The 255358-nt window shown below is 46.1% G+C and overlaps 1 protein-coding gene across 3 annotated transcripts; it reads left to right on the top strand.

Annotated features, from left to right (window-relative positions):
• Nucleotides 1–40167: 40167 nt before the first annotated feature.
• Nucleotides 40168–234952, top strand: ABCC4 (ATP binding cassette subfamily C member 4 (PEL blood group); the record flags this gene model as incomplete). Of its 3 annotated transcripts, XM_084235702.1 has the most annotated exons (31): nucleotides 40168–40244; nucleotides 74512–74622; nucleotides 75044–75164; nucleotides 85360–85584; nucleotides 102052–102141; nucleotides 103050–103213; nucleotides 104901–105026; nucleotides 108828–109077; nucleotides 112500–112601; nucleotides 114700–114789; nucleotides 115734–115925; nucleotides 119043–119137; nucleotides 119560–119646; nucleotides 126107–126203; nucleotides 129977–130186; nucleotides 131364–131504; nucleotides 131885–131922; nucleotides 132590–132684; nucleotides 134438–134584; nucleotides 167960–168039; nucleotides 187552–187702; nucleotides 189271–189390; nucleotides 189965–190075; nucleotides 191580–191680; nucleotides 192710–192901; nucleotides 201105–201260; nucleotides 210736–210825; nucleotides 217474–217646; nucleotides 218700–218805; nucleotides 227561–227695; nucleotides 234845–234952. In XM_084235702.1, the coding sequence occupies 31 exons, from the start codon at nucleotides 40171–40173 to the stop codon at nucleotides 234950–234952; spliced, it is 3978 nt and encodes a 1325-aa protein (XP_084091828.1). The 3 variants fall into 3 exon arrangements, with proteins under 3 accessions (XP_084091828.1, XP_084091827.1, XP_084091826.1); XM_084235701.1 differs by lacking the exon at nucleotides 85360–85584 and having other exon boundaries at nucleotides 40171–40244; XM_084235700.1 differs by lacking the exon at nucleotides 131364–131504 and having other exon boundaries at nucleotides 40171–40244.
• Nucleotides 234953–255358: the final 20406 nt, after the last annotated feature.

Here is a 255358-nt window from a genome sequence, read left to right as displayed (position 1 = left end):
TGGTTGATTGGTTGGTTTTGGCAAGTTCTTCCTGAGGAAAACTTTGAGGATAACAGGCAGCATCTCATCCAAGTACTGATGACAGGAAAATAAAGCCATACTGAGCCAAAGCGAAAACTTTCCAGGCAACATAAGAGTTTATCTTACCGAAACAATGCTGGTTGCCTCATTTTTTTCTTGTTGCTCAAACTGACCACAAGGACTAAATATTGTAATTCCTTTTCTCTCTAACCCCTAACATAGTTCGTAGACTGTAAGTTAAACTCAACTGCAAAGTTTCAAAGCACAGTGGTAACCAGGGCATGAGAAATGAGTTAGATGAAAGATTTGCAAAGATGTCTGAAGACTTACCAAGAAACAGATGACACCAGGTTCTGGAAGAACATCATTTCATTCAAAGTTGATGAGAGAGAGAGGACACGTTATTTAGGGAACTGCTTTTGTGTTTCATCATTTTGCTTAGATGAATTTCCAAGACCTTATTGAGGATGTGAATAGAGGATTTACTAAACTTGCTTGACTGAATTAAGAGAGAAGCAGTGTCAAAGATGACTGCAATAGAATCTCAGCTAGTAGGAAATCAGCTCAGTAATCAAAAGGAAACAAAAGCCAGAATGAGATTTGTCAAGAAGGACCTCCAACTTAGCAGTGGAAAATCAGCTCAGGAGTTTGACAGGCCTACAACAGCTGTGGGAATGTCCAGTATTGCCTGACAGTGTGAACAGTAAAGTCCCAAAGAAATGACAGCTATTGCTTCTATCTTGTGACCCATGTTCTCTTCCCCACAGTTGGGATTCTTATAGGTGATGTGGAGTTTAGGGACAGTCAAGTGTCCAGGCCAGCACCTACTTTGGGATCTTGTGTTCTTATACTTTCCAGACTGGCTCTTTCTAAAAAAGCTGGGGTCGCTGTTGACACAAAGCTGAGGCACCAGTGTCCAGACAGATCATGAAACTAAGACAGCCAAAGGGCGCGGGGAAAACCCAGAGCCCCCTTCGCAGGGAAGCTGATTTTCCAGCCACACTGACTGGGGGATCAAGTTAAGTCATGGAGACCTGGGAACTGGAACTGTCCCTGACCTAGTCCCTATCCATAACATCAGCAGAACCCTAACCCTTCCAGATTTCAACAGGTATTCCTGGGCAGCAGCATGGGTGCTGGTGAGGGCTCTTGGCTCTGTGGTTAAGGGCTCAGCTGCTAGCACCACATGTCTCTCAGGGGTGTTGTTTGAAGTCTTGCCTCTTGCCAGAAACTTGACATCCTGGACAGTAATTCCGGGAAAACCTCAGTCGGGATGGGGTGACCACCCTCCCATTAATGCATTCGGCCCCCTGCCAGGACTCACTCAGAGGTGGTTGCCTGGTGCTTTGGAGTATTGCAGATTTATTTTCCAGGTCAGTGCCACCTCCTCGGAGCAGGCAGAGGTGCTAATGTTATTTATCCGAATAGGAGTGTTTGCTGGTTGCTTAGAAAGCCAAAGATGGAACCCCAGGTTTCTGCAAGGGAGGTTTCAATACCATGAGGAACACAGCAGAACCAACCTTTCTCTGAGCCTCGATTTGAAAGGGCATATAAAGGGGGAGGAATAAGGGTCTTCTCAGGCAAGCTCAGGGAGGGACCAGCTGGTCTCCTTAACCGACAGCTTGTCAAAGCTCTCGCTCTGGAAGTTTTCTTTGTTCTTTAACTGGGCAGTGAGGTTGTCTATGAAGTGCAGGTGTTGCTGATTACCTATTCAAAGGTAGTGCTTGAGGATGAGGCCAGCAACCACACCTTTGACCTCACACTAATAGCTGGACTGGGGTACCAGCTGCATTGCCCCCTGACATGCTGCACCCTACCACCCCCACCTCAACCAAAGTTTGTGCACCTGCACCCTGCTCCCAGGAGCATGAACTTCCCCATGTAGTGCCCACATCACAAACTAAGGGATGGCCTTCGCCCCTCACTGCTCTAGCTCTGGGCCAGTGGGCACCGATTCTCTTCACTGAAGTCCATCAGCTCCCTACCGACCCATTTTGGACATCCCAGGACAAGACTCAGTTCTCAGGTGGGACCCCATGTAGCTGCTTCCTCTCTCTGAAAACCTTACGGCAAGCAATGAAATCCATAAATTCTTCCACTATTCCCCAGGCAAAATGTGAGTCTCTTCATACCCTCTACACTCTCCTCACATTGCCTTTGACAAAAAACAAATTTGAGCCGTCCCAGTTAGGGTAACCAACAGAGTTGGTAGGTTGCTGAAAAGCCAGCTCCAGGAGCACAGCCTGCACAGACAAGTCCAAGTCCTGAAAAGAACAGAAACAAAGCTGACCCCTCACTCCCACCTGCAGATCACCCAGGATTGAAATTGCAGCCAATCACTGCTTGACTCACTCCCCCTAATTTGCATATCTTGGCACCAATTGTAACTAGACTTTTAGTCTAATTTGCAGAGCAGACCTGAGTGGGAAGGAGCCTGCCTTGTCTTTGTGTCTGAAAGCTTTCCCCACCCGCAGGCAACTTGGGACACAGTTCAAAGACTTATTCAGTCTGTGCTTCCCAGGTTATTATCTCAAATTCCCAAGTAAACAAATGTTATTTGTTCCAGCTTTTAGTTTCTCGGTTATCACTTTCTTGTAGAGTCTTGACACTTCCAGAGCTGTCCATGATTTCACCAGAAAGAGGCTGGAGAAAGGCAGACCCATAAGATGATTTGGAAGGCAGGTCTTTGAAATACCCGAAGGGGCTACGATGGCAGATAGATGGCTTTTTCCAGTCAACAGAAGGAAACAAGAAAGACCATCTCCAGTCTAAAGACTTCCTGTTGGCCCCTTGAGTGAGATGGGTCCACTCAGGTTGCTTTCCAGTGTAGCAGAGTTCACAGTTCACAGAACCTGCAAGAGGGTTTGGCTTCCATCTTAGTAATGTGGTTTCTGCTTCACATCCCACATCTTCTTCATATCCTGTGTCTTCTTTGAATGGTTGGCTTTCTTCTGATACTTTGTGGAGGACACAATTTCAGTTTGTAAGTGAATTAATCCTGATCACTGTTGCCAAAGATAAAGTCCTCTTTCATCAAAATGCTTTTGCTAAATCATCCTTACCTCTGAAGTTTCAAACGGAAAAACAAAGTCAATCTTTTTGGAATAGCTTCTTTGCTGGTATCCTGACTCCATTTGGTTCTAACTTCCACGTGGGTGAACTCCAAAACAAATATAGAGTCTTGTAGCTCCAGAGTGAGTGCTTGGTACAGACTAAAATGTAACTATTCAGATTCAAGCACAGCTACTCCTTGCTTCTCCTCAGCAAGATTTTGATGCCTGCAATTGCAAATACTTCCCTCTTGCTTTTCTCAAATCAATTTGAAATGTACGTTGGTGAATGTGTCATAATATGCTGATTGCCAATTTAGGAAATGTGACGACTAGGATAGGAACTGGCTTAAAGGTTTCCTATGATTCTGTAAAATATTGTCTGAATGATATAAGCAGAAAAGAGAAGTCGGTGCACTTTTCACAGACTGCATTCCTGGGGCCTGGGCTAAGCATCTAGCTGCATGGAACTTGATTTCAACAGCAGCATCTGCAGCCAATAATGTGCCAGGAGGCAGCATTTAGAAGGAAACTGTTCTAGAAAAAGAGGCAGATGGTACAACACATGGCATCTACCAAAGGGGTCAGTAACAAGCAGAAAGTGAAGATCCAGAGTGAAGACAGAAATGGCCAGAATCAGCCTTAAGTAGGAGACTTCATAATAGAGGCTGGAATGAGAGCCTATGAAGATCTCCTATGCCACGAGACACGTCAGCAACTGTCCATGGCTTCCCTTCACTGTTCTTACAGTATTGAGAACTGACCAAGGCTCTTTGGTTGTACACAGCTAACACATTCCTTTTGGTAGACTTTATAGCTGTCAAAAGTTAAGAAATAGAGGAAGACAAATTGCTCCCCTACAACCTTGCTACTGAATTTTAATGATAGAATTCAGATAGAATTCCGGTTTCAGAATAGAATTCTGCCACTAACAAAGTCACTCATTAGGCAAACATTTATGAACAAGCAAACATAAAAACAGTTCACATAACCTCATCTGGAAGCTCCATGTAGTCCCAGCTCTGTGTGTATGTCTGTGTTCTCAACTACCCCTTAACTGGGAGGTTGGCTTGAGACAGATACAGCAATTTAGAGGTAAGATTTAGTTAACCCGTTGGTAATCAAAATTCTCTGAAATCATGGCTGGACACACAGAAGCAATTACAACCATGCGTTAGGATTCACTCCACAGGAAGAGTGTAGGGTATTGCTTCCATGATAATGTCTAACGTATTTTAGCTTGTGCATTTATCTTGAATGCTGCTGATTCAACAATGTTCATGTCTAGCACCCAGTGTGCCAATTATAAGATACTCATTTTACCAATGAAAATGCAATCATTTATGCTGGATTTATTTGTTTACAAGAGCTATTAGACCTTGGTTTCTACAGGTAATTCCACAGTAGAATTACGTAGCATGGCTTCCCACTTGGATCTCAGCTTAACTCTAGTCTCTACAGAGATCCATCGCATCCAGTTTTGATCTATTGTGGGTTAAACTGTGGCTCCCCTACAAGATCTGAAGTTTAAATATCACCACCCTCACCTGTGAATGTGACCTTATTTGGAAATAGTGTTTTTTACAGATGTGATTGAATTAAGATAAAGTCATACTTGACTAGGGTGAACCTTAAAGCCAACAACTAGTATCCTTATAAGGAGGGACCCTATCCTATGAGTTAATTGTATTTATTTTATAGTTCCGATTATTGGGATGTTCAGTTACTCGATTAAGTCTGTCTCTCACTAGTAAGATAGAAACTTCCTAAGAGCAAAGATCCTACTTATTTTGTTTATTTCTGTATCCCCGATGTCTTTAAGTGTGCTTTGTATGTGGTTGGTGCTCAGTAAACACTACTGAAATGAATGAATGAATATGACTATATAGGGCTGCTAAAATAAAGTATCACAAACAAAATCACATTTAACAGCCAGTCATCCTTTTATAGTTCTGGAGACTAGAAGCAGCAGCAATTCTAGCATGGGGATGGTGAGATGTAGTGCACCCCTTACTTCAATATAGGCGAAGGGTGTCCTTCCTGGAGGAAGCAAAGCTATCGGGTGTGAAGAAAAAAAAATATGATTGAGGGTGAAACTAGCAGAAAGTGTGTAGTGAGGAAGTCAGGATCCTGGGCCAACTAGACCTAATCTAGTGAAACTGATGAAGGGAATTTGCAGCCCCACACTCATTCACATGGTTAAGTGCTACAGAACCAGGTAAGGTATCTCCCAGTGGATATAAGTACTGAGTTTTCAATAGACTGCTTTTTAAGGTCAGCAGCAATGTGGTGATGAAGTACTTGATAACACCAGTGAATGCAAAGCTAAATCGATGATACCTCAATAAAAAAATTAACTACAAAGGACATCAATTCATCGTATTGCTTCTTTTGCTATCCATTAGTTTCGTGGTCAGAATCAACTGCATTGGAATCCATGACCTCGAATAAGGCATTTAGTGAGTCTCATAGATGGTAGGGCTGGCAAATTATGGTGCATAGGAAATCAAATCCAAATCTAAGACATGTCTGTTCCGCTGAGAACAAATTGCTGTGCTAGCTATGACAGGGATGTTCAAGTCTTTGCATGCCATGAGGTATCTGGGGAGGCTTTGCATACCTGAGACATGCCACCATATTGAGGTCTCAGGACTGGTTGCTGCTGTGGTAGGTAAGCTCCATACTCAGCAGCCAAGTTAGCTTGGTGAGGGGAACTCTGGTGCTGAGTTTCGGCACGGTCTCCATCTTTGCGTCTCTGTCACTTTGTGAACTCATTGAGCAGGCAGAGTAGCTGAGCAAATTGCTGCCGTGGGGTGAGAATACCTAGTTTGAAAACACCCTCAGCAGTGAAGGATTTCCAGTGGAGCATTCACATGGGACAAACTTTCACTCTGGGACTATGCCAAATAGCTCTTCACACATCACTTCCCTATGACTTGTTACATATCATTCACCCGTTAATTCTATCATCTGGCTAAGATTTTAGCTAAGGTAGATTACATAGATGGATGAATGGATGAAGGGAGAGAGACACAGAGTGAGTAAGGGAGAGACAGAAGATAAGAAGGACAGGGTTTTCTCAGGCCATGCCTTCAAGGCCAAGTGGGTGATGATCATATTCACCGCTCAAATTTTTGCCCACAAGAGGACTTCCCATCAACACATTCAGTTATATCCCTAAGTGTGACACATACACCCAAATAGTTCATTTTTCCCTGATAAGCAATTGCCAGCTGAATTACTGTATATTATGTATAAGATTCTGTATTGATTTTCTCTAGGAAACAATTCTATCTAGAACAGCAGCTGTAATTAGAGTTACCATCTGATTAAGCATACAATAATCTACTCTTTAATCTAGATCCCTCTGACTTTTGCACAGACTAAAATGGGGGTGTGATAAGATTTGTGACCTATAGAAGTGTCTGCTAGTTATTTCCTAATGTCTGTTTTCTTATTTCACAATAATAGAACCATTGTTTTCAGTTTGGCACATGGCCCTTGTTCTCTTACACCTAAGCCAGAGAAATAGTAGCCCAGTTTGTGAGTCCTCACCTACAAACTTGAGAACAAAAAACAAAACCCCAAATGAAATGAAAAGGGTTTAATAAAAAGGTTGGTTAGTATGTGACTAAGGGGTACTTGAAGACCCCCAAACTGTTAAATGGTGCATGCTCTAAAAGGAGGTCTGTCCCCAGCCAGCCAGGGAGCTACCCACATGGCGCAGCAGACCTCTCCTGTCTTGCCCGCTGCTCCCCTCAGCAGTGTATTTCAGTCAATCTGCCTATTCTGCTCCCCACTCTGTCTCTGGTGAATCCTCTCACCACCCCCCATACTACTGGCCTGTACTCCAGTTCTTACATGCATAAATAAGTAAATCCTTAAAAAAATAAATAAAATAAAAGGAGGACTGGCCATCTGCATGCGCAATGGCAAAGGACTCATACTCTGAACATGAATGCTTAATAGAATTAGTGTAATACCATGTCATGGGTCATTAACCAGCCAGACAAGCTTGGCCCAAAATGGGGCTGCTGAGGCCCAAAGCCTGTAAAAAATCTAAGGTGTCTTCTGGTGGGGAGTCACAAGAAAGGGATTAGGCAGATTCCAGAGAGCTAAGAGAGAAGGAAAGACCCTACATTGAAAATGTACTGATAGGGGGGCCTCCCTGGTGGCACAAGGGGTTAAGATGCAGCACTATGAAGCTATCTGCAGCCACTGCAGCATGAGTTCGATCCCCGGCCAGGGACCTAACCCACATGGTGCAGCAGACCTCTCCTGCCTTGCCTGCTGCTCCCCTCAGCAGTGTATTTCAGTAGATCTGCCTGTTCTGTTCCCCACTCTGTCTCTGGTGAATCTTCTCACACACACCCCCACACCTCTGGCCTGTACCCCAGTTCTTGGATGCATAAATAAATAAATCTTTTTAAAAATGTGCTGATGGAGGGCTGTGGAGGAAGGTCAGGGCACTGTGTCCAGGCCAGGAATCTGTAAAAACACACAGGGCTCCAGGCTCGTGTCCATACTATATGACTAATACTATATTATTTATCATATTATTATACTCTTTCTTTGAACTGAGGTCCCGACCCTGAGGATGCCTGAATGCGTGCCAGACAGTGAGGCCCTCAGAAGTTCCCCAAGTAGGCCAGGATGCACCAAGGACAGCAAAGTCTGGCAGCTGATAACAAACTCTGGAGGTTGAACATGGCAGACCGCATGAACATGAGCTCTAACAGACTGTTCTGATCAACTGATTCACTTGTGACTAACTTTTTTTCTTTAACTCACTATAAAGCAGCCAGCAGTGAGATGTTACCACAGCCTTTTCAGGGTGCTGTGCCCTCCGTTCTCTCAGATCAGTGGCAAAATGGTCTCTTCAGGGCGATATGCCCTCCATCCTTAGATCACTGACCACCTATCTAAATAAAGCTATTTCTTTTTTTTTTTTTAAGATTTATTTATTTATGCATAAAAGAGCTGGAGTATAGGCCAGAGGTGCAGGGAATGAGAGGATTCACCAGAGACAGAGTGGGGAGCAGAACAGGTGGATCTGCTGAAGTACACTGCTGAGGGGGGCAGTGGGGAGACAGGAGAGGTCTGCTGCGCCATGTGGGTAGCTCCCTGGCTAGGGACTGAACTCAGGCCACAGTGGCTGGCAATAGCTTAATCGTGCTGAGAATTTAATCCCTGTGCCCCCAGGGAGGCCCTGCACCTAAAAAATTTTAAATAAATGAGACAAACCAAATGATTAAAGAAAAAGAAAAGGAAAATGGCTTCCAACTCTCTCTCTCTCTTCCCCACCTTCTTTGTGGCTGAATGAAGACAGCAATTGTGTGCTCCTATTCATATCTGTTACCACCTTCTTCTCTCCCTCTGTCCCTCCTTGTCTCTGCACCCCTCCTTGTCTCTGCGCCCCTCCTTGTGTCTGCACCTCCTCCTTGTCTCTGGATGAGCTGAGGCTCCACTGCCCAGGCCTTCATTGTCTTCCCTTTCTGACCTGCCTACCTCCCTTTCAGGGCCTCAGACTACGAATCTATTTCTTCTGCTAATCTAACCCTTTAGGCCAAGGATCTTTCTGAGCCTTCATCCTCTGAACTCATGGCAGCCTGCCCTTTTCAAGTTAAACCTAATAAGGATCCAGATAAACTTCAGATTTCTTCCCTGAACTAAGGCCCAACTGCAGGCCATAGTTAAGGAGCAACTGAGGACACTCATAGGTTTGCTGAAGAATATAACATCAGCCCACAGACTCACAAGCCTGGTTTTTCTGACCTATTTTAATTAATTCCCATGCTTGTTGGTAAGGATCCAGTCAAACATTGTATGAAACTTACCAGATTGGAAAATCCTGAAAAAGATTTAGATAAACCTAGCTTTTGGCAAGAGGCTGGGAAACTTGCAGAGAACTTCAGCAAGCCTTTCCCATGGTTTTTCCTAAGCTTATTGAGTAGGAAAAAAAGCCTGGGTCTGTTCAGGATTATTATAATTGCTTCAAATTGTTTTCAAATAAAATTCTGGCTTACCCTTTGATGCTGAATCTACAAGGTGGCCTTTAATTCTGTTTGTTAATGACTGAGCCAAGAGCTTTCCCTTTTAGTTAGAAGAACTGGGGTACAATGGGAAGCCATGTCTACTTCAGATTTAGTTTCCAAAATAGAGCTCCATATTTTCAACTAGCCAACCAAAAGAAAATGACAAAGGTCCTTTATCTTCAGCCATGCCAAAGGAAGGATTTTATATAGACCCAAAAGCCTCTTAGCTTTGGCCATTACTGTACAAAGCCAGGACGTTGGAATACAGCTTGCCACAACTTAAAGAATCTAAATATGTGCAGTTTCCCGACCAGGTTTTCCAATATCCTGTTAATTTCCATTCTGGGACATGCAGACTCTATTGGGTTTTTCCCACTCTTTCCTCTTTTTTGTTTTTAAAGATTTATTTATTTATGCAAACAAGAGCTGGGGGGTACAGGCCAGAGGTGCAGGGGGGTGAGAGGATTCGCCAGAGACAGAGTGGGGAACAGAACAGGCAGATCTACTGAAATATACTGCTGAAGGGAGCAGCCGGAGAGGCAGGAGAGGTCTGCTGCACCATGTGGGTAGCTCCCTTGTGCTGCAGTGGCTGCGGATAGCTTCATAGGTTGTGACTTAACCCCTTGCGCCACCAGGGAGGCCCAGCCCAAATCTTTCCTCTTAATTGGCTTGGGGAGACAACTTTCCAGATTGGGAGTAAATCTCTCTGTTCTTATTGCAATTAGGGTAATATATCGGTGCTTAGAAGCCATGGCTATAAACAGCATCTACCTTGAAGTATTAAGGCAGTTCAATAGCGGGGATTTCTTTAAAGAAAAAAATTTCTGTTTCTGAACCTACCTATTCCCAATTGTTTACATCCCTAGAGAGAAACCCATCTTTTTCTTGTTAGTTCCTAGACCCGTGTTAACTGATAACTCAAGAGTTCTTAGAAAGACATCATTCTGGATCACTTTTTCCTAAAGGGCGAAATTATTAATTGACAGTAAAGCTCAAGATAGTCAAGCAGGTGATTTAAATGAAACTTTAACTTCCTTTTTTTGCCCTTATGTCTGATTTATTGACCTGCTGAATCAAATTCCCTTTTCCTTATGTGATGTTGGCAAAATTCATAGTACATGTTCCATCGAGATTCAAATATGTCCCTTTAAACCTCTTCCCAGAATTAATTAATACCCTAAAAGAGACCTCCGCAGCTTTAATGGGGAATGTAATAAGCCATGCTCCTTTTGGACAGCTCAAATATCAGGAGCATTATTTCCATTTTCATATGTGAAAAGGGAGAAAATACTCTTGCGGTACTCACCCCAAGATATGGGGACCTCCACTGACCCACAGGTATTCTAGTTAACAACAAGATCCAAGGCATAAAGACAACTGTCTCTATTAATTTGGTCAGTGAAGGTTTAGCCCTACTGTATGTGCCCTAGAATATTAGTATGTTGTGGTTGCCGCTGCTATTGTGGTTAAGTTGACGGAGGAAATTGTGGGATTCCTTTTGAACCACTTTGTCCCTTAAGCACCAGAAGTGCTTCTAAAAACCTCACACAGCTACTCTCCTAGTTCCTCATGATCCTCTGACAGATGGAGCATCTTTTCAGCCCCATGATGAACCTCAAGAAACTGAGTAGCTTCCACATGTCATAGTTGACTGATGGTTCAGAATCGGAAGGTGACGGTGAATGTTCAGCTGGGAGGGCAATGTCCACCCCCTTTCATGTCATTGAAGTGGCTCCTTTGCCTTTGGACACTGTAGCCCAACAAGTCAACCTACATGTGCTCACGTGGGCTTGTACCCCAGCCAGGGACAAAATCATTAACATTTGCAATGATGGTGGATTTACTTTTGGACTAGCTAATGATTGTGAAATGTTGTGGAAGCAACATGGTTTCCTTATATCCCATGGATTCAAAATTAACAATCACTTTTATATTCAGGAATTGTTGGATGCTATCATTTCACTGGCTGCCTTAGCTATAATTAAGGTTCCCAGGCATTCTAAAATTGACTCTGGAAACTAAAGGAATTCAACTTGCTGAAATGTCTGTGAAGAATGCGTTTCTTAAGAAACCAAAAGCAGCCAAACGTCTGTCATGGTTCTGGTACACATTTCTTCAGTTGATAACCTAGGAGAACTGGTCAGCAGGGCCCAAAATGGCCCCAGAAGAAGAAAAACTGATTGGAAAGACAATAATGTTGATGTGGTAATAAAAGAAAGCCCTGGTTTGGACCATATTAGAACTCAACCCTACCAGAGACTCTCAAATTTCCACTCCTAACCACTGTACGTGTCTTTAATGATCAATAAAATAATACATTCATAGATCAAGATTGGTGGGGAAATATTAGTGAGGCAGCAGAAAGTGCCTACCTTACTCATCCCGTTTATGCAAAAAACACAGGGGCGCCTGTTCTCAGAGTTCATGACACTTAAAATTGTCTTGTAGTCGTTCAATATCTGGCAATTTGGTTTCAGGGAGCACCCCCATCCATGGACATTAACATGCTTTGCTCGCGGTCTGGGGTTCTTGTCACTGCACGGTGACTTTCCCTTGTAAACAGGCTACTAACTCTTCTGTAGCTGAAGTTCTTTTGGAAAATATTATATCTCCTTGGGAAACTCCCCTAGAACTTCAGAGGGGTAGAGGGGTCCATTTTCCTATACAGGAACACTAACAAGTTTGTCCATTTGCTAGTTGCACAATAATTTTATTGTACCTACTATCCTCAGTTATCTAGATTATTCTAATACACCCACCGTATTGTTAAAACTTAATTGACCAATTTGTTGAGAACTTCCAAATACCTTTCTCTTCTTATTTCTGCCTACTAACTTTAGCATTTATTCTTTTTTTAAAAAAAGATTTATTTATTTATGCATACAAGAACTGGGGTACAGGCCAGAGGTGTGGGGGGGTGGTGAGAGGATTCACCAGAGACAGAGTGGGAAGCAGAACAGGCCGATTGACTGAAATACACTGCTGAGGGGAGCAGCAGGCAAGACAGGAGAGGTCTGCCATGCCATGTGGGTAGCTCCCTGGCCAGTTGTGGATAGAAGTCATGCTACAGTGGCTGTGGACAGCTTCATAGGTTGCGTCCTAACCCCTTGCACCACCAGGGAGGTCCTAGCATTTATTCTTGCTAATTATTTTATTGTGCCACATGGTGATTTTTAAATTTCTGCCACCTCTTCTACGTTTATCAATTGGATTTTACTATTTAAAAGAAAGAGTCTGCATTCACATTTCAGTGAGAATGGGTGGGGCTGTGTTCAAGCTGTGGCTCAGTTGCTTGTGGTGGTAATTTGTGGCCACCTTTGTTCAGGAGAAAAATCAGGAGGTGGGTGGTAGGGCCGCAGCCTTGTGATCCTGAAGAAAAGAACTAACTTTCAGTTATGACTCTTGTTCTTTAAATTTTGATATGATACTTTGCCATGAATTTAATAATTACACTTTTAATAGACCATAACATAACCTTCTGGTGACTATATTCATTAAGTCAGGGGAAAAGGAGTGAGGGTTGAAACAAGATGAAAATTTCCTTCGGTTTCCCCAGTCTCTCAGAAGCTGAGAAAAGATACTGTCCGCAGACTCAGCAGGAAAGAAATGATGACCTTTATGAACTCTGATCGCTTAAATAATCTAACAAAGCCTTTTCATGGGGCTTGGCTGGCGGCTCAGGAGGTGCCCTTGAATCAGAACAAAACTGTGATGTGAAAGGAGTCTTAGTTTCTATTTTTCCTTCATAGGAGCAGAAAACACAACCTTTCCTTTCTTACAGAAAACTATAGGTAGAAAAATAAGGGCAGGATCTTTTATCAAATGAATTCCAAGTGTTTTAGGGCTGGGACCTCACCATTCCTCACAATACTTCCTTACAGGCAGGCAAGGGGGGGATTATTTTTCTTTGTGTAAGCCCACGAGGAGGAAAAGGGCTGTACTGTAATAAAAGATGACAAGCTGACCTGTGCAGACAGGAGGGCAGGTGGCCAGGACACCAGACAATTGCGGCCCTCACCGGTAAGGTCTGTGGCCGGGGTTTATACAACTCCACCCACCATCCAACTCCATCCAGTCACTTCTCTAGACCGCCCTTGTCAAAATCAAGCCCAAACACATACCACATCGCTGACCTTCCATCCATTCCTTGGTCAGACTTGATCCAGGTGAGCTTTGCAAAGGAATGAAAATAAACTCTATATTCCATGCGTTATCTTTCTCCATGTGACTAGGAGATAGCCCAATGCAAACAGGACTAGATGATGTTTTCAGAGCTGGTGGAATGTTGAAGGACAGAGAGGACCTGAGGGCCAGACTGCTGTAACAGGTCTGCCGGCCCCAATACTGAATTTGTTTCCTGGTCTCTTAAATCCCTTGCCAGTTTCACCTCAGCCACTCATGTCCATCCTCTCCTCAAGGATGGAATCGTGACCAGTGAGGGTCTGCATTCTCTTAGCCCAATGATTTGCAAAGGGGGTGATTTGGCCCCCTGGATATAACAGGGTGGTGCCCAGGAAAGGGGGAGGTTCCAGGTTCCCTGCCCCACCCAAAGCAGGGTGGAGCTGAGCAGGGAAGAGAACAAGCAGGAGAGGAGACTGGGAGAGGGAAGGAGCAGGATGGAGAGCAAGAAGGAGACCTGGAGGAGGCCCATGGAGCAGAGAGACATGTAAAGAAACTGTGCTTGCCTTTTGGTCTTGGACTGGTTGAAACAGACGTGGGTGAGAGACCCATGGGGAGGTTAACTATAGCAGCTTTTATCTTGATTTGCTCTTTTTCTCCCAGACTTGTCTGGCTGTTTCTGACCCTTTTCTCTGGGTCCCTACTGAAAGGTGCTTTAGACTAGTGGCAGCTTTCGGGCCTTGCTCTAGACCAATCCTGTTTGGGTGGACTTTTTTTTTTAAGATTTATTTATGCATACGAGAGCTGGGGTACAGGCCAGAGATGTGGGGGGGGGGTGAGAGGATTTACCAGAGACAGAGTGGGGAGCAGAACAGGTGGATCCACTTAAATCCACTACTGAGGGGAGCAGCAGGTGAGTAAGGAGAGATCTGCTGTACCATGTGGATTGCTCCCTGGCTGGGGATTGAACTCGTGCTGCAGAGGCTGCAGATTGCTTCATAGTGTGGTGCTAAACCCCCTTGAGCCACCAGGGAGGCCCGCTTGGATGGACTTTTACTCATGAGGGAATGAGTAACTGTGGGTGCTTGATTTATATTCTTTGTCTTTTCTGTATTGTTCCCTAATTGTATTAAAGTTCCTTTCCATTAAAGGTCTTATGGGCCTCCCCGGTGGCGCAGCGGTAGAGCGCTGGGTTGCGAAGCTGCCCGCGGCCTCTGCGGCGCCGGTTCGATCCCCGGCTGCTCCCCGGCCACCGGAGGAGGGTCCCACATGGTGTGCAGACCTCTCCTGCCGCCCGCTGCTCCCCTCAGCAGTGTACCTCGGTCCTTCTGCCTGCTCTGCTCCCCGCTCTGGCTCTGGTGAATTCTCTCACCCTCCCGTGCTCTGACTGTACCCAGTGCATGTATAAACAAAATAAATAAATAAATAAAGGTCTTATATGTTTTGTGTTGATGCAGTGGATGGCAGAACCTATTTAGAGCAGGCATGTTTGGGGGCTCTGGGGTGCTCCTTTCCCTGCCCTGTAACAAGGGGACATTTGGAAATGAATGAACACCTTTGTGTTTGTCACAACCAAGGTGAGGGGGCTGGCAACTGGCATCTAGTGAATTAGAGATCAGGGGTAATGCTGAACATTCTGCAATATATAAGACAGCTGCCCCACAAAGAATAATCCAGAATGTCACTGGCACAGAGGTTAAGAAGTCCTACTTCAGTCCCCCTCCAAGACCTTGTGAATCTCCCCATGTTCTGTCTTTAAAGAGAAGGCCAGATCATGTCACTCCATTTGTTGAAACCTTTCAATGGGGTCTCATTATTCCTGGTATGAAGATAACAAAAAAGTTCCTTAGCTCCTGAACCTGCATAGTCTGATATCTACTCTATCTCTTTTCTTATATCCTGTGCAGTAGCCAGCCAGACTCATTTTTTCCTAGAAAGTATCACACTTCCTCTTGCCTCACAGGGTCTTGCCCCATGTTACTCCCTCTTATCAACTGATCAGTTATCAATTATTTATTTTCCTCTTGCCAGCATCTCCCTTTTTTGCTACTTCCTATACTTCTAATCCTCTAGCCATCTCAGTTCAAAGGTTACCCTAGCAGTGGGTCTCTCTCAACCACCGTGTTGGGAAGTAACCTGAGATGAAAGGCACAGGGAGAGAGGAACATGGCCATCCTGGCCCTTTCAGCCATCCCAGCTCAGCCCCAGCTGTGAGGGACGCCGTCTTGGCCACCCAGCATCAGCTGAGCCGCCTGCTCTCTGCAGGTGTGAGTGACCCTAAATGAGGCCAGCAGCGGAATTGCTAGGCAACACTCCCAACTGTTAAAAGTAAATAAGCAAATAAATAAGTGAACAAGTAAATGATTGCACCAAGGAAAGTGCCCTGATATTGTGCAGGTTCTCCTTCCCCTCTAGCTGGGCTCTGTTGGTCAAGACCTGAGTTTCTGAGTCATGGTCCAGTAGAAAGGACGATGACCTCCTCAGGGGCAGTGAGTAGAGGGGGACAGACTTCTTGGCCCTCCCATTTCCCTGAACCAAAAAGAGTTGGAGGAGGCACGTGAAACAGAGAGGTGCTGAAGAAACCACACTTGTTTCTCGGTGATTGGGGTGAGAGGGACATGGAAGGAGACACTTGAAGGAGATGTGGCTGAGAGACCTGTGCAAATGCTAACAGTGGCAGCTTTAACCTGTATTTTCATTTTGCTCTTTCTAAACTTCCTGGCCCTTTCTATACCTTTCCTGAAGTTCCCCACCAGAAGGTGCCTTAGACATGGAAAATTTTTGGGCCTCAGTGGCCCTCCTTTTGACCAACCCTGTTTGGCTGGACATTTACCCACAAGGGGATGGGTAACTTTGGCTGTCTTATGGGGAAACTATTTTAAGTATATTCTTTCTCTTCTCTGTTGCACACTAATTGTATTAAAGTTCTTTTCTATCGAAGGTCTTACACACTGAGTCTCTTCTGACTTTATGTGGTGAATGGCAGAAGCCATAATACAAGGACAAGATAGTTTAGTTAACTCAAGAGAGGCAATGAATTCAAAAGAGTGTTTCAAAATACAAAAGAAGAAAGGCTATGGTGTTTTGACAACTTGTCTTTTCCAGAATTTTATTTATTTATTTATTTGTTTTTTAAAGAATTATTTATTTACTTATACAAGCATTGAGTACAGTCACAAGCACGGGAGGGTGAGAGAATTCACCAGAGCCAGAGCGGAGAACAGAACAGGCAGACTGACGAAGTACACTGCTGAGGGGAGCAGCGGGCAGCAAGAGAGGTCTGCGCGCCATGTGGGACCCTCACCCAGTGGCCGGGGATCGAACTTGCGCTGCAGAGGTTGCGGGCAGCTTCGCAACCCAGCGCACAACCACTGTGCCACCGGGTAGGCCCCTTTTCCAGAATTTTAAAAGGGAAATAATCATTAAAGAAACGGGCCATTTGCAAAAAGGGAGTTTCTTTGTGGAAACTCCCCAGTAACATCATCACCCCTGCCCCTGGTTTTTAGTTGAAGGCCCTCCTTCAATGCTCTTCACTGGATCCCACCCATCTCCTCGGGGATACTCCTCCAACTCGGGAACTGGGGGCGGAGTTGAGTGCTCAGGTGGACCTTTCAAACACTGAAGGCAGCTGGGCCTGGCCCTCATCCCCGTACACTTCCAACTTGCACCCTGGTGCTGCTGGGCCAATAGACAGATCCTAGCCACATGTTGGCCAGTTACCTTCGCAGCTCTATATTTCTCTCTATTCTCCCTCTTCTAACCCTCTTGTGTCAAAATCTTCTTTTAATTTTTTTTTTTTGCATGTCTGCTTTCAGAGCCTTGTCCCAAGTTCATAAGCCTGGGAATGTAGGTACCCACACAGATCACCCCCATTTCTTCCAGAGTTACCCCGTAATAAGGTTGCAGTTCCTTTCAGTGATAGTAAAGGCCTTGACACCAGGCCATTCCCGCTGTTGCTGAAGAAGACAACAGGGATTACTCATATGAGCATTTAACACACAGATCAGGCAATGGGCCTCCAAGAACTTCAGATTCTGTTCGAGGAAGCAAGAGAGCCCATCAGAAACTCTCAACAGGGAAGAGGAATTCCTTGATACAACACATAGACAATAATAAAGAGGAGCTAAAAAGCTGCCCACCAGGGGCCTCCCTGGTGGTGCCAGGGGTTAAGCCTCAGCACTACGAAGCTATCACCAGCCACTGCAGCACGAGTTTGATCCCAGCCAGGGAGCTGACCCACATATGGCACAGCAGACCTCTCTCCTGTCTCACCTGCTGCTCCCCTCTGCAGTGTATTTCAGTGAGTCAGCCTGTTCTGCTCCCCAACTCTGTCTCTGGTGAATCATCTCCCCCACCTCTCTCCCCACCCCCCTGGCCTACACCCCAGCTCTTGTATGCATAAATAAATACAGTCTTAAAAAAAAAAAAAGATGAAAAGATGCCCAACAGGATTTCGTCCACAAAAGGCTTTAATGTCCACCTATGTGAGCTCATAAGCACAATATGGGTACCAGATGATGTGTCCGCTAGCTGGAAGCTGAGGAATGGACACAAACAAAAGCTGTCTGGTAGGTTTATTTTATCTGGTGTTTTACTATCTTACCCAGCAGCCAAAGTGGCAAAACTCTGAAATTGCCAGGAGACCTAAATCAGCTCTACAGATGCTGGCCCTTGGCCTGTTTTCTGGAGATCAAGTAAACAAAGATTTTCTTTATCTGACAGAGTTCCCAGATTCCTGTGCTAATCAACTATTAATCTAAACAAGAGCCTGATAACCACATAGAGACAACAATCTGAATTTAATATATTCTAAGCAAAACAAGACATCCTAGTAGCAAGAGGGAATATTGGTAGCCACTATTTTGATTTTTGGAGAGTTTTAAAAATTCTGTTGAAATAATTATCAAGCATTCTGTGCCTATGAGATCCATGGACCAACGGCAGCAGCAGGTAAGAAATGCCCCTTGTTAGATCCAAACCCAGATCTACTGAATCAGAATCAGCATTTTAACAAGATTCCCTTGTGATCTATGTAAACTTCAAGCTTATGAAGTCCTGGCCTGTGTAACTTTAAAATTGTAATAGGCAATATAGACACACACATCTGTTTATGGAGCAGATTGAAGTCCTAGGAATAATGTGACAGGCATGTTAAAATAGTACTTATTTCCTATAAGATATAGGCAGCTAGTGTAATTGTTAAAAAATTATTCTTAAATCTTGCATAACTTTAGATTTTTGAAATACTTAGTTTATAGACATTTATTTCTTGGGGGAAACTTGCTTCTCATTTTCAGATCTTTGAGTTAAAGGAAAATTAAAATGCTTTTTTTCCTTTATTTGAGAATTAAACCAAAGATTGTGAGGGCCTTGAAAACTAGCAACATTGACTCAGGGATAAGAAGGTTGTCAGGAAGGTTGTGAACTAGACCTTGAGCTCTGCTGAAGACAAAGAGCTATTCTGAGTCAAGGCATTAAGCTTAGTTTATTCAATATCCAGGCACAGTCCAGAGAACAAGTGTCTCCTGGTTACTGGTCACATTTGTTTGGATGTCATTGGTAACAGAGATCTCGCTTTTAACACTAATTCAAAAATTAAGAATGCTAGGGGGCAATGCCTCATGTCATGCAGCTGTCTGCCAACCACACCCGCCAGGCAGAGCACATGACTTCCCGGTGAAGGGATGTTCACCGGATGAGAGCTGCTGAGAGCATCTTGGCAGCCATGTTTAAGCGTTGGGTGGAAATTTGTTTCTGGTTAAAACCCAATTTCAAAATTACTCTTCCTGGTGAGTAAATTGGATTTCACCCCAATTTCATTGTCACAGTAGGCAGAAAGGCAACTGGCAGTGAACACAGATGGTTGTGGCAGAGAATCCGCTCAACCATGAGGCTTGCACTTTCTTTCCATCCTGGGGTGATATATAAATCCTTAGAATCAGGGTTGGAGGAAAGCAAACTGTCCCTGAAAATCCACTGAGTAAAAATCTGTTCTTAGTGGGAATATTAAGCCATTGAACACAACAATCTAGGAGTCAAACTGCTATGGGTAACGATGACTGATGGAAACACTCAACATATTAGCACAAGATCTGCCGAGTTAAAAACAAAAAACAAGAACAACAACAAAAAAAACCAGACCCCAAAAGCTACAAGAAAAATGGCTCCAAGCAGATCCCCTTTCTTAGACATATCTGCCTGAGAATGTTTCTGGTTCTTACTAAAGAAAAAGCAGTTATTTATTAGTCTCTCCACTATACTTATTTAGAACTTGTTGTAAATAAATATATTTAAGTGAATTATTTGGCAGCAAGTCCCAAAGCATGGTCTGGGGAGCCCTGGGAACCCCAAGATCCTTTCAGAGCTCTGTGAAGTTTGCCTTTTCTAAACATATATCAGGGGGAAACCAGATTTCCCACAAGTCCTTCAACCAAAACAACATGTAGTGATAGAGCCAATGCAAAGCAGGTCTGAGAATCCAGCTGTTCTCCATTATTCTATTTTTTTTAATATTTTATTTTATATAATTCTAACATCATTTTTCATCTTTGTACAATATATGCATTTTCATTTTGGTTATATTCCCCATAAATTGAACCCCCCCTTATTTTGACTCTAGTTCTTCCTCTCCCCTCCCCTCCCTAATACTCCCCACCCCTCCAGTGTGTCTCTGGTTCATAGTTGCTTGTTGATTTTGATTACTACTTTGCATTGATTAGTCTTTTTCCTGGTCTCTTATTTAGGTTTTCTAGATTCCTGCTATGAGTGAGACCATCTGGTATTTTTCTTTTTCTTTCTGACTTATTTCGCTGAGCATGATCCCTTCTAGCTCCACCCATGTTGCTGCAAACTGCATGTGTTTATATTTTTTGATTCTCCATTATTCAAACAGATACTAAAGAGATTTATATGTAAAAACAATGCTGCTGTTTCCACCCACATTTTCTTTAGAAAATAGCAATTTTTAATAAAAATATTTGCCAACCTCAATAGGCTTGTCATTGTTGTTTTTAAGAGACAACAAATATTTAAATATTTCTCAGTGTTAGGCACTATTGTGGCAAATATCAATAGATTTAACCGCAAAAGCTCCTTGAGAATTCTCAGTAATACATAAGAGAATAAGAGGTTCTGTAACCAAAAATGTTGAGAACTGCATCTCTAAGTGTCTCATCTCATGGTTGAATTCTTATATCCTCAGTGTGTGTATTTTTGCTTTGAGAGGTACTCAGAAAATTCCAAGTGAAAGACCCCCCCAGCTCTTAAAAAGGAGCTCCCACTGGGACTGAGATAAATCATGATTTCTGTCAGTCCCTCTCTCCTTTCTTCCTTCCTTCTTTACTGTCTTCCAGATTCTCTTGATCACATTCTCTGTGAGCATTTATTATGGAAAATGACTTCCAGATCATCTATATTTGATGTCTGCTGACTTGTAGTAATTCAGTGTATTTGCAATGAGCTTTGGAATGTCTCTTTTATAGCTAACTGTCATATAAAGAATAACGGTTAAATTCTATATTTGCCAGGCAAAATTGCAGACAGGTCATCTCAGCCATGGAGTTTATCACTAGAATACACAACGCAGAAGGAGGAAAGAAGGAAAGTCTTTCACAATAAGAATTAGCCCAGGGCCTCCCCTGGTGGCACAGTGGTTGAGCGCTGGGCTGCGAAGCTGCCGGTAGCCTCTGCAGCCCGGCTCAATCCCCGGCCGCTGGCGAGGGTCCCACATGGCACGACAGACCTCTCCTGCTGTGCTCACTGCTCCCCTCAGCAGTGTATTTCATCAGTCTGCCTGTTCTGTTCCCTGCTCTGGTGAATTCTCTCACCCTCCCGCGCTTCTGACTATACCCAGTGCTTGTATAAATAAATAAATCTTAAAAAAAAAAAAAAAGAAAGAAAATGGTAACTGCAAGTTTGAAAATATTTCTTTTAAAAAAAAATAAGAATTAGCCCTCATGGGTAATCAGAACTTCCACTGTAGATCACTCAGATTGAACCGCAGGGTATCTGTTGTACCATGTCAACTACTCCTTGGTCACTCATCTACTCCTTGGTCACTCAAGCTACTCCTTGGTCACTCATCTACTGTCCGTCTTTATTGCTTCTGCATTAAAGGATTCCATGAGTCCACTGAGAGAGAATTGATGATCTAGTCGGTAATCATTTAGCATAAGGGATCTTATGGTGAGGAGCTCTCTGATCATTCCACCTGTATCCCTCACCACACCATAAAGGTTGATGAATTGGGCATCTTCCTCTGGTGAAGCTGAGGTCTATTTGACATCAAGCATAAATACTCATATGTTAAGAACCACTCACAGGTGCTGTTGGCATTGGAGGTTCTTTGAGGCATCTAGGAAAGGAGCTTGACCTGTTCAGTAGAGACTCCTTAGTGTATCATTCAACTTAAAAAAATCTAATTCCAACCCATTTTTCCAATCTTCCTCATCATTCCTCTTTCATTAATACCCTAAATTTCTAGGAGTCAGGAATCTCCCAGATTCTAAGTTGAATCATAGACCATATTTTGGGAAACTGGTTTACTTTCAGCACTTGAGTACAGGGACTGTTTTGCTCATCAGTGTATCTCTGGCACGTGATCTATATGTTGATGTGTAGAGGGGTGGATGGATGGATGGATGGATGGTTGGATGGACAGATAGATGAATGTATTCATATGTAGATTAAGGGACTTAGAATGTGAGCAAGAATAGAAAGTGAAACTAAAGTTTCCAAGACCCAAAGTTTTCTTGAACTTATTCTTAAACTTCTGATATCTCATATGTTATTTTCACCCCCTGATTTTGTGCAAGCTTTATTTACACACTATGGAAGTCTAAGATTGGGGTGCCAGCATATTTGCATAAGGGCCCTCTTCTGGATTGCAGATTTCTTATTGTATTCTCACATGGCAGAAGGGACAAACAAGCTCTCTGGGGCCTCATTTATTAAGGGACTTATCCCATTCTTGAATTAATCACCTCCTAAATGCCCCTCCTATAATACCATCTCTTTAAGGGTTGGGATTTCAACATGAAACACCCATCTGGGTTGCCCACCATGAGAAGGGTGTCCCTTCTCCTTGCAGATGGGGGGCTACCAGAAAGTCTCCTGACTGGGTCCACCCCATTCTAAGTACCAGTCTCCTGAATTTTGCCAAAAGATTCCTTCATTACCTTTCCCTCTTGCTGCCAATTGAATTGCATGCTTATATTATAGCATTGATAGCTTATATTATAGCATAGATTCCCCCAAATAAGTTTGCATTGCTGTTATATGTATTTGGCTTGATTTGTAAGTGAAACTGTCTGGCTTGGTGAATTTAGCACTCTGATAAAACACTGACTTTGAGCCAAGGATGTGGACATGTACCCAGGTCTGTCACTGTCACTGAGAAGATGTGTGTCTTCAGCATAGCAGAGACCTTCTCTGACCTCCAGATTCTTTTCTGGTAAATTCAAATGATACTCCCACTACACAAGAGGGTTTGGGAGCTTAACTGAACTATCACACCTATGAAAACCGAGCACCATCCCTGCAGTCTGTGAATTCAGTAACAGTTGTATCTGAATCTTAAGCCACAGAGGGGGAATTTTAAGGCATTAGTCATGGGCATTTTGGGCAAAGAGCAAGCTCACAATGCTTGCGGAATTAACATAAAATTACATAGAATTAACATGGACAAGAGAGAAAAACTGAAAGGCTCAGGTTAAATCGCTCAGCTTTGATGATATTAAAAAAGGTAATGCAATTACAGATTAAGGGAGGCACTCTATACTCTTCCTATCACTCTTGGCAAAGAGAAGAGTCTTACAGCAACGTTTGGTGATTCAGCATGTACAGTGACATTAAAGCTGTCTACAAGGTTTTCCTGATTTCATTTTGTCATTGTATGATTCTCCTTTGGATGAAGCCTCTGAATGTGTTACATTAAGAACGAGGACACTTCTAGCACTCAGAGTTCCAGATGAGTCTTTGCCAGGTGTCCATGGCTGATGGCAACTCTAAATACCTTATTCAAGCAATCGTCTTGTGATGTTTATATTTTTAGGAACTATGTTTAACATGTGGTTCCCATGGAGCAGAAAGAAAACAGAGGACACAAAGCTGGTTTTGAGCACCGTCATTGGCCAAGATAGAGAATGGGTTCATGGATTTGAGCTCTGATTGAAAACATCATGGAAAGTCTATGTCCCAGCAGCAGAGATAGGGGCCTTGGCAAGGAAGGAGATGCAGAGGGATTTGTGGATCTCTGCCCAGCTCCTGCAGCAAATGCAGGCACCCTTGCTTTTTAACCTGCCGTAGTCCATCTGATACCCACCTCTAGGTGCCTGAAGCCTTCTAAAGGTCCACGTGACCATTGCACATGGGTATTTCTGCAAGGTTATTTGGTTGCCTCATATTCATGTGAACCAGTCAAAGTCATCTAATGATGCCAAGTCAAACTTGCAGCTGTAAAACTGACGGATGGGTCCCAGTGGGGAGAGAGATTTTTGTACTGTTCTATTGTTAGTGCAATGTTCTCTCCAGTCTGCTTGTACTGTAACCTGCTCTTCAGCCACATTCAAACACCAACAAAAGCAGAGATTCATCCATCCTGAGATGCCCTAGATAATCCGTAGATTAGAACAAAGCAACCACACCTTCCTGAGTGAAGCAATGTAATACCAAGAACTTGACTTTAGTATGCAATAGAGAAGCTTGTCTTTGGCCATAATGAACTTTATTTTTTTTTAGAATGGCCCCTCCCTTCACATCTTCCAGGAGAGGTCCCTTGAGGTCACCCACCAAGAGAGAATGAAATTACACCCCACAAAGAAATTGTTCTGTTTATTGCTCAAGTTCACTTTGCTCTTTGCATGAGTTAAGCAAAACTGTGAAAGCATAAGTAAATCTTCCGAGCTTGGCTGTGTGTTATGCCAGAGAGAAAGTTGAATTTCCAGCTGAGGAGTTCGTGAACAATCAGACTGTAAAGTGGCATCACTGAAAGGAAGTTCTCCACTTGCCATCTTGAGGTCCACATGATCTTTTCACACAGAGCAATCTGACCTCGGCCCTCAGAAAGGGATAATTCACGTTACAAGACACAGAACTCAACCCACGGTGTTAAGCAGGAAAAAAATTATTAAAGGCTTTTGAACGACCCACAGAGAGTCCAGAAGGGCGGTTAACCAGGCTTGGAGGCTATGGGAAAATATGTCCAAATTGTGTTACTGAATGGGTGACTATGGCCTTGCTACAGCCGTGGACACAGAAGGGCCCCTCACACTGTGGGGCCCCATTGTGAGAACCGCCACCTCCTAGCCTCTGGAAACTGGGCCAGAGTGGACTCCACCCAGAGTGCCCCTTTGCATTAGTTCCTGAGTCAGACTCTTGTGAGGGCGGGTTCAATCTGCAGAGCTTGGGTGGTGTGTGTGCCTCAGATGCAAGAGAGGCTGAGAAGGACAATGACCGGTATCTCCGAGAAAGGCAGTAGTCCCTGCACCTCCCCCCAAACCCTACCAGATGGCAACTCTTCAAATGTCAATAAAGGAGCTTTTTTTTTTTATTTTTTATTTATTTATTTTTATTTATTTATTTTTTTAATTTTCTAGAGGCATGTCTTATTTATTTATCTATTTGTTTGTTTGGTTGGTTGGTTCATACATGCACTGGGTACAGCCAGAAGCCGGGAGGGTGAGAGAATTCACCAGAGCCAGAGCAGGGAGCACAACAGGCAGAAGGACCGAAGTACACTGCTGAGGGGAGCAGCGGGCGGCAGGAGAGGTCTGCGCGCCATGTGGGACCCTCCTCCGGTTGCCGGGGAGCAGCCGGGGATCGAACCGGCGCCGCAGAGGCCGCGGGCAGCTTCGCAACCCAGTGCTCAACCACTGTGCCACCTGGGAGGCCCAAGGAGCTTTTTTTTTAAATCAAGGAATTTTGAAGCTGAGTGGCCAAAAAGAACAATACATGCCATTCCAGTGGCTCATCCCTGTGAATACATTTAAATCAATGTATTCATTGATTTATGTTCTATTACTGTCTGCTGGAAAGTCAATACATTTTGAACAATGAGCCCCCAATTTTCATCTTGTAGGGGGCCGGTACATGATGCTCTGGTCCCATCCAGAACTTAAAAAGATCATAAAACTCCCCCGAGGGGAGTGATGTAGCATTTCCGAACAGTAGAGCTATGTTGCTTCCTTTTGCTTTGGCTCCATTTTATGTCCTGTGTTTCGTTCCTTTGATAAATATCTGAGATTTTTGGATTCCTTATAGGGTAACCTAGATTAGAAAAGTTGGGGAAGTATGACACCACATGAAAACAAAACCCCTACCAGCCAAAGACAGACCAACATGGGAAGATATTACACGCAATGCCAAGAATTTATGAAAAATAAAGGGTGCCACAAAATTAAATCCAGACCAGGCACTTCAAAAGGTATTGGAGGCCAAATTGCATTAGGCTAGGAACCAAGAGTGAACAAACATTACCTCCACAAATTAAATTTTAAGTGGCTGCAGGACATTTTCATCTAGTTCAGATAAAGTCTTTAAATGGTTGTATCCACAGTCCATCAAAGTGCTGTCTAGACAAAGGACGGCCTTTTCTGTTTGGGGAAGCAGTGGAGGAAAAACCTTGGAGCCACATCCTGCTGATATTCTAGGAGACTCAAAGGCAGGATAAGGCCTGAGTGTTCTGAGCAGCACACCACCCACACTTAGCCGCCCTTTTCCTCCCACACCCTGAGGAGCCAAGGGCCAGGTGAGGACACTGCCATTTGTGGGACGTCAAAGTAAAGCTCAGGCTAGGGACTGGGGAGTGGGCACACACCTTCTAGAAGCTTCTGTGTGCTTTGGACAGGAAGAAGGAAGGCTAGCCAGTGGGAAGATGTTCCTTTTCCTCATCCATTTCATTCATTAAATAAAATGTATTTTTTTAAAGATTTATTTATTTATTTATACAAGCAATGGGTACAGTCAGAAGCATGGGAGGGTGAGAGAATTCACCAGAGCCAGAGCGGGGAGCAGAGTAGGCAGAAGGACCGAAGTACACTGCTGAGGGGAGCAGCAGGCGGCAGGAGAGGTCTGCGCGCCATGTGGGACCCTCCTCCTGTGGCCGGGGAGCAGCTGGGGATCGAACCGGCACTGCAGAGGCTGCAGGCAGCTTTGTAACCCAGCGCTCAACCGCTGTGCCACTGGGGAGGCCCAATAAAATGTATTTTAAACTACTGACCTTTTACTTTATTAACAATGATCACATTATGGACATTTTAAAATTATGGGAAAAATGAAGATATCCACTATAATTTAACTTCTATAAGAAAAAAACATTATGATATAGTGTTGTAAACAAAAGTTATCTCCATAAATGTCATTGAAAAAAGAAAAATGAAGACCAGTAAGTTATTAATACTGGATATAATTCCTTCTGGTCTCTTTCTACAACAATTTATTTTACGTAGATTGTGTAAAATCTGTAGTCATATTGTTTATTCATAGGATTGTTTCCGCTTTCCTCTTTAATGGTGAGGTGCCATCTAGATAAATAAAAAAGTAAAAAAATAACATGGATGAAATAAGTCTGAATATGTTAGTAATAACAAGTAAAAGTTAATTTCACCAAATAAAAGAAATTGTCATATTGGATGAATAACCAAAACTATACCTATACTGTTTACAAGAGACAAACTAAATCAGAAGGACCCATAAAGTTGAAAGGAAAAGAAAGGAACATTTTTTAAAAGATTTTATTTATTTATAGATACCAGAACTGGAGTACAGGCCAGAAGTGTGGGGGGTGATAGGACCCACCAGAGACAGAGTGGGGAGCAGAACAGGCGGATCCACTGAAATACACTGCTGAGGGGATTAGCAGGTGAGTCAGGAAAGGTCTGCTGTGCCATGTGGGTAGCTCCCTGGCTGGGGCTCGAACTCGTGCTGCAGTGGCTGTGGATGGCTTCCTAGGTTGTGTCAACCCCTTGCACCACTAGGGAGGCCCCAAAATCTACAGTTTAAAAATGTATTAACTAATAAAACAAGCAGGTGAAAATATGAAAATTCGATCATACCTTTAAGGGGCCAGTGAATCCCAGAATTACAGGGGGTTTCCTACAGGGAAAGAGAACATTTTCCAGTTGGTGCAATGGAGAAATATGACCTTGATATCAAAATGGCACAAGAACTGCTCCCCTCCCGGAATACAGAGAAACCAAAAAAAACAAAAGGCCAGGAAAAAGACAAAACTTGCAAGCTGACCATAGATTTGAGGCATCCAGCAGGCCAAGAGGAGAGACAGAGGTGTTACAGGGCAGGGAGGGGCACCCCAGACCCCGCAAACCTGCCTACTCTAAATGGGTTCTGCCATCCAGCTGCATCAACACAAAACAAATGAGACTTTAATGGGATGGAACTTTAATACAATTAGGAAACAATACAGGAAAAGCAAGAATCTAGTTTCTAAATCAAGCACCCGAAGTTACCCGTCCCCTCGTGAGTAAAAGTCCACCCAAACAGGATTGGCCCAGAGCAAGGCCCCAAAACCTGTCATAAGTCTAAAGCACCTTCCAGGGGGGGTCTCACAGAAAAGGATCAGAAACCACAGACAAATCTCAGAGGAAAAGAGCAAAATCGAAAGCAAAACTAAAACCGCCATGGTCACCTCCCCACGGGTCTCACCCACATCTGTGTCACCCAGTCCACGACCAAAAGGCAAGCGCAGTCTCTTCACGTGTCTCTGCTCCACGCTCCTCCTCCAGGTCTCCTTCTGGCTCTGCATCTGCATCCTGCTTTCCTCCTTCCTCAGTCTCCTCTGCAGCTTCTTTTCTCCCTGCTCAGCTCCACCCCCCTTTTGGGTGGGGCAGGAAACCTGGAACCTCCCCCTTTCCTGGGGACCACCCTGTTACAGAGGGGTCAAAACAGGGGAAGGAAGAGCACAAGGGACTGTGGTGATGGGTCCCGGGTGCTGTGGTGGTGGGAGAACTGCGGAGACCCCACGGGGGTCATCAAATACTGCCCCAAAGTGAACAATGCTGTAAGAGGATAATTTAAAAAAATCCACATCTCTGCTGGACAAGTTGACTTCTCTGCTGTCCTGACTGCAATGCCTGTTCAGGGCTTGGAGATCAGTGTTCTTTCCAATCACCCATCCAACACAGCTCTGGTGACCCCATTTCAACTTGCTCTGGGGCAACCCTTTACCCTTTATACACATCCAGCCTCGCGGTGCCAAATTACATCAAGAAATGTCAGCACAGTGACACCATCCCTAGACTTTCTGTGACTCTAAAAATAATATCTGAAGATGGAGTAAGCGAAAGTCCAGAGTGGCCAAAAATTCATGGAGCATAGGACCAACATTTGGGTTCAAGTATTATTTTTTTTTTCCGTTTTGGAGAATTCCTTTCACCTTTCTCTAAACTTTATTATGTGTGCACATAATGATACATACTCACAGTAGTATTGTGAGGAGTTGGTGAGATGGTAAAGAGTACAATTATTATTCCTGAAAGAAAAGATGTCGTTTTGCCAAATGATTGCTTTATGTGATGTAACATTGGGCTGCAGCATAAAATCTACAATGATTATAAATTCCTTGAAAGTCTGGATTTTGGGGGTATGTTTTCATGTGCATATTGCTGAGAAACCTAACACCAGGATTTCATTTTCTAACAGTTTTTGATGTTTCAAGACCTCTTTTTAAAATTGACCAAACGTCTTTGTCTTATATCATAATTACAGCATTTCTTTCAAAGGTCTGGTATTTCTTATAAACCTATTTTAGAAAAGTTGGGGGCCAAAGGATTTGTTTTGGTTTTTAATGACTCATAATCCCACCAACCAGAAAGAAATAGTCATGTTATCATTTTGGGATATTTTCTTATATTCCTTGGTTTCAAAGCATTCAAGTGCAGGACTCTGTAAGCCTTTACCTTATACAATGAAAAAACAAACAAACAAACCTGAAGCATTTCCCACTGAGTACATGTTGTTCCAGAGTTGTTATGTTCTAGGGGGAATCTTTTGCAGGAGCCCAGCTGACCAGCTGCAGAGTCAGCCAGAGCCAGCCTGAAGCTGCAAAGCTCTCTGGGACGAGCAAGCATGTAACTAAGAAGCCCATGGGTGACCCTGTAGGAAACCCGGCTCCTCATCCAGCCTCTCACCCTTGTTTATTTCAGACTTTAAATTTAGCTCCCTGTCTCCCAGCTCCTGTGGAAAGGTGCTTTGGAAGATGCTTCTCCCTTCTCTGTGGCTTGTCAAGCTGTTGATTTCTCGCTCTGCTTTTCCAAGCCTGGTTATTGTATCTGTGGCCTTGCAAACAACAGCTGGACCACCCGCATGGGGTTGGTGATGGCTGAAGGGTTTCATATCATTGCATGAATATTTTCTCTTGCTTCAGTTTGGGTCTCCTGAAACCACACCCTAAGACAAGCATTTGGATGCAAATAATTATGTTCCAGTACAGTCTCCGGGAGCTTAATACTTCTGGGGACTTTAGGGGGCAGTGTGGAGCACCAGCCTCACAGTACCTCCATGGCAGAGGGAGTGATTGGGGTATTTGTCTGCCATTTTGTCTTAGTCTCTGGATTGAAGGCTCCAGTGGGCGGAGGGCAGAGGGGGACATTATTCCCTGGCATTTCTTGTCTGCCTTGTACAGGGAAAGCCTGCAGACAGAGTTGCAAGAACTGAGAGGGTAACGACCCAACGTTATGGGTGGCAGAGACAACATCAACTTCACCCACATTACTAAAAATTGGTGAAGGAGCCGTCTATAGTGTGATAACTGCCTTCTTAAGGAACATGCCCCTGCAATTATTTCTTCTTATGTTCTTCCTCACAGCAAAATTTCTCAAGGGAGTTGTCTAATCAGAGTATCTATACCTTCAGGCTTCCCCGGTGGCTTAGGGGTTAAAGCTCAGCGCTATCACCACTATGGCCTGAGTTCCATCCCCAAGCAGGGACTGACCCACACAGGACCGCAGACCTCTCCTGTCTCGCCCGCTGCTCCCCTCAGCTGTGTACTTCAGTGGATCTGCCTGTTCTGCTCCCCACTCATCTCTGGTGAACCTCTGACCCCGCGCACCTCTGGGCTATCCCCCAGTTCTTCTACAAAATAAATAAATAAATACTTAAAAAAGAAAACAAAAAAGTATACCTTCAATTATAATTCTTTCCTCAACACACTTTTATAGGGTTTCTATCTCCCTTCCTTTAAAATACTGCCTTGCTTAATTTACAAAAAGTCCACACCATGCCAAATCCAATTATTACTCTGTCTTCAACTTACTGGCTTCTCTGCAGCATGGGCTCCAGCTTTTCCTTCCAGAATCACACTCTTCTATTCTTGACTCCTTATATTCCCCCACCTCAGTCTCACCGGATGTCCTCTCTTCCTGGGAAAGTTGGAGGTCCTTATGGCTCAGTCTTCAAAGTCTTCTGCTCCTCTTCCTCTTCTTCCCCTCTCTCTTGTTTCCATACAGCTGGATACTAGTAAACTGAACTGAAAAATCTGATTCTGAATTTTGCATGGATACATGATGGGCTTAAGTGCATCTTGATAGATTAAAACATCTGAAGTGACATATTTTAGGCTTTCTGATCAAAATTCCAAACTTGGGTCAAAGGCCAGCTGCCTTTACCCATTTGCTTATTCAAAGATACCAGGTTATCATGGTTGCTCTGTCTGGTAGACTGGAGAGTAATACAGTATGATCACAAGGCAGAATCAAGCCAAAAGAATGATAGCCTTGGTTACCAGAGCTCAACCATGGTCAAGGGTTAGAATCTACAGTTGAATCAGCAAAAGAGACCAGCTTTGTGGGCGCAGGTGGTTGAGAGCCACACTGTGAAGCTGTCTGCAGCCTCTGCAGTGAGCGTTCAATCCCGGCTGGCGAGATTCCCACATGAAGCAGCAGACCTCTCCTGACTCGCCCGCTGCTCCCCTCAGCAGTATATTTCGTCAGTCTGCCTGTTCTGTTCCCTGCTCTGTCTCTGATGAATCCTCTCACCCTCCTGCGCATCTGACCTGTACCCCAGATCTTGTATAAATAAATAAATCTTAAAAAAAAAAAGATACCAGCTTTTTAAACACTTGAACATAAAGAGTATGAGAAGAACAGCCTTGCACTTGCTTTGAAGGGAACCTGATGTGTTCCACGTGTTTAAAGAGGTACTTGCTTAAAATTGATTCCTGTTTTAATCATTTTGCTATTGCTCAACTTTTAGCTGTATCTAAATTCTGTTATAATAAGCAGTACTCTGATAAACATTTGTACATAAATCACTGTCTATAGAAACTTGTTCCCTGAATTCCCATAAGAAAAATTATCAAGTCAACGAGGATAAATATTTTTTTAAGATTTTTTTAAATTTATGCATACAAGACCTGGGGTGCAGGCCAGAGATGTGGAGGGTAAGAGGGTTCACCAGAGACAGAGTGGGGAACAGAACAGGCAGATCGATGAAGTACACTGCTGAGGGGAGCAGCGGGTGAGACAGGAGAGGTCTGCTTCGCCATGTGGGTAGCTCCCTGGCCAGCAGGGGATCGAACTTGTGCTGCAGTGGCCGCAGATAGCTTCATAGTGCTGAGACTTAACTCCTTGCGCCACCAGGGAGGCCTGAAGATAAATATTTTTTAATGGATTAGATTTTATTGTGGTAACATTGGTATGTTATGGAAGGGTACCAGTTCACACTTCTTCAGATGTGTGTTATCCCCAGACCCTCCCATCAAAGCGCCCATAATCCTCCATCACTTTTCCCCTTGGTGTCCCTAATCTTTCCTCGCCCCATTCTGCAGCCTCAATCCTGCAGTCAAATTTCTAAGACTTGTATTGTCTGTGCCTTTGTTTTGTTTCTTTGTATTTTCTTTGTTTTCCTTATATTTCACATGAAATCATCTGGTATATGCCTTTCTCACTCTGACTTGCTTAATTTAGTGATTTAATCCCTCCAGTTCCATCCCTTTTGTTGCAAATGGCAAGATGTCATTTTTTTTTTTTTTAATGTAGCTGAGTGCTACTGCTTTGTGTATATAGACCACATTCTCTAATCCACTCTTTTGTCCTTGGGCACTTAGGTAGTTTCCATAACTTGGCTACTGCAAATAGTATTGCGATGAATACAGGAGTGCATCTATCCCTTCCAATTAGGGTTTTTGTATCCTTTGAATATCTAGGAGTGGAACTGTGGGATCATATGGTGGATTTATTTTTTATATTTTGAAGAAGATCCATAATTTTCCACAGGGGTTGAACCAATCTACCCTCCCTCGAGCAGTGTAAGAGGGTGCCCTTCCCCCCACGCTCTCACCAATGCTTGTTACTGGTCTTTTCATTAAGGTGTGAGGTGGTTCTTACTGTGGGGACAAACATGTGTGAGGCACTTACTAATGACAAATTATTCTCAGAAGAGGTTATTGTAACTTACATTTTACCGGTAGTATATTGCAGTGCCTACCATACTTCACTTTCTTTAAAAAAATTTTTTTTAAAGGTTTATTTATTTATGCATACAAGAGCTGGGGTAAGGCCAGAGATGCGGGGTGGGGTGGGGGTGTGAGGATCCGCCAGACAGAATGGGGAACAGAACAGGCAGACCGACTGAGGGGAGCAGTGGGTGAGACAGGAAAGCTCTGCTGCGCCATGTTGGTAGCTCTCTGGCTGGCTGGGATCGAACTTGTGCTGCAGAGGCTGTGGATTGTTTCATAGTGCGGTGCTGGAGAACCCCCCCCCCCCAGCTAAAAGTTGTGTCAGGGATCTCAGAAAGGAGAGGACAGAGTTGGTGAAGTTTTTTCTCTTTCTCTTTCTTCTCTTTCTCTCGGAGGGCTGAGGGGAAGTGGAGCGAGGTAGGAGTGAGGAAGACACAGACACCTTATTTCGTGCAAGTATCTCCTGCTGAGGGTCTCAGCGGGTCTTTATTTATACCTTAAGGCCAGTGGTGGGATTCCATCAGTGTAAGCATCGAGGCAGAACAGAAACAATCACTACATATTTTCTCATGAACGTGCAAAGACTCCCTAGGTCTCACACCTAAAGGGCAATTCTCTGGTAACCTTACGAACAATTAGTTTCCTAGGTACAGCTCATTTACTAACATGATTAAACATATATGACAGCACAACATTTGTCAGCAATTAAACTTTCCCAGTTATAAAGTGGGTGTAAAATTCCTATTCTATATTCAATTACTAAAATCAATCTATCTCCTGGCACTCAATTAACTTGGTTAATATATTGATTACTTCAAAGTGGTCTGAAACAACTCATCAAATTAAGTAAATTCTGCTGAAGTCTAACTTCTACCTAGAAATTCCTAACCTCCACACGGCCTGCTAACTATTGACCTCTTGCAAACACCAGGAAATGTACTGCTGGTGCAAACATGCACCCCTGTGTCAGGCTATGGCTTCCAAGCACAGCTGGTTCAGGGCAGCTTGTTCTCCATAGTTCTCAGGGCCGGGACATTTCTTTCCTAACTATACCTTTTGCATTATTTACTTTCTATGATACTAATTCAAGTGCAAGAATAACAAATCAATTAACGTCTAGGGCCGAATTGGGTTTTCATATGCCAATTAATGACTGACAAACTTCTGCATTAACCAAGAACAAAGAGGAGAGCTTTAGCAGGCGTTGCCGGAGACTCCCTAGTTCAGATCTTCTTTGGGAAGTGCAAGAACTCCCCTCTTCGGGGAAGTACAACTTTCCCTCTTAGGGGGATCTCAGAAACTCCCCGCTTCTTGGGAGTCTCCCCCATTGCCCAGACCATGTCAAGTGACAGCATGGGAAGTGCAGCCTGCCGCAGTGCGGTGCTTAATCCCTTGCACCCCCAGGGAGGCACCATATTTCACTGTCTTTAGCGTGGCTTTTTCTTTGCTAATTTGATAGGTGAAACAAAACCATTTCTATATTCATATTTATTCTATTATTTATTTTTCTGTTTTTCCTTATTAAACCTATTTCTCTAGGTTGGGAGCCTACAGAAATCAGTGAATTCATTTTTTATATAGTTGTATCCTTTTTTTTGTGTGTGTGGGAACCTCACTGGCGGCCAGGGAACTAACGGGCGTTACAGAAGCTGCTGGCAGCCTCCCAGCCCAGTGCTCAACTGCTGTGCCACCAGGGGAGGCCCAGTTGTATCCTTTTTCTAAGGATACATTTATCAATTTTCAGCCATTTCTGGATAGATCATGTCACTAATGAGCCAATTTGAAAACAAAATAACTCAGCCTCCAATCTTATCATCATATCTTAAGGATGACCAAATAAAAGATATTGACCCCAGTTGACTGATGTGAGTTATTTGGCTCAGTTTTCCCCCCATCAGTGGCTCTTTTACTATCGTGTTGTGGCACACGATAAGACAAGGCCACAAAGTTCTATAATCCAAGGATGGCCTTTTCTCACAAATTAGACCACCTTCGGTCTTCCTTGGTGGTGCAAGGGGTTACACACAGTACTATAAAGCTATCCGAAGCCTCTGCAGCAGGAGTTCGATCCCCGGCAGCTGACCAGGGAGCTGACCCACATGACACAGCAGACCTCTCTTCGATGGTATCAAGCTTTGGGTTCCTAAAACTCACAGGATCCTTATTTCAGCTGTGAGATGGGTAGCAGGGGCTCCCCTCAGCAGTGTATTTCAGTAGATCCGCCTGTTCTGCTCCCCACTCTGTCTCTGCACCTCTGGCCTGTACCCCAGTTCTTGTATGCATAAATAAATCAATCTTTAAAAAAATTAGACCACCTTCAAGACTAATTTTCTGATAACATAAACCTTATCCATTTGCTTTCTTGAGTGGGACAGAAAGCAGTGATATCACAGCTGATCCCGGGGTGAGCAGTGCTGTCCACAGAAATCATATCTATAATGTAAAATTTTGTAGTAATCATGTTAAAAGTATAAAGGAACAAGTCAAATAAAATTAGGATATTTTTAAACCAGTGTGTCCAAAATGTTTTTATTTCAACCGTGTAATCAATGTAGAATCATGAAAACATTAATGGCATTATACAGACTTTCATGGTCTGGTCTTTGAAATCCATGATGTAATTTACAGTTCGAGTACATCGCCTTTCGCCCAAACACATTCAGTCCTGAAAACCTTCCAGTGCCACTAAAAACCCAGTGCCACTAAATTGGACCACCCAGACTTTACAGCACTAGGACTCTCACGAGAGCCCAGCAATGCCCATATTTTTCAGTCACTGGAAGGATGTTTCTGGCAGGTGTCTTGGTTCGGGTCCCATAGTATCAGACCCTGAGACAAGGATTTCAATGGAAAGTTTATTTTGGAGATGATCCCAAGAAAATACTTTCAGGGAGTAAAGAAATGAGACAGAGAAAGGACGGAAGCCAATGAGGGTGTGTTAATCAGCAAGTCACTGCTTAGGAAACTGGGCACCACCCTGTTGGGGATAGTGGGAGACAGAATTACTTCAACTGACAGGCAAGAGGAAAGGGCATTTATCTGCTAGCTGTTCCTTCATTATTGGTTGAGGGTGGATGACAGGGCTTGGCTTGGCTTGCTTATGGGCCAATGTTCTTCTACAGCCAGAAAAAGGTCCTACACAGAGGACTGCAGATAAGCTGCAAGCAGCTTTAGACCTGGAGCGCTGCCCGGAGCATATAACTAGAAAGTGATAGTTTCTGCTGCTACCCATCTCACAGCTGAAATAGGGATCCTGTGAGTTTTAGGAATCCAAGGCTTGATACCATCAAAGCTTTATACTCATCCCTTCATTAATGTCCTCCTGGGTCCTAGAACAGTTCTAGACACACAGTAGGTAATTATTTAATTAAGTTATTCAATTGCCTACTGTGTGGCTTTCCTTTAGATATTGCTTTATTCTTTCATGGCTTCCAACAGTTTAGGGGCATATCCTTATAATTCCCTATCAGAAAGGAAAATGACATTCCCTTTCTAAATCCAGACAAACCACCTAAATTCTCAAGAAAGCAAGCCAGTTAATCTGGCTTGGGCCATGAGGTTGCTGCTGAGTCAGTTTTGTTGGACGTGGACATGACCTGGTGTGACTGGGTAGACTTGAATGATGGGCCACCTGAGGTTATAGAGGCGGGGACTGTTAGAGCAGGTGGAGTGATGGAGCAATGGCCACTTTTCGGAACTGTGGTTACCTACTACAGCGTGTTTAAATTATGAATGCCATTTGTCCTACTTGTCACATCATGGCTGGACCACTGCAGGATGCTTTATGAGCTCTTACATCTACTGCATATGTAACATTTGATGCTTTGATCATTTAAGAGGGATCCCATAGATCATCCAGTAATTTATAGTTTGGAAAAACACAAATTTGTGCCATGTGCCCCTGAAGTTTTATGGGGAATAAATCATCAAGATTAGCAAGGTTGACTCCACAGAGATCATGGGGATCCTCTCTCATTCTCACTAGTTAATGACAGTTTCATTCACTTAGCATAATATTGTCACTGTTCATTCATGTTGTAGCATGCATCAGTATTTCAGTCCCTTTTATAAAATGCCAAATAATAGTCCATTGCATGTGATTGCACTGCATATTTTATTTATCCATTAATAGTCCATTGCATATTTTATTTATCCATTCAACAGTTGATGAACTTGCCATCACCACCCTCACCCAGCTGCTTCCCCCTTTCAAAATTTTTTTTTTAAATATGTATTTATTTATACAAGAACTGGGGTACAGGCCAGAGGTGTGGGAGGGAGAGAGAATTCACCAGAGACAGAGCGGGGAGCAGAGCAGGCAGACGGACCAAAGACACTGCTGAGGGGAGCAGTGGGCGAGGCAGGAGAAATCTGCTGCACCATGTGGGTATCTCCGTGGCCGGCCAGGGATCGAACCTGCACTATAGGGGCTGCAGACAGCCTCACAGCGTTGTGCTCGACCTGCTGTGCCACCAAGGAGGCCCCTCCCTTTAAACTTTGATGAATAGCACTGCCAGGACATTTGTGTGTATGTTTTCATGTTGACATTTTGTTTTTATTGATCTTGGCTGGATGTCTAGGAATACCATGACAACTCTGTGTTGAAGTTTTTGAGGAACTGCCACACTTTTCCCCCAGCAGCTGCGCCATTTTTCATTTCCACCAGCAACATATGAGGCCTTCAATTTTCCATATAGTCTCTAACACTTGTTACTGTTTTTTAAATTGTTTTAGTGTGAATCATTCAAGATCAGCAAGCAACTGGAGGTAGAAGCTCTAAGACAGCTTCCTCATCTTTGCAGGCTCTGTGCTGGCCTGGTAGTTCTGTACCTAGAAGACATTTACTAAGCATTTGTTGAATGAACGAAAAAGAGACTCTTAGTTTCGTATTGCCTTTAGGTTTTGCAAAATGCATCACAAGCTTTGAGGTTCACATGAACCCTGAAGGAAGAAGGATGATGGGGATTATGATTCCCATTTTAGTCCTAAGAAAATTAAAGATCAGAAATCTTAGGTTTTAAATGAAAAGCAGATGCTGGGGTGCCTGGCTCTGTATCCAGTCTTCTCTCTACAAGACTACACCGCTTCTCACTACCTCTTCTTGAATACTGTTATTAGTTAATGTTCAGGAAAGAATATTAAGAAGTTCAAGGGGCCTCCTTGGTGGTGCAGGGTTAAGTCAGTGCAATGATGCTATAGCTGCTGTGGCCTGAGCTCCATCGGCGGCCAGTGAGCTGTCCCCATGGCGCAGCAGACCTCTCCTATCTTGCCGGCTACTCCCCTCAGCAGTGTATTTCAGTAGATTCGCCTGTTCTGCTCCCCACTGTCTTTGGTGAATCCTCTCACCCACTGCACAACTGGCCTGTACCCCAGTTCTTGTATGTATAAATAAATCTTTCTTTTAAAAAAGTTTCAAAAGCTCTTAGTTAAAAAAAAAAAACAAATAAACAGCAGAAGCTGAAGTGACTGAGTGTTTTGGGGAGTTTAGAGACTGCTAATTATGGTTCTGAGCTAGCTGTGGGAACTATAGAGCGGTCTGGGTAGCCAGGCAAGTGAAGGCATTAGATCGTTAGCTTTGGCAAAGTAATTCTTCATCTTTGAAGTGGAACTGTAAATTGGGCATCTACTGAGGTGGGAAAATGATCGTCAAAAATGATCATTTTTACATTCTTACACATTTGACTTATAAACATGCTTGAATACAGTTAAGGTTTTCTTTAATATTTTTTCCTCCAGCTTTGCTGAGATGACAATCACATTTTGCCAGTTTATGATATATATATGTATAGTATATATTTTAAGATGTACAACGTGATGACTTGATATATGTATCTGTGTGAAATATTCACCCAAACCAAGATAATCATTACACACGTTAACCATTTTCCTTTCTTTTTTTTAAGATTTATTTATTTATGCATACACGAACTGGGGAATAGGCCAGAGGTGTGTGGGGGGGCAGAAGATTCACCAGAGACAGAGTAGGAACAGAACAGGCAGATCTACTGAAACACACTGCTGAGGGGAGCAGCAGGCAAGGCAGGAGAGGTCTGCTGCACCATGTGGGTTAGGTCCCTGGCCGGGGATCGAACTCATGCTGCAGTGGCTGCAGATAGCTTCATAGATTGTATCTTAACCCCTTGCACCACCAGGGAGGCCCGATTTTCCTTTCTTATGTTGAAATCATCCAAGAATTACTCTTACCAATGTCAGGTACTCATGAAATAGCAACTCTATCCTCAGCATGGCTGTTTCCAGAAATATTGTCTTACATAATACAGACAAAAGACAGTATTAATAACATCATTTCAGTTAAAACTTGTAACTTTGAGTCTTTTTTAAATTGAAGACTCAAGGGAAAAGAAGCTTCTGAGCTGGCCACACACATAACCAAAGACTTAAGAGTGTGATTCCAGCATTCTGTCTTTTCATTGAGGAGTGTGATTCCAGGATTTGTATTTCTTTCATTCATTCATTCATTCATTCATTCAGTATCACAGGTATTTTTCATGCACACCGGAGTCCCGATCTGGCTGGACTCCGACCTTCATGGGAATCGGGTTTCATCACTGACTGACTCTAAGACCTGGGCAGGTTCTGTCCTTGAGCCTCATTTCGTCACAGATGACAACACTTTCACCGTTAGTGACAGTCAGCGAAGGCCCCCAGTAAGGCACCTGACCTGTGTTCTGCAGCCTAAGTTCCCTTGGCCCCTGTTAGCTAGAAGGAGGGTGCGATCAAGGAAATCCTAAGGCCGTCTCGTCTCTTCTCTCATCCCTTTTCCCCCACCGAAGAGCGCAGCAAGAAGCGGACAGAGGTCATCCCCTAAAATGTCACACGTGAGTTGCCAAAAGTCAGCCCCAAAGGCAGAGTGCAAACCCTTTGACTTCCCCCCGGGATCTCGGGTTACCTTTCCATTCTGCAAAGACACGCTGCCGAACCCTGCACGATCGCAGGCCAAAAGCTCGGCCCGCAGGCTGGACACGCTCCCGCGCGCCCATCTTTGGTCCTGAGGAGGGCAGCGCGCCCAGGGGGTGGGCAGCCCCAGCCGGGGCGGCTTCTCTGGAGCCGGCGCAAGCCGCAGCCCAGAGGGCGTTCCCGAGCCGCGGGGGCGGGCAGAGCCGGCGCCTCCCCGCTTCCTTCCATCTTCTGGGCCGGTGCTCCGGCTCCGCGCGCCCACTTGGGCCAAGTTCGCAGCCGTCTCCGCTGCGCGCACGTGGGCGCCTCCGCGCCGGGTGGCCACGACCCGCCCCAGCCAGCGGCGCCCGCTCCAGCCCCAGCACCTGCTCCGGCCCCAGCCTCGGGGCGCCGCGCCTCGGGTCGCCCCGCGCGCGGCGCGCCGCTCCCGGCACCGGCTCCGGGGTCCGGCTCTCGGTCCGCGGCGGCCCGGGAGGCGGGGACGGGGCGGGCCGCGGGCGCTCGGCTCCCGGAAGCGCAGCGGCCGGGCCCCCGCGAGCCCCGCGCGCGGCCGCCGCGCCCCGCGCCCCCCCGGCGCCCCCGGAGCTGCAGGCGCCGCGCGCGCGCCCCGGCCGGCAGGATGCTGCCGGTGTACCCGGAGGTGAAGCCCAACCCGCTGCAGGACGCCAACCTCTGCTCGCGCGTGTTCTTCTGGTGAGCGCCGCCCCAACCGCGACACCCGCGCGCGCCCGGCGCTGCGCGCGCCCTCGGGGGGTGGCGGGCGGACCTCGGGGCGAGGCCGCGCGGCCGCCGGGTTCCCGCCGGGGAGGGCCGCCCCACGTCGGCCGCGCGGCCCCGCCCGCGCCCCCGCGCGCCGGGCTGCAGGGCTGGGGGGCGGCCGCGGAGACGCACCCGGGCCGTGGCGCACGCCGGGCTGCGCGCTCGCTCGCGGCGCCTCCACCTCGCGGGCCCGGCGCAGCCGCCGGAGCGGGAGCCTGGGCGGCGGAGCGCGCGCGCGGCGAGGTGGGGAGCCCCGCCCCGCCCGAGAGCAGACCCGAGCCCCGCGCCCCACGCGGAGCCGCCCTCGCCCAAGCCATTCGCGGCTCTGGAAGCTTTTCCTCTAAGGGGGCAGTTGAGCAGCGTCCTTTATCCAGTCGCAGCTCGAGCCCAGGGGTGCCCTGGACCGCGCCACCTCGCCGTAGCCGCGTCCCCCCGCTTCCCAGGTCCCCTGCGTGACAGCTGCGCCCCCACGACGCCCTCTGGTGCGCGCGTCCGTCTGCAGGACCTTGGCTGTTGCTCTCCCCGCGTGGGTCTCACGGTGCACCTGGGTCTGTCGTTGTGGCAGATTTCATTGGGTCACAAACTCGCTTTGTCCTTTTAGACTGAGCGGAGACACGGGTTCCCCCCAACCCCTTTTGCTCTGGGCTGGGATCACGCGTAACCACAGCCGGAGTTCGTCTTTGACCCGGCTCTTTGCTAGTGTGAATATTTTCACCTCCAGCTTTGAGGATCTCTGTAAGGAAGGGGTCACCGCAACCTGTGGGGGGTCCCGGGGTGTTGAGCCTGGAGAGAAGGGACGCAGGTGTGATGCAGGTGGTCCTCCCCAGGGGTGTCTCCTACAACCGTGGCAGGGCCTCTGAGCTGGGAGGAAGCACAGGTGAAGACGTGGCTCAGACAGGTAAACTCAGCTACGGTCCAGGAGCCGCGACGTCTAACGAGGGGGCCCTGCGGCTGCGGGTTTTCATCACACCTGGTTGATTATTAGATCTTTTGTTTCCCAAGCTCTGCCCTCTCCGCTTTACGCCGTATTCTGATATTTTCCACTTTTTATGGGAAGCCTGGGGGACCCCGCGGGGTGAGTGTTCCTGCCCTTGTTTTGCTCACAATGCCTTCAGTGCGGGCCGTAGGAGCGTTTCTTGATGCTTAGTGGCCCTTAAGGAAAGGAAGGTACTAGGAGGAATGTGGGTGTGGCTGTGGAATAATAACAAGCAGGCAAACATCTAGCGCCTGGGAGGGCCAGGGCCTCTTTAAACACTTTCTCTTTGTGGAGTGTCAAAATGTGCTCATGCAGGTAGAAATGGGATGGTGCCATTTCTGGTCTCCCTGCGGGAGGGGAAGGCAGTCGTTGTTTTACACTGGAAGGCACAAAACCAGAGAGGTTGAGCAAGTTGCCTGGGGTCACACAGTGGTGGCTCAGGATCTCCCAGCAGGTAGTCTGGGGCTCCTGGGCCTGTGTTTGGGCCACTGTACTGCGCTGTACCAATTAGGTCCTTGTTCCTAAAGGCCTGGGGTTATTATTCCAGGCACAGCTTCGTTCTCCCAGGCAAGTCTGTGCCCTCGGCACTTCAGTATCTATTACCCAGCTTATGCGGGTAGCTGTTCTCAAACTATCAGACCCAGACGGGAGGCCTCCCCCTCACCTGGGAGCTGCTGGAAAGGCCACTTCTGCACCCGACCAATTCTGTAAAATAAGAAACTCGGTGGGGGTTAAAGGCAGGTGACTCTGTGTTGAGGTGGCTCCTGGCTCCCTGCTTTAAGCCACCCCTCCACTGGCATTGTTACACGTAAAAGCGACAAGTGCAAATGAAGTCCTGTATATTCACTGTCTGTAGTTTGAGAAATGTTAACGTCAGAGGTTCCATAGTGATCACCTTGTGCACCCCTCTGGCTGTGGGCTGGAAAGGTGAGGGACCCCCTCCAGGGAGAGCTAGGCCCAGAGGAGGCAGAGACTAGGCCCACCTAGAGTAACCGGGATATCACCTGCTCACTGGGTGTTTGCTTTTCTTCTCAAATTTGATCTGCTTTCGGAAGGTGGGACCTGCTGGCTGACTCCCCAAAGGAGAATGTTTACCAGCTTGACCTTTTGGGGATTTTGGTACCTTTACAGAACAGTTTGACTTGGGGCCTAAGAGGAAACTCAGTTGAAAATTGTTGCAGAGTTTTGAAAATTGTACATTTTTTTCTATTTTTGTAAGAAAATTAAAATGATAGAAAAAGAAAGGAATAAGGATGCTTTGTTTCTGTTGGCTATAGTCACCTGCTGATATTTTGGTGCTCCCCTGAACCTCCATCTGCCGCGTGTGTGCACACTCGCGCGCGCTCTCTTTCTCTCTTTTCTGTAAGACTAAATAAATCGTTTTGAATGGCTAAAATTTATTCATGGCATCAAATAATTTTTTAACATTTAGTGATTGCAATGAATGCAGTCTCTTCTTATTGTTGACCAGTTTTTCTCTGTTACGTTGTAACTCCTGGCTCTGCCCATCTATTTTGTTGCTCCGTATTTAGTGCACTGCCCATATTCCCCAAAGTAGAACAGCTGGTGAAAATCCAGATTGTTTTCCAACAGGATTGCATCAATTTGCCCTCTTGATAGCAATCTGGGTGCTTATTTCCTTGCCCTCTTGAAAGCAATTGATGTGCGTATTTCATTGTCAACAATGCTGGATAACATTTACTTTTCCAAGTTGATAGGTTAAATATATCAAAGTTTTAATTAGAATGTATTTAATTACAAAGATGGAACTTTAAAAAGTTTCTATAGACCATCTATTGTATTTCTTTGAATTGTCTATCAATAGATTGTACATTGTTTTTATGAGGCATTTATGTCTTTGAAATAATAGTAATAGTGCTTATGCTATTTTCCCCAGATATTTCTTTCTTAATTTTGTTCAGTTTAAATTTATATATCATTTATTATATGGAGATTTTCTTTTTGGTTTCTTCTCTTTGTGATATAGCTTTCCTTTCAACTCTCAGGATCACCTAAATCTCCGTATGCATTTTCTTTCAGCCTTCTTTTTTTTTTTTTAAGATTTATTTATTTATGCATGCAAGAGGTGCTGGGGGTGAGAGGATTCACCAGAGACAGAGTGGGGAGCAGAACAGGCGCAGCAGGTGAGACAGGGGGGGTCTCCTGCACCATGTGGGTCAGATGGAACTTCTGCTGCAGAGGCTGCGGATTTAACCCCTTGCACTATCAGGGAGGCCCTCAGCCTTCTCATTTCTAACAAAGGCAGCTAGAGTTTCTATAGGACAGGCCCCATTTTTTCCAAAACAACCCATTTTCTCTTCAATGTTTATCGAACAATTCTTTTTCTCCATTATTGGAAATAAGTGGGGTAGCTTAGGAACGGTGTCCAGCAGGACATGAGGTTGTCCAGTCAATGCTGTCCTCCCTGGTGGTCTTCCCCGGCTCCCCTGCTCTGCTGGGTCGGCCTGGGGATGGCTCTGCATTCGTCTGCTACCTTGATCCAGCAGGTGGGTGGCTAGCAGCAAAGGACTGTCCAGAGTTACGGGGTGGAGAAGGAGCTTGAGCCAGAGGCAGGGGCCCACAGAGAGGGGTTAAATGCCCGTTCCCCTACACTGGCCACTGCTCTGTTGGTGAACTGTCACTGTGCAAAGCAAGTGCTGTTGTGGAAACTGCCAGCGGTGGCAAGACAGACTCTCTGGAGACTGTTCTTGGAGAAGCTGATGCCTTGAGGGGGAAATGCAAATGGCTGTGGGCAGCCATGGTGCAGAGAGGCTGGTCCCTCGCCCCCTGATCCTGGATGCACAAAAATGTTTATTTTTTTAAAAAGATTTATTTATTTATACATTTAAGAACTGGGGTGCAGACCAAAGGTGCAGAGGGTGAGAGGATTCACCTGAGACAGAGTGGGGAGCAGAACAGGCAGATTGACTGAAATACACTGCTGAGGGGAGCAGCTGGTGACTCAAGAGAGGTCTGCTGCACCATGTGGGAAGCTCCCTGGCTGGGGATCGAACTTGTGCTGCAGAGGCTGCGGATAGTTTCATAGTGCTGTGACTTAACCCCTTATGCCACCAGAGAGGCCCAGAAATGTTTAATTTTAAACTGGGATTTTTGGCACCGTTTCCCATACCTCCTACATTAATGTCTGTGTTATTCTTCATTAAGAGTCAGAAATCCAGATGCTGTAGGTGGAGGGGCTCAGCTTTGCAGGCCTCCTCTGCCCTCGGCTTGTTCCCCTTTCTTAAGCATTCACTTTGAGTTTGGGCAGTTTTATACAACAGTGATAGCTTTCGGGAGGGTATGAACATCCCAAAGGTGTCTTAAATTTTGCTATTAAGTCCTTATGTTATAGGACAGGGAGAGGGGCAGCCCAAGCCCCGCAAACCTGCCTATTCTAAGTGGGTTCTGCCATCCGCCGCATCAACACAAAACATAGGAGACTTTAATGAAAAGGAACTTTAATAAACACTTACAGGCAAATAAACAATGCGACAGATTTATAAGTCTCTTTCCTATAGATTATTCTTGAAATTTTAGGGTCTTTATTCTTGTTGTCCTGCATCTGGTCAGCCAGAGAAGGGTTAACTGGGGTCTGTTCAGATGTGGCAAGTGGTTTATTTGCTTCTCTGGGTTTTTCAAGGGACCCCTGGGTCTGTGGATCCCCTTCCCTTCTGGTGTATCTCCCAGGTTCTTCGTGCTCCGTGTGGTGTGCCACCCGGAGGCATTGTGTACAATATGAGCATCACCCTGAGTCATTTCTGGAAATTTCCCTCGATGGAGCATGACACCTGTCCCTTCTATGACGATGCCTCTGTGGGCTCTCATTGTGTGTGCTCTCAACCCCCGTAGGGATTTCTGTGTTTTACAGGGCAAAAGTAGATGCTGTGGGCAGGTGTGGGCTTTGGAGGTCCAGTTCTGCACATTTCCTGTGGCTGCATGCAAGTGAATCTCAAAGCTTCGCAGGTTTAGCTTTGGGGGAGACTGGAGATGGTAGTCAAGGCAGCTCACCCAGTCCAGAGTTAAGGCATTAGGTTATTCTGACCAGGGGACACCTGAAGACAGGAAGACCCCTTTTAGGTTCATTTAAAGATTGAACCTTTTGAGATATCTATCAGTGAAAGGGACTGCTAAGAAAAAGAAATCTTTCCCTGTTAAAGAGTCATAGACCTGGAAATGTAAAGTAAATAATAAGTTTGCCTCCTCAATAAGCATATCTAAACGAGTTCCGGCAGCCTGCTAGGCTGAGTGATCTCCCAGGCCATCCTGGAAGATCGTATCCTTCCCCTTTTCCTGTGTCAAGAATTTGTATGCTAACTAACCAACTTTATCAATGTAAAGTGGTTGTGTATAAAAGAAACTCTTTGTCTCTAGACCAGGGCTCGGACCTTATGGGACTACTCAGGTCTGAGACCTCATGCATGAGTAATAAAGCTTTCCTTGACCTTGCCATTCCTAAGTACCACTTGTTCTTCCCCTGCCTGTGTAAGAGGCTAGAATTTATTTCTGCAACATCAGTATTGTGTGTACACAGAGAGATAACTGAAGAGGGAAGTCAGTAGAGGTGACATTTTATTTTTTTTTTTAGGCTGAAGTTCATGTTTGCTGTTCAGCAGTACTTTCTAGCCTGCTATTGAAAATACAAATACAGGCCCCCACTCATGTTCTATTTCGGGCAGGTTTGAGTGGGACCTGGAAGTTGAGTTTTTATTTGCTTTCGGACACTTCTGTAGGTGGCTAGCCTCACAGATGGATCTATTTAGATGACAATACTGATAATCGCTAATGCCTATTGAAATGCTTCCTGTGGACTTCAAATTTTGCAGTTTTATTTTGTCTCATTTTAATCCTTAAACAACCCTATGAGCATCCTGTGAAATTCAGGTCCTGAGAAGTTGGACAACTTGTGAAGGTTTCCTAGCTAGGAGGTCATAGCACTCCCACTGGGATTCCACCTAATTCTTTAAGCACTTGCCAAGGCCCAGTTTAGGCTTCTGGCATCTGGCTCTGGATCAGACAGGGTACTGTGGTTGACCCAATAAGCAAATGAATATGCTGACTCCGTCATGCAGACATTTAAGTCATGTTAGTGAAAAAAGATGCTCTTTATATATGCAAGCATCTTGCCTTCTGTTTGTTGCTCTACCTCCAGAGCATTAGAATTGTTGAAATTGTTAGCCATCCTGTTCTGAGGGCATGGCCTTGTTAGTTTTCCTTGACCTCATTACTCTCAAAATGCACAGATGCCCCCCTGTTCTACCTGGACCTTGTGTGTTCCTCCAGCCCTGCTCAGTTCTCTGCTCAGAATCTCAGCATCTCATCTTCCCAGGGAGTTTTCCTGCTACCAGTCTTTCCTGTCAAACAAACTTGTCCCATCCTCTGCAGCTTCCTTCTGCTCCCTGGAGCAGACCTTTACTGTGGCAGTCTGGATCCTTTAGGACCTGCTTTCTGAGGCTCCTTCCATCATTTCCCACACAGCAGGACTTTTGTGATGAGGTGAGGCAGATCCTATAACCATTCTAGCCAGCACTGGGGTACTGACTGACTCAATGAAGGCCTGTGAGTGAGCTGGGTGTCCCTGGGCGGTGGTCGTCATTGCGGGTTTGCTCGCAATGCCTGATGCCTCTTGTGGCTCCTCTGGCACCAGGCTGGAGGCAGCTGGCAGTGCCCCCTTGAAGTTCAATAGCCTGAGCTGTGCTTCTTCCCTGACCAAGGACAAGGTTGCTCCACTGTAAAAAGGGGATCTTCATTGGAATCCCTAATAGGGTCGTTGAGAGTCTTGATTGAACTAATCACCAGTAGAGCTTTTAGAATGGTGTCTGGCTGGGAGTCAGCTGTCAATATGAAAAGGTAGCTTTGCCCCTATCTCTGGTCACTTAGCATCTGCAAGCTAACATCTTCACTTGTAAATTGCCAAGATTTGCTTCCAAAATAGGTTATAAAATGTAGATTTGAGTCCCATTCCTTACTTCCCAGTCCTTACTTCAGTGGGTGGGGGAGATAGCATCCTGAAATCTGAATACTTAAAGAGACTTCCTGGGTGATTCAGATGCAAAGGTTTGGAAACTACTTTCTCAGGTCTGCTTTTGGGTGGGTGGAGGGGCCAGGGTTGGGGGAGGCGGGCAGGGGTGGGGTTGGGGTGGGGAGGGCTTAAATTCCATTTCTGCTGAGTGCACAATGGGAGGCCTCTATGCTTTGAGCATCCAGCAAAGCTCTGTGTGCTTTATGTTGCCAGTTCAAATTCAGACAAATGAAAGATCATGCCTCTTCTTAAAGAACTCACACTGTCTGCTGGGGGAGGCCACCACTGGATGAGTTCTGTAAATAATGCCGCTAAAAAAATAAGCTCCAGAGCTCAGTGGCTTAGTCAGAACCGACAAATATGCGTATGCTTATGTAGTCCATTCTGGGTGGGTTGGGGCCAGGAACTGCACACAGGCTTGTTTAGAAACTGGGCTTTTAACATATTGCGGCTCCAGCCTTCTCCCCGAGGCCCCTGTCTTCAGCCGGGAGGGAGGTCTGGGTCCCAGGTTGGGCTGACCGAGTCTTGGCAACGTGGTAGCCCCTGACACCTGGGGCGTGGCTAGCCCGTGAAGGTCATGCAGGCAGCCCACCACTGCCGAGGTCTGCCCATGTGTGCCCTATGGCAGGGCTCGAGGAGGGGCACGGATGGAGGAGATTCGCTCCCACACGACCAGACTCGTGCAAGAGGGGAATCTTGGGAAGGGAGATCGGCTGTCACATGGACCCCACTACCCCCCCCCCCCAAAGATTTATTTATTTATTTATACAAGCACTGGGTACAGTCAGAAGCATGGGAGGGTGAGAGAATTCACCAGAGCCAGAGCGGGGAGCAGAGCAGGCAGAAGGACCGAAGTACACTGCTGAGGGGAGCAGCGGGCGGCAGGAGAGGTCTGTGCGCCATGTGGGACCCTCCTCCTGTGGCCGGGGAGCAGCCGGGGATCGAACCGGTGCTGCAGAGGCTGTGGGCAGCTTCGCAACCCAGCGCTCAACCTCTGCGCCACCGGGGAGGCCCTGGACCCCACTTTGGCTGCCATTCCCTTCCTGCCACTTGGGGTGTTCCACAGACCTACCAGGCCACATTCCTCCCGTTTCATCGCAGCCTGCTTGGGGCCTGAGCGGGCACCCATCCCGTCCAGTTCCGTGCGAGCGGCGCCTGCGGCCCTTCTGTGGCTTCTGCCTTAGATCCTTCCTTCAGTTCCTGGCTCCCTCGCCGCTGCTGTGCTGACCCTGCCGGGGCCAGTGCTGTCCCCCGCTCTGCTTCCCAAGGCTCGCTCGGGGTTGGAAGGGAAAGAGCTTCTATACCCAATACAGGGGTCCCCCAGCCTCAGTGCAGGCGGCACTTGTCCTGCTGTTTTGTTTTCATACCGGGCTGCTAGAATTAGGTTGCGTGGAGTTAATTTTCTCTCTGGGAAATTTCTACCCACTTGTAGCTCCCTTTAATTCTCTCTCTCTCTCTCTCTCTCTCTCTCTCTCTCTCTCTCTCTCTTTCTCTGTGTGTGTGTGTGTATGGGTGAAAACACAGCAAATTGACTGCTCCCTGGCTGTGATGACGTTCCTTATATCCTAAGACAGCTCTTGTGGGTCTGTTAAAAATCGTGTCTTGCAGAGAATGTCTCCCAAGCTGCCTTCCATCATCAGCAGCTTCAGATCTTCTTCCACATGGTTGCACTTGATACCGGAATTGTCAGACCTAGTCTCCCAGCCAGGATCGGATCCCAGGCTGCAGGGCAGCGCTGAGCCCCAGCCGCTAGACCCCCCACGGGTTGGTGTCTCAGGAAGCTGCAGCAGGAACTTTGCAGACGCTCAGGCAAGCAAGCGAGAAGAGGCAGGTTTGTTTAGAAGAAAAAAGTTTATTGAGGAGAAAAAGAGCAGAAATAAAGTGGGACTCCCAGGCCAGGGATCCAGGCCTGGGAGGGGCAAGGAAGCCAAAGTGGAGTCGTGTCTCAGGGAATATAGACCTTTTTTCCCTCATTATTCTAAAGCTGCCCCAGTCTCTTTGTGATTGGTTAGTTCTCAGCTGTCTCACTTAATTTGCTACTGAGTGGAGTGGGGATCTTCACATTCCTTATCTAACAGCTTTCTCTTTCCCCATTTGTTGCATCTTTAAATTTATGGCCCAGTCCTCTGGATGGGCATCCCTGCATTGAAGTTAAACAGCTGCCCTTCTAATGTGTCCATAAATTAAACCACTCTCCATTTCTCCAATCTCTGCCTCCCTTTACCACCTGAAGGAAACCAGGACCAGCCTTGGTCCTGGCATGTTTGTTTTTCCTAATGGAATGGGTTACTTTCCCTTGCTTGTCCTTATCTCTGAAGCCTCCCTAAAATTTTCAGAGGTCCCCTCCTGCACTATCCCTAAAACTGCCTAATAACCCTAGCTTGCCCTGTCTCACACTGAATGCTCTTAGTCAATCCACGTCTTTATTCTAATGTGGCATCTAGATCTGGATGTGTTGATAGCATTCCAGGTTTCATTTGACCAGAGGTAGTGTTTAAACACTCGAAACATAGATAGCTCTGAGTGCCCGCTGCCTTCCAGGTGATGTTCTGGACCAGGCTTTGGCAAGCTATGACCCTCAGGTCAAATGAAGTTCACCACCTGCTGTGGTAAATAACAGTTTTGTTCCCATGCAGCTTCCCTCCTTCATTTATCTTTTGTATGTGGGCTACAGCAGCAGAGTCCATTAGTTGCCACAGAGACCATGAACCACAAGGCCGCTAAGATCTGTGATCCAGCTCTTAACAGTAAATGTTTACCCTTTCCTGTTCTAAACGTTTGGGATACCGTGAGCAAAATAGTCAACAGTTCCTGCCTTTGGGAATTTAAATTCTAGTGAGAGAGGAAAGATTAAGCAAGAGAAATAAGTAAAAAGTCGTCTATGAGATCGTCACAGTGCTAAGGAGAGAATATAAGCGGGGGCCAGGCTAAGAGTGGTATCGGGGACGGATGTGACAGCCGTTGGCAGGATGACCAGGAATGGAGCAAGGCAGGAATAGAGCCTGCGAGGGAGCGGGTGGGCATTGCACATCCTGAGGTGTGGCCAGTGTGGGAGATCTGGGGACTCTTAGGAGGATGTCAGCATTACTCGAGGTGAGGTGGAGATGGTGGAAAAGTTTTGAGACGAAGGACTGGTCTGTTTAGGATTTAGTAAGACAGTCTGGCTGCTGTATTGAGAATAGATGATAGGCAGACATGGGTAGAAGCAGATCCTGGTAGGAGATGATGGTGGCTTTGACCCAGGTGGTAGGAATGGCAGTAGCCATAGTTGAATTCAGGGAGCAGTTTTTTGGCAAGTGAAACTGGGATCTCAGCTACTAGACAACTGTGGAACTTGAGGGGCAGGGAGAATGGAGGGGGCCTGCCTGGTTTCGGCCAGAGCACCAGCTAGGACGCTGTTACAATACCTTGAGATGCTGAAGCTGCAGGAAGAACGTGTGGGAGAAGACCAGGAGCTTGGGCTCGACCGTGTGAAGTTTGAGCTGCCTGCACACGTCAGGGGAGAGGTTGAGTAGGCAACCGGCCTTTAGCCTGTACCGGTGGTCGCGTTTGGTCATCACCAGCAGTCCATGCAATTGAGCTGCCGTGGCACATGGTCAGCAGATTTCAGTCCAGGGGGTTTATCTCCATCTGCACTGCTGTGAAGTTCGTTGTGTTGATGTCAAAGTTGAGTTCATTGATGCTGTTGAAGACTTTTGTTGTCTGTTGGCAGAACGGACCGGCCCAGGGTGCCCTCCGGGTGTGGCTGATCTGCTAATAAACACATTGGCAACCGATTGCCCACTGGTGCCATCTCTCTTATTGAGCTCAACACAGCATCCTCTGGGTCATCATTCTGGAAAGAAACGGAGGTCAGCTGGCATGATCGTCTCTTCATGAGCACAGTCTGGCTCTGGGTGCTCCCTTTCCTCAGAATATTCACAAATTTCTTTCTGGGGCAGTGTTGTGTGTCATTTCTGTGAAGCCCACTAGCTCTGTCTTGTCAAGTTCTTTCTAGTTAAAGTGCTGTCAACCTTCACTGTTTGAATCATCTGGTCCCTCTGTAGGTCAATTTGAACCCCGTGTCTGGGGGTGGGATCCAGGCATCGATATTTTTAAGAGATGTCCTGTAAGTTTCTGATGGACACCGAGGGCCAGGAACCACTAATGAACAGTTTCCCAAGGTCAGACACGTTTCTGTGCGTATCTGGTCCCTTTCCCCACCCCAGCTCCTCAAAGTATGAGACCACCTGGCACCACAGGGTATATTCATTCTTGTGGGGACACAGCAAGACCCCTTCCAGGATTCACTTGCTTGTGCCAGGGATCTTAGAAATCCTGGGTTCTTGGGTCCTCATCGTCACCTCTTGCTGAAGCTGGCCGTGCCCTCAGTTTACCCAAATAGGATATCCAGTTGCTCAGAGTTGAATTAGCTCCCCCCAGCACTGGAGAGTGACCTGCTGGCTTTGTGTGTATTTCTTCACCCTGGCCTGACAAGAATGATTGAGCCGACCAGCGTAATGGAGTCAGTTAAAAGCTCGTGAGTATAAAATCGCTCTCCCAATAAACTGCTTTGATTAGCAGGTCTCTCCTGCAATGCTTTATTGGCCCAGCTGTGAGTGCGGTTATGTGATAAGCCCATGTGGCTTGTTTTTAACACCTCCTATTCAAGCCACCCTCCCCTGGCTAGCTGGTGTGCACTCCTCTCTGAAGATGGCAGGAAAGGTGTCTGTTCTGCTTTGAATAGTAGAAGGGACATTTACCGATGGCCTAAAACTTCAGGCTGGGCCTGGCAGGGTGTCAGTGTCAAAGAATCCAAATGTGGCATTTGTGCAGATCCTCCGTGTTCAGAGCAGCAGTTTGTTGGCCTCTAAAACACGATGCACTTTTAACAGGTGTCACCTGGTACCCGTAAGTGACTACAAGGTATCAGCCCTGAATAGGTGGGACAGTGGGGATTGTTGCAGAATTCCTCCTTTCATCATGCCTTTTTTATAACCTTAAAATGATTATTATTTAGATCCTATTTTTGTCTTAAAAAAAAAGAAACTGTGAGATTTTTGAGGCAGAAACCAGTCTGTTACATCTTTCTCATTGCCTGCCGGAGCCTCTTGTATTTGATAGGTTTATTCAGTGATGGTAAATTATCACTTAATTCTAAATCCGAGTTTCTCTAATTTGGAGTTTCTGACACCCATACCTTCAAGAGGATCCAATGAGAAGCTGGATACTGGGGAGAGACTCAGAATTGTAGCCAGAAGGCCTGAGTCCTCGTTCGTGATCTTGCACTTATTTGCTGGGTGACCACTGGCAAGGCACTGAGCCACTCTGAACTTCCATGTCCTCCTCTACAATTTGGGAAAATTAAACCTATTTGCTGTATGTTCCAGGAATTGCATTTTAAGTATAATAAATAAACTAATAAAGTTCTGTGCACTTCCTTTCTGTCCATGGATGTGTCGCCTAACAGCAAGATATAGGGGAAGCAGCAGTGAAGGGAGGGGGTTAGGGGCCAGCTGAGGTCAGGGGAGAGGGAAGGGCAACCAGGAACTGTGGGCAGGTCCCCCGAGGGCAGCCTTTTAGGAGTGTAGGAGGCTGTTAGGACTTCGCTCTGACTATTAAGAGGGCTATAAAGAAGGCTCTCTGCTCAAGAACTTGGTACTCTTTGGAACTAGGGAGGGAAGAGATTTGAGGATCTTCTTCATTCTTCAGGTTTGAATCCCCCGTTAACCAGTCCACATCCCCAAATCCCATCTCCTAAACCTGGTCTACACCCAGGCCACATGTGGTGAGTAGCTACTGGATTGGATAGGGCTGAGCTATTGCAGGGATTCTCAGGTGGTCCCGGGTCCCCATTACCAGGGAACTTATTGGAAAAAAAGCATGGTCCTGGCTGGGTGCCACCCCCACATGCTGAGTGAGACACTACAGCCAGGGGCCAGCTGTCTGGTTTAATAAATCTGCCACATGATTCTGGGGGACACTCAAGTTTGAAAACCACTTCATAGGCACCTATTTCTGAACATTTTGATCTATTCCATAAAATTTACAGTCACCCAGGACATGGTCTTATTCTGTCTTACACACACACACACACACACACACACACACATACACACACACTTTTCACATGTGTTTTTTAACAAAAATAAAAGCTTCAGGATGCAGTATTATATTTCATGAAACAATCAGTGCGACACGCTGATATTTTCTTTTTTTTTCACATTATTAATTTATTGAGCTGACTTTGGTTTACATCACTATTTGTGTTCTACAGGTATAGGATCTTCCCCTTCAGGCGTTGTTACTACACACCCACCACCAGATACCAGAGGACCCACAGTCCATCCCCCCACCATCATCACTTTGTTCTTACCCACCCCCGCAGCCTCATCTCTAAAATCCACTTTCTAGGCTTTATCTGACCCTTTGTTTGGTTTCTCTGTATTCCGCATGTAAGTGACAGCATAAGGTATTTGTCTTTCTCCTGACTTATTTGCTTAGCAACATCCCCTGCAGATCCACCCCTGTTGTTGCAAACGGCAAGCTTCCGTCCTTCCCGATGGCTGAGCTCTGTTCTGTTGCATGTGTGCACCGCATCTTGCCAGCCCGCTTGTCTGTCCTTGGGCACAAAGCTCATGTCTTCGTGGCATGGCTCTTGTAAGTAGGGCTGCAGGGATAGTGTCTGTCTCATTGAAAGAAACGCCAACCATGGTCATGACCTGCCAGATCGCCTTTGGGGCTGCCATAGCCCTCAGTTTGAGAACCCCTGCTGCTGGGAGAATCAAGGCTACTGTGCTGTGAAGGGGTAGACCAACTGCTCTGCAGGCAGCCCTGTCAGAGCTTGACTCCGGGCCCTTTGTTGTCCAGTGGATCTGGACCTCCTCTTCCATCAGCCCCCCCCGTGGGCTGAGTCTTGTCTGCACATCCGTAGGATGAAGTCCTGACCCCAGGACCTCAGAATGTGATTATTCTCGGAGAGGAATCCTCTAAAGAGATGACTCTGGCTAAGAGGCTATAGGGTGGGCCTGCCCAGGTTGGTCTGGTGTCTTTCTAAGAGGAAATTTGGACAAAGAGGGGGCAGAGGGAGGACAGTGTGAGGACAGGGAGAAGGCGGCCATCTGAAGGCAAGGGGAGGGATGCCTCAGAAGGGGCCGGCCCTGCCGGCATTTCCACTCCCTAGAACTCTGAGAGGATAACTTCTGTTGTTTAAACTGTCCTGTCTGAGGTAGGTGGTTGTGGCAGCCCCGAGTGAGGACTAAAGCACCCCCTCCTGCTCCCCATCCATCTTGGTTGGTGTTACCAGTTGTCACTGACCATAGCTGTTCTGTGTTGTGAGAACATGTCCTCCTTGAGACTGAGCTCCCCCAGGAGTCCGACCCCACAGCCATCCCTACTCAACCTGCTTGGTGTAGACCTCCTACCCGGATATTTTTACTTTTAAGATTTATTTATGCATACAGGAGCTGGGGTACAGGCCAGAGGCATGGAGGTGGGGGTGAGAGGAGTCACCAGAGACAGAGTGGGGAGCAGAACAGGCAGATCTACTAAAATACACTGCTGAGGGGAGCAGCGGGCAAGACAGGAGAGGTCTGCTGCGCCGTGTGGTTTGCTCCCTGAACTTGTGCTGCAGTGGCTGGAGACAGCTTGATAGTGCTGAGACTTTAACCCCTACACCACCAGGGCGGCCCCTCCCTGATATTTTCAATTGAATTCGGGTAGAATCCCTGACTCTTCAGACCTGGAGCCCATCCCCATAAGCCCTTCCAGGTGGTATGCGTACTCTGCCTGGGACATGCTCTGCCTGGGACTGGCCAGCAGGACCAGTGCTCCAAGTGTAATTGTTGCTCTTGAACGACCTCATTCCATGTTGTTGCCCTCTGTCCCCCCAAATCCAGGTGGGTGTGTCTTGGGGACTACCTAGGGGGCGTTACCTCAGGCCTGGTGGTAACTCAAACTCTGGCTCTGCACTTTCTCTTCTGCTTCCACAGGCACATTTTCCAGAGGATTCTGCTTTGGGGGAAAACCCCATGCAAATCCTTAGCCTACTGCTCTTAATAGCTCAGCAGAGAGGTGGCCTGTCCCCAGGCAAATTCATAATCTCTTTTAAGTACAGAACTAGCCCTTGTCTTTCCTTTCAACAAAAGTTTAAAGAGAAAATTGAAAATTGGTCTCTGTGAGTAAGCCGGTGAAGACCCCTTCCCCTCCAGTCTCCTGGGGATCTTGGTCAGCTCTGCTCAGACCTACTCAGAAAGTGAGCTGGTATCTTTTTGAAGGGAAATTGCACACAGCTGCCTCCTCCGCGCAGGAGGAATTCCTTTCCTGAAGGTGGAGGCCCATTTTCTAAGAAACCTTTCCAGGAAGGATGAGGTGCAGCAGGAAGGGGTCCCGCGGCGCAGCCCTCTCAGCATGGAGGAGGGACGGATTACCCTTTGGTTTCTGGGAACTGGAGTTTTCACAGAGGGCAGGGCTAAGCGAGTAAGTTGCCGCCTCCCTGGATGCTTTAGAGAAAAGGTTAGTCCAAGGGCAAGAGCTGGTGAAACCCGGCTGGCCGACTTCAGACACACCCGGAGGAAGGCCCAGTCCTGACTCCTGCCACCCCAGGCTAATTCTCTTGGAAAGTTCCACCTTGAGATGGTCCAGGCAGCCCAAGTGAAAGTCCCAGGCCTCGCAGACAGGGGGTCTGGTCCACAGCCATTATGTGGTTGCTCCCTGTCACATAATTATTATTTATTATTTATTTTTTTTTAAAGATTCATTTTATTTATTTAGACAAGCACTGGGTACAGTCAGAAGTGCGAGAGGGTGAGAGAATTCACCAGAGCCAGAGCAGAGAGCAGAACAGGCAGACTGACGAAATACACTGCTGAGGGGAGCAGCGGGCGGCAGGAGAGGTCTGCGCGCCATGTGGGACCCTCGCTGGTGGCCGGGGATTGAACCGGCGCTGCAGAGGCCGCGGGCAGCTTTGCAACCCAGCGCTCAACCCCTGCGCCACTGGGAGGCCCTCCCTGTCACATAATTAGATTGACTTCCTGGCGGAGTTTCCAGGAAGGAAGAGTTGAACGTGAACTCTGATGTGGTGCCGTGTGTGTTGGAGGAGGGCAAGTGGGGACAGTGTAGAAGGGGGTGTCAGCAGGACCTTCCAGCTCTCACCACTCGCCCTGTGCTTCCCGCTGAGCGTGAGTGGGGTGCCCGCCACCCTTGACCCCGGTTCTGTGCTCATTGCCCAGGCCACTCTGGCCTTCTCCTTGTTCTGTTGAACTGTGTGCCTCCTGCCCAAACCCCCCTTCAGCCCTGTTTACTGCTGTCCACAAGAATCTGTGCAGGTGGCTCCAACTCTTGGATTGCCCCAGACAGTACTGGTTTATACCTGCATCACACTGTAATTAACAGCACCCCCTTTTTCACCTAAGAGTACCCTATGTTGAATGATAATATGGTCGCTGTAGCTCATATTCCCCCCTGTGCCCTGGTGCCTGGGCAGAGCCGTGGGCAGGGTTATTTACTAAACTTTCCCAAGAGTAATGATTAGTGAATACCTGCTCCTTCCCCACTTGAGCAGTCATCCTTAGAAAATGACCCCGGCCTGTTATTTTCTGGAATCAGCTTGTCCCTAACTTAGTTAAGGGTCTTCTTCATCCCCGGGGCCTTCCTGAATGGTGACTGTGACAGCCGTAGGGACACTGTGTGGTCCTTGGGGTGACCCCTGGCAGGCCAGGTGGCTGGCCTCTGGGATGACGGTGCCTCTGGGGCTGTGGGAGCTGGGACATGTTGACGGTCCCTGGGAACCCCTCTCACTGGCTGTCCAGTGAGGTAACCCTGGAGGGGCAGTCCCTGAAGGAGGTCTCCCCACCTTGTGAGTGAGTCCCCCCAGTGAAGGCAGTTGTAAACAGTCACCTAGTTCAGAGGTACAAAGCAGAGATGGTAGGGGTTCAGGAGAGCTGTCTAGAACCAGGGGTATCCTGAGCAAGGGGCCATGCAGGGAGGCCCCTAAGGATGGCGTGGACTTGCTCTGTCTTACTTAGCTACTTGACAAACAGCTGGTCCCAGGGAGAAAGAGTGAGACAAGGGCCCTTGACCTTCACCCTTCTCCCCCAGGCTCTGCTGAGTCCCCGATGCAGGAGGAAAGTGTCTGAGAAGCTAGGTGCCCCTGGGGGCCAGTTGTTACTGGGGTGGCTACTGTTCTGGCTGTTCAACAGCTGCAGACTGGGCCGGCTCTTTCCGGCTTCTTTTATCTGTCAGTCCTGTGTGGTGGGTGATGGGTGGAGAAGCTGTTGGCCTTGCTGGTTGCTTGCCTCTAACACCTTAGGCCTGTCTCCTCTCCCCTTTGCTCCCTCCCACAGGACATCATTCATGATCTTGGGAGTAGAGTCAGATGCTTACTTAGTACCCCAGGATTTACTGAAGTGCTTTAGGGCTTCTGCACTGGACGTTCTCTTCTGGGCTTGGAACACTGATCCTGCTCTCCTCCATCAGGCCCTGGGCTTACTTGGGCTTTCCGTGAGCTTGCCTCCTTGACCCCTCTTCAGGCAGCTGCCTCTGCCCTCGGCCACGTCTCCCTGTTTGGATGGCCAGTCTGCTTTGCAGTGTTTGGAACCTGTCTTGCCCCCCCTCCTTCCATCCTGAGTGTGTGCATCATACGAGAGACCCCGTCTGTGGTCTAGAACCTAGGAGAGCCCTCTGCTCCATATGGGTGCTCAGGACCTGTTTGCTGCTTGGGTTCCCTGCGGCGAACACCTGAACCTTACGTAATGTCGTCATGCAGTGCCACTTTAATAAAAAAGATAAATAAAATATTCCCTGCCACATCAGGGGTGAAAAGGGTGAAGCGAAACAAACAGAAGGAGCTCACTGGAGTTCATGGATGTGACAGCACCTTTTCCCTGCAGCCTTGTTGTTGAGATCCCTGGTTAAGACAAAGTGAGTAGCTGGGGAAATCCGCATGCCAGGCTGGAGGGGGTTTGAAGGGCGGCTTCCTTCTCCAGCCTTGGGGATGAGGGAGGAAGTTGCTTTTGGAGGCCTTGGGGATGTTGCCCTTTGCCTGTTCTTGACCTGTTCTTGACCCTGGCTGGGTGTGTGGGTTTGTTTTCTCCCTCCATTCCTCTGTCCTTCTCATGAGGTTAGGTGACCTCTGTGCAGGGGTGAGGAGCAGAGAGGGAGTTGGATTAGCTTGCAAAGGGCATTCAGCAGGCTGGGGTGGTAGAGATTGAGGGTAGGCCAGAGAGCCTGGGATGACGGGCTGGTGACAGGCCACCCATAGAGTCTCAGGATGGTCAAGGCCTAGAGTGATGGGGGTGACTGTCCATCCATACAGTGTCTCAGGACAGACCAGGGCCTGGGGTGATAGGGGGGTGGTGAGTGGGTGGGGTGACAGGCCATCTGCAGTGTCTCAGCGTGAGCCACAGCCTGGGGGGACTGGCCATCTGCAGAGTATCTCAGGGTGGGCCAGGACCTGAGGTGATGGGCATGACAGGCCATTTCTCAGGGGTGACCGGCCATCTGTAGCGCATAGCCCTGGGCCAGAGCCCGGTGTGACGGGAGTGACCAGCCACTTGCAGACTCTCAGGGTGGGCCAGGGCCTGGGGTGAGCATGGGGGCGTGTAACAAGTCATCCAGAGCGACTCCCACATCTCATTCCGTGAGTCCCCCACAAAATCTCTGTGTGTTGTTTTAATTTTTCCACCTCTGTGGGCTTTCGTGGTGATAGGAGGTGCTTTTTAAATCGAATGACTTAAATGGTTCGGATGATTTAGAAAGTTGTTTGCCCAGGGTCCGCTTAGGCTCACTGTGGAGGTTTCCCTCTTGATTTATTTCCTGCCAAATAAGCCCTTTAATAGACCGTGTACAGAGGCTTTTCAAAGAATGTTTTTGTTCTTTCTGAATATGCAGCTATTCGGGCTGAGGGTTGGCATTTCCTAATGGACCTAATGCGTCCAAGAATGAACTGATTTAGCTGGAATTTTCCTAAAATATGTCTCATTGACGTAGTATAGAAAAATGTATGATTTGTAATTGGCTGATACGCAGTCTCCCCTAACTCTGAACAACAGAAAAGTGATTACATCTTAAATTGGTGTTGATGTTTTAGACCCTGCTCTCAATGTTGGGTGTAAAATATGGCACCCTGGGCTCAGAGTCTTAAGTTCAGTTGTTTGTGCTTGTCACAGGAGTTCCAAGCCCAGGTCTGCATCTGCTGAGTGCTCTGAGCAGTTGCCTGAGAGAGAGACAGCAAGGAGGGTCATAAAGAAGATGGATTTGGATCGGGCAGTGGTTTCATGGCCCAAGCCAGTGTGGACCCTGGGGATTTTCCTAATCATGCCTTTGCTCCCTCTTCAGAGCTGAGACGGCCTGGTGTGTTTTGTTTATGGCGCTTAGGCAATCTCAGTGATTAGCTCATGGATAATTACCAGAAACATGAACTCAAATTCACACTCCTTTATTTAACCCTTTGCCTATTTCTCTTCAGACTGTAGGATGCTGACATGATTTGTATTAAATTAAGTGGAAGCTGGTCTCAGCTGCTTTGGTGGTTACTTTGTTCACTTGGAGTAAAATCACAGAAGGGTAACCAATTGCTCCTCATCTCCAAATCTCCTTCCGTTGGCCAAAGACTAACTTTGGATTGTCGGCCAACCTGGGCTAGGGGCCGAAGTCTCTGTCAGAATGTTCTTGTGGAGCCTTCACTGTAGAAATTAAAATGGAAGACCCCATAAAGGGTCACCTGCTGTGTGATGACAGAGAGAAATCAATGGTTAGGCCAGAGAAGAAGGGAGATTGGCCAGAAATATGGAATGTAGACCTGGAGCAGCTGGAAGAAGCATCTGGAGAGAACAAGGGGGCCATGGTGCTAAACTCAAGTCTTAGGGTCCCCAACTCTGAGTGAAACAGAAGGAAATGCCCTAAGTGCTACCTCAGTGGGCATGTTGCCTTTCACTTTTACTTCCTGTAATTTTCAACCCCTTCCCGGTATTGAAGACACAGCTTGAATTGCCCAGGTAGGCCTGAGGTGTGAAGACCCATGAAATTAGCAACAGCAGAGGACCTCACTTTAGGACTTCACCCCTGAGCCAAATTGATGGAGCTGCACCAGGCTGGGGAGGTGGAGCTGCACCAGGCTGGGGAGGTGGAGCTGCACCCTGAAATTTACTCCTGCATCACAGGAGGCCCTAAGATGTTCAAAGCTGAGGCTTCATCATCCGCAAAAAGTTTAACAATGGTAACACATGTCCTCCCTGTTTGGAGACTTTGGGAAAAAAGGGTTTGGAAATTTCAGAACAAGGTTCAGATTCAGAAACTTGTCCTGAGTAAGTGGCTTGTGAGTTAGGAGAATGAATGGGTTGCGGTCGAAGCTTCTTCCTTGAATCTCTACGGCTACACATCTCCTCAGCTTGCCATCCTTTGTTGTTATCAAGGTCGCAGAATGAGGTCACACATTGTGTGTGTGATTTCTGTGGGCAGTATTTAGGTTTTTGGGGCTCCTACTTCCCGTTACACAAGGCATTGAGGGGGAAATGAAAAATGTTAGGGCCACCCTTGGCCTCAGGGGGCTTCTAGGCCATGGCAAGTGGAGAGGACCGATATAGACCTCATGACTGATTATGAATGATGTGGCCGTTTCAGCAGAGGCTGGGCTGGAAGAAGGGATTTTCTTCCCTGCCTGTGACAGGGGCACAGGAGCGGCATGGATGAAATGGGCTGAAGAATGTTGTAGTGGCCTTTGGCCACGCGCTCTCCAGAATACAGCTTCCAGAGCTTTCCCCTACAAGGCCCTCCCGGCTGCTGGACACTGGCCTGCCTGCCCCTCCCAGGGGTTCCCGTTAGTGGGCACCACTTCTGCGCAGAGTGCTCCAGTGGGAGCTCTGTGGCCATCACCTGCGTGCCCAGGCCTTTTATGCCCGGAAACCACAGGCAGGGGGGTGTGCTGTTCCCTCCCCCAGCCCCTGCCATTTGGGCTGTGTTTCTGTTCGTCCTATTGCTGTTGTGTAAATAGAGAAGAACTTAAAGCTTAGCAAACCTAAACCCAGGAAAGTTCCACTGCAAACTGAAGTGTCTCCAAGCACGGTTCTCATCTGCTTCCTGCAAACACTGGACCAGCAGGGTGATATTCGCAGGCAGGTTTTGTAAACCCCGGACCCCTGAGGTTATTGAGGGCCAAGGGGATGTAAATATTTGCTGAGGTTGTATAGACTAATGACTCATGAATCATAACTGCAGCTCTGAGAGTAAATACCTTTCTCCTGTGTGGGGCAGGCCGGCCGCTGAGGCTTGTGTGAACCAGGGGCCATCTGTGACCACCTTGCCCTTGCCTCCCAGGGTGATGTCACTTCCTGTGATGTGGCAGGGACGACCTTTGGGGATCACCCTGCTCACAGCCCTGGCTCTGACTCAGGATAGCAGATTTTTGCTAGAACCCAGCCAGGGCACACACTCACAACATCTGTCTGCAGCTGTCTCCAATTCATTTTCTGGCTGCAGTGGAAGCTGGTGTCAGTCACAGGTCTGGGTTTAACTTTGTAAAGGGTCTGTAGACAAAGGCCAGCTGGCTCTTGCTGTCTGCATCTTTGCATTGAACTGCCATCTCTCAGGCATCAGACACAGGAGGAGCTGGCTGGTGGGCAGCCTGGCATGGAGCCTGCCTGACGAGCTGTGGTCTGCTGCTCCGTATGCCCCCCATGCTGAGTCACAGGCCCTGCCCCAGTCTTGGTGACTCAAAATGCAAATTCTAGGCCTGGCACCTGTTGTCTTCTTTCTTAGTTCAAGTTGGGGTGAGGCCTCAGCCAGGTATTTACTATTCTTCAATATTAATATACTACTCATACATTGGGGTCACACTTATAGTTGGGTGACTGTCACTCTTACAGAGAAAATACCCAACATGCTTCTCAAACAGTCAACCTCTAAGACCTGCACAGACCTGGATTTCCCCCCACCTGCCGCTTCCCTCCCTCTCTTAGGATGGAAAATGACAAGCTTGCACAGGAGGGTAATGGACCCTGAGTCTTGTGACTGTCAGTGTTCAGCTCCTGGCCAGGCTCACCTCACTCTGCTCCCACTTTCTGTCCTGCTTGTGAAGTGAAGGGTGATGTTACGACTGAGTTGTGTCCCCTCAAACCACTTGTTGAAACCCCAAGACCCAGCAGACTGGGTCTGATTTCAGAATGCGACTGACTTAAAAGAGTGATTCAGCTAAAGTGAGGATGGGTGGGGCCCTAATCCAAATTGATTGGTTTCTTATAAGAAGACAAAATCTGTACCATGAAGGGATCCCAGGGGTGTATGAGGACACAGCAGGAGGGAGGCCCCCTCTCAGCCATGGAGAAAGGAGAGGCTTCCTAGGAAACCTTCCTGGTCAGTACCTTGAGCTCGGACTTTTGTCGCCTCCAGAATTGGCAAAATATATTTCTGCTCTTTAATCCACTGAGTCTGGTGTTTTGTTGTGAGTTCTAGATAACTAATGCAAAGAGTATTTCACTGATTTTTGTTTGTTTAAGGAGGGTAGCACCCCCCACTTTTATTTTTAAATCACATATTTGTTAATGTAGTTTTCCCAAATATCTCAGAAATGTTCATTGTGGTTTCATATACAGACATTATTAAATTACCCTGTGAAATCAGATTGGACATCTCACTTAGCTTCACATTTTGTTTTTGTACTTCTGCGAGGTAAAATAGATGCAGAATAGTATATGAAACATAGACAGTAGCTTCAAGAATTACAAAGATGACACCCTGTATCTACCATCAGATGAAGAAATAAAGTTTTGCCAGCATCTTCCCCTCCCTGCAACAAAGGTCCTGTCCAATCGTAAGTCCGTCTCTTCCTCCTCAAAAAGAGCTAAAAGGCAATCTCAAGCTCTTTACTGTCTATATTAAAAATTAAAATCCTCCTTGGTATGCCTGTTGCGTGTTTCTTGTAATTTTAATTGATCTGTGCATACTGTGATGGTTTATGGTCTGCTTTTTTCCAATGCAATATTATTTATAAACACTTTTAGTAACCTGGGACCTCATTTCACCTTTTCATATAGTTCTAAAATATTCTTATCATTTTCATGTATTTTAAGTGCTTTTGGACATTAAAGTAAAATCTTGAGTATAATTATAAAATTCTCTGTACTGATTCTTTTCATTTTGAGCCACATAATCATTCATCTTGAAAATACATGAACAGAACCTTCCATGCCCCAAGAGTTGGCTGAGGCATTGAGGTTTTGTCACCTGGAACTAAAATAAGCAAGTTGGAAAATGAAGGAAGAGAAATGATTGCTTCACATTAGAAGTGTTTTTGGGTCTTCAAAATTTTGGTGACCAGAGAATATGCTGCATGAGCTTAACTCTTATTACTATAAGTTAGCTTCTGGTAAGATTGATTTGGGTAACATTATTTCACTTGAAGGTCCAGTTTCCAAGGACTTCCCCGTGATGTTACTTACTGTCTGTGGGCAGTATTTTGTGTGTATATGTGTGTGTGTGTGTGACATTTACAAGATAGACATGGATTTTCAACTGTACAAGGGCCGGGGCCCTGGTATTGTTCAGGGTCAACTGTGTATATACAACAGATCAGATTGATACCATTTTCTTTAAAACAACCCAGTAACATGTGATTAAACCTGCAAAGCCAGTGTATTCTTTGCTTAGACATTTAAGTGTCAGATTTTACTCTGCAGAACTAAGCTTGAATCTTGTGACAGGAGGCCCCTGTTTCCATGGTGGGATCCCGCCCCAGACAGGATGCCTTGCATCACAGGATGCGTCAGACACACATGTAGTTCATTGCCACTGGGTCAGCTGAGACATGCCGTGACTCTCACGACCACATCTTTGAATTGTTGGAGGAAACTGGAGTCTCGGGAAAAAGGCAGGCAGACTGGACGGTGTGTCAGCCCACACAGACCGTGGTGCTGGCCAGGAAGTGAGTTATTATTTTTTAAATACCAACAGTGTAAGAAAACAATATCGAACAAAATCTCCAAAGATCTGCTGTATGTGTGTAAGCACACATACACATAGTTGACCCTGAATTACTCGGATTGGCATGCTGACTTGTGCAGTCAAAAATTTGCATTTAACTTTTGACTCCCCAAAGCTTAACTACTAATAACCTGCTGTTGACCAGAAGCCCTTACTGATAACCTAAACAGTCTGTTAACACGTACTGTGCATGTCTTATTTGTGATATACTGTATTCTTGTAGTAAAGTAGGCTAGAAGAAAGAAAAGATTATTCAGAAAACCCTAAGAGAAAATACATTTTCTCCTGCATGGGGTTCAAGGGTCAGTTGTGTAAGTATTGAAAATAATTCTGTGTAGAAGGGCGCCCTGGCATTTCAAACCTGCAAACTCGTGTTGCTCCAGGGCCTTTTATATGTAAAAAATATTTAGTCTGGCATGTTGTCTTTGAGTTACTCTAAATCCTGGAAAGGCTGATGGGTTTCCAGCACAATTTGCTGTTGCACTTTATGGACACGTTGGCTGTTGATCCGCAGCAGCCTCTTGACCATCAAGGTCCAAATTCTCGGAATACTTCCTTCTCTCATGGTGTGGCCCAGCTGCTCACATTCCCTTTATCCAGAGTCTGTCTTTTACCTTCATTCAGCCTGTTGAGATCTGCCGTCAGTCCTCCTGCTTAGGGCTAAATCTGGAGCCTTAGCCGAGTTCCACTTCTGGGCCGCCCAACAGTGGTGGCACGCAGGGATACTATGCAGTAGCTGGTCACCCGGGGAAGTGACCCGAGGCCCTGCTTCCTGGCCCCCAGGGAAACAGATCTACGCAGCTAAATTCTAGTAAAATTCTTTGGGAGCTTCCTATTTAGACCAGGCCCCTGAAGCATGGGCTTTTGGTTCTAGTTCAATCATTTTACTGACCTTGATATCTTAGACCGCTTTTTCTCTTGGGCTTATGGACCTTATTAGATTTTCCAAGGCGTGTTGTAGCCCAACCCCCAGAATTGAATTATCACTTATCACCACCCATCCTCTGGGATTGTCTTTCCCCCAAGCACACATCTCTAGGTGATTCTAGACCAAAACCACATGGAGCACTGGTTTGAAATGCAGAGTCTTATTCTGCACCACAGTTCTGTAGAATCAGAGGCTCTCTGGGAGCGAGGCCTGGGTTTTTTTTAAATGTGCATCTCGGGTGGTTTCGGCGCTGATTGAGATATGGGGAGTCCATTCTGGATTAGACAGTGTGGCTGTAGGTAAGAGTAGGGAGATTTTAAGACTTGGCTTGTCTCCTCCAGTGCTGCAGATGTCTTCACAGCCACTGCCACAGGCTGGAGAGCACCAGGGCATGGACAGTAGTTTTGTATTAACTGAGGTCAGGACAGGGAGGCCAGGGCCCAGGGATGGTCAGAGCAGAGGTGCCAGTTGATGAGCAAACCCGGAGGTCAGCAAAAGGAGGGGGAGCATGTCCTGCCCTGGGAACATCTGCTCTTGAACTTTGGGGCCAGGCCACCTGCCCTGGCCCTCTACCACCATCGCCACAGTGGGGCCATCTGTCACAGGTGCACGGCACTGTCCTCAGCTGACCTCCCTTTGGATACCAGCTGCAACTTTGGTCCATAGTCCACCTTCACCTCTGATCAACTGGCTATAAGTTTGGGGGTTCCCTGATCATCAGCAACATACAAACCTCAAGAAAGCGTATGCTAACAGTGTGTGTTACTAGAACAAAAAGATGCGAAGCAGAACCAGTCACAAGGAGAGTCACAGGGTGAGGTCTGGGAGCCTCCCCAACCTGAACGGGGTCAGGATATGTCACCCTCCCCGCACCGTGGTGTGACAGTATACACAGAGGATCTCCAGCCAGGAGAGCTCCCCAAGGTGTGATGTCTGTGTCTCTACTGGGGTCTCAGTGTAGGTCTCATCAGTGTGATCCCATTCTCCAGGCTTCGTCCACAGAGGTCAAGCTGTTGCTGGCTGGCTCAGAGCCCAGCCCTAACCACACACCAGTGTTTCTGGTGTCCCCAGCCCCCATCTGAGTCATGTTAGAATAAACTCTGGAGGCCAACCGTGAGTCACCTTGTTAGCACAGACCATCTGGGCCCACACTCATCTTACTTGGGAAATTCCAAGGATTTAGAAGAACCTGGAGAAAGTCCAGGAACTGGGGACAAATGCCAACTGAGGTCTTTCCTTACCTGTGCCCACGATCTTTATGGAGTTATAATTGACAAAGCTGTAAGAATTCTAATCATCTCATGATGATTTGATGAATGAAGGATTCTTCCTAGCCAGTTAAAGAACACATCCATCACCTCACCTGTTTATCCCTTCCCCCCTTCATTCTGAGTGAGAATATTTAAGTTCTGTTGTCTACGAGTTTCAATAATATAATTCACTGTTACCAGCTGTAGTCGCCATGTTTTATACTAGATCCTTTGACCATATATTCATCTTGCAGCTTAAAGTTTGTACTGTTTTACTAATCGCTTCCTGTTTTCCCCACTCCCTAGACCCTGGCCACTGCTCTTGTGCTCTGTCTGACCTACATGTTTGTTCCTGATTCTCCATATAGACCATAGTACGTGCTTTGTCCCTCTTCTCTTTCATGTAGCATCATGTCCCCCAGGTTCATCTATGTTGTCACAAATGGGAGGATTTCCTTTTTTTTAAAGGCTGAATAGCATTCCATTGTGTACATAATACCACGTATTCTATCTCCCTTCACTCCTTGTTCCTTTACCATGACCGTTCAAGATGCTGCATAGGTGTATCTCTGTCAGCTTTTGCTTTGTGGTTATCCTGAGGCGTGCATGAATCCCCTTAAATTTATAACAGTCTCTTTTAAGCCAATAGCAATGTAACTTCAACATCTGCAAAAATTTTACATTTTTTGATGGACACTTAGGTTGTTTCCATATCTTGGCTATTATAAGTAATATTGCAATGAATGTATCTTTTTGAGTTTTTTTTTGTTTCTTCATGGAAATACACACAAGTAGGATTGCTGGATCTTGTGGTAGTTAAATTTTTGAGGTATTTCCATACTATATCCTGTTTACATTCCCACCAACACTGTACAAGATTTTCCTTTTATCTACATCCTTAGCAATACTTGTTATTGCTTATATTTTTGATAACTGTCATTCTAATACATGTGAGGTGGTGTCTTCTGGTGGTTTTAATTTGCATTTCCCCGATGATTGGTTATGTTGAGAATTTTTTCATGTACCTGTTGTCCCTCTGTAATTCTTTGGGAAAATGTCAATTCAGATCTTCTTCCTCCCTTTTAAATTGGATGGATTTTTATTGTTATAATAGTTGTATTCGTTTTTTATATTGTGGCTATTAACCCATTTTTAGATATGATTTTCTCATATTTAGTAGGTTGCCTTTCATTTACCTTACGGTTTCCTTTTCTGGGAAGAAGCTTTTTAGTTTGATCAAGCCCCACTTTTTAACTTTTGTTTTTTTGTCTCACTTTTGTGGTCAGATTCATAGTGCTTTGATTATTACCTTTGAATTGTTTTAAAATCTGATAATTACTTTTACCTTCTTTTTCCCTAACATTGGATTCTACCATCTTTGCCATTCTCTCTCTATGCATATTATTTCTTTTTTATCTGAATTATCTGTAGGTGGATTATAGACATGCTCCATTTTACCTGTGAACATTTCAGTACTTCTTACCTAAAAATAAGCATACTTTTTTGCATTGCCTTGGTCTCCCTATCAACATTTAGAAGTTAACTTTGACACACTACTAATCCTCAGATTGCATAAGTAATTCCACCATATTATCCATCTTAGAATCAGCATGACATATTGGTATTTAATCATCTTATCTCCCTAGTGACCTTCAACACGGAACATCCAGTTTTCTCTTGAAGAATGTGTAGGTTTATAGAATGAATGTTCTTCATTTGGGTCTGTCTGGTGTTTTCCTCCTGGCAAGAATACCAGGAAATGTTCAACTGCATCTCAGGCACCTAGTGTTCCCTTGTCTGATTCCTGGCCATAGTGACTTTTATCAGTTGGTTAGTGTGGTGACTGCCAGGTTTCTCCATTCTAAAGTTAAGTATTGTCTTATTTTTTTTCAAAAAACTCTACTTACTAATTAGTATTTTATTTATCAATGGTCTCACACCCCTTACCTGCTATAATACCATTCCAATATAAATAATGCAGTGAAATTTTGTCTATTTTTTATACATCTTACAACTCTGATGTTCTGCTTTCTTGTTCGTAGTATTTTTAATTGGACTCAAGTAACTTTGGAATGTGTAAAATGTTGAGATAATTTAGTAAAACTGCACATTTAATTGCTTTTCTCTATATTTGCTTTTATCCCTCCTTTGATATCTATTTGTGTCATTATTGATATGTTGGTAGCCATTCCTTTCTAGTGAATAATGGATACGAGATGTCTTGCAGTATGTTTTGCGGATAGGTTGTTCTTAATGGTCATAGTTTTTTATATGAATATGTAAAATATTAAAGAGTTTAAAAATATAACTGCTATGCTGATGGCCAGAATTAAAGATTGAATATTTGCTATAGTACTGCTGCTTCAGTTTATATTAAATAGGATATTAAAAAACTTTTTTTGAAGGATGATTTGGTTTTCAGGTTTTTTTTTTTTAAATTTCCTAGAGAAAATTAGTAACAGAGGGCCTCCCCTGGTGGTGCAGTGGTTGAGCACTGGGCTGCGAAGCTGTTGTAGTATTTGCCCTGGCCGCTGGCAAGGGTCCCACATGGCTCGCAAACCTCCCCTGCTACGCCCGCTGCTCCCCTCAGCAGTATATTTCGTCAGTCTGCCTGTTCTGTTCCCTGCTCTGGCTCTGGTGAATTCTTTCACCCTCCCATGCTTCTGACTACACCCAGTGCTTGTATAAATAAATAAATAAATCTTAAAAAAAAAGAAAATTAGTAACAGAATGTTGAATTTTAATCTCTGATTTCTGCTTCACTGGCTTATTTTTATGATGGAGTCCTAGAATCCCAGAGTTAAAACTAGTCAAGGCAGATGAACTTTGTTTCTAGAGGGGGAGGGAGGCTAAACTTGAGAGAAGGGGTTGGAGCTTGGATGGATGAATGTGGTTAAGTTGTGCTGGCTTACACCCTCTTAATTTCTTTCAAATCCAATTCCTATTTGGTTTCCTTGCTCTTCATTGTCATCTACAAAGTAGCTTAAAAACTTGCAAAATCCTTTATCATCAAGGCAAAATCCAAATTCTTAAAGTTGGAATATAATCTCTTTAGTTATTCCATTTCCACACCAACTCTCAGGCTGTTTTTGATCTAGCTTTTGCCATACAGTGTATAACTGATATGCATGTCGAGTTCTGTTTTTCTGGAAAACACCTCTCTCCTGCCTCCCTTGTCTCCTCATTGAACTCCAAGTGTTTCTCTTGGATGTTACTCACACTTTGTCTCTCCTGGAAGCCCTTGCAATCCTCCTTTGAGGTCGCCAGGCAGTGACCCAGGCTTCCCTTGTGTCCCCTGTGAATGGTTGCCAGGGCTGATGACCAGACTGGCTGGTGGGGTGGGAGAGGAGCAGTATAAGAAACCACCAGTTGTGTTCCATCTTGATTTACTCTGATTCAGTTATTGGACGGGGGATCCGATCTCCTTTGGTCTTTGTTTTAAAACTCCAGGCTGAGGTTGGGATTTTGATATTTAGGCAGGATTGGAACTCCATGTAAATTCCATTGGCCTGCCGAAGCACACCCTAGAGCAGGTCCTCACACCTGAAGCTGCACTGGCATCACCTGGAGAAGGTTGGGACCCCTTTCTCAACTTTCTAGTTCATAGGTTATAGGGGTGCGCGCCAGAGAATTTGCATTTCTGACAAGCCAGGGGATGTTGATGCTGCTGGTCCACAGAGCACACTTTGAGAAGCTTTGCTGTACAGAAGATGAGTTATTGGTGAGTTGGGTTACTGACTGACCCCTCAGCCCTACAGAGACCTAAAGAGCCAAGCATCCGGGCGCACACCCACATTGCCACATCATATTATAATTCTTTTTCTTTTTTAAAAAGATTTATTTTTATTTATACAAGAGCTGGGGTACAGGTTAGAGTCGTGGAAGGGTGAGAGGATTCACCAGAGACAGAGTGGGGAGCAGAACAGGTAGATGGACCAAAAGCACTACTGAGGGGAGCAGCGGGCGAGGCAGGAGAGGTCTGCCTCACCATGTGGGATTCTCTCTGGCCGGCCAGGAATTGAACCGGTGCTGCGGAGGCTGCAGGCACCTTCACAGTGCTGTGCTCAACCCGCTGCGCCACCAGGGAGGCCCTCATATTGTAATTCTTTGTTATAGAGACCCCTTTCTCTCATGAGCTCCTGGAGAGCATTTGAACCAATGAATATAGCAATGAGCTTACACCATTAACCTCCTTTTCGTGACAGAGAGGCTCCTGCTATATGCCCCGTGGTTGCTCTGTGAGGCCAACATTTGAAGAAATATTCTAGGGTTTTTTTCCCAAAAGGCAAAGATTAGGGCACAATTTCTGATCCCCGGGATTTTGCCACCCGCTCCCTCTGGAATGACTGGGTCATTTTAAGTTGTCACAACTTACGGTGAGGGGACACCACTGGCATCTGAGGACAGTCTAGGGAGGCTTCTGACCATCTTACAGTGTATGGGACAGCCCCGCAACAAAGAAGCGTGTACCTTGAGACGCCTTGCATTAGGGGAAGGGGGTTTTCAAGTAGCTTGGGGCTTCAGTCTGTGTGCTTCCTATCTAGCCTTCACCCCAGTCCTGCTTTTGGACCCCTTACCACTCAACCTCCCTCTAGCCTATGGCCCCCTACTTCCCCCCGCCCACTCCTGGCCCAATGGACCCATAGATTGGGCTGCAGGAGTCTAGAGTCATTGGGCCTTTAGAATCCACGGGGAAAGTGATTAATTAATTAATACACTGACACAGCAGAAAGTGCCTCAACACACATTCCTTCAGCAATAAATGGCTCAGGTATTGGTTGAATGATTGACTGACCTCATCTGACCCGCACTTTCCCCTGTTTGTACAGGACTTGAAAGAGGGTGGAGTGAGCATTCTCTGCTCCTGCAGCTCAAGCGGGGCATGCCGTCCATCCATTCATTCATTCAACCAGCCAGCCATGCTTTGAGGGGCTTGCCATGTGCAAGATGGGGCCCCATCTTCTTGGATCTTCTATGGAGGAGAGACACAAAGTGAAGCAGTGATTTCTTTTTTCCCTCAACTAGTAGATTTCATTACATGGAGTAAAGAAGGGTTGTTAGGGGATTGAAGGGCTGTTCGGCCCTTTCTGTAGAGGTGCAATCACAGTAAGAGCTGGAGGAAGGAAACTGCAGGCCTGGGAGGGAAGGGGGGGGGGTGCAGCATTAGCTCCCAGCAAAGGGAACAGGACTCAGGAATGCAGGGGAGGTTCAGGAACTCAGGCAGGCACCCGCATGGCAGGAGCAAGGCACCCAGGGCAGGAGGTGGGGCAGGCGAGCTAGGAGGGTGCCTGGTCATGCCTGACACCCCTCAGGAATCAAGGTGTATTTCTACTGCAGAAAAACAGCCTGGTCTTGTGTCTGTAGAACCCCAATGGCTGCTCTGCAGAAGTGGGGCTGGGAAGCAGTGAAAGCAGTCAGGCCGGTTAGCAGCTGAGGAGCTCTGATAACCCCCGTGGGCTGGACCTAGAATGAGGGAGCAGAGGTGCAGCAGGTGGGTGGAGTCGCCTGCATTTCCCGGGGCATGGTGGAGGGGCTAGAGGGGAGGTGTCCAGGGGACCCATGCACCAGGTTTCTGCTGTTAGTCCTGGGTTCCGTGGGGTTGCCGTTGACTGCGGCAGGAAGGGCTCTTTCGGTGGCACAGATCAGGAGTTCTGATTGGCAATACAAGGAGATGACAGGTGGGCACGCAGCCCCGGAGTCTGGAGTTGTCGGGGACTGTCTGTCTGCATTTAACAGCAGAGGACTGACAGTTCCCCTAAGGACAGTGGGGCTGTGGCCAGGGGCCCTTTGGGGCCAGACCAGCCGAGGAAATGAGGGGATGGCAGGTTTGAGGTCACAGGCATTAGCCTGCAGGCCTGAAGGAAGGTTCCAGAAGAGACCACAACAAGAACATGAGCAGCTAGAGTTTGGGGTGCCCTCTGTGGTGGGTGCAGAAATCACTTGTGATATCAGATGTTGGGGTGCAAGGGAAGCCTGATTTAGCAGCTAAAGTTGTTGAAGAATGATAGGCAAGACAGGATTTTCTGGATATGGCAACTGGCAGATGCAGCAGTTTTTCTGTTTCCAGCTAAATCCAGAATTCTCTGCATATAGCCAGGTGCCATAGTCTTTGGAGGGGCCAGGGCTGTTTACCCTTAGGTGGAACAGGGACTGGGGGGCTCTGCTGAGGCGGGCCTTGTCTTCACAGGCCTGCCTAGCCCTCCAGCCCTCCAGGAGCTGAGGGCAGCAGGGTTTTGCTGATCTTGGGGGAACTCAGGAGAGTTTCATGGGCACATGGAGAGAGGCTTGGGACTGAGGTGGCGGGGATTAGCCGAGGAGGCTGGTCACCTGGTACTGGCGCAGGTGAGTGGGATGTGACTTAGAGCGAAGTGGGGGACATGGGCCCCAGGGGCTTCATGCAGGGGCCACAGCACAAGGCGGGAGACACAGTGTGGCTGAAGCTTGGAGCTGGGGGTCAAAACGACCAGTCCTTTCTCGGGGCTGCACTATGGGAAACTGTACCCATCATGGGCAAATAAATGACCCTTGTGGCTTCAGAAACTGTCATGGTGAAGCCATTGCTTTTCCAACTGTTTCCCAAGGCCCCTCAAAGGAGGGGGGCAGTAAAGAGTACCCTTGGGGGTACAGATGTGTTGACTGCAGTCACCACCCCACCCCCGGCAAACATAACGTCTCTCTGTCATGCTATCCATTTATTCGGTGTTGTTTATTTAAATTTTCCTGAAAGATCCTCCGCCTGCTTCTGCAGCATCTCTTCCTGTAAAGCAGAATTTGAAAGAGGGAGGGCCTTTGAGGGCGCCCAGTGGCGAAGCTCACAGGTTTATACTTTAGTTTGGAAGGAAATTGCGGCCTAGAGGTATTAAGTGACTGGCAAAGGGTCACGGGATGCTGGGCTTGAGGAAGGTGGAGGGGGAATAGTTGAGACCCCGGAGACCTGGGGGTCCCCAGGGCCATCTCTGGGATAAGGATGCAGCCCCCTAACTGCTGAGCTAGGGTTCTCTAGAGTTCTAAGGCTAGCAGGGTCTGCACCTCAGTTTCTTATATCAATTCCTTAACAATTCATAAGCCTTCTTTATTGAACCAGTAATTAAAAAAAACCCGATTTGCTTTATGTGTGGGTTCACAACACTTGATTTTGGGGTATAGGTTCACACCTCTTCAACTGTGTGATCCCATCCATGCCCACCTTGGCCCCCTGGGTCTCCTGCCTTCACTCCCCACCCCACCAGCCTTCTCCGGCAGCCTCAGTGCTGCAGTCAGATTTCTAGGGTTTCAGCAAATAACCCTTGAGCACCTCCCAAGTAGCTAGTTTTGTGCTGTCGTCTGGCTTCGGAAATCTCCTTGCCCAGGCGAAATTGGATCAGATGGTGTTAATTTCTGGGCTATCTCTGCATATTCATTATTAGTATTGAAAGCATAACGGACCCGAATAGGGGTTTTCTGGTGGAGTCCCCTGTAACTTTCCTGTCCTTTTCCTCTCATAATTAGTGTGCACTTTGTAGAGAGAAAATGTGAGATGATGCAGATATCCTGTTCCTCATCAAACTTTCCCTCCATAGTTTTAGCTTCCTTTGGCAATTTAATTTTCTATTCCTTCAATAGCTGTTTGCATTCTGGAATCAAGAGCTCCCCTCTTGGCCCCCCTTTGTCTCATTGAAGTAGGCAAAAGAGTCATGGATTCTCTTGTTATTTGACGAGTTATCTGTCATTCATTGCCAGTTAATTTTTGATGCTCAAAATGTCCCAGCTCTTCCTCCTGGCTCCTCAGTCCTCGGGGAACAGTCTCCTTATTCCTTAAAGTTCTCCTAGTTTTATGGAGCAGGATATTTGGGGCCCTGCATGTACTTTATCTGTCCCATTTTTTTTTCTAGGAGTCCTGCTTCTTTTAGGGAAGGAAGGTCTTTAAGAAACCAGGAGCTGGAATGCTCTTTGCTAGGGGAGTGTAATTTGCTGGATACTGGGCCTCTGGGCAGATAGAATTTAGGGAGTGTGTGTGTGTGTGCGCGCCCGCCCACATGCATACAAATATGTAATTCTGGACCTGTCATTCTCTCCTTTTCCTTCATTTTCAACAGGTGGCTAAACCCCTTGTTTAAAATTGGCCACAAGCGGAGATTGGAAGAAGATGACATGTATTCAGTGCTTCCGGACGATCGCTCAAAGCACCTCGGAGAAGAGTTACAAGGGTAAGCAAGCAGCTGTGAGGAGAAGGGTAAGAAGGAGTATTTCAAAGAGTGACTAGTGGCTTGGAAAGGGCACTTCATTCCTGGGGTCTGTGCCAGTCTTTGGGGACCTCCTCATGCCCTTTCCTAGGCTGTTCCGGCCTGGACCTACTTTGGTGTCTGGGGACACCTTTGTGGAAGGACCCCTGGCTTGTCTGTCTAGCAAAGCTTGGCAGTAATTTGTCGCCTGAGGCTGTGACTCTCTGTCCGTCAGATTGTGCCCCGCAGTTTGCCAGCACTCACTGGGCGGATCTCAAAGTGCCCCCAGCACACACCCTGTGCTCGTCCCTCTGCTGCGTTCAGCTTACCCCAAAGCTTGCCCTGCTGCTCTTTCATGATGTTCTAGGCCTACTGCTCTTTCACCACACTTTGTTTCTCATTGTAGGTACTGGGATAAAGAAGTCTTGAGAGCTGAGAAAGCAGCACAGAAGCCTTCTTTAACGAAAGCAATCATAAAGTGTTACTGGAAATCCTACTTAGTCTTGGGAATTTTTACATTAATCGAGGTAAATGCTTTTACGTACAGTGAATTATGTTCCGTGTACATGGATCGCTGCAGAGGGGCTGTTGCGGACAGAGGCACATCGTCTAAGGTCTGAGGATAAAATAGTAGCTCAGCGGTTGTATTTATCTTTAGCGTGGACACATACTTAAATGCCTGGAGCCTCGGGGGAGCGATTATTTCTCTGTAGCCAATTAAGATAGATTGTGGTGGAAGGATACTTCTGAAAACAAAGGCATTTCATACCTTGTTGGGACATTGCTGGTGCTGGGTAAATGTTACAACACTCAGAGGGCTCCTTGAACAAAACAGAATCCTTGATCCCAAGGAATCTGCGCCCCATAGTTTAGAGGAAGTCACGTTGGACCAGTGCCCAGAATAACAAGACATTCTCCAGGTGCTGAACAAATGTTTAACTCAACCAGGTCAACTCTGGTATATGCTTTTCCAAGCAGGTACCATCACCCCTCCCTGACAGGGCCACAGAACCTGGGGTGCTGTGTCCAGTCTGGAGCTGCCCCAAGCACCCAAGAGCTCGGGTTTCTCCGTGTGGGTCAGGGGCCCTGAGCCAGAAGCCCTCTCTGCGGGGGTCTCAAACTTTCCCAGGAATCGGGCCCATGTGCCTGGTGGTGCTGGGCAGATGAGCCCCAGGGCCGGAGTGCCACCTGCATACAGTGGTAGTCTTGTGAGAGCTAGGCGGAGGGCAGACTGGTGGGCCTCCATCCCCGGGCTGCCAGAGGTGCAGCAGCCCCAGCCCTCCCAGCTGGGCTTGGACCTTGCACAGGTGTTTCGGTGATGGTGTCTCTACCTGGTCACCGTGAGCCGTGTGGCACACTGGTGTCACTGTGACCGCGCGTGCAGGATTTCCTGGCCAGATGTGGCTCCTAGCTGCAGAGAGCAGAGCACCCCTGAATGCCGTGTGTCAGGTTGCCCTTGCACCTTGGCTTGTGCCTGTGGTCCCCTGGTTTCAGGTTGGGGTGGGCAGGGATCAGCAGCCTTGAGGTTCAGTGTTGGATCACATCCTGCAGCAGGCCTCTCCATCACCCCAGTTCTCTACTTTCCTTTTGCTGCCACGTGCTTGAGAAGCTGAAGACAGGCAGCTTCTGTGGCCGGGCATGACTGGAACTTCTGCTTTTCCTCACTGTCATGGCTGCTGGCTCCTGGGAGTGGGTCTTGGAGTCCCAGGGGTGACTAGATCCCCTCTCAAAATGAGCTTGCGGGTGTTTGCTGGACAAACTTTTGGGAGAAGTAGACACAGAGTTAGAGGTGTGGACTGTGGATCTTCCTGGGAGAGACTGGGCCCCCTAAGGTGCTGGGGGTGTTCACTTCAGGGTTGTCCATCTTTGGAAATGCTTATTGTTAGGGGGCTTGGGAGGGCTGGAACTGGGGGGCAGAATGAGGGCACAACTGGCTTGTTTGGGAGGTTGGCCATCAGCGGTCACAGCAGCATAGTGGGGGATCGAGTGCCTGGCATCCGTGGGCACTTGTGCTCAGTAATATTAGTATAAATGGTGGTAGGGGCAGTTGTTGGGGCTCATACTCAGCGGGAGGAGCAGCAGTAGCCATAGCGACTCATTGAGTAACAGTTCTGGTAGCGGCAGCACCGGTAGGAGCTTATACTCAGTAGTAAAAAGTTCTAGAATGGGAATAGTATTGGCAGGGGTCAGTGGGCGGTGGTGGCCTTGGGACCTGGAACTGGGTGAGCCTGGGCCGGGCCCTGGTTCCCTGTTGAGCAGTGGGGTTTCCACTTTTAGACACTCGCGGCCCGAATCTTGGAGCTGGGGTGTGCATATCCTGGGCAAGGCTGAGCCCCACCCCTCCAGTTGTTGCTAGTGTCGCTGGTGGGGTGTCCGAGCATACCCCTGGAGGCAGAAGTGCCCCAAGCCTGAGGTGTAGGGGACAGGCTGGTGGAACTAGGTGGTGCTGAAGCAGATGAAGCAGCCGTGAGTTGGGACTGCTTCCTGCTGGATTTGCCATGAGCCAGAATCGTGGTGGTTTCTGGCTCCACTCCCGAGCTGAGCCTGGTGCCGGGAGCATGATGTTCCTTCTAACCTTGTGTCTTTAAGGTAATTAACTGTCAGGGCCCTTAGTTTGGGGAGCTCAGGGTCGTTAGAGTTACTCTGGAAGTAAACCTTGACTTTGTTTCCTGGCAGTCGGAAGAAGCCTGGGGTCCAACACAAATACTCTTGTTTTCCTAGACCTGTCTGCCGACACTCCGTTGTTGGAGAGACGTTAGAGAGACATGATTTCTTACGGTGAGGCTGGCGAGGATCTGTTGTGTTCCCAGATCACTTCCAGGGGCTGTTTGGGGTGTTCAGTGATGAACGCCAGATACTGAGCTAGATGGGACGAAAGCAGGTTTAAATTCTGGGTTTTAAGAGGCGACTTAGCATTTCTTGGTCTTGCATCCCAGTCGCTGTTGGTCATCATATTTCGGATTGCGAGAGATCTAAACTCAATCTGGGGGTTCTCCCAGCCCTCCTTTAAATCTTCCGGTGCATGGAACACCCTGAGAATCACCTGCGGTCCCCAGGCTGCATACTATTTCCAACCAGCAGCAGCAGGAAGAGGCAGGATGATGTCAGACCAGGGCGAGGATTTTGAGCTTGGGATCTCAAGAGCCGTGAAAACCTCTGTCCTGGGAGAATTGAGGAATGGTCGCAGCCCGCAGAGGAACAGGGACCAGGCATGTCATGCTCATCAGGGCAATGCTCATGAGAAGAGACCAGCCGGCACCTTCCCAGCATGCCAGGCCCCGTGTGCTCTGCGGAGGGAACCCAGCAAGCCTCTGCCTGCCCGGGGCCCTTGGGGTAGAGAGGAGGCGCCCCTGAAGCACCTGCTGGGCCAAGCACAGAAGCCACACCCAGGCCTTTCCTCTCTGCCCCTGGATGTGTTTGTGGGGTGACTGTAGAGGAGCTGGTGGGAGTTCCCCCAGCCCCTGTCCCCTGAGAGGAGAGGGTTGTGGGGATAAGGTTCTGCTCCCTTAATGTAAGTCCAGGGGCTTGGCTGTTGTCCAGGTGATCGGAGTTTATCTGGTCCCGGTGGAGGTCGCAGGAAGGCAGGTGTCTTCCCTTTTTGTTTTGAAACTCAGCTGATGGACATGAGCCACCCTGGGGCCTGGTTCCTTCTCTGCCCTGGCGTCTTTCACTTCCACGAAACCTAGCACTGGGAGCAGTGACTGTGGGCACCCGCCGAGGGAAGGGAAGAGGTGGCATCGAGACTCAGGAGCCTGGCTGTGCACCTGCTGGCTCTTGTGTGGAGACGGTAGCTCCCACAGATCGCCATGGGGTGACCTGATCCTGCGCAGTGGCTTGTTTCAGTCCATTTTCCTTATGTCAGGGACATAGGTGACTCGTTTCTGAAAAGATTGCATTTGCAGTGATTCTAAAATAATCTGCCTAGAAGGATAATTTCTAGTTGTCTAGAAAAGTCTGCCAGTGACTGTTCTCAGGAGTTCTGCCACCCTCACCTGTAGGCAGCAGTGGGTTTCCCAAGCCCTCTGTGATGCCAGCCCTCCACTGAGGATGGCACAAGTCTCTTCCCAGGAGCTCTGTCACCTGTCACCTGTCCCTGGGTGAGGGGCTGTATTATGAGAAGTACCTTGCTGGGCAACTTTGTTGGTGTGGATAGCACGGAGTGAACTCACACAAACCTTGGTGGCATTGTGGCAGATATGCCTCTGCTAAGGGGAGGTGCTGTGCTCTCCGCTTACATGCAGACACCTGGGATTACAGGTCCCAGGGGACCGTAAGCCACACTTGCTGAGTGTGGGAGCTACTGGGAATAGGGTGGAGCCGAGTCGCCAGGTCACGTTCATGGCACCCAAGGCCGGTGGGATCTGGAGTCCTTGTCCTGCTTCAGCCCCAGCTTGCACCCTGGGTCTGCTGGGAAGGAGGCTGAGGAGTCACATGGCAGAGATACATGTAGAGACATTTGGAAGAAACATGGGGGGGAGAAGCTTGCGGGAGGCAGATGGTGTCGGCTGTTATCTTGATGTGGTGTCTCCTGTTATCTTGATGTGGCGTCTCCTGCTGTTGCACTGTCTGAGATCTGCCTGCACCCTTCTTGTGGTTCCCTGAAAGATGGTGCCTTAGGTTGTGACAAGCTTTGGGGCCTTAGCAGCCCTGCTTCAGGCCTGGTCTCTTAGGCCATTTGCCCATGATGGGGTGAGTAATTTGAGGGTTTTATCAGGAAACCATTATTAGGAATATCCTTTCTTCTCTCTAAGCATGTAAGTGCTATTGAAGACCTTTCACAGTAAAATGCTTCCAGGTCCCTCATGTTCTGGTGGGGACTGAACCCCCACGCACCCCCTTCCCTTTCCTTGCCTGTACGCAGGCCACGAGCCTCATTCTACTGCTAAGTCTGCACTCCGGTTTCCATTTTAGTATCATCCTGAAGCTAAGGTCGCCTTTAAGTCACTCTGGGGTTTTTATCAGCGAGCTGACGTGGGCCAGGTCTGGCCGTGTCGGCTGGCAGCGTCCCCCTTCCTGCAAGAGGACATCGCGGTGCAGATGGCGCAGCCAGCACCAGAAACTCCTCCCCGCGGAGCCAGCACATCACAACGCCCATGGTGATAACATTATCAGTAGCTGGCCATGCTTACAATTTCCCTTTTTTGTTGTTCTTGTGGTTTGAATCAGCATCCTATGGAGGTGCATTTGGTTGATAAAGCTTGTGTGGGTTCTTTTTCTGTTTTCCTCTTTCTTTCCTCTGTTCTGCAACTATATCAACTATATATATTTTTTAAATTGCAGAAACCAAGTTGTTTTTCCAGCAGTGGTTCCCACAGTCTGCATTTGGCAGATTGCTTCCTACCTAAGTTGCTTTGGTGCTTTGATCTAGGAGCTAGATCTGACTCAGGGCTGACTCCCTTCCCCTCCCGCCCCCCAACCCCTCTCTGCTAGGACGACTTCACAGGTAGGGTCACGTACCTCCGTGGCTTACATAACACCTGCTTGCTTTCTGTGTGTTCAAGATCCATGAATTCACCGAGGGGGGCAGGGGCGGGTTGCAAGTGGTGATGTTCTAAGTCTGCCATTCATGTATTAGCTGCAGAATTCCCAGAAAGAGAGACTTTGCCGTTACCAACTCTTTGGCTTCCCCAAGGAACAGGTGCACAGAGGAAGGGCAGGGGAAATTCTCAGTTTCTTAACTAGTTTTTAGAGTAATGAGTTGTTGGCGCTCCAGCATCTTTCTCTAGAGCTAATGAGTTTTTCTGGCACTGTTGGTTTCGTTTATTTTTGAGAGTATCAGTGTGAGCTCATGGATGTGAGCATAACTACTGTGCTCCAGCCCGTGGCAGTCTGTACTGGCACCAGAGCTTGGCATTGCTGGCCAGTGGAGTCTGTTCAGGCTGGGGCCTGAGTCTTTTGCATGTATGATTGTTGTTGTTGCTGGTTTCCTGGTGTCTCTGGCTCACGTTGGACAGTTTTTGCTCCAGCCCCGGGATCAACCATTTCACCAAATAGCCCTGGCTCTTTTGAGTGAAAAATGGCACTTAGTGACTGGAGTCTGGGCGCTGGAGGTCCTCCCTGCTACTGGCCTTGTTATTGTTCCTTGGCTTTTTGAGTAGACAAAACTAGAATATATGGGCCTCCCTGGTGGCACAAGGGGTTAAGATGCAACCTATGAAGCTTACCGCAGCCTCTGCACCACAAGTTCGATCCCCAGCCAGGGAGCAACCCACATGGCACAGCAGACCTCTCCTGTCTTGCCCACTGCTCCCCTCAGCAGTGTATTTCAGTCAATCTGCCTGTTCTGCTCCCCACTCTGTCTCTGTGAATCCTCTCACCCCTCTGGCCTGTGCCCCCGTTCTTGTATGCATAAATAAATCTTTTTGAAAAAAAAACTAGAATATATATATATTTTGAAAAAGTTAAGCCTAACATGAGTTTATAACAACCCAGATCACATTCGCACTAGTGTTATTAATCTCTGCTTTCACGTGTCTAGCTCTTTGCTTTTTGCTCATCGTCTAGTCCTTTATCTCCCATGCCTGTTCGCAGTCCGCAGTGATAGCAACATAATTCATTTGTTCTTGTCGCATATACACCACCACCCATCTTTAGGGTGACTTTAGGTTCCTGTTTGCAGGGCCTGTGGTCTCGAGGTGTATCCCACAGGGAATGTGTTTCCAGATTACCTTGTTTAACACCATGTACTTTGGATTGGCTGTGCCAGGAACTGGATAGAATCTGCTTTGGGTCTTCCTGGTGGCTCAGGGGTTAAGTTGCAGAGCTTCTGTCCCCAGCCACTGGCATGTGAGTTTGATCCCTGGCCAGGGAGCTGACCCCCATGGCGCAGCAGACCTCTCCTGTCTTGCCTGCTGCTCCCCTCAGCAGTGTATTTCAGTCAATCTGCCTGTTCTGCTCCCCACTCTGTCTCTGGTGAATCCTCTCCCCCGGCACGTCCAGCCTGCACTCCCGCTCTTGTATGCATAAATAAATAAAAATAAATCTTAAAAAAAAAAGAATCTGCTTAGGTCCATTTTCTTCATTTTATTCTGAAAGTGAGGGATTGCTTTTTAAATTTTTAATTGTTGTATAATTCCTTGTACTGTTTTCATAGTTCTGAAGCCAAATCAAAGAGGCTGTTTTTTGAGAAGGCTGCTATCTTGTTCCTTCTATGCCTTTCCCTCCCTCCCGTCATTGGTAATTTTGGAATTGAATTAGGGTTTGTCTCTTTCATTTTGTAATTATGGTCTTCTCTGAAGATTTACTTTTCCTGCTATTCAGTACAAAATGTTCTGGTCTCATCCTTGGAACCTCAGGACTTGGGGTTCACAAGTACTTTTTTGGAAGCAGGCATGTCATCCCCATGAAAACCCTTGGGGTCTGGTAAGCCCCAGACCCTGCTAGTCTGCAGCCCCTCCAAGCTCAGAGGCCCTAACAGTACAGGGAGCTGCATCATGTGTGCTTCTGGATTCCAGAACCTTCTAGGGAGAGGGAGCCTCCAGCTCTAGCCCTGATGATTGGAACCTAAACCAGTCTTTGGGGGCTGGGCCTTGGCTCCAGAGTGTTCTGCACAAATCCCAGCAATGCTGACATGCCATCAGGGGACCAGGGGGTCCCGAGGACTGATTTATGTCTAGAACCTTGATGCTGACTTTTCCCTAGAGCCACTGCCTTTCCACTGTGCATTTGGATCTTCCTGAATGCCACCTTTGCACTTTCTCTCCCATTTCCAAAAATGAAGCAGGTTCTGAGAAGGAAAGGGTAGCTGGAGAGAGGAGGGGGGCCTTAAGACCTTGTGATGGTCCGGGTAGGGGGCTGGGGTTTTCTCCCCCACAGTGTTGTTGACTTCTAAGTTACTCCTCTTTCATTCACATTTTCTTTTTCAACCCTGAGAAAAAACTAACTGCCTCTGCACAGGCTCACCCCTTTCTGCTTACCTGATTCACCGAGGCAATGTTTTCTGTGTCTCGTAGCTTATTTCTATTTCCTGAGGTTCCCCCCCCCCCCAATCCCGATTCTTCAACCGGATGATCAATCACAGGCTGGGGTCCTGGAACCGCCTCCAGTACCTCTGGAATTTGTTGGCAGAAGGTGCCCCTGAGGGGACCTTTAGCATCTCCCCATGTAATCAGATACCCCAAGAAGCCAGGAGTGGGCCCAGCGGCAGGAGGACCCAAGGTCAGGGGCTTTGAGGAGGCCGCCTGCCAAATGCTCCATTTAGAAACAGCTGCCTCACACACCCACACCCTGAGACTCTGGTAGGACCTTGAACTTTGGGGGTGTCGTGATCTCCCCCTGGGATCTTTTATTTTACTTATTTTTTTTTTAAAGATTTATTTATTTATTTGTTTATACAAGCACTGGGTACAGTCGGAAACGCAGGAGGGTGAGAGAATTCACGAGAGCCAGAGCGGGGAGCAGAACAGGCAGAAGGACCAAAGTACACTGCTGCCCCTGGGATCTTTTAAACACCCCTGTGGTTTCAGAGTTGTGAACAATTCCTGTGAAGGAGCAAGAACTTTATTCTCTGTGGCTTTGGGGACATACTCTTCACCAGGACATACACTGGCATCAAAGGTGGTGCGTTGTGTGAGCGATTCTGGACCTGCCTGGTTCTTGCTCTCCAGTACGTTTAATTGGCTGAGATTCAACTTTGCTAATGAGTATTTCTGCCCTTGTTCTAGTCCTTCCTAGCTGAGGGGTAGGATCTGGGAAGGTCCAGGTCATGAGCTGGCTGTACCCTTTTGTGAACCTATTTGCTCACCTGGGTAGTTAAATGCTGCCCCAGCAGCAAAAGCCTTAGGTGCTGGTGACCTCCGCCCTGTGTTCTGCTGCTCTGGTGTCTGTGTCTGTGTTCTTGGCGTGGATGCATGAGCTTAGTCTTAAATTTCTCTTATAATGACACCGTGTTAGGACTTCACTATGGAGCTGGGCAACAGGCTATGGTGGTCTTCTTAGAGAAGTTTGGGGTGGCAGGTGTTTCCAGTGGGTTCTGGTGGGGAGCCCCTGGGCTGCTGACCTGGGCTTCATGGCCACATCTGGGCTGGGACTGCCCGTGTGTACAATGGGATATTTCTGCTTGTCTGTGCTTGCCTCCAGATTTTCACCTCATACCAGTCAGTTTTATAACCTGCTGTTTTCGGCCCTTCTATAAACTCGTAAGGCCCCTTCTTGGGATGAGTGACCAGGCAGAGCTGGCCCTGTAACAGCGAGCCTTCATGTTTTTGGTGTGATCTCCTTGACTCTAATCTAATCATCTCCCTCATCATTCTTCAGCCAGCCAGCCCTGACCTCTCTCTACAGTGATGAAAACTTGCATGACTCACAGAAGGTGAGGTGGTGGGTGAAGTGCATCAACTGAGGGCGTGTACACAGCAGGGCAGGAAGGCTGGGTTTGAGTCACGCCCGTTTGTGGGACGGGGCATCTTTCTGTAATGATGGAGATCAAGTTGGTTGAGAAAACACTTGTTCATTTCGTTTCATGCTTGCTTTCTCAGAGTCTCCCTTCCTCTGGTACTGGCTTGCTCTCATCTGATGGACAGGAGAGATCGATCTACGCGACAGTCAGCTGTTTACCCTGCCCCTGGGAATCGGGAGGGATGGTTCAAAAGGGTGATCACAGTGGAGTTCCTAAAATATGTCCAACCTTTTGGCATTTTTGCCCTTTGAGGACATCTGGGGGCTGCGGGGGTGATGTCTAGGGCTTCTGAGTTTGCTCTTGGTGGCTTGGATTTACATTGAGTGTTTGCTTTTCTTAGATGGGGGCATGCCTGCGTATTCAAGGTGGCACAAACGTGGTGCCGAAGTGACTGACGTCCAGGGGTGTGGGTCGGGCAAATCTGGCTCTTTCTTTACCTTTTTGTCTTGGGTCGAAAAATGGCTTTTCCTAAGTCTGTTTGGGAGTAAGCCTCTTTCCTCCCCTGCCCTACTGGTGTGGGATGTTAATTTTTGCCTTGGGGAATAGGTGATCAGCCCAGCAATAAATTGGCTGATGGAGAGCAGCTGATGACAATGTGGTTTAACATGACTTTCCTTTATGGCTGAGGATGCAGAAGGTGCATTCCCCGGGGTATGAGACCAAGGCCTCATCCCTTGGCATGGAGTGCCTGGGGGCCTCCCAAACCCGGTTCCTTCCTCATCTTTCCGAAGAAACTGACTCCTTTCTCCAGGATCTGCCAACAAGTGGCGTGTAGGCTGGGAAAGGTTGGAAGGTCCTTTTCTGTGATCTGCCTGTGCCAGTGGCTGAAGTTAGCGAGGTACCCAAGGGAGAATGCAGTGCCTCCCTGAAGGAGCAATTTGACTGTCCTTTGGGCTGGATGTCAGGGGTGCAGAGAAGAAAGGGGTGGGCTTGGAGCGGGGCGGTCCACCTGAGCACTTTCCGTATCTCCCCATGCCACTTTTCTGAGTCACCTCGGACCAAGACGCCCTTGGCACTTGGCCTGCTGTGTCCTCAAGCCCTGCTAGGAACACGCTCCCACATCCAAGGTGTACCCGACACCATGTACTAAGGTGTTGCTGTCTTTGAACTTGCCATTTTGCTTTCTGGCTCTGTTTGGACGAAAGCACTCTGTTTTCCTTCCAGATTAGCGGCGAAGGTGGCACAGTATCAGAAATGCCTTTTCAACATGCTCATAATTTTAAAAGCTAAAGCCAGTGTTCAGAAAAACAGGTGTGACTTGTATTTCTTTCTCTTTTTCCCCTCTAGCTCATATTTCTAATTATGGCCATGCTCTTTCCTTTTAGGAAGGCACCAAAGTCGTCCAGCCCATATTCCTGGGGAAAATTATTAGTTATTTTGAAAACTACGACCCTACCGACTCTGCGGCTTTGCGAGAAGCTTACATCTATGCCACGGTGCTGACCACCTGCACGCTGGTCCTGGCCATCCTACACCACCTGTACTTCTACCATGTGCAGTGTGCAGGCATGCGGTTAAGGGTCGCCATGTGTCACATGATTTATCGGAAGGTAAGTGGCCACCAGCATCAAAACGAGACCCCTTGCTCAGAGCAATAGCTGCTTTGGGGGAAAAGTTGTATGTCCAGCCAACATTTTGTGCAGAGTCCTTGGACCCTTAAAGAGAAGTGTGGATTTGCATCTGCTGGTTTTTGTTGTGCTTTTGTTGAAGCAGGCCCTGTCAGTATATCTTGCAAATTGTCGGGCAGTGATCACATCTGAACATAGCTGGCTGTCAAAAAAACAGATGTATGCTAGAATTGAATGGAAACACAAGCCCCAAATTTATTTTCAGTGTTTTCAGGCCTTAATTTAATATAGTTGTATTGGTGGAAATTTTTGTGGTTGATTAAAGCCTTCATTGACACCCACTGCAGTGGTTGGGTCTAAAAGGTAAATCCAGGAGAAAAAAATACGCTTGACAAAGGTTATCATTATGTTTTCTATGATTTTGTTAACTCAAGAGAAACATAGTTGGATCCATGCCAAATATAGTCTCACTACATTCTGTGGTTATGTTTGTTTTTGATGGTATGAAAGAAGACAGTTGAATTTGTGATAAAATTTGAAATTTAACATTGTATTTTAGTAATTTTAGAGCAAACTGATGGTTCCATTTGTTTTATATTGTTTTTAATTCAAGTCATTGTTTTATGCAGTTATTTCCTTTTGTGTGTATTATAGCATTTGGGTGATAAGACCTAATATGATGGGGGCCTCCCGGTGGCGCAGCGGTTGAGCGCTCGGTTGTGAAGCTACCAGCAGCCTCTGCAGCACTGGTTCCATCCCCGGCTGCTCCCCGGCCACCCGAGGAGGGTCCAACATGGCGCGCAGACCTCTCCTGCCACCTGCTGCTCCCCTCAGCAGTGTACCTCCTTCTGCCTGCTCTGCTCCCCGCTCTGGCTCTGGTGAATTCTCTCACCCTCCCGTGCTTCTGACTGTACTCAGTGCTTGTATAAATAAATAAATAAATCTTTAAAAAAAAAAAAAAAGACCCAATATGATGGGTTCAATATTTTTGTATTGTGAAATGCCATACACTATTCCATCATTTACCCTGGCTTAATTATTATGGAAGGAATAGGGGTTTCAGGCGCTTTTTTAATTTTTAATTTATTTTTTCAAAGATTTATCTTTATTTATTTATGCATACAAAAACTGGGGTATAGACCAGAGATGTGGAGGGTGAGAGGCTGATCTACTGAAATGCACTGCTGAGGGGAGCAGCAGGTGGGATATGAGAGGTCTGTTATGCCATGTGGGTCAGCTCCCCGACTGGGGATCGATCTCAGGCCATGGTGGTGATAACCCTGAGCCTTAACCTGTACACCACCAGGGAGGCCTGATTTCAGGTGCTTTTACAGAGTTGCCCACAGATAAGCCAATGTCAAGAGCTGATGGCTTCCTAAACCTCCATCCTGGATATCTCTTTGACTTGAAGGGTTTGCATAAAAAAATTAAAATTCTCCTTTGAGTGTATTATATACTTGCGATTTGCTGAGCTCCGGTGCATTTAAGGGTGCTGACCACCAAAAATAGTTTCTTTTTGAGATGATGGGTGTGTTCACAGCCTATACGTACATCAAAACCTCATGCTGTACACCTTGAATATACACAGGTTGATTAAAACGAATTAACACCCTCACTGAAACACAAAACCAATTTAAACCTAAAGCATTGCTTCTTCTACCTGCTTGCTACTTATCTAGAGCTCTTTCTAGTGTTTACTTCTTGCGAGGACCCTTCTCCACATCTTCTTGTCAACGGACATTGAGTAATCTTGAATTGTGCGAATCCCGGAGGCCTGGCCTCTCATGGTCTTTGGGGGGCTCCTGTTCTGTGACCTGGAAATGGTGGTGATGCCTGCACCCCCTGGTCTAGGGGTCCTGGCCCCTCTGCTCCCCCCTCCTTGCCTCTTCCCCACTCCTTCCACCTTACTCCCCTCTTGTTCCCACTTTTCCCCTCTTTCTTCTCCCCACTCCTGTCTTCCTCTCCTCTGTCACTTTGTTGTACCCCTACCATTTAGGAGACAAATACTCAGATTTAGGTCTGAGTTAGCTAGATTTTTATCTTTTCAAATCATGCTTAGCTCCCATAAAGAAAGCGGACCATCCAGGAGGACCGTCCTCCAGCATGCCACTGTGAAAACTGCCAGCCCCGAAGCCGGGTCAGGGGAGGGCTGGGTTGCAGGTGTTCCCGGTGCGCAGGAGGTGGCCGTCCACCTGTTTTTCTTTCTCTTCCCACTACTGCTTTGGAAAGTCACCTTAGGGAAATCCCATCTGTCTTGGCCCATTTGCTTACCTGAATGTAAACATCTCCCAAAGGTATTAATTTGCTGGCTTGGTTGGTCTAGAAGAATTGTCCCTTTATCCAGTTAGAGCTCTTGGGTTAAGCCATTGACAGATGTAACCTGAAATTCCAGAAACGTGGGAGAAAGGCACATTTCCTCGTGCCCTGCCTGGGATCTAGAATCCTGCTGAGGCAAAGAAACAGGACCCTGCGCACAGGTGGGCAGGTGGGGCCAGCAGGCGCTGCAGGTGCACGGCCCCGCCTCCTGATCCCGCCCCAGGGTGTTATAAATGGAGCAGCTGTTAAGCTCCTAGTCCTCATTTGTGATACAGAGTGACCTCTGGGATGCCTCACATGGGAAAATGACTTGTCCTTTGTTTACCTTTGCATGGCTGGCAAAGGTGACTGGCACCTTTCGACCATTTGTTTTTTAAATTGTAAAATCTGCATAATCTACAATTTGCCACCTGAACCCTTTTGAAGAACATCTTTGAGGTGGCAGCAAGAGCCGGGAATCACCGCCCCCCCCCCCCCCCCCCGCCCCCAGCCCCAGAACTCTTTCAGCTTCCCAAACTGAAGCTCTGTCCCCATCACCTACGGCCTCACCTCGCCCTCTCTACTGAGGTCACTGTTCTATTTTCAGCATCCATAAATCTGATGACTCCAGGTCCCTCATTCCATTGGATTCATACCACACACGTCATTTTGTGTCTGGCTTATGTCATGTAGCATAATGTCGTAAAGGTTGATCCACAGTATAGCGTGTGTCAGAATCCAATTCCTTTTTCGGGCTGACTAGTAACCTGACCCCATCACATTGTGTGTGTCCGTCCATCTGTCAGTGGACACTGGCTGCCTTGCCCCTTTGGGCTGTTGTGAAAAGTGCTGCTGGAGACATGGGTGTGCAGATACTTGTTCAAGTCCACACCTCAGTTCTTGGGTACATCCCTCCATGTGGCAGTGCTGGACCCAGAGGCCACGTCTCGTTGGTTTTCAGAGGCGCTGCCTTACTCTCCCGTCATGGGGAAGTCATTTTTCATCTCCACGTGATCACAGATTTTTCTAATAGAAACCTCCCTGGTGGTGCAAGGGGTTAAGTCTCAGCACTGTGAAGCTATTCGCAGCCTCTACAGCAGGAATTCGATCCCCAGCCAGGGAGCTACCCACATGGCACATCAGACCTCTCCTGACTCACCCGCTGCTCCCCTTAACAGTTTATTTCAGTTGATCTGCCTGTTCTGCTCCCTGCTCTGTCTCTGGTGAATCCTCTTACCCACCCCGCCCCTGCTCCTCTGGCTGTACCCCAGCTTTTGTATGCATAAATAAATCTTTAAAAAAATTGAAGACTAATAAAGAGGAACTTCTATGAAATTTGGTATTTTGCTTGAATCAGTGGCTCCACTCGTCAGAATGCTGAATAGCTCATGGCGGCTTTTCCAGGTTTCTCAGATCTCTAGGAGCATCTTCAGAACTCTGTACCAAATGGAAGGATTCACAGTGCAGGCTGTGCTTTTTGTACAGTCATCAGATTGGCAATAAGAATCCAACATCCTCCCCACAGTCATGTTTTGAGCCTCCATCGTGCCGTTCATTTTGGAAAGTCGCCCCTAGACCGTGGCCATATCCCATTGGGATGTGTTGCTGTAGGGTAAGGTAAAAAAGTGTCAAGCTTTTCTGCCTTCCCGCCATCAGGATGGATGATGGATCCTTGCGGTCCTGAATGCATGCCTGGTGGCGGGCACCTGGAGTGGGGTGTGGGCATGCGTAAGTGGGTGCACCTGGGCTGAGAGACTGGGCTTATAAGGCAGCGTCATGGGGACGCCAGCAAGAGAATGGGACAATGGAGCGAAAGAACGAGAGCACCACCAGCAGAGAAACAGGCCATAGGAGAACGCCAGAGAGCCCAGTAAGAGTGAAGACTTGCCCGGGGCTTGGGGGCCTGCCAGCCTCCCGACCCACCTGCCTGCCGTGTCCCTGGCAAATCCCAATGGAAACCTGCAAAAGCTACCGCGGGCTCCAGGACTCCTCCTTACCCGTCTGCTTAAGTCATGGAGAACCTGCCCTCCGGCCCATCCTGCCGCTACAGCTGCTGTCTCCTCTACCGGGGACCAGTGGCCTACTGGCTGCTTTTGTTCCTGGCCAGGACCCAGAAGCGGGAGGGCATGCCCGGCTTCTAATCTCAAGGGGTTACTTCCCTGGTGTGGAGCAGAGATGGGCCAGGGCAGGGGAGGGTGGTAGCACAGGCTAGATGAGCGTGGGTGCCTGCTTCCGAACCAGCCCTCGGCAGAAAGGGGACAGATCTGCTGGCCTGGCCCCGGCCTTAGGCCCCGTGTGCCCGGCATCTGGACCTGGGATGGGCAGGATGACAGAGTCAGCAATCAGGAGAACCAGGTGTAGGGTAAGGTAAAAGGTATCAGGCTTTTCTGCCCTCCCGCCATCAGGATAGACGAGGGAACCCTGTGGTCCTGAATGCGTGCCTGATGGCGGCACCTGGAGTAGGGTGTGGGCATAGGTAGATGGAATTCAGCTGAGCTGAGACTGTGCTTTTTAAGGGCGGCGTCACGGGGACGCCAGGAGAAGACGAAGCAGAAGCCGAAAGAGAAGCCGAGAAGCAGCAGAACGAACGCCAGAGAGCCCAGATAGAGTGAAGACTTGCTGGGGGCTGGGAGGCCTACCAGCCTCCCAGCCCCCCAGCCAGCACCCTTGCCTGCCATATGCCTGGTGAACCCCAATAAAAGACCTGCAAAAAACCACTGAGGACTCTGACTCCTCCTTTACCCGGTCTGCATGGGATCAGAAAAGCTGCACTGTGTCATTGCTGCCGTTACACCAGGTCCTGTCATGTGACACAGAGGTGGTTTCCTGAGGCCATTAGCCCAGTTGGCCCCAGGTTTCCTGACATTGTGTCCAGTTTGAGGGGCTGGTGGCTCCTGAAGTGGACCGTGATGATAGCTGAGCTCTCTCCCAGCGCAGGTGCCAGCCACCGAGGTCACTGGCTCCCTGGTGCAGATTTCCTTATGGGGTCGGGACTGCTTGGCCCGATTTCTTATTCTGGATGAACTCTTGTCCTCACTATGGTGTTATTCAGGAAGTGGTTTGTGGGAGAAACTGTGTCGCTGTTTGTTTCATTTTCTAAGGTGATTTGACTCCCTGCAAATAACCTCCTTACCCTTTCCCTGTAGATCTGTTGTACAGGAATTTCTGAACAGTCAAGCCCTCATTTTCATTGATTCTGTACTTGCGATTTTGCCTGCTTGTGAAGTTTATTTGGAACCTGGAGGTCAGTACCCCAGGTTCTCTCCTTCCTGGTCATTTGTGGGCATCACGCTCATAGTTGCTAAAATTTGACTTGTTGTGTGACTGACACGCATATCACAGCTGGGGCCACACCGTCTTCAGCTCATGCTGTAAACAAGTGTCTCCAATTTTCTGCATTTCTGTGCCTTTTATTGGTGACTGCACTGTTTAAAACAGCCCCATGCAGAGTGCTAAAGTGTTGTCTGGTGTTCCTGGGCACAGGAAGCCTGCCCTGTGCCTTCCAGAGAAAATTGCTTGCGCGCCACACACCTGGTTCAGGTGTATGTTAATGCTGCTGGCTGTGAGTCCACTGTTAGGGAATTGGCAATAGCTACTAAATACGGTATTTCTTTAAACAAACACAGGTGAAACAAGGTTCCCTATGTATTGACCAGTTGATGAAAATGTTGTTACCACAGACTCAACAAAGCCAACCCTGCATCCCTGAGGAGCAATTAGGATTCACTCGTTCACATTCCCAGTGACTTTATAGGACGTAACTAGTGCAGATAATGAGCATCAAATAGATATTTCTGCATCGCCTCTCAAGGGGATGTTTCTGTAGATCAATATCCTGTTCAGAGAAAGAGTTTTCCTTACCCAAAGTGTATTTTTAATCCTTACGTGATTGAATTTTATTTTTAGAACTTGGAGGGGAACCTGCAAGCTCCCTGCATCCGCAGCATCTAGATTCCATATTACTATGTCCTCTTGGTCTTCCCCTTTCGTTTAATCCAGAATTTCTCTTAAAACCTCTCTTGACCACATTCCTGCTGCTTTTCAGGCTCTTGTCCAAAATTGTCTCTTAAGCCCCTTTTCTTTGTTTTCTGTGTTACGTAGGACACCAGCTTGAATCCAACCTGTGCATTTTGTGAAAAGTTAATGTCCCCCAGGGGCAGTGGGTCAGGGCCTGGCTTGCTGGGGGTAGCTGAGAGGCGCTCTGGGCTGCAGGTTTAGTTTTCTGCCATGAGGAGCTGGTCAGCTGGTCAGTTTGAAGGTCAGCGGTCAGGACAGCAGGCATTCTTCATCTGGGGCTGTGTGAAGGGAGTAGCGAGGCTCCAGGATGCAGAGGGTGCCCAAGCTGGTTGACTCTTTCTCGGCAATGCCTGTGGTCCACTGCAATAAATGTGGCCTGAATTACAAAAAAAAAAAAAAAAATAGATGCACTCGAGCGTGCCTCATGAGAAGGGAAGGGTTCCCCTGCAGCTTCCCCAGCTCCTTCCCAGCCCTCAGACCTGTCTGCCTCTGCATTTGCTCCCTGGCGTGTGGAAAGGCAACTGGTAGAAAGTTTTGTCAGTGAACGGACCACATGGTGTTACGTTCACAGAGCTCGGAACTTCACTGCAGGCCAATTTTATTCCAGGGTCGACTCTGTTGCTTTTCTTTCAGGTCAGACGGGGTGGTGTTGCAGATGACAGCTTCCTGGGGCTCACAGAAGCTGCAGGGTCACAGGGTTCAAGCTACTATTTTGCATGTTAGGCTGTAATTCTATTTCTTTCCTGAAAACACGGGCGGGCCAGTATCTCGAGATGGTTGTGGAAATGAAACTGCTCTTCATGAAAATTGGGTCTCCCCGCAACTGACACTACTTGGGTTGCACATTTGCTCTTCATGGTTATTTCCCCACTCTCCGACAGACCCATGTGAACTAGCCATGTGCTAACTGTAATGCTTTAAAAAACTGTCCCTTAAGCCCCTTTTCTTCACTTTCTGTGTTACGTAGGACACCAGCTTTGAATCCAGCCTGTGCATTTTGTGAAAAGTTAATGTCCCCCAGCAGCAGCGGGTCAGGGCCTGGCTTGCTGGGGGTAGCTGAGAGGCGCACTGGGCTGTAGGTTTAGTTTTCTGCCAGGAGGAGCTGGAGCTGACAAGCCAAGTTGGTCACATGTGTTGCATTCCCATCAGCAGTATATGAGTTCCAGATATTTCCATCCACACCGAGACTTGGTGTGGCCAGTGTTCTTCACTGGGGTTGTTCATGGGTGTCAGTTAGCACCTCATGCTGGTCTTCATGCTCACTTCATCGCTGACTGCTAGTTCCTTTGTACCTGCCTATTAGCTGTGTGGTGTCAGCCCTTTGTTCCCCTCCACCCTTTTTATGTTGGGCCTTTTTATTGTCTTCTTACTTTTGAACTGTAGGACCTCTGTATAGTCGGGATTCCAGCCCTTTATCAGCTGTGTGAATTGCAAACCTTTTCTTCCAGTCTGTGGTTTGCGTTTTTGTTTTCCTAACAAGGTCTTTTGATGAGTGGAATGTTTTGGCCTTGATGATGTCCTGTTTATCAACTTTTTCTTTCATGGTTAGAGATTCTTATGTCCTTTTCAAGACTCCTCCCATTTAAAAAATTTTTCATTTTGTTATTACCCCCTCACAGGTGTCATTTTACCCTTATGATACCTCTCAAATCTCACTTTATTTTTTCTACTAGATTTTTTAAAAAAGATTTATTTTATTTTATTTATACAAGCACTGGGTAGAATCAGAAGCGCGGGAGGGTGAGAGAATTCACCAGAGCCAGAGCAGGGAACAGAACAGGCAGGCAGATGAAATACCCTGCTGAGGGGAGCAGTGGGCGGCAGGAGAGGTCTGTCACGCGATGTGGGACCCTCGCCTGTGGCTGGGGATCAAACCGGTGCTGCAGAGGCTGCGGGCAGCTTTGCAGCCCAGCGCTCAACTGCTGCGCCACCAAGGGAGGCCCTTTTCTACTAGATTTTTATAAGTATTTTTCTTGACTGCATTGTCCTGAAGTATTTATCTTGGTTATTTTTATTTGCTTTACTGTACATACACTCAAACTCTTTCCATTTTGTCGTCAGTGGCAGAATTTTATCTTTCCCTGTGACTGAGCAGTATTGCATTGCGCAGTCATGCCACATCTTCTTGACCCAGTCCTCTGCTAGTGGGCACTGGGCTGCTTATACACCCTAGCTGTTGTAAGTAGTGCTGCAATAAACATTGCGGAGCTTATCATTTTTGGGGTTGATTGTTTCAAAATTCTTTGTAGAGGGCCTCCCTGGTGGCGCAAGGGCTTAAGTCTCAACACTATGAAGCTGTCTGCAGCCTCTGCAGCACGAGTTTGATCCCTGGTCAGGGAGCTGACCCACATGGTGCAGCAGACCTTTCCTGTCTCGCCTGCTGCTCCCCTCAGCAGTGTATTTCAGTAGATCTGCTTGTTCTGCTCCCCAGTGTGTCTCTGGTGAATCCTCTCATCCCTGCACCTCTGGCCTGAGAGTCTGGGCCTGGGCTATGGCAACCTTCACCTCACATGTGTCCCTTCTTTTGGGGCCCAGCCTCGCTTTGCTTGTTACTCGGAGCCTGGAAACGTCGCCTATCCAGGTGTGTGGCTGCATATCCACTAGCAGCCATTCAGTGTTTGTCAGTGGCCACATCTCCTCACTGCGCTTAACAGCTGGCTGTTTATGAGCCTTGCTGCTGGAGCCCTGTGTGCATAGCGCAGCTGTTTGACTTGACTTCTGAGGCTGAGGCTCAGGGAATCCTACCCTGAGTCACCTTTGTGCTTCGTAACAGCCCAGACCTGGGACTCATCCCCGGGCCCCTGAGCAAAATGCCTAGGCATGTGCATGTTCAACCTGTGCCCTAGGGGTTCTTAGCATCAGGATTGCTTAGGGGGTGCCCCACTGGGAAATGGAGGGACCACAGACCAGGCTGGGCCATGGGGGACCTGGTACTTTGAAAAGTGAAAGTGGCTCCCTGTACACCTGTCCAGGTGTGTCCTGCGCTCTTGACTGCCAGTTAAACACTGTTTCTGCTTGCCTGAAAATTTTTTATTCTCTAGGTTGGGGAGCTTTGGTTAGTGGTTATTTTCTTTCAGTTCTTCTAAGGTAAATGTTTTGTGTTTGAAGTGGGCACATTTTTGATATCTAATGGCGGCCATGTGCACACGACATGACATTGCCAGGCTCTCAGCTTCTGAACATACCAGTCAGTGGCATCAAGTCCCTTCCCTATCATCCACCTCTGGAACTCTTTATCAAGACTACAGCTGGGCCCCTGTATTGCTACAGCTCCCCATTCTCACACCCAGCCCTTCTTCTTTCTGTCTCTATTAAAGGCCTGTTGTCCTTATCTCATGCAAATAGCATCACACAGAATTTGCCATCAGGTGACTCAGCTTATTTCTCTAAGCATCATGGCCTCAAGGTTGATTTCCTTGTTGAACAGGCACAGGTCACCCATTCACTGTGTGTTCGCTGAGAAGATCCCTGTTCACCTCGAGCCTGAACTGGGGTGTGGTGAAGTTCCACAAGGAGGTGGAGGAAAGATAGGGGTGTCCTAGAGCACCCACCCTGCTCTGGCTCCCAACTCTGAGCGAGCAGCTCTGTCTTGCTTATGTTTTGAAGTCCTCTCCTTCTTCCTGCTCCCTCGGGGACCCATTAGCTGAACCTAATAGGGCCACTTAATAGGGTCACTTCTTTGTTCAGTGTCTCTGTGTCATAATAGCTGTGGGCTCCCAGCTGTTGCTTGGTGCCTTCCACTCCAGCAAGTAGGGGAATGTGGGATTTGAAAAGTGGAGTTTGGGAAAGAGGGTGATGGAGGGGTCACCATGTGGGAGATGGCTTCACTTCATTATCCTGGACACTTGGGTCCTAGTTCTCGCCACACACATTGATGCGAGAAATCAAGGCGTGGCTGCTTTGACTTAGAGTGACTCTCAAAATCATGTTGTGACCACAGTGTATAGACTGTATGTAAGGGCAGGACTTGGACACGGTGCAGGTTTTCTGATCCCATGCAGACCGGGTAAAGGAGGAGTCAGAGTCCTTAGTGGGTTTTTGCAGGTCTTTTATTGGAGTTCACCAGGCATATGGCAGGCAGGGGTGCTGGCTGGGGGGCTGGGAGGCTGGCAGACCTCCCAGCCCCCAGCAAGTCTTCACTCTATCTGGGCTCTCTGGCGTTCTCTGCTTCTGCTTTGGCTTCTCCTTCAGGTGCTGCTGCTGCTGCTGCTACTGCTGCTGCTGGTGCTACTGGCGTCCCCCCGTGATGCCGCCCTTAAAAGCACAGTCTTAGCTCAGCTGAATCCCATCTACCTATGCCCACACCCTATTTCAGGTGCCCGCCATCAGGCATGCATTCAGGACAAGGATCCATCATCTATCCTGATGGCGGAAGGGCAGAAAAGCCTGATATTTTCTTTACCCTACACTGTATCTCCTTACTTTTCTGTTTGCACAGATGTCTTCATTTTCTGTGAGCTTCTAAGATGGTGTTGGAAAGGCCAGTGAGCAATGCAGCGAGTTTTGCAGTGTTCTTCCTATTCAAGTGTGTTCTAGATCCACCTTCTCAGGTCCAGTGCTTTGATCAGCGTAAATCATTAGGATAAAGGAAAATGGCCACTTGTGAAATAGTTCATTTTGATGACTTGTCAGTAAGATTATGTCCAGGGCCTCCCCTGGTGGCTCATGCAGTTGAGCGCCGCATTGTGAAGCTGTCCGCAGCCTCTGCAGCGCTGGTTCGATCCCGGCTGGCTGGCGAGGGTCCCACATGGCACAGCAGACCTCTCCTGTCTCTCCTGCTGCTCCCCTCAGCAGTGTATTTCGTCAGTCTGCCTGTTCTGCTCCCTGCTCTGGCTCTGATGAATTCTCTCACCCTCCCGCGCATCTGGCCTGTATCCTGGTTCTTGTATAAATAAGTGAATAAATCTTTTTAAAAAAAAAAGATTATGTCCAAGAGGTGACTTTGTATGTAGGTAGCATATTGCTTCCTCTTATACTCTTTTGGTATGAAAAAAAGGCACATGAAAAGCAAAATAACTAGGATCTTCTTTATAGACAATATGATCTTAAATATAGTCGCTATAAAAGACTTAGCATCTGCCCTCGCATATACATTCTTGAAGCAATTCATGCCCTTTTTTTTTTTTTTTTTAAGCAGGGGTCTTTTTTTTTTTTTTAATTTAGATTTATTTATTTATTTATACAAGCATTGGGTACAGTCAGAAGCGCGGGAGGGTGAGAGAATTCACCAGAGCCAGAGCGGGGAGCAGAGCAGGCAGAAGGACCGAAGTACACTGCTGAGGGGAGCAGCGGGCGGCAGGAGAGGTCTGCGCGCCATGTGGGACCCTCCTCCTGTGGCCGGGAAGCAGCCGGGGATCGAACCTGCTCTGCAGAGGCTGCGGGCAGCTTCGCAACCCAGCGCTCAACCGCTGCGCCACCGGGGAGGCCCAATTCATGCCCTTTTTGAGAAGATAAACACATTTTTGTTGTTTTTATAATTCTTTTGGAAAACGTGACAGAGAAGATTTCCATAGTTTTAGTCTCCCCTTTGTTGGGGGCACAGTTCATTTGCATTTTTAGTACCAGTCTTTTTCCTTGTCTGACCCGAAAACCTTTGCCCTGTGTTCTCTCTCTCTCTCTCTCTCTCTCTCTCTCTCTCTCTCTCTCTCTGTCTTTCTCCCCCCCCCCCCCAACCCCTTACTCTCGCTGTCACAGAATCTGTGTTAGTGTACCTGGCTCCCTACCAGCTGGCATCACCCATTTCTCTGTTCCCATTTCTCTTGTGGGGTAAAACAGTCAGACAGGGTTTCTGCTTGAAGCAAGAACTTGGTGATAGAAGGGCTGGGATATGGGGGCTTCCACTCATTACCTGGGGATGCAGCTTCACTTAGAACTTAGCTACCATCAAAGTGTCTTCCTAGGCTTTGCATAGGTGTTAGTAGATGTGATTAATGAGTCATTTTCCTGTAACAGTAGCGACTCCCCCCATTGCTCACAAAACATGTGCTTTAGTTAATAATTAGGTTTTCTGAAATGTTGTCGAGGCTCCGGGGAACACCTCAGGGTAGTGTTTTCCTGTTGCATTCTCACCAGCAAACTGCCGGGCACTGCGGTGCCGCCAGGAGGGGCCTGACAGAGCTCTTGCTGCCTTCACCCCACAGGTCTCGAGCTTCCCTGGGTGATGGAGAGGCTGGTCCAGGGACACAAAGAAAGCGCATAGGCTCCAGCCTTTTTTTCATACCCAGTTCACCTGGAAACTGCCTTATCTGCAAACTCAACTCTGGGGAAGGGCCAGGAGCCGGCAGATAAACTAGAAACACAGACACGGGGACACACTCTTTTCTGTTCTGAAAGTCTTGTATGTTCTTCTTAGCCTGTTTGCTCTGACCTATATGGGGTCCACATGGTGGGCCTCATGCTCTGGGGGTCACTTGTCCACTCTGGTCTTGCCGGTCTCTGCACTCCAACAGGTCACAGTGGTCTATGGTGCACAGCGGAGTTAGGAGGAATCTGAATGACTAAATGTCAGATCTCCAAGGCTGGGAGAGAGCTTCCTGTGCAGCCTGGCTGGGTTGTGTGCCAGGCGTGGAAATTCAGGTCCTCCTCCAAAAATAAAAGCAGTGGAGTGCTCAGATTATAGAGACCGCAGGTGGAAGGTTTTGTCTGGACTTGGTTTTGTATTTCCTGGAATCCCTTTTTACAGACCCACAGAGGGAGCTGACTCATGTGGCGGTGCCTCCCATGTGGGTTCATAGGATTGGAGGCTGTTAGGTTATAAATTCCTGGGCCCTCCCCTCAGAAATCAGATTAATGGCTTTAGATTACTCAATGATGAATGTGGGTAGGGCAGCATTACTCAGCAACTCTGGGCAAGAATATTGGAAAAATACAGGTAATTTTCTGCTTCAAGTGATCTGAATACGCTCATCACAGTTGCCAGCTGCAGAATTACCCAGTTCACCTGGAAACTGCCTTATCTGCAAACTCAACTCTGGGGAAGGGCCAGGAGCCGGCAGATAAACTAGAAACACAGACACGGGGACACACTCTTTTCTGTTCTGAAAGTCTTGTATGTTCTTCTTAGCCTGTTTGCTCTGACCTATATTATGAAGTCACCTCCTTGTTTAGAAACAGAAGTCAGTAATGGGGATGTGGTCTGATGAGGACGTGATGAAGGATTATCCTGACTGCAGGGGTATGATGGGATTATAAAGTGCTCAGAGTTCAAAAAGCCTGGCCATATCGGCACCCCGGGGAGCAGGTGTCCACTGCACCCTGAGGATCACTGACTTTGGGTGTGAGGCGGGGTGCAGACCAGGGATCTGAACAGGAAGCTGGTGAGCTAGAGTTTGCACCTTCCAACCTAAGGCAAAGGGGAACCCAAAAGAACAGATCCCTGGGCGTTGATTTGCGAGTAGTTCCTCTCTGCTCTGGGCGAGAGCTGTCAGCTATGACATGCGCATCCTTGATTAGATCCAAACTTAAATTTTCTCATTTAATGAGCAACCGTGGTCCCTTTTATTGCATTTAAAGATAAATGATGAGTGTCTGTTCCCTGTCAGGCGGGAATCCTTTCAGCTTGTCTCATCTGCAGGATAGGAATAATTCCTCCTTTACAAGGTGGCTTCCTGTTGGTTGTCTGTCTCTCTAAATGGAGTGTCATGACGTCATTCTTGTGTCATGATGTCATATGGGTCTAAGCTCTCAGGACCTGGTGGTTTCTGACTGGTCACACCAGATGCTCTCCCAGAGGTGTGAACAGAGTGTACAAGTGAATTTTGGTTTTGTGGGGTTTTTTTGTGGTCTTACGTAGCATCTCGATCATTGGTTTTTATACTTTTCCTTTGCAATGTGAAACATTTAAAGTCCCCCATTTCCTCTGTAACCCACAAATGATGATAGCGCATATTTTTGCTATCATTTCTTGAGAAATAGTTCTGATTTCCCTTGGGATCTCTGGTCACCCTTGACACACAGCTATTGAGAAAGGCATTGTTAGTTTACTAGTATGAGATACCTTCTTTTACTTATTTCTAATTTAGTTCTCTCACAATCAGAGAACATTCTGGGTAGTATTTTCATATTTAGAAGTTTATTGGGATCTATTTTATGGCCCCTGCATATGGGGTATGGTGATGAACTACTAGCTACTGTGCCCTTAAAGAAGCTGCCTTGCCCTTGCTGGGTGTAGTTTTCTGTGAAGTCATCTGGGTGAAGCTGGCAGCTAGTGTCCTTTACGTCTCCTGTGTCCTTAAGGATTTTCGTTGTTGTTGGGGAGGGGGTTGTGTCTACTTGTGTCCATTCCTGAGAAAGGGATTTTGAAACCTATGATTGTGAAGTTCCCTATAATTTCCCTTTAGTTCCCTCTGCTTTTGTCTCAGAAGTTGGAGTTCTATAAATCACACATACACATTTAGGAGTGGTGAATTGATCTTATCATAAAAGGTCCTTTTTAATCTCTGGAATATTCCTTATCTCAAAGCCTACTGTGCTGATGTTAATATAGCCACACCAGGCTATATTAACCTGTCAATATTCTTTTTTTTTTTAAATATTTATTCAGGTCAGAGGCCCAGGAGGGTAAGAGAATTCACCAGAGACAGAGTGGGGAACAGAACAGGCAGATGGACCAAAGACACTGCTGAGGGGAGCAGCGGGCGAGACAGGAGAGGTCAGCCTCACCATGTGGGTAGCTCCCTGGCTGGCGGGGAATTGTACCTGCGCTGCACAGGCTGTAAGACAGCTTTGCAGCGCGGCACTCAACTGCTGCGCCACGGGGGAGGCCCTTGTCCGTGTTCTTAAAAACACCTCTCATGTAGACAGCAGGTTGTATGTTTCTTTTGTTAATCGGTCCAACAATCTCTGACCTTTGAGTGAAGTTTTAGCCCGTTTACATTTCATATAGATATTGATGTAAGCTTTCACCTTGGTATTTATTTTCCATAACTAAATATTTTTTGTTCTTCTTTTCTCTATTCCTGGCTACTCTTTAGTTAATGAAACCTTTTTTATTATTCTACTTTGGGTTCTTTATTGACTTTTTAGCAGTATTGCTTTTTGTATTTTCAGTGTTGTTTCAGGGGTTGAAATAGACATGTTAGGTTATTACAGTCTTTTTAGAATTTTTTTTAAAAAAAAGATTTATTTATTTATTTATTTATTTATACAAGCACTGGGTACAGTCAGAAGCGCGGGAGGGTGAGAGAATTCACCAGAGCCAGAGCGGGGAGCAGAACAGGCAGAAGGACCGAAGTACACTGCTGAGGGGAGCAGCGGGTGGCAGGAGAGGTCTGTGTGCCATGCGGACCCTCCTCTAGTGGCCGGGGAGCAGCCGGGGATGGAACCGGTGCTGCAGAGGCTGCAGGCATCTTCGCAACCCAGTGCTCAACCGCTGCACCACCGGGGAGGCCCTCTTTTTAGAATTTGTATTGGACTACTGACAAAGTACGACGGAGCAATACTAAAGTTGTGTTACCCACCCTCCGTGTATTATTCCCAACATATTGTTACATATTTCACATCTGTGTTTGTAATGCAGTGTTAGAGATGTTTTTGCTTTGAGCAATCAAATTGTCTTTCAAAGAAATTAAAAGGAAAATATAATCTTTCACATTTACCCACATATTGCCATGTTGCCAGATCTTTCTTTTAGTCATATTTTAAATTTGTTCCTCTAACTGGAGCATATTTATAGTAGTTGTTTTTTAGTTCTTGTCTACTAACTCCAAAATCCGAATCATCTCAGTGTTTACTTCTATTGCCTGTGTAAATTATTTGCACGACATGCCACAGAAGCAACGACTGACTGCAGATTCATGGTCGGGTGTCCCACATTTTCCGTTGAGCAGCCTCTCCACCCTCATCTCATGTGGCTAAAAATGACCTTAGTGAGCTCCTCAATATAAAAACATCTGTCCTTTCAGACATTGCACGTGCCAAGTTGTTCACATTGCCTGTAGCCTACCGTCAAATGGGTGAGGGGTTTGGCTCTTGCCTCCTGCCCTCGCTTTGGGGATCCTGTGGAAGCAGCCCACCCCCAAGCCGAGGATTTGGAGGCTGAATGGGGGTCATCCCACGAGACCAGCGGAAGGCGTTTGCTGTGCGCCCTGCGTGACTCGCATGGGTGCGGAGCCCAGATCTGTGTGCCTCTCATTTCAGGCCCTTCGCCTGAGCAACTCGGCCATGGGGAAGACCACCACGGGCCAGATCGTCAACCTGCTATCGGGGGACGTGAACAAGTTCGATCAGGTGAGGTGTCTGGCAGCGGCCGGCCTTCCTTCGAGGGCCTACAACACAGGTGCTGTGTGTGCCAGATGTGGTCACATGCATTGTCCTGCAGACTGAGCTGTGTTTTTCTCATGTTACCTGCAACCTGACGTCAGTGAGTAATGGGCAGATGGAAGACGCTTGCTGGAGGGGTTCCAGTGTCCCCCTGGGTCTCTCTTTTTAGCTTATGGTGTTGGTGTTGCTGGCTGATTCTTCTCCTCTAGAGGATGAACTCCTGCTGGTGGGGATTGTGCTGGCCCCCTGTGCCATGTCTGTGATGTGGGCCCATTGGGTGGTCCCTCACCAGAGAAACCACTCTCCTCTATCCCACCACACTCAGTTTTTGCACATACCTTATGAATGTAACATGTTTCCAGGGTGTTGTGGATCTCACTAGTCTGTCTTGACACCTGTGTTCCATTGCACTGCTTCTCTTTCAGTTATTCATTCAACAAAAATGAACTAGGCTCTTGCTTAGTGTCAGGGATGTAGGGGATTGGGTTTCTGCCCTGAGAAGTCACACCCTGTCAGGGAGATGAAGACTCAGTAATTAAGTACAGGAGAGTGTAACAGGGCCATGATAAGGGCTTTCTCGGGGTGCAGGGAGCCCCCTGGAACATGAGGCTGACCTTTGTATCAGAGAGATTTTGAGGCAACCCTGAGCTCCTCCTCCCAGCTCTGTAGCTCAGGGCGCTCCCCAGCATCCCCGAAGCTCTCCTTTTAGTTGCCCCTAAATGGTAGATACGTGGGTTTCTGTTTCTGCAGGTTTAATACTGTGATCTGTTCTGCTGAGGCTCCTGTCTGTTCTTCCAGGCAGGTGGATTCTATGCATTGTTCTTCCTGGTGCTGGTTTCCCTTAGCCCTAAAAAGGCCTGTCTTTTTCTTTCCAGGTAACGATATTCTTGCACTTTCTGTGGGCAGGCCCCCTGCAAGCCATCGCTGTCACTGCCCTGCTCTGGATGGAAATAGGCATTTCCTGCCTGGCCGGCATGGCGGTGCTCCTCATCCTCCTGCCTCTGCAAAGCTGCATCGGGAAGTTGTTCTCCTCACTCCGGTAAGAGAAGCCCTGGTTTAACAAGTGGGTCGTGTGCACGGCACGTCCGCTGTCCGTCTGAGGCCTTTCTTTGTTCAGAAATGGAACAAGCGCTTTCCAGAATCGCTTCTTTGCGGGTGTTCTCAACTCTTCAGGCTCAGCCAGTAGAGGCTCCAGCTTTAAGCTCAAGGCCCATCTTGAAGTGGGAAGGAAGAAAAGGCATCCCTGCTGCAGCTCCTCAGGCTCCCTTGCCTACTAAGTAGAAGGGGCACATTGAAGTCATTCCAGTGTGTATTTAGCGGTAACATGTTAAACACCTGTCAGGCCCAATTCTGATTGCATGCATGTGTGTGTGTGTATTTACTTACTTATTTTTGCGTAGAAGAACTGGGGTATAGGCCAGAGGTGTGGGGAGTGAGAGGATTCACCAAACACAAAATGGGGAGCAGAGCAGGTGGATCTACTGAAATACACTGCTGAGGGGAGCAGCGGCGAGACAGGCCTTAGCGGTGATAGTGCTGAGACTTAACCCCTAGGCCACCAGGGAGGCTCCTGGTTGTATATATTTTTGTTACCCTTGTGTGAGAGCCATTTTCAAGTATGTATGTCATGGTTTTGATTTTTATTTTTCTTGGGTTGACTGCTTTTTGGCTTTCATTCATTGAGTTTTCTCTCATGGATTACATTTTATATAGCCATCGTTTTTTGCTTTTATTTATTTATTTATATTTTTTTGGGGGGGAGAAAACATTTATTTATTTATACACGCACTGGGTAGAATCAGAAGCACAGGAGGGTGAGAGAATTCACCAGAGCCAGAACGGGGAACAGAACAGGCAGACTGATGAAGTACACTGCTGAGGGGAGCAGCGGGCGGTAGGAGAGGTCTGTCGCACCACGTGGGACCCTAGTCAGTGGCCAGGGATCGAACCCTTGCTGCAGAGGCTACGGGCAGCTTCGCATCCCAGCGCTCAACCGCTGCGCCACCAGGGGAGGCCCATCCGTTTTGTTTAATCACACATCTTGATATGAATTTGTAGTCATTTATAGGGAACAATACAAGTGTTTTCCCTCGTCTTTTTGCCAGTGATGAGCCTGAGCTCTTAGACCTCCAGGCTTGGCTCCTGATCACTACGGGTCTAAAATAAACATTGATTCTCCTTCCTGTACCTGAGGGCCTCAAAGTATTAGAGGAAGAAAAAATAATAACTCTTGGAAAATTCAGTCCAGGAATAAAAGGAGGAAGAATACAAATATTATATGTTAAAAGAAAAGTTCTTCTTGAGAAATCTAAGCAAAAAGTTTTGTGTGTGGTTTTGGTTAAACACAAGCCTGTCCCTTAGCAGATTTGGCAAGTACCTTGGCCCACAACAGGTTGTGAGTCTCAGTCAGCGTTTTTCTAATTTAATGTTTCCTGAAGTCAGAAGCTCCCCAAAGGTGAGCTGAAATAATGTCCCAACTCGCAAGCGGCATTTGTGACAGCAGTGGCCACTATGGAGGGCCCTGTGGTAAAGAAGAGGTTGGACCTGACGCTGGTCCCAGAGGGTTTCCGGGGTCACTCCCAGGATGATCAGGGGTGGGACCTACCGGTGCGGTCAGAGGGAGGCCAGGCAGGGGCTGGCTTGCCACCCCTGTGGGCTGTGCCTGCTGCTGATAAAGTCGGGTTATGTTGCCCTGACTCACCTCTCGCCTGTCTCCCCGCCCCCAGGAGTAAGACCGCAGCATTCACAGATATCAGGATCAGGACCATGAATGAAGTGATTACGGGCATAAGGATAATAAAGATGTATGGCTGGGAGAAGTCGTTTGACGACCTCATCACCAACTATAGAAGGTGAGTGTTTCCTAAATCTCAGATTTGCGTGACTTTTTGTCTCCATTTTTCTCAGGTCACCCTTCGTGATCCACCATAGTCCACTGGGCCCGCTCCCTATTTTGCTGTCCCTCCTCCTACCCCTCTGGTAGTCTCGGTCCTATAGTCAGATTTCAAGGACCGTTACTGGTTTGGCTTTTTCTGAACTCTTGTTTTCTTTTTTGATAATCCACATGTAAGTGAGACCACCCATGTTTTTCTTCTCCTTCTGACTTATTTTGCTTAGTATAATCCCCTGCAGTTCCACCCATGTTGTCACAAAAGGCAAACGCTTACCTCTTTTTCACAGCTGAGTAGTATTCCACCGTGGCAATGTACCACATTTTCCTCCTCTGTCCTTGGGCACTTTGGTTGTTTGCATAACTTGGCTATTGTGTACAGTGCTGCAGTGAACATTGATGTGCAAACACCTTTTTGCATGAGTGTATTTTTACGCTTCAGGTAGATACCTAGGAGTGGAATATTTTTAATGTGTTTGGAAACCATACTGTTTTCATAGGAACTGGACCAGTCTACATTCTCGTCCACAGTGTAGGAGGCTTCCTTTTGTTCTACATCCTTGCCAACACTTGTTTCTGTTTTTTGTCTGTGAGGGACCATCCTCACAGGCAGGAGGTGGTTCTTCTTTGTGGTTTTGATCTGCTTCTCCCTGATAACAGGTGATGGTTGTGCATATTTTTCAAGTGCTTGTTGGCTACCTGCATGTCTTCTTTGGAGAAGTGTCTGTTTAGCTCTTCCACCCGTTTAGGGGTTGGGTTCTTTGTTTTCTTTCTGTTGAGTTGTATGACTTCTTTGTAGCTCTTACCTTGGATTTCAGCCCTTTGTTGGATGTATAATGTGCAAGTATTTTCCCCGTTCAGTAGGGCGCCTTTTTGTTTTGACGATAGTTTCCTTCGCTGTGCGTAGCTTTTTTAGTTCGAACTCCCCCAATTTTATGGGATGTTTTTAGAAGCTCTCCTACCTTTTCATTTTTTCTTTTTTTAATAGAGGCATGCTTTATCCATTTATTTGTTTGTTTTGTTTGCTTGTTTGTTTGTTTGTTTATACATGCACTGGGCACAGTCAGAAGCACGGGAGGGTGAGAGAATTCACCTGAGCCAGAGCGGGGAGCAGAGCAGGCAGAAGGACCGAAGTACACTGCTGAGGGGAGCAGCGGGCGGCAGGAGAGGTCTGCGCGCCATGTGGGACCCTCCTCCGGTGGCCGGGGAGCAGCTGGGGATCGAACCTGTGCTGCAGATCGAACCTGTGCTGCAGAGGCTGTGGGCAGCTTCGCAACCCAGCGCTCAACCACTGCGCCACCGGGCGAGGCCCCATGACTGGAGTCTTAAAGCAAAGTGTGTATGTGCTTCTTAGTGACACTAGTGAAAGTGAAGCCTCACATGACTGTAAATAATTCTGAGTTGCCAACACCAGAGAATTACACGCCTAAAGTCAGACTATTGTGGACTTCTAGTGAGTCTGAGACCTGGAACGCGACTATGAGGGAAATCAGACACGGGGGACTGTCATGTCCAGCATTCAGTAAATCTTTATTGTCTTAGTGCTCATTATATACTATTTCAATTGCAGCAGGTCTAACATCAAAGTATACCATACAATGATAACACATATGAATGATTTGTCTACTTTCTTACTATTATCTATTTACTTCAGACAGTAGGGTACCAGGTGGTTAGTTCTCACGCACATAATCTTATCGCCCCCTAGCTAGAGCTTGGGAAGTTCGCTCATTATTTTTGTTATTCTCAGACTGTGGAGATGTAGAGGCCTGACTCCACACAGGTCACTTTTGGGCACTCAACACCACGTCCTGTCACTCAGAGGTTTTCCTCCGAGATGCATGTGTTTTCACATGCCTTAGGGACTCAGGTCAAGGCCCTTCTGCTCACTGCACAGGGTCTCTCCCAACAGACTGTGATTTACATTGACTTAGCCATGGGAACGCCGTGGCGACTGGGGGAAACTGTATCAGGCCAAGGAGACTAATGGGTGTCGCTCGTGCCCAACCGAATCATGGGGACTCCCTTCCTTCCCTTCCCTTTTGCTTTCTGCCTCTGGAATCCTTTTCAGCCTTTGGTGTGCTTGTTTGGTTAGTTTTTCAACCCAGCACTAACTCCCTGGCTGCACCTCGCCCACCTCTTGCCCCCTCGACACCTGTGTGAGTGGGCTGCTCCGTAGGCCTCCCTGCACCTTCCTCTTCATTCTTCTCCGGATGAGCTTCCCCAGACTCCCCTCTGCTCTTTTCCTGCTCCTCTGCAGCCTGATGAACCCCGACTCGTCCTCCAGGTCCCACTTCCTGTCTGCTCTGCCCCCAGTGTGTCCTGGGGCTCCTGGGGTGGGGTGTGCTGGTGCTCGCTGCCTGTCTAACACAGAAAATTTTTTTTTTTGATTTCACTATTGAACAACCAAAATATATAACTTTTTATTCCTTAAATAAATAGTATGTATGCAAATAGTATGTATATTAGCCATGCAAATAGTATGCAAATAGCATGTATAATAGCTATGCTGAATATACTTATTTGAAAAAAAAGTTGCTATAGTACAATATGTTTTTTAATTAAAATATATGTATCTTACTATGTCAAAAATAATTTGTCAAGTTCTTTGTGTCTGGATATTATTCCATTTTATTAATATGCCATAAATTACTTAACTATGTAATCACAAACATTCACTTATTCAGATTTCACTACTATAAGTGTTATGATGAATGGCATAGCAAAATCTTTGTAACAATGCATGATTATTTTCTTAGAACACATTTTTAAAAGTGGATTCACTTGTGTCAAAGGGTAGGTGCCTTTTGAGAACTTCTGAAGCATGAACCTTATTACTGTCCAGAAGAGCTGTGCAAACACATGCAGTGTGCATTTTCCTGCAGTCTCACAAAAACTGAGTATTTTGGTGTCTTTCTAAAAAAATCTCTGCCAATCTGATAAGGAAATGAGAATTTTTTTTCTTAATTTGCCTTTTTAATGTATTTTTTTGTTTTTTTAATGAATTATTTTATATAATTCTTACATCCTTTTTAATGTTTGCACAATGTATGCACTTTCATTTTGGTTATATTCCCCATATAATTCCTACCCCCCTCATCCTGACACTAATCCCTCCTCTCCCCCTCCCCACCCCCCACTAGTGTGTCTCTGGTTCACAGTTGCTTGTTGATTTTGCGTTTTTCTTTATTATAGTTAGTCTTTTTCCTGGGCCCTTATTTAGGTCTTCTAAATTCTTACTATGAGTGAGACCATCCGGTATTTTTCTTTTTCTTTCTGGCTTATTTCACAGAGCATGATCTCTTCCAGCTCCATCCATGTTGCTGCAAATAGCATGAGTTTATCTTTTTGATTGCTGAGTAATATTCCATCGTGTATTTATTAATGCACAATTTTAAGGCTGCTTATTGTCTTCTCCCATGAGTTCCTGAGCCCCCAGAGTGTGCGTCTCTCATCCCCAGGTGCCCAGAATGGGGCCTGGACTTATGAATTCTTAGGGAAGGGGTGTTCAGACCCAGGTGGACCGGAATATAAAGGCACGTCCAGCATCCACTGAGCCAGACAGCTAGCGTGGTCATGATGCATGTGGTCCTGGGCAGGAGCTACCCGGGGTGAGCGCTGGAGATTTCTATGGAGTGTGTGTGTGGGGGAGGGTTAATGTTAACTGATACCTCCCAAAAGGGACCACGCACCAAGGCCACTTGAACCCTCGACTCTGACGTCCAGGCTTCCTTCAACGCCTGTGTCCTGCTCTCTTCTCCAGGAAGGAAATTTCCAAGATTCTGAGAAGTTCCTACCTGAGAGGCATGAACCTGGCATCGTTTTTCGTTGCCAGCAAAATCATCGTTTTCGTGACCTTCACCACCTACGTGCTGCTGGGCAACGTGATCACTGCCAGCCGTGTGTTCGTGGCTGTGACGCTCTATGGCGCCGTGCGCCTGACCGTCACCCTCTTCTTCCCCTCGGCCATCGAGAAGGTGTCTGAGTCCGTCGTCAGCATCCAAAGAATCAAGGTTGGTGAACAAAGACCTTTTTTTACCCCCTTCATGCTTACATTGATTTATCTTAGGGTGTATTTCGCTTCATTACTTTTGAAAGTAAAAACTGCACCCAGGCCCGTCTGTCAGGAAACGTGCTTCATCTTTACATGTGCAGCTGCTTCTGAGACACGCCAAGTTGCCACTTAACGGAGACGATGAATCCTGTCCTATTCATCTACCTTTTTGCCAAAATACTTTTGACAGTCATTTTGCCCTCATCTGGGTCTGTGTTGTGGGGTCGTGAAAATGTCTTAACTGACAGGCTTTTAAAAACTACCTGGAAGCAGGGCCTCCTTGGTGGCTCAAGGGGTTAAACACCGCACTATGAAGCAATCTGCAGCCTCTGTAGCACTAGTTTGATCCCCAGCCAGCCAATGAGCTACCCACATGGCGCAGCAGACCTCTCTTGTCTCACTTGCTGCTCCCCTTAGCAGTGTATTTCAGTCAGTCTGCCTGTTCTGTTCCCCGCTCTGTCTCTGGTGAATCCTCTCACCCCTTGCATCTCTGGCCTGTAACCCAGCTCTTAAATGCGTAAAAAAATAAACCTTAAAAATAAAAACCTACCTGAGGGCCTCCCCTGGTGGCTCAGTGGTTGAGCGCTGGGCTGCAAAGCTGCCTGCAGCCTCTGCAGCGCCGGTTCGACCCCGGCCGCCGGCGAGGGTCCCATATTGCACAACAGACCTCTCCTGCCGCGCCCGCTGCTCCCCTCAGCAGTGTATTTCTTTGTCAGTCTGCCTGTTCTGTTTCCCACTCTGGCTCTGGTGAATTCTCTCACCCTCCCGTGCTTCTGACTGTACCCAGTGCTTGTATAAATAAATAAATAAATCTTAAAAAAAAAAAAAAAAAACCCAGAACCCTACCTGGTAGCAGCAGCAATGATGAGCGATGACACTGAAATCCACCACCTCATTTAAACAGGGAAAGCTTTTAAAAAGCTTACGCTGGCAGTACTTACCAAGAAGGAAAACAAATCAATTCACCCAATTCCACCATCAGGAAGGAAGCAGAGGGCTGGGCAAACAGTTTCGTGGAGACAGTGCTCCAAAAAAAAATACTGGTGGGCACGCCCACTAGCACAGTAGGGCTTTTCTGCTTTTGGAGAAGTGTCAGTGATCTGGTGGGGTCAGGAAAGCGCTTCTGCAGTGAGTGATGTGGCTCTGCCTCTGCGTGACTCAGTGTCCCTGTAAGGACTCAGGGAGCTCGAGGGGTATGCCACAGAGGCCGTGTGGACCAGCCATTGCTGCTGTCCAGGAGAGAGACAGTATTCAATGGAAGACTAAAGAGGTTAGATCGAGGACTTACCAGATAGTTAATGACAAGGTGCTGATTGGATGCACTTGTGGCAGGTGTTGGGGGCGGAGCAGGGTGGCCCCACAGCCTTGATTAGTGGGCAGGCCAGGTCCTGGATCTCAGTCTCCTGGAAATGGTTTTTGCCTCTGGTTTTGTGCTGCAGTTTCAACAGTCTGTTTTCTATCTGGTTTGCCAGCACATCCCTTGGGCCAGGTTGATCCTGAGGTCCTGGGAGTGGCCCCCTCCTTGTGTCCCCAGCATGTCACATGGTGCACGCGGTAGGATTCAGCCCCCAGAAACCCCTGCACTGATTGTTGTCTCATAAAAGTAAATCAGTAAAAGTCTCCAGCTTCTGAGTATCTTCAAATTTGGGGCCATCATTTCCCTGCAGGGAGGACCCATTAATTACACTTGTTTTTTTTTTTTTTTTAAATGTGGTCAATTCTTTTTTTTTAAAAAAAGATTTATTTATTTATTTATACAAGCACTGGGGGTACAGTCAGAAGCGCGGGAGGGTGAGAGAATTCACCAGAGCCAGAGCGGGAAGCAGAGCAGGCAGAAGGCCCAAAGTACACTGCTGCGGGGAGCAGTGGGCGGCAGGAGAGGTCTGCGTGCCTAATTACACTTGTTTTATGTGACGAAGAGAACTGCCTCCTGGCCAGGAATGCTACTGCAAAAAAAAAAAAAAAATTGTGTATTAAAATGATGGCTATCCTAACATGGGACACACCATGTGATGTACAGTATGTTGGCATCAAAACTGGTGCCTTATTATTTTCCATTTAAATATAATTTTATTTTTATTTTTGATTCATTTATTTTCTTCCATCGTTAATTTTTGGATGGTGTTTGATTTCTTCCCTCAGGTGTGGTCCCTATAGATCTCCCACCACCACGGCACCCAGGACCCATCTCCACAGTCCTCTTGCTCTTCCCTCCTGTCCCCACCTCCCCGCCGTGTGCCTCAGATCTATGGTCTGTGGAATCCCCAGCCCTCCTTGTTCTCGGGCCCGTTGTCTTGGTGCCCAGAGTTCCCACTGGTCAAGCCATGGGGGGCTTCTCTCCAGCGTAAAAGTCGTGGTATGAGGAACATTGGGAAACTAGGATCTGATGAAATCAGCAGGCAGACATCATGGCCAGATAAGCAGCATCGGCTAGAATACCTTACTTGTAGAGATTTGCAGTAAGTTAGATAAGAGCAGGGACTAGAGATGGTATGATCTGATCAGCAGAAACTATGGAGCCCCCCAAGCAATAGCCCCTGCCCTGGTCACTCATAGCTTGTGCAGAGATGATGCCTCCCTGATAACGAATCCCCATGCATGGACATTCCTCCACATACTTACCCATCTTCTCTGAACCTGGTTCTCAATAAATATGAGACTGCCCAAGGCCTGGGGCTGCACCTTTTAGGTGTAAGCCCCTGTAGGCTTCTCGCTGCTTGAATCTGTCCTTCATCCCTCGCCGCTCCCAACATTGGCACTGGGAGAGGAACAGCAGCAGTGGTCAGCTTGCAAGTTCTGTCTTTTTTCCTGACCCTTAGTTCAGTTTCTCCATATTCCACATATAAATGAAACCATCCAATATTTATCTTTTCTCTATGGACTTATTTCATTTAAAGAATCCCTTCCAGCTCCATCCCTGTTGCTGCAAATGACATGAGTTTATCCTTTTTTCATTTCTGAGTAGTATTCCACTGTGTATGTACACGACATCTGCTTGATCCATTCATCCGTTTGGGAGTCTTTTAGGTTATTTCCATACCTTAGTAATTGTGAATGGTGCTGCAATAAGCATAGGGGTGCAGGTTTCCTTTCAAATGAATGTTTTCGTGTCCCTTGGGTAGATTCCTAGGGATGGAATACCTGGGTCATGTGGTAGACCCATAGTCAGAGTTTTGAGGAACCTGCACATAGCTCTCCATAGCAGCCGGGCCAGTTTGCACTCCCACCAGCAGTGTAAACAGGCAAAACCAACACTTTAAATATAGCTGGTAAAAATGGCACAAGGACAGGGTAACATTTTCTGTTGCGGATTCTAGGGAAGTGGTTTTTGCCTGTGGTTTTGTGCTGCATTTCAACAGTCTGTTTTCCCTTTTTCCATAGAACTTTCTGTTACTTGACGAGGTATCGGGACACCGCCCCCAGCCACCTTCAGATGGTAAAACGCTAGTGCATGTGCAAGATTTTACTGCTTTTTGGGATAAGGTAACAAATCCTCCCTTGCAAGATCATGAGTGCGCAGCGACCCCTGCCGACGTAGCTTTAGTAGAGAAGTTTGCCATTTTACACTTGGCGTAAAGTGTGAACCCCTCGCTTACCGAACGCGTGTTGTGACCGTTCTCCATCAGGAGTGGGGGTTGCTGGGGGTAGAGCTGAAGGGGAATGGCAATCTGAGCACCCAGCTGCTGTTTATCCCACATCAGAGCGGTCACAGCTCCCCGGGTTTGGAACACACGGGAGCCGATCCTGTGCTGTAGGATTTATGGGCTGGCCGGGGAGGGCTGTGTGTGGGGTTGGTGACGACACCTGTTACAGGTCATTGCAGATGCCAGACTTTGAGGAATTTGCCTGTTTTTTCATGTGGATGTTTTTGACCCTCTCATTACACGTCAGGGGAAACCCGTGATTTGGGTCTCTGCTGTGGGTTGGGGCAGGGGTTCCCGTCTTCTTAGCTCCTGCCTGGCTGCAGGTAACCAGTCTCAGCTGAAAGCTTGTGCTCTGTATTGATGACGCGAAACACAACAAGGATCGCTCTCAAGAAGTTCTCATTCCAGACAGCTGGTGGCTTCTATCAAACTTCTATCAAGAAGTTTCCTCTGGTTTTCCTCTGCTCAGTTGTCAAGTGGGGGCCACTTTATTTCTACAAGGAGGGGTTTTGATCTCTGGGGTCCCCTGCTGCACCCCCAGAACCTAGCACATGTCTGGCTCAGAGGGGATCCTCCTTGCACCTGTGTCCCTGAACTGTTGAACATTCCCTCCTTCTGGTCATGCTAGAGCAGTGCCGGGAATTGAAGCCCTTCAGGAGGGAACCCTGGACCACCCCAATCCCTCAATCCCCAGGAAAAATTGAAGCGCGGTGACTGGAAACTGGTGTTTGTATGGGGCCCATTATTTCATAATCATAACTACAAGTGGTGAAATAGGAACTTCTTATTGCACCCATTGAAAGGAGTGGAGAAGCTTAAAAAATGTTTCTCATATATTAAAATCCAGTTTGCTGTGATGGCTTTTATAATTCCAGGAACTAGTTTTTTTTTTTTTTTTTAATGATTAGAAATAATGGTCATTATTTTAGTAGATGGCCATCTCTGCAAAAGCAGAGTAATTTTTCATATGGAAGATCATCCAGACCTTTAATTTCTCCCTGTTATTTTCTAGCTCTTAGATGTAGTACTAACAGCCTCTACCACTTGATTTTTTTCCTTTTGTGCATTTGCAGTTTTTTAACAAGACATGCAGTTATTGAGAATTTTCTTAGCAGTGTATGTGAAAACGTGCACATGCCATTAAATGTTCTTTTCCTAGATTTATAGATTGTTCTGGAATGCAGTTTCTGATTAGCAGAATATTCTCTCCTTCCCTTTTCCCTTGACTTGTGTGTTGTCTCAGGTGTTCTCATAATTTTTGCAGAAGTACTGTGCTGTCCCTGTTCGGTGGGGACAGATACCAATTGCTTGTAACTACGTATAAAATTAAGTCTTTATCACTTTGACCCACGATTCTTACATTATTTCCCCTTGTTAAGTTAGAACTCTGTTATATCCTTGCCCACTGCGTACAGGAGTTTGTTTGCCAAGAGTGACTTTATAAAGTGCCTTCCTGCCTGCTGGACATTACCGATTTTCATTCTTTATTGAGTGAAAAGGAAGCAATTAGTGGCGACTTCAAATTACTCATTAGTAAAGGACCTGGCGTGTCATGTGCTTATGTTGCCACCTTGTGGGGATTAATGGAATAGAAGATTAAAAACCAAGGGTGGTGATGAAAACTAGTCGATGATTAAAAGCTCCTACACTGAATATTCTGTTAAGAATGTAATTTTTGTAAGTTTGTGTGTGCTGAGGCATATTCATTCCCAGATGGTGCCTTGCCACCTCTATTGTTTAAATGCTGTGAGAGTCTAGAGCTGTACTCATATAGAAATTGGGTCAAAGAACCAACCCCCCAGAGATAAAATTAGGTGAAATGGACTTCAGGATACAATATCATAAGGGTGGGTGACATTCACGTGTTGGTGACTAACTTTTGACACAATTTGCGTGTCTTTATTGAAATGGGCACCTTTTGTCACTTTCATTTGCAGGCATCAGAGACCCCGACCCTACACGGCCTCTCCTTCACTGTCAGACCTGGAGAACTGCTCGCCGTGGTCGGGCCCGTGGGGGCAGGGAAGGTAAGTGACTGTGTTTCTTTGGCATCCGGCAGATTTTGCTCAAATTGCCCAGTTGGGAACTGGAGCTGGGCCCAAGTGAACCCTGTGATTTACCACTAGCGCTCCAGGGTAGAAGGGCAGAGGGAGTGGGACTTCTTCCTCTTAGTGCAGACCTTGCAGGGAGTCTGCAGGCTTTAAAGACTTCTGGAGAGCTGTGACTCTCCTTGTATGACTTGTCCAGGTCACATCCGTGCATGCTTAGCAGATGCGCAGGCCTGAGTCTGTGCTATGCGGGCGCGGGAAGCCAGATGTCGCGAGGCCCAGAACAGGTCCTGCAGACAGATGGTGACATGCATCCTGATCGTGCAAGGGGCAGACGCAGCCTGTCTGTGTGTTGTGAAAGCTGTTCACAAATGTCCTTAAGTCTTGTGCATTGGAAATAGCAAGAGGCAGACGATAAGCCCAGGACGGAGGACAAGAGGGGGCCTTTTTCCATCATAGTAGACTTTTGCTCTCTGGACTCACTTCTCCGTTCATCTAAGGAACCATTTCTCCTGCTGCAGTGGGAATATTTGCAACTAGCTTTTCCGGAACGAGTGATGACTCTGGGGACACAAGGACAGTTGCGTTCAAAGTCAGATACAGGAAATAGATACACTGCGCCTGGGAATGTTCTTGATTAGTGTCTGTGGAGTAGAGCCTTTCATTTGGGAGGGATGCTCTTGGGCAGAGGAGATTGTGATAACCTGGTTTGTTAATATTCCCGATTGACCATGAACCCTCCAATTAACATCAAGCTATAGCGTCATTTCCAGTTTATTGCAACTGGAATAAAGTTGTGTGTGCTGTGCGGACAGTGTCTGGGTGGCTGGGCTGGCATGCTGGACGGGAAAGGCTGCGTTGCAATGTCATCCTGACCTGGGCGTTCTGGCCGTGCCCACCTGCGTGTTTCTTCTCTGTTCCAGTCCTCTCTGCTGAGTGCTGTGCTTGGGGAGCTGCCCCCCAGCCAGGGGCTGGTCACTGTGCAGGGGAGAATCGCCTACGTGTCCCAGCAGCCCTGGGTGTTCTCAGGAACTGTGAGGAGCAATATTTTGTTCGGGAAAAAATACGAAAAGGAACGATACGAGAAAGTAATCAAGGCTTGTGCTTTGAAAAAGGTGAGTGGCGCTGGAATTTCTTCTAACGGTTGTGATTATATTGGTCAGTGGCAAGGCTTGTGAGTTTTCTATTTTATTTTGAGACATCTTTGTAAGACTGGTCTTCTGTATAAGGGGTCCTGAGCACAGAGACTACTGTTTAATCCTCATGTGATGCTGGCTTTTGGGGAAGAGTTTTGGTTTGTGACATCTATTCTTCACTTTTAGCTTTTTTTTTTTTTAAGTGGACAATTAGAAAAATTGGCAAAATTGGAGAGTATAGTGTATTGGAACTTCCTGGATCCATTCCTCAGCTCAACTGTCACCAGCTCGTCGGTTTCACTTCTATCCCTGCCCTCTATACCAGTGCACCCCACATGATCCCCAACCACATTCTAGACCTCATGTTCTTTTTTTTTTTTTTTTAAAAGATTTATTTATTTATTCATACAAGCATTGGGTACAGTCAGAAGCGCGGGAGGGTGAGAGAATTCACCAGAGCCAGAGCGGGGAACAGAACAGGCAGACTGACAAAATACACTGCTGAGGGGAGCAGCGGGCGGCAGGAGAGGTTTGTTGCGCCATGTGGGACCCTCGCCGGTGGCCGGGGATCGAACCGGTGCTGCAGAGGCTGCAGACAGCTTCGCAGCCCAGCGCTCAACCGCTGCGCCACCAGGGGAGGCCTTCATGTTCTTTTTTTTTTTTTTAAGATTTATTTATATATTTATGCATATAAGAACGGGTGTAGGCCAGAGATGTGGAAGGTGAAAGGATCAACCAGAGACAGTGGGGAGCAGAACAGGTGGATCTACTGAAATTCATTGTAAGGGGAGCAGGGGGTGAGACAGGAGAGGTCTGCTGCGCCATCTCCCTGCCCAAGGGTAGAACTCATGCTGCAGTGGCTGGTGATAACTTGATAGCGCTGAACCTTTAACCCATGCACCACCAGGGAGGCCTCCTCATTGGTTAAAAAAGTGTTTTGTCATGTCATTCGTTTCGGCAAACAAGCAAGAAATCCCTTAGTGATAAAACACACTGTCACACCTGCAATCAACCCAAATTCCATAATATCACCCACTTTCCACCTGGCCTTCCCCTCTCTATTATCTGTCTCACTGAAAAGTCTCCTTAACCATGAGCTCAAGCCGGGTTCCAGACGAAGCCGGAGCTCGGAGCAGGGTGGCTGGGCTTTTCAGTCCACGCAAGGTCTCCCCCCAACCCAGCCCACTGCATTTTTGACTTGCAGTTTATTATTTAAAGAAAACCGAATGTCTTAAAGTGCCTTTTGAATACCGCATCTTTCCCGAGGGGAGGGATTGTCTTCAGAGAAGGCGTGTACTGGGTTCTGCAGAAAATGGCCAGATGAGATGCTGAATTGTCCCTGAAGATTCAAATTGAATTGGCGACCGACTGATGTGAGTGCAGGCCTTACCCTGACAGGAGAGTGTAATGTAGTAAAAAAGAAAGAAGACCCACCCCCGCCACCCCCAACACCGAGTTCCTGGAGAATACTTGGAGGACGCAGGGCAGCTCTGTGCACCAGGCTGTGCTTTTGTGCCGTGTGTGAAAGGTCGGCCCCCTGGTTGGGGTGAGGGGCCCCGGGTCAGCCCCGCTGTGCGGACACTGTGCAGGGGTGAGGACGCAGGCAGCTCCGGGCGCAGGGACTGGTAGTTGTGGGTGTCATCGTGTGGACCGAGGCTCTCATGTCTTCCTCCTGGCTCACCGTTACTGAGAGGCTGTGTTTTCCGAAATGACATCCAGTTAGCAGCCGTGATTAGGTCTTTATTACGTGTGTTTATGCCCCCTAGAAGAAAAGGTGGGGGGCTGGTCGTCAGCCGGTTATAACACTGCTCCTTTATTCAGATCCACCGGGTGCTGCTGCTCTCTCTGTCTCTGTGTCTCTTTGTCCGTATGTCTCTCGCTGTGTTTGTCTCTTTGTCCTTCTGTGTCTTCTACATGTGTGCGCGTGTCTCCCTGCTGCCTGGCCCCGCTCCCCCCCGCCCCCCCACATGCAGGTGCATGGCTGTCTCACACACAGGTATGTGGGTCTATAATCTTTGGCCACTGCTCTGATGATAGTATCCTCCTTTCATAGTTGGGAAAAAGGAGCCTTAAAAAGCTGGAACCCCTGGTGCTAGCTGTGGTTCTGCACGACTGCAGCGTCCTGCCTCTCCTTGGTGGACGTTTCTCATCAGTTACCATCTGCTTTCCACTGGGAGGAGGAGACCCAGGGCACCTCACTGCTCCCCCAGACGCTCCCCAATCACTGGGACTAAAACCAGGTCCCTCCTGCCAGTGTGTCTGCCCCGGGTCTCCCAGCCCGTCTCTGTCATCACTCTGCTCGGCCCTCCCTGTCTCCTTGCCGGTCCCCCCACACCCGCTGTGGGTGTGCGCCTGCCCTTCGGCTCTTGCTCACCTTCCCGGGTCTGGGCGGCCCTTCCGCCCTCTAGCAGGTGTCTGCTTAACCCCTGCGCTCAGAGCCCTCTCAGAGCCCTCCCTCTGCCTCCGGCGGCCTCACCTGATCCCGGCTCCCTGGCAGCTCCCTGTTCTGCCTGCCTGGTGCACGGAACATGCGGCGCGATTCCCAGCTCCCATTGTCCATCTCCCGCGGTGGAAGCTCCAGTGGCCAGAACAAACCCCACCATCTGGCCGTGCTCAGAAGGACCTGTTGGAGCATTAACTGTAAATGCCTGGGAGTTTTTTTTTTTTAATTGAATTTAAAAATCATAAACTCGGGGGCCACCCCGGTGGCGCAGCAGGTTGAGTGCAGCGCTGTGGAGCTGTCCGCAGCCTTTGCAGCACCGGTTCGATCCCGGCCACCAGAGAGATTCCCACATGGTATGGCAGACCTCTCCTGCCTTGCCTGCTGCTCCCCTCAGCAGTGTCTTCAGACGGTCTGTCTGCCTGTTCTGTTCCCCACTCTGTCTCTGGTGAATCCTCTCACCCTCCCGCGCCTCTGGCCTGTACCCCAACTCTTGTATGAATAAATGAATCCTTAAAAAAAAATCATAAATTCGTCACTGTGAGCTCTCTTCCATTGCTGTCGACCAGATTACTTGTGAAGAACCGAAAAGCTCGGGGTGGCAGTTGGAGAAAATACCTAAGTCGGATTGTGTCCCCCTTTGTGTCTCCATGCAGGACTTACAGCTTCTGGAGGACGGAGATCTAACCTTGATAGGAGATCGGGGGACCACACTGAGTGGGGGGCAGAAAGCCCGGGTCAACCTTGCCAGGTAAATGGCATCTCAGGTGCCACCCTGCGTGTGCCTCTCACTGCAGTTAGCCCTGCTTCTTCCCCAGAGGCAATGCAGGTGGACTTTGCTTACCATGGGGCACCACGGGTGGACCCCACTTACTGTGTGGGTGCTGCGGGTATAGCTCACTTACTGCAAAGTTCCTTGGGTGAACCCCATTTAATGCAAGATAGTGCAAGTGGACTGCACTTACTGTGGGGCACTGCTGGTGAACCTCACTTAATGCAGGACAATGTAGCTGGACCTCACTTACTGTGTAGCACTGTGGGTGGACCCCACTTACTATGGGGTCCTTGTCTTGGTTGGTTCCTTTGGCTCTCGGAATGAACGCCACCCTGACCTTGAAGGCCGTCGTGCTGCAGACAAGAGCCGAGGGGCTCTGACATCCCCCCCTTTTCTAGGGCAGTGTATCAGGACGCCGACATCTACCTGCTGGATGACCCCCTGAGTGCAGTAGACGCGGAGGTTGGCAGGCACTTGTTCGAACTGTGAGTTGGCTCTTATTTTATGTTGTTTCTCCTTCCCGGGAATCCTCTAGATTTCAGGGAAAGAAAGTTTTTGGGCTTTCCTTGTGCTCTGCTGTCCCTGCATCCCCTGCCTTCCCTCTGCTGAAGACCCACCAGAGAGAAGGTTTGCACGCCTGGCGGGGCTCAGTAGGGAGATGGAAGAGGTGCTCGCAGGGTGGGGGCCTGCACGCCGTGGGGCTTAGGGGTAGATGCACAACCCCCCTCACTTCGCACTTGGTAGCTGAGGCGGATGCTTGCTGGCTGCAGGCCCCAGGTAAGATGCGCAATGTTTTTGAAGTTGTGGTACCTTTGCTTACATAACTACATAAGTTTCAGGGGCACAGCTTCACATCTCGGTAAATGTAGAGGCCAAACCCTTCCCACCAAGGTCTGACGACTGACCGTTAAACCACAATCCAGCTGACCCGGCTCAGCAGCTTGGTGCTAGCCCGCTGATCCTGCTCCATGAGAGGCAAAGCCTTCAGAGCTGCACCGGGCTCTGGGGACAGAGCCTGTTGGCGCACGTGGACTAAGGTCTGGGTTTGGAAATGCTTTGTGAAGTCGGAGTTTCACAAAGATGCTTCCCTGTCAGAGTGAAGCTTCGATAATTGAAGTTGTTCCTGGATTCTCACGAGTCGAACAAACCCCTGGGTGGAGGGTTAACTTGAATTTGAAGCCAGGTGTCTAGAATCTGGCTGCTCCCCTTCTGTGGCTTCGGGTTTCTGGAGTGTTTCCTCTGGGCCTTGCTCAGCTACGGGTTGGGCAGCTCTGGGGTCTTCGCAGCGAGTGTTCAGCCCACAGGCCGCTGGACGCCACCGGGCAGTCTCCGCTGGCTTCTGACAGCTTTGCGAGCTGGCTCTGGCTAGCACAGCATCCTCAAGCCCCACGCCACGTCTTGCTGCAGTCCTGCTTTTAAAGGCCAAGGGTACTCTCCTCTGCATTTTCCTGCTCGCGGGGGTCATGGTGCAGAACGCCTTAGTTACTCGCAAAGGAGGACAGTGAGGTGGGAGACGGTGGGACCCATGTTGGGCCGAATGTGGGAGACCAGGAAGTTTGCATTTCATTTCCGCCCCTGAAGAATTTGTCTCTACATGGAATATGTCCAGACAGACACCCGGGAAAAGTCCGTGGTACCCGGGCGGAGGAGAGTTTTGATAGAGATGACGCGTGCTAGGCGGAGTGGAAGAGGCAGCTCCGGGCACTCAGCTCAGGCCTGAGAGCTCGTGGGGCGGGCTCCTTGGGATGTGCCTGAGGGGCCTGCAGGCTGGGAGGTTTGTGGAGGCCGAGAACAGGGTTCGGTTCCTGTTGTGAGGGGAAAGCAGAAGCACAGGTGTAGGGAAAGGAAGAAACAGCCTGTGGAAGAAGAACAGGTGCCTTATTCTTGGTGCGGGATGCAGGTTGTAGACGGAGAACACCGGCCGTCGGGGCTGCGTCCCTTCAGGCTGTTAAATGTAACACTGTCGCTGGACGGACCTTGCACAGTTCTGGGCCTGAGAAAGTCCAAGGTCTGCGCAAACTTGGTGTGTGTGAGAACCTACGTTTCTTCTAGATGGTCATCTTCTTGCTGTGTCTTCACAGGGCAGGAGGGGCGAGAGGGCCCTCGCATAGGGCACTAATCCCATTCACGAGGGCTCCCCCATGGCCTCATCACCTCCCAGAGGCCCCCACCTCCACATAGCCTCACAGTGGGGATTAGGTTCCAAACTGTGAATTTTGGGGACACCTCCTTAACTATGGCAGATTGCCCTAAAGGAGCAATGCTGCCGGGGGAGGGGGTTTAGACAACAGAACTTCACCCCCTGCAGTTCCAGAGGCAGGAAGGCCCCAATCACGGTGTTAGGGGTTTGCTTTCTCCTCACGCCTCTTTCCTGTCTTCTGTACCCCTTGTCTCTCTCCTTACGTCCTCATCCACTCCTCTTCTGGGGACACCAGTCAGATGGGTTAGAATCTACCCCGAACAGCTTCGTTTTTAACTTAGTGACTCTTGAAAGGTCCTGCCCCTGAGTTCTGAGGTGCCGGGGATGGGGGAGGTAGTCCATTTACAGACGGTCCTAAAAGGAACATTAAAGAGATTCAAGTAGTCAGAGTGACAGACACAGAGGCCTTCTGAGCCTGTTCCCCAGGAGTGGGTTCCTGCCCGTCCTGCCCTCCATGCAATGTGGGGGCTTGGTGGGTTTCCCGCGTTTCTCTCCCAGCGTCTCCATGTAGAAGGTGCTTCAGCAGCAGCCATGACAGAGCCCGGCAGTGCATGGTGGTGAGCACTGCATGGCCATGTGCATGTTAATGCCACTGAACTGTGTGCTAAAAATGGTAACATTTTCTGTCACTTATGTTTAGCACTGTCACGGAGGGCAGAGAGACTCCGGATCTGTCCCTGCACAGGGAGCAGGGCCTGCTGACGCTCAGCTCAGCCTCCAACTCTGGTTTGACCCCTGCCCCTCCCCATGGACAGTGACTTGGCTGAAGTCCCCTTAGGCAGAGACTGAGATTCCCCTCACCCCCATCCCGGGTGGTGGAGTCCCCAGAAGCTCAGCCTCCAAGTTCCCCGACCCCTTCCCTTGCAACTTGCAATCTCCTGTCTCCTGTCTTGTGGGAATCTGTCTGTCCCTCCAGCACAGCAACGGCAGGTCATCGTGGGGGCTTCCCTGGGGAGGACTCAGGGGTCCCGGTTGCCAATCTCCTTGTGCCTTATCACAGCAGCTGCTCTCGCAAGTTCTCCCCCAAACACGGGAGGTATTTATAAAGTCCTCTCGCACCTTTCAGGTTTAATGACTTTGGATATACACTTGATAGAAGCAAGCTTGTTAAAATTGTCGTTTGCTAATCAGAACCACATTCTTTGGGGGAACTTGAGGCAGGGAGCACGCAGGCAATTTAGGAAATCACTCAGCAGCAGCTGGAGAATGTTCTCAGCGAGTCAGAAAATTGGATTGAACAATGCGCCCTGAAAGATGGCGGTGGCGTTGGCGCTTGGTAATGGGAAGCGCTTTGTGTGAAAGGGGAGTGAGTGACGCTTGGGCTTGCCATTAAGTTTCGTTCTGTCTCGATTCCGTATCCAGGGTTATTAAGGTTCGTGAGCTGCACGGCTTTCTGGGGTACCCAAAGTGGATTCCGTGACTCTTAGAAGGTCTGGCCCTTAGTGAACGGATGCCCTTACAGGTGCTTCTAGCTGTGCATCTCTTAGAAAACCCCAGCTCACTTTATGGCCCCTCCTGTCTCATCTGTTCTGTGGATCTGTCCTAATCTGACCTCCCCCTCAATTCAGCCTTTGTCCTTCTGACCTTGCGTGTGGCCTTGGCTTCCCTCCTCCAAGGTCACAGTGTTGTGCAGTCATCTCTCACACCAGTCTGTAGTCCAGCTGTGCAGGTGTTTGAGGTGTGCATTGATGGGGGTGTGCCCTGATGGGGATGTGACCTTTCTCTGCCTGCCTTCTGTCCAATCAGGGACAGTGACCTGGGCAAAGGAGAGAGGAAAGATGCATCCCCTCCCTTCTGCCTTCCCTGTCTTTCCAGGGCACTTGTGCCCTCCTGACTTCTGCAGCCCTCAGTGGGTTGTACTCAGTCGTCGAGGGGTCCCCCTACTCCACAAAACTGAATGTGTGGGAATGCCAAGACACAGCTTGTTTCTGTCCCAGAACCTTGGCACTGACTGTCCCTTCTTCCCAGACCGTCTGCGGGCACAGGTGCTACTTCCATCCAGACAGCGACCTGCACCTTGCCTTTCTCCACTGCGTGCGCGCACTCAGTGCATTTTCTATGTTCAAGAGTGTGTCTGCCCGAATGCAATGTTGTTGTCCTGACCTGTGCATGTACTCAGCACTGGAACAGTGCTCGACAGATGTTTGTTGATTGAATGAATGAAGGTAGTGTCTCTGTTTCTTTGCATCACCTCCCTCATGCTATGCAGCCCCTCTTTATACAGTCCTTATACCAGATAAGAGCGGTTGAATCATGTAACTTTTTTTTTTTTACTCACCTGACTGAGGAATTTTTACTCTTAAGAGCTTGAGATAATAGGATGTTTTCTCGATTGTGATAAAAGGCATAATTTAGGAAAATTAAAAAAAATACCCCAAAACTGTTCTGTTGGTGCATATTGGTCATGGCAGCCTATTAGGTTTTGTTGACATTTACCTGCAGCAGCTTCTTGCCAGGTGGCTTTTTTTTTATTTTTTTAAATTTTTTTTTTTTAAGATTTATTTTATTTATTCATACAAGCACTGGGTACAGTCAGAAGCGCAGGAGGGTGAGAGAATTCACCAGAGTCAGAGCGGGGAGCAGAGCAGGCAGAAGGACCAAAGTACACTGCTGAGGGGAGCAGCGGGCGGCAGGAGAGGTCTGCGCGCCAAGTGGGACCCTCCTCCGGTGGCCGGGGAGCAGCTGGGGATCGAACCGGCGCTGCAGAGGCTGCGGGCAGCTTCACAACCCAGCGCTCAACCGCTGCGCCACCGGGGAGGCCCAGGTGGCTTTTTTTTTTAAAAAAAAATTTTTATTTATGCATAAAAAGAGCTGGGTTATAGGCCAGAGTTGTTGGGGGGAGGGTGAGAGGATTCACCAGAGAGAGTGGGAGCAGAACAGGCAGATTGACTGAAAATCGCTGCTGAGGGGAGCAGCGGGCGAGTCAGGAGAGGTCTGCTGCACCACGTGGGTTGCTCCTTGGCCGGCTGGGATCTAACTCGTGCTGCAGAGGCTACGGACAGCTTCATAGGTTGTGTCTTAACAACCTTGCGCCACCTGGGAGGCCCCTGGCAGGTGACATTGAATTAAGCATCCAGAATTCCTTGATGAGATTTAGTGCTGAGCCTGAGGAGAGCTTGCCTGACCGAGACACTTAGGTGGGAAAGCCAAGGATGGACACATATGAATAGTCAGTCCTTTCAGGCTAGAGAAGGAAGCCACCCAAGTGCATCCTGGGGCCTTCTGCTCTTCAGCCAGCCTCATGTGTCCTCTTAGGATTGTTTCAGCCTGAATCCAAACAGATGGCCTGTGGGTTAAGGGCGAGCGGAGAAGGGAGCTGACGTTTATAAGCAGGTGCAAGTGCTTTTATTCTCCAGTACAGGCCTTTGCGTTGACTCAGTTTGAGGGGAAGAAACTAAGGTTCAGAGAGCATTTTAGTAGCTCTCCCAGCAGCAGGCTTGGAAGAGAGGAAGCGGGGATTTGAATTCCAGTCAGGGTATCCACCCAGCACTCTTGATCAGACCCAGCTCAGAATAGTGGCTGTGGCCTGTGTTCCTGAGATTTGCCCTGCCAGCCAGGAGTCCTGTCATTGGTCCACAGGGCCTGGTACCAGTTACTCTCTTACCTGGAGAGTGAGGGGTGCAGGTGGGACAGAGTCTGCATTTATAATGTCGGAGAACTTTGAGGTGCTAGCTGGAAAAAAAAAATCTCTTTTTTATTTATGCATACAAGAACTAGGGTACAGGCCAGATGTGCAGGGGGTGAGAGACCAGAAACAGAGTGGGGAACAGAACAGGCAGACTGACTGAAATACACTGCTGAGGGGAGCAGCGGGCAAGACAAGAGAGGTCTGCTGCACCATGTGGGTAGCTCCCTGATCAAACTCGTGCTGCAGAGGCTGTGGATTGCTTCATAGTGTAGTGCTTACCCCTTGTGCCACCAGGAAGGCCCGGAAAAATAGCTTAAGCTTAAACACTGAGGAGAGTTGGCTTACAGAATTGGTGCTTTCTTTTAAGCCAGTGGACTCTTTCCACTCTGTTATGGGCCAATTAGAGACTCATCTTCAATATTCATGTTCAGGAGGCTTTCAGCCCTAATGAAAAAGGATTTGCTTCCTGGATGGGAACCCTATATAGACTGATCGAAACTGTGCTGACATTCATTTTTCTATTGCATCTGATTTGGGAAGAAGCATCTAAAAATTGCATTCTGGCAAAGATGACTGAGAACTTAGGACTTGTGTGGTGGTTACTGTGTATATCATAAGATGTAAAGAAAGGTATACATTTTGATGTGACATAGATCCCTCTTCCGTTCCTGCACAGCAATAAAATAATCTGTAGTTCACTTAGGTTTGATTTTGGAATCCCATTATGGCTCAATTGCTTTTCATCATGGAATATATAAGTAGCATTTAAACTAAATTTTAGGGGAAAAAAGAACAAAAAAAACCCCAAACAGTACGACTCAGCAATCACTGCCCCCTTCAATGGTCTGCTTTTGTAGAATTTCTTCGCAGAGCTAAATGCTAGCTGACAAGCTAGGTAATCTGAGGTCCTAGTCAGCTTCATTAATGACTGATACTTATATTTAATTTGTATTTGTGTTTGACTTGTATCTATATTGATATTTGAGCTACAGATCCTTGACCACAGTGTTATCTTTGTCTCATGATATTTTCTAAATGTGTGTTGGTTCGTGTTTTCATTTGAAACACCCCCATTAATGTGTTTTTTGCCTACTGTCTGTGCCTTTTGCCTTTATAGGTGTATTTGTCAGAGCTTGCACGAGAAGATCACAATCTTGGTGACTCACCAGTTGCAGTACCTAAAAGCTGCAAGTCAGATTCTGATATTGAAAGATGTAAGTAATGTCTTCAAATCCCTGGAACTTGCTAGTTCTCAAGTGTGTTGAGATGAGGCCTCCAGTGGCTTAGGGTCCTGGGATTCTTGGTCACCTCCCTCCTGTTCCTCACGTGGATGTCCTGTTCTTCTTTGAGCTGGTATCCACGCCTTTGAGAATGAATCCAAAGACAGTAGCAACGTCACCATTAACTTCTGTGCTCCCAGTGTGCGTACAGTCTCCACCACCAAGGGCCCAAGCCGTAACTGTTACAGCAATAGATACTGTTGAGGGCAATGATGACGTTTTTCTTGGAATACCTTTGTTTTCTTCTGAAAACCAAGAGGAAGTCAAAGTATGTAACGAAGGGAATGAGAGAGGCTGAGGCAGGCTTGGAGCCCCGTGACTGTCATGGGCATTTTGCAAAGAGCATCCTCTGTTATAACAGGTGGGAGCACCTTTGCTGCCGGGCTCGGTGCACCGGTCTTTGCTCCCTCCCCGCGCGGGTGAGGGCCTGTGCAGCAATGGGGAACAGGTCTCCACCATCACAGGGCTTGCATTCTGTATGGGGGAGATGCGTTGGAGGGGTGAGGACCCCCGCAGGACTGCCTTCTGGGAGCAGGCATCTTCCTGAGTGCCAGGACGGTGCTGGCATGCTGTCACCAGGAGAATGGGCACCTGGAGGACCTGGCAGGTCCCAGGGGAGGAGCTGTTGGGGGATTGCCAGGAAGGTCAGGGAGGCTGAGGGCAAGTGAGCCAGAAGAGTGTGGGAGGAAATGGGCTGGGTGGAGGGGGCCAGGGGGAAGAGTGTGGGAGGAAATGGGCTGGGTGGAGGGGGCCAGGGGGACTTTCGGGCCCAGAAAGGAGGGGTCAGGGGGACTTTCGGGCTGGATGCAGTAGATAGCCCAGAGCAGAGGACTGATGTGGTTCTTGATGTTCGCCTGAGGGGAAAGAGCAGGAACAATTAGTACCCTGGGTATTTCTGCAGACAGAATTGTGAGCTCAGGCCTGTGGGTCAGTTTCTAGAGCATCCATAACAACTTGAAACAACAGACATGGATCGTCTCACCATTCTGGAGGCTGCAGGCGTAGAGTCTGAGAGAAGGGCTGCGTTCTGACTGTAGGCTCTCGGGGCGAGTCCTTCCTCACTGCCTCTATCCAGTCCTGGTGTTAGCTGGCTGCCCTGGCCCTTGGCTGTTCATGGGCCTCAGCCGCCCTGGCCCTTGGCTGCCCTTGGTCCTCGGCAGGCCTTGACATGCAGCCACAGCTCTGTGGTGTCTGCCTCTGTTGTCATCTGTGTCCGCCTGGGTCCCATCAGTCACCTTGGATTTGGAGTCCCCTCTACCACAGTCTAACCGCATCTGACTTAAGGACACCTGCAAACACCTTACTTCCAGATAGACACACATTCACTGGGCCTAGGACTTAAGCATATTTTGTGGGTAGAGCAGAAGGGTCACCATTTAGCCCACAAGAGCTGCCAGCCTGATTGCGTGTGGAGGGCAGTTGAGACTGCCTCAGGCTTAGCAGTTCATGCCCCTTGGCTTGTGCCTCTGCGCTCAGCACCTGCCGTCCTTAACCCTCATGTGTCCCAACAGACCCTGGTCACATCCCTCATGGTGGCATGGAAATGCCTTTTAGTGCCTTCAAGCATTTTGGTATTTCACCTTCCCCATCCTCCTGGTAAAACAGACACGTGCAAGGACTGTTACCTACAGTTCACAAGACCTTGTTGGGTACCACTCCCGGGGAGAGGCATTTCACACGGAGATGAATGTGAACATACAGTTGACCCTTGAACAGCGAAGGACTTGGGGTCTTGACCTTGAATATAACTCTTGACTCCATGCAAACCTGACCACTATTACCTGCTGTTGACTTACTGGAGACCTTTTTGATAAATAAATTGACTAGCATGTCTTTTGTATTATTATATACTGTATTCTTACAATAAAATAAGCTAGAGAATAGAAAATGTTCTTAAGAACATCATCAGGAAAGACATTTACTGTATGAAACTATATTTATTGGAAAAGTGTCCATGTGTTAAGTGGAACCTGGAGTTCTAACCTGTCTTGCTCAAAGGTAGCAAAAGTCTTTTTGTTTAGCGCCCCCTTCCTGCTGAGTGTGGTGACTACAGGACAGCGAGGCCCTGTGTTAAATGCATCAAATGAATTTCCTCCTAAGGAAGGTGAAAGGCAAAACCTCTACCTCATGAGAAGCACTTTCATTCATTGATTCTCTTCTCCAGGAACAGGAAGCTCAACTAGCTCACAATTAAACAATTAATTTCCTGGGCAGAGGGATGAAACTAATGTGATTAAAACCCCCGTGTTGGCAGAATTAAGATTACAGAATCAACGGACAGGACAATAATCAGCCTAGATGTTCTGGGCACCCCCTGAGTCAGTTTTTTAATACTTAGCAAAACAACCAGCCGTCCACTAATGGGCACCTGTAGATGAGTTGGGGTACAGCCTTTCTAGCAAGAGACAGGAGTGGCAGCCCCCTCTGTCACCTCTCTGCATTGTCAGGATTTGAGCTGGGAATGAAATTACTGCTTCTATCCGAGGACTGCTTCCCCGTGCGGTATACAGATACTAAGTGCAGAGGGGTTATTTCACTGAGTAAAGCGTATGCAATTTTGCCTCCCACGTGGAATGAGATGGATATATTGTGAGTAATTTTCTAACATTGCAGGTTCCCACTGTTCTGCAGAACCCAGAAGCGTCACTGGATTTTTCTCAGATCTCCTTAGGGGGTGGGGAGGTAGGAAGAGAGGGCTTCCAAGTGGGGTCCCGACCACCTGCCTCCACCTGTTTGGTTTGTTTTGCATGCTGGGATTTTGCCTCATATTATTATTTTTTTTTGAGTAAATCAAGTGTATCTGGTTTCATGGGATGAGAAAACCGTGAAAGCACGTGCTGGTCTTTTATATGGCCTTGTAAGTAGGGGAATTTGTGTGATGAGTTGTCACCTGTGCTCAGTGCCTTTGATGGACCGGCGCTTAAGTGGCGGCCTTATTTTGGAAAGCCTGGTTGGCTGCTTGCGACTGGTGATGAAGTTTGCTTTTCTTGGCTTCAAGTGCATGGACTCTGGCTAAGGTTTTGGTTTGATTGCATAGCCCTGTCAGCCTAATGGCCTCCTGGTTGGATTACTTTAACACCTGGCATGTTGACTTTTCAGTGGGGGGGTCATGCTGAGTTTGGGGGTTAGCCTTACAGTAAATCCCATGAAGGTGTAGTTCATGGGCTCAGTGTCTGGAGCTAGGTTCCCAGACCTCTTATCCCAATGGGGCATTGGATACCCTCACAATGGTATGGAAAGGTTTGAGTGACTTTTACATGTGCAGACCTACTGTGTCCACCTCTGTGTCAGTCTGCATTTCCTTTCCAGGGATGTCCTCCCTAGTCCAGGCTGTTCTTTTAAATTCTATTCACTACACCAAGCTTTTATCAATGTCTGCACTTTCTAAAAAGACTCTACTAATACTCCCTCCAACATCTACATTTTTGCTTCTTCAATGCCCTTGGTAGTTATCTCAGTGACCTCCATTTTTAACACATGATTACACATTTCTTTTCTGTCCCCCACACTGGGTTGGCAGAGAATAGAATGCTTGGTTCTGCATTGAATTGAATTGAACTGGGCTTGTCCATCAGACTTCTAGACCTAAGGATAACTTTTTTTTTTCAAAGATCCTAATTTGAGACCAGTTAACTTTCTTTGATTCGTACTAGATTAGATTAGTATTATCAAATGCAAATGTACTCCTCTCAAATTCTTTGTTTTAGGGCAAAATGGTGGAAAAGGGGACTTACACTGAGTTTCAGAAATCGGGGGTAGATTTTGGTTCCCTTTTAAAGAAGGAAAATGAGGAGGCTGAACCATCTCCAGTTCCAGGAACTCCCACGCTGAGGAATCGGACCTTCTCAGAGTCATCTGTGTGGTCTCAGCAGTCTTCTAGACCCTCGTTGAAAGATAGTGCTGCAGACGGCCAGGAGGTTAGTCCGTCCCATCTCCACATGCCCTGGTTCCGCGTGCTCCAAGGAGTCTCATGCTCTCACCTACTGGGTTCTTGACACCTCTGATTATCCCAGAGATTTCCAGGCCTTATTCCATGGTATTGGTAGAATCGAAACAGAAAGAAGGGAGCAGGCCTGTGTAGGATTCTTCCCTGCGTGTTGAATGGAGACTTGCAGAGACGCGTAGTAGTTATAATATCCACATAAAGATCTCAGGTGTGTATCACTCACTGATTTTAACATTCTTGAATTTACTGGAGGTAAATCCTACTTGCTCTGGTGACCCTTTTGCATCCAGAGAGTTAATTTTGAAGACCTACTCAGCCTGAGTGACTTCTGTGTGGGGGAATGTTCTGGCACCGCAGGTGGCTGACATTATTTTGCCCCCTTGTCAGATGGCTTGTGTTGGGCCAGGAGTTTCCATCGGTCTTTCTTAACCTTCAAGACCGAGAGCACGTCTTTCCTGTCTTGGAATCCCCAGTGGCCAGCACAGAGCCAGGGACGTCCCTATGAGCCTGTGGTGTATTCCGTGTCCTTTAGACAGAAATGCGTTCAGAAGCCCTTCGAAACACACGCAGGCACCCCTCAATATCCAGACCCTTACTAATCAAACCCGGGAGCCCCGCTGATTCTGAGAGGCCCTCAGATTATTCTCTTACTTTACAAACTTGGGAATTCCTCTGAAATACAGCAACCAGATAGATTCAGATCATAGATTATCCCTTGCTCTTCAAACTCTCACTACTCCAACTTGCTGTTCCAACTCGGTGTGCTGCATTTGACTTACATTTGGAGTCCCTACTGTGTTCCTCTCCTATTTTATTTGGAACAAGCTTCTGCATCGAGACATGAATCAGGGTTGGAGATGAGGCTGTCCTACTGCTGTTTCCTCCACAATGAGTAACCTTGTGTGGAGGATGTTTCCTTATTTCATATAGATCCTGGAGGTGGGATGGCTGGGTCCCAGGGTGCACGCACGAAGGGTTTGGGTAGACGTGGGCACACGTTCTCTGTAGGAGTCACACCCTTTTTCATGCCTACTGGCAGGTGTGGGCACTGTCCAGCTTTTGTGTCCAGAGACTTAATTTGAAATTTTGAAATTTGGGGTACATGCCTTCAAAACTTCATTTAAAATCTTGCTTTTTCCCCTTCCCAGCCGGAGAATGTACAGGCTGCGCTACCAGAGGAGAGTCGGTCTGAAGGAAAAGTCGGCTTCAGGGCCTACAAGAATTACTTAGCAGCAGGTGCTCACTGGCTTGTCACTGTTTTCCTTCTCCTAGTAAACATCGCAGCCCAGGTAAGCAAGGGCATGCTTTCTGTACCCTCAGCTTCATATTTACAGTAGGATTTTGTGTACTTACTTAGATATTATGCTGACTGCATTGTGTCACCTCCTGGGGTTGGCCTTGAAATGTGCTGACTTTGAGCAACAAAAATAAGGGATGCTTGCTGGTTTTGTGTGTTCATTGCAAAGAGCTTCTAAAAAACAAGGGTGTGCCTACAAGACGCTTTATGGAACCTGCATGTGTTTGTTATGTGCCCAGGGGCCCTTCCAACCTGAGCTTGAAGGACCCGCTGTGTTCATTGGAGCCACTCCAGGAGCTGTTTTAGGGGTTCAGTCTTGGGGGTGGTAAGTAATGGGGGTTTTCACAATCTGTTGCTGTTTCCCTCCTCCAGGTTACCTACGTTCTTCAAGACTGGTGGCTTTCATACTGGTGAGTTGTTTCAGCCTGAGGCCAAGTGCTGTGACATCCCTGTGACTTCTTACTCAGACTCTGGTGGGCGGGCCTGGTTTGCGCAGTCTCCTGTGCTGTCGTCCTTGCTGCCTTTCCCTGAGGAAAAATTAAAGTTCTTGCTGGTGGAGTGTGACCTGAAGTGGTCTCACCCCACGTCTGATCCTCACCAGTCCTCACAGACCGCTTTGGCACCTGCAAGTCACGATTCACATGGGATTTTTTTTTTTTAAAGATTTATTTTATTTTTATACAAGAACCGGGGTACAGGTCAGATGCGCGGGAGGGTAAGAGGATTTACTGGAGACAGAGCAGGGAACAGAACAGGCAGACTGATGAAGTACACTGCTGAGGGGAGCAGTGGGCAAGACAGGAGAGGTCTGCCGCACCATGTAGGATTCTCGCCCTGATGGCTGGCATCAAACCCGCGCTGCTGCGGCTGCAGACAGCTTCACAGTGCAGCTCTCAACCGCCTGCGCCACCAGGGAGGCCCTCAAGTGGGAGTTTTATGGATGTATACAAGGGCATGTGAGCTGGGAGTCACATTCCAGTGTCGAATGTGTCTCCCAGGCGAGGTTAAACTTTTTTTTTTTTTTAAATCATCTAATTTTCTTCTGTGGCGTGATATTTTTCCTTCCCTCTTCCACAGGGCAAATGAACAAAGTGCCCTCAATGTCACTGCAAATGAAATGGGAAATGTAACCAAGTCACTGGATCTTAACTGGTACTTAGGAATTTATTCAGGTAAAGTTTAATCATTTGGTCCATTATTCGAGAGTCTGAGGTGCTTACAATGAGCCTGTGTGAGGAACTAGGGCTTCTAGGAGTAATTCAGTAATGTCTTAACAGATTAAGAGACTGAGTCGCATTTATGCTGTGAATTAATTAGAATAATTATTTTTAAAATCTACTAGAAGAAAGAGGTTGAATGAAGACTCTTAATTTGCTCTGTACTGGATTTTCGACGTTAAACCAGGATTGAGCATTCAGAAAACCAGCCACTGGAAATATGTGGCTATTGTCTATTCTAATAGGTTGCTTTCGCTAAATCTTATATCATTATATGGATGGGCAAGGGGATTAGAAACGGATCCCCACCCTGTGGTTCGGATTGTTCCAATTCTGTCTGAATAAACCCCAGCTTTTATTGAACTTGGATGAAATCCTCTGGCAGCAAGGCCCCCCAAATAAAAGCATTATTCCCTTGCAGGTATGCAAAGCTCCCTCCACCATACTGCTCATCTCTTGGGCTTCACTAATTACCTAAGAAGGAAGCTAAGCAGGGAAAAATCCAGTGTCTGGGAATTAGGATTCCTTCTCTTTCTTACCTGGAGATCACAATGTTATCGCGTTCCCAACTGTGTGATTAATTTAACATTTGGCTTGCCAGGCTAATATTAACACAGCACTGTGCTTTCACCAGAGTGCTTGGAATATATGTAGCATTACATACTTTTAAAAGAAATGCTCATCTAAAATTTTAAATATTCCCACAGGAAATGCATATACAAGCTTTCTGCAAAGATAGAGTGCGTTATCTTTGTAAGACCCTGCTCATTGAAATTTGGTATTTATTTTGTTGATCATTTGGCTCAGAAATGTAAATCCATTAGCTGTTTACCTTCTGAATTGGTGGACGATGTGAGGCCAAAAGGAAGTCGAAAATGGTCCTATTATGTATTCATGTGGGGTGATGGCAGCCTGAGGAAAATGCCGTGGATGGAATTGAGGAATTTGAATGGCTTTCAGAGTTTAAATAACAGTATTGTGTCATCTGAAGAGGAAAAAAGGGAAAAAAGTAATTGATGGAATATTTACTATAGAAGTTATTCCCACTTTATTTCACATTGTGAGTTCAAGAGATGTTGGAGGAGCTGTTTTATTAATTTTACGTTCATAGCAAGTTCTCATTTGTATCTTATTAATAAAGCAACACTTGTAAGTGATTATGTGCCTTTAAAAATGTTTCCTGTTTCTATGAAACATTGGGAGGATCGTTTAGTCATTGTATGTTAAAAGATAATTTATATTTTCTTGCAATTCAGGTAGTTAAGAGATTTCCATTTGCAACTTCATATGATGGACATTTAAATACTTGGGCATTTGCTCCAAGGAAATCATTTCTCCTCTTCCTTGTTCACTCACATTCTGTTATTAAGTCATACCGCAATTTTCGATTAAGGGACATGTTGTAAATAAGAACATTTGGTAAGTGGAGAAGGAAGATCAAATATTTTTTATAATTTGCTTTCATATGGCTGAATTTCTCATTATCATTGAATGAGGAAAGTCCAGAATGAAATTGTAGTTTATACCTGATAACTACATACCCCTTATGTAGTTTCTGTTTAATGAGAGACAAGTTATTTTATTTTCTTGGTAAATGGATCTTGTGAATAGATTGACTCTTACAGAATCCACATGCTTTATGACATAAAATAAAATGCCTGACATACCATCGAAGAAAAGTCTTTCTGAGCGACGCCTCTTTTTCCAGGTTTAACCGCAGCTACCGTCCTCTTTGGCATAGCAAGATCACTGCTGGTGTTCCATGTCCTTGTTAGTTCATCCCAGATTTTACACAACAAAATGTTTGCATCCATTTTGAGGGCTCCAGTATTGTTCTTCGATAGAAATCCAATAGGTAAGTCAGACCCCACATTGCTCAGTAAAATATGTCCTGTTAAGACATTTCGTATCTGATTACATTTCAGTATTTGAAAACGGGGTCTCAGATGCTGGGGAGAAAATCTCTACACTTGTTGATTCTTCATGTCTTTGTCTCTACCAAAGAAAATGTGAACATGGTGGGGGGCGGGGGTGGCATTCTGTCTTTATTCTAATGTGTGTGTGTGTTTGTGTGTGTGTAAAAATAAACGGATGTGCACTTTGCAGAGTGATTGTGGAAGCCATTTGTTGTGTGATGTGTGAAATAGTGCAGATGTGTTTCAATGTAGTGACTGCCTGAGGGCTGTGTCCACAGCGTTAAACGAGGTCAAGGAGTCGCACTCCGTGAGGCAGGTGTGTGTTTTACTGCTCAGCTGTTTCTGGCACCACACGGCTCTTGCACATGCCCTAAGTACAAAGAGTTACCGAAAGTCGTGATTAAAACCCAGGACTGGCAAAATGTGATCATCCTTTTCAATAATCCTTTCTACCTCTGTATTTTTCATGTGGGCTTTCGGTTACATTTTAGAGGCTTTGTCCTACCTGCCAGGTAGGTTTGCAGGAGTCAGTTTCATGCGATGAGTGTTCCTGGTGGTTTCCAAGTGGGGACGCCTTCACCCCACGCCTTCATCCTTGCTGGCTCTGAAGGCAACCTCCTGCCCCGGGTTCCTGTGAAGAGTTGGTTCATCAGCATCCACCCCTGCAAGGGAGCACAGGTGTGGCCTTGGCCTGGCCACTTACCTACCGGCGACCAAGGCCATTGCATGTGGATACTGCTGAGCAGGTAAATCTCCAAGTGGTTAAAAGTGCAGACTCTGGAGCCTCCTGCCTGAACTGGTCACTAGTGGTGACAGCTGGTCATAGTCACATCCTGCTTCTGTCTCGTCATTTCATTGCTCTATGCCTCGCTTTTCTTATTTGGAAAGGGGGGCTATGCTCCACACCTACTGGTCAGTATATTTCGGGAATTAAGTGGGAAGCTATCCACAGTGCTTAGAACAGGGCCTGGCACTGGGTCAGGGCAGGATGAAACTACCTGGGAACTTCCTCACCAGAGAAACCAAACAATGACTGCCCTTCGGGTTTCCCAAGATCTTGGTGGGGATGAAATCTCTTCTGGAAAGCATCTCATGTGGAAGGACTCAGCAGTGGTTGGGTTGTTTAGTCCCTGCAAAGCACATGGAATGGGAAATCAAGGAGGCCCACACCGACTTGGTCTTATTACATGCTGGTTCCAAGGTGATGGCAGCTGTTCTGCTCTGCTAGTTGATTTGAAAACTGCAGTCATAAAGTTCTGTTACCCAGCCTCAGAAACCTTCGTTACCACAGTTAACCCAGCTCTGCGTGTTTAAGACCTCTTGGCTTCTCCAAATGCCAATGTATATGCATTTTAAGGATTTGGGCCAAGCCTGAGTCTTGGAGGTCACTAATCTTTCGGCAGCATACTCCTGTTTATCTTGCCTGCTTCCTTCTCAATCTGTTTAGCAGAATTGTTTGCCTTCAAGAAATTACAAGTCCCAGTAAATACTCCAAAGATAGACCTAGTTTGCCCAAAATATTGAGCGACTAAATTATTTACTAGCTATGTGGTAGCATAAAAACTTTTTTTTTTCAATTAAAAATATTTTTGTTAGGTGGTCCATTTAAAATTTCCATTTGGACTAAAATAAATTTTTATTATGGGGAAGAACAAGCCAAAAGCTATGAACTGTGCCTCAAGGTCAGTCTCATTGGTTGTCTATACTTGAATGGGTATATGATATATTTTTTTAAACATGTCTCCTCTACAGTGGAAAGGTACAAATGTATTTTGCAGTCATTCTGGGATGCTTCCAGCCCACATGTGCCCTCTCCCTGCCATGCTTCCTTCCACATCCCCAGGAAGAAAGAAACCCTTTGCACTTAAACAGAGAACCTTCCATAGAGGAGTCTGAAATTCTTGCCACCCCACCTGAGTCCCAAGTTCGGTTTCTTGGATTTGGGAAGGGCCAGGAGGCTTTTCTGGGTACACGTCACTGTGCCAGATGGCGGGCTTATAAGACAGCTCCATCTCCTCAAGTTAGATTAACAAGTTTGGTAGCAGGAAGTTTGTATATATAAACTGATACCTTATTTGTCTTCTGGTCTTTTATGACCTGGTCGATCCTAAGATAATTGGGCAAAAACATTAAAGTTTTAAAAATTGAGATAGCATGTTGGCTCATCGCGCGGGACACGTTTCAGGGGCACAGCATTATAAATCAGTCTCTCGATGGGCGGCGTCTCGTGCATCACCAGAAGAAGCCTAGTTTCCACCTTTCACTCTGCAATTCACTTCCCTTTTACCCCACTTGCCTAACCCCCTATTTCCTTTCTGGCAACGACTATTTTAGTTTTAAGAGTTCTCTTTAGTTCTTTCATTTTGTTTCTTTCTTTGGCACATATGGCTGAGATTACAGGGTGATTGTCTTTTTCCCTCTGAACTTATGTCACTTGGCACCATGCTCTCTAGGTCTGGATTTGGGTACAGAGGGATGCAACTTGCAGGTGGCCCGAGGATGGCAAAAGCTAGTTTCCTTCTTCTCTTTTTACCTCATCCACCTCCAGTTTTCCTCCTTGGGTGCATTCAGTATTGGTCCCATGCGTGTCTAAGAAGAAGCTGACAGTCCTCAGCCGCCGCTTCTCTTGCGCACTTTGATGGCACCTGCAGGTGAACGGTGCCTTGGCAGACAGGACCGGTGTGTCCCGTGCTGTTGGCTGCAGAGGCCTCCGCCTCTGGTCCACATCTGCTTCTCCCGTGGCCCTGTTTTAACTTCTGTCAGATCAAATCCCAGGTCAACAATAAGTTGCTGCAAGATGAAGAGACAATTCCTATTGTAAATGTGACTGCGTTTCCCTTGCATGGGCGGGATTCATTTACTTTTTCTCCTCTGGCACAAGAGGGCAGCATGGCCTTTGTTATGCAGGGCTCTCGGGGAAGGGCACCCAGCTTATTGCCAAATCTGGTGGGTTTTATTTTACAGCTTTCTTGGAGCTTCCATTTTTTTTATAGTTGGGATCTTGGTATTCTTGTCATGTCGATGTGGAATTTTAAAAGCACAGTCATGGTTGGTATGAAATGCGAACTCTTTATTCAAGAAGTATCCAAAACAAAGTGTTAGCCAGGTAGAGCCAGCTTTTCAGACAAGGTTGTTTGCATTTCTTAATTGACACCTTCTCACCTTGTTGGGGGAGAAGACAGCCGCGGACACCGAGGCGGGGTAGCTAGATTGTAATCCTAAAGGGTAGATTATGAGCGCGTGTGTAGACTGTTTTTGTTTTCCTCTTTAACACGAGTTTCAGGGCAGAAATAGAACCACAGTTGCCTGTTATTTGCCTCCTCTTCAGCAGAGGCATTTTCTTCTTCTCATCAGGGCTGCTCCGCAGTGAAACCCTCTGCTCTGGGGACAGGATGCGTGTTGGACTGTCTTGTGTTTTCATGCCTAATTACAGTGGCACAGCACTTGACTGAGATCAGGGACCGGGCTCCAGATAAACAGTTGTTTATTTGCTTTCAATTTGTTAATTTGGCTTTGCAGACATAGAGCCACCGGTGTCACTGGGTGTTTGTTTGTTCTCGGAGAAGGGCACAGTTAACACTGGACGGTGGCCAATGTGCTCATTTCACACCACGGGGTTTTTTTTTCTGCCCTGTTTTGTATGTGTGTGTGTTCCCTGGTGTATGCATCCAGTGTAAATGCACATACACTGTGTTTTCCTCTTTATCGATTGAGTAAAAAGGACTAAAAAACCCTCCAAGAAGAGAAAAGGAAACAGCCTCACTTCTTTTGTCGTTGTTAGCCCGGTAGGTACTTGTGGACATTGACGAGGTGAGAGAGAAACGGAGCGCTAATGTTTTACAGAGACAGTCTTGTAGTTCCCTAATCAAACATCTAGAACTGCCCTAAGGATGAACATTTCCAACATGACCGAAGGGAGAATGAGACGCAGTAGATGATCTCGCAAACACAGACTATCCCAAAGTGGAATGTGCATGTGTGGGAGTTGAGGGAGAGGGAGGGGCCGGGGAAGGAGAGCATCGAGGTTTGCATTATTCTGTTTCTTGCACTTAGAAAGTGACTCCTCAGCATCCACTGCCTGTTGCCAGTTAACTCGTGGAGAAGTGAAAAGTGCACCAAAAGCCGCATGGCGAGCCTTTTTGTACCGTCAGAAACACTGTCTCATTCTATAATTTATAAAATCCATTGTCAACAGGCCCCCGCTGTCTTGCCAGAAGAGGGAGAGTCATCCGTGGAGAAGAATGCTAATTGCAGGGATACTTATCTGTTTATTCAGTTCAAATGACCAGTGGAGTGAGTGCTCCATGCATTTTTTTTTTTAAACAAGTGTAGTATTTCCAGCACTGTCAAAATTACCTTGACGATAATAGGCCTGTTAAATTATAGCTCTGTGAGTTCGGAGCTAAGGTGGCTCTGCTTAGCACACATTAATCTATGCCTGTTCATACAAGTGATTCTGCTGAGCAGGTAGCATGTTCGAACAAGAAATACTGGTCCTAAAACCTCTGATTTATGGTAGGTGTTGTTTTGACAGCATCATTCAGACGATTTACAAGGCCAGGCTTCATGTTCAAATATTTCTCCACTGTCATCATTCGTCACTGACATAAATATTCAGCAGCGATGCCGGAAAATTGGTAATGTGCCCATTCATGCCAAATCACTCACTGTGTTTCCTTTCAAGTGAGATCTGTTGTGGATATGGTTAAAAGAAACTAGGGGTTTTCTTCCTTGAGAGCAGATGAGCTGTGAGAAATTGAGAATAAGAATAACAACTATCGTGACAGCTTTCATGTCCTCATCTGCCTAGATTGCTTTTAATTCTGGCTTCAGTCCTGCAGGCTCTTATTTATTTTTTTTTCTCCCCTTTCCTTGCTTGGTGCAAGTCATAGGAAGGTATTTTCATGTACATTAGTTAGTTTGAGAGGCTTTTTGTGTTCAAAGGAAGAAGTTAGTCACCATCAGAAAAGCTCTGTTGCAAAACAAAAACACACATTTCCCTTTTCATTTTTTCCTTGTTAACAATAACAAATGCAAGTGACTATAAAGGGTCTAACACAAAAGATTGCATCAATCATAATGATTCTCAATAGCTCCACAAATATTATTTTTTCAGGTTTGAATGAAACAGCTAATAGTTTGAAGTAGGTGTGGTAATTAAATCCTGTGAGTTGTCACATATTAAAAATAATGTTTTTTCACATAACAATGGTTGTATGTACTTAAACTCTTATCAGGGTGATATTAAGTCATATTTTATGGGAGTTGCTCATTTACTGCTAATACTATCGTGAAAGCCTTTGTTACAAGTTTAAATAGTTACATAGTTACATATATTTGATTAGTATTGTTGTTTTGTCAGTAATCTCTATGCTGGGGGATTACCTTAGTACTTGTCTGCAGCTGGTAAATATTGCGCCATTTGGGTGGACATTTTTAATCTATTAGAATGTTCTGATTACTCTTTATTCATGTGTTTTTTTTTTTTCCCTTGGTGACAATCCTCTGTGGAGATCCTGACCATCTAGTAGCAGAAAGCCCTGTGTCTGTCTTTCTGTGGTTGTCTAGTGAGATGTCAAAAGGGGGGGGGGTGCTGGGGAGCTTTCATTTTGTCCAACATGGTAATCACGTGCCAGCTCAGGAAATTGAAGAATGATGTTTTACTTGATTGTGTTTTTTGTTTTCCAAAAATATATGGATTGGGATGTGTCCACCTCATACGATGTGAGTTCTCCTCCTCAGTCTGAAATCTTGTGGCTATGATGTCACCCAACTCCTACGTTTTTGTCGGTTTCACATCTGTGTTGTCCTAGCCTTCAGCTGACTGAAAACCCAGTCACTGTGCAGGATTTCGGTTTCTGGGGTTATAGCCTCAGTAATTTGGCATGACCTCACGGGCTGTGTGAAAGGATAGTTCAGATGTTGTCATTTCATGTCCCCTCCCGCCTGCTACTTCAGCCTTGGAGTTCTCTGTGACTGGCAGTCAGAAAATGTATGAGGGTATCTTGATGACAATATTATGACAAGAGTCCATTGCTAGTGTGCGGCCGTCTCCAGGGGGGAAGGCACTGTCTTTCTGGGCCTATTTCAGCAGGCATTCAAATCAATAAATATATAGCAGAGACCAAGTGGGAGTCGATGGGGATTTGTGGCGTTGAAATTCCCTGTGGTTTTGCTACAGGGACGAGTGCTTCCCCTCAAAGATGTGATTTGGAAGCTCTCCTGTGACACTGGGGAGACCTTTGATTTATATTTTCTAACTGGAGTCTTCATATCTTGTTATCATTTCTTCCCACCCTTTCTTTTATTATAAACATTATTATTATATATATTTCATGAAGAAAACGCAGATATTTACAGCATTCAGTTTGAGTTTTATCTCACATAATATTTAAAATTTGGTTGTGCTTTAAATCAGATCTTGATAGCACTTGTAAAAACAATAGTGAAATTATAGTTCAGGTGTCTGCAGCCTGTCTTGGGTTAGCCTTGTGCTTAAGGCCCTCACCGTGGGCATCTGTTGTTTTCCTGCTGAGTCCTCTGACACGGTCATACGGGTCATACAGGAGTGGGCACTTTGTAGCTGCTTAAGTAAATGTGTTGGCTGACTAGGAAGAGGGACCGTTTCAGGAACATATTAGCCTTTTGCCAGGCCCCACCCGTCAAGAACAATGGGACTTAGCATTGAACCCTTTTGGTCTCATACTTGGTGTTTATATGAAATTGAATGTGTCTCAAGAACTTATTTGCAAAAATAAACTGGATAGATTCCACTACATGGAATAAATTATTTATGGTGGACTTGGCTTCTGAAGTGTGAAGGTATGAAGAGAAAACCAAGTGTGTTGGTTCTTTGGAAGCTGTGCTTCGAGGAACTGGACTCTCCCAATTTCTGTTGGCCTGTTGTCTGTTTTGGAGGAAATCGTGCCATCAGACCCCCCACTGCATGTCCTTGGGGTTTAATTGTGCATTGAAGACAAAAGTTGGCGCATCTGTGGGTTGAATCTATGGTAACTTGTAGTTTTATCATATAAACAACGTGCCCTGAAGAAATCAAGAGGAGAAATCAGTCCATTTGAAAACTCACTAGACATTGAAAAATTTCCCGGACAGGTGGTTGAGATGTTGTGATATTCCACCTCCATGGGGAACATGGCTTGGGATAGCTGTGCCAGGCTCCTCACTTGGCCCTGGGGTTCTATATATAAGAAGAGGGAGGGGGCCTTTTCACTCGCCCAGCACGTATTGGTTACCTACTAGTGGTCATCTGTTTTCAGGGTGTTTGCAAATTTAAATAATTGCACAGTGAATTGTTACTAAAATACTGTCCAGTGTCAATAGTCTATGATTCCATATTGAAAAGATACAGACTTAACATTTAATACAGGTGGAAAATGGAGATTCGATACACGTATAAACACAGCACATGTGTGCGCGCACACACACAAACACACTCACACTCACATACTCACACACCTACAATCAGAGCCCCATGGTGTATTTCTTTTTCATAAAAAATTACATAAGTGGTTGGCCTTGGTTTCATAAAATTCCCAAAAACTGTTCTCCTGGAACTTCAAGGTGAATTGTTGGCAAAATGAAATCACACCAGTGGAAGTGTGAGAGGAATTTGGGAAACAAAAGTAAGTGATTCTTTATTTAAGATCATAATCTCTCAGCTTCCAGCAACTCAAACGGGTATCTAACCAGACTCTTGACTACACTGGAACGCTCTCCTGACTCACCAGGGGATGTCTGGGTACTGGAGACATCTCTGGGAAGTGTCCTAGGGAGACAAGAGGGAGTCTGATGTTCCCAGTGTTGCCCTTTTTTTAGTATCTAGACACCTCCTGCAGACTTCTTAGAGTGAGTTGCAGGCACTTTTTAAGTAGACTTTACTCCCCATCAGTAATATTATCATGGAGTTACCTATGAGCACTTTACTCGAGTCTTCTTTTAACTAAGATTAGCCTTGCAGAACCCTCTCACTTATTTAAGTAGAAACACATAATATCTAGTAGACAACCAGCTTTGAAGTACGATTTGGGGTGGAAGTTTATTAAGACAGTGGTTAAGTGAAAAGCTATCATCAGATCAAGTTCTTGGTTCTAGAAATGTTTCTCTCTCTCTCTCTCTCTCTCTCTCTCTCTCTCTGCTTGCATCTTAATAAATTAATCACATGGGTAAATGTTTCAACCTCTTGTACACCTGGGAAGTCTAGAATCTTTATCCAGGCATTATTGCAGTTATATACTGCTGCTTCTCATAATAGGAGAACCCTGCATCTGGGTCTGTAGTTGGAAGAGACTGGCATTCTCAAGCAGCATGTGGCTGGTACATCAGCAGGAATAAGTGTATGTGCCCTGGTTAATTTTCAGCCCGAGTCTCTGATTTGGGGATATGTAAGTCAAAAAGGAGAAATGGCTTTAGGAATTGTTCTTTTGCTTTGGTGACTGATGTCATCCCTTGCTTTGATTGATTGAAGCATACAATCAAAAACGAGTGATTTTGAGGGTTTGGTAAGAAAAAACAAGGCATCCACTTCTGCCCTGCACAGATGTTTGCATAGGTTTGGTATATGTGGACTTGACCTTAAGTGTATTTTCTCACATATGTAACTCCATGGATATACATCAGCACCCGAGCTTTGAGATGAGGTCAGAATCACAGATGAGTTTTTTTCACTACCTTTGACAATTTAAAAATAGCTGAAGGAGGAAATGGTGGTTTTCTCGTATGTTGTGAATCTGAAAATTTTTTTTCTCTTATGTTGGCATCAGAATAACCTGGAGTCATGAAATTTATTTCCTTTGGGAGAACTGTATATTTATTATTCCCATTTGGGAGGATAAGATGGTAGTAACATCTTAAAATCACATCTTGTGCTATTATAAATCTTCGCTGCATTCTCCCTTTTAACTTAGCATTAAAATGGAAAGGGCGTCAGAAAGGGTTTAATGAGGTCCATGGGGCGCTGTGTTGTATGTAGGCAGAAGTATTTCTTTTGGGTGCCAACTTTTAATGTTAGTCTTGACATAGTCCTGTAAATGAAAGGAAAATAAACACACGTTTCAAGATGATGAGTAATCAGTGTCACTAGAAAATTGTTCTTCCTTGACTTCAAAATTAAATGGTTGTTGACATAAATAGCCAGAGTAATAAAATGGGAGCCAGGCAATCAGCCATTTATCATATCATCAGCTGAGTCTTTCAGCCAGGTGAATGGATTTACCTCCTCTATTAGGGAATTCTAAATATTCAATGGAGAAGCTCCCTCTTGATGCCCAATTTTCTACCCAATCAACTCTCCTTTCACAAGGGAGACTCTCTGGGGCTAGAGAACATCATTGGCCTGGCTCTCAGATACCCTCTCCTCTTGACTTGTGCCATGTCAAAGACCATAAAGTTTCTAGTGAGATGCAGGTTTGAATTGTATTTGACAAAATTAAAACTTTGTAGATTTGGAGAACCACTGAGGTTTTAAAATTTTTGTTAAAACCCGTGGCTTTTTTTTTTTTTTTTTTTTAATTTGCTGGCAGATGAAAGAGAACTTTGTCATCAGAAGTTATTATGAAACTGTTACTGTACAGGGTGTTTAGATGTTGACTGATACGCCGTGATGTCCGGTTCTGGTAGGACCTCAGCTTTGGAATAGCTGGGCCCATCACTTCCCTGGCCTATCAAGGTCCTCTGGATGGACACACACTTACCTTGAGCTGCGGTGGTATGGAGTGGGGAGTGTGTGAGTGAGAAAGTCTTCTTTTCATTTGGGTTGTCATACCAGAATAGGACTCATATTTTGGATGCCACAAAAGAGATGTGAAATTTCGTACAAAAAAAAAATGAGCCAACACATGAAGTGACCTTTGACTGTCCCTTCCCTCAAAGGGGAGTGATTTTTTTCCAATAGTGGTTTTGAACCATGTAATTTAAGATCTGTGGTACATTGTGGTTGAGAGAACAGTCCTTGGAATCATTCCATCTGAGTGTGAATCCTGGCCCTGCCACCCTCAGACAGACTTTGCAAGTTACTTAGCCTCTCTCTGCCTCAACTCTGTGTGGTGGTGGTGGCTGCATGTTGGTGTGTGAGAACGGAGAGAATTACTCCGTGTAAAGTATTTAAAACAGTGCCTAGCAGTAGCTGACACTGATGGATTTGGATCATTTAAGTAACATGATGACATTTTAGGATTTTTGGGGGCTCTTAAAAAAATTCAAATCCAAATGCATATGCTAATTTTGATTTAACAGTGTAGAGTAGAGGACGAGTGTGTGTGTGTGTGTGGGTGTGTGTGTGTGTTTGCAGATGCAAGGAAAAGTGGATGGAGGACTGAGACTTAACATGCCACAAAGCAAAATCAAGAGTGTGTCTTTTTGATTGTTTGGTTGTTTTGTTTTCGTTTTTGTTTTCAACGGGGCTTAGCTTCATTCCGGAGTTCATTTTAATTTAATTTGGTTTCTCTATGAGAGCTCAATTTTGCATATAAGTACCAAACATCTGGTTTACTTTTTGTTTGAAAATGATACGGCTGAAGTTTATTACAGAAGTCTATTGTGTAATTAAGGAAAGACAGTTGAAATTTTATAAAATAAGTTATATTTAAACGGAACTTTGGAATTATTCCAGGGAAGCAGATAGACTTCTTAAGAGTAGCAGGAACTTAAGATGATGATGATTTTTTTTTTTTTAAAGGCCCTAGCTGGTCAAAATGTAGAACTTCTCTGTATTCACCTTTATCAAAAAGCATGAAAAATGATAAATTTCACAAGTGAAAATTAAACTTGACCTAAAGGCACTTTTAGATTGTCGAACCTTCCAGTTTTATTCATGGGATGTCTTTAGAGACATTTTGTGGTTTGTTCACTCCAGTTAATTCTGGGCAGTCCTGTGTTTCTATCAGATGGACAATCTGAGACTTCAGAACTTTCCTCTGGCATGAACTAAGGCTAATGCAATCTGGGAAGAGAGTGAGGTTCCTGTTTCGTCCTTCTACACTGTAGATTATATCTCTAAAAGCAGCTGAAGGAATAAGGAACCCAACAGAACACATGTAACTCTTCTCAACATGCCGTCCAGTGATGTTCATAAGCTGACAATGTAAATGCTAGCATCTGCTGACTGGGTGGGACAGTACTGAGGTATGTGACTAAGTACCGCATTTGGAGTCGAGAGACCTAAGGGTGTGCAAGGTGTTTGTGAGTTTCACACCTACCTACCAGGTAGTTGTGTGGATAGTTAGACAGGGAGCCCTGAACTAGTCCCAAGTCTTACTACTTAACCTCAGTAACACGTGAGAGACCTTTAGCTCTGGAACCCAATGATGCCCCTGTCCTATGGAGCTCACTTACGAGTGACTTCATTTAAAAAAAAAAAAAAAGAAAGAAATTCTTTACATGTAGTTTGATTTAAAAAAAAAAAAGAAAACCAGTCCTAAAGACTGGAGAGGGTTTTTATGATGGCATTTCCATACCCTCCACCGTTCAGAGATCTGTTGCATGACAGAGGTTTTATCTGTTGGCCGTGCTTTTAGTTTCCCTATCAAGTTGAAGATCAGCCCAAAGTATGATAAATTTGGAATATTTCCCTGGGCCTCGCTGTCTTGCGGCAGCATCGTAAATTCATCTGACAATTTAAACTTATCAAAATACCCTCCCGTCCAGGAGCTCTTTGATACAGCTCCTGCCACCCCTCCCGCCGTGCTGTGCTGGGCAGGCCTGGGCCCACCTCCCGCCCAGTCCTCATTATTGTCCCTGTGGGCTTTTCTGTGGGATCCATAAGAGAGATGATGCCTGTCATTGGACATCAAAGAACCAGATTGCCCCAAATCATCAACCAACATACAGATTATAACTCCGCGTTGATGAAGCGTCTCCATATGCCAGTGTGTGCTGGGAATTTTGCATAAGGTAACCAGATATGGGCATTTTCTAAAGATGTGTCACCCATTTTTAGGTATTATAATCTTGTACAGAGTAATCACGGCTCTTGAGGAAAAGGTTAACTTAACGTTTCCCGTAGTAGCTCCAGTGACATGGAAGGTTACATCCCTGTTGAGCAGAAATATTTTCTGTGTATACAGGACTTGAGGCACCAAAATGAGAGTGAGAAATTGTTCCGACCCCTTGGCGTGTCCCTTCCTCATTCTGTTTATCCAATTTCCACATGAACTTTCTGACTTTTGCCAATTTTCAGAAGGATTTCACATCTGCAAATGAAATGAGTTCCAGAGCAAGAGGGATGGGGTGGGGGAGAATTTTGATCTGCAGCGAAGGTTACTCTTTCTGAAAACTAGATCCTCACCCCAGCTACTTCTCATGACCCCAACGTGGCAAGAGGGTTTCACAGCGCCTGGTGAGCCTGTTTACCCCTGAGTTTTCATTTGACATATAACACTAAGTTTCAGGTGTACAGCACAATAATGTGATATGCGCCCATTGTAATATGATTGACACTGTAGTGCGTGCTGCCCCCTGTGGCACAGAGTATTTCTAGTGTTGGGAACAGTGAGGTCTGAGGGATAGAATGAGGTTCTGTGTCTGTAGTCACTGCTGTGTAGTAGCCAGTAGGACTGACTTCACCTCCTAGTTGGAAGTGTGCATCCTTAAACCACATCTCCCCATTCCCCCACCCCCAGCGCCTGATAACCGCCATCATGCGCTCTCCTTTTATGGGTTCAGTGCTTTTAGATCCCACATATAAATGAGATCAGATCTGTTTATCTTTCTCTGACTCATCACACTTAGCATAATGTCCTCAAGGTCCATCCATGTTGTTGCAAATGGCAGAAGTTCCTTTCATCTCAAAGTTGAATAATATTCCATTGTGTGCCTATGTCCCATCTTTACCCAATCACCTGTTGAGGGACATTTAGGTTGTTTCCCTGTCTCGGCTGTTGTGAATAATGCTGCAATAAATGTGGGTGTATATACATGTCTTTAGTAACTTGTTTCATTTTTGTTAGGACTTTTAGAGTCAAGTTTTTGTAACTTCCTAGCTGATCATGTATTAGGAAAATGTTCTGAAATGTATAGAATTTGGTATTAGAAAGACATAATGTGGAATCATACTATCATGGGGAGCTGCTCTTTGACATTCAAAGCTTTCCTGGGAAGATTTTTTTTTTCTGTTTCCAGAAAACACAGCACTTGGTGTGAGCCCTTTTTTCCAACTTGAAGGAGACAGAGAGAGTGTGTGTAAGTTCTCAGGCCCATTCCAAGATGTCTAATCATTCGTATAAGATGAGCTTCATGAGGGCTATTTGGAAGATGCGGTGTTTGACAGGGCTCCTGTGAGCTCTGAATGGGAGATGACATGGTCAGAAGTCTTAGGAACTGTAGTGGCGACAGAATGCAGATCTGAGAAGGTTGCTGTTGGGAGTCCCACAAGAGGACTCCGGTACTGGAATCCCACCCATCTGCTCTGTGGGTCTCAAGAAATGGGGGCACACAGGTGCATAGAAGGTTGAGTGAATTCTCCTGTTGGCCGATCACATTACTGATGTGAAATTCCATTTAAAAACACCTTTTTTCTTTTTCTGTTGATTTACTCAGCCTTCGTACATGGTTCACCTCTCAGCAGCCTACCCCCTCCCTACTCACAAATTATGGTAATGGAAAAGTCAAAGATTCCTCCATCCTCTCTGTTAAACTACCCGTGTCTCATTGTTTTGTGGCAATGTTAGTGTTTTGCCTTTTTTCACTTGTTTCTCCGCTATTGAAGTCAAGCAATGTTTGGAAATTCGCAGGAAAATTGTGTCTAGGAAATCTTATTACTTAATCTATACAAGGATCGACCTTTAATACTGAAACACTTTCCTCTTTTCTTCTTTGCTTTATCGTAAATATATAGTGTAAGCCATCATTTTGTTCCTTGCTGTAAATGTAGGGCTTCCAGGCGCCTTTCTGTTTTGGTTGTCTTTTTAAGAAGTCAGACATGTGGAAATAAGTGTTTTCCTCGATGAGGCCTGCATTGCTGCTGGGGGGTGGGTCTGGCTCCCTAAATGCCTGGCCCAGCTCCCCTTTTTGGCCTGAAGTCACTCCACATTGTGGTCTTTGACCAGTCCCCCTTAATCTTACTTCTCAGCTCCTTTTCAGTCTTGGCTGAGGAATATAAAGGTTTATTTATCAAAAATGTCCTGAATCTTCCCCGCCCCCTGTGTAAATGCCGGTCTTTGGCGAGATTGTCCGTGTGGTTTATATTCCCAGGATACCTCGTGTTCTCTCTGTACCTATTGCACCTCAGAAGATTCTGAAAGTGTTGGACTCTTGAACCTTTTTGTATTCTCTGCCGAGTTTGAGGACACACGCTAGACAGACAGCCGGGTGACAAAGACTGCATTTGGACCAAAGGTTAGAAACACAGTGAAAAGGAAATCAACCTAAAAGCCCAGGGATGAGGAATACTGTGTTTTGAGCTGAAAAAGGGAAAAGTGCTGTGCTGGGTTCTCTGCCCCATTAAGGTTTCGATTGACATCTCACTGCTTTTGATGGCTCCCCCGCTCTGCTTGGCTACCTACAGGTGTACTGTCTTGGGGGGCTACACAAGCTCTCTTACGTCTTCCTGATGAAAATATTAGCAGTTTCTGGGCCTCCATGGTGGTGCAAGGGATTTAGACCAACCTATGAAGCTATCAGCAGGAGTTCGATCCCCGGCCAGGGAGATACCCACATGGTGCAGCAGACCTCCCCTGTCTCACCTGCTGCTCCCCACGCTGTATCTAGTGAATCCTCTCACCCCCTGCACCTCTGGCATCTACCCCAGTTCTTGTATGCATAAATAAATAAATCTTTAAAAAAAATTATTAGCACTTTCAGACGTAAGAGGTGACTTTGTGCTAAGCAAACCTTTCAGTGCTGAGCCACACACTCCTCTCCCTCCAAGGCCAGTGGAGCCGCGAGTGCCAGGAGATGGAACCCCTGTGTGAGTGGCTTCTTTGCACGCATACTATTATTTAATGCGGCCGAGTTTCCATTGCCAGGAAGGAATGCAGTTAAGGTCATGGTCTGAAAGGGCTTTGGTGTCCTGCAGAAGCCTGATTTTCCCTATTATGCATGAAGAGCTTGTGCAGCATAGCTCTTAGGGAGAGGAGTATTTGTTCCTGTAGGTTACAATAGCAGACATACCCTCGGAGAGATGGGGATTCCGGGTGGAATATGCATTTGGAGGGGAAAGAACCAGTATGCCACAATTAGCCATGAGAATCCATAATCCAGCCCAAGAATATTGCTGCCACCCTCCTTGCCAGCTTTACCGGGAATGCTGGACAGACACTTGCAGACCTGCCTTTAGAAAATTTCTGATTGTCTTAATAAAGTTCAGCTAAATGATTTTCGTATAGATTTCAAGCCCAGTCCCCAAGCATAGAAATTTCGACTCTGTTCATAGTTCTTAGATTTTTTTTGTGTGTGTTGAAAGAATGCCCAGAAGACTATTATTCTGTAGGTTTTTTTTTTTTAAGATTTATTTTATTTATGCATACAAGAGCTGGGGTATAGGACAAGAGGTACGAGAAGGGGTAAGAGGATTCACCAGACACAGAGTGGGGAGCAGAACAGGTGGATCTACTGAAATACACTGCTGAGGGGAGCAGCAGGCGAGACAGGAGAGGTCTGCTGCGCCAAGTGGGTCAGCTCCCTGGTGGGGGATGGAACTCACACCGCAGTGGCTAGTGATAACTTGATAGCGCGAGAGACTTAAAATAATCCTGTGCCTTCGGGGAGGCCCTGGTTTTTTGTTTTTTTTTTTTTTTTTTTTTTTTTTTTTAATTTTTTAACTTGAAGGTATTTTAACCTGTCACAGGTTTTGTCATTACTGGACTCCTAGTTCACACTTCACCACGTTCAGCCATTGATTCTTTGTCTTTAATTTAATTGTGTCACTTATAACTCTGGCAGATTCTGTCTTTGCCCTCTTGATTACTGTTCACAGCACCTCATAAAGAGGAGAAAACCAGCATATTTTATTATACCTTCATCCCATTAAATTATTGTGTAATGAGTTGAAATCTGTACTGGGAACACTTCATTTGGAACTCCAGAACAGATGAATATACTGCCTGGAGTTATTTTTGTAGTTATAAACAATGACTAATATTTTGTAGCTATTCATCTACCTCTGCTTATTTTTGGTGTAGATTGCAGTCAAGTTTTCATTCTGGAAAAAAGACATTTAAGTCATCCCTCTGCGGGGAGGCAGGCTTCACTTGCCATGCAACTTACAGGAGAGAAAGCTTTCTAAAAATTCTTCTTAGTGTCAAAGGTGGTTTATCATGAGAAAAGAATAGGACATTTTTCCATAAAAGTAAAAATACTGTTCAGTGGGTCTCCCCTCGCCCCCCTTTCTTGAAACAAAACAAAACAAAAACAAAAACCTAACTTTGGTGCTTAATCAGGGTTCCAGATGTTTGTATGTATTTATTTATTTGGATATTTATAGTGTTTTCTGTCAAGCAGTTTGCCTCCCTGGGTGCATTCCAGAAATTTTGAAAACATACATGCAAAGCCACAAAGATCAAAGACCTGCGTCTTATGAACGAATTCTCTGTAGCACGTTAGGCCGAGTTCCTAAAATGATTCTTATTAAAAGAACCAAGTGAGAGCCCTCACTGTCCACATCATGTCTTGAAGAATATTCTGGAAGGGGCCTGTCCAAATCGGGGTTCTTCCTCCCCGCTGAGTGAGGTGCGCTGGCCTGGAAACCCTCTTGCAGGATAAGAAGTACAGTCAGCTGCGGACACCACATTCTCTTGTTCGTGTTTCTACTGCTTCTTCCCTTAATACACGGAAAGGAATTTTATTTCATATTATTGCTCCACCATCCCTTGGACGTTATTAATTCTGCCACCTAGAATTAAAAATATGGACTTCATTTCCTATGTTATTTTTAAAAATACGTGCTATGTACCAAGTAAATGAAAAACAAGCAGGGCTTTTGTGTGTGTGTGTAGTAACAAATTAATGCTCGGTGATTAATACTTCAGAAAGAGGTGCACGGACAGAGGATATTTTCTCCCTGGCCTCCTCCTGAGGGTCCTTCTGAGGGAGGAACCTCTGGGGGCAGCAGTGGGTAGCTGGCAGGCTGTGAAGTGACAGCCTTGAAAAGAAGTGGTGCCCAGCTTCTGCCTGTCTTGAATCAATCACTCTCTGTCTCTGTCTTTCTCATTTATTGAGGTAACATGGGTTCTCAGCACCCTATATGGTTTAGGGCCACAGGTTCACTTCTCCCAGGTGTGTGTTACCTGCCGTGTTACCCCACCACGCCTGCCACCTGAGCCCGCCGTGGTCCTCCACTGGGGTGCATTGGACCTCCTCCTGCTCTCCACAGAGCAAACTCTGAACCTGCCCCCGTCCCCCAACCCAGCTCCAGGTTTCACCTGTCAGGAAGTAAGTGGGAGGTGCTTTTCTGCACTATCAAGGAAACCGCTTTGCATTTAGGTCACTGAAACAATGAATTTTTAATGTCAGTAAATCATGATTTTTCTAAACATGATTTAATGCAAAATTCAAAACCCGGGGCCTGCGCCATTAGCCCTCTGAAAGGCGCTTGCTGTGCTTTAGGTGTGGATGAGCTGTCTGGCTGTGGTTTATTGGGTGCAGTGTTACCTTGGTAAGGTGCATCCCCTGGGCTAACTGTCTTGGGGTGTTTGGTTCTCCACTCCCTCTTTTCACCCCAGCAGGTTGAGAGTTGAAAGACTCAAAAGAGGTACATTTAACTCAAAATGCAAGGGCATTCTAGGTCCTCCCCAAGTCAGCATATTTCCAGAGGACGCTTTGCCTTTGATTTGAGGTTGGATCTTTGAGGAATCCAGCCTCATTATCATCAGTTAAGAACTTGACTTGTCTGGCTCCCCAGGTAATTCAGGCTGGGGATACCCTCCAGAATGCTACTCTCTACCCAAACCACAGTGCCCCAGCTGTTGTTTCTAATTTGAAATCTCCTTACCCCAGTAATACAAGCTCTGCTCTCCCTTAAGTATTTATAAAAGTATCTCATCATTTTTCTACTTAAGTGAGCTTTGCATAAAACTATGTTTGGGAATATCATCATTTACTGACATTTATTAAATCCATCGTGTCTTGATTTTACTTAATGTATTTTAAAATGTAGGTTGAAATCGAACTACAGGGAGAAGCTGCTTTCTTGGTTGGGATTCTTTCAGCCCTCAACTAGGGGGGTATTTTCCTAATGGAATTTTAATATTTTATGTCTATGAGATAAGTAATGGCTTTAGGCTGCAGTTTGTCGGCACATCTCTGCAATTACACACATTTTTGCGTAGTTTTTATGCCTCAGAAATGAAAAATCAAATTAATTATGCTTGCCCAAATATTTTCTCTTTCTGCCATTGTTGTTTAGAATACTGTCAGCCTCTTAAGTTTGGTTTGGGGCATGAGAATTATGAGTATCATTAAAATTTATAGTAAACGTCAGGTATAGGGAAAGAAACTCAGAGTCAAGTTTGTGAAATTATAATTTCTATTTGCACGAGCATCATTGCTCCCGTTTACTTCAGGTCTTTAGCTAATAAGTTAACTATCATGTGAGCGAAAATTGAAACAATTTTTAAATGGCTTAATGGCTAGAACGATGCTGGCACCTCTGTCTCCCGGGGGCGGGCTCCTGGTAAGTGAAGTAGGGGAATGAATCCTGAGTTCCCTTGATCTGATGTCCTTCAAGGCTTGTGCAAAGGTTTTTAAGCAGTTTCCACGTGAGGGAGAAAATATTGAGCTATGTTTTCAGTGTGGTTAAAAAAAAAAAAGGTAAAATAAAAACAACTCATTAACTAATGATTTTACTTAAAGCCCTTTAAAAATATGTTCAAACAGATAACATTTGCTACCTTCCATGAAATGAAACTGGGCCCAGAAGTCTCTCCATGCTAGATAGTCATTTCGGGTCTGTCCCCTCACCCCTCAGAGTTTAGACAGAAGCAGACCAGTTATGTATATTCTGAAAGAGGCCCCTGGCTCTGGGCACAATATCTACTTGCTGTTCCCTTTGGGATTTGGTGTTGCCTCCTCTGTCCCTATCCCCCCAGAACCCAAATTCTAGCCTCACCTGGCACATCCTTTCCTCTCTTCCTGCCAGCAAGTTTCAGGTGTCTTTTCTGCTATTTCAGTGGCTCTCAGGCTCACGCTTCCTTCAGTACATGTTCCTACTCCTTTCTGGAACAGTGTGTAGCATTTTCCTCCTATAAACTCAAACCTAGTCCGTCTCCACCTCCCTCTGGATACACTTCACTCTTCTTCCATTGAGACACCCTGGTGCCCTGTTCTGCTGTTCCTCTTGTCGTCCTGTTCTTTAGGGTATATGATTGCCTTGGAGAGTGCAAAGGCTGTTAGCTCTTCCAAAGGGTTTTATCCTGCTTTGGGTATTATGACTAATTGAGAGACTGCTTCTTGGGTCTGATGGACTGTCCAGTGGCAGAGTATGGGCAGCTTTAATGGCTCCCGATTGTGTTGACTTCAGGAGGCCATCCAGTAGGGCTGGGTTCCATTTATATAGCTCCTTTGCATTTTACCTTGAAAAACTTTGTTGGGGAGTGGGCAAGAAGTGGGATCAACAACATCAGCTGTAGAAAACCTTTTTGCAAAAGGCAAATTGCAGTGGCATTTGCTAAAGATTGCCCACTGCTTTGTAGACTAGAACATTTAACACATTCTGCTCTCCCTTCTCATGGGCCCTCGCATTCTTGGTCTTTGGCACCACTCTCTGCGTCAGCAGAAAGTGACTTCCTTGCACCTATTCCCACCTCCCAGCCGTTCATGTTCGGTCTGGAGTTGGGGTTTTGCTTGGGACTTTGGAGCCTCCTGGTCCCCCTGTGTGCACACATCTCTGCTCCTCACCAGGAGGGCCATGGATGTGGCCCTCACGACTGGCACAGCCTCTGCGGCCCTTTGTGCCACCAGGGGTGTGACATGCATGTGTGGAGCTAAACATTCTAATGTCACCAGGAGTAGATGTACATGACAGATAGACTAGATCCTGAGAGAAGGGGAGCTGTGATGTTCCATTACTTTCTTTTAAAAAAAATTACTTTAGAACTTGGGTTAAATATATATAACATAAAATCTGCTGTAGTCACCATGCTTAATGATACCGTTCAGCAGCATCGAGTCTATTGATCTTGTTCTGTTACCATCACCACTGCCCATCTCTAAATCATTGTCATCTTCTGCAGCTAAAATGCTGTACCAGTTAAACAATAATTGTTCTCTTCCTCACCCTAGTCCATCTCATTCTACTTCCTCTCCCTGTGAATTTGACTACTCTAGGTACCCATGACAGTTGAATCATATAGTGTTTGTCCTTTTATGCCTGCCTGACTTGTTTCACTTAGCATATGTCCTCAAGGTTCATGTAGTGGCATGTGTTAGAATTTCCTTTTTAAAGGCTGAGTAATATTCCATTTTGGGATATACAAAATTTGCTTCTCCATTCAGCCATCCATGAACCCTTGGGTTGCTTCCATCTTGTGGCTATGAACCTGTGTATGTGAAAATGTCTTTAGGACCCTCCTTTCCCTTTGGGGTATATATCCAGAAGCAGAATTGCTGGATCACATGGGGTAATTCTTTGTGGACTATAATTTTGGGGACCCTCCATACTATTTTCCATAGCAGTCTCAGCCATTTTACATTCCCACCAATGGGCACCAGGGTTCTAATTTCCCCATTTCCTTACCAACAGTTTTCTGGTTTGTTTGTTCTTTATTAGTACCATCCTAACAGGTGTGAAGAAGTGGAGTCCTTTATTTTCTTGAGTCAGTAAATCATGGGTAGCGAGGAGTCCCTTGGGACTTTGAGCGGACTTTCCTGGCGGGCAGGTCCTGTGCCTGGGATGCAAGCTTCTCTGCTGCTGGGCTCCTCCTGTCATCTTTCCTTGGTCTGCATCCTCTTTTTCAGTCCTGCACTTGAAAATTAGATCAAACGCAAACCATGTTTAGATGTATTTACAGTTTATATACCCCCTGTCCTGTTTTCTCTTTGACAGGCTTGGCCTAAGAAGTCTTTCTCAAGTAGTAAATTAATTTCGGTGGCAAACTCCCCACCTGAGTCTTGTTAGTTGCTGGCAGTTTAGATAAATGGATATTATAATCTCAGCACATTTCTGCTCCACACAACCGAACTGCTTTGCAAGTGTCTCCAAAAGTGATAATCGTCTGTCAGTTTGCGGCCTGGAAGAAGAAAAAGAAAAAAAGGGCCCCCGGCGCATTTCCTGATTTGTATTTATTTGTAGGCTGCCTGTGGGGAAGCGGGTGGCGGTTTACATGGGTAAATATACGCGAGGACAGATAAGGGACCCGAGGATGCGTCTTTGAGGCACGGGGGAGGAGAGAGAGCCGTGGTCACACAGCTGGGCTGGAGATACGTTCTCCTTTACCTGTGAAGTAGTTTGTTTTTTTTCCTGTCCTTAAACTCAGTATTTGCTTGAAGAATACAGTCAGATTTTAATGACTTTATCGATTTGAAGATTGGGCTACAATGTACTTTTTGGACTGCTGAAATGTCTCGTCCGTCAGCACTTAATGTGAATAAATCTTACTTCGGGGCGCACTTTGCTGGATTGTAAAACTGCTTATATTTGCGGGGGAGTTTGCTTTGCCAGGCCTGTCTGTGTAAGACCCAGTGTGACCCGGCTCCTGCCCCCAGTCATCAGAGGTGAGTGTTTGAGAATGCAGAGCCCTTGGCATCCACAGTTAGAGCCTCATCACAGAAAATGTGGCTTTATAAAACAGATCCAGCTTCCATAAGGCAAGTCAGTTCTTTCTTTGTTGCTTATTGTGTTAAGACTGTGCCATGCTTGCTTCACAGTTTATATGTTTCTTTTTTTTTTTTTTTAAATAATAAATGGACACCAATGAAGGAATCCTACATCATTGTTATGGCCTGCATATGAATTTAATATTTTATATCCAGTGAGACTCAATAAAAGTGAATCTTTATTTCCTTTTACCCAATTGGTGAGCAAAGTTGAAGTACGTTACTAATAAATTTTCCCTGAATTTTTTTTTTAACCTTTCTCAGGAACAGTATTCTCTGTATTTAGCTTTTTGATCTGTTACAATTCATTCAATTCGGGGGGCCAGGGATTGATCCATAGGTCCTCTTTTAAAGATTGATATTTTTGGAAATATTACTGCTCCCTCTAAAAAATAGTACCTAGTACATATTTTGTTCTTAAACAAAGAGAAGAACAACTAATTTGTTTGTGCAACAAAAGTTTAATTAATGCACGATAAAACCAGTGGCATTTAACGAAGCTGGGTGAGGAACCCCACTCTAAAGCAAGACAGATAGAATCGTGGATTGCTTCTGCAGGATAAGGCCATAAAGTCCATTTGCAGCCACCTCCTCCATCTTTCATTCAGAGTTGAACCACCAATGATGTGCAAAAATCATGCAACTTAAAAATAGCAGCATTAGTGAGACTAAGTGCTTGTGGGGCCCGTGTAGGCATAATACAGACACATCTGCTTGGTGCTTCCTTTGGTCCTCGCCCTGCAGGGAGAAATGAGCTTGCAGGAGGTAATAGAGTCTTGAGAAGCGTGATTACAAACAAGTCTTTGGGATTATGAGCCCCATTTCCAACTGGCCTCTGGGTTTTCATGGAGGTAGTTGTGTTATAAAGGGACCTTTAATTTAAAGGAACCAAGCTGATAAGGGAAGTGCAGGAAGCCCAAATAAAGTCGATGGGGATTTACCTGGACACACAGTTGTATGGATCCAGGACCTTTGTAGTGGGTTGACATCTGCTCCTGTGGTGTGCCTGGTCTTTGGGGTGGAAGGTAGGGACTGAGTCCTCTGTTCTTTTCCCTGCTCTGAGAGAATAAACATTAGAAGTAGGTGACCCGCTGTCCAGCTCTTGACTTTTGCAATGGGGAAGAGTTGCCCAGCTCCCAGGCCGACTTGAGAACCAAGGGGTAGACTCACACACACCCGGATGCCCTGGAGCAGCTGAGCACCTTCGGAATCACACCCCCATTCCAGCCTGCTCAGCGAGGACTGAGCCCATCACACACTGAGGTTCCATGTCTTTTTATGGAGAAACAAAGTTTCGACTCTGGCGCTTGGAGTTCAGCTTCACTGTTGTGTGGCCGAGGAGGTTTAATGAATCACTGTTTAACTGAGAGCCTGCCAAGTATTTGACCACTGAACAGCTCCAAAGTGTATAGAGACTCTGATTTGGCTGTGATTAATTGGCCTTTAATTACTATTCTATTACCTCTGCAGAAATCTAAGAGCAGTGTGTGTTCTGATGAAGTTGTTGGATATAAAAGCACGCATGGCGTGTGGACGTCAGCTCAGTCCTTGCTGACCATGCCACTGATGGGCAGCCCCTGTGGTTGTCCACGCTCAGGGAATGTCCCTCGGTTTCAAAAGCCCAGATGGAATCAGGAGGGTTTCCCCTTTAATGCCTCAGCACATTTTGGGAACTCAAATTTAGAGGTTATGTGTATAAAGCATTTCCTCTTTGATGCGGACATCCATTTAGTAACTGGTTGAATTGTTTTGAACATTTTCAGCCAATGCATTGGCTCCCGTCAGTCCACAGCAAACCTGTCGCTCATTTATTGATGCGCCATGAGCAGCCGTGGCAGGTGAGGTACACATGCTGGCGGCATGGACACTGAAGGAAGGGGGAGAAAGATCAGGGGGCAGGTAAGGATGTGGAGTCTGACCTCAGAGAATAACTGACAGTATGAGAAGGAATGGGATGACCTCTGGAAGAGAGTCATGAGAGGCGAGAACCCTGAACTACAGAGGAGGCAGTTGTCTTTAGGGGTGAGCAAAGGGTTGCAGGAGTGAAAGGAGATAGACAAAGAAAAAAGCAATGATATCCCAGAAACCAGCATGCACTAATGTTTCCAAAAGAGGGTTTTTAGAAAAAGAAAAGGTCCAGAAGAACGAGGCCTGGGGCAGAGCTGTCTGTGGGTTTCAGAAGCTGGCTGACCACCATGGTGTCTAGAAGTGAGACTGCAGCAGGTGGCAGGTATTTGCAGAGTTCATTATTCCAGATGCAGAAAAGAAGATGGTTGGAGAAGCAGCGAGAGGAATGAACTGACAAGACATCAAATTACAGCGTCTCTGCCAGCAGCATGTCCCATTCACCCCGCTTTTTTATGAATTTGGAAAATTCGTGTTGTATTAATAGAGTCGTTGAAAATGAGTTGATTCCCCTCCTTTTAGCTCTCCAGCTGCCCTGCGCGCCCCCCCCCCCCCCCCCCCCCCCCCGCCAAGGTCCCTGCATTTACACCTAACACAGCCCAGCCGGTTTTGTGCAAGTCTGCTGCCAGTTCCCAGATATTGAAATGCTGCACCGATCCCATCTGGGTGTAGGCTGGTTCCTCTCCAGCACACCTTTAGCTCCTTTGCATAGGGTAGGGAGTGGGAGGGCCCATTGTCTTCAAGTTTGGTCTCGTTCTCACACCAAATGTTTTGCTGTGCTGTTTTTGAGCCTCCCGTGGCCATGTGCTGGAGATGGCAGAGTGGGCCTCGCAGCTGAAGGTGACTTCCCTTTGAGAGCTTTCCAGCGACTGCTGCAGATACCGGCCTCCCTGCCAGTATCAGGCATTCTTTGCTGGGACGATGCTTTCTAAATAGGTCTCGCTGCCTCCCCATCTGTGGGAACTCCTGCCAGGGAGATTCCTCGATGTTTTAACCCCCACAAACTCCCCGCACCAGTCCTCATTTTTTCGGAGGTGTGAAATAGAGACTGTGTTTCTCTCTGAAAGACAGTCGGGGTGCTCTGGGCTGGGGCACAAATCCTTTGGGAGAGGAAGCAAGACCTGCCTCTGCAGAAGTCAGGTGACAGTGGCTCCCCGTTGTCTTGGAATCAGACATTCCTAACCAGACCACTTGACTCTGCAGCCACGCCACCTCCGTGGTCACAGTTTAGGGATTCCCTAAAATCACCTGCAGGTGGGATGCACATGCCTTTCCATGGCCTCCGTCAGACTCACTGCTCCAGAGCCTGCCCCCAGGGGTGGTCCTGTCCGCTGTCCTCTGGCCTACATGTCCCTGCCCATTCATCAGATTCCACGGAAATTTGTGTGCGAGACCCAGGGCTAAAGGAGGAAGCTTGTCCCAGCTGCAGCTCCCTTCTTGTCAGTGCACGGGATGGGAAAGCACCATTGCTTACTGCAGCAAAGCATTTATGGCTGCCGCAGCAAAGTGCTTTCCTGGGGCAATTGTGAGGCGTCTCCACTCAACGAGGCTAATCCTCCACTACTTAGTAGGTGCTTTGACTTGCCCTGGATCTCACAGCAGGTTAAGGCCTGGCCTGGAGTGAATCTCAAGCCCCTAGCCTTCCCTCACCCTGATGCCTTTTCTTAGACCTTCTGTATTAGACACATTCGTGCCTTCATTTGTTTGTCCCCTGGGCATCTCTTCGTTCAGCTTATAGCCACTTACGTGATTTGATTTTCAGGTGGAGATATTTGAAATGCTTGGCTTTAATGGTGGTTAGCCAAGAGAGAATTCCTGGAACTCTTCTAAGCAGGAGTGGTGCTTAGCCGAGCACCCAAGGGAGCAGACATACCCCATCACAAGAGTCTGGGCCACAACCGTTCGTGCCAGCTGAACACCAGCCCTGCCCGTAACTTTACTGGCTCATTCTTCTTAGCAGGTGTATAATAGAGCTTCCAGATGTTTCCAGAGAGGTGGCTCCATGCCATTGGTGTGTGGGTGTGACCTTACCGATCTAACACAGTTTTGGGTGCTGGCTGCTTGAGGGCCACATGTCCTTGAGTGAGTTTCTTAGCACCTCCAAGCCTCAGCTGCCTCTTCTATAAAACGGGGACAATATTATGTTGCTCATACTTTTAAGAGGATGTGTACGCTGCGCTTAACATGGTGTTCATGCATCTGTGGTATTTTAGAAATCGTATGAGTGACCCTAAACAATCACAAGAAAAAGTCCTGCTCAAATCCCTGGCGTGGGGTGGAGGCAAAGTGAGGAGATCGCGGGGGGTTGTGCACCCAGAAGCAGAGGCTGAGCGGGTCCTTGACCATCCTCTGGAGAGCGCCTCGGAGTCTCTCCAGCCAGGTCACACATGCCAGATGTCCTTCTGTCCTTCCATCCTCACTCCATGTGGCCACCTCCTCAATACGTCCTCCTGATGCCCTGCTTGGGAGAGGTTCTGTCAGGTCTGGGCTGTCTAGGGCACTCACTTCCAAGGAGCAGGACTGGTTCCATTCCTACCCAAGCTGAACGCTGCCACAGGCGGGTTGACGGGGGGAATGCACAGGGCAGGCAGGCAAGCATCCCGTCCAGCTGGCAGCAGAAGGGGGATGTAAGGATCTTCTTGGCAAGGTTTAGGAGACTGATAGACAGAATATGTGGGACCCAAGGGCTTCTGGTGACTGTCTTTCTGTGGGGTGAAGATGGGGGGTCGGTCTGCCACATCTCAGAGTGAGAGTCCCACGCTGCTGTCACCACACTCTGGAGAAGGCCTGCATGCATGGAGATCATCAGGATCTCAGGTTTGGTGTTGGTATTTATACCACTTGGGGAGGCATAACGTCGGGATCACCTGTTAACTTTAATGTAGGAGTGGTTCTAGGCAGAACCAGGTTTTCAGCTGTGCTTGCCTTTCCCGTGTCTGTCATCAGTTTCTTCCTAGATAAGTAGTTGCTTTTTTTTTTTTTTAAAGATTTATTTATTTGTGCATACAAGAGCTGGGGTACAGGCCAGAGAAGCAGGGGGTGAGAGGATTCACCAGAGACAGAGTGGGGAATAGAACAGTCAGATTGACTGAAGTACACTGCCGAGGGGCGCAGTGGGCAAGTCAGGAAGGGTCTGCCTCGCCATGTGGGTTGCTCTCTGGCTGGCCAGGGATCGAACTCATGCTGCAGAGGCTCCAGATTGCTTCATAGTGTGGTGTTTATCCCCTTGAGCCCCCGATAAGTAGTTGCTTTTTTTTTTTTTTAATGTTTCTTTTTAGAGGCATGTTTTATTTATTTGTTTGTTTGTTTTGTTTATACAAGCACTGGGTACAGTCAGAAGCATGGGAGGGTGACAATTCACCAGAGCCAGAGCGGGGAGCAGAGCAGGCAGAAGGACCGAAGTACTCTGCTGAGGGGAGCAGCGGGCGGTGGGAGAGGTCTGTGCGTCATGCGGGACCCTCCTTTGGTGGCCGAGGAGCAACCGGGGATTGAACTGGCGCTGCAGAGGCTGCGGGCAGCTTCGCAACCCAGCACTCAACCGCTGAGCCACCGGGGAGGCCCCTGGGTAGTTGCTTTTAAATGCACAACGTAAGAGCCCTCTCTCACTTGCCCCCACCTTTCCGTAATTCAGGGTCAGTACAATATCAATATATGAGACTCTGATGGGAGGATTTCACTCTTTCCAAATAAGGGGACATTCAGTGGAGGCCCCTTACATACAGCTCCACGCTTTCCCACGCTGGAGCTGCATTCTTTCTGCAAATAATTGCCCTGCCTCTTAGTCCTAGCGGAAGTCATTCCTCCCACCTGGACAGACACTCCATCAGCTCATTCTCTGCCCCTTCCAAATCTCAGGCCCTGCTTCTGCCATGAAAACTTGCACGGTTCATCCTGTCTCAGCCTGTAACTCGAGTTGTCTGGTGACGCCCGCCCCTGCCCTAGCCTCGTCACCCCTGCCCTGACCTTCTCGCCCCTGCCCTGCATCACTGGTTGGGCCCTTGTCACTCAGGTGTCCTATTAACTGGTGACCCTAGACAACAAGCAGCAGCGTTGGACAGCAGATTCAGAGTATGAAATGTTGAATGCATGTTACAACTGATAATACTACTATTTAAATCAAATGCCATCTTCTGTGTGCTCTTACTTTTAAATTTGGGGGTGGGTGGTGAGTTCCTAGCTTGAGGGGGTCTGCGGTGGGGCTGTGGGTGGGTCGGAACACTGTCCGTTGTCTGGTGCCCTGGCCCGTGGTGCTACCTGTGCCCTGCTTTGCCTCTGTCCATGCTGCCTGGTCCCCACGTGACCTGCATCTGCTCCACACCTGTCCCTTCTCTATGGGTGCCACCCACTCCAGGTTCCTGGGGGCCACTGCCCCTGACCCTTCCAGCCCTTCTCCCCAAGGCTGGGTGTCCTCACTTTCTGGAGTGTTCTCCTGTCCTCATGCCAGCTTCTGTCTGCACCCAAGCTCAGTGTACAGCTGGAAATTTTGTATGCCCTTTGAAAGAGGCACAGACAAATCAGTTCCACAAACATACAAGGAAAGCGACAACTATGACAAACCAGACACTTCATGTTGTAGCACGAACTTCCTCCAATCAGAAAAACAACTGCCAATAAAAGACAGCATGGGAAATAGAGACTGATTTTTCGAAAACAAGCCTTTTGTTATGTAGAGCAGAAGGGCTTGGTTTATTTATTCATTCAGAAGATGTTCCAGCACCTTCTATAGGCACTGGGGAGACAGCAGTGAATGAACAGACAGCACATTCTGCTTCTATTCTCATTTAATTTGTATGGATAAAAATGAGATAAATGGTCTTTAGTTATTAGAAGCAAAAAAAAAAAAGGAATTTAAAAGGGCAGTAATTGTATCTGTAAATACAAGTTTATCTTGTAGGTTTTTCAGACAGAAGGGACATGAGCAGAATTTCCAGATTCCTCCTTGTCACTTAGAAGTGTGGTCCCAACTAGAACATCAGCACTGCCAGGAAACTGCTAGAGACACAGATCTCAGGCCCCACCCAGGGCTCCTGTGAAGATACATTTGAATCAGATCCCCAGGGAGATGCATGGAGCGGTGGGTAGTTCGGGAGGTGTTGTCCTTGTGCGTGAGCTATTTCTGATCTAATGTCCCTCAGATCCTCATTAGCTAATAATGTCCTGATAAGTTTCCCGGCATGCTGACAAAGACAAGCATGTTGGTGGAATCCTTTGTGATCAGAATTCATCTCTTTTGTCTTTTCTCCTCGATTGATATTGGGCTTCCAGGTCTTACAGTCTTTCTTCAAGAAGAGCCACGTTTCTTGTATTTGTTCTGTAGATTTATGCTTTTATGTTTTGTAGATTTCTGCAGGAATCCATCTGCACAGGTTTCCAAGTTGGAAAAAAAGTTCCAAAGTTGAGTTTATGGTTTTTTTTCTCCCTCCCTTTCTTTTTAGCAAATCCAGGTTGAGCACACCCTGGGCATGCTGCATGTTGGAGGCTGTGTAGGAAATGTCTTCCTTGTTTACAAAGGGTGTACCGTCTAGATGTGAACTCAAGCCAAATACACTTCAAACATAGTTAAACCTCTAAGTAGTGTGGTATATTCTGTGCACTGTGGTATATTCTGAGAATACATATCCAGGGCCCCGATGGAATCTAGCAGCAAGGTTGAAGTGTCTCTCATCAAACAAAGCATCAGAAAACAATGCCGTAAAGCATAAAAACTGCCTGTCTCTTTGCTGAGAGTGTGTTGAGTTTGGGGGGCATCTCAGTAGCACGTCTTCTATTCCTCCCCACTAAAAGTAAAAATGAAGGAAGGGGGTTTCTGAACAACAGCAAAGCATGTAGGCTGGAAGCTCAGTGATAAAACGCGGAGTAGCTGGAAAGCAACAGCGAGTAGCCCCGAAGGACACGGCATGTTTAAAAACAGCTCAAGCACGGCGCTCCCAATATTAGTTCTGAGTCGTCGGAAAAAGATCTGTATCTGTACACTTGTGCATCTTTTGCTTAAGACAAAGTCTGTGGTCCACATGGAGAGGTTCCGTCAGAGCCAATTAAAATAGGCATGTTGTTACTTAGAAGAGTAACTGGTAACTTAAAAGTTTAACTTTCCAAAAATCTATCCTCTTCCCCAATTTGTTGCAGGAAGCTAGTGTCTTGTTGGGATTGTGATTGTTCCGGTCAAAGCTTCTGGGTTGGAGAGTCAGGATCTACCTAAGGTAGTTGCGGGTGGGGGGGCTTGACCAGACAGAAGCTGGTGCCTGCAGCACTCACCCCGTTGCAAGAATTTCCTTCATTGCCTTGAGCTGAGCTGGCCTTGTCTGTGCATCTCTCTGGGGAGGACCTCGGTCTGCAAAGGGATTTGAGTGTTTCTGTACCTGGGGGCCCTTTCTTGGAAACATTCTGCGTGAAATCCTGGTTGTGGAGACACATCAGACTTCTGGAGGTGACAAATCCCGGTACAGGTTGTTGATTCTTAAGTCTTTAAATTGTCAGTACTTGTAAAGTTGTATCTTAACAAGACGTGCAGGCATCTTCTGCCACTGTCTTGTGAGCGAGGGGAAAAAAGTGTGAAGCAGAGCAGTGAGGAGAACTGGACGGGTTCTCTGCTAGTGGGCACTGCAGGGGCCGTTGGTCCGTCTCTCTCTCTCACCTTTGTTCCTGGTCTTTTTCTTCCTCCCCGCCGCCCCACTGGCTTTTTTACACAAGACATAATCACTGTAGAAAAATAGGAACCTATAGAGAAATTTAAAATGAAAAAATAACAGTCAATGTACCGTATGCCCCTTTTCAGGCATGTAGGTTGTTTCTTGCTTCTGACTTTGCAAATGAATACATTGAACATCTCTGATGCGCCTCCTAATTCCTTGGGGTACCTTCCTTAGAAACGGAATTGCTGGGTCTGAGGGATGCACTCTTAGTTATACACATTGCCCAGTTGTTCCCCCAATCTACCTGTGTGGCACAGATGGGGGTGATATGGGTTTTCATTATATGCAAATTCAAAATGAGATCTGAGGGCCAGAGTTTTCTGTGCTTCTGGGGGAGTTGTGACGCCTCCATTCCCATGCAGACAGCCTGGAGGGCTTTCACCCTGAGCTGATGAGACCATGCTCCGCTTATTGATTTCAGTCGTGGGCACTTCACTGAGATTGGCCACCTGAGTCTGGGCAGAAGACAGTGACCAAGACAGGAGGCTGAGGCTTGTGAGGAATCACCTGCACACCATAGTCGTTGCTCGTGAGGGTCTGAAACAGATGGGATTAACCTGCGCAGTTGAGGGGCTGTCGTCTCAAGAGAAATTGGATTCCCTCCGGGAGGTTCGAAGTGCAAAATAAGCAGCCGAGGTTGGATGGACCTAGGCAGGCAAGATTGAGTTTAATGTGCAAGAGCCCTGTCTGGCAGAATGGTCTGAAAATGGATTGGGCCCCCCTGTTCCCTCTGCATCCCTGGAGAGACTCTGCAGGGCCCACCGCTGTCTTTGGACAGAGACACATGGCCTGTGTGTAAAGGGAATTTGTCTTCAGGGCCTGATGTGGAGGGCTTGGAGTAAGCGTCGTGACTACAAGGCCGTGAACTTGGTTTCATGGCTCTGCTTTCAGCCGTCTGTGGTGGAGCCCTTCCTTGCCTTCTGGAACCTTCTCATCTCACCTTTGCTACACTCAGCTCATTAGCAAATAAGAGTGACGATGTTTGACATTCCGTTCAGTCATAGCAGCAAAGTGGGGAGTTGGTTTTCCTCAGTTGTTTACATTTTCCTTGTTTTACTGTTTCCCAACCACTTGTCTCAGGCTTGAGACTCCCCCATCTGGTAACATGTCAGGGGTCATTCATTTCTGGTCATTCATTTCTGGGGAGCCATTGCATCTCTCTTTGTAAAGAATCCGAGTACTGCTTTCATTGTCTTGTAAGCTACATCACCCCAGCGCTGTTTCTGAATCCTGCCTGTGGTTCACAGCATCCTCATTGTGCCTTTAACATTTTGGGGGGCTCATGTGTTTTCCTTAGTTTGCTGTGGGTACTTGGAGAGGGTAACAAAATGACCAGGTCATCCACCAAGTCCACTAGACAATGTGGCAAATTGCCCAGCTGATTTTAATGTTGCCGACATGCAACTGATTAAGTCCCTGGAAGTGTGTGGTCCCGGAAAGAGCTAGAAGGTGGCACTGGGGGGCCGGGTGGAAATGTAGAGCCTCTTGCTCTGCATTTGAACTAACCGACTTTTTGGCAATGCCCTTGGACTTCCCAGGTGACTTGCTGCCGAACCTGTGGGTAGTTATCTCACCTTGGGGTTTTTTGGGGAGGCAGGGCAGGAGGGCGGTTTGGAGTACCTGTTAACGTGCCTGGCACTGGGACAAGGTGCTTATGCATGGTAAGCTCATTTAATCCTCAGATTCACCCTCTAAAGGGAGGATTATTTGAGGCTCAGAAAAGTTGTCACCGGACCTGCCAATGTGTCACTAAACAACAGATTCTGGAGGCTCTCCTGTAAGCCTAAAACAATGAAGTTGAGGCCCAAGATGGCCTGCCTGAGCCTGGAAGCCTCCAGTCTCTGTGGCTTCTCCTGGGCACACCCTGGGCTTCCTGCCCAGCCAGGTGCCCTGTGGGAGGATGGGAGAGGCGGCCTGTCCCCAGCTGCTGGCCCATCACAGTCCAGCTGTGGCTTGGTGTGAAGGGCTCCGCAGGAAGTCACCTCCTAAACCTGGACCTCACCTGTAGTCTCACCTCCTGAAGGAAGCATCTCCTAGAGAAAAGTTCAGGGCCCAGATGGACACATCGCTCAGGTGGTGCTTATAGCAAAATAGGCTGGGGAGAGAGAGAGAGAGAGAGAGAGAGAGCCTGAGTGTGTGTGTGTGTGTCTGTGTGGTTCTTTTGGATTAAGTCATTTGAAAGGCTAGCTATTTATTGGAAACTAGTTCTTAACTTCCATTTTTGGAGCTTTTAGGATATACTCTCTCCTTGGGTTCTTGGTTGGAGAAATAAAATCAATGCTAAGAAATGACCTTCAAACATTAATGCTCAGTTTTCCTGTCTACATTCCTGTTGTCTTCTTGGATATTCAGGAATAAGTCTGTGCTTGTCACACCCGGTGCTCCGCTGAAAATAACGACTTACTGCCCTGCTAGTGAAGTCACAGCTTAGAAGTGGCAGGAATCCAAATTTGCCCAAAATGTGAGGTGCCGGGAACAATCCTCGGCAAAAAAGACAGAGATAAACAAGTTCTTTTCTTTATAAGTGCCACTAGGCAAAATTAATCCTGATAGCTAAAGTAAAATTAAGGTAATAATTAGGACAAATTGATGTATTTTGCAATTGTTTACCTCCCTACTTAGCATTTGGGCTGCATCTTCCAGAGGCATCTGAGGAGGGAACTTTCTAAAGTTGACCATCCCTTCCTTGTCACAAGATCTTTCCCCCACAGTCTTTTAAAAATCAGAGCCAAATTTCAACTCCCCGCCTACTGCCATTTGGTGGTATTTTTGTTTCTCTTTAGGTATCATCCGATTTTCTTTTCCTTTCCCACTGACATCGGCTTATTTCATATGAATGCGTAATATATTAAATACATATGCATTTAAAATATTGTTTTGATTTTGTTTGTGAATTGTTTCTCTTCAAGGGCCTGTCTGGGGAAATGAGTAATTTTTCATATCCTGTTCTTGCAGGAAGAATTTTAAATCGTTTCTCCAAAGACATCGGGCATATGGATGACTTGCTGCCCCTGACATTTCTAGATTTCCTCCAGGTAACGTAAGAGTAACATCAAGTGTTCAGGTGCATGGCTCAGGTAACCCTGTGCTCAAGGCCCTTTCGTGGGGGCTCGGGGTGGGCCCCCCAGCCTGGCAATGTGTCATGTTATCTTAGTGCAAGGCCATGTTTGTAAAAGGAAGGTGTGGCTGTGATTCGGAGGCTAAGTTAACATGAGTAACACCCGTGTGTGGGAGTATCCACACCGTCATGTCAACGTTGGTTCAAAGCAGCTACATGCTTGGTAAGTGCTTCTCCACCTGCCTTCCAGGTATCTGGCGTGGATTTCACTTCACTGTGAACACATTTCATAATATAGAAACAATCACCTCTCACGGAAAGATAGCCTAGATTAACGAAATTATGCATTGTATTACCACAAAGGACAAATATTTACGGCACCGTTTTTTTTGGATAAAACCAGGTGTGGTTACTTACAAAGAAAAGATTAGGAATAATAAGGTGAAAATAATACTTTTGTTAACAAGGACAATAGAGCGCAGTTATTACAGATACAAAGCCTTTAAAGGCAAGTATGTTTAAGCCAATAATTTGATTCCAGGATCAAAGTCATCTCAGAAAACGTCTTTATTTTAATTTTTTAGTTTTCCTAGGCAGCTTTTTTCTTTTCACATGTTAATTGCCCTGAGTCTTATTGTGTCTTTAAAAAACATTTTTCAAAACCAAACCAACAACTCCACAGAAACACTTTCTCATAAAGCATTTGTTTTGTCTGTGAACCTGAGGTTCCAAAGAGTAATGTGGGGTCACTCATCTCTCATCGCCTCCTTCCCCATCATTGCTCATGTGCTGTTTGTTTTGCCATTTAATTCTGTCTCCTTTTCAGTGATTCAGGCAGCAAACGTCCGCCTTCATTTCCAAGTGTTTATTTTGGAAATGACATGCAGTCATCAAAAACCGCGCATCCCCTGAAATCCCTGCTGCTATTGTCCATATCGAACCTGCCCCCCCCCCCTTTTCCTAGCTGCCAGTTTACAGTCACTAACCAGAAACTCATTTTTTAAGTCCAGGGAGTAGAATGGCTACAGTTGGGGTCCCCTGATAATGGCTTCATCCTGATGGCTACACCCCTCTCCCCTCTATTCCCCCAAACCTCAGCCTTTTTTGCCCCAGTGCTCAGAGGCACTTCAAGTCAAAACTTGGATTCTCTTTTGGAGCGAATGTTCTAAATGAAGCCAACTACCAAATTTGGAAAATGAGCTCTATCTGAACAGTCACAGGCCGGCGGTGACTGCGGGTTTGCCTTAGGCACACAGGGTGCAGCTGAGAGTAACTGAGGGCCAGCAGGGGAGCTGGTGGGCACAGTCCTTCACTGTCCCTCCTCTTGAGGTGAGCTGGGACCACAGAACTTGCAGAACGAACAAGCATGTCTGATGTGGGTTTTTTTTTTTCCCCTTCCTTATTTTATAATGTGCCTTGCAGGGTTGAGCTGTGTAACGTGGCAGCCATTCACTGAAAGATCCTCACGTTTTCACAGTGTTTGTTAATTGCTCAGGGGAGATATTGTTAAAGGCTCCGTCTGGGCGGAGGTTGGATGACCACAGCTGCTGACCCTCCATGCGCTTAGTCCCTGGTCAGCCTCATCAGTAGCTGGGCACAGCCCACGAGGTCAAGTGCCAGACCTCGGCCGCCTGAGGGGGGACAATTCCAGCCTCATTTGCTTTCTTGCACCCCAGGGACAAGGGGTCTTTTACGATCCGCACCCTCCATCTTGGTAAGACTGGGCATGGCCGAATACCGGCAGCCCCCAGTCGCTGATTTCTTGGCTCTAAACAGCAAAGGTAAATCTCCCTGTGATTGTCTCCAAGAAAGGCCTTTTGGGTAAAGGGTAACTCAGTTATCAATTATGATAAAGATCCATTGTCACTGGTTTTGTTCGCAGGTGCCTTTAATAAGGCTCCCCATAATCCCTTCAGGAAGAAATATTTTCTCCTTTTAAAGATAGTATTAGCTAAATATAAAAGCCCTGATCCCTGCCATTGTTGTTGGTTCTTTGAGGGACATTTCCCAACATTCATTGTTTAAATGGTTGTCAGGAGGAATCAAGTGAAACTTCATGGACAATGCAGTAACTGGTTCATCTTACTTTGTGTGCTCAATCCTTTCTCCGGAGGATTTGCATGCGATGAGTGGGCCTTTGACAGAGGTATCACCGGGATCATTTTGAAGTATTTGGGCCTGTGGCTCTACTAGTGAGGGAGGGTTTTTCACTAAAGCCACAACAAAATGAATTTAACCTGCTCTCAAATAAAAGCTGACAAAAAACCAAAATGTAAATTGATTTCCCCCCACCCCTGTTTAAAGTTGGATAGGACTCTGCAGGGATGAAAACAACCCCAGTGGTGTTCTGAGACTCTTCATGGAATCATGTAAACTTAAAATAAACACTATTATGGTAAGCACATAGAATGAAAACTAATTTTCCAAATCAAATACATTATATTCAATTCATTTTCCCCAATCAACCAAATGTTTAAAACCTGTTAGTTATAACAGCAATCTCCTGGAAATTAATTAGAAGCCTATTAGCTCTGCTAGCTGAGCCGAATGAAGTGCGGTGCTCCTTACATCTCTAAATAGGCTCCCGAATTAAAGCAAAGCAAGGTCAAAGTGACAGTCAGCTTGACTGTCACCTCTGGCTTTGCTGAAGCAGTCCATCCAGTTTTTGTTGTTATTCCTGGAGGGGGTTGGGGGTTCGTTTTTTTTGAAGGCAATTTTATCTGCTTTGACTCCACCCTTGTAATATTTAAAAAGCTCAGTACTGCTCAGGGAAGACGTGTGGGAGGCATGAATATTATCTGTGCGGACAATAGTGTCCCCTCCATCATGCTGAACATGGAAATGACTTTCAGCTGTCTGGTCTAGCTTCCCGGCTCTTCTAAAGACTCCTCTTAGACCCTTTCAGAATTGAGATGGTAGGAGATTTCCTTTCTCTCTCCTAATGACATTGGGAAAATTTGCAGCTGATCTTCTGAGGTCTCAGAGGCCCTAGATTTCAATGTCCCTCATCCAGTTGTTTTGTTTGGGTAAGAACCCCATCACTGGCATTCTGTCCTGCACCCAGAGAAGCTTGCAGAATTCGAGTCCTCAACCCCCAGCTGAGTCTGACTCAACTGTTGAGTTTATTTTTTTTAAAGAGTTGTGCATAAAAGAACTGGGGTTCTGGGCCTCCCCAGTGGCCCAGCGGTTGAGTTATGGGTTGTGAAGCTGCCCGCAGCTTCTGCAGCGCTAGTTCGATCCCCGGCTGCTCCCTGGCCACCGGAGGAGGGTCCCACATGGCGCGCAGACCTCCCCTGCCTCCCGCTGCTCCCCTCAGCAGTGTACTTCGGTCCTTCTGCCTGCTCTGCTCCCCGCTCTGGCTCTGGTGAATTCTCTCACCCTCCCACGCTTCTGACTGTACCCAGTGCTTGTACAAATAAATAAATAAATAAATAAATAATTTTTTATTTATTTATTTATTTTTTTAAAGAACTGGGTTTCTTGGTGGGGTCGGGGCGGTGGTAGTGAGAGGATTCACCATAGAGTGGGGAGCAGAACAGGCAGATCTACTGAAATACACTGCTGAGGGGAGCAGCAGTCACCATGTGGGTTAGCTCCCTAGCCTGGGATTGAACTCAGCCTGAAGGGGTGATAGTGCTGAGACTTAATCCCTACACTGCCAGGGAGGCTGTCAACTGTTGAGTTTAAAAAGGACTAGGAGCGCTTGCTTCAAAAGCACTTAGGAGCACTTAGAAGTGGGAGGACACAGAAGGGGTTAACATGGCCCCTTCGCAAATTCATGAAACCATCCCCATTTATCAAGTATGTTTCCTCCCCGTTGGAATACATTAAAATATATATATTTGGGGGAAAAAATGATCGGGAATTTCCTTGTCTGGAAGGTACCCTGGATACTGATCTGTATATCATCAAGTGTTCTGGAGCCAGAAAGATCTTGGCAAAATGGTTAGCAACAAATGAAATGCAAACTGAAATCCAATGCAGAGATGATACCTTTATGAATAAGGAATTAAATTTTCCACCCATAAGAATATCCAAACTAAGACTGTCACGCTGCTTGTTTTGTTTTGTTTTGTTTTTTTTCTTCATAAAGACCAGCGTACTATCATACTTTCCTAGAGAATTAAAGTGGAACAGAGAGAAATTGCTTAATTACATGTATCCACGGGCACTTTGGAATCCAGAGCATCGTGCTCAACCACTTTCACCTTAAGACAGTGAGAGTTTTGCTGGTTTCATAAGGAAGACTTACACGTGCCCGGTGGGAGGTGATGGTTTTCCAGCTGAGCCTGAAGCTGAGGAGATGAGAAAAGGCCTGGGAGGGGCGCCCTTGGCTTGTGCCTCTGCGGCGAGGACTCTGGAGAAGTGAGTCTGGAAATCGGGGAGACTTAACACTCCACTGCCGTGATGGAGCTGAAAAAAATGGTGTTTAAAATGTGTGCAAATTGGCCGGCTAGCAGTTCCTTGCCCCACTCTGTCCCTTAGACTTCAGCAAAAGATTGAGATTTGTGGGAAGGGTTGTGGGGGTTTGTTGGCTTGTTTGGGGAAGTTAACTGTTCACGTCTGTGTTAATGGGAGCCAGAGAAACGGCTCAGTCGGGCAGTCCCAGCCATGCACCGTGGGGAACGGGGCTGATTGAGGGGGGCTGGTCATTTTCATGTGTGAGGTCTGGGAACCTGAGGGCACAGGTTTCTGTGCTGTTGATCCTGATGGAGCAATAGCTAGGAGGGGAGACTGGCTCTTGACCAGTGAGGCGTTTGGGAAGGGTACGCCAGACGTCGGGAGAGTTTTGGAATTTGTCGTAGGAAATAAATAATTTATACAATACAAAATAACAACAGCCTGCCGGTTAGCTCAGCTTGCCCTGGGCTTATCAGATAAGTTAGCCAGTGGCTGGCAGTGCACATCTGTTATCAAAGTGGTGTTCAAACACGCCTTGTTTGTTTGCTTTTTCAAATATCCTAAGAGGTTTGAGTAGGACCATATTTTAAAATCCAAGTCATGTATCAAGCTAAAACATAGCCCCCCCCCCCCCAGATGCGTTAGAGTGAAACATCATCATGAAAATAGGATTCGAAATGCAAGCAGGATAAAGATGTCCATCTAGACATCAGAGATGAGAAATCAGTGGGGGATGGGGGTCACTGAATAGGACCTTCAACCTTTGAGACGATGCATTTGGGTAAAGTGAAAACGCAGAGGTAGTAATTAAAACTCACATTTTTGAGTATTTACTAACTTCCTAATACCAGAGCACAAAAACCAGCAGCGTAAATCTAGCCTTTTGGTTTCTTATAACAATGATTGATTAATAAAGGCACCCTGCAAATGCAATAGTTGTGATGTTTTAATACTTTAGATTTTATTAATGATTAAAATTAGATTAATAATTTTAGGAAGACAGATATATTTGTAATATTTGATGAGTGGAAAACATTACATGTTTGTGATGTGTGAATTTATTTTTCTTTTCTTCCCTTTTTTTTTTTACATTTAAGAGGATGAGTTTATTAGGAAAAAAATCAATGGAAAAAAGAGAGGCACCTGCATAGTGACAGGCAGGCAGGAGAACTGCTATGATGTGTGAATCTGTTACTCTTACTATTTCTTATTCCTATGGGTGTTTTTTCCACCAACCTTTTATTGAGCTCCTACTATGCGCTGGGGATGCAGGGGTGAAAAAGATGAAGAATTTATCTTGATTCACCCTACCATTAAGTTCTGTATTTTGGGCATCATTCTGGGCTTGGGCCTATGGAATTAAAACAAATTTAATTTCATCTGACATGCCCTCTGGGAGGGACAGAAAGCTAGCAGTCTCAGTGCTGTGCAGTAAGAGCTATGGTAGGAAGGAGAGTGGATTAGCCTTTCCTGGGAGAGGATCTGATCCCAGCACAGTGCTGGCGCATCAAGGCAGGGAAGTGTCCATGGGTGAATAAAGCCTGAAAGAGACACGGCACTCAAAGATGAGGTGATGTTCCAGTTGGAAAAATAAGATGAAAATAGCCTTACCAAAAAGATCTGGGGAGCGTGGGTGTGACCAGCATCCAGAGGAGGGGAGCAGTGTCAGGACTGATGGTGTTGGCTCCTCGGACCCAGGCTCTAAAGGGATGGGTTCTTTCTGGATGCAGTGTGAGACCACGGAAACCTTTTCAACAGAATAGAGACATCGTTTTCCTGTTTCACTACTTCTTATGTTTCCCTGAGGGTTTCCTTCTTTTAGGATTTTATTTTGCAGAGAAGTTTTTATTCGTAGCAAAATGAATGGGACAATACAGGGATTTCCTGTGTTCCCATGGACAGCCCATATTGCACATGTATGACCTCCCCTGCTAGGAACACCCCACACCCCAGCAGGTGGGGCACTTACATAATTGATGAACCACGTTGACACCCCAAGTCACTGACAGTCCAGGTCCGCTGTGGGTTTCCACTTGGTGCTGTGAATTCTTTGGCTTCGGGCAAGAGTTGCCATCGTGCTGGTCTCGTGCACACCCTATTTATTCACTGACCTGAGAATCCTCAGTGATTCATCTGCTCATCCCTCTCCCCACTCCCACTTAAGATGAAATAAAAAGTAATACTGACTTGACACTTGAATGTTGCAAAGTCACCACTTATGGCTGGTCCCCTCAAGCAAGGCTCTGCAGCTGTATTCCCTGGTGTCTCCTAGCCCACAGCACGGCCTCCTGAGCCCAGACAGACCACCCTTAGCTTTCCAGGGGTGAAGCCTTGTCCCCAGAGGGTGTCCCTGCCATCAGGGGCCAGCAGCCCACCCTGTCCAAGGCGGCCACTCCAGCACCAGTTGACACGTAGCTGAGGTCACGTGAGGCCATAAAGGTCGATGCAGGATTTTTCACAAAGCTCAGTTTATTCCACATTTCTGTTCAGGTATCTTGATTTTCTAAATAGTGGCTCGAAGCCAGGTGTTCCAAAGTCAGCCCATCAGGTTGAGTCTTTTGTAGTCCAAATTAGCAGTAAGTAGCAGTAATCCCAGCCAGCACTTGGTGACTCCTTCCTGGGTGCCAAGTCTTCTTCTAAATCCTTTATTTGTCTAGTCTCTCATTTCATCTTTCCGTCAATCGTGAGCTATACGTGCAGTTTTTATTATACTGGTTTCACAGCTAAAGGAAAGTAAGCCCAGAGAAGTTACTGAATTTGTCTGGGATCCCACAGTCAGTAAGTGATCACCTTGGAGTTACACTGATTGCGTGGATGAGGGCGAAGCAAACGGCTTTTGAGCACACTGGCATGTCCTTGTGCAGGGGTCCCACGAGGAATCTCTAATAACGTAAATGATCAGTGGTTTGCTGCCTGCACCTCCTCCCCAGCAAAAGTAGAATTGCTCCTTTACCATGATCTCGTATTTTCGTTGTAAACTTTCTTGAATTGTGGTAGACTGGTCTTTTTTATTTTTTATTTTTTAGTCTTTGGAATTAAAAGTAGAGGACACTACGCATGTGTATGTGTAAATGTATTTTCACACTTTTGTGTAAAATGTGTAATTTTTGATGCACATTTGTTTGGGTTGGGACATACAGACCTCTGTAGAAGAATTGGCTGGGACAAAGGCAAATGCACATTTCTCGAGGTTTTCGTTGAAACGGAAACTTAATTTTACATTAAAATTTTATGAACAAGAGAAGATTCCCTCCTGTGCTAACACTAGTAACTGGCAATGTGATCCTTCTAGATAATGGCCTAAGTATCCTAAAGTTAAAAGGTAAATTGTCCAATACTAGAAATAATGTGCGAAGTGTGTCAATTGCTCATTTTTATGAAAAAAAAAAAAAACCCACACATTTTCATTTAATTAAACCCAGTGTCCAAGGAGCAGTTTAACATTTGAACCCTCTGAGAAGCTATCAAAGGATTCAACTCCCACAGCCAGCCAGGATTCAACTTTTACATTGCAGGTGATAACATTCTTCTCTGATAGGTTTGGTTTCAGACAACAGAGCTCATCAGCGCTCGAAATAAGTGTGTGTGCGCGGGTGCCGACGCAAATACGATACCGTCCAGTAGCAATGATGTTGTCGACACGAAACCCCTTCAAATCAAGGGGCTGCTGCACATCTCAGACTTTCAACGCCCAGAGAGAATGTTATTGGAATGAAGGGTGCGTCGGATAAGGCTACGTCTTAGCCTTGAAAACAAACCTGAGTGGGGCCTTGATCTGAGCCTGTGGGCTGTCGGCCTCATCTGAGGCTTGACTATGTCACAGGAACAAGTTCATGTCTCTTTGAATCTGTGGACTTGATGGAAAGTCGGGCCTGTTGCCCTCAATTATGTCCGTAGCTGCTTCCTGGAAAGGATCTTGATGTCTTCAGATGTCCCTCCTTTCTGTGGCCATGCATGGGTTTCTCCTCCCTGTCTTGCCTATACCTGCAGGCGTCTGCACCTGCCTTGTTCCGCCGGGATTCATTGAGCTTCCCAGGGCTCCTGACTCTCCTTCCTTCATTTAGTTTAATGTTTGACAACACTGGGCCCCCAGGCTTATTAGAAATCTGACAGTGTTGGATGATCTGACTCATTCCCTGAGGGTTTCTGGTCAGGAGAATTCTGGATAAAGTTAGGGAAACCAGTGGCCGTTAACAGACATCTGAATGAAGCTGCAAGTTAAGACATCATCTTTGACCTTGCCCTTGAACCTCCAGAGGTAAACATTAGCCTTTCTTACTTTTTTAGTTCCCTTGTTTGTGTTTTAGATAGGATGACAAGGTCACTGCTGTCTCCCTTGTTTCATTTCATTTTCACCCACTCCTGGGCCTGTCCACTCCCTCTGCAAAGTGTGCTCCTAGGGTGCCCTCACTCCCTGCTCTAGTTCGTGGCTTTATCTTTCTCCAGAGTTGGTTGTGATTCTTCCACAAAGTGAGCTCATCAGGCCTGTGAGTGGGGGTGAATGGCCAGTGTAGACGCTCAGGCTTTTGTGCGGTTGGCCTCTGTGGCTATCACCTGTGGCCCTGGATGCAAGAGGCGCTTGGGAGTGTGGGCTCGGGGCACGCATGCCTGATGGTGGATACCTGGAGTACGGTGTGGGCATGCTCGGGTGGGCACACCTGAGCTGAAAGTTTGAGGCTCTAAGAGCAGCCTCGCAGATGATGGTGTGCGAAGGCGGAGGACGATGGAGAACAGCGGGTAGTTATTTTCCAAATACAACGTACATTTCTAAGTAGGAGAAATGTCTGATCATGGTGTTCTGTTGCGTTGACAAAATTGTCAGAGTTTTTTGAGTCGTGAGTATCACCACGTGAGTTTAGAGCACAGATTTTAAATTTGTCATCCCTGGAGACCTTAATGGACTTTTCACCCTGAAAATCGGTTGTTTCCAAAATAAACCACTGAGCATTAAATATTTCCTGTCAACCTCATTTCCATTCAATTTCTGAAACTTCCAGCTTCTCAGTTAATGTTGACCAACAGTCTTAATGATCTGGAATTCTTGCCGTTCGAATCACTCCTCAAGGAAGTCTTCCTCCAGGCAAAACAAGTGAAAATGCAGGTACGAAGTGGAGAGGAAGTTGCATTTGAAGCATTTCAATTTTCCTTTAGTTTTTATTTTATTTTTTTTAAGTTTGGGACTGCTCTTGGGCATGCGAACTTGCACCCAGCTGCCCTCAGCAAAAGGCAGTCATTTATTGAGTAAAACTGAATTGCAAAGCTTTTCTTCCCCCACACACCCCTCATCCAAAAAAAAAAAAAAATCAACAGGCTGAGTGAGCTTAAATAACTGACTTTTCATATCCTTTCATGCCACACAAAGGGCTAATCCTGGAGCTCCTTGAGCCTCCGATGCAGGCAGTGGCGGGACCACCGTGGGCCGTGTCACTCCCTCCTCACCCCACACAAAACACATTGACTGCAGCTTCATGAAGTGAGAATGCCCGAGAAAAAGGAACTGTGAAGGAGGTGTCCCCCGTCATTTCTTTCCAGGGGAGTGGGGGGCAGAAGAAGGAAAAAACCGCTGCATCTGGATGTGGAGAACAAAGCCGGGGCACAATAGCTTGGGTCACTGGCTTTTAGAGAAGCAAAGGAGGGGAACGCCCGTGGCTTGTCTGGGTAGCACAGGCCCTTGCCTGGCATTGTGTGGGGATGTCAGGGAGTGTGTAGAAAGCATTCCAGCCGCTCAGGCTCCGCGAGGACTTTGTCATTCTGAGATTTCTAAGGGGTGTTGACCCCTTCCCCCCACCCCCACCCTCCACTCCCGGTCTCAGTCTCGTCGGACAAAAGAGATCTTCAGTCAGGTCGCCTCGCCCGCAGCCTTGGTGGAAAGGTCTCTGTTTTACCGAAGCCTGCAAAAATAAACGCATCTGTTTTCACCAAATCCCGCTGTTTTTTCGACACTTTAAAAATGAGCAGAAGTGTTCTTAGAGCCTTTGCAGGGATGGCGCAGTCCAGGAAGGGGCCAGGCCCAGAGGTAGCGCTCTCATGCCAGAGCCAAGTGGAGTGGCTTTCCCTGTCCCCAGAAAGGAGACTGGATGATGGGGGTTGCTGTTAATATTTGCAAACACTGATCCCCCCGGGTATCTGAGAGCAGGCAGATGGGGTGCATGTGGGCCCACACACCATCCCTTTACCAGTTTTGTGTTTTTTTTAATGAGCAGTGAGGCGGGTTTCTCCCGGCCCGCCATGGCCAGCACACGGAGAAGCCGCCATCGGCGTCAGCACAGTGACAGTTAATCACCGGGGACCCTCCCAAGCTGGCAACCGGTGCTCCAATTTGTCTGTCCCAGCATGTGTGCCCCAGTGATAATGCAGGGAGTTGAGCAAGAAGCTAATTAAGACCTAAAGAAAAGCAAGTGAGCATCTCTTTCTTATCAAGCCCGGGAGTATTGTGCAGAGCGTGGGACCTGCTGGCATGATGTGAGGTTGTCCACTGCAGGACACTCGTGGCCATTCGTGGGGCTTCCTTGCTAGTCTTCTTGCATCTTACCAGCGATGAAAGGATCAGTTGTTCCTAGGGAGAGGAACATAGTTGTTGAATTAATGTTTACTTACCTTGAAGATCTTGAACGAGTCCATAATGTTATTCTTGTTGATGTTTGTTCAGCTCTACCGACAACCAGAGTTTGCTTGATGAGATGAAGAGGAAAGGAGTGGTCTTGACAACCTGCTCCCATTTTAGTAAAATCTTGCATTTGCTGTTTTATGCCTGGGTTGAGCTCTTAGCTGATGTGGAGCATGGTTCCTTATAATTTGTACTGTCTTGCCGCCTTCCACGTGTGTTTCATGACTTTTGTCTTGCGTCTTTTTCTGTGGGTCCGTGGAGTGAGTGTTGTCTGATTGTCATCTATATCAGCACCAAGCCGATGCTATAGCTCTTGTATCAAGGTCAAACACTAGCACTGGACTACAGTGCTCTGACGAGTGTGACCCACCCCACCCTACCCCCCAGAACACCCAAGGAAAGCATCAGTCGACATTATGTCTTGGCTTCCTATAAATTGCCAACACCTGCCTAAACGTGATCAAGAGAATGGGAATGGCATTCTGGAGTCTTGAAAGATCTATTGATACTTTATTTATTTATTTTTAGATTTATTTTTATTTATAGAAGAAATGGGGCACAGGCCAGAGGTGCGGGAGGGTGAGAGGATTCATCAGAGACAGAGCAGGGAGCAGAACAGGCAGACAACCGAAATACATTGCTGGGGGTAACAGTGGACAAGACAGGAGAGGTCTGCTGTGCCATGTGGGAATCTTCCTGGCCAGCCGGGAATCAAACCTGCGCTGCAGAGGCTGCAGACAGCTTTACAGCGCTGCGCTCAACCCGCTGCACCACCTGGGAGGCCCTATTGGTATTTTTAAAGAACTATTAATATTTAAATATCTACTGATTTTTTTTTTCTGTTGAGGCATAGTTTAGACTTTACTTTTCTATCTTTTTATTTTCCGTTCATCTCCTTGGATTTAAAGGTTGTTTCTTGTAAGCATTATCTATTTGGGTCTGTCTTGACATCAGCCATCTGACAGTTCTGCCATTTTATTTAAATTCTTTTATCCATATACATTTAATGTAATTTATTGATATCATTGGGCTTAAATCTATCTTTTTTTTAGCATCTTGGCTTTTTTCCCTTCCATTCCACCTTCTCTTCCTTCTGTTGAGTGAATTGAATATGGTTTTTTGCTTCATTTTATCTTTGACATTACATATTTTGCTATATTTTTTATGATATTTTTAGTGGTTGCTCTGGAGTGCAAGATAACACATCTAAATGACCACATTCTACTTTCAAAAACATCTACCAAATTCACAAAAAAATGGAAGACTCTTACTATTACCAGGCATTTCCTCTACCATTTATTCCCATGCTGATGTGTTTTCTACCCTTCTACATAAGCTAGAAACCTTACTATACAATGCTGTAGACTCTGCTTTAAACAAACGAGTCGTTTAAAGAAATTTAAATATATACATGTATATGCACATGTGAAAATTCTATTTTATATGTATCCAGATATTTATACTTTACTTTTTCTTTCTGAAACCTGGACTTTGATCTGGATCATTCCCCTTCTGCTGGAGCAACTGCTCACAGTAGTTCATCTGCTGGCAGATCCTCTTACTTTGTCTCTCTGAACAGATCTTTATTTCACCCTCACTTTTAGTGATCTTTTCAATAAATACAGGATTCTCATTTGGCAGTTTTCTTTCTTTCATTTCACCACTATAATATTTGTTCCTTTGATTCTTTGCGGCGAGAAGTCAGCCATCATTCTTATCCTTGCCCTGTGTGTGTGATCACCATTATCGCCATAAATTTCTTCTCCATCTTGTATTTTCCTCTCTCTTCCTTCGGGGAATTTAATTATTGGTGTGTTTGATGTTGCCCCATAGATCTAGAATGTTCCCTTCCATTTTTTTCAGTCTTTTTTTACTTTTGTTTTTCTGTTTGGATAATTTGTATTTGATTTGTTTTCAGGCTCATTGATCTCTTTTATGCCAGTTAGCTCTAAGTCCATTGAATTAGTTTTTTTTTTTTTTTTAAACCTACCCTGTATTTACTGCAGATGCCATATTCTACAGTAATGGTTGCCTTTTCAGTCTCTTATATTGTGTTTATTGTGTTTTCATAAGCACATTTAGTAGTCTTTTACTTTATGGCTAGTCATTTTTGGCTCTGTTTTTAAAAATCTTTGCAAAGATTTTTATCCTTTAGAAACTTTATTGTTTTACTTTGCAATTTCAGATTTTTGATCTGTGTATGGCTTCAAGTATAGAGTTCAAGATTCATCCCCTCACCCCCCATTTCACTATCTCATTGAACCAGCACCATTTATAGCAAACAATTCTTTCTCCCAAATTTGCCTTAGGAATTTTGGTGGTATTTTATCAGGCTCATAGAAATTTCGATGTTTTTGTATCTTCCAGCTAAAGTGACTGTTCCTATGAAATGTTTTTCTTTATGACTTGAAATCCTTCCTCGAAGCTTCTGTCTCTAGTTGGTTACAGGTAGATACTGATTGTAATTAGTGTTTTCATTGCCTGCCTTTCCCCCGACTTTTATTTCTGCCTGTATGTGCTGTTATTTTTTAAGGTGTGCCTTTTGTTGTTTTTTTTTTAAATAATAAATTTTATTTTTATATTCCCCCATACAATTACAAACGCCCCATTCTGACCCCAATCCTTCCCCTCCCACCCCCCAAGGTGTGCCTTTTGAAAGTAGCACATAGATAGATCCCAGCCTTGAATTCTGTACTAACCTTTATTTTAACACTGAGAAAAAGTGGAGAGGAAGCTATTGCTCAATGAGAAAAGTTAAAAACAAAGGAACAAGCACAGTACTTTCCCTAAGGCTTTCTATTGTGTCAGTAAACCAACACCTCTTAACTCTTCAGTGGAATGAACCACACTGCACGATTAAGAGCTAACTGAAGGGTGCACAGATCCCAGAGCTTGTGTTGTTGAAAAAAAGATCAGAGGCAGCACATCCCAGGGAAAGGACACCTTTAAAAAGGGTTAATCTTGTATAGATTAACCCTTCCTGCAAATAAAACTCACCAATGGCCCATAAAGTTCTGAGTTTAGAGAGCTGAGTTGAGTGAGTTGAAATGCGGGGTGGGGTGAAGTGTGGTCTGGGAACCAAAGTCTGATCTCTGACCCCCCTGTGACACCAAGTGCTCTATCAGCCCATAACTTAGAACTGCAGAATGAATACTAGCCATGTGTTGGTATTAAGGTTTAGCAGCTTGCATTTAAGGGTCTCCCATAGTTTTCCCTTTTGCTTCTATTTATCCTGTAATCAAACAGTAATGAGCCTGATTGGATAGCCAGTCTTTTTTTGGGAGGCAAATTCCATTCATGTGAGTTTTTCCAACAGAGAGACTTTCATATCAGTCTTTCAGTCTTTTGTTGACGCAGAATAAATGGTTGCCTTTGTGAAATTTTTTTAAGTTTCCCCTGCATCTAACACCTCTCCAAGCCAGGAGTGGTGGTTCCTAAAATTCCACAATTAAGGATTCATTCTTTGGTCTTAACTTGTTGTCCTTTAAAAATGAAAGTTCTCCCCATTGAAATTACCTTTTAAACTAATTTAAAGTTTGATGTTACTTTATCAGATTTTAAAAATTTATCTGAAGGAGGTGTAGAGGGGGAAGCTAGGTCTTGCCAAGAACACTAATAGTATAAATAAGTTGGTGAAAGAAATGATACAAAAGGACACAAGTGTGAGATGGGAGCTCACCTAGGTTATGCCAGGTGTCCCAGTTATTTCTTTATGCTTTCAGAGTTTTGTATAACTTCTGCAGGATTTGACTGTCTCCCCAAGAATTCTGGGTTAGCCAGCCACACAATCTATATGACAGTCATTTCACTGAAAGGTGGTTTTTTTTTTTTTTTTTTTTTTTGGTTTGTTTTATCTCACCTGTTTCCAGAATAAATAGATAAAAGAATCTCTCTTACACCCACATCAGTAAACAGCTTACTGATCAAAAACCAGGCATCATTTTTACCCCCTCTCTAAATCAGAGGAAAATCTTGCCATGTTTTCTTGCCAAGAAGTGAATCTTGCTTTGTTTATTTCACTTAAGTCCTATCTTCCTCAAAATCTATAATAGTTTAAAGCAATCTGGACGATTTGTACTTATCACAACTTGGAAAGGAATTCTTAAGCATCTGACTGACAGCAGAATTAAAAGCTTTGAAATTCCTTTGAGGTGTAAGCAATCTTTAATGACCCCAATTTTATTTTTTAATACGGTAAACAAATAGTAAAAGTCCTCTCCTGATGAAGTCGCCTCATGATTAAATACATATTTCACTTTGTGCCTAATATGAGGAGTGAGAGTTCAAATAAAAACGGTATGAGCCAAAAGTATGGATGACATATATATTTGCATAAAATAAGAAGAATACATTTTTACTGCTGTTTATAGAAAACATGTTTTTTGGCACGAGCTTCACAAAGACTTCATAGAGAGTCCCATGGAAATAAGTTTAAAGTAAATTGTGGAGAGATACCTAGGAATTCGTATAAGGACTGTAAGCAGTTTAGTAGTTAAATGACAAACAGGCAAACAGGTCCTTGTATTTAAAATGGTGTTTGTGAGGGAGTATATTGAAATCTGTAATATCAGGATGCAACATTAATTGTATAGGAAGAGGCTTCCTGGGAAGAATGCAGATCTTTTACCACCATTCAAATACAGATACTGAAACTGTAAACGACTCAGTCTCATTTTGTGTCCTGGGAGTTTATATATTAACCTTTTGCACTCCGAACCATTTTACGATATTTTGATTTAATTTCTTGTGCCATTTCAAGATAAAACTTCAGGGAAACATGCATGTCTCAAAAAGTTGCGTTGAAATAACCTCAATTCCCCGTAATCACTAATAAATTGCAATGTCCCCTGAGAGGGGACATCCGAGTGATATGCTAGAATTCTGATGTCCCCTGAGAGGGGACAGCGGAGTGCAAAGGGTTAATTAGTTGCCTTTCTCTCCCCTCCACCCCTCAAGTCATTTGAATTTCTGGTTTTAGTTTTCTTTCTTATGAATCTGGGTTTGTTTTTCTTATTTAAACAATTCTTGCATCGGGCAGGTGTTCATGTGTATTAGCAAGCACTTTCCAGTTCTTTTTAATGACCAGCTTTGCTCTGAGCAGGCTGTTATTCCTCGATTACCTGGGTGTCGAGGGTGGTCACTTCCCGGGAGAGATGAGTTATAACTGCAAGACACCCATCGGGAGAAAAATGCCAGAGGGGAAAATATATTAAATAGGAACATATTTTAGATGTTCATTTATTTATTTATTTTTGTTTTTTAAATTTTATTTAAATGTTCATTTACTTAATATTCATTTTATATAAATGGGATACAATACCAGACAGAGATGAGAAGAATAGGCTTGGGGTGAGCTACGCAGCTTTGGGCAAATTACTAGGCTGCTCTGAATGTCAGTTTTTCCCCTTGTGGGTGGAGGTGATAACCCATCCTACTCACGCCTGGTGTGAGCATGAAAGTGAACAGGGGAGCACGGTAGAGGTGGGACACGCAGTCTCGTGAGATGTCCACATTCGGTATTTGGGAGGGTGGAGCCATTATGGGGCTGGCTACAAGATACAGAGAACTGTGGGATTTCATCAGTGTTATGAAGACATTTTTGCCATAATGCGGTGTCTTATGTTTTAGTTTTTTAATTGGGCAGTTTTTTAAACAAAATATTGCTTCTCATATGCATTATTTTTTTTCTTCCCTGTTTAATTTCTAAGTACCTTGTTCCTTTAGACGCCAGCATGATTTATCAGAAATAGCTACTCAGGGCACAGGATTCTTTCTGTAGACTGGAGGTGCACTTTATTTTTTTAATTTAATTTTATTTTATGTTAAAGATTTGTTTATTTATACAAGCACTGGGTACAGTCAGAAGCGCAGGAGGGTGAGAGAATTCACCAGAGCCAGAGCGGGGAGCAGAGCAGGCAGAAGGACCCAAGTACACTGCTGAGGGGAGCAGCGGGCGGCAGGAGAGGTCTGCACGTCATGTGGGACCCTCCTCCGGTGGCCGGGGAGCAGCTGGGGATCGAATCGGTGCTGCAGAGGCTGCGGGCAGTTTCGCAACCCAGCGCTCAACCGCTGCGCCACCGGGGAGGCCCTGGAGGTGCACTTTAGACAGCCCTTTAAGACCAGACCTACAGAAGGAGCTGGAAGGACCCTCCCCATGCGCATGATGGAAGAATCTTGGCTTCCTCATTGATGTGTAGGGTGGGCTGTATTTGCCAATCCAGTAGGCATAAGAAATTGTTGAGCTGTAGGGTTAGAAGGAGAGAGGTGGATCAGCCCTGTTTGCAATGTCGTCCTTCGATAATCCATTCTCGTCACTCTGGCATCTGCTTGTTTTGATGCTGCAGTAGAGCTGGGGAGACACATGAAAAGACCGTGTCCACATAGCGCAGTTCGATTCGGGACTTCTGTCCACAAAAGCCCAGTTCTGCAAGTCTCCTCCTCCTTCCACATCCTCCTACCTGCAGTTGTCACACTGGGGCTCTTTGGGAATGACCTATTCCTGCCTTTCTCCATGACACAGTCACTTCCCAGGAGAGCCTAGGACAGCACTCAACCTCCCAGCTTCCCTTTCCATACTCGTCAGTGGAGACGCCCACTTCTACTTTTCTCGTTGGAGCATCCTCTGAGAAACTGCCTGGGAAGCGCTGTGATTCTGTGTCCCAAGTCTCTGTAAGACATTTCCCTGCTAGTTCTTTCCCGGGCTGTGTGCCCAGGGCTGCTGCCCTTCTCTGGTTGGGAAGGGGCTGGACCGGCAAGCAGGAGCTGCAGGTGCCCATGCTCGCGAGGACCCAGAGAAACACAACATGGCGTGTGTTGACAAGGGCAAGCTGCTGAGCCTTCACAGCCTGGCTCCTTCCTGGTCATAATTTCCATCAAACTGTGGATACTACCTGCAGGCGATTCCTGTGTGTTTGTGGTGGGGGGTACCTGCATGTCCCCACCTTTTGACCCCACTTTCAGTAGCCAGTGGGCTCTAAGCATTGAAATGTATTCCTCTCGCCTGAAGCCCCACACACCATGATATATTTCTCCTGGTAAAGATGGATACTTACTGAAGTCAGCATCATCCAGTGACTTGAGATTTTATACTCCCTGCTGCCTTTTTAGACCAATATCATTTCCCAAGATAAAAATCTCCTCAAGGATGAGGTGACAACCCAGTGACCATGCTTAGGACTCTTGGCTACCCTGTGTGTACTAAACACCAGTTGTTTGATCTGCTGTGGTCATCATTAGCCCTTGAAATAGACACGTTGGATACTTCTCCTAATGATAGAATACTTAATGTCTATGTGGATGATAAAATTAAAAAATCTTTAGACATTGTAAGTTATCATCAGAGCTCTTTTCCATATTTCTAAGAAATGTCAAAAATTTGTTTCATCCTTTTTCCTTCTCTTGCCTGATGTTTATGGGGCATGCTGATGAATGCTGAAATTCCTTAAGTAAGGGTTTAGAGGAACATGTTAGAGGTAAATTGGGGGGATCAAATACATACATTTCTTCCTTAAGAATGAAAAGTTCAGCCCTCCCCGGTGGCGCAGTGGCTGAGCGCTGGGTTGCAAAGCTACCCGCGGCCTCTGCATTGCCAGTTGGATCCCTGACTGCTCCCCAGCTGCCGGAGGAGGGTCCCACATGGCGCGCAGACCTCTCCTGCCGCCCGCTGCTCCCCTCAGCAGTGTACTTCGGTCCTTCTGCCTGTTCTGCTCCCTGATCAGGCTCTGGTGAATTCTCTCACCCTCCCGCGTTTCTGACTGTACCCAGTGCTTGTATAAATAAATACATAAATAAATAAAAATAAATCTTTTTTAAAAATTTAAAAAGAAAAGAATGAAAAGTTCACCATTTACTGGGGACAAGCTTTTATATGTGGAAAGGGCTAATGGTGAGGGCACCAGCTCTGAGACTGATGGGTTGCAGGCTTGTCGTGTTGCCTTTACTCTCTCTGTGTCCCAATGTCTCCATTTACAAAATGACATACTACTTCATAGGGTTATTTTTAGGATTAAATGATTAATACATGTGAAGTATTTAACATGTGACCTGGCCACTGTCTGCACACAGTAATGTTGGACAGAAAACCAAGGGAGAGAACTCCTATTTCTCAAGGCAGACATTTAGGGAATTTTTTCCCTCCTTTTCTGGGCACTAGTCTATAATTAATCACTCCATTGTCCCTACCTGAGTGGCTGAGGCTTCTGGATTCCTCATCTGTGATTACCTGCTTGTTAATGTAATCATTCGTGTCTATAGACTAAAGATAACTTGAGATAATGCGTCTCAAATTTACTCATCTGTTAAATAGAAATTTTATAATGTCCACGTCATAAGGCTAGTGAGTGTATCAGAAGAGCTGAAACCCAGAACACCCTGAGTGTTGGCACGTAGCATGCCATAAATAACACGAGGACCACGTGTGACTTTGTCTAGTGTTCTTGAGAAGAATTCTTGATCAAGAGGCCCGTGTTTTCTGCCTTTCAGACATTCCTGATGGTGATGGGAGTGGTGGGCGTGGCCGTGGCCGTGATTCCGTGGATTGCTATCCCCTTGGTTCCACTCGGCATCATATTCTTTGTTCTTCGGCGATATTTCTTAGAAACGTCGAGAGATGTCAAGCGCCTGGAATCTACAAGTGAGTCCAGTTTCAGTTTGGGGTGTCATTGTAAGTGGACTTCCACGTAGGCCATTTACCTAAGGACACCCGTGGAATTAAGTGGTCTGTCTTCCGAGTTCTCACTCAGCATCAGGAATCGAATACTGTGGCCACCCTAAGGTAGCGTGACCCTTTGGGCAAATGGTCCTCTGGCAGCCCTGCACGTAGCACGAATGAAGGACGTGCGTGGAATATATTGTGCCACTGCTCGTGTGTACAGATGGATGCAGAAGTAATTCCCTACAGAGGACACAGGAGAGGGATCAGTTTGGTATTTCTTTAGTATATTACGGTTGTCAACTTCCTAGCGTGGGAACAATGAGGAAAACATTTTTATAATGAGGCATTGCATTCTACAGGTAATCACAGAGAATGAAGTAATTCAGAGCTTATTTCATCATTAATGCACACACATATTTCATTATTAACATCACAAGCAGTCGAATCTTAAAACATAGAGGCATATAAGCTAAGTGAAAAGGGTCTAAAGGTACAAACCTCCAGGTACAAAGTAAATCCTGGGGTGTTGTACAGCATGGGGACTAGCGTTAACAAGCCTGTCTCGCAACTTTTGGAACTTTCTAAGAGAATTATCTTAAAAGTTCTCATCACAGAAGATGTATGATGATGGCTGTTAACTGGACTTACACTGGTGATCATTTCGTAGAACCTACAAATACCAAATCACTATGCGGTGTGCTTGAAACTAATACAGTTAGTTTATACTAATTGTATACACCAATTACACCTCAATTTGAAGGACTTTTAAAAAAAAAGTGTAAGGATGATAGCCAAAAAAGTAAAGAAGGAAGATATTTGTACCAGGTAACCCTCAGCTAGCTACCAGGTACTTGTTCCTAGTCATCGCCATCTTTGCTTTCTGGAAGCAGAAAGAAGCATACTGAAGAGCATAAGAAGAGAAGCATATTGAGCCCCATATCTACGCAGTGGAAAAATGCAAGTTCAGCAGGATAAATGAGTTGTTTGTGACATATATATTTGAGCAAAAGATAGTAGGTGACAGTTCCATATAAGTCACAGAAAATCTGTTTAGTCATCAAGCGAAATAGTTACCTGCTGTGAAGGTTTGGGAGACATTTTAGTGGGAAGACAGGGCAGAGTAGACTGGATGTGTGTGGTATTCTGGGATTTGGTCCCATGATGGGACTTGGAAAAACCTAACGATAAATGATGAGCTACAGCCCGTGTTCTGTGTAGTCAACAAGGCTTCAGTTGTCACATGATCTGAAGCTGCTGCTGAAGTGGAGTCTTTCCGTAGTCTGCACAGGAGGGCTCTGGGGTAGTCGAAAGAGACATCAGGGAAAGATGCAGAGGGGGGGGGGCTGTGTTTGAGAGGGATGTTGACAGGTGAGTTAGCAAAGTAAGAATTGAGTTGTCTGAATTTGAGACATTTGATCAGGCATTTGAGGGGTGACATGATGAGTCCCTCACCCTTGGGCAGCCCCGGGGATGCCTGACCTCGCAGCACAGAAGGCAGCTGGTCTCCCTGCATCCAGCCTCATGGAACTTTCTCCGTCCTTCCCCAGCTCGGAGCCCCGTGTTTTCCCACCTATCGACTTCTCTCCAGGGACTCTGGGTGATCCGGGCATTCAAGGCTGAAGAGAGGTTTCAGGAACTGTTCGACGCGCATCAGGATTTGCATTCAGGTGTGTGCGTTTCTAAAGCTGGTGTCAGAGGGTGGGATGTGTTGCCTACTCAGGCTTGGCCTCCCTCCCAACGGCTGCCTTGTCCCTCTCCTTGCGCTCTGCCTCTACGTGTCTTCCTCCTGTCACCCTTCCTCTTGGTTTAGTCTCCTCTCAGAATCTCCACTTACACCTCTGAGGGAAGCAGCGGGGAGACAGGAGAAGTCTGCTGCACCTTGTGGGTTGCTCCCGGTCCAGCTGTGGATCGAACTCATGCTGCAGAGGCTGCCAGTTGCTTGATAATGCTGTCTTTAACCCCTGCGCCACCAGGGAGGCCGTGTATTTCTTTTTCTAACCTCCGAGTTGAACTTTTCCACCAGTGCTTCCTGCAGACCCACTGTCATGACTCCTGTGCTCACCATATACCTTATTTTGTATGAAAACATGAGCTTACCAGAAGCTTCAGGCCCCCGGGCATGCCGCCTTATAGTCCTGCTTCGTGTAAAAGCCTTCTGTAGCTCAGCTGAGCCCAGTGTTCTCCCTCCCTCGAAGCAGCTAACGCGAATTCTCCCTGTCCCCATGCTGCTCCTGTGTCCAGAGGCTTGGTTCTTGTTTCTGACGACGTCCCGATGGTTCGCCGTGCGTCTGGATGCCATCTGTGCCATCTTTGTCATTGTTGTTGCCTTTGGGTCCCTCATTCTGGTAAAAAGTGAGTACAGATGTGAGTAACTATCTGTGGTATGATTGCAATTTGTAGCTGCGTTTACAGTTGCTAAATTAAACTCTTGCCCCCTTGTCTACTAGCGTGGACTAGGGTGCCGATGAATTGTGTGAAAGTGTCTAGCAGAATGCTTCAGGTTCGGGGTGATTCAGCAGTGTGGCCCATGCAGAGGAGCCATTTGGATTTTGGAGCTTCCTTTTATCTCTCTTCCAGTGGGCTGAGGCCCATGCCAATGAAACCAGCAGGAGGAGCTTTCTTGGAGTAGCAGGTAGTTGTGGGGAAAGAACCAAGTCTGCCGTGAAGCACGTGCATGACACAGCTTGGGGCCTCAGGTCTCAGCTGTAAGACTACTCAGATGTCTCGGATGTAGGTGCCTGGTGCCCAGGGTTGAAAGGAATATCTTAGATTGCAGTGTTACTACAATAAAAACTTTTTTTTTAAATGATAAAAGACAATGATTCTCAGCAGGATGGAAAAATCGCTGTCCTCTGTGCTGCTGCCCACTGGTACAAGGGAGCAGGATGGGGTATGTGCATGGCATGACCTGGCCACCCCCAAGTCTTCTGTAGTAGCAACACTGAATCAGAATGGAGCAGTGAAAATCATACTTAGATTCTTATTTTTAAAACGATTTATTTATTTATGCATACAAGAGCTGGGGTACAGGCCAGAGATGTGGGGGGTGAGAGGACTCACCAGGACAAAGCGGGGAACAGACTGACTGAAACACACTGCTGAGGGGAGCAGCGGGCAAGACAGGAGAGGTCTGCTTCGCCATGTGGGTTGCTCCCTGGCCAGCTGGGGATCGAACTCGTGCTACAGAGGCTATAGATTGCTTCATTGTGCGGTGCTCAACCCCTTAAACTACTAGGGAGGCCCCCATACTTAGATTCTATAAAAGCACTGGGTCAAAGAACCCACTGTTTGTCTTTTTTTTTAAAAATAAAGATCGATTTATTTATGCATGCAAGAGCTGGGGTACAGGCCAGAGGTGCAATGCGTGAGAGGATTCATCAGAGACAGAGTGGGGAACAGAACAGGTAGATTGACTGAAATACACTGCTGAGGGGAGCAGCTGGCGAGGCAGGAGAGGTCTGCTGCGTCATGTGGGCCATAACCTTGACTGTCCAGGGATGGAACTCATGCTGCAGTGGCTGGCGATAGCTTGATAGCACCATGTCTTTAACCCCTGTACCACCAGGGAGGCCCCACTGTTCATCTTTCAGTGGTTTCCAACCGTGGTTGCACTGCACGTAGAAGATGAAATGACATACTATTTCTTGAAACCCTAACGATGAAGTCTTAATAAAGACATTTTCCCTCACCTCTGTCTTTCACTGTGTCCTGGTCTCAGCCAACAAATAATAGAACCCCGACTGGCATTTGAAGGGAGGTGACTAAATTTGATAAAGACCTCAACTTGGGAGGAAGTGGCGGGAGCTGGGCTCGGGGTCCAGATGGGACTGACTCTGCTCCCTTCTTCCCCATCCAGCCTTGGATGCTGGGCAGGTCGGCCTGGCACTGTCCTACGCCCTCACGCTCATGGGGATGTTCCAGTGGTGTGTCAGGCAAAGCGCCGAAGTGGAGAATATGGTAATGTTTATCTTAATGTTCTTCGCTTTTTTTTGAAGTCCCCTTGCCATTAAATGGCATAAAAGCCATTCTTATGTAAAACATTAAAACTGTTATTTTTACATTGTAGCGAACAGTTTTTTAGATCCTTCCTCCCATCTGTTTAAAGTTAATGTCGAATAAAATATATACATCTTTTTCTCAGTCTTATGGATGCTATGTCAGCAGGTTTTCTATTCCTCACAAGTGTCTTCAAATGTAATAAATGTCTCTGTAGGAGGGAGTTCTGAAATCCTGGAGAGGATATAAGCTAATTTCTGAGGGGCCTGTTTATTTTTGTTTCTTAATGGGTAACTCCTCAGTCCTGGTACAAGAAGAATTCAATATTTTGAGGTTGTTTGTTTAACTAATAGGTACCCCCCCACCCCATTTTAGTATTTATTGTTGAATGTGTTGACTGCCTGAGCATCGTGGGGTCCCTTCTTCCTTGCAGGATGAGCGCCCTCTGAGGGTTTGCTGGGCGAAGGTGTCCAGTTAGGCTTGTTCAGGAAGGCCTACTCCATGTAGAAGTAGCCCCTCTTTTGAGAATTTGCACCTTCTCCTAAGCAGAGAAAAGCAAGGGAAAGGAAATCCTTCCATTTGGCGCTTCTATTTGTTTATTTTTTTAGAGATTTATTTGTTTATGCATGCAGGTTGCGGGGTGCGGGGGGTAAGAGGATTCAGTCTGATAAAAAAGAAGGTGACTGAGTATTTGGATGAGCTCTGAAGTGCCTCCATTCGGCGCTGCTCTAACAGATGACCTTCTGTGGCCAAAAGTAACTTTGCTTTGACAGAATCCCCTTGTTCTTCATTCTGGCGTGAGTGTGGCTACATGAAGGCTTAGCACTGGCCTCTGTGATCCTTCCGCTCTGATAGGACGTTGAAGGTGTGACACGTGTCATCCCCGGCCTCAGCTAACTCCTCCTCTGCTCCCTGGGGCGTGAAGACTCGCCTTACCTCCACCACCTGGGGCAAACCCCCGACCCACATGCTGTGTTCCGTGTCTTGCAGATGATCTCAGTGGAAAGGGTCATGGAGTACACAGACCTAGAGAAGGAAGCCCCTTGGGAAGGTCAAAAGCGCCCCCCACCGGGCTGGCCGCATGAGGGTGTGATTGTCTTTGACAACGTGAACTTCTCCTACAGCCTGGACGGGCCTCTGGTGTTGAAGCACCTGACGACCCTCATCAAGTCCCGAGAAAAGGTGTGTTGAGCTCGCCCCCCGGCTCTTTACCATCTTGACTAAACCTTTGGCGCCTTGGCTGCCTGCTGGCTTTCTCGTGAATGTGTATGAACAGGCGGGTGGCGCTGAAGGAAACTTCCTTGGAAGCAGACACGGGAGACAGAGGCCAGTGTCCTCGTCTGTGAGCTACATACCGGTGGGTGTGCCTGGGCCTCAGCACCTACTGGGCTTCACTGGAGCCAGGTCCCATATCCGACATGGAGTTGGCCATGCCCGAGTCTTGGAAGTCAACCATGGCTCTTTGCAGCTAACCCCCTGTTACCTAGTTCCTATGAATTCTTTGCGTTTCTCAAACCCCCCTCTTCCTCTCTGAGGCCCCTTAGGTCACAACCATCTTGCTCCTGGGCCCTTCCCATGCACCCCCGGGAACACACATTGCTGCTGCCCTCCCACCTGCAGAGTGCTGCATCCAGACACACAGCTCTGACCCCCTTCCCCGGGCGGGCTGCTGCTAGAATCTCTTGAGGCTCCAGGCCACCCCAGCAGCAGCTCCCTGGTCAGCTCTCAGCCCCCATAACCCGCCAGGGCTCAGGATCCAGAGCCCCATTTAAGAGCTCAGAGACTCCTCCAAAGCCATGAAAGGGAGCCTGAGGGGGAGCAGGAGATGTAGGAGACCATGAGGGGTTTGTGACCTACCCTGCCAGTGTCTAAGCCAGCCTGCGACGTCCCTTTCTCCTGTGGCTTGGGGGGCCCTCAGCCAGGACCAGGGTAAGGAAGGGGGTAAACCAGGACAGTGGCAGGAAGCAGTTCTCCCTCCCAGCCCTCCAGCCTCAATGCCTGACCTGCTCGCCTGATGCACTAAGCTCCTATGTAGGTTCTCCCACAGAAACGGGTCCTCCCCGCTTGTGAGGCCCCTTTCCTCCACCATTCTGGCTGTTGAAGGCCCCTCCCTTTCAGAGTCAGCTCTGATGTCTCTGTGAGAAGACCCTGCATCCTCCCACCGCATCTTACATATTTATAGCAGCATTATTCACGGGGACCAAAGGTTGGAAGAGACTCAAGAGTCCATGGACAGATGAATGGACTAAAAAATGTATACATGGACGGTGGAATATTACACACCCTTAAAAAGGAAGACAGTGAGAACACATGGATGAGCCTTGAGAACCTTATGCTAACTGAAATAAGCCTGACATAAATACTGTGATTCCACAGTTCCCAGAGTAGTCAGAGTCATGGGGACAGATGCAGAATGGTGGTCACTGGGGCTAGGGAAGAGAGGGCGTTCTTTACTAGGTGCAGTGTTTCAGTTCTGCAAAAAGAATCCAAATGCTGGCCCCCCAATGGGGTTCATGTACTTAACCCTTCTGAATTATACACGTAAGCGTGCTTGAGCAGTTACTTTTACATTATGTGTATTTTACTGCAACTTTAAAAAAAAAAAACGAGCATGCTTACTACATGTTTTGTAGTATTTGGTGTGTATCTCATAGTATCCTGAGGCTCTTAAAGGACAGACAGCATCTCAGTTTCATCTTGGTTCCCCAGGAAATGGCATTCTGCGTTCATGGGGCTGAGGCCTTGGGCATGCGAGCCCCGTGCACTAAAACATACACACGAGTGTGCTCCTGGGACAGCCCGGGTACTTGGAAGTTAAGGTTCAGTACTAACAGTTGTGCTTGGAAATTCTCTATCACCACCCCATGGAGCAGACTCCACCCTGGTGCCAGGAAGAATAACTGTTCAACTTCATGCCCCAATGATAAGGCGCACAGCCAAAGCCAGTTCCCAGTTTCTTCCAGGCCCCTGTGCTCGGCAGAAGGCGAGGCCCTGAGGGCAGCCCTCTGTCCTGAGGACGTGACCAGGACACTGCAGACAGTGTGTCTTCCCAGGTTCACCTTGTCAGCATAATTCCCATAATTAGCACATGTCATACATTTCCCTGGAAACCTGAAATATTTCTACGTGGTACAACTTTGAACAGAAACATATTCTTCCACCTTAACCCCCTCACCCTCCAATCATCAGATTAGCAGAGATTCCATCGTGTTGGAGGAGATTGAATTTGGACACTGAAAGATAAGCACAGCCGTCACCTGACTTTTGATGTGCGTCGTGGGCCACCACCCTCTCCCCTCTCCCGCCACTCATTTCTGAGACAGCGTCTCCTGGCAGCATCTGCAATGACTTCCCTCTGCCTCTGCACAGCAGAAACGGGACTTGATTCTCCTCCACTTATTTCCTCTGCTTTGTCCTTCCTTGGAAGTTAAATAGGGCAATGCAAGAGGTGCTAAGCAGAGTTTCTAATACATGAAAGAAATAACAAGTTAAAATAAAGAACCCAAATGAGGTAAATAGCACCCGAGGCTTCCTGGTTAGAGTCTAAACACTGGCTGCATTTTTCATTTTTTAGATGATTTTGTGGTTGATTTGATCATTTTAGAGAGTACTGGGCCATTTTAAAGCATTTTCCAGCTCTAGAGGTAGATTGAATATGGTTTGTTATTTTTTTTTTTTCTTGCTCAGAGCTATTACTTGGATAATACATTTTTACAGATGTGTACTAGACCTTGCTATAATGGGCAGGAATATTAGTTTCCTACATTTTCACCTTTTTTACATGCTATTTTCTCAGAATGCCCTCCCCTTGCTCCCAGATTGTCCTACTTCCCCTGCCGCCTCTAATCCCTTGCTGCTCAAACTGTGGGTCTGTCAGGACCAGCAGCACTGCGTCACCTGGAGCTCCTTCGAAATGCAAGGTCTCAGGCCCACCCAGAATAGCATTGGAGGGCCTCCCCGGTGGCGCAGCAGTTGAGCGCTGGGTTGCGAAGCTGCCCGCGGCCTCTGCGGCGCCGGTTCAATCCCCGGCTGCTCCCCGGCCACCGGAGGAGGGTCCCCCATGGCGCGCAGACCTCTCCTGCCGCCCGCTGCTCCCCTCAGCAGTGTACTTCGGTCCTTCTGCCTGCTCTGCTCCCCGCTCTGGCTCTGGTGAATTCTCTCACCCTCCCGCGCTTCTGACTGTACCCAGTGCTTGTATAAATAAATAAATAAATCTTTAAAAAAAAAAGAAAGAAAGAATAGCATTGGAGGAAGAACTCCCACAACCCCCAATAAGGTCATCATCCCACAGGCAATTTCTAAGAAGTACCCTTTGACAATTTGCAATTGAGCTCATGAATTCCCCGGCCCCTCCTGTGAGGATGAGGTTCTAGAAAGTTCTGTGCCACTTACAGTTTTTATTTTCTTTGATTGTCTGCACATTGTGAATTTACACTGTAATTAATTGTGTGTGTTTCTAGATTTGAGCATTTCTTTGGGTCTTTTTAGTGCAGTCTGTCTGTTTCACAGTTTTCCTCCTGCTCTTTGGGGGTGTTCCCCTACAGGCTCAGCCCTGCCTGGACCCAAAGGAAGAGACACCACCTGCAGCATTATAGCCCTTTTACCTGATAGAGTCACAAGGAGGGTCTTCCTGGCCTGTTCCCCAGTTCCCCTGAGCCCCACTGAGCCGTGGGGGCCAATCTTGCTGTCGGCAAGTAGCTCACTAACCATGGCTGCCCTCTTTGCTCTGAGCCTATTGGTTCAGCAGCGGGACATAAGGCTCCAAACCACTTAAGTGATAATGATGAGGCCATCAAAAAGTGAGCAAGAGGCAGGCAGACCTGGGTATGAGTCTCATTCTGCTGCTTAGGGTCTCTAGTTGTGCCAAGGCTCTCCCTTTTGCAAAAGGAATTTACCTCTTGGGTCACTGTACTGCTTCAATGAGATGAGGCCACGTGCCTAGCACAGACACCTGGACACTCGAGTGGGTGTGAAATGACTGTCACCACTTACACTACTGTATCGGTTGTCTGCCCCATGCCATGAGGGGTCGGCCATTTGCAGTTGTATTTATGCTGATAGATTCTATCTGTCGTGTCTTCTCTGTCCAACTTACTGTATTCCTGAACAGCATGGTAAGAGAGTTTCCATTGGCTTCTTCAGGCTGAACTAGATTCCGCTTTCTACGAAATGCTTGTTTTGCATAGGACACCACAGGTCACACAAATGATGCCAAGGAGAATCCAATACTGAGCCTCTGTCAACAGAGTCTAGTAGGAATAAGGTGGGATAAACGTGGCTCTTGTGGAAGGCAGAAGGGGACCAGAACTGGCATGCAAGTGTAGAAAAAGGCAACTGAATGTCTGTAGGGGTGGGAGAAGTCCACGTGAGCGCACAGGTAGAGCATTTCCAAAGAGCCAGGCCTTGGAAACAGACTTGTAGCTGGGGCTTCAGCAGGGTGGATGGCAGGTGGGTGGCAGGATGGGTGCAAGCAAGACCCGGGGCTGTGGAGTGGTGAAGGGTTCAGTGCCTGGAGCACATTTGGGGAAGCCAGTGTCCAGCCACATACACCTGTGCACCCTTATCCTCACGCACACTCGTAACCCCAAGGAGGCTGGCTCCTGGAGGTGAGGGGCTGAGAGGTGAGAGACTCCAGGCAGCGTGGCAGGCAGAGCTGCTCTTGGAGGCTGTCTGAGGAGTGTGGGACCTGCCACTGGGCCACTGGGACCGTGGCGGGAAGGCTGGAGGCAGGAGGCCATTGGCTGCTGTGTACACGTAGCAAGAAGAGACAGCAAAGCAACTCCGCTGTTTGGGATCAAACTGGTGTCGATTCAAAGTCTTAACACCCAGGTTTGTGGGGTGTAGGGAAGTGGGTGGGAGAAAGAGCTGGTGTCATGTTTCTGGGGGGTAGCTTGGCAGGACTTAACAGCCTCCTTTGAAAATGTTCATACCTGTTTCTCAGCAATTCCACATCTAAGAATTTATCTTAAGGAAATAATTAAGGTTGTTTGCAAAGATTTAGCTTCAAGGATATTTGACACAAGAGTTATTTATATAGCAAAATATTGGAGACAGCCGAAATATCCACAAAGAGGGGGCTTGTTTTTAAATATGTGATCACACATACTGTAGCATTATGTAGCCATTAAAATAATTGTTTTTATGAAATAGTAAATGAAAACAGATTACAGTAATGTGTTCATATTAATTCCATTTTGTCTAGGTATATGAGCTTGAATCTTTCCTGAACACGCACATGCACACACAAGTCCAGAAAGAAAATCTTAAGGGATGGTTTCAGCAGAGGGTTGGGCTTATGACTAGTGTTCGTTTCCCAGGTTCATTTGCATTGATTATGATTGGAGGAGGGCTTGTTTTATTTTGGTTTTTAAAAGGTAATGGAGCTTTGCACTCGGGTGATGACCGTGGGCGATGGAATGAAGGAAGCACTGCCTAACAGACTCCTCAGGGCAGGCGCCATACTGGAGAGGGAGGAGGCTAGGGGTGCGGGGGTGCTTGTTGTGAGCTATGAGCCTGGGAAAGCAGCCCGAGTGGGGAAGTCGGAGGGAGTGCCTGCTCTGAGTGGGTACCGGGCATCGATCACACTGAGTTTGATGTGTGAAGAAGCATCTGGGTGTGAACACTGTCATGTTGGCAAGGCGAGACCGACCTTGGCCTAGTCAGGAGAACATAAAGGGACTGTTGCAGGCCGCTAGAAGTGAGTCTGTCTCAAATCCTCTCTCGGGTGTTAGGAATGCAAACACTGATACTGGTGGCATTCCCTGTGGGCCACGGGCAGCACCCATGGGTGGCCTGGGGGAGACATTCAGCCTGTATTTTCAGTGGAATGGTGCAGAGAAATAGCCAGAGTGTGAGGTTTTGGTCCAGTTGCTCTGTATCTTTCTTTGTTTATTGTAGTAAAGTATATAGAACATAAATCTTGCCATTGTCACCATTTTTTCCAGGCTTGCTGAGAAATCAGTGACATTCAGCCCTGTACAAGGTTAGAGTTGCCTTTTTCTGGTTACCCTCACTTGGGCTTGGAGTTCAGCCCTGTGAAGATGGGCACCCCTAGTGCCCACTGCCATCTCTCAGTGAAGGGGCAGGCATGCCCCAGGCGGGTTCACTGTGGATTCAGACAGGTGGAAAAGAGTCTTGGAGCCATCTATAGATTGGACAAGCCTTTAATGCTGAAGCAGGGAACCAGGTACAACAGGCAGACACAAGGCAGGCAGGCAGGGGAGTTGGGAGGCCTGGGAGGCAACTTAGCCTCCCAGCTCCCCACAATCCATGCCTCCCTCTGGCGTTCCCTCTCTGTCTGCATCTCTCTCTTGTCTTGTTCTCTCCCTGGCTGTTCAATCTCCTATTGTCTCGCTCCTTAGCCCAGGTGTCTGTGTGTGCCTCATGCTCATGCTCATGCTCCCAAGTGCCTCTTGCACCAATGCACTATCACACGTGGGCAATGAAAAGCAGGACTGCGTGGAAAGCAGGACTGCAGATGCCAGCCGTAGAGGCCAGCAGTAGGAAGGAGAAAAAAAAAAAGCCAGATTTAACTCCATTTTCCCTACACTCACCCATTTACCAAAAAAGTCTAAAAGGATTCCGGTTTGCACTGACGGGCCTGTGTCTTCACGAGTGTCGATTTGCTAATGAAAACACCTGGACGTGCACATTTGAGCCGTGTGTAAATGCCTGTCTGTGCCAGGGTTGCTCACCTGTATAAATTAGGTCCTAACCTTAGGGACTATGGTCACAAAGATAAAATCAGCCAAAACCATCCTTATTAACTAACATCTCTATAAAGATAGAGCCTTTTTGGAAATGCCATTGTTGATTTTACAGGTTAAGAGTGAAAACTTTGGATGTGTTCAAATAAGATAAAATTCCCAGTGTGTAATTGGTGCTCAGAAAGATTTAGCACTTTTGTTGAAAGCCATGAGTCTAAAAAATTCACTGAATTAATTCGCAGGTGATGGAACATCTCTTACATCCTTCACCGATTCCAGGTGCCTAGGTAGAGATGCTCTGTCCTGCGGGGAGCTCCCCGCAGAAATTGGCAGTTGGGCAAACTCACTGATTAAGACAGGCCAGTTTCTGCGTATAGTATGTATAATAGCACACAGCTCAAAGCCAGTTGTTACAATCCAGTTTCTTTACCAACCCACATTTACCTGCATTATATTGATTCTTTGATCTTATTGTCAGTGCACTTAATTTCTTTCTGCTTGGGTTTTAATAACTGGAATGATACTTGACACGTCTCTGGCCCTGGGGGCAATTGTTAGTATTAATTGGTTGGTAAAATGCCTTTTGAACTGCACAGATGAAAGGCGCATTGAAAGAGCAAGTGTTATTTGTGTTGTTGTTGTTGACCTCACTGTGTGAGTTTGGGCTACCAACCACGGTCTTTAAAGACACCGAGACCTGCATTTAAAATGTTTAAGATGTTTCCTTTCAAGACATAACGTAAGCAGATATTTAATATCTGGAAGTGAATGAGTTTCTCTCCCAAAGGGGGATTCATCTTCAATGAGAGAACTCTGGAAACGTGAATCTTCACTTACGTACACACTTCTGGCTGGACGTGTTGACATCTCTGAGAAATTATCCAAGAAATCCTCAAGGTTCAGAATATCCAGACACAGACTAAAGCTCGTTTCAATTTGACTTCTTCCCAGCCACCTGGGTGATTTCTGCCTCTTCACTGCCAGCAGATTGATTCTGCTACTGTTAGTTTTAACTCCTCTTTAGACCAGTGGATCTCAGCCTGGAGCAGTTTGTTTCCCCTGCCACCCACCACCCACCCCAATACCCACTCCCCAGGGCATGTTTGTCAATGTCTGACATTTTGATTATTTATTTATTTTAGATTGATTGATTGATTTATACAAGCACTGGGTACAGTCAGAAGCACGGGAGGTGAGAGAATTCACCAGAGCCAGAGCGGGGAGCAGAGCAGGCAGAAGGACCGAAGTACACTGCTGAGGGGAGCAGTGGGGGCAGCAGGAGAGGTCTGCGCCCCATGTGGGACCCTCACCCAGCGGCTGGGGATCGAACTGGTGCTGCAGAGGCTGCGGGCAGCTTTGCAATCCAGCACTCAACTGCTGCGCCACTGGGGAGGCCCTCAATATCTGATATTTTGGATGCCACAGTTTGGGGAGATGCTGCTGGCACTGGTGTCCGGAATGCAGGGATAATGCTAAATATCTTCTGATGTTCTGAACAGCAGTATTCCCCCACTCAAAAAAAAGAATTATCTGACTGAAAATGTCAACAGTACCAAAATCAGGGAACTTGTAGATGACATTCAATGTAGAACGTCCTGCATTCATCTTCAACAACCAAACTTTCTCGTAGGTTGGTTTACCGTTGTTAACTTCTTAATCCCTCCTGGATCTCTTTCTAGGTTGGCATTGTGGGAAGAACAGGAGCTGGAAAAAGTTCCCTCATCTCAGCCCTTTTTAGATTGTCAGAACCCGAAGGTAAAATCTGGATTGATAAGATCTTGACAACTGAAATTGGACTTCATGATTTAAGGAAGAATATGTCAATCATACCTCAGGTATTTGAGTTAGATCATTCTCACATGTTCTTTTCATAAGGGCACCTAAATTTAATTGCTTTTAATTTTATTGCCTTTTTTTTTTTTTTAATGAAAGGGTTGAGCCTTTTCCCTCAGTACAGCACATTTTTAACAGTAGGTATTTTAAAAAAATATCTTCATCAGATACTGGATTGGGGTGTGTGTGTGTGATTTAGTAACTTACCTAGATAGATTTCTTTTTTTTTTTTAATTATTTATGCAGACAATAACTGGGGTACAGGCCAGATGCGCAGGAGGGTGAGAGAATTCACCGGAGACAGAGCGGGGAACAGAACAGGCAGACTGATGAAATACACTGCTGAGGGGAGCAGCGGGCAAGATAGGAGAGGTCTGTCTCGCCATGTGGGACCCTCGCCCGGCTGGCCAGGATCGAACTGGCACTGCAGAGGCTGCGGACAGCTTCACAGCGTGTCGCTCAACCACCTGCGCCACCAGGGGAGGCCCTAGATAGATTTCTTGCCTGAAACTTCCCCCGGGTGCCACAATTTTATCCACTAATGACCACATAATTCTGAGATCAAAATGATAAATGGTTTTTTATTTTCAGTGCACAAGTGGTTTCTATAGGGAAACATGGATTTTAAGTGTCTTCATGATGGAATTTTGCTGTAGGGACTAGAGCTACCTTTTCACTGGTGATTATCTCCATGGAGGGCTTTTGTGCTTTCTGGGAGACTTTAGAATCTCCTCACTGTACATGACTCTAACCAGAATGTTAACCAGGGCAATGAGCGAGATCCCGGGATACCACTGCCTTCCCTCAGTTTGCGTGTCTTTGAAGGCAACTAACAGCAGCAACTCCTAGAGCCCTCATGAGGCCCGAATGGGTCTGTGTGTATGGAGAGCTGTGACCCTGAAGCTGTGACGGTCAAGGGCCAGGTGACCATCTCCTCCCAGGCTCTTTCTTTTATTCTGCTTCTAAGTCGAAAGGTGACGTTCATGAGTGTTCTAGACGTTGGATCATATGCTGGGTCATAATAGAAGCCCCTCTCATTCCTTGTAGTTCCTCCCTTCAGCCTAAGTTGAGACCATATTTCTGGAGTGTTTAATACCCACCTTCATGGTGTTGGCCCTGTGCCCCTGGCCCGGGGTCTGCAGCCATCAAGTTTCATTCTTCATTCTGCTCTCTGCTTTGACCACTTATATATGGTTAACTCCAGACAGGCTAACTTTGTTTTTGTTTTTATTTTTTTATTTTTTATTTTTTTTGTAGAAGCATGTTTTTATTTGTTTGTTTGTTTGTTTGTTTGTTTTGTTTATACAAGCACTGGGTACAGTCAGAAGCGCGGGAGGGTGAGAGAATTCACCTGAGCCAGAGCTGGGAGCAGAGCAGGCAAAAAGACCGAAGTACACCGCTGAGGGGAGCAGCGGGCGGCAGGAGAGGTCTGCGCGCCATGTGGGACCCTCCTCCGGTGGCCGGGGAGCAGCCGGGGATCGAACCGGCGCTGCAGAGGCCGCGGGCAGCTTCGCAACCCAGCACTCAACAGCTGCGCCACCGGGGAGGCCCTGTTTTTGTTTTTAATTTAAGCCTTTTTTGTTTGTTCATTATATACGCTCTACAATCATGATTATCATGGGGAACTAAGAAACACTCACTCAAGCTCTCTCCCCGGGGAGCAGCTGGGGATAGAACCGGTGCTGCAGAGGCTGTGGGCAGCTTTGCAACCCAGCGCTCAACCATCTGCGCCACTGGGGAGGCCCCCACAGTTTATGTTCTGCACAACGAAAGAGGTCTGGGACTGGAGGGTGGAGGTGACTATACCGTAACATGTATGTTTTGAATACCACTGACCTGTACACTTAAACATTTCAAGATGGTGCATTTTATGTTTTGTGTGTTTTGCCATCATTGAAAAATTTTTGAAGGAAAGATAATCCCTTTCCGGAAAAGTGGGGAAAGAATTTCCCTCAGCACACACCATCCCTGCACTTAAGGATTCCTTCTAGCTCTTCAGCTCCTGACTACTGTTGAAAACAGGCCTTTAAATTCCCAAGTTTCATATCTTGCTGGTCTCCATCTCTGAAATGGGCCAAAGGAGATCAGTTAGCAGAAATAATGAAAGTGTCTGTGAAGTGCTTTCATATCCCTCGATGAAAGGATCTAGAAACATGTCCTGTGTTACTTTGAATACTTCTTAATAAGAAATGGTTGTATGCTCCTGTACATAAAAGAGCTCTATAAATAAAGAAATAACGTTAGATGATTCTTGGCTCTGCCCGTGATGTTTTGGAAGCACATCTGAGCAAAGACTAAATATACTTTGACATCACTAGGTTTTGGTTCTGTTCCATAAGTTTCCACCCTACTTTTGAGCATGCTCTGTGTACCTACTCCAGAGAGTATGCTTACAAAACAGTGCTGAGCTTTGTATCCATGTAGATAATGATCACCCACCATTGTAAACACTGAACCTGTATTTTTTTTTTTTTTTCATTCTCTCTGTCTTTGTCTCCCAGGCTCAATGTTGGTTGATTAAAGGGAATCTGGAGACCCTACAGTGTGTCAAGTTTCCCAGGAAATCGTCCAGGAAGCTGCCAGGGCTTAGTCTTTAATATTGTCGATCCACTTTTTTTTTTTTTTTTTAAATCCATTCACTTACCATACAAGAATGCGGGTCGAGGCCAGAGGTGCAGAGGGAGAGAGGATTCACCAGAGACAGAGTAGGGAACAAAACAGGCAGACTGACTGAAGTACACTGCTGATGGGAGCAGCGGGCAAGACAGGAGAGGTCTGCTGAGCCATGTGGGTCAGCTCCCTGGCTGGGGATCGAACTCGTGCTGCAGAGGCTGAGGAGAGCTTTACAGGTTGTGCTTCACAGGTTGCGTCTTAACCCCTTGCGCCACCAGGTTGGGCCTGTCATCCACTTTTTTATTCCCACTCTGCCTCTTAGGGAGTGTGTGACCTTGATGCAGTCACTAGGCTTCTAAGCTCCCGCTTCTTTGTCCTTAAAGAAGGCCTAGGTTTAGCTTCCTCCAGACTGGCCGTGGAGGTGGAGATGTAAGGGGTTGAGACAATGCCTCAGCCCAGCACTTGGTTTGTGGGAACACCTGATAAATCAGGGGTGATGGGAGATTGGGGCTCTGGCCTCTCAGGTGTTCTTGCTGCTCAAGTCAAAAAATAGTAGCCCGTTCTGGAAGGACTTTGCTCTTTCATTTCTATTTTTGTTTTTGTGGACCTTAGTGATGTTCTTTACATTTATTGCTTATAACATAAACCAAATGGTTTATATAACTTTGAAAGAGTGAAGCAAAAAAGAAAGGCACACAATGGGAGTCCTGGGGGAGGCCTTACCGAGAAATCTAGCTGACGTGTGTCCCATGAGGGACCCAGGGAGACAGTGTCTCTCTTTCTGTTTGCTGGCTCGCTTCCCACCAGGCCTCTGGCCTCATCCTCACTCTGCACCCACTAAGACTTCATAACCCCCCATGAAGACCCCCAACCTCTTTCCTCAGCCCTCTCTACCTTCCCGGTTATTTTCCACCTCTCCCTGAGGACAGACTGGGTTTCCTCCCTGCCTCTCCTGCTTGTTGCATCACTGACAAGTGACACCAGCATTAAGGATAATTCCTCACACTGGTGGAATCCTTCACATGTTTGCAGGCTCCTTCCCTGTTGTCTCCTCCTTAATCCTCCCAGCAATTCCATTGTTATTCTTATCTGACTGATTTAAAAACTAGGTGCAGGTAGCTTAACTCACTTCACAAGGAAGTGGCAGGGCCCAGGACTCTAACTTAGGGAGATTCCCAGCACTGGAGCTGGCGTGACCAGGGATTCCAGCACAGTGTTGGCAGCTCTGTGTCCTCGATCCTCGCACACACTGTGCTCTCTGCGCTGATATTTTCTATTTGATCCCTGCTAGCCTAGTTCATAGAAAAGACAAAATGATGGTCATGAGGCACAAAATTGATTTCATGACCCATCGGTTGCACCTACAATTGAAAACCACGGCCCCTGCTGCCAGCTGCTCGCTGCTGTGAGCACCTGTTCGCCCATGTAAACGCCAGGCCAGGGGCTGCCCTGGCACATCAGCAGCCCTGCGGAGATCACCCCATTTTCCAGTCAGGAAACCAAGGCTTGGGAGGTTTAAGTGGTTGATGGGAAATCAATAATTTGCCCTGAGTCAAGACTGCTAAAAAGCAGTGGAGTTAAAACTTAACACTGCCTGGCCCCAGACGTCTGTGTGACGTGTGTACACAAGCGTATGTCTCTGTAAAATCTACCATGGCAATATATGTTTGCTGAACGGAATGATGTTCTTAAGTATTTTACCCATTTTCTTCCTTACTGCTCTACTCCAAAAGGGTTCTCGAAAACTCTTAAGAGAAGAGATAGGTAGAGAGCAGAGGCCAAAGAGCGTTCTCCTTGGTAGGGCCTTCCCTTGGCCAGTGTGGTGGCTTGCATTATCGTGACATGAGATTGCTAAACTTAAATCACACTCCACAGGAGAAGAAATCAATGTAGAAAACACAGGTCATGCACTCCAAGCCACGGGTGGATGCGAGCCACAAGCGGATGCTCTAAATCTTAGCGCGTGGGTCTCGGGATCTTTCCCTCTCTTGGCTCCTGGCTGCAAGGATAGAGGTCTGTCCGAGGGTGCTTGAAGTGACCTGTCCTTGCACTAGAAAACTCTCATTCCTCTTCATCCACGTGCACAGTGTTGCTTGTGTCGTAACACCCTGATTCAGGGAACCTAGGAAGTTAATGCTGTGTCTGCAAAGGCGGGGACCCAGAACCTTTTGCTTATGTTCCCATTAAACCCCACTGGGTGAGTTGGGCTGGTACCATCTCCTTGGGAGGCAGCAGAGAGCTTCCAAAGTGTTCTCTCTCTTGCAGGCTCCTCCCCATCATCCTTGACCCCACCTCCCCCCAAAAACAGTTCAGAATCAGGGATACTTTCTGGAACCAGGGGACCTGCAGGAACAAAAGGGCCAGCCCTGGCAGGAACTTTCAAACACAAATACTATGTTTTCTTAACGTATTCCTCAGTCTGTGCTTGAAATTTCAGCAATAAGCAGACAGTGAAAACGCTTCCAATTAATTCCCTTAAACAGAACAGTAGCTGAAATGTAAGCTTCCTTGGCACTTTCTACTCAAAATAGCTCATTGTGCTCCCCACAGAGCACACCAGCCAGAGGGGACAGTCACAAACAGCCTGCTCACCTGAAAGAAGTCTGCAGAAGGGGATTTCAAAACTTCTTTGGCTAGATCTTCTATCCCCAGAGTCCATGTGCTATTGGCAGAGTGTTTGCCACGGAGGAGGGATTCCATGCAAATTCAGTATTTATGACTTTACCCAGGGGGCTGGCAGGCATAGATCAACAGCTATCATCAATATCATCATCATCATCATCATCATCGTAGTCATGAAACCGATTTGCTTTTCATATTCAATAGTGGGGTTTTTTTTGTTTTGTTTTTTTTTTGTTTGTTTGTTTTTTTTTTGCATCAAAGCAGAAGAGGAGGTATGTTTCAAACGGCCTGTTCTGCTCTTTTGGAATTCTGTTCCCTGGGTTTCCTTCAGGGGGTGGAAAGGGTTAACCAGAGCTGTCTCTTTAAGACTTCTTTTTTTTTTAATTACCTGGTTTTCTTTACTTTTTTTTTTTTTTTTTTTTCTTGCTGAGAACAAAACTCCCAGAGAAAAGAGGTGGGTATGCCGTTACTAGTAAAGAAATACAACTGGATTCTAGCCTAATGCAGTGGGGCCTTTGTTTCTGACACTGAAGTCTTCATTAAAGCCTTGGATCTGCTCCCCGCAGCTCCTGACCTTTTTGTATGGAAAGAGGACTTTACACGACTTAAATTCTTTTTCCTTTGTTGGAGAACAATGTTCTTTTCTTCTGAATATGGATGATGATCGGTTCAGTCAGAGGCTACAGGATTAAAAAAAAAAAAGAAAGAAAAGCAGCAGCAGCAGAAGGGAACCAAGATTTAAAGAGGCTTCAGGTGATACCCTCCTCCTTGAAATGGGGAGCCAGCTGCACTGAATAAAGGTCCCCAGATTAGAAATGACAATGTGACTGAGGTCGCCAGGAAGAACAGCAGTAACTTCTGTTTTGGTAGAGCCCTTCCCGGTTTGGAACTGAAATGTTTCGAGCCAGGTACAGCGCTGTGCTTGCTCAGGCTGGCTTGCAACCACCTGTGCAGTTTTTTTCTCCTCCCGGGTTCTCTTTCCTGAAGGTTAGTGGGTAGGATTTTTTGCTGAAATCCTGCAACGCTCATTTTCCAGTGGCATCCACAGAAGCTCTCGTAGGAGCATAGTTTCCAGCCCTGCCTTGTGGAGATGGGCTAGCCACTTACTCCAATACATTGCTTTGGCAATTTAGGGGTGGCACACTCCATAGGAACTTGTGTTACCCTAATAACAAATGAAAAAAAAGAGGGCTCCTTAGTCTGGTAGAAAGGATGCAATTTAAGAAGTACGCGCTTTGAACGGGATGAAAACCAGGTCTGGAACTAATGCCCCATTAAAATAGTACACTGTAGTACACTGAAGGAGACATTTGTTCTCTTAAGACGGGTGTGCCAGCTCGCTCTCGTTAAATAATGTTGAATCGTGTATCTTCAGAAAAAATATATTTAGCTAATAAATTGAGCACACATTTACGTGAAGGTTGTATGTCCTGTCATAAATCTCCCCACTGGAATGTCCTCCCTGGAAACCTTTTTACAACACTTTTTTTTATAAGATTAGTTTATTAACTTCATTGCTGGAAGGTGGATACTTTAAATAATAATATCTATCAGAAATGATAATTAATTTGGCCCTTATCTGCTCTTGCAGTATGTGTCTACCGTGAGCATTTTTATTGCCTTTTGAAGATAATATAATGGTTTCTTATTTGGCAAGTGGATGAAAGTAGAATGAGTAGAAACCCAAATGAGCACCACGCATAAAACACACTGGCATATTAGAACAGACATCGTTAACAAATTGCCTGCTGGTTTTCAAGAAAAATACGGCTTCAGTCAGTGTTTTAATAAATCATTGTTTTCATTCAACAAGTTTTGATTGAAATGTTACTCATTTTGAAATATGTATTTTGTGTGGCAGAACCAAGGAAAATATCCTTACAAAATATTTTCTTCCACTTACTGCTGCTAAATGCACACACAGGTAATTAATTGCCTAATAGCTCCTTGGAGACTGACAGTATAGATTTGAGTGGGGGCCCTTATTGCAGAGAAAAGGCTTAAACTTTTTTTTTTTCCTTTTTATGTCACCAGCAGCGACTGGGCCATAATCAGCAAAGCCTCCTTAGAGCCTGCAGGGTAGCTGTGGTTTCGGCAGTTCAGTTAAGGTGGCTGCAGGCGTTGGCCAGAGGCTCAGGAATGAACTAACTCTTCTTTCTGCAAAGAATCTGCTTTCATGCCCTGTCTTTGGAATTCTTCGCCCTCTTCCAGGCAAATATTTTACTAAAGAGAAGCAGTGAGGGGAGGTGAAGAGAGACCCTGATTGTGAAATAGGTGACTGAGCTTTAAATAAAAATACGTTCCTGTGCCAGTCCCTTGGAAACACCAAAACTCCATTCCCAATTGCACGGGTGCCATTTGCCTTTCCAGCCCTTCATGAGGAGAAAGGTCTGTCTTTTCAAGGGAAGGCAATTTTTTTTTAGACATTAGCTGAGGTGACACTTTACTCTAGAGTGACTCTAGAGCCCTAGGAAAGCCTCTTAGCAGATGTGAATTTGCTGTATGAGAGAAACCCAAAGATCTTCAGGTCCCATAAGCCATGTGGTCAGACAGAGCCCTGTGGTTAATATGAGAGACCTTCTTATTCTGCCACCCAAATCCCTTAGCCCCTTTTCTTTTATCTCTTTGCCGCCTTAAACACCTTTCTCCAGGGAGCCTCTCAGTTTGGGCCCAGAGCAACGTGCTGCCCTCACTTTCCAGCCTTCCTCCTTGGTGACTGGGATTCTGTAAACCCCATTGAAACAACAAAAGGAAAATCACCTCCTTGCACACAGGAAGGCTTGAGTTGATAGTTACAAAGAGGAAAATAAGAATTTATTTTTAAAAGCCTGAAGTAGAATTCTCCTTACAGAATTCTTACATTGTGTAGATGGCGATTTGGGTGTTTCATTTTAAATTCAGTACGTTACAGGGGGTCTTGGGGTTTTTCAGTTCCATTTTGTCATCATTTTGAAATATTGTACAACCCATGATTTTTTTTTTCATTGCTTTTGAGATATATCAGCCACTCAAGCAACTTTGTGCAAATAAAATCCCCTTCTCAGTGCCTTTTTGTAATCTTGCAGTTTGCTTAGGAATATTTTTTGGTGCAGCCTCATCGTTCTTCTACATCCATTTCTCTCTTCCAGTTTCACCCATATGCATGACCATGTGGGTGACTCCTTGGAGCATGCTCCCTTGTGACTAGAAATAGAAAAATCTACCTTCCTTGTCTGGCTTTTGGGAAACAAAGTGGGCCATCCAGCCCCAGAGCCGGGCGAGACTTGAGGCTGGTGATTCCATGTGTGGTTCTCCATGCCCTTGGGAGAGGCGGTGTTCTGCCTTCATTGAAAATAGCCAGTTGGGCTCTTCTCTCCTGCCCACATTCTTGTGATCTCGGTTCCGAGAACCTTCCAGAAGAAAATTTAAAGGAGCCACATAAACTTAATGTACAAGTTTCTTGTAATCCACAAGGAGCCTGTACTTCAAGACTAAATCCACAGTGGCTCTCCCTTAAACAGACAAATGGGAAGAACGTAAAATAATTTTATTCTGATGCATAACCCAGTAGGTTTCAGGTTTTCCTGTCCTTGGAGTTCATGCGGTCCCGCAGGGTGTGCAACTCTGAAGTACCAGCAAGATCCTGTGGGAATTAGCAGAATCAGAGGCTATCTCTTCATGAATAGAGGTGCCCCGACCCCGTTTGTATTCTCTTTCGACAGAAATAGGATGTCCCGTTCACACGTGTGGAGAGATTCCCAGCCCTGGAAAACTTTTACCAATGGAGAAAGTATCCTAGCTTATTCTTCAGTGCAGATATGAAAATCTTTAATAGTTTTTTCTTGGGGCACAAACTTCAGGCTAATTTCAAATTGTGGGTATTTTCCAGGATTGCACTTGAGTAGACTATCAATTTATATGGCTTTCTTGATGTAAAGATCTCAAATAATTATATCCTCATTTTCCCTGTATACGCAGGTATGATCAGATCAGAAAGACATTTTTAAAAATCCAACCTCCCTTTTTAAAATGACACACCTCAACAGTTTGTTTTGTTGTTCCATGATCCAGAAGATATTTTGGAGCACGCTTTTGACACTGGAAAATTGTTAGAGATGTTGTGTTGTAGATAAGCACTTGCAAACCTTACTGTTCATGACTATGGCAAAATTTTAAAAAGTTTTAATTCTATTCCCAAACTTAGCACTGGAATAAAATGAAAAGAGGGTATAGTAATAACATTCACTCTTTTGGGATATTTAGGAACCGGTTTTGTTCACTGGAACAATGAGGAAAAATTTGGATCCCTTCAATGAGCATACGGATGAAGAACTGTGGAATGCCTTGAAAGAGGTAATTTGTTCACATCATGTTCTTGTTAGCATCCGTATATTGTATGTGTGCATTTCTAGCACTGCAGGTGATTGAGAAGAATGTACTGGCTTAACTGATGTCTGTTGGAGACCCAAAAGATCCCTGATGGCATGGATACATTTAAAATGTATATATGGATGATGATGAAAACCAAAAATACAAAGCCTCATGTTTTCCTTTTAACTTTCTTCCTAGTACCCAAAGCAACTAGATACATTATCTTACTTGTCCTTAGCATCCCGAAAATATAAGTCATACCTTTGGGTTCAGATTCTGCTAGTGACCTATTAACCTGCAGCAGGATATACACTCCTCATTACACACTCCTCTATTCTCAGGGACCATCCACTAAGTGGACAGAATAATGGCTTTCACTATTAACCAACAGTTAAAAGGGATCATACTACTAAAATGCTTTGAAATTTTATAAGAAAAAATTTTATAAGGAAATGCTTATAAAGGCAAATGATACAATTAGACTACTTATTGCCAACATATCATCTTAATGCTGCAGGTTGAATACAGGTAATAGAACTCTGGCACTTTTGCTGTTTTTATACTGATAGGTTCATTTCCAGAAAATTTTCTACCATTGGTGTAGTGTTTCCCAGCAGACCACGTCTTTGCATTTCCTTGCCTTGGTATCTAAGGATTGTGGCTGTCATGGTGCTGTTGATTTAGGTATCATATCTATATTAACAGTAATTTTTCCTCATTCTACAAATCAGTTCTAAGGTGTTTAATGGCAGGAACCATACCTAGACATCTAAACTATCAAGAGATTTCGAATCTATCATAGGACCTGGTTCAGTCTTGCTTTTAAAAAGTCAGCACTTAATGAATACACATGGAATATCTGTTTGATCTCTTGATTTCATAGAAGTGTGGCTGGTTTTTTGTAATACACACACACACACACATCCTGGCTCAGAATGTTGTTGTGTTGAACCCATGTGCTTGTATCATTTTAGTATCACTCTCGTAGAGGTCATCTCTGAAATCTTTACAGATGAACTTTGTGAACAAGCAGGTTTGGAGACCTGAACAACTTCCTGCCAGGAACTCTGGTTTCCAAAGCCCTGTCAGCCCTGAGTTTCTTTACACACCCACCCCACCTCCAGCCATGGGGAGGACTTTATTCTCCTAAGGCCTATTAACTTCACCTTCTCTTACTTGAAAGCCCTCAACCCCAGATTTCACTTTAAGCTTGTGAGGCTTTCTGTGGTGAAATTCTAGAAGAAAAATGATGTGAACAGTTATCCACTCAATATAAAGGGTAGTGTAGCCCTTGAACACACAGGACAGATTTCATGGTGAAATTGTGACACACCGTAAAAAAAGAAGGCATTATTGGTCAACAATTTTTCTACTTGCTTCAAAACTTGAGATTTCCATTTCTCAGGTAGTAAACGTACTCTCAGAACTCACTGTTCCAATGGCAGTGGAGAAAAAAGTTCATTGGGCGATACATCCTATCAAAAACTATCGTAGAACTTGGCCATCACTTATATTTATTTCCTCCTGTGCTGACTTCATTTGCCAAAATTAAAGTGAAATGATGTAGCTTCTTGTTACTCTAAAAATCATAAAGTTTGGGAGAGGTGGTAGACCGTACTAAGAGCTACCTTTGTCTTAACTATAATTAGAAGTTTTGGTAAACAGAAATAAACTTGAATTTATTTCATAAAGTGAAGTGCAGAGTTCCCACACATTACTCTGGTAGTGACCTCTTTGCCTCTGTGGTCCCTCTTAAATATCATCTCATCATGTAGTTCTCTAGGAATTATTTCTTTATGCTATTTGTATGCTTTTAAAAAAGATTTATTTATGCATACAAGAGCTGGGGTGCAGGCCAGAGATGTGGGGGGTGAGAGGACTCACCAGAGATAGAGTGGGGAGCAGAACAGGCAGACTGACTGAAATACCCTGCTGAGGGGAGCAGCGGGCGAGGCAGGAGAGGTCTGCTGCACCATGTGGGTTTCTCCCTGGCCAGCTGGGGATCGAACTCGTGCTGCAGAGGCTTCGAATTGCTCCATAGTGTGGTACTTAACCCCATGCACCACCAGGGAGGCCCAACGTTCGTATGCTTTTTAATGAAAGATGTGGAAGATTTTTCTAAAGAGTAGGTACATCACTGTAGTTACTGTATGATTCCAGCTGTTTTTAATCATACACAGAATCCGAAACCTGAACCTAAGAAAGGCACCAAAATATTAACTGTTTACTTGGGGATAATAAAGCAGCGAGTGGGGGTTCCCCCCCCTTCTTTCTTGGGCTTTTTGGAATTCTCCAAATTTTTGCTTACTGCACTTAGATTTGTCATCTGGATGAATGAAGCTCTGCAGACTTCACAGTAAAAAAAAGAGTATGGTGTCCACTTGCTTAGGTAGGTGAAACCACGCCAGTAGGTAGGGTTCTTCTGCAGTCCATGGAATCCCCTGGCTTCCCTGGAATTTTATTCATGATATAATGGCCTTGCCTTCATCTGTAGAGACGTCACATAAAGGACTCAGCACACAACTCCAGCACCACTGCAGTTCCTTTGGAATTTTTTGTCACATATAGTCTATCTGTTGTCTCTATGGCTTTTTTTATTCTCATCCTGCCCAAACCCATACATTATAACCCATCTTGATCTTTAGTTATAGGGGACCCTGTCTCCTTCACTACTCCCTTCAAGGTGAACGGCAAACCCAGGATGGCTGGTTTATGGACAGCGACAAATCAAAGTGAAAACCCAAATTTATCAGGCCCAGTAGAGCATCAATAAGAGGACAAGACTGTTTTCCCTGTTGAACAACTTCAAATAAATGGAAAAGATTAAAAGAGATTTCTTTTTTTAAAGTCCTCTTAGTTTTGGCCCCTCCTCCCTTAGAGGCGAGGGAGATAATCCCATGGATATAGCCTATCTTGCCTTGGTTATTTTTTAAAATATTCTGAAAGTTGCTTTGTCTACTGAAAAATAGTCAATGGTAAACTAAAGTTGTATCAAATGTCAGTGTTGATTGGGGCATCTACAAAGGAAGAGCAGCTCTATAAATCCCAGTAACGACTAGAGGTGAAGCAGTTTATCAGTCAAAGGTCAAAAGATCACAGTGGGTAAGTGAAAATGAATCGGTGGCATATTGTTCTGTAAGAGAAAAGCAAAATCCAGCTTTAGTACTGGATCTGCAATTAAGAGCGCAGCCCGTCACATCCGAAGAGTAAAGGGGCCATTCAGCTAGGATTGGCAGAGACAGCATCGCTGCTCGGTGCCACAGTGTGTCTCATTAATCAGGAAAGCAAGACAGAAATGCAGCGCCAGAAAGGACATCAATAAGTCCTCAATTTTGAGACATGTTTCCATTTCTGCTGGGTCATGAATTTTGGTAAATGCCCCACCCCTCTTTACTTCATTCATGTTGAGTTTTCCTGATAAAGGCTCCTCCCACCTGCTGGTTGCATTTCAGTGTCTCTTGCTCCAGCCCGCAGCCATCTTTCTTTTTGAAAAGAAAGTTCCACGAAATGTGGAAATCCTCTCACACGTTAACCTCCTGTGAGGGGCACTGATCTGGTGATACAGAACACATAGTAGCTTGCTTGGAAAATGTTTATGTGGCAGAAATGGGTTATCTAGTCAGTTCAGTTTGTTCTTTTCAGTTTTGCTGAAGTACCTGAGACTGAGCTGTCTAGTTTTGAATAGTATTATTTGAGCTGTTTTTCTTTTTTTTTTTTTTTTAATATATTTTTTTAAAGATTTATTTATTTATTTATACAAGCACTGGGTACAGTCAGAAGCACGGGAGGGTGAGAGAATTCACCAGAGCCAGAGCAGGGAGCAGAGCAGGCAGAAGGACCGAAGTACACTGCTGAGGGGAGCAGCGGGCAGCAGGAGAGGTCTGCGCGCCATGCGGGACCCTCCTCCGGTGGCCGGGGAGCAGCCAGGGATCGAACCGGCGCCGCACAGGCCGTGGGCAGCTTCGCAACCCAGCGCTCAACCATTGCGCCACCAGGGAGGCCCTTGAGCTGTTTTTCTTAAACCATAATTTTTCAAATGCTTTTCACCTTTCAAAATAATGATGTTGTGGTCTCTTGGCACCAGATAATCTTTATTAGGAATATACTTATTTTTACAATGATATTTAGGAAGAAAGTAGAGTTTCATGTAAGAGATCTATCTGCATGGGTTTATTTTCTAATTTATAGGAACAGATTATATCACAGAATGAGAGGCGCTGTGTCTTCATTCAGACAGACAGCAAAGACCATTGAGATAGACATTATTCTGGGGCTGAGGCCACATCAAACGAGACCACGTCCCTACCCTCTTGCAGCTGGAATTATCAAGGGGAAGGTGACAAGAAGCCAGTGCATGTGTAAGATAATCCTAGAACTGAGAAATGCAAAGAAGAAAAAATCAAGCAGAAGGTGAAGAGAGGCTTGCTGACAGCACTGGTGATAATAGGCAGGGTCTGCGGCTCTATTCCTTTGTATTAAGCTCTGCTGTAAATGTTACACATACTGACTCATTTTATACTCCCAACAGTGTCAGGAGGCCAACACCTTTATTATGATGATATTATAGTCTTATTTACAGGTCTGGCAGCTAAGATAGACCAAGTCAAGGAACCTGTGCCATTGGCAGAGATAGGCAGGATTCAAGCCCAAGCTATCTGGCTCCAAGACCCCAAATTTTTGATGTTTAAAGAATTTTTAAATCACAGGAAAGTCGAAGAAATAGTGTAATAGATATACCTTTTGTGCAGATTCAGTAGCCATGACTAGCTTGCTACATTTGCTTCCTCTCTCTTACAATCTATATTATGCTAAACCATTTGAAAGGAAGTCACAGAAATTTTCATTGGAAGTTGTAGTGCATCCCTGAGTAAGTATACACCTTATGTATATATAAAGGCATTCTCTCCTCCATAACATCCAAAGATTGAGCTCACTCTGGAAATGTGCTAGTAATACGTGCTGTTAGCTACTGTTTCCAAGTCCTTCGTTGTCCTCATATAACCACATCTGCTGCCTCTTAGGTCTTTTTCTTGGTTCTGATTCAAATTGTTTACCCTCTTGTTCTTCTGTCATTTTCACCGACAGCCTGAATTAGGGTTTTGCCCAATAAAATACCTCCGAAATACAGACTCAGTGAACTGAGCAACCACCTACCCATTGTAGTTTCTGATAGTCTCCAATAATTTCTTTTAACTTAGAATTTGATGAAGATAGATTCATATACACACCATCCAGCTCCATAATCTAGGAGGAATAACATACCCTGTTGGCCCATTTTTTGTGAGTTTTCATTCACTTGAAAACATGGATGAGGTCGAAGTACTCAACTGGTCTGGCAATATGGAATTCTACTTGGGCCAAGCTCCAAGTTTACTCCTCTAGGACGTGCAGTGTGCCATGGTGCGACTCTGTCTTGTTTTTTTCCCTTTAAAACCTTCCCAAATGGTAAAGTGCCAATAAGATTCTATCTTGAGAGAACCATCCGTCCTGCAGTAATTTTTCTTGACAGTGTGGAGATTATTTTATTCCCTTTCAGCAACGAATGAGACCAGAGGCTTCTCCTCATCCTTGCCAACAGTGGCTGTTGTTTTTTAGATCGTTGGCTATTGATAATTTGCTTTTCACTGACATGGTGGGTCTGTCTGTTTGTTTTGGACCAGCGGTTCTCAACTCTGAGTACATGCGGGTCTCCTGGACAGCTTCTAAATAATGCTTGAGTCCCAGCCCCAACTGATCCAACTGATTGAGTCCGTCCCTCTCCAGGCAGTTCTAATGTTCAGCCATGGTTGACGGCCACTGTTTGGGACTAATTCCTACGGTATTTTGTTTTGGGTTTTTGTTTGTTTTTGTTTTTGTTTTTGTTTTTTTTCTCAATTTTTCCTGTAGTGTTCTAATTCCTACGCAAAATGTACTTTGGGAAACTTGCCTCAGCTGTAAAGATTCTTCTAACTACTTTCTGTTTAGATTTGGCAAAGGTAGCTGCCTTTTTTTTTCTTGAAAGACTTTCTAACGAATCTTTTTGAGGGGTTCTGGTTATGTCCTGCCACAGGGATGGGGGTGGAGATGCCAAGATGATTTCTTTCCATCAACTTCATGAAGGTATAATTTACAGGCCAGGGAACTCCCCCATTGTAAGCATGATTCAGTGATTTGGGTAAATTTATAGTTTGTACAACCATCACGAAAATCCAGTTTTAGAACATTTAAATCATCCCCAGGAGTTCCCGAGTGCCTTAAGTTAACCCCTTTGGCCCCTGGGCAATCTCTGGTCTGCTTTTTGGCTCTGTTATGAAAAATTAAGGGGCATTTTAAATTTTGTCCTATTTGTTCTTGAGAATAATTTTGTTTAGCATCCTATTTATTTCTTACTGAAATTGGCATAGCACGAACAAATAGCAAAAGAAGTATCTTGACTCCCATTAAGTTTGTGCTTTTAAGTCAGAATATTTCTGCCCTGAGAGGACTCTACCATCTTTCTCCGTGAACATTAATTGGATGTGACTGTCCCTGTCCTGTGACTATGTGCATAGGTTACTGATGTCCCCAAGGACCTCAAACTCGAATGTCTAGTGTGAGGCCTATCGGCTTCTGCAATAATTTAGGAAAGGGGCATTCTTTCCACATCCACAGGTGCAGCTTAAAGAAGCTATTGAAGATCTTCCTGGTAAAATGGACACTGAATTAGCAGAATCAGGATCGAACTTCAGTGTGGGACAGAGACAGCTGGTGTGCCTCGCCCGGGCTATCCTCAGGAAAAATCGGATATTGATTATTGATGAAGCCACAGCAAATGTGGATCCAAGGTACGGAGATGAAATCTGAATGTTATGTGGTTAATAGGAAATGTTTTATGCTGCTGAGAAATGTTGCAGAATGCTGTTTGCCTCCAGATTTATCCCTTACTAACAGTAGTCATGGAATGCAGATGAAGAAACCAAGACAAGTTATTTGGTGTGTTAAAAAGCAAAATTCACAAATGTGTAAAGCTCCAGCTGGCTTTATTGAACAATCCATGAACAGGGCAGCACCCAATCTAGATGCTGCAAGGGGTCCCACAAAATGGAGGGTATTTGTAGTTGGAAAGAGGGGGCTAAATGTTATTAGTAAAAGGTTAATTTGATAATGTCTCCTCCCCTTGGGGAAAGTGAGGGGGTTCTTATGCAATTGAGTGGTTTAGGGTCACACTTTTGGAAGAGGTTGAAGCTGCATTGAGATTAGGTGTTAAGTCTGGATGGGGCTTTTGCTTGAAGGACTCCATTTTGGGCCTGTTTTTCTATTTTTGCCTGGTGTTAATGATATTATTTGGTAGCCTACAAGAGTTAACTTACTAAATTCAACTCTTGATGGTTTCGAATAGTTTGAAGGGAAGAATATTTTCCATTGCTTTATGAAAAATGGTAGTTTTCTATGTGACTTTAAAATTATTTATCTATTTATTTTTGTTAAAGATTTATTTATTTATACAAGCGCTGGGTATAGTCAGAAGTGTGGGAGGAGGAGAGAATTCACCAGAGCCAGAGCAGGGAGCAGAGCAGGCTGAAGGACCGAAGTACACTGCTGAGGGGAGCAGCGGGCGGCAGGAGAGGTCTGCGCGCCATGTGGGACCCTCCTCTGGTGGCCGGGGAGCAGCTGGGGATTGAACTGGCGCCGCAGAGGCTTCGGGCAGCTTCACAACCCAGCGCTCAACCGCTGCACCACCAGGGAGGCCCTCTATGTGACTTTTTATACGTAGTTTTCCAAGAACAAAATCATGTCTTAAAGTAATTAGATTATCAAAACATTATAAAAATATCATGATTTTTGTAAATGTCTCAAGTCTGTCTTTACTGAACCGAACACAATCTCTTGGATTCTAGGACTGATGAGTTAATACAAAAGAAGATCCGTGAGAAATTCGCCCAGTGCACTGTGCTCACCATCGCGCACCGGTTAAACACGATTATCGACAGTGACAAGATAATGGTGAGTGCTTTGCCTGTGGAACTCCACTCATTTCCACTAGGTTCAGTTTTCGGCCTATCCTGCCTTGTAAAACTTGATACAGTCTCCATTAAGTTGGTTTTTAGTTAATTCCTCCTCTCATTCCTGACAGTACTTAACTGCAAGAACTTAACTGCATGTTCAGGATGTGCTGGTAAATAATATATCCGGTAGTTTCGTATTTTTATGTTAGAATTTCTTTGCACTGCATTTTTCTTTAATAAGCCAACCACAAAAATACTCTAAATCCAAGATAAGCTTTCATACTACAGGGTGGTAGAATGCAGTAGTTTTCACTATGTTGTGATTGTTTTAGCAGTTTGGGTTCCCTTAATCTAAAGATTCTCCTTCATTTAGATGGCCAGGAGATTGTCGGGTAAGTTTGCGGCATTTCTCAGCTGTCAGGACATTAGCAAGTTGTGCTGTCCTAAGGAGTCTATGAGAAACACAGAGAGGGTGGCAGCAGAAAGGATTGAAGATAGGAGATTTGTCAGATAGGAATTGGGACACTGAAAGCAAACACTGGGGTGATTATTTTCGGAAGCAGATACCTGGCCCTAACACGCATCTCCAGATCCAGGGATTCAGTGATGATGCCCCGGCATGTCAGTTCTCAGACCTCCAAGTACAAGTCCTAGTACAGCTGGTGCTCACACTTGAGAGGGAGGGGTCACGAGGAGGCTGGTTTGAGGTTGTAGGCTGATAAGAGGTAGAGGGTGAAGCCAAGCCCCACTGCTGAGATGGTCCTGGCAGGAGCAGGATGTTGGTGGCCCAGACTAAGGTGCCATCAGTGGAGATGGTGATGTGGTTGGGTTTAGGGTAAATCAGGAAGGTAGACCCAACTCCACCGTGGGATGGATTGAATGTGGATTATGAGAGAAGAGAGGAGTCAGTGCTGCATTGTGGATCCAGAGCATCTAACTCAATGGGAGACTGAGGGAGAAGTGGGTTTGGAGCATCGGACAGCATGTTTTCTTTGCCATGGCTGACCCTGCTTTCTCCATGGACTTCACACTTCATTGTGGAGCTGTTTTCACACTCCACCTGGCGTGTTGGGAGACCTCCAAGTGAGGGCTCCCCAGCCACAAGGTCATCAAATTAGCTCATGACCAAGGGGTGTACACTCTAAAAGGGGTCCTGAACTCCATGCACAAAGCCAAAGAAAGCATACCCTCAGTGTGATAAGTTTTTAATAGAATTAGTGTGCATAGAGAGAGAAGAAAAGTTACTCCTTATACACCTGAAAATTACCTATTCTTTCATGGATAAATGCCCACCCAGCCAGACAGTCTTGGTCTGAAGTGAGGCTACTGAAGTACAGAAGCCTCCCAGAAATCTAAGGTATCTTCTGCTGGGGAACCACAAGAGGTAAGGCAGGTTCTAGTGAGCTAGGACATAAGAAGGAAATTCATAATTAAATATTAAGTTAAGATAATGACTGCCATTGTCTCTGGCAAGAATCAGGAGCAGACTTCCCACATGTCTCTCCTCTCTCCTCCTTGTGTCTCCTTCCATGTCTCTCCTCCAAGACCCTGGGTGCAAGTCGAAGCTGGAGAACATAGATTGCCCACCTGCCTTCCATGTTATATAGGAACATATGTAACAGCTCCACCCCTCGTTCCCAGTAGCTCCTCTGCTCGGGAAGTCTGGTTCATGGCATATTGAAACCTGTAGTCCGAGATGATTGCATCTGAGGGGAAGCAGGGAAAATGGCGTCCATTCGCTGCACTGCAGTGTTCCTCCCCTTCATGGAGATGCATTCTGTGACAGTCAGTGATGCCACAGGTGCCAGGCACACCTCCCCTAGCCTTAGAGGTAGGGCATTTTCCTCTGATTCATCCACCCCCGGGTCGAAATATATTTTATTCTGGAGCTTCTCTTTACCGGTTGGCTTTCATTTTGACAAAACATCATAATTAATGTTCTTTCTCAGACTTTCATTGTTGTTTTCCCTAAGGTATGTTTATTAAGGTAACTTTGGTTTACAACACTGAATATGATTTAGGGGCTGATGTTCACAGCTGTTCAGATCTATGTCACCCCATCATACCCACCACCAAAGCACTCATAATCCTCCACCAGTCATTGGATCCTTTGCTCTCCACCTTCCTTCTCCCCTCTGGTAGCCTCAGTTCTGCATTATGTCAAACCTTTCACTTTTGAAACCTATACACGCACATGCACACACACACACGCACATTTTTGCTTGCTTGCTTTAGAAACTCTTACTTCCTTCCCAGAAAGCAAGCGATCATTCTGTTCTTTTGAGAGCTTTAAGGACATAAAGACAAGTCAATCAGCTGAAAGCCTAATGCTCCTGGAGGCAGGCGGCCAGCCTCAGGGAGTGGCTGGGGAAGTGACGGATGCTAATGAAGGGCATAACCAACAGTGTTGTCATCATAAAGTCGTGTAATTGCAAGTGCTTAAGGTGTAATAATTACATTTTGTTGCACTGGTGAATACTTCTGCACAAAGACGGCTGGATATGGTTTTGTTTACTGTAAGTAAATCAAACAAAAGACTTGTTGGGAAACAACTGTGACCTAATTAATAGCTTTGTTTATGTGTTGGCTCTCCAAAGGGATTTACCCAGTTTTGGTTCATTAAGCGCCATTAATGGGTTAGGCTTAGAATTCTGTCTTATAAAGATGTTCTCCCCATTTCAACTTTATTAAACATGATGTAGTCATAATGACAGCTAATTTAATCTTCTTCATTTGCTCAGCTGCCACACAACAGTGGAGCAAGACAGACAAATTAGAAATCCTCTTTCTCCTAATACTCACCACTATCTCTGTGTTAAAGGCAGCTTCTTCCCTGTAGTTTTTGGAATTAGCTAGTCACTCGTGACCTGTTTTCAGCCAATCGCACAGCTCTTTTCCTCCAATCCCTGCACGCACTGGTCTTTATAACCCCCCGGGAGTGATTGCCCCAGTGGCATGAGCAAGAGAAGCGTGTGAAACTGCAGGCTCCAACAATATCGCTGGGCCTGTGCTACGTTTCCCGACCAGCAGTGTGAGAATTCCTTGGGCATGGATAATGGAACACCCAAACCAGGCCCAAAAAGATGGGATGGTTTCACCACTTGTGTTTGCAGGCCGTCGGGGTGGTTTTCTAATTTTCGCTTTCTTCCCTAAACTCTCAGACCCCTTCGTATAGAGATTTCTCATCAAAACTAGAAACCGTTGTAATCAATCCACCTGGAAAGGGACAGAAACACCGCCACGCTAACTATGGAGTTGCATTTAAATGCCATTTTTTACCTTCTTGGAATTTTGCTTTAATAAGCTCAACCTGGTCACAACCAGAAGGCTTCCCAAGAGAAATGTGCCTTCAAAAATAGGCCAAAAGAGTCGATTGAAGTTTTCAGAGGGACAAGTATCTGATGTGCAGGCAGGAGACGCACAGCCCTGGGAGTAGTTCCCTAGAGTGGGGCTCACGTGCAGCAGCTGGAACTTCGGGAGAAGCCACTGGTGATCGTGTGAGCAATGCTTCTCCTTCCCTGGGGAGGAAGGGTTTTGAGTAATACCAAAAGGCATACCCGCATGGAGTCGTGCCATGGTGTCTTGCCACAGAGAAAATCAGACACACCCATTTTACCAAGGGGGAACCAACCTCCAAGATGGGGTAATCCACTGAGCGCCCTTGGCAGCCAGAGGCCGAAGTTGGAAACTCAGAGCTGTCCCTCCCCATGGCCTGTCACGCAGTGGGGTCTCCCCCTGTTGCCGTCACCCTATGGAAACCAGTTCCAAGCCTGGCGTCTCCTCCACCCTGTCCTGCCCTTCACCTCTCCCCACAGCCACCCCACGATCACCAACAGCGTCCTGCCAATTAAAATGGATTAAGTTAATTTTGCAATGGGTCCATGTCATTTTCATATCTAGGACAGCTACCTGGCCTATCTGCAGAGCCACAGCCCGGCTCACACCTCTTCGTTGGCTTATGTAACTGACTGACTCACCCAGTCTAATGTATTTTTCCTTAACCCACTAGCGAGTGGCAGTGATTTGCATAGACACGTCTGAAGGGATCCTGGGGCCACCGGACGGTGTCACACTGATTCAAACGTGTGCTTAACGCACAGCTTAACTTTGGGGAAGGTGGATGCAGAACGGGAGATTCCGGGAGGCATCTCTTGCAGATATTAAAGCCATCGTCCAAAATTAATTCTCCCCATTTTTCTATACAAAAAGGAAATTTGGACTTGTTTGTTGTTTGTTTATTCTTGGAAACCTAGAATCTGTGATCAAACCAGTACGTGTAAAGGCTAAGCGGGTAAGATTGTTTTCCTGACTGACTTTCTTTCCAGTTCAGCTTCTGCAACATTTGGCGTTCCTCTCGGTTCCTCTCGGTTCCTCTCACCCCTCTCACAGTTCCTCTTGCTCTTTTCCGCTATTTGACACGCAGTTTCAGGCCTCCCTCAGCCTGGGCCCGCAGGCCGCCAAGCCACTCTCCCTGGCCCTCTAGTCCCTCTAAGTGTGCCTTAGCTGTTTCCCAGAGCCACCTCTGCTCGTCCCCACCTTGGCCTCACCTACAGCCTTACCAGACGACACCACCGGGCACTTTCCAGTCATGCCCTGAATTTAGTTTCCTTTGGATGTAACTCTCAGCTAGCATGCCCTGATGCCTGCCCCTTCTCCTGCCCCACGCCAGGCCCGGAGAGGCAAACATAATAAGGGCAACCACAAAACCCAGCCCTGGAGGCGCTGACGGGCTCGCTTCCAGCTGTCCCTGGAAGGGACCGCTGTCCCTTCACCCTGGCCCCGTTCCTGTCCGTCCGAGTCTGTCTGTTCTTCAAGGCTCTGTGGACTGCTCTCTCCTTGAAGCTCATCTTCGCACGTCTGGCCAGAGGCCATCTCTTCTGCTCACCTCCTCCTCGTCGGGCTTGCTTTCTTGCATTATAGACACGAGTGTTTTCTTCGCTCTTATCTCTCAGATTGGCTCTCTGAAGTCAAGGGCTGTGACTTGCATATCTCCATCTCTCCCACAGCATCTAGCGTAAATGAATGCAGCTAAGTATGCAATAAACATTTGCTGAATACATTCAGGAATTAGAGTTTAATTTCCCTCAAATGTGTTTTGGCCATGTGCCGCTTGTTCTTTATTAATCCCAAAAGTTGAATAGAGTCGGGTTTTTTCTTTTTCTGGGAGTAGATACCAGGCACAGAGTAAGTAATTTGAGCCCTGAGTATAATAAAATTAGAATGGAAAGTGGACAGGGAAAATGTTTATGTTTACAGACATTTTCTTGCGCAGTTAATGTGTTATCCACATGGAAAGGTATCTTAGAAAACAGAATGTTCCATTTCTCATGTCCCTTATTTTATTCCTGCTTGTAAACTAAAAGCTCTTTTCTGAAAACTCACCTGGGAGGAAAGAATGCAGGCTCAGACCTGGGTTTGAATCCCAGCTCTAGCACCTCCTGATTATGCAATCTAAGCCAGGTTATTGCGCCTCTCTGCACCCCAGTCCTCACCCCTGCCTCTGAGCTTCTTGAGAGACTATGTTTTGCTCAACTTGGGATCTCTCTTTGCCGCAAGAGAGTGCTGGTGATGGGTATTCAGCGCTGGATGAATGGATGAGTGGGTGGGTGGATGGATGGACGGAAAGAAGGAAATTTCACACCCTGTTTGTCTACTACATCTTGAGAATTAACGATGATGACTGCAAAGCATATGACACCATGAATGCTCAAACCACAGCTACTTTTATTTTCCTTTTTCAAATTCTAAGGACTGCTGTTTTAATTATGGGGTGACCTTACTGCCGTCTCTCGAGCCTTGTGACTTCATTTGGGGCTGTAATAGTGAAGTTCATTTAAGATCCTATATTTTGTTTTAATGCATATCAAAAGAGTATGAAAGAGGCGTGTTGTATTTCACATTTTTAAAGTGTTACCTTACAGAAGTTAAAATTTAATTTTTTTTTAAAGATTTATTTATTTATTTATACAAGCACTGGGTACAGTCAGAAGCGCAGGAGGGTGAGAGAATTCACCAGAGCGGGGAGCAGAGCAGGCAGAAGGACCGAAGTACACTGCTGAGGGGAGCAGCGGGCGGCAGGAGAGGTCTGCGCACCATGTGGGACCCTCCTCCGGTGGCCGGGGAGCAGCCGGGATCGAACCGGCGCTGCAGAGGCTGTGGGCAGCTTCGCAACCCAGCGCTCAACCGCTGCGCCACGGGGGAGGCTCAAAATTTAAATTCTAATGATATAAAGCATTGTAACAATTTTTCCAGCTCCGTCACACCCCCTCCCCCAAGTTGAGAACTCCCCTTAAAAAATATAACACACAGGGGCCTCCCCGGTGGCGCAGCGGTTGAGCGCTGGGTTGCGAAGCCGCCCGCAGCCTCTGCAGTGCCGGTTCGATCCCCGGCTGCTCCCTGGCCACCAGAGGAGGGTCCCTCATGGCGCGCAGACCTCTCCTGCCGCCCGCTGCTCCCCTCAGCAGTGTCCTTCGGTCCTTCTGCCTGCTCTGCTCCCCGCTCTGGCTCTGGTGAATTCTCTCACCCTCCCATGCTTCTGACTGTGCCCAGTGCTTGTATAAATAAATAAATAAATCTTTAAAAAAAGTATATATATAACACACAGCCCAATAAATTGCTAATGCTTTCAAGGCTCAGAATATTTGACAAGGTGATATTTCTGCCATTTATGTTCTGATCCTATTGCTTTTTTGAGAGCGTTCCTTTCGTTCTGGCTCTGCCTTTTTAGATATCAGTCAGTTCTGAGAATTATTTGTCTCTGGCATTTGTGTTTTCTGATAATAACGAGAAAATAGAAAGATTTACTGTTCACTCACGTTTGAATAAACCAGAAAGTTGGGGGCCTCCCCTGGTGGCGCAGTGGTTGAGCGCTGGGCTGCGAAGCTGCCTGCAGCCTCAGCAGCGCCGGTTCGATCCCTGGCCACCGGGCGAGGGTCCCACATGGCGCACAGACCTCTCCTGCTGCCCACTGCTCCCCTCAGCGGTGTATTTTGTCAGTCTGCCTGTTCTGCTCTCCGCTCTGGCTCTGGTGAATTCTCTCATCCTCCCGCGCTTCTGACTGAACCCAGTGCTTGTATGAATAAATAAATAAATCTTTAAAAAAAAAAAAAACAGAAAGTTGGACAAGAACAAGAGGTTAATAACACTTTCTATTAAAATTATGTGACGTCTCTATAGTCAAAGAACCCACCTTTTCCCAACTCTGAAGTGGTGACTTTTAAAGGTTTACTTGTTGTTTTTTGCAGATATAAAGTTTTTTATTGTAAGAAGTAATTTGATTCACTTATTTACTTAGTCTTTAGCATAAGGGAGACCTGTACTTTAAAAGTGCACTTTTTCTTCTTTTTTACTGTCAGGAGAGTTGACTGTGCTGTATAACGCTATGCTTAAGTAAAATTACACATTCAGGACATCCAAATTGGCATGCCAAATTATAGGACATTTTAATTATTATGTCGATCTGACAGATTCAATTATTCTTGAACTCTTTTGAGAAAGCTGCCCTGAACAGCAATTCACAGTCGTAAACAAAAGATTAACAGGAGAAAATACCCTTTATGAGACTGAATAAATGTTTCTGAATAAATACCAAGGAGCTGAATTGACTGCAATACCCCCAATGTGGAAAAACAACCTGTGTCCCGCTTAGAGTCTCAGCCTATTCTCTTAAAATAAATTGGCTCTAAATATGACCTCACTGAAGATCTGAGTACAACTAAACATCGGGACTGGTTTCCTGGGCACGTCATTTGGGCCAGTTGTTTCAGATTTTCCCTCTGCCTCCCCATTGCCAGTATTAATGAGCAGTGAAATGGCTAAAAGGGAGGCAGCTAAGGAAAGAGAAAGAGGGAGCGAGGGAAGATGGTCTTGAAAACATACTCTGATCCTCGGCCACTCCCATATGGCTGCCCCAAGCATCCTACCATCTCTGGAATTTCGAGCTCACATTCTTTTTTTTTAAGATTTATTTATTTATGCATACAAGAGCTGGGGTACAGGCCAGAGGTGTGGGAGGTGAGAGGATTCACCAGAGACAGAGTGGGGAACAGAACAGTCAGACTGACGAAATATACTGCTGAGGGGAGCAGCAGGTGAGACAGGAAAGGATCTGGATCGGGCTTCCCTGGTGGTGCAGCGTTTGAGTGCTGGGCTGCAAATCTGCCTGCAGCCTCTGCAGCACCGGTTCATTCCCCAGCCACCAGTGAGGGTCCCACATGGCGCGCAGACCTCTCCTGCCGTACCCACTGCTCCCCTCAGCAGTGTACTTCAGTCCTTTGGCCTGTTCTGCTCCCTGCTCTGGCTCTGGTGAATTCTCTCACCCTCCGCGCTTCTGACTGTACCCAGTGCTTGTATAAATAAATAAGTAAATCTTAAATTTATCTGGATCTAAATGTATGCATAAGTCGCCCTCAAAGCTCAGAGGCTGAGAGCTAAAAGCACTAACTAATGATCACAGTCCAAAATGCCTCTGGCGGAATATAAAATGCCGAAGGACTGCTGAGTCCCCGTAATAATAGTCTAAAACTTTCATTTTCTTCCTTCCCTATAACATTATAATAATAAAAGGTCGGGATAGGTCTTTGTCTGCCTAGTCAAACAGGGTAATCAAACCATTTAAACACCAGCCAGGCCTTGCCACCCAAATAGATCCTCACTATTCTCCCTCTCCCACCCCTTTCCGAAATATTGTCTGAGTTATAATATGTTCCTGCAAAACATTGTGTGCTAATGGGTTTCATTCTGCTGATTAACAGGTTTTGGATTCAGGAAGACTGAAAGAATATGATGAGCCATATATTTTGCTGCAAAATCAAGAGAGCCTATTTTACAAGATGGTGCAACAGCTGGGCAAGGCCGAAGCGGCCGCCCTCCTTGAAACAGCAAAACAGGTGAGTGCGCCGGCAGGGGCTGTAATTAACACTGGTCTCTACTGCGCACCCCTCACGGTCTGGCACCGGAGGGTAGTAACAAGCACCCTGGACCCTTTTCAATTACAAGCCTCCAGAGACAACTTCGGGACCGGCGCTTAACCACACGTCCCAGATCGAAGGCAGTTCTGCTAGAATCAGCAGAAGGGGTGGGACGTGTGCCCGCACAGGTGTGCAAACAGGTGTGCCACGGGCAGAGAGGGTGACACACTTTCCACACCTGGGGCCCCGGGTTCAGGTCCTCATGCAGCTCAGAGCACTCCTGTTTGGCAGGCCTGCATGTTGCAGATGCAAACGGGAGTGAGGTACATCTGGGCCACCTGAGAGTTTGCAGGGGGGGAAGGGGGCGTGTCACTCATGGAGTCTAGAACGATCTACCAGACCAAGGTGCACGTGGCTTGTTTTCTTCCTGCACACACTGTCACTTTCTCCCCAGATTTCCCCCTAGCCCTTTCTTTTTTAGAGTTAGGGCCAGTTACCCTCTTGTCTCACAATCCCCCGCCCTCTTTTTTGCTCCCTCTCCCTTCTAGTAGGTGAAATGGTCATCAAGACACAATCTAGAATTTACAACCCCTTAATGCGATATTCTGAAAGAAGGTCACAGAGCCTGTTGGCAGAGGCTCGGGCATTTGGTGAGTTAGTAGCTTTCGTGCTCTTTCTCCACGTCAGCGCCCAGGAGCATCTTCCATAGCTGGCTTGACTCAGGTTTGCGTTAAGAAGAGTCTTGACCATGTCATGCAGCCGCCTCTAGCTCTTTTGGAACAAGGTGAAAATTTGCTTAGTGGAAGGATGGAGGGAAGAAGAGAGGAACGCGTCTGCCCCCTCCCCATCAAAACCATTTATCTGTGGGCATTGTCACGATGGGTGTGTTTTTTCCTTCTGCAGACTTTGCTGAATTTCCCTGATTCTCACTGAAAATAGCGACAAGTCACTATGCAGCATTTAAAGCATCTATTAAAGACAGCAGTGTAGGAAACATGTCCAGTGTCTAACAGTCTTGTATGAAAGATTTAGCTAAAACACGCCTTGTTCTCCTCCATCGGTGTTTCTTGGAATCCTCAGGATGGTTCAGGCAATAGGTGTGTGTGTGTGCGTGTGCACAGTTTTAGACCTGTGACCTGCACGCGCCAGTCATCCATGGTACGGACTCAGAGTTGGGGTGAGCGGGGTTCTCGGCTTGTTGGCTGAGCAGAGATGAGGGAGGAGCAGGTGCTTTGACCCCAGGTGCCAGACCCTGTCCTGTCTCTTACCATTGGCCTGTTTAAGAGGCCGAGACTTTAAGAAGGAAGGAAATTGCTCGGGATCGCACAGCTAGCCAAGTAGTGGCTAGAGTTGAATTCCAACCTGGGCTTAAAACTGGTGAAGCCTGTGTGCTAAACCCTTCAGAACACTACACATGAGTGAGGAAGCACAACTTCTTTTTCTGCCCGAAATGTACCAGGTGCTTTCATCTGCTAGGGTGTCTCCAGTCAAAGTTTCCCTCATAAGACCCAATCAATCATTTGGGATTCCCTGTCTAATCTAGTCACAGAACAGCCAGGAATCTCGCAAACCCTTTCATTGTTTGACCTCAGGCAATTCACATCAAAGAGATGTGTCCCCACCTACTCGTCAAAGTCTCCATGTAAAAAAATGCATGAGCATTATATATTATCAGGGCGTTGAGTTTAAATAGCACCAGATCACATCAGATACCCCGCGCCCTCATTTTACAGATGAAGAAACTAAGACCCTTAAGAAACTAAGACCCTCTACCTATAACCAGTGTTCTGCCAGTTTGTAGCGCAGAACAAGAACTCTGTTCTTAGATCGTAGCATCAGAAAACTCAGGATTCCCGGTGCAGTCATCTTGCACCGAACTTAGTATTTAATGGCAGTTGCATTTCTGTATTTCTTTTTAGTTCAAACAGTGTGCATGGTTCTTGCAAGTAGGAGTTCACTTCCTCTTCCTGGTGATTTGCTTTTTCCCATTTCATGGATAAGGAGGTACATCAGAGTCAAGGGCTGGCCTGAGCTCACACAACTGGTCAGTGCAGAGCAGAAGGTAGACTGCTGGGTGAGGCTGAGCGTCACCCTAAGGACTGCATTTACTGCCCTTCACCTGTGGTTTCCAAGATGGGGCCAAACCCATGTTCAAACGGTGGCAGAGCAGGACTCTTGGATTCAACACTGCCTAACTTGGGCCACTTCCATGGAAAAATATACAGACATACATGTCTTGATTCTCATCCAGATAAATGGATTTTATCTTCACATTTCTGCTAATACTTGGTCCTCTTAGGGGAATGAGCTGTCAGACTGTCACTTTTTATTTATTTTTTTTAAGATTTATTTATTTATACATCCAAGAACTGGGGTACAGGCCAGAGGTGTGAGGGGTGAGAGGATTCACCAGAGACAAAGTGGGCAATAGAACAGGCAGACGGACTGAAATACACTGCTGAGGGGAGCATCTGGCAAGACAAGAGAGGTCTGCTCGCTGCGCCATGTGGGTCACCTCCCTGGCTGGGGATTGAACTTGTGTTGCAGTGGCTGCGGATAGCTTCGTAGGTTGCGTCTTAGCCCCTTGCACCACCAGGGAGGCCCCACACTGTCACTTTTTAAAGGTGCAAGCATCAAAAAAAAGAAAATGCATCATTCAGAACTGTAACACCAGGAGGATTCATGTAAGTCAACATGGTATTTATATTAGCAGATTAGAATTTGCGGCTTCTCAAGAATATTCTACATTGGGGAAAGCTGCTTCCCAGTCACACTTTCTAGACCACATAGGTGCTTTTCTGGAAATGTTGGCTCAGGCGAGCTGAATCTCTGGCTGATTCACCTTTCCCGGATGATCCATGAAAGGGTAGAGAATGCTAGAGCAATAGAGCTGAAGGGGGCATTAGTTTCCTCGGGCTGCCCTCACAGAGAACCACAGAATAGGAGGCATGAACAACAGCAATGTACTTCCTCATGCTTGTGCAGCTGGAATTCTGAGATCAAGATGAGGACAGCGATGGTTCCTCTGAGGCTTCTCCTTGGCTACTTGGGGCTAACGGCTCCATGTCCTCACATAGTCTTCCCTCTGGTTGTGTCGATGTCTTATAAGGACACCAATCAGATTAGATTAGGGCTCACCCAGAGGGCTTCATTTTAACGAATTGACACTCTCCCCAAACACGATTACATTCTGAGATTCTGTACATTTTGCAGGGACACAGTTCACCCCATTTGTGCTGTCATGGTGAAGCAGACCTCACTAAAGTTTTTCCTGAGGTCCTTTTGTTCTCAGTGTGTGATGTAACAGGGGTGCCATTTGATCTGTTCACCAGCTACACCCCTAAAGTTATGAAATCCTGATATCCTGGATGTAGGGACCTGAGCCGGTGTGAATAGGGTAGACGCACTCAACAGCCACATACATGGTCTCACACATCCCCAAGGGCCTCAGCCTCAGGGTCCTTGCCGGCTGAGGAGGGCCACATGCTGCCCGGCTGCTGCTCAGTCCTCACGGGGGTCAGAGGAGGCAGAGCGTGTGCAAATGCTTTGAAGAAAGACAGAGCATTTTACAATTATATGTAGATCCTACCTGTTGATGATAAAAGTTGGATCATTTTATCGAAGTCTGTAGATAGAGCCCTTATGTCCCAATAATAACCACGGAAATACCCAACGTTCCTCTGAGTGGCTTTAGAAATTCTAATTAAAGCTGCTTTTTTGTAAACATTTTTTTGCCGGATGATATGTGTTAATGCAGTGAAATCCTAAAATCCTCACAGTTTGTTTTTCAATCTGTAAATAAAACGGAAGTCACTCCTGTCACTACATGACCCAACCCCCAAATGGCTCCCCGGTGCCATTTTCGGCTGTTCTGCTGGTACTTTCTGTGTATCAAGTGCTCTTGAATTTATAGTGTTTCTGGTTTTTAAGCTCAGATAATAACTGTTCCTTACTTTTTTCATTTAATGTAATGCCTCAGATTATATCGGTAGATATGGTTAACTCATTCTTTGTAGGAAATCTATGCTTTCTCCACTCTCAATCTCCATTTTCCCCTTCCAATTAGCTATCATAATCTTCTGTTTAACCCCAAAAAGAATCAACTCTGGGCCTTCCTGGTGGTGCAGGCAGTTGAGCGCAGTGCTATGAAGCTGTCTGTAGCCTCTGCAGCGCAGGTTCAATCCCAGCTGGTTACCCACATGGCGTGGCAGACCTCTCCGGTCGCGCCCGCTGCTCCCCTCAGCAGTGTATTTTGGTCAATCTGCCTGTTCTGTTCCCCACTTTCTCTCTGAGTCCTCTTGCCCTCCTGAGCATGTGACCTGTACCCTGGTTCTTGTATGAGTGAATAAATAAATCTTTAAAAAAAAAAAAATCAACTCCTAGACAATTTGTTCTTGTATGCTCTTTCATAATTGATGACTTTCTGCTTTTATCTTCATTAATTCCTTCCTTCCTTTGTTTATTTTGATGTGGTTTCTTGTTGAATGTACTTGTTTTCATTCCTTTTTATTAATATAAATAATTTAAGGCTGTGAACTTTGCTCTGAATCCTGTCCCATAAAAGGTGAAAGCAGGAGACTCCATCTACATTTTCAATTGTCTTAGTAGTCTTCTCCTCTAAGCTTCACAACCATTCACATTCTTCTTGCTTTTGACACACGGGAGAAGCTGAATCCCTTCCCCGAGTCACTAGTTAGTATGTGGCGGTGTTCCGACTTCCCTAATCTTTTAACTACCTTCCTGCCTTTCTGTTTGCCCTTATCACTAAATTAGAGGTGACTCAGCCAGGACTCTGGGGTTTTATAAAGAAAAATCAAAAGATCCACAAAAGGGTCTCCCAGCTGTTTTGTTTACATCATTTAAGCCGGCTGATGCTGCTATTTTCTGTGGACTAAGGGGCCACTTCACCGAGCTTTCAGCATCACACCCAGCACTTAGCCCGGTGTGTTCGCAGCCTGCGTACGCAGCCATTAATTAGTTCCTATGAGGTAAAGCCACTGTTGTCTCATTTCACACTCGATCAACAGCGAGGCCTGGGAGGAGAGCTGTGGGCCTGGACTGCACTGCCCCACGCTTGGCCCAACACACGGGAGCCCCATGTATCTCCAACGTCTCCCTAACCTGCATTGGGAGAAAGACGCCTTCTCTCTCCCTTCTGCTCTTAGGCAGAATGTATTATAATGGCAACAGGGGAGAAAAAGAAAGGTCAGACCAAGGACTTTATACACAGGAAGCTCATTTTCACTATTCACTTTCAAGTATCTCGGGCCATGAAGCCAAGGCCATTCAGTTAAAAGCTGCTAATAATAATAATTTTTAAAAATTGCATTGAGAGAATTATGGTGAATATGAGCTGCTTTGGGGAGGGCCATCAAGCAATAAGATATGAAGTGTGTTCCTATCTGTTCTTTTGGCCATTTTTACTTTCATCAGGAAAAGATTTTTTTTTAATATGTAAATATCTAACTACACAAAATCTGGCTAACAAAAAATAATTTAAGGTGAGAGATAATATGAAATTATCCTCCCTTTAAGATCCTATTTAAAACTCTTGCATTATAATAGAAATAGCCTCACATGTCACCTGGAAGGGCCCAGGCATTATTAGAGAATTAATTTTTCTCCTTAAACTCAGTGACATATTAATACCTAGTATTTTTAAGTAATTATTTTTTAGAGTAGCAGGAACACAAGTGGCAAGAGAAAAAACTCATGCGCTTAATATGAAGCGCTTTTCTTTCTCGTCCGTGAAGTCCATTGTCTCCTACGATGACTTTCTTGACAGCGCCCACAAATGTATTTGGAACCCTGTTTTATATAATGGATCTGGAATCATCTAAAAGACCCAGCTCGTGACACATGTCAGCCTCAGACAGATGGTACATTTTCTGTTTTAAAGACTCAAACAAAACTTTTCACATGCTTCTTTGGGGGAAAAAATTATATTGAAGTCCTTTTTTCACCCAAACACATTTTGAGATAAGAGCTCGCAAGTCCTGACATTATTTCATTTTGTTATGCGCATCTGTCAAGGAACCAAGATACGATACAGCTACTAAAAACTGATGATTGTGGAACAGAGAAACTTGACAGCATTTCATTTCCTTTATGTTCTGATTATATATTTATCAGGAAACCTGTATCTCTTCTAGTTCAGCTAGAAATTGGTAGAATTCAGGAACTCAAAGGCTTGGCAAAGAACGGTCCTATTATTTGGTATCAGCTTACATTTTTAGAGAAGTTGCTTGGTTGAGTCATTGTTAAAGCTTTTGCTTCTCTTTTCATTATTGTGGCCCAGTATCCACAGATCACATTTCTATGGGCCCTATAACTGCTTTGCCGCACAAATTAAATGCCAGGATATTTCATACCCATACACCCGCGTCTCAATGCTTGTCAATCAGAGTTTATAAAATATAGGGATTACAACCTGATATTAACATCCAAACCCATTGTGTTCATTTTATGTGTGAAAATGAGAAACCCCCATGCAGACACTAGATTTCTCTGCCTCTTTGTGCCCTGTTTTTAATTTATCTCCAGGTTTTTGAGTCAGTAAAAATGATTCTGCTTGTCAATGTAATGTAGTGATAAAACACACCTATGAATCAGAATGATCAGAACTGAAGTGAATCTACAGGTTGCTCAGCATTCAGGCCCAGCCCTGCTGAGGGTTTTAATAGGGCTCCTTTCTCTGTAGTGTAAAGAGACCCATGTTTTTTGCTTGTTTTTATTTAATTTTTTTAAAAATTTTTATTTTTATTTGTTATTTATGCATACAAGAACTGGGGCACAGGCCAGAGGTGGGGGTGGTGGTGAAAGGATTCACTAGAGACAGAGTGGGGAACAGAACACGCAGATCTACTGAAATACAGGTCTGCTCCCTGGCCAGGAATCGAACTCATGCTGCAGTGGCTGCAGATAGCTTCATAGTACTGAGACTTAACCCCTTGTACCACCAGGGAGGCCCCCTGTTTGTTTTTAAATGTGCCTCAACCCATGGTATAATGTGCCTCACACGAGGAAGTAGTCATAGAAATGCATTGCCTTGGACACAAGGACTTTAAAACTCTCAAACAGTCTCTTTATGCCTATTTTTTTTTCTTTGCCTTTTTTTTTTTTTTACAGGTGTACTTCAAAAGGAATTATCCAGATATTACTCACAATGGCCACGTGCTCATGAACACTTCCAACGGACAACCCTCAGCCTTAACCATATTCGAGACAGCACTGTGATTCTTCCACAATGTCAAGTCTATTCCGAAGGCGTTTTTCTGGTAGTTTTTGCACTATGTAAACAATGTACTTTTTTTAAAAAATCTAGCCACAAATATTTACACATACAAGATGTTAGTTTATTTGGATTATTCTTCACCTGGTTTTCAGCTCTCACAAAATGATTTCTTATTTTTATTTAAATGTTAGAGTATGTGTTTTTCTTATCCAAATCAGAGGTGCAGGCCACCCAGAAAAACTGTTGACCAGGTTTTGTGCCTTAAGAGAATCTAGAGCCAAAGCTCTTTTTATAAAGGTATAAAACAAAGTTGTCACGGATATTTTTTTTCTCTTACTTTTCCCCAGATTACATGTTACTTTCCAATTATATCAGGGATTCTATTTACTTGAAGTCTGTGTGAAGTTGCCATTTTGTGTCACTACTTTCTTTAACAGAAGTAGGAACTATTATTTTCCCCAAAGGCTGCTGGTTAAAATAGTACCGATAACACTCATTGGAAAAACCAAAAATAGACTTTAAGTGATATTATTGGAGGAGAGAAAGTCTATACTGTTCCTCAAAATAAAAGACATGGTTAAAATATAAAGGGATGATATTGAAACATCTGAAAGAGAAGGAAAATGATGCTGTCTCAAAGTAGGAGCCCTTATTCATGATTTGATGATGAAGGCACGGCTGTGACCATCCATTGTCTTTTAGATTTGCATGGTTCTGACATGGTAACAGTTGCAGTTACCTCAGCACGGTAATATGTTCAAAGAAGACCAAACCACCAGCCGTAATTCTTGAAATAAGTGATAGTGTTTTTACTTGGATTTCTGGCTTGCTGACGGTGAACCTTTTGTTGACCCTCAGCCTTTTGGTTTAGCCTTTATTGAAATCCTTGCTAAATTGCATGGACAAGCTCTCCCACTGGTGGCAAAACTGCAAATAATAGCAAACATTGACTGCAATTTTGCAGTTTGTTTTCAGAGTGCATCCACAGGTTCATAATCATGACACTGCCCAGGTTAGATCACCTCTGTCCACTCAGAGTAGTTTCTGTAGGTCTTTCTCATGAATCAGCAACCCACAGTCATTTCCAGGGCCTGCTCTGCTTTATTTGAACTGTGGGTCTTCAGTTGCTCTTGATGGTGGTGGTTCAGGTATGTTGAGTTGAAGTTGTTAAGGGTTTTTTACTGTCACAGTTTTGAAAGGATTTTCATGACCACTCAGAATAAGGTATAGATTCTTGCATTCCCTCCACCCCCATTACCTCCTGGAGCAGAAACTCTGTGGTCACCTTCAAACTGCATATGTTATATGCCTTCCTATAGCCGAGTGCTTGACTCTTCAATAGAGAGCAAGAGATGTTTCATAGAATCAAGCCTTAAAATGCACAAACACAACAAACTACCAAAATACATTAAGTGCAATAGCCGTCTACTCTGTGTTTAGAAGTGATATGGTTAATGTTTAGTCCAATTAGTAAGTAGTTTAATAATGAAGTTGTAGTTGGTATTTCAGGGGTATGACATGAAGCAATGATAATAATGAGGTTTGTGGAAACAGTGGAAATATTTGAAATGTGTATGTGTTTATTTGGTCTTTAGCTGTTAAGGGAAGTTAAATAAACATGTTTCTATTTTATTTCTGTTTTAATGTCATTGTAGAATTTTTTAAGGAAAGGACATTGAGTTGAAATAAATGACAGTTTTCATCTTTATTCAGCAAATCTGTGTTTTTGTTCTTAGAGGGATTACTGACTCAGTCTTTAATGAGTTTTTCTGAGATCAAAAAACAATCTTTCTGTTATCGGCTGATTCTCTTGGCTAACGAAGTCTACCAAATCAGCAGGTAGCTGGATTTCAGAGAGGTGTCCACATCTGGCAGGGTTTGAAACCGTTGTTATTGAAGCAAGCTGGTTGCAACCCTTCCAGAGAGGCAGAGAATCAGCTGATGCCCCAGGCTTAAACAATATTAAATCATGAGGTTTTTTGAAACGTTTCTTTGCTCTAAATGAACAAGAAACATCAGTTGCTACCGGATATAAAACACTACAGAACATTGGTTCTCAAAGTGTGGTCCATGGACCAGAGGCATCAGCATCACTTGGGAACTCATTAGAAATGTAGATTTGTGCATCCCACCCTTTACCTCCTGGAGCAGAAATTCTGTGGTCAGGACCAGTAGTCTGTGTCTCACCAGCCCTGAGGCAGATTCTGATGCTGACTCAAGTCTGAGAACAAGTACCACAGAACACAAAAGAACTCCTAAAACACATTAAGAAAAGCATAGAAAGCCCAATTAGAGAAATGAACAAGAGACCTGAATAGGTGCTTCACAGCAGAGACTGTCCAAATGGCCTATAACTGGAGAAGTACTCGCTCTTGTTAGTTACTAGGGAAATGCAAATTAAAACTACAAGGAGACATCATGAAACACCTAGAATGGCTAGAGATGGAGAGCACCAGTCAAGCCCACAGAGCCCTGGGAATGCGCATGCCCTGCTGTGTGTTTGAAGAGCGTATTTGAAAATACCACTTTGGAAAACAATTTGACAGCCCCTCCCCAAGCTGCACACCCTGTGATCCAGTCATTCCACACCCAGGACACACACATGTGCTCCCAGCGAAGTGTCTCAAGGATGTTCGTAGAAACACAATTCCTGACGCCCCACCCAAACTGGAAATAATCCATACGCTCCTCAGCAGCAAAAATAAAATGAACTGTGATCTAATAAAATACTCTACAGTGGTGAGAGCTAGAAAACGACACCACCACAGGTGAACCTCACAAGCATAAGAAACTTCACCCAGGAGAACATTTATACACTGTTCAAATGTGGCCACGACTGTGGTCTTCAAAGTCCAAATAGTGCTACGTTTTGGGCAGGTGGAAGGTGTTGGTAATTGGGAGAATAAAGAGGAGCTTCTAAGATGCTCCAGTTCGGGAGGAAAGGGCTGATAGCAGTGAGATCAGTATTAATTGAGCTTTGTTTTCTGTGCTTTTTTATTCCATGTCGTATCCTCCACAGATAAAGGGGAGACTATGGTGTTGTCATAAGTGACATTTTAGATAGTCTGGTTTTTTTACCAAACCATGAGTGTGACTATCTGAACTGTGTGACCTATTCATTTTTTTGATTACATGCTGTAAACCAGACTTATTCACCAAGTGTTCAATAAATGCAAGTGAATGAAATGAATAATGATCATGAACAAATTTCCTTCTAAACTTTGAAACTTAAAGAGATAGCCTGTGGGCCTCCCTGGTGGTGCAAGGGGTTAAGATGCAACCTAGGAAGCAATCTGCAGCCACTCCAGCATGAGTTTGATCCCCGGACAGGGAGATACCCACATGGCGCAGCAGACCTCTCCTGACTCACCCGCTGCTCCTCTCAGCAGTGTATTTCAGTCAGTCTGCCTGTTCTGTTCCCCGCTCTGTCTCTGGTGAACCCTCTCACCCCCCACACCTCTGGCCTGTACCCTAGTTCTCGTATGCATAAATAAATAAATCTTAAAAATAAAAAAGATAGCCTGTGATAGTAAAAACCCTGATTTTGTAGTTGGTCACACAGATTTGTATGCCAGTTCTGCCTCTGCCACTCACTACCAATATAGGGTGACCCCCAAAAATTTATTGTCCACAATGGGACACCTGAGAGAGAAAGGAAGGTGCTAACTGGTAAGGTGTCAGGGCAATCACCTGGCACCAACCTTGACAAGAATGGGCTATAGTCACCTGATCGTCACAGTCTTAGTTCCGAGCTTGGGCAACCTCTCTGAAACTCAACTGTATCTTCATAATGAATATAATTTTCCTGCTCTTGCACAATTGCTTTGATTGTGAAGATTGGCGGGTCAAGAGTATCATAGGAAATGGAAAGGATAGATTTCTTGACCTTGGATGGAAAGAGAGTCCCCTCATTCACCAGGAGAGGAGAACAGGATAGTGGTTGAAGGTAGGTTTGTAGACCTCAGAAGGGATATTTGAGGGCTTCCTTATGTGCTGGCTGAGATCAAAAAATCCCTCCTTCACATTTGGCTGATATGAAGCAAGCATACGGGGAGGACCACACGCTCCAGAGATGTCTTCTAGGCTCAGAGCTGGGCTCTTCTGCATACAGGGTATCTGGGTTTGGTATGCGTTCTACTGCCTCCTCATTGTGGGCTCCTGTGTGGAGAAGGTCCTTCTGCCTGCTCTGCTCCCCGCTCTGGCTCTGGTGAGTTCTCTCACCCTACCGTGCTTCTGACTGTACCCAGTGCTTGTATAAATAAATAAATAAATCTTTTAAAAAAAAAAAAAAAACCTGCGGTGGGGATAGTAATGTTCTTAGAGGGCTGTTGCAAAGATTAGATATGACAGTAACATTCATAGCATGGTCTGTGGGCCAGTGTCAGTGCCAGCTGTTATTAACTAGGGACTTCAAGAAATCTGGGAACTTCTTAGCCATTTGACATTGCCAGGACGTCCAGACTTGGGGTCCGTGGACTGTTGTTAGTGGCCTAGAAACTAGTTTGAGTGTTGAAGTTGTATGTGAACTGGCTTGAGCTGCATACTATCCAACGGCTTTTGAATCATTTATTAGTTTCCAATGGACTGAAAATTTTTTTTTTTTTTTACTTTGTATCTGTTTAATTTTTTTTTTTTTATAAATTTTATTGTTATATTCCCCGTACAATTGCAGCCCCCCATTCTGACCCCAATCCCTCCCCTCCCGCCCCCGCCCCCCTGGACTGAAAATTTTAAGTGGTTAAATGAATGGAATCTTAACCCCACATCATTGAGAAGCATTGCTCTAGCACAGTACTTGTGTGTGGTCAGCCTCTGTAAACATTAGTCTCTTCATTGTTACCATGGTATCAGGCAAAAATTAGACCATGATGTGTATGTTTCAAATTAGACCACTTAGAATTTCAAAAAACTCTGCTATACATTAACAATATTTTATAAGAGCATTTACAAGTAAAACAATGAAATGCCTGCTCAAGGTAACAGGTTTTTTTTTTTTTTAATCTAAAAGTATTTCAAAGACAAAACAATACTGTGCATATGTTTATACCCACTATATCCTTGAATCAACAGCATGGTCTTGATGTTGAAGAAAGTACCTTGGAACCCATCAGACCACTTAAGCCCTTTGGAGTACATTAGGTTTTATGTGTAAGCTGTTGATTTTCCTTTAAAAACAGAAAGAATATGGGTTAATCGAGCTTTTGCTTTTCAAATTTAATGTTCTAAGGAAAATAATCTCATTTTTTCAAAAACTAAGACAGCAGTGTGTTGAAAAGCTAAGAGAAACATATGTTTATTTGAATTTAGAACTAAAAAATAACACTAATAAAAAAATAACATGTCCCAACTCTTTAAGACCCCCCGCCCCAGACTCTAGGCCCATCTAACTTGCCTTGGGGATCAACACTGAGACCGTATGATTTTTCAAGAAGAACCAAGATCAAGACTTAGATACACTGAGAATGTTTTACAGAAAGCTTACATTGGATGGTTCTGACTAAATCCAATCTTTCACTCAGCAACCATGCTCATAAAACTAGCCAACTCCCAATTATCCATCCCAATAGATGGAAGCCAAAAACAGTGCTGGGTCCAAAAGTTAATCATATTTACTTTTGGAGGGCATTACGTGAAAAACTTTTTAAATTGAATTTTGCAGACTACATAGACAAAAATGAAAACGAGTCTATGAGACAGAATTTTTATCACGGTAGGAGTGTTGTAAGAAAAAAACAATCAACAGTGGATTGAAGATTTTAAAACTTTCCATTTTAGAAGAAGGAAGTTTTTAAAAATCCATGAATCCGTATGCACACATTCTAAGAAGACATGATAAATGAAGTGGATGGATGGATGGATGGATGGATGGATGGATGATTGGTGGATGGATGGATGGGTAGATATGATAGACATAGATGGATGGATGACAAGTATGGAAGATTTTTTTTGCAGTAAAATGCCAACAAATGTAGGAGGACTGACAGAAAATGTACCATATTGCAGCCATCATTGTTCTAAATCTGACAAAATTCAACCATGGCAGCTAAATAAACATAGGTTGACTATTTAGACAGCTAAATAAATATGGGGTGACTTTTATAGATTGAAAGTATCTTCCCAGATTAATCAGTTCATAAGGGGGAAATTGTGTCTTTAAAGTAAAAAAACCTGGCAAACACCATTTTAACCCCGCGACCCAGAATGAACGTTACCAATGATGGCCCAACATCCTTGACTTTGAATGTGAGGCCATGACAAGAGCACATTGTTTCTGTAGTAACCTTGCCACTCCCTATGGAAAAAAAAAAATGAGCCTAATCCACATGAAATCCGTAGCCAGGCAAACCCAAGCTGAGGTCATCCTACAAGCCGACTGGTTTGCACTTTAAAAAGTCAATAATAAGTGAAGGTTGAGGAAGGGTTTTCAGATGAAATGGAAATTGTAAAGATGAGACCATAAAATGTATGGTTTGATCCTGGATCTAAAAAAGGAAAAAAATACAATAAGAACAGTACTGAGGTAATTGGTAAAATGTGAATAAAGCTAACCGCATAGTAGCTAACAGTTGTACCACTGTTAAATTTCCTGAATTTTAACTACCAGGGTTATCTCAGAAAGGGTCCTTATAACAAAATACCCATTAATGGATTTATGGGTGAAGGGTTACTATGATGTCTGCAACTTACTCTTAAATGGTTCAGCAAAATTCACCATGTCATGTAATAACAATATCATATTTTATTACCTATATGTGATCCTGGAAGCAAAATGTCTGTATTATCTACCAATGCATAAAGAGAGGAAATGTAAGAGATATGTTAAGTAAACCTAGAGGAAAGATAAACAGGGGTTTCTTGTATCATTGCTGCAGATTTTCGTGGCAGTAAAGATCATTTTTTTTTTTATAAGTTATAATTTTTTTTAAAGAGGCATGTTTTATTTATTTGTTTGTTTGTTTGTTTGTTTATATATGCACTGGGTACAGTCAGAAGCGTGGGAGGGTGAGAGAATTCACCAGAGCCAGAGCGGGGAGCAGAGCAGGCAGAAGGACCGAAGTACACTGCTGAGGGGAGCAGCGGGCGGCAGGAGAGGTCTGCGCGCCATGTGGGACCCTCCTCCAGTGGCCGGGGAGCAGCCGGGGATTGAACCGGCGCCGCAGAGGCCGCGGGCAGCTTCGCAACCCAGCACTCAACCGCTGCGCCACCGGGGAGGCCCAGTAAAGATCATTTTCAAAATACTAAGTTTCAAAAAAGAAAGCCTGTCCACAGCTCCACCCCAGAGTGAAGAACACACATCGTCACAAGGTGGAGTGACTTCAGTCTCCACAAAAACTATCAGACAAGTTTTAGTTCTGTGAGTGTGTTTCACACAGCTCCCTCCCGCTGAGTCAAATTTCCAAGCTAGCCCGAGGCAAACTCTCAAACGGGCCACCCTTCTCCCCAGGAGCATGTGCAGTCAAGGAAACTTCTGCTCACATACCTAATTTTCACACAGGCAAAAGATAGCATTCATTATGTGATCTGCTATGGAGATGATAATGCCAAATGCAGTATCACCCACCTGTGAGCCAAATTCTCAGGACTGTGCCATTCACAGCATTGTTATTGGAGGGACTGGCCATGGGGGAGCTGCCTGCGGGGGACGGAGCTGCTGCGGTGATGGGTGGACACCCAGGGTGTCTGGGCCTCAGTGAAATACAGAGCTGCTCTTTGCTGCTTAACAGAAGCATTGTAGATGACCCCAAGGCATTGCAGATGACCCCAAGGCATTGCAGATGACTCCAAGGCATTGTAGATGACCCCAAGGCATTGTAGATGACCCCAAAGCATTGTAGATGACCCCAAGTATTGTAGATGGTTGGGCTACAACCATTTCATCCAGAAGGCTTCTTCTCCTCACCTCCCTCTGCCGTTCCCACTCTCCCCTCTCTGTCTCTTCCCCTCTTCCTCCTACTTTCCCTCCTCCTCCTGTTCCCTCCTACTCTGTCTCTCTGTCTCTCTTCCTCTCTGTCTCTCTCTGTTATTTAAGGGTTCCCTGTATTATACAGGGGCTTCCCTATGTTAAATGTGAGTAAGTAGATACCTAGACATTTCTATCAATGGTTGTGCCAATCAAATTTATTCTGGTAGTATGTCCATTCATGGTATGAAAATAACTTCTTTTCATTCATTTTCTTTTAAATTATATTTGTTGAGTTAACATTGGCTTCCAACGCTCTATATGTTTGAGGGGTATATGTGGACACATCTTCAAAGGTATGGTTTTCTTAAAAGACCCCGTTGAGCTAAATGGACTCTGCCTCTGGGAGACTTTATAAGAAAGCATCAGGGCCTCCCTGATGGCACAGCGCTTGAGGTTGAGCGCTGGGTTGCAAAGCTGCCTGCAGCCTCTGTGGCGCCGGTTCGATCCCCGGCTGCTCCCTGGCCACCCGGGGAGGGTCCCACATGGCGCGCAGACCTCCCCTGCCGCCCGCTGCTCCCCTCAGCAGTGTACTTCGGTCCTTCTGCCTGCTCTGCTCCCCGCTCTGGCTCTGGTGAATTCTCTCACCCTCCCGCGCTTCTGACTGTACCCAGTGCTTGTATAAATAAATAAATATATATATAAATAAACCTTTAAAAAAAAAAAAAGAAAGCATCAGTGCTGTTTGGAGGCTACTTGTAAAGGAGGTAACCAAGTCCCCACACAGTCACAGGAGAAGAATATTGATTCTAAAATTCCAGTCCTCCAAGAGGAAACCATTTTCAGAAAATTCTCCGTGGCAATCTGAATAGTGCTGAGCAATCAAGATGGCTGAGTGGATGAAACAGAATAACATCTCTGGTGACTTTACAGCTGTACCAAAATTTTGGATTTCTTTTGCTAAATATACCAGGTTTTCCTCCATATTATTTTATACCAAATGCTGCAAAAGTAATGAGGGAGTATTGTGTTCTACCCAAAAGGGTTAAACCAGACAATACTTCCAATTGGACAAGATACAGCAAATCAAGCATTTTCAAACGTGTCGGTGGAAGTGTGAATTGTGCAAACTTTCTGAAGTGTCACATATGTCATAGTCTTTAAAATGTTCCCATATTTTGGCTCAAAAATGTCTCTTCTAGCAATCTACCCTAAGGATGTTAGTTCCAACAACAACAAAATACTTTCAAAGGTATTTGTTTCAATAGTGTTTAAAATATCAAAAATGGAAATAAGCTAAATTCCAAAAGTAGTCCAAACTGGGAATCTTCATGCAGTAAGTGTTAAACCATCAATAAGATAGTTTTTACAAAGATAATTTAATGACTGGGGATAAATACTCACTGTCAAATATTGCGCGAGAAGAATTAGCTAATGTTTTAACTTTTTTTTTTAAAGATTTATTTGTTTATTTATTTATACAAGCACTGGGTACAGTCAGAAGCCAGAAGGGTGAGAGAATTCACCAGAGCCAGAGCGGGGAGCAGAGCAGGCAGAAGGACTGAAGTACACTGCTGAGGGGAGCAGCGGGCGGCAGGAGAGGTCTGCGTGCCATGCGGGACCCTCCCCGGGTGGCCGGGGAGCAGCTGGGGATCGAACTGCGGGCAGCTTTGCAACCCAGTGCTCAACCGCTGTGCCACCGGGGATGCCCTAATGTTTTAACTTTTTGTAAAGTGTGTTTGTGTGTTTGAAACTAAATGATCAAAGTTAACAATAGTTATTTCTGACCAGTGTCATCATTGTTGATTTTTATTTTTGTAGTTTTTCTGAATTTTCCAAATGATCTACAATGATCCTGGGTTAACACAAAGGTTCAATGTCCTAGTACCTCTTTTTCAATGTAGGATAAATTAGTGACTTCATATTTATTTGTAAATAATATCTTCTCTTGTATGTCTACACACAGGCTCCTAGCTTCAATATCTTTACGTCAGATACTCCCATTAGCTCATGTTCTTCAGGGAAATTTTATATCAGAGCCTACATATCTGTCCAGTATTCCTGTTCTCTAGCAATATCTGATGCATTTGAAAATTCCAAGATATTCCAGTAAAAATTCAGGTCAGGTGAAAGCTAGACTTAGTAAGGCTCTATAATGGGAAACCGTTCTGAAGGCTACTTTGAAGACAAAGAGTCATTTACTTCTAAAACTTTGAAGTCCTTTTCATAAATATGTTAATATCACTGGGAAAGAGTTAAGACCAAGTTAACAGCGATAAACACAACCTGCTCTATGAATACCGCTTCCCAACAGCAGAACAGCCTACTCTATCTCAGATCTCGTTTTCACTGGAATTTTGGCTCCTAAATGACACAATGGGTCTAGATTTGCTGCCACATGTCTTTTGGGGAGGCACCTAAAATCAGTCACTGGGCAAAGAGAAGTGGTTAGGCAAATTTTCCTGAGAAATGTGGTGTTTCCCCATATGATAATGCTATTCAAGCTTCTGGTTTCCGTGCGTGGGGTGGTAAAGCAGACGCCAACTGGGGACCTGAGACAATGACTTGTGTCAGTGGCATTTGGACTTTCAAGTCTTTCTGAAGCAGCTGGGCTCCAGAGGTGATACTGGCAGGTCAACTGTAGCACGAAGCTGGCTGAGCCAAGATGGCATCGTGATCAGCCAGCCATTAAGATGTCCAGCCACAAAGGAGGACAGGTTAGCTGTCTGCAGGTAGCTCTTGGCTCTCTTTCTTGCATTGTCACTTTGTTCTCTCTCTTTCATTAGCATATGACTCTACCTTGCTCTTATCTTTAGGTTGGAGAATAGTTAGCCTGTTTGAGGACAGTTTCTTTATAGGAGTCAGCAATAGTCCCTACCTGATAAACAATCCCTGTATTGTTTTTATCACTGTCAAAATTCTCACTTCAAGGTGAGGTTTTGAGTAGACAGACCAGATAGTCCACAATGTTATGTCTTAAGGAGCCCTGGGAAAACCCTCTATACAAACCATTTTCCCCCTTGAGACTTGAAGGGCCATCATTAGGGATTCATTCATACAGATGACTTATGCTCTCTTTTCTTGAGGTTCTTTTAAAAATAAGATGTTGTGTTCTCAGGAAGGTTTATAACATTAAAATCATTAACACCTTAGCAAGAGTGTGTGGACCATATCGCTTTCTCCCTAATAGCACATGACTTGGGGTTTTGACCCATCTGGAAGGGAAGAACTCATCCTTGATAAACATGACAGAAACTTCACCAGAAAAAAAGTATTTCAAAGACCAAGTTGGATGATAATAACAAATCACAATAAGGAAATGGTCAATAACACACAGGTAATTGATTTGGCTTCGCTGTTTTGCTGCCAGACACACATTTGAGTGCCACTCCCCTTCCAGTCTTGCCCATTAAACCAAATTATCATTCCATGTCAGCATTGGTTGAGAGACTTGTAGGATTACACTTCAAGTTCATCATTTTGGGGAGAAGGAAGATGAAGAAACAGGCCTGTTTAGTAAAGAGAGGTGTAACCTGCTTAAGGGGCCACGGGAATTTTTGAGGGAAGCCAGGCCTCATTCATCGTAGCCTGGCTACACATGGCATCTGGACCTTAGAAGAAGAATAATCTGTATCAGTTGAAAGAATGAATGTCTTTTGTGCTGAGTATTAGTTGAACAAGTTTATCCTTGTTTCAGGCCAACAACTGTCACCGCCATGTCAACATCCTAAAGTTCAGGTATAGTTCAAACTTAGAGACAACTGATTGGAGACAGTATATTTACGTGCTAAGCGTGTGATCTTATACCAACCATTTATCTAGTTTTTATTTATTTGTTTATCTATTTCTCAGCTTGAATGTAGGAGATAGTTACTATTTCCTGGGCCCACTGCGAATATTGTCTTGCCCAGCGCAAGCACAAAGGCCGAAGGCCACACAACACAGTCAGACTAGGCGAAGCTATAAATCAAGCGAACAAGGTGCTCAATAAAATACATGTTTCTTCCCAACTTGATCCTCCTTCAGAGCTACCTGGCAGGCCTGATTAGAAATTAGAATTCTTGGATTCTCAGAGCGTTGTGATGAAACATGGCGGGGGGGTGGGAGGGAGCCTGCCTGATGCTTGCAACCCAAACCTGAAAGGGCCTCAAGCACACAAGTGAGGGCTCCGGGACGCTTTTGTCTCTTCCTGTTACCCAGATGTGGGGGAAATAAAATGCTCAGGCGTTCACGTCGCTGGCCTCCGTGGCTCTCACCTGCAGCCTTGAATGCAGAAGGCAGTTCGGACCCTGAATGGCTAGAGAACCTGCCCTGTGCCTGCTTGCACAACACCATAGATGTGAAAATCATTCAGTATTTGTCTTTACCTTTCCAACTGCTATGCATGATGCCCTCAAGTTCTTTCCATTTTGCTATAAATGGTAAAATTTCCTCCCCTGGTAGTGCTATAGTATTGGCTGGTTAGCACACACACCCCTGATCAATCCTCTATCGGAGGCCACTTGGCTTCTTGCATATCTCAGCTATTGTTAAGTATGACCGCAATAAACATTGCAGGGAATGTAAGTTTTCCATGAGCTACCCAGAAGTGGGATTGCTGGTAGTTTTTTAGTAAAGGCTTTCCAAAATGGCTACACCAATGTTCATTCCCACCATGGTTTTAAGTGCTGCTCCTGCTATGCATCTTTACCAACACTTGTTGTTGGGAGTCTTTTTGATGTAGGCCAGCCTCCCTGTGTGAGATGGTATCTCACTGTGGTTTTGATTTGCATCTCCCTCATTAGAAGTGATGAGCACTTTTTCATGTGTGTTGTCATCTGTATATGCTTTTTAGAAAAGTGTCTATTCAAATCTGTGGATATTTTTAATTGGCCTTTTTGTTGCTAAGTTGGGTGCCTGCTTCATAGACCTTGGGTATTAACTCTTTGTTGGTTGTGCGATCCATACAGCTTCTTAAAGTGAGCCAGGGCCATTTATTTATCCTTCTGGATATGCTGGATGGTCTAGATCAAGGCCAGTGGATTTTTTTTTTTAAGATTTATTTATGTTTGCATACAAGAACTGGGGTATAGGACAGAGGTGCGGGGGGTGAGAGGATTCACCAGAGACAGAGTGGGAAACAGAATAGGCAGATCCTCTGAAATAAACTGCTGAGGGGAGCAGCAGGGAGACAGGAAAGGTCGGCTGCACCATGTGGGTTGCCCCCTGGCCGGGGATCATAGTTGTGCTGCAGTGGCAGCAGATAGCTTCACAGGTTAGATCTTAACCCCTTGTGCCACCAGGGAGGTCCAAGGCCCATGGATCTTCAGTGTCCGTATAAGCTACCAGGGGAATCTCGTTATTAACGTGATAGGTCAGAGGGCAGGCCTGAGAGCTGGCACTTGGGACAGGCTTCAGGTGATGCTGATTTCACAGGCTCAAGGGCCACATTGTGCAGTGAGCATCTAAAGGAACTGGCTCTAAGATGCTGAGCCTCAGCCAGCCTGCCCACGCTAGAATGGAGCTCTCTACTCTACTCTCCAGGTAGTTTTTTACTGAGAGTGGAGAGCGGAGACATCCTGGCCAGGTCAAAGGTAGGTTCTGGTCCCTTCTTTGCCCACATCCCATTGCATCAGTGGGCTCTGTTCCCACACTGCCAGCCCTGGTCCTCCCCAGCAGCCCTGCCACCGCCACCCTTTGATCTCCCACCCACTCGCCCCAAAGCTGAGTTTCTCTTGGCTCCTCTCACTGCACATTCCACGCCTTCCCCCGCTTTTCTCTTACGCCACAAAACAAATGTAAAATAACATTTCAAAAATATTGGAAAGCAATGCTGATGAAATCATGTTTCTGTTTTCTTGGGATGTTAGCAGGTAGTAACAACAATCAAAGATCCAGCCTCTTGGGTTCCTGGCCATTTAGTTTGTGAATAAAACCACATCTGCTCACCCATTACCTGAAATCAGGATTTCCAGACAAAAATGCTTGCTGGATTAGAGCAGACTGGATTTTTTTTTTCTCCCATATTTTTATTTTGACAAGGGTATGAAAGCTGCTATCTCGCCATCTAATGGAATCAAATAGGCTGCTAAAAATAACCCCTGCAAGTTTTTATTACAAACGGGAAACCTTGCCCCTCCCTGCCTGTTATTGCCATGAAGCTTAATCCTTCGACTTGTGTTCAAGTATTTGCACTGGTTTTGAGTTCTTTTCTTCTTTCCAAGACTGTTTTTCCCCCTTCACTATTTGCCTGAGTTATTTGAACAGGTGGCTTTGCACAACCTATGCTAATGGGAGGCTTTTGTCTCTTTTGAGATTGCACAGGGAACCGTTTAAGAGAGAAATGTTTCTTTCCTGCCCAACTATTCACACCTGCCGGGATAACCGCCCGGGGTTGAGCTGAAACACCAGCGGGAGCGAGGTCTCCTCCACCCGGGCGCGTGCTCAGCCCTGCAGAGGCGCGGCTGAGCGCCGGGAGGCACGAACCGCCTTTTCTTTTGCTCCAGCACTTGACCCGCAGCCCCAGATCCGCGCTCTGTCTTGGGGCTGGGCACCCCTACCCCCGTCTGTCCCGAAGCCTGGTTAGACATCCCTCCTGGGAAGGTTATGGGCGAGCCCCTCTGGACTTGGTAAATGGCGGGGTGCTGGCGAGCGCATGAGACTTCCCGGGGCGGGGGTGGTGGGTGGAGAGTGCGGGGCGCCGACCCAGGCCCCCAGCCCGAGCCGGGTTCCCTGAGCCCTTTGTCCCGGGCCCCTCTCGGCGGGAGCATCAGGCCGCGGGCTCCGCGCTGCGCTTGGCGGGCGATCATAGGCGGGCGCGGCGCGGGCGCCCCGGGAGGATCCGCGCGCGCGCTCCCTGGCCGCAGATCACAGGCGCCCGCCCTCCGCCGGGCCGGCCCGGGAGCCCGCCTGCTCCCTGGAACGCGATCACACGCCCGGCCTCCGGGCCCCGGGGGCGGGGAGGGGCGCCGCACGGGCCCCGGGGAGAGCGCTCGCTGGCGCATTCCCACGGGGAGGTCCAGGGCGGAGCGAGGGCTTCTCCCACTCTCCCGCGGGGTGTCCTCTGCGGGCGGGAAGGTGGCGCGGGGAAAGGCTCGCAGGCCAAAGGGTGGCCAGTGCCAAGTGGGCACAAGTGGGGCTACGTAGACGCACCGCGCCACGAGCATGGGGGGCCGCTCGGTGTGGACTCCTAACCAGGGGTGCTGAGGAGGGGCCTTTCTAGAGCGATTTTTGGGAATGTGCACTCTGTTAGTTCTTTGACCACAAGACAAGAAGGAAGTGAACATGGAACAGGCAAGGCGGGCTTGGATGTAGTTTAAAGGGATCCCAGCCTGCCTGCAGAAGTGGAGGTGATGATGGCCAGTTAGTTCTCACCTGGCCCGCCACTCCTCACCTGCGCGCTGTAGGTGGGCTCCCAAGGGGCCTTCACTCATGTAGCGCGCACACACACACACACACTCTTACACGTAACCTTGGGAGGCGTGGATGCCTATGCTCACCCCACATGACCTGCACGCCAGCCTGGATGGCATGTCTAGGGAACATAGATGTTCTTCAAATCTATATAGGGACCATGAAATAAAGCAAATTCATTCCAAAGTGTTACTGGCTCAAAGTCGTTCCTCTCAGGGACCTTTGCCCTTTCACCCGAGCACAGCACATAACTGTGGTCGCCAGGGCAGGGTGCAGGGTTGCAGATGCACATCCATCCACCTACAGGTGGTGGCCACCCGCAGGTGTCTTGCATTGGTCAAAGTTGACTGCTCACATGAGCAGCCATACATTAGAATTCCCTGGGGAGAGTTCCCTACAGCAATAAAACAGGGATCTTGCAAGTGAGCAGGGAGTCTGGTGTCCAATGGGGGCTGAGAAGCGCTGGTGGGTACCAGCAGAGGATTCTCATCCTCTTGGTTCAGAGATGGGCAGTGGCCTATGGCCTCACCCTGTCAGCACTTGCTGAGATGAGCGTCAGGGCTTGCACACTGGAAACCAGAAAGAAGATAAGCAAACACAGAGATGTACAATATACAAATACAGTACGAGGAAAAGGTAAGAAATTCCGAATCCAGCAATGCACAGTGTACATAATGGAAGGCGGGTTATGGTTGGGAATTCTGACACAGCATATGAATTTCTCTAAAAGGAGAACAAATCAAAAATGTTTCTCTATAAAAAAAAAAAAATGTTTCTCAAGTCTAGAGTTTATATGATCAGATTTGGTTTTAGATAGTAATTTTGATGTCACTATGGAGTAGGGTTGTATGTAGAGAAAGATAAGGTGAGAACCTGACTAGGGGATGGGTGCCGTGGGCTGGAAAGGAAATTCTGTATTGCTGGAGAGTTTAAGGCATTCCAGAAATTTAGAGGACTTCCATGTTACCCCCAAAATATAATCCTAGTACAATGTTTTTGTTTTTTAAAAGATTTTTATTTATGCATACAAGGGGTCTAGGCCAGAGGTGCAGGGTGGGGTTTGGGGGTTTGGGGGCAGGGGTGAGAGGATTCATCAGAGGCAGTGGGGAGCAGAACAGGCAGATCTACTGAAATACACTGCTGAGGGGAGCAGCGGGCGAGACAGAAGAGGTCTGCTGTGCCATGTGGGTTAGCTACCTGGCTGGGAATCAAACTCATGTTTCAGTGACTGGCTATTGCTTGATCGTGCTGAGACTTTACCCCTGCACCACCAGGGTTGTTGCTTCTTTTTGAAATCCTGTAAATAGAATCGTACCATTTTGTAATCTTTGAATCTGACTTCTTTCACTTAGCAAGGTGCTTTTGAAATACAATCATGCCGTACTATTTATCAGGACATAGTTCCTTCCTATGGCTGGGTGGATAAATCACCCTTTGTTCATCCAAGCATCAGTTTATGGACATTTGGGTTGTGTAGTGAGCCGAAGATACATCTTGAAACCCTAATCCTGGGAACCCTAAGTGAAAAGATGGGATTAAGTTAAGGATCTTGAGAGGAGGAATATATCCTGATTCTCTAGGAGGGCTCTAAGTGCCATCACATGTATCTTTATATGAGAGAAGCAGAAGGAAGAAAGGTGAAGTGACAACAGAGTGGAGAGTCACATGGCCAGACCCACAGCCATGGCATCCTGGTAGCCACTAGGAGTTGGAAGAGGAAGGATTCTCCATTAGAGCCTCCAGAGGAAGTACAGCTCTGCCTATACCTTGATCGCAAAATTCTGGTCTCCACACTGCAAGAGAACACATTTCATTTATGTTAAGCGATGAATGGGAATTCCAGCTTCTTCACTTCCTCATCAACACTTGGTATTGTCAGTATTTTAATTCTAATCCCTCTCTGTGTATGTAGTGGTATTTCATTTGGTTTTCATTTGCATGTTCCACATTGTTAGTGCTGTGGAACATTTTTGCATGTGCTGATTTCTAATGTAGATTTTCTTTAGAGTTCTGTTCAAATCTTTGGCTCAATTTTTATTGCATTGTCTTTTTACTACTAATAAGGTATATGTTTTAACATACATTCTATATAATTAATAACTCATACAAATTTAACTATATTTTATTGAGAACAAACTATATAAAGAATAAAACAAAGCATCTTTCAGTTTACATTTTATATGATAAAGCATTCTGAACAGATTTTTATGAACTCAATTTTACATCTCTCTTTATCAGGTATTAACATTTGGAACAATGGAGCTGACTCAGAACTTCCTATCAGCTGAAACATCACGTCTATTCACTGATTTTGTTTTTGTTGGATCACCAAGGGTGTTGTAGCAAATGGAAGAAGAACACAAACTGGTGTTTTGCAATATTTGGGTAGCTTTGCAATGGGCTGCTCCAAAAATCATTAATTATTTCGTCTTGGATGGCTCACCTTCCAGTTTTTCAGGATCCGGGGGCTGAAATTATTCATTTTCATTCTGAAATGTTTCTTTTTGTTTGGAGCCACAAGATTGGCTTTATATTTAAAACTACCACTTTCAGATACATCCATGAAGAAAGTCGAGTAGAACAAATGTTTCATATGTGCAGAACATTGTACAACATACTATGTAATGAACAATATAATATCACAAACATGGACTGAGATGATAAGATTTATAACAGGCTGGTAGTAATGGAATTGACAGCTCACTGCAGTAAGTTGCCAATGTGCCTGCCTATCCAGGGGCCTCAGGTGACTCTACTTCCTGGTTTCCCTAGGTGTGTTGTGTCATTTTAAAGGGAGATTGTCCTGTTTACTAATAACTTCTATATAAATGTGTTTAACATAGCTCTTAAATATATGTTTTAAATTTACATTTTAGAAGGGTATTCTTGTCTAGAATTTTTTAACTGCCTACTCGTCTTATTCTTTATTTAGAATAACTTTTTTTTAAAAGATTTATTTATTTATTTATACAAGGACTGGGTACAGTCAGAAGCTCGGGTGGGTGAGAGAATTCACCAGAGCCAGAGCGGGGAACAGAACAGGCAGACTGACGAAGTACACTGCTGAGGGGAGCAGCGGGCATGGCAGGAGAGGTCTGCACGCCATGTGGGACCCTCGCTAGTGGCCAGGGATCGAACCGGCACTGCAGAGGCTGTGGGCAGCTTCTCAGCCCAGCGCTCAACCGCTGCACCACCAGGGGAGGCCCTCAAGTCTTTTTCTTTTTTTTTTTAAGATTATTTATGCGTGTAAGAACTGGGGTACAGGCCAGAGGTGCGGGGTATGAGAGGATTCACCAGAGACAGAGTGGGGAACAGAACAGGAAGATTGACTGAAATCCACTGCTGAGGGGAGCAGCGGGTGAGTCAGGAGAGGTCTGCTGCACCATGGGGATATCTCCCTGACCTGGGATGGAACTCATGCTGCAATGGCTACGGATAGCTTTATTGGTTGCGTCTTAACCCCAGGTGCCACCAGAGAGGCCCTGCCTACTCAAGTCTTAGAACTACCTGAGAAACCTTGTACCCAACAGTTTCACATTCATTACTTCACCGAATTTTATTTAGACTCTAGATCAGTTAAATTCCCACTTTAGCATGTGTCATAGTCGACCGGGAAAGGAGCTTGCTACTGATGGAAGCTTAGTGTAGAAAATTGAGGATGGAAGTTTCACAAGGCCAGAAACCAGAGGTGGGGATAAAAATAATTAACGAGTCATTAAACCAGCTTTGGAAGATCCACGAGGACAGAAACCAGGGGTGGGGACCTGGAGAATTATTCATCATTACAAACAGGATCGCCAGTCCTCACAGATTAGCCCAACCAAACCCTAGAAGCGATAGATTCCACAGTAGATAAAATTCCACAAAAGATGAATCCCTCCAAAGAAGGCCTGTAAGGACAGCACCTGCTCTGGCAAGGGGCAGCTTCTTGCCCTTCAAGAGCTGCCAGCCTGCGTCTGCAGATGGCTCCCTTCTCTCTTTCCCTTTACTTACTACACTTGCTGCTGGAGGGACCCAAGAACCCCACTCATCAAACCCCAACATTACAAGGCAGATTCCTGTGTCGATCCCCCAGGAGTCTGGATTCCACTGGTCTGGGGCGTGGGCGCCTATTCTTCAGGCAATTCTGAAAGGGTTTGTCAGACTTTGAGAAACAATGACAAGACCCTCAAATCTCTCAAGGTAAGAGTGTTACATTTTTTTGATACAGCCTAGAATTTTTTTTTTTTTAAAATGTAGCCTAATAACAAATGGGTGGTGGTGGGTGGGGGGTGTAAGGCATGATTCAAGAATTTAACATCTTTAAAGAGAGTGCAATGGTGTGTTCTAGACGGCAGCACTGGATATGAAGTGACTCTCAACTCCTGCTGGGACCACAACGCTAGGGTGAACAGGTAGGGGTCCCGTAGCCTACTCAACACCAATGCCCTGGGTGGCCGCCCTTAAACCACCTCACCTCCTCACACCCCAAGGGAAAAGGCTAGCTTGGTGTAGGGTAGTGAAATGGCTTGTACGCCATTGGCCTCTGTGGCTCTCACGGGTGGCCTTGAATGCAGGAGGTGCTGGGGAGCGCGGGCGCGGGGCAGGCATGCCTGATGGTGGACACCTGGAGTGTGGTGAGGGCACAGTGAGTGGGCACACCTGAGCCTGGAGGCTGAGGCTAGAAAGGTGGCGTCACTTAAGGGCAGCTAAGGTGGAGCGGCTACGAGAGGACTAGTGGCTACAGAGAGACAGGATGAGAGAATGCCAGAGAACATCCAGTGAGAGTCAAGGGGCCTACTCTGCGCCTAGTTGCTGGCATTGCACTTGGGGATCCCTATAAGATTTGGCTGATGCTATGAGCCCCTTACTGCTGGAGTTACAAGTAGGAACAACAAAGGCAAGTAGCTGACTCCACTCTTACATCTTTAGGGACATGGAAATCCTCTTTGTTCACAAAAATGGACAGAAAAGCTCTGGACTAGCTGTTCAAAACATTTCAAGTTGACAGTTCAGTCTTACTTACAACATAAAACTCAATGCAGGTAAGTTTGATTGGAGGAAGGAGCAAGAGAAATCTCTCTCTCTCTCTCTCTCTCTCTCTCTCTCTCCCCACCCCCTTACCTCCCCCCCTGAA

The sequence above is a fragment of the Talpa europaea genome (genome assembly GCF_964194135.1).
Source record: "Talpa europaea genome assembly, chromosome: 6".
Classification (NCBI taxonomy): domain Eukaryota; kingdom Metazoa; phylum Chordata; class Mammalia; order Eulipotyphla; family Talpidae; genus Talpa; species Talpa europaea.
This window is presented reverse-complemented; position numbering and strand designations above follow the sequence as displayed.